Source organism: Antennarius striatus, chromosome 3 (genome assembly GCF_040054535.1).
Source record: "Antennarius striatus isolate MH-2024 chromosome 3, ASM4005453v1, whole genome shotgun sequence".
NCBI lineage: Eukaryota > Metazoa > Chordata > Actinopteri > Lophiiformes > Antennariidae > Antennarius > Antennarius striatus.
The window spans coordinates 27,945,676-28,192,342 of NC_090778.1; the positions used below are offsets into that span (position 1 = coordinate 27,945,676).

A 246,667-nucleotide genomic window follows, 5' to 3' on the forward strand; every position below is an offset into this window, starting at 1 on the left:
TGTGGATCCAAACGGCTAAGCTAACAGCTAGCGCCACTAGCTGGTGGCGGGTCAGTGTGGGGGCGGCGATGGACTGGAGATCTATGTGTCGTTGATGACATACCGCGTTCTGTTCTGACGGGGGTTCCTGTCCACCCCGGGGGCTTCTGGTTGCGGCTCCCCTGGGATCTGGGACCCGTTGTGCAATTTGTGCGTTCTTCTCTTTGTGTTTGTCTGCACAGCCATGTTTTATGCGCTCATGTCCAGAGGAGGTGGGGGCCTGCCACGCTAATTTACTGACTGCTGTATGCGCTAGCTGCACTCTTGGGTGCGAATTCCTTATGAATCAAAGGATTCAAAGGATTCAGTGGATTTTAAATCCTTTGATTCAAAGAAGCATATGTGAAAACAAACTACTACTACACACACACACACACACACACACACACACCCATGTCCAACTCCCTGTTGTGAGCTGGGTTTGACTGTCGGAGTCAATTAGCTACTACACTGTTCCATAGGGAGGGAACCGGTTACTAGACTGTTCTATTGTGATGGAACTGGCTACTGGATGGTACCACTGGGAGGGAACCAGCTACTAGACGGCACCATTAGTCTTTGACCTCCACGCCCGGGTTGGACCACCATGTGTCGGCTCCCATCAGTTTCCTCTGGCTTCACCCCGACCAGACTCACCGTCTTCATCAATAAACACCACTAGTGTCAAACAGTGACTAGCCGTCGTCACCCCGTTCACACGGTTCTCATTCAGGAACCCAACCTCACTGCTAGAACAAAGACAAACCAAACGCTCCACGAACACAGAGGCATGAACGAACCCTCCAATAGACACAACCTCATCAGAGAGACGCTGACACCATGGATCACCACAACCTGATCAACGACACCTGAGTCACACCTGAAGAATAAGCTCACTCACCGTCTGATCACAGATGGATGTTTGGACCGGAGGACAACAGAACAGGACGTTCATCCGACTGGACGTCCTGAGACTGAGGAGCCGGAGTGAAGCAGCTCCAGCCAGAGGTAAGGAGGAGGTGTGATTGGTGGCGTTCAGGTATGACACTAATGATACTGCTGTCAGGAGAACGTCTCAAATTACTACCTCCTCCAGAGAAGTCAGGTCACCTTGTTTCTTCGAAGAATTGCGCAAAAATGACAGAATTCAAGGAAGCAAGGCAAAAGCACGAGACCTGTCAGGAGGACATCTGCTGGGAGGTGGAGGGGGCGGAGCTTCAGGTTTGTTTGGCTCGTGAGGGGCGTGTCCTGGGGGCAAAATCAAATCACTGTCATCCTGATGTGGATCTATCCAGTGAGCAGAGCTGAAGAGTCACATCAGCTTGTTGGACTCTCTGCAGCCTTTTGTGAGTTTCTGTTTATCTGAAGTTTATCTGGAAACAACAACAAACTGATGCGTTTTGTGTCACCGACATAAAACGTGACCGACGTTGTTCGGCGTGATTCAACGTGTGAAAATCTTTCCTACACAAGATGATATGTTTCGCGTGACTCTTGGTGCAATCTTGTTCTCTACCCTCCACAACAGCAGGGGGCGCTATGAGCCCATGTCAGTTTGGAAACCTGTCAGTTTCATTCATCACTTCCATGTGGAAGTTGTAGAAGAAACGACAGAAAGGAACAGGAAGTAACAAAAAGAAACGACAGAACGGAACAGGAAGTAACAAAAAGAAACGACAGAACGGAACAGGAAGTAGCATAAAGAAACGACGGAACGGAACAGGAAGTACCACAAAAACGACTGAACGGAACAGGAAGTAGCACAAAGAAACGACAGAACGGAACAGGAAGCAGCACCAAGAAATGACAGAACAGGAAATAGTACAAAGAAAGGATGGTATGGAACAGGAAGTAACAAAAAGAAACAATGGAACAGAACAGGAAGTGGCACAAAGAAACGACAGAACGGAACAGGAAGTAGCATAAAAAAAGACATGATGACGTCTTAATGAGAAGAATGAAGAAGAAGACGTGTTATTGATATGATTTTAATCACGTTTCTGTGTTAAAGCTTCACAAAGCGGTACCGCCCACTGAGGGGCGGGGCTGAGCTCTTCTCATGGAACTATTTTTTGCAAATAATTAAAGAATCACCATCAAAAAAAAAAATTATTTCTGCCTCCAGCCCCCCCCCCCCACGGCCCCCCAGTGATGAAGGTGAGGGTTCGCCCCTGTGAGGAAGACAACAACAGGAGTCAGCAGATCACGTGACGACCGACTGAGGCGTTCAGGGGTCATCCGGTGTGAAGCTCCAGGCGGGGTCGGTGTGCATCCGGTGAACACGAGCCGAAACTTTTCCGTTATTTGGCGCATTGATACTGAACACCCACACTTAACCCCATCAGCACCACCGACCCCACCCACCCGCGAGAGGCGCGCATCGGCTGTGATTGGTCAGACGCTCCAGGATCCCCAAACAGCTCAGAGGTCGGAGCGGCAGCCGGTGCGTCCTCCTCCTCTTCATCATCACCACCACCATCATCATCATCATCACCGGACGCACGTAGAACAACAACAACAACCCGGTCGGAGCCGCGCGCGGCAGACAGGCACGTGATGAGAGCCGCCGCTGTGTGATTCCGCATCGACGGCGGCGCCGCGCGGCACGACACGACGCGACGCGACACGACGCGACGCGACGCGGCGGCGCGGAAGAGTCTGGGTCTGATGATGGGTTCGTGCTGCTGCTAACGCGGGTCGGACGAACCGGAACGCCGTCATGGGTTCGAGGCTCAGCCGACAGAGCAGCCTGGACAACGACAATTTCTCCAAGAAGCGACGCAGGCTGCTGGCTGGCGGCGGCGAGCGCGACCGGAGTGGCGGAGACTTTCTGTTCGCGCTGATGCTGAAATCGGACAAGCTGCCCGGGATGCTGCGCAGGACCAATCACAGCCCGTACACGCGGCGCGTGGCGTGGATCAAGGAGATCCAGAAGCTGCTCCGGGACCGCAGGATGGACCAGGCGACCGACGTGCTCAAACTACTGAGGAAGGTAAGCAGCTGCAGCCGCGGCCCGATGCAACAGATGAGGACGGGTCCGTGAACGCAACACGTCTGGTCAGCTTCTCCACATGACCTCAAGCCGCAGGTGCATTCAGGGACACGTCCTTCAGGGGGGATTTCAGTGTTTGTTGGGAGAATGTTGTTGTTCTGGTGGTGCGTTCAAGACAGTTGGAAATTATTGTTTTGTGTTGACACGTAAATGTAACGCAGTGACCTGAATAATAATATAATTGATAAATAACCTGGAGGAGGACGCGGGTGGAGGTTCTGCAAACAGCTGGAGGTGGAGGCCAGTGTGTTGTAGCGCCACCACAAAAGTTTTATATGTAAACACACGTTTCCATGGTGATGTGTGTGTGTAAACCAAGGTGAGAATGTATCGTTAACGGCCGAATCGAACACGAGTCCGTCAACACAACATCGCCGCGTTCACCTGTTTGTGGTTGATAGTCGACTCAACACCGCCCTCTGGTGGAAGCGTTGTGTAACAGGCAGAAACGTTCGCGCAATTCAAATTATTTTAGTTTTTAATTGACTGATTCAATAGTCATGTAGATCTTCACGTCTAAACTTTACATCGGTTCTGAACGCATCATGAATCTCTTCTCTGATTGGCCCAGACAGCTCCTGTTCCCGCCCCCGGCGTGGATGGGTTCACACCTCTACTGTTGTTGTCGTTCTGACAACGGGAAGTTGCGGGTTTTTTTTTTGCTTGGTTACAATTTTCATCGATTAAATTTGGCGCCATTTGCTTTCGTCCAATAGGAGCGGAGGTGGTGGTGATGTCACCCGCCCCTTGATATTCAGACCAATGACCAGGATGCAAAAGTGCAAACAAGTGTTTGCTGCTGTTAATTTGAACTCATTTGTCCATAGGGCAAATCTATCGTGGTTATGGAAACTAGGTCATTGCACCTGTGACACAGCGTTGTGGCGGCGGTGCCGTGACTCAGCGAGGCGTTCACGGCGGTCACAAACCGTGTCCATGCCTTAACCCTGATTCCATCTCCTTTGTCTTCCAAGAATTCTCTCCTCCTCCTCGTCTCCCGTCTCCAAACGTCTTCCTCTCCAGAGAGACGGTTTGATCCTCTCTGTCATGATTATTCCTGTTTCTGATTGGAGGATTTTTTTACCCTGGATAAAAATACACGAGGCGTTTTGTTGTTTCGTAGAGAAAAACCTGGAGATACGAGTTTAACCCTTCTGTTACTGAACTCGAGAGTCCAATGACATTTAACCGTTTAAAATCAATTTAATCTGTTCCAGCCTTCTAATAAAGCCCCAAACCCCCTAGATTATGGGGGAAAAGCATATTTTTATCAACCAATAGACATGCAGACTTTACCTGTGTATAATTAATTATATATAAGTTACATAAACAATGATAAAGAATGAAAAGAAATGCAAAAGTAAGGAGAACACACGAGCTACTTCTTTACTCCACCAACGAGAACGAGATCCGGTCTCACTGACGTCGTATCCATCCGCCAACATGTGGTAAAGAATGAGATCCGGTCTCACTGACGTTGAAGGGTTTCATTTTTCAGATCTTTTATTAAATCATTCGAAATCTAATTATCTAGGTCTCGTCTCACGATGACGAATGGATTCATTTATCTGAGCTCAGGAGGCCAAAAACACAACCAGAACAATAAACATCCCAACAGGCGACTTGCACCAAACGTACCTGCAGCGTGTCGGCGCCGCTGCCTCGCACCCTTCCTCCAACTGTTCCTCCAGCCGTCTGACATGGATCGGAAGTTTGATTCGGAAAAAAAGACTACATTCAGCATAAATCAACTCCATGGAGCTCATGGGAGGAACCGGCGTCCCACAAGTAAGAGGTACAGGTGAGAACCACAGGTGAGGCTTTCCAGAGCGCAGGTCCTCCTGGTTCCATTTCAGTTTTCCGGTTTGTCAAGTTAAAGTCTTTCATGCTTTACAAACTGAAAATGTGGTCAGACAAGAAAAAAAGAAAGAAAATAGGTTCCCGTTCCCGTTCCAGCGTTCCCGTTACCGTCACACCAGAGACGCTGGTGAGAGCCCCTGTCTGAGATCTGATCCACGTTTAGATCTGATCCGGATTCAGAGCTGGATCTAGTGGCAGGAATGCAGGAACGTCGTCGAGAAACTTTTGTTTTAATTTAAGAGTCGAATGTTTGACTCTCACTTTTTATTTCCTGCTAACATTTGTTTTCTGTGGACTGAATCACTAAAGAATTAGTCAATGTGGGATTCGAACCCTCAACCCTGTCCGCCTGCTCCCACTCAGAATGTTCTTTAATGGACCGTCTGAGCCTCGTGATGCGTTTACGGTCCCGTTAGACGACGTGTTTTTTTCACGAGTCATTGTCCTGTTTTGTTGTCATGGTGATTCCTCTGGCTCCTCCTTTAGGATCTGGGGCTGGAGGGAACCTCGCTCAACGACATCCTGTACAAAAACGCCGCCTTCCTCAACCTGGTGGACCCGATTTCCCACGAGCTGCTGCTCAGCCTCGCCCGAGAGATGCAGTGTCCCAAGAAGGTAAGCCCCGCCCACCCGTGGGCAGCGACACCCCCAACATAAACAAACAAACAAACAAACAAACAAACAGACTTACAAACAACTGAGCAGCCCCATAGATTCAGATTTCACATGTCATGTTAACATGACTCAGCAGATCTCAGACTGAGTGAAAGGGTCGTCCTCCTGTAGGAACTAAATGATGTAGGAACCAATGTTGTCCTGTAGGAACTAAATGATGTAGGAACCAATGTTGTCCTGTAGGAACTAAATGATGTAGGAACCAATGTTGTCCTGTAGGAACTAAATGATGTAGGAACCAATGTTGTCCTCCGGTAGGAACTAAATGATGTAGGAACCAATGTTGTCCTCCGGTAGGAACTAAATGATGTAGGAACCAATGTTGTCCTCCTGTAGGAACTAAATGATGTAGGAACCAATGTTGTCCTCCTGTAGGAACTAAATGATGTAGGAACCAATGTTTTGGGGTCAGGTTTCTGTCAGGAAGCATTAACTGACGCTAACGCTGAACTCTGAATGTTTACTAGTTGATGTTAACTATTGGTGGATTAACTGAGAAACTTCATGAAATCAAATAGAGTCATCAAACATAAAGGGGCGTGTCTGACTTGATGAACAGGAAGTGACATCAGAGATAGAAATGTTAAAGTTACATTACGGTACTACAGGATTTTATTTATTCTGTGTTGTTTTAATGTCCTGGAATTGTTTCTGTCAGTCTGAGGGAAAAGAACTTCAGTATTTAGAGTAGTAATGAGATTACTTTAGTATTTAGAGTAGTAATGAGATTACTTTAGTATTTAGAGTAGTAATGACATTACTTTAGTATTTGGAGTAGTAATGAGATTACTTTAGTATTTAGAGTAGTAATGAGATTACTTTAGTATTTAGAGTAGTAATGACATTACTTTAGTATTTGGAGTAGTAATGAGATTACTTTAGTATTTAGAGTAGTAATGAGATTACTTTAGTATTTAGAGCAGTAATGGGATTACTTTAGTATTTAGAGTAGTAATGAGATTACTTTAGTATTTGGAGTAGTAATGGGATTACTTTAGTATTTAAAGTAGTAATGACATTACTTTAGTATGTAGAGCAGTAATGACATTACTTTAGTATGTAGAGCAGTAATGAGATTACTTTAGTATTTAGAGTAGTAATGAGATTACTTTAGTATTTAGAGCAGTAATGACATTACTTTAGTATTTAGAGTAGTAATGACATTACTTTAGTATTTAGAGCAGTAATGACATTACTTTAGTATTTAGAGCAGTAATGACATTACTTTAGTATTTAAAGTAGTAATGACATTTAATTGACCACAGATTGAGTTTATAGATAGGAATTCAATAAATAACAATTTACAAACTACTCATCTTATGAACAATTCAATTCCGGTCGTGTTCGTATGTTGAGGACTACCTGTTCTAACTATTATTGGTTATTTGTGATAAACAGGAAGTGACCTCCAGTCACAAACACGGTTCACCAGTAGCTCCGCCCCCGTGCATGCAGCATGTATTTAAACTTTGCGTTTGGTTCGTCTGGAGGCGTCTCCAGTCGTGACACACTCTTTCTGTCCTGGGGAGGCGGTGAAGTAAAGCGGGGGTGTTTGTTCCCTCCGTTCTGTCTTGCAGGACGCCGACACCATCAAGTCGTCGGATAAGATCTGCCGACAGCTGATCTACCACCTGACCCCCCACTCCAAGTGGCTGCGGCAGAGCATGTCCCGGCAGAAATCCCAGGCCTGGTAAGCCCCGCCCCCCGCGTCCAAACCGCCGGTCTGACTAACGGGCGTCGACGTGCAGACGGGGGGGTCGTTAGGACGTGCGGCCGGGAAAGACGTAGGATGTAACCAACGCTGACGGCGTCTCTGGGAGCGCAAACATTTCTGCTTGGCTGGGGGGGGTTCTTTTTTTACCCTGTCATGTTGTCGGCTTGGAGCTCGACAGGCTGAGGCAGCAGCAGCAGCATGAATCATTAAAACCAGCCCCCCCAAACTGAACGCTAACACAGTCGACGGATTCCACGCCCGTCTGAGCAGCTAGCGGAGAGTTAGCATAGATTAGCATCCAGGAGCAGGGGATGATGAAAACAAACTCAACGTGTCTCATCCTGATCATCCAGCTGCTTCGTTTGGCTCCGCCCCCATCATGTCCTCATCACCTGCTCGCTTTGTGTGCAGAGGCTCCTTTTAGCCCCCGCCTCACCAGAGTCTCTGTTTCACGCTGTGCACCTGAACGCATCCTCAGCGGCCCGTCCGTCTTTCCTTCCAGCCTCCAGGACAGAAATCCGATCTGTGTGGGGGCCTTCTGCATGAGGCGCCGATTCTCTGATGCTCATTGGTTCTCGTCCCCATCAGGGACCCGACGCCCCACCCCCACCCCTCCTCCACCACCATCACCAAGGAGATAAACACCCTTAAAGAGCCAAGTCGGATCATCCACGGTCGTCTCCATGGAGACGCTTCAGGAATGAGATGGAAATCTATCGTAGGGGGGGGAGGGGGGAGCTTTAATCTATACATCATCTATGATGTCTGTACGGTCACATGACCCCGGTGAACTGACATCATTTGACGAATTATCAGCTGATCTTACCGAGGATCGATGGAACCGATCTAAAGATCTAATTACAGTAAAACCTGCAGATGCGAGTCGTTTGAGATACGAGTCGTCTGAGATACGAGTCGTCTGAGATACGAGTCGTCTGAGATACGAGTCGTCTGAGATACGAGTCGTCTGAGATACGAGTCGTCTGAGATACGAGTCGTCTGAGATACGAGTCGTCTGAGATACGAGTCGTCTGAGATACGAGTCGTCTGAGATACGAGTCGTCTGAGATACGAGTCGTCTGAGATACGAGTCGTCTGAGATACGAGTCGTCTGAGATACGAGTCGTCTGAGACACGAGTCGTCTGAGATACGAGTCGTCTGAGATACGAGTCGTCTGAGATATGAGTCGTCTGAGATACGAGTCTGAGATACGAGTCGTCTGAGATACGAGTCGTCTGCGATACGAGTCGCCGATCTGTACTTGTTTTTGTTCGTATATTTTTGTGTTTCTTTTCATTCTCTATCATTGTTTACGTAACTTATATAAAATTAATTACACACAGTAGAGCCTGCAGGTCTATTAGTTGATAAAAACATGTTTTTTTCATAATTTGGGGGCTTTTTTACAAGACTGTAACGGATTAAACTCGTATCCCGAGGTTCTACTTCATTTTCACTGAGTCATTGTTTTGCTTTTATCTCCATCGCAAACAGGAAGTGGTGCTTTTTATAGATTCCCGCCTCTTCCAGTTTGATTCAAACTGATGACTTGATTTCTAATCATGTCGAGGAGACGTTTGGGTTTTTCATCGCGTCCTTGAATTATTTCTCAATTATTTCTTTCCACCGGTTTTGTTCTCTCCGGTGGAGACGAAAAGACGTCGGCTGGAAGTTATCGGCTCATTTTCCGGTATCAGATTCATCCGGAGGTCGGATAATAGAAGCGTCTCCGACCTCATTTTTCATGCTTGAAAGGGAAGAAAGGCAGACAAAGCGACGCTTTCACACCTGCCAGACGGCCGCCGACGGGACTTTTGTGCATCTGGAAATGATATTTTTTTGCGTCGTACGAAAAGCTTCAGGGATGCGACGACAGACGGGGAGGAAGACGGATGAAGACTGCGGCCTTGATGGATGTCTTGATCCGATAGCAGCGGATTAAATTCTCGTCGTGGTGTTTCTGTGACCTCTCCGCTCGTCGGCGCGTCACCTAAAGCGTTAAGCGTCATTCGCGGTCGTTTCCACTACGAGCAGAAACGCTTAACAGCATCTGGACTGACAGCAGCTGAGAGGATGTCGCAGGAAGTCAACGGGCGCCGCAGGAAGCTGTAATTCACTCTGACACTTAACCAGCGTTGGAGGCTACCCCAGTTAGCGCTCGGGTTAAATACGCCTCATCTTCAGGAGGAAACGGGTCCGACCGCGAATAACAGGGCGGAAATAAGGAACTGGACGTTTATATCAATAACCAATCAGATCCTCTAAACCAGCGCTGCGGTTTAACGTTAGGTCGTGTTTTCACCGACCGGCCTTTTTAAGGTGTGACGATAAATATAGTAATCCTTTGCGCATTTGCGCATCAACACGCGCAGCTACACCACATCGCAGATTTTTAGTAGATAGTCACGTGATCCAGTACGTGATACTGTCACATGCACTGCGATCTGTGAGTCTCGGACTTCTGTGAGACACAATGGCGCTTTAAATGGTCTATCAGAGCGTGGGAAAAGGTAATACAGATACAGGCAAACCTTGATTTCCGATCACAATTTGTTCTTGAAGGCTGTTCCAATAGCGATTTGTTCGAATTCCAAATACGTTTTTCCCATTAGAAATAATGTAAATGGTCTAAATCCGTTCCAAGACGCTAGAAAACTAAACTACCTTTTTTCAAAATAATATGTTATTTTATAATGTTATTTATATATCAAATTGTATAGTAATGAAACATATCAAAGAAATGTAAAAGAAAGAAGCAAACATGAGAAAGAAAGAAAAAAAAACATCAACGTAATCAGGTTATTCTAAGGTACGAGTTACCGTCATCTTTTCAACAGAAGTTTACGGTACCGTAACTCGTACCAGAGGCAATGGAACGTAAGTTAAGTGAAAAATTATTGAATACAGTAAACTAAAATAAAAAGCACATTACCGTCGCGTTTTCTCTTGACTTTTCTCGCGCTTGGCGGCGAGAAAAGGCCATTTGTTTCGCGTTTGACTTCCAAATTTTGTTCGACTTCTAAGACAAAAGAATTCAGAATTCTGATTTGTTCAATGTCTAAAGCGTTCGAAAACCAAGGTTTGCTCGTAGAAGGTGTTCGTTTTTGCGGGTGGTTCCTGGAACGCATTAACCACGAGTAACGAGGGATTACTGTACATCAAAATGAAATGATTCGACCGTTAAAGCCAATAGAGTAGAGAGTAGAGTAGAACTTTATTGATCCTTAATGTAACTACAGCCAATAACGTAATAAATATGCCCTTCTTGTAATAATATGCTAATAACATAATCGTGTATCCATCCACCAACACGTGGTAAAGAACGAGATCCGAAAATAACTCGTATCTGGAGGTTCGACCGTATTTCTGTTATATAACGTATGAGTGATTTCCATTATCAAGGATCAGTCACATTCCATTTGCCATCACCTTGACTTGTGTCCATGTGATGGGAAGCACCAGAAGCGGTTGGCCAGAACCGGACCCGGGGGGGTGAACGGTTGTGGCTCCGCTGTAAGGAGCTCCTGCTCCGGTCGGAGCTTTAAGCTCCTGCTTCTGGCTCGTTCGGATGTTTTGGCTCCTCTGTTGACTCGAGTAAATCCCCACGCTGGAGTCTCTGTGTCAACCTTCCGCTCCGCGCCGGCCCTCCTTTCAACAACACAGGAAACACAACACCGAACCCGAGCCACGTCTGGGACTCATCCACCTCCAGCTAAAACCCGTTTCTCTCTGTCCCCCTCCCGCAGTTTCAAGACGACCCTCCAGAAGAAGCTGTCCAGCGACTCGGTCGACCTGTCCGGCATACCCCTGTCCTCCAGAGACGTCCGCCAGGTGGCCTTCTACCTCCAGAACAACCGCGACAGCGTCGTGGCCGTGGACGTCAGCTTCACCGAACTCCAGGACGACAACCTGAGGATCCTCCTCCCTCTCCTGGCGTCGCTGCCCAAACTCAGCACCCTGGCTCTGAACGGGAACCGGCTCACCCTGGCAATCCTCAAAGACCTCACCGAGATGCTCAAAGACCCCAAGATGTTCTCCAGCCTGGCCTGGATCGACCTGGGCAACAACGTGGATATCTTCACCATGCCTCAACCGCTGCTGGTCGCCTTACGCCGGCGCTGCAGCCTGAAGAGTAGCCTACCGACGATCTACGAGTACACGGAAGGTCAACCCTACTGCTACCACCTGGAGACGTCCATCGAGGAGCCCAGCCTCTACGAGGAGGAGGAAGAAGACGAGGACGACGAGGTCGACATGGAGCAGCTCTCCAAAGACTTCACCCTTCACTACTGCGAGAGGTGATGGGCGTTTGCTCCAACGGTGGCTCGAGTCGTCCTACACAACTCCTCCGTCCTCCTTTCGCCCTCACAGCCCCACACGAGGGAGCCCACGTTGTGACCCCCCATTCCTAACCATCATAGTCAACCCAAACACGAAGATGGCGAAGAGACTATGAAGAGACTAGGAAGACACTATGAAGAGACTAGGAAGAGGAGACTTTGAAGAGTCGGTGGACTTACTGTGTCGGTGGATGGTCCAATCAAGGTGCGGTTTCATTGGAGGGGGGCTGGAAGAGTTCACAAGGCGATTCTTTCTCTCTGTTTCTCCCCCTCTGTCTCTCGCTCTCAGCCAATCCCAAAGGAGATCAGTCGGTTGGATGGAGGAGCAGCATCCCGGCAGGTAGTCGGAGTGGTTTTGGGGGCAGATACTCCCTCCGGGGGACTCTGCCAGGACTCTCTGGCGGGCAGGGCTCAGCTCCACATTGTGTGTTCTCTGTTAATCTCTCAACAAAAGCTATGACACAAGTTCAACAGACTATAAAGCCGACGACCTGTCACGTGACGCTGGAAAAACTGCTAGGTCAAGACTTTCTGCCTCCACCCCCCACCCCCACTCCAACCCCCTTCTCCAAATGTCCACTTGTGAATGCCCACGCTGTGTAGATGTAAACCAGGACACAAAACACGGCTGTGTTGTGTTTCCACGAGCTATTTTTGTGTACAAAGCGATCTTAGAAGACAACAGGTAGGACGCCACAAAGGGTAAATGTTGGTTTGTAACTATCCATCCGTCGTCGTCGTCAGTGTTCCAGTGTATTTATGACACGATGGAGTCTGTGCAGCGTCCGAACTACATCCTGCGTCCGTTACGAGACCATGACTGTTATCTATTGGTTTCTATGGTAGCACACAACCACTGACCGAAACACTGCAGCACACTTTTAAGGGACTATTTTTGTCACGTCGTCCGTTTCTTCGTCGTTTTTTGCTCGGTGTAGATAAGTAGAGATGTTTCGTAGAACATGTGGAACATACGCCCTTTAAGGAACAGTAGACCCAAACATGAATCAAATGAAAGGCTGTTAGCAACAAGCAATTGAAAAGCCTTAAAAGCAACCTAGATGCTAAAATATCGTAAACAAAATAAAAGTGGTCTCACCTAATTAGAACATGTTTACAAGGAGATTTAGCCTCCGAAGAAGCTAACGGCTAGTCTTACAGAATGAATAAACCTGTTCATCTTGCAGGACTGGGCCTAAAACTTCACGATCTAACGAAAGATGTCATTTAAACTTTTATCAAACTAGCCTGTAAGCTAAAAGCGTTAGCAGGCGCCCTGCCTGAAGCAGCCGCACAGGCTTGAGGTGAAGTGTTGAGAAGATAACGTCCATGTTTGAGCGAACTGCTCCTTAAACGTAGCGCGAAGCGCAGAAGGCTCACGCCACGACATCCCAGCACCACCCGATGTACGATCAGTGTTCAGTGTTATGTGTTTGTACCGGTCCGATCGATGGAGTGACTATGTCCGTGTCCAAATCCGTCTTTGTAATAATGATTCCCACGATCGCAGTGACCTCCAAACAAAAAAACAAACAAAAAAAAACCACACATACGGAGTCGGCGGAGGGAAAAAAGTGTCTGAATTCCACGTTTTATGTCGGACTTTTATGTGGTTTTCGTTTGGTGTGTATTCTGTGTCTCACGTCAGAAATAAAAGAGTCAAACTGACACGTCTGGATTTGTGTCGCTCATTCAAGCTGCCGCCGTTTGCCTGGCTGGCATCACGGGTTACCCATGATCCTCTCCTGCTCCACACATGCTAATGTAGCCTTTTCCACAGGTGGTTCTGTAAGGTCAGAGCACAGCTTGACTCCCAACCCCCTCCAGGCCTGAAGAACCATGTGACGGCTCTCACCGTCCGACCTCTATTTCACCAAAGGAATATTCTTGAAACATTTTCCATTCCCGAAGACGATATTTATACCACCAGTTTGGGAGCAGGTGATTTATTTTATTTTATTTATTTATTTCTATCTATTATAGATAGATAATTGATACTTTATTAATTCCAAGGAAATTATGCAATTTGTGGGTCTTATTCTTTATTTTGGTGTTTAACTGTGACAAAAAAAATATCAAAGATATATCTTCATCGACAAAAGGAGATAAAATATCAACTTTTTTTGAAATAAAAATCCTAATTCACTGAAAATCAGATCAAACCTCATAACGTGAACAAATCAGAGCATAATGTGATTAAAGCAGGCTGTGTGTCTCCTGTATCACAGATATTTATAGAACGTCCGTTTGAAGGTTAACATTTAGAGCAGAGTGACAAACGTGAAGATCAGACGCCGCCACAGCTGTGAAGCCGTTTCCATGGCGTCTGCTCGTGTTCAAAGGTTATCTGGCGCCTCATTCCCTGATGTCCCAGCAGGACAATCCCCTTCTGTCGCCGCTTCCATGGCTGCAGGAAGTTCTCTGCCGCCCCCAGGCCATCCCGCCCGAATTAGTATCCGGCCGACTCGCCCCATTTCCTGGCGTCGGACACGGCGCAGATGCAGCCGCCCGACTTCTCCACGGCGTTGACCACGTTCCGGAAAATATGCACCTTTTTGTGTTTGTGTCCCCGAGCCTTGAGACCCCGGATGACTTCCTGGAACACAAAGAGGTCAGCTGAGACGGAGTCAACGGCGTGAGGGCGTGTCTGACCGCGTCGGGGGCGTCACCTCGTCAAAGTCGGGTTCGAACATCACCAGGTTCTGACCGTCGACGTAAACGACGGGAGCGGAGACGGCGTCCTTCAGGCTCCTCCCCAACCAGAGGTGGTTGATGATCGTCTGGAGGACGAAGGAGACAAACAATCTGCCTGATGGGAAAGAGACAACTGACACGGCAAACAAACTCACGGAGACGCCGCTCGCCATGACAACGGAGAGCGCCCGCAATTTTTCTTAATGGCACTTAGTGCGATTGCCATGGATACGTACTGATGCCACGGCGGTGGTGATCATCCCCGCACCAGACGCTCCAATCACCAGAGTCTTGGACTTTGACTTCATCACGGTGGGGACCATGGAGGAAGCAGGACGCTCGCCTGCAACCGTAACACGCGTGACATCATACATATGCGTCACGCAGATGTCGTGAACGTGCTGCTGATGTCATTACCAGTCGTGATGTCACCGTCCACCCAACAGAAGTCGCTCAGCTGATTGTTGAGGATGACTCCGGTTCTTGGGGAGAAAACCTTTGAGCCAAAACTGTGGGAAAAATCCATCAAAAAAGTCATTTACGCGTCACGCGTGTGGTTTCTACGTGTCGCTGGACCGATACTGACATGTGGTTGATGGAGCTGGTGACCGCCACGGCCGAGCCGTCCTCAGCCAGCACCGACATGTGGGTGGTTCCCACGCCGTCCATGAACGGCGTGACGTTGTAGTACTGAGGCTCGTGGGTCGTGTTCAGGATCAGGCTCCGGATGCGGTCGGCGAACTTTCCATCTGTCAGCTTCTTGATCGCCTGGGAGACGTTTGAAAAACACACCATTTCAATGCAAACGTGTTGCTACGGAGACTACTCACTGGGTCGACCTGAACCCCAGTCTTCTCGTTTGCGTGCGTCCTCGCGTCTTTGACGTACATTTTTTGACACACCAACAATTCAACAACAATATTGAAATTTTGAACCCGGAAATCTCCACTATGTTTTGATCTCGTGCGAGTTTCTCGACATTAGACTCACCTGCGGGATTCTGTCTTACTAAAATGGACCAAACGGCAACACGACGTCTGCGCGTTTGTGAAGTAATAACCGTATATTCTGTTATTACTTTTGGGATGCAACATTTCTTGAAGCGCATCCCAGGGATGCACGACTTTCTGGAGGTGAAATGAACTCTGGAACTCACTTCTTGCGGGTGGAAGTTTGGGTCACGGACGTGTGTCTTGAATGCGTTGGTGAATTTAAACGCTTCGACGTATCGGTGATACGTCTCCACCTTCTGCTCGTCTGTCAGCGCCGCGGAATTCAAACCGTAACCTGTGGAGAGATCCGTTCACAGCGTCAGTCTGAGACGAGACGCTGAGGTTCTGGGGCAGATCTGGGACGACCTTTCAGGACGTTCAGGGCGAAGGCCAGGAGGATGCCTCCTGCAGGCGGTGGGGCGAAGTACATCTGGTACTCCCCAAGAGGAACGGACCAGGCGTCCATCACTGAGGCGCGAGCGTCCGCCAGGTCCTCCATCGTGAGCGTTCCCCCTGAACAAGTCAAACGGTTCTGCTGAGCAAAGCGTCTCCACACAAAATAGGTGCAGGTCTGATGGGTCGCCTTGCAGCGCACAACACAGCTAGTCCTCAACATACGAACAAACGCGCTTCACCATACCGGACTATCATCCTGCAGTTCCCCTTTCTGCCACAACCCCTTTGGGGGCAGCACTGCTGCGTCCAACACCCCCCCCCCCGCTTTTTGTTGTTGTTGTTTGTTGTTGTCTCTGTTAGCATCTCAGAGCGTCAGGCTTCCTAACGTGGATAAACTAGATTTTTATTTTTAAACTGACGTCTAATCAGAACGACCGAACTCTAAACGACCTGAACCTGGATTTTATTTATTATGGGATGTTTTAATGTCCTGGAATTGTTTCTGGTCAGTCAGAGGGGATAGAACTTTAGTATTTACAGTAGTAATGACATTACTTTAGCATTTAGAGTAGTAATGAGATTACTGTAGTATTTACAGTAGTAATGAATTTAGATGGAGATTATAGATTGAAATTTAATAAATAACGATTTACGAGCATTTCAACTTACAAACCAGTTGTTTGTAGGTTGAGGACCACCTGTACTTGATCAGACCCTGGTTGGGGATTGGACCTGGTCTCTATACCTGCCTCCTGTACGTCCTGGATTAAATCCTCTGCTATTCTTCCACTGTAAAAAGCCTCCGGCCCTTCGTTGGCGATGATCTCCAAAGTGTCGGCCAGTTTCTCAAACTTCACGATGTCGCCGATCTTCAGTAAGTTCCCGTTGTCATCTGAGAAGAGCTTTCTACAAGAAGGAGACTGAGGTGAGGTGGGCTGCAGCTCGTGGTCTCGTTTCAGACGTACCGCTGGTGTCCGTACTTCAGAGGTTGGGTCTCGTTGGTATCCGTCTCCGGGATGTATCGGCCACAAATGTACGGGATGGGAATCCCGTCTCTGGCCAGTTTGATGGTCGGCTGGAAGAGGGTTGCCCACGGCAACTTCCCGTAGCGCCTGTGCGCCTCTTGGTAACCCCGGAGTTCACCAGGAACCCCGATCCACTCGCTTCCTGGATGCATGGAAACACAAACACATGTGTGAGAAACACATGACTTTTTAATTTGAACCTCATGTTTGTCTCATGAGCACTTCAGGGACTCAGGGATGTGTGTGACCCCCCCACCCTCACAATACCAGACTTGAGCCCCCCCCCTTCACCGGTACCTGACATCAGCTGGAAGGTCTTGGGACAGGTGTCCAGTAGGCCGGGCTTCACCCTCCTTGGTACCGTCTCTCTGGAGTTGATGACCTTCACCTGACCTTCAGGGAGAGAAGGGCAGCGATCAGCCGGGTGGGGGTGGGGGGGGCACCAGCAAGATAGATAGATAGATACTTTATTTATTTATTTAGGGTGGGGTTGTTGGTTCTACTGTGATCAGAGGTTCACCTGAACTGTCCATCACGGTGAAGATGGACCCGCCCCCGATGCCCATGCTCTGAGGGTTCAGGATGGAGGTGCAGAGCAGCGCAGCGATGGCGCCATCTACCGCCGACCCCCCCGCCTGCAGGATGTCCCTGAAGAGTTCCGGTCAGAACGCCACAAATAAATACAGTACATAACTATTACCTCTATTACGTCACGGGGGCAACACATGTGGTAAAAAGGATCGTGACAAAGACGTAGAAGATATAAAATGATGTTTTTCTGCCTTTTTTCTTATTTACTCTTAAACGTTTCTGATTTAAATTTATTATTTTATTTTTAATTTTTTTTACCATTTTGATGCTCTTTCGTGCTTTTTCTGTCAGATTCTGCGCCTCATTAGTTTCCCTCCGTCTTTAGTTTGTTAAAATTCCATTAACGGAATTATTAGAATAATCATTTTCATGTTAAAAGATGACGTCATGACGTTCCGCGTCAAAATTCGAAGTTGACAAAGAAGGAAAGTCTTTTCCCCCACGGCCACGCATGGGTTAAATCATAGTTTTAATATTTAAAATCATTTTAATGATGATTTAATTAAGAAAAAAATGTTTGTTTTTTAAAGTTTATTTTGCGCATAAATCGGTGCGTAAATCTCACCGTCCGATCCGCGAACACGTCCCGGCGTCTGCGGCCACCGCGGCTCTGCGGAACGCGCCCTCCGGACACCGCGTCAGCACCGCGACGCACGCCGTGATCGCGGCCACGCAGAGCAGCAGCACCGCGGCGCCACAGGCGCACACCCGCGGCTTCGGCAGCGCCATCCCCGGTCTGACGCACCGCGTCTCCAGGCGCTCCGGCTCCTCTGAAACCTGAGGATGATTCGCTGGGGGGGGGGGGGTTCCCCATTTGGTTCATCGTGTGCGGCACAGCCTGGCACACCCCTCCCTCCCCAAGAAGGGGTGGTTAACGTGAATCTGCCCCCTGCCCCTCTGTTTACCAGAGCTGACAGAAACGGGTTCTGGTTCCTGTTCGTGACGGAGGGGCCCCCCCAGGTCTGTGACTCTACCCCCCCCCCATATTATTGTTAACAGACGTTAAATCATTTTGCTGCGTAAATAAGGCTGCCTGTCCCCTCAACCCCCCCCCCCCCGGTTGAGGGGTCTGCAGTTAGACCTTTACGGGGAAAGCTATGAAACCTCTAATCTCTGAAGCCAGACGGACCGCAGTGCATCTTGGGACGTGTAGTCCTACCACTGTCTCCGATTGGCAAAACACACGGAAGAGGGCGGACCTCCGAGCTGCCAAGTTAGGGGGAGTTAACGTCGGGACCGGATGTGACGTAATCTGCCTTCGAAGTAAAAGCACGTGGAGTTCCGTGATGCGGAATAAAGGATTCGGATTAGATTAGATTAACGTTTGACCGAACGAGTCCTTTATTAATTTATTAACCCGTGTTCATCCGGAGCGGACAGAATCCACACGAACTGGATTTCCCTCCAAACGTTTTCCACGTGTGACGCGTCTCTGAGCGGCTGCTTTTATTCTGAAGGGTCTGACCGGAAGCCCCCGGCCCCCGGTGGCCCCTGTTTTCCGCGGGGCGTCCCTCCCCTCAGTATTTACAACACCGTCCGCCTCTCCGGCGCTGCGCTCCTGTCTGGCGGCCGTTTTATGACCGCTCCCCCCCCCCGCCGCCGCCGGGGGCTTCCAGTGCGCATTCCTTGGACGACGGGCTGTCATGGTGTCGATGCCCCCCGCCCGTCTCTGCAGTGGAGCCCGGAGGAACACCTGTGCGCCCCCGCGCCGTCATGAATGCTGAGTAGGTATGTGGTGGTGGTGGGGGGGGGGGGGACGCGCCGCCGTCTGCGCGTTAATGCGCGTCCGTGTTTTAGTTCCGCGGAGGAAGAAGAGCGCTTTGTGGATGATCAAAGCGGTGCGTGGGGGCGTGGGGGGGGGCAGTGGGGTGGAGGATTACCCGACCATTTTTGGTGGGGGGGGGGGGGGGGCTCCGTGGAGTTCGGTTGACGCATTGCACTCCTCCGGCTGCTGCTCCATTATCATTATATAATCACACTCATGACATTTATTTTTTGTCTCGCCCCCCCCCCCACCCCACCCCACACACACACACCCTCTTTCCCTCCCCCCCACACGAGGATCCATTCACGCACCTCCTGCTGCGCCACCCGTGGAAGGAAGTGTGGACATAATTCACGGTGGTGCGCAAAACACCAGGAGGAGAGTTGAAGGCAGCGTGACTCATGGGTTTATACCCAGGATGTAAAGTGTGTGTGTGGGTGTGTGTGTGTGTGTGTGTGTGTGTGTGTGTGTGTGTGTGTGTGTGTGTGTGTGTGTGTGTGTGTGTGTGTGGGGGAGTGGGGGGGGGGCAAACAGATTGCCCCTGTGTGGGTCCCCTCCTCATCCGTCCTCCTGTCTTGTTTTCCAGATCCTCCAAGAAACGCTGCACCGCCAGACGCCTTGAGGGGGGAAGACGCGCTGAAATGTTAGGCCTGAGGTGGGGGGGGCCACGTCTCTCGTCCAATCAGCACGCCGTTTAACTGCCCAGACCCGGCCCGCCTCGTCCAGATCCCCAGCGCTCCCACCGGCAGCGGATAGGGGCGGCGCCGAGCGGATGGAGTGGTCTCTGGAGGGGGTGAGGGAGCTGGTGGCGGGGGGCATGCAGTCGGTGCGCGAGTGCGAGGTGTGCGCCTTCGCCATCGCCGCCTGCGTGCTGCTGCTCTTCATGTGGTACTGCTACCGGGTGGGCCGCGAGCACGGCTCCAGCCCGCTGCGTGGGCGCTACCTGGCGGGGCCCGGGCGCATCGGAGGGGTGGTGGGGGGCTTCATGAGCTCCGACTGCCGCGGGCGAGCCAAAGGGAAGCACGGCGCGGCGCCGGAGGAGCAGAACGGCTTCGCCTTCTGCCAGTCGGCCGAGTGTTTCCGCTGCACCAGCGCCGGCGAGAGCCTCAACCAGAAGCTCTACCACAGCCTGCAGGACTACGCCAAGCGCTACACCTGGTCGGGGATGGGCAGGGTGCACAAGGGCGTCCGCGATCAGGGCCGCTACCTGAACAGCCGGCCCACCATCCAGCGCCCGGAGGTCTTCTTCCTGCCGGATTTGCCGTCGGCGCCGTTCTTCTCCAGGGAGGTGCAGAGGCACGACGTGGAGCTGCTGGAGCAGAGCTTCCCCGCCCTGCTGGCCGAATTCGAGAGCATCTACCACCAGCCCCCGGCCCGCGGAGGCTCCGCCCTGCCGCCGGGGTGGAAAGCCAACAGCACGCCGCGGGGGCAGTGGTGGACCTACTACCTGGTGAACCAGGGAACGCCGCTGGTGCTGAACGTGAGGCGGTGTCCGCGCGCCTGGAGGGTCCTGGGTCAGCTGCGCACCTTCATCGCCAACAACGTGTTTGGGAACGCCTGCTTCTCCGTGCTGACGCCCGGAGCGCTGATCACCGAGCATTATGGGCCGACCAACGTGAGGCTGCGCTGCCACCTGGGTGAGAACCGCACCGCCGGCGCCCGGGGTCTGGCGACGCTAACCCGCTAACGTAAGCTCGCAGCAAAACGCTCCTAGCCGGTTTTAAAATCTCCATCTTGTGGCGATGTGACATCACCAAAAGGCCACACCCCCTCCTGGCCCCGCCCCCCATCACTTGGCGGAGAGTATAGTAGTAGTAGGCGACACGTTTGCCTGCCCTAAATTAGTCTGCCTACAGAGACGACGTACAACAGCTGCTTCCTGCCCTTCATGCCCCGTCCCCTTGCCCCGCCCCCATCCGTCATACATCAGAGATCATGTGTTAACCCCGTGGTTTTCGTCCGACAGGTCTCCGAGTGCCCCCGTCCTGCGAGCTGGTGGTGGGGGGCGAGCCCCAGTGCTGGTCGGAGGGCAGCTGTCTGCTTTTCGACGACTCCTTCCTGCACCGGGCGTTCCACGAGGGTGAGACAGGGCAACCGGGGCAAACTGGCCCGACACGGTACGATCCGAACCCCCCCAACCCCCCGATGACCGGTGTGTTTTTTTATGTGCAGGCGGCGCAGAGGACGGACCCAGAGTGGTCTTCATGGTGGACCTCTGGCACCCCAACGTGGCCGCCGCCGAGAGGCAAGCGCTGGACTACATTTTTACCCCCGGCCGCCTGGAAGACAAGGAAGGGAAATAGGTTTGAGTGAGAAACCATGTCTGACCGAGGGGGGGGGCCGTGTCTGTAGGACGAAGGAGCGAAATCTGACCCCAGACCAGCTCTCACACTCACTGTGTACATAGTCTCATAGCGGACGACCGACCGTTGGGCCTCTAGTTATCAGCGTTTTACCACGTTTTACTTTTTCCTCGCGGTTATTGTGAATCGGAAATCACACGTTCGCGCCCAAACATCTTCCTCATTCTCACTTCCTCTGAAAAAACACGGAAATCATCACAGAAACTCACACCAGGTGGCGCTAAGCGTCACCGTCGCCAAACAGCGTCGAGGTTCTCCAGATGTGGGCGGGGCAAGAGCTCAAAGGCTCGCAGATGAAAACAGATTTGAGTTCTTTTTGTTGATTTTTACGAAGCTGAAGTCGTTTTTAAGAAAATAGATGCAGTACCAGTTGAAGCTGTAGGGGGCAGTGCAGCCAACAAACGGTTCCTCCCTGGTGAAGCTCTAGTCTAGGCAGTAATACTTTAATAATTCCATTTACTCCACAAGGGCTAAAAAAAATTCAATCGCTCTGTTTCTATTTCTTAATGCTTGATTTCCATCCGATCACCGCTAACATCTAGAACAGGATCTGAATCCCTGATCAATAAATACCAAAATCTAACAAACACGACTCCAGACGTCATCGTCTCGCTGGTAGTTGTGTGTTTTTAGCGAAATAAGTGGATTTTTTCATGTAATTCTGGTGAAGTAAAAAAAAAAAAAGCTAAAACGTTGAGAAGATTTAAACTAAACGGCTGACAAACCAAAAAAAAAGAAGATTTTTTTGTGGAGGTGTCGCCATAGCAACCCCTTAGCGCATCCTCTGATAACGGAGGTCCAATGTCGGTCCGGATACGAATGTTGGCGGGCGCCGGCGTCTGGTGGCGCCCCCTGCTGGGGTGGCGACCCGTCCTGCTGTCACCAGACGTGGTTAGAGGAGCACACTGGAGCCGCGACGCCGGACAGGAAGCGTTTTTGGTAACTTTACTAAAGTCTTGTGACTCGGCTGTCTTTGATATCAGGTTTGTATTTCTGTAAATAGGGTCGAGGTAGAAGCCGATCGGTCTGACGTGTTTTCCAATGATTGTCTTCGATGCCGTAACTTTGTCGTCTCGATTCCAGCGATGGTTTTCGCTCTCTAAAACGAATGAAGTCGTTTTGATAGATTTACATTTGTAGAATCCGTTAAAAAAAAAAAAAAAAAAATGTTGATGACGTGCTCTCTCTGTCGTTCCGTGATGGGTTTTCTTTTGTCATTTCGCAGCAACGTATGATTAAAGCCACAATCCTCAATTATCCCACAGCACCTCATTGATCTATGTGCACAATCAAAAAAAGGAGCCTTTAGCAGCTTTAAACGTCCAACGCAACTCCAGACGCCCGTCAGTCGACCCCGATGTTTACAACGTGTGATTATTTACAAGCTGTTTACACCGAGCTGCCCAGAGCCAGGGTTCTGTTAAAGGAAAGGTTCACCCGCAAATAAATCAGCTGGGCAGCGTTGGCGCTAGCGCCAGAGTGAGAACTAATGACGTCATAATAAAGAAAATATCTTTATGAATTAAGGGTAAAAATTTTCATTATAAGGAAACAAACGTAAAAATAAAAGTCCAGGTATCACAAGAAAAAGGTTACAGTTCGGAACAACTGGAATTAAATTGTAAATTTATGTCAAATTTAAAGAATCAAATCAGAATTTTACAAAAAAGTTCTAATTTAAAGATGAAATTTTCAATATTTAAATAAAGTCATGCAGATTTGTTCTATTAGAAGGGAATTCTCAGAAGTGTTGAAGCTTCCTGTCATTGGTTGAGCTAACGCTATCGCTAACGGCGCTCACGTTTTAGAAGAACGTTTCTTCCTGATTTTTCTGGAGCTTCGCGCTAAAACTCCCGATGAGGACAAAGACTGCGATTAGAAAACAGACATAAAGTGATTTCCTACAGATGGCGCGGTGAGCTAATGCTAAAACACCTTAGCCTCTAAGCTAAATGTGTTAGCGCGCTCCTCGCCTGGGAGAAGATGCTTCGAAAAGGTGCAAACTATTTAATTTTGCACAGAATAAATTTGACGCCTTGCAAGCTGCACATGCATTTTTCTTTTTTTTTTAGCATATTTATTGTTATTTACACCTTTTTTTTCCTCAACAACATGTTGAATATTTGCATACAACTAATATTTTCGCACTACCTTCTTCTTCGTCTTCATCGTCGTCGTTTTGCCGTGAAGCTCCAGGAGTGTTTGGACTCAGAAACATCACCCGGGTGGTGCTGAGGAGGTCACGAATGAAGCGCTCCTCTGTGAAAGTCATTCCTGGATTGTTAGCAGTAGGGGGCGGGGCAGTGTTCGCCGTAGGGGGCGGGGCAGCAGTTCTGTTTACATTGATTGAATAATTGTCCTTTAACATGCTCTTGTGTGGATTTTGAACAGTATTTCTGTACATTTAATAAATGGTGGACTCTCTTATTTTACAGCTGGTGTCACGCGTCTCTTTTGTTAAACTCAGCGGGAGAACCGCGGTTCTGTTCAGCAGCTGTAGGGTCCGGGTCCGGCCACCAGGGGGCGGAGGCCTGCAGACTCTTCTTCCTCTGGAGGCTCGAAACCAGCAGAGCTAAAATACTGGATAATGACGTCGTTAAAAACAGATTCACAGATCCTCACTGAGATCACGGTGAGTTAGACGTGTTGGTCAGTACCAGTAGGGGAGGTCCAAGTTCTAGAGGAGCATGAACCGACCAATCAGAACAGAGAAGAACAGAACAGCCGCGGTTTAATCAGCCAATCAACATCAGTTCTAGTCCAGAACCTGTTGGTGGTCCTGGTGGTCCAAAACCTGTAGGTGGTTCTGGTCCAGAACCTATGTCAGTTAGCTTTCAGACTAGCATCGCTAGCATCAACACAGATTTTGGTATGTTTTCATGTCAACATGATGAAAGAGGAGGAACAGCTGAGAGAGATGCTATTTTGGGTGTGACTTGTGTGTCTGAACTGAACTCGTTCCTGTTTTCACACCTTTCAGTCAACTCCATGGACGTAGAGTAAAGCCCGTTTCTTTGTCTTGTTGCTAGGATAGCAGTTAGTACCAAAATATCCTGCGTTTCATTCCACATAATAAAGTAGAACCAAGGCAGTCGGAGACTGCGAACATCCCTCAACTTACCCTGAAAGTAGAACCTGACTAGTGCGTAGTTTTGACCTTTCAGGGTAGGTCAAAGCTATCCACTAGGTTTGACCATGGATCAAAGCTAGTGCGTGGTAAATCAAATCAGTAGCGTTAATCTACCTATGCACTCTGACCTACTGTAATTGATCAAAGCACTAGCTTTGTTCTATGGTCTTACTCACACTGGCCTTCTCCCTCGTCTTTCTGTCTTATCCGGTTCCTGAGTGTACAAAAGTTGAAATTTGACCTTGACCTAGTTTTCTCAAGGTCATCATCTCATTTCTATCCCCTTTGCTGCCTGAGTCATGTGCTTTTTGTTCCATCTTTGTGGAGATATCTGGTGGACGAACGGACGGACGAACACTGACAGTTACAATACATCGCCGCTTTGAAGCGGGATGTAACAATGTTAATGCTTGATTTTAGTATCACTCAAACGAGAGTAGATCAAGCCTTTGATGTCTCCTGCTAGTTGATTGTAATATGTACATTATAAAAGAGAAATAATACGGGATTTGTCTTTTTGAAGTCCAGTCATGTCGTCTATATATTGCTGAGCATGACGACTCAGCAGATACTAACATGACCATTGGTGAGCCGGTTGTCGTTGAAGAAGCTCACGAGGAAACAAGCGTCCCACGACCCGACGAATCAGGTAACGACCTGGAATGGCGGTGCCACTGGATCGTGGCGGCCGCTGTCAGCCAGATTTTTCACGGGGAGGGCAGTTTAGTAGAGAACGTCATGAACATCATCGACTCGTTGACGTCGTTGCTCGTCACCAAATTCCAAGGGTCGGACATCACGCTGAAGCTAAACGGCCCCCGCGTGAGGAAGATCTCCAAGGCGGTCCACAAAGACCTGAGGCAACAGTTCGGAAACATAGGGATGGCGGCCATGAGCCTGACGTCAGAGAAGACGCTGACATACGAAAAGATCGTGGAGGCTTTAGCGAGACAGCTGGAGAAAAAGAAGCACTAGTCTGTCGGGTTCCTCGTGAGCCAATCAGAACCCTCGTTTGGGTCTCCTGGGGGGTGATCTGGATCATTCATTCATTTTCAATACCCACTTCTTCCGCTATCGCAGGGTTCCTAGAGCCGATCCCAGCGGACTGGGGGGTCAGGGTACACTCCGGGTGTGACGCCAGTGCACCAGAAGTTGGGCCCATGTCGTCCCCTTGGGTGGGTTGAGACCCGGCTACCAGGCGCTCGCATACGACCCCCAGCCCCGGGCCTGGCTCCAGGGTGGGGCCCATTGAGCATGCATGACGGAGGGTGGGCGGGGCACAACGTGCTTTCTTATTCCTGGGGGTGGGGCTTAACAGAAAACACCTGGTTAACAGGAAGTGCCCAAAGAGCTCAGCTGCAACTGATGAGGTCATTGGTTGAAAGTTCTGTTGCTCCTCCCTGGACAGGAAGTGTCCGTTTTGTTAGCTTCCAGGTTAGCATTGCTTATTAGCACAGATATGACTGTTTTCATGTCAACACGATGGAAGCGGAGGAAAAACTGAGTGACTTAGCTAAATTTAAAATGAAGAGGAGATTAATAAATAATTTCCCAGCTGCCCTCCACTCTGATGATGATGTCACCACTGATGATGATGACGTCATCCAGTAATACACACCCATGGTAACACTTGACACCAGACAGAACGACCATAAAAACCAAAACGTCCATCCATCCCAGTGAAACACGCTTTCATATTATGTCACGTGACAGCATTAAACATAAATAGAGCTGAATTGACCGGAAATGACCCACAGCCCCACCCAATAGATGTTGTCACGTGACTAGTTTTATGGGTTATTTTATTTATCGCGCTCCTGCGGAAAGGGCGGAAAAGTTGGTTTCATCTCACGACCCCCCCCCCCCCCCCCCCACACACACACACGTCACCCCCCCCCCCCCCCCGTGGCGGCTTTCTCATCAATGGGGCGGATGACGCGCTCTGCGGCGACGCGTTCCGCCGCGTGCGCGCTGCCGCACCGCGTTCAGGTGCGGAGATCCATCCTGGAACTAAAGGGGTTCGGCCATGGGGAGGGACATGTTCGAGATGTCGACGATCCAGCCGCCGAGACGATGAACCCCTCCTTCCCGAAGTCGGAATCCACGACCTCTTTACTGAAATCCTCCTCCGCGGCGCGCCCGGCGCGCCCCCACGACCGCGCGGCGGAGAGCCGCAGGAGTCACCCGCACCGCCCCCACCAGCACCACCACCGTCCCGCGGCCGAGGACTCCTCCTGGCCGGCGGAGGGGGACACCAGCGCCCGGAGACCCCTGTGCCGCCCGTCGCCCACCGACACCCAGGACGCGCGCGTCACGGGTAAACTCCACGCGCCTCACGCCAGCGACGCGCCGGAGACGAACGGGGAGGGGGGCCGGGGGGTGCGGGAGCGCTGCAGGGCGTCCAAACCCGCACACCGACACCACCACCGCAGGAAGCACCACCGGGACGACCGGCCGCCGCGACCCGACGAGCCGGAGCGGCGCTGCCACTCCCGCCCGGTCCCCAAGGTGCCCTCCCTGTCGGAGGACGACGGGGGGCCGGGAGGCGACCCGAAGGAGGGGGACGAGGTCAGCAGTCCGGCCCCGTCCTCCTGCCCGCTGGTCCCGCTGTCCAGCCGCTCCTCCCGCCGCTCCCGGAGGTCCAGCACCGCCTCCTCCGCGTCCGACGTCAATTTACGCACAATCCTGAGCTCTCTGTTCGGACAGGTGAGGACCAACGGGGGGGGGGGGGGGGCGCTGACGTCATCATTAAATTAGGATTTAAATGAATCCAGGAGTTCTTTTTGGGACGTCCAGGGGCGCTCAGAGAGCATTGGTGGCCCAGGAGGAACTGGGGGGGGGGGGTCACCCCTGAACCCCACTTTATGATCAGGCTGCAGCTTTAATCAGAGGAAACTGAAGAATCTGTTTGAAATTAATTAACGTCTAATTTCTGTCGTTATGAAGCCGTTTAAGGAGTTATGGATGGATTTATGGTGACATCATTTAAAACTGGTGCGTTTGAGACCCTCGTAAATCAAACGTCTCTCCAAACAGAAGAAACAATCAGGGACGGCAGGTCAGACAGGAAGCCAGCTTCTTTAGCTTGTTAGCAATACGCTAACACATGCTACTCTAAGTGGCTAACGTTGACATCTTTCAGGTTGACCTGATGAGAAACGATGCGTTCAGGGTCACGCTGCTGTTTCAACGATGCGTTCAATGCATGCTGGGATTTCATGCATTCAGAGATAGATTGATGATGACCTTTCATGACCTTTAGACGATGACATCACACCTGCAGTCTTGATGTAGCGTGACGGTGGCAGATCGGATGTTGGTCATGTGACCGCTGGAGGTCACGGTGACCTTGTGTTTGTCTGCATCGGGCGGGGGCGGATGTGCTGGGGGGTGGGTGTCAACAACAACAACAACAACAACAACAACAACGACATTTAATAATCAATGATCACATCTGATATCAATCTCTTTATTTAATAATTGATGAAAAATAAATAAACACACTCAAATTTCCACTACTCGTTGCGTTCCTGCCGTAACCATGGATACGCCTGACGTAGAAATAGTAAACAAGTAAATAACCTCAGCGACCAATCAGGGGCAGGGCTTTTTGTGCTGCGAAATGTGATGCTTATAATGATGTTAGCATGTTAGCAGGATGCAGAAACTGATGCATATAATGATGTTAGCAGGATGCTAAGACAACACAACAGGTTAGCATTCTGCTAGCATTGTCACAAAAATGACATCATCCCCAAATCGGACCAGTGGTCGGATTGATTTTCTATTAAATGCACATTTTAATTCTATAATTCAAATTCAAATATCTTATCGGGGGCCCTCTGGTGGGGCCCCGTCCCCTCTGACCCCCCCCCCCACCTTTCAGATTTGTTTACACAATATGTTCCTGCAGGCGGTTTGTTTACAGCCCTGTTTGGTTGACACGTCGGCTTCGCAGATGATTTCACAGTTTGCTCGGTGCGACCGTGGCGTGAAACGCGCTCCAGCCGGCGGTTCAGCCTCGTCTCCTTTAATAGGCATGAGTCTCCTTCGCCCCGCCGTTCACCTCCTCCTCCTCCTCCTCTTCCTCGGCCCTCGCTGCTCTCCCTTTGGCGCTCAGACTCTTGCAGCTGGAGCTCGGTGTCGTCATGGGTCTCGCTGAAACCAGAGTTTGCATCCCTCACAAAATCCGAGCTGCAGGTTTGGCGGAGCAGACGTCGTCCTGGTCGCTGCTGGTTCCTCTCTTCGGGATGGGGAGCTGCTTCGACTGGCCGGAGACGACGGTAGGAACCGGTTCCAGCGCCTCCTCTGCGCTCAGGAGAGATGTTGAGGGTTCTGGTGGTGATCCGGCTCGTGATCCGGGTGTCATTTGGGTGAAGACTTTATCCTTTAACTTCAACACGATGTGTGCAGTGATTGTAAATGGTGCTACGACATCATCCGATTCAGGACACATTCTGGATCTGATGAACAAACAAATAAAAACAGGGATCCAAACTGAACTCAGGTCAGATTGCAAATGTCAAAACCTAAAAACTTGATTTTGTCGGTACATTTCTGGTTATAATGACCCAGGTTAAATGGAGCAGTACCACCAGAAACCATTGGAGGGCAGTGTAGCAGGTTTACGGCGTTAATCCGTTCCAGGGGACTCAACTTTAGCTGAAAGAATTGTAGATAACCATTTCCAGTTCTGTACTGAACTTTATTAATGAATGTATTTGATTAATAATATTTGGTTAATATGAATCTTTTACGCTAACAATTAAATTTTATTTTTTTAATATAGAACAGAATAAATTTTGTCGTCTCATCTTTAGCTGTTTATTCCTCATTTTGGGTCACAGGGCTGATAATATACTATTTAATCTGATTAATTACAGTAACATATGTGCTTTTAACAGCTTACTAGTGATTTTACAATTCCGATATTTGTGGCAGAGAGATGTAAAGTTGCTTAAACTTTATTTTTATTTTTCCGACGTATGAGGTAGAAATTTAATGGCGTCGCCCTCAAGCAAAAGTCTTTGCCAATTTTTTTATTTACTCCCTCCGTCCTCAGCTGTTGGTCTTTGGGGAAACGTTTGACTCGTCGCTGCCCTCTAGTGGTCAGAGGATGCCGACAAAGGTGCAGAAGCTCGTTGGTTGCTGCTGTTAAACATATACGCACGTGATCGGGATCTACTTTATTTCCTGAATGTCCACAGACGGCCGCGTGACCCGGGTCGTGTTTACGCCCGGCGTGACGGCGTGAGAGTAAACTGTTATGACCGATGACTGGAAAGTTGTCAGCTGTTGGTTGATGCACGTTTGCCTGACTTGTACACAGAGAAGTGACTTGAACACATCTGTCTGGTCTTTATCTGCTGTTCCAGCATCTCTCCCCCCCCCTTCTCCTGAAAGGTGCTGTCCAATCAGGAGGAGGGACTGGGAATCCATTGTTTCCATGACGCCAACCTGCGTTCTGCTGGGCGTGGAAATGAAGGAATGAATACACACAGGCGTGTGTGTGTGTGTGTGCGGGAAGTCTGTCTGCTTCATTCCATCTGTTTATTAGCATTAAAGCTAACTTTCCTTTAGCCAGATGGAAAATAACATCCATCATCCACCAGGATCCGAACGCCAAACCGACTAAACGAGGTTTAAATCGGTCAGAGGATCGGTTCTGCTCTGGCTCCCATCTTTTCATTCTAAATATGATAATAAACACGAATCCAGTTTGTATCAACTTTATTAGCAGCGTCCTCGTGACGTCACACCAACGTTTGTTGGTTCTGCTAGCCTGGGAGTTTCAGTTTAGCGCTAATGTATTCTGTGTTAGCGGCCGGAGGGGCCCCTTTAAGAAGGTGGTCATGTGACCGAGGCAAGCATCTCCACAAGCGTCACCCTTTAATGTTTTGCTTCACTCAACGCGGCGTGCAGTAAACCCGTTGGACTGAACCGTCGGTTGCTTTACGTCATCGGTTCCGACGGCTCTTCAGACCCGACGTCAGAGCCCCAATTGTTTAGACTCCTGGCTGTTAACCCCTAAGGATTCTGGGATGTCTCCGTCCTTCCTTCTGCCCTTTAAAGGTTGCGTTCAGAGGAGGCGAGCCCTGAACAAACAGAAGGGTCGTCATTCTTGGGTGAACTGGTTCCCGGTCGTCCTCCGAGGGTTTGTGATGAAGAGTTTCCTGTCAGGAAATGAAATGCAGAACCGGGTCGGTTTGGGTTTGGCTCGTTTGAACGGTTGGTTTTGATCCGTGACGCCGTTTCCTCACGTTTCAGATCTGACCACTAATCAAATGTTGTTTCTTAACAGGACAGAGAGCTGCGGCCGGAGGAGATGGACGGTGGGTTTTTGTTCCATCAAAACGACTTATTTAAAACTAAAAGAGGAAGTTCTGCTCGTCTTTATGGCGGCAAAAATAATTCTCGTTTTGAATTATTTTCCCGTCAGAGTTGCGCGACGCTTTCAGAGAGTTCGATAAGGACAAGGACGGCTTCATCAGCTGTAAGGATCTGGGGAACTGCATGAGGACCATGGGGTTCATGCCCACCGAGATGGAGCTGATCGAGCTGAGTCAGCGCATCAACATGAACCGTACGCGCCCGACCAACATCCGTCCATCTTTCATCCATCCATCCATCCATCCATCCATCCATCCATCCATCGCACCTCATGTGCTCTTATTCTGAAATCTCTTCCTCTCCAGTGGGGGGTCACGTCGACTTTGAGGATTTTGTGGAGCTGATGGGCCCCAAGCTCCTCGCCGAAACCGCAGACATGATCGGAATCAAAGAGCTGAAGGACGCGTTTCGAGAGGTGAGAGAAGACGGTCGGGTTCCGACGCCCCGATCACACCCAGAGGTTCAATCACGCCCAGAGGTTTTGACTCCTAAATGTGGTTTCTCCCAGTTTGACACCAACGGGGACGGCGCCATTAGCACCTGTGAGCTAAGGGATGCTATGAGGAAGCTGCTGGGGCAACAGGTATGAGTTTGGATCTGATCCGTTCACACCTGGTGTTGGACGTCCGTCCTGGGCGGGCCGATCGAACTCCGAGCCCCACGGATCACACCTGGTGTCGTTGGGTTCTTTTGACCGCGATGCCTGCTCTGATTGGCTGAGTCTTATCGAACCAGCGAGCCGGGATTCTGACCCGTGAGGACGGTACGCTAACACCAGGTGTGAACCGGTTCTGAACCGGTCTGGTGTGATTGGACGGTGACCAGCGTTCTGTTCTCAGGTGGGTCTGAAGGAAGCCGAGGACATCCTGAGGGACGTCGACTTGAACGGCGACGGACTCGTTGACTTTGAGGGTACGTCTCAAACGTCTTATTCATAACTCGTTGTTTTTGTTTGTTTGTTTGCCTGTTTGTCAGCCTCCCGTTTCCTCTCTTTCTCCACAGAGTTCGTTCGAATGATGTCCCGCTAAGGCCGTGAGCCGACGCGTCCTGAATGTGAAGTCCTTCCGGGTTCCTCGGAGGACATCCTGGATCTCTGAGCCCCATCTGAACCACACTGGAACGGACGCCCCTGGGCGTCACAGAGTCGCCTCGCCTGTTCGATCAATAAGTGTTCGATCAATAAGTGTTCTTCCTGAAACGTCTCCAGTTCAACTGAGGCAGAATTTGCTGTAGCCTAGCTGACGATTGTCCAACTTTATGTGTTTTTGCACTTTAATTCCCTCTAAATGACGTCCTGTTGGGGTGAGAGTAACGCGTCAACGCATGTCCATTCGTCTCCACGCGTGTGTTCAATTAGACATAAATAGTGGAACGTCATCCGTGTGCCATCGTTGCTGCACACGGGAACCCGTGTGGCGATAGAACACCTGTGTGTCGTACCTGTGTGACCGTCTGTGATTGGATGAAAGCGCAAATCACATTCCTGGTTTTTCCACTGCAGTCCTCGATGGAAGGCATTCAGCTGTTAAAGGGTTAGTTCACCCAAAAAAATAAAATCCAGCGTTCTCCTAAACCGATGAAGATGAAGAGGACTAGTTTAAAAATACAAACGCCATTCATCTCGTGTGTCGTTTTGATTTTAAACATTATTTACGCCCCTTTTTTGACGTATAATCTTCTGTAGCTGCTAAGCTAAAAAGTGCATCAAGATTAAATTTGACTGTTTAGATAAATATGCACCTCCTCTTCTTTGGGTTTTTTTTAAATTTTATTTTGGGTGAACTGGTCCTTTAAACCCAGAGAGATAACTGGCGTTAGTGTGTTGTGCTTTGCAGACTCCTATGCAGCGTGTGTGTGTGTGTGTGTGGGCAGCAGCTTCACTGCTCACCAGTTTGAATTCGTAGCTCTGAGAACGTTTCCTGTCAGTTTGGAGGCCAGCCGGAGCGTCCCAGATGAACTGTCCAGCGGTTGTGATCACGTTATACCCGTAATGAATGTCGATGTCCACATGATTGTGATTCTGTTCCACACATTTGTGTTGTTGAAGCAATTTTTATGCATGCCAAAGAGAGAAATTAGTTAAATTCAATATGCAGATTTGCATTTTCCTCTTGCAAAGTAAACAATTCATTAAGTCAATGTAGACAAATAAAAGACATTTACATTTCAGCCTGTTTTTGTGTCGATGTTAAGAAAAAAATGCAAGATTTTTTTTTCTATCCTGTTGCATAATTAAAAAATTATTCATTCTTTTCTCTTTGAACTCTGCTATGCCAGAGGACTGCTGTTTGATAGTTGATTTTTAACATTTTTATTTCTCTCAATTTGGGGTAAAATACTAAAATTAAGCCATTTAAGTTTGGAGTTTGTCCGTCAAAAAAAAAAAAAAGTACAGCCAAGAAACCACGCATATACCCTTCAGAATTGTGTTACATTTATTTTATTTTTCAAGTTTTTGCATTTGCATGGCAACAATTTGGTGTCAGACTTGGCCCCATCTAGATGGTAACATACATTTCCAGAACACATTTTGTACACTTTAGTAGTTTTTACAGGTACATGACATAATTGTTAAACATATTTATGCAAATTGTAAACGTTGGTATGTTCAAATTGATTCATGCACCACAAACAAAGAAGCTGTGTGTTCGCTTCATTCCAGGATGAGGAGGGGTTCAAGGTGTGTAAGCCAGCGCTGCGTTCTCTAAAGAGCAGCCATAAAGCCGACGAAACACCTGTCGTCCGTATAGGTATTCCAGTTGCTATAGCAACTATCTCCATTCACTCCTTTCGGGCAACCTTGTACGCGCTGCGTTGGACTCTCCTGATTGGATAAAGCTCGGACTATACCATACCGGGAAAAGGGGGTGGTTATCGAGGTTTCTCCGCGGAAACATGTCGTTTATTTTTTTAATAACACATTTCAGCCAGTTGAATTAGATTTACATGGTTTTATATTTAAATTTATCTCACTTTTTCCTTTGATAAATCACTTTATAAGGACAAAGATGTGAAGCCACTGACACTCAAATGTCCTTCCTGGAACTTATTGGAGGTTGAAGGATCCGTGTTTTTTAATTCCCGATTTTTGTCTTGTAGGAAACCTTGCAGCTTCATTCCTTAAGAGTAAGGCTTTATTCCTTTATTCCTTAGATCATATGGTAGTTGTATTTCACCGAAATACAAAAAAAAATTAATTTGAATATTATCTTTATATATTTGGGTGAGTACAGATGTTCCTTCCAATGCCTGAGAGGTTAAACTCAGGAAAGGCTGGACGCTGCTTTCACCTGAGAAAAGCGGATCTTCCTGCCCGTCCGCCAGCGTTAAACCGCGTCTGAACGCTCGGCTCCGTTAGAACACGTAACCGTTCAACATCCGAACAAACTCTGACGTGTTTCTCCTCGCTTTTAAACCCGGTGGTTATTCAAAGCAGGGTGCGATTCGCCGCGGCACCTGTCACTCACTCGGTCCGGGGTCTGGTTCGGCAGCGCGGCCCCGCCTCCAGCTAGCTGCAGCCCTTTAAGCTAGCAGAGCCGCCTCGGATGCCCGCTTTGAATGAAGGCAGTGCGGGCGGCGGCGGCCACGAACACACGAACCCACCTCCAGCTTCACCTCCAGCCGGTGAAGTCTAGAGCCCCCTGCCGGGACGAGGCCCCCGCTGCCGGGGTGGAGAGATCCGGGGAAAGTCGGAGACATTTCCGTTGAGGACAGCCGGGCTCCCAGACCGGTTAGACAGGTAGGTGAGCTAGCATGCTAATGCTAACGTCTGCTTCTTTTAAGCGTTTTATTTTAACACACTTTTGGTTTTTGGGGATTTTTTGTTGTTGTTGATTCAAACACTTTTTGTTTTTGTTTTTTTTTAGTTCCTTTCATGTTTCGCGTTTGCTTTGATATAACTGCAGGATGCTAACGTTAGCATGCTGGCTAACTCATATCAGGTTGCATGTCATCAGGACTGGTTAGCTGCTGCTAGCTGACCTTATGTGGTTCGTGTGTGTGTGTGTGTGTGTGTGTGTGTGTGTGTGTGTCCGTGTGTGTGTGTGTGTGTGTGTGTGTGTGTGTGTGTCCGTGCAGGGCCGGGCTGTGTGGCGATGCAGCGGCTCACGGTGCAGCTCCTGCTCGGGCTGCTGGCGGCGGTGCTGGCGGGTCGGTGCCGGGCGGATGACGGCGGCCCCAGCCTCTCCGAGCGGGTGATCTGGGCTGTGAACGCCGGGGGGGACGCTCACACGGACGTGCACGGCATTCTCTTCAAAAAGGACCCCCTGGAAGGGAAGCTCGGCAAAGGTGAGTGGTGTTGTGTGACCCCGGCCTCTCCCGGCTTCACCTGCCCCGTGGAGGTGTGATCTGCGGCCCCCGGGAGTCCCGGCTGCCCGTGGGGAGGGGGCGTGGACTAATGAGGAGTCAGCATTCAGAGCCCAGCTCCTCCCCCTCCCCCTCCTCCTCCTCCCAGCATGCAGTGGAAGGAGGTGATGACGTCAGATTGACCAGAGAGTCCTTCTTGGGAGACGTGGGCCACGGTGACGTCACCGGGCTGAAGGGGATCCGTTTTTGATGTGAACGCGAATCGGATCGGGTTTAGAGTGTTCAGATCAAAGTGAGGAAACACTGGATCCTGGTTCTGACAGTGGCTCCGGCTCATCCAGAAACCCTTTACCCTGATCCAGATCCACATTCTGGTTCCTGATGAATCTAGTCCCCTTCCTCCACTTCTAGAATATTCCAGCTGCAGCCAATCAGATCCAGAGGTTTTCTAGATTCCAGTCAGACGACGGGCGCCTCAGGACGTCTTCTGGACGTCTTCTGGAACCAGGAAGTCTTCAATCAAGCGTCATCTTCTCCACAGATGGAGACGTTTTCTTCCAGGATTCTTGATCCTTGATGGAATCCATCGGACCCTCTCCGTATCGCTGAGGACCAGAAGGTCCAGTTTGGTTTCATGGCCTCACAGAAGAGCATCCAAACCCTCCGGGGTCTGATCTGGACGGTTCTGATCGGCCTCCTCAGGAATCCGGTGGCAGCCGTTGGAAATTCCTTCTTTTTGCCTCGCCCAGATTCCACCATCAACCGTCTCTTATTTGTGAGCGTCTTTGTCACATCTCTGCGGATCCGGTTCCTGGTAACGGTTCCTGGTTCTTCTCCACAGCTTCTGATTACGGGGTGCGTCTGCCGATCCTGCGCTCCAGCCCGGAGGACCAGATCCTGTACCAGACGGAGCGCTACAACGAGGACACGTTCGGATACGACATTCCCATCTGGGAGGAGGGCGACTATATCCTGGTCATGAAGTACGCTGAGGTTTACTTCGCACAGTCGCAGCAAAAGGTACGGATCAGAGAAGCCATCGCTCGGAATTTCATGTTTTGGACCGACTTCCTGTCTGTCGGCGTTGGGCGTCACGTTGACCGTTGCTGACCGGCGTGTTTTCTCTGCAGGTGTTTGACGTGCGTCTGAACGGACACGTGGTGGTGAAGGACCTGGACATCTTCGACCGGGTCGGCCACAGCACGGCTCACGACGAGATCGTCCCCTTCTCCATCCGGCGGGGCAAGCTGAGCGTCCAGGGGGAGGTGTCCACCTTCAACAGCAAACTGACGGTGGAGTTTGTCAAGGTGAGCGCTCCTCAACGCGTTTGTCGTAAATCGGCGCCAGCAGGAACGTGTCGGGAACGGTTTCCTTTTGTCGGGAGCTGAAGGTCAAACTGCTTCCGTTCCGCGGCCTCGTGCGTCACCGGGGTTTCTCCTAAACGACTTCCTGTCGACGCTCCAACGGCCTCGCCATCAAGGTTTCTAGAAAGAAAACAAAAGGCAGCTGAAGCTCTGATTGGTTCCCCACGGACTGAAAGAAGGCAGGAGAAGCAGGCCAGCGCCTCCAGGTGTTCACCGGTCCACCTGCACCAAACGTGGGTTTTTTTAATGTTGTGACAAATGTAGAATAAACACAGGAGGTATTTTTGTGTTCTGAGCTCCAGAGGCGTGAAACGCTTTTATCAATCGTGGAATGTGTTGCCATGGCGACACGAACGTTTCAGAGCATCAGGAACACGTTGAGGGGCGGGGCAAAGTGGGAGAAGTTGGGCGACGTGTCTCCAGGGGGAAATTCTTGTGAGGAAATTATAATTATGGGATTCTAATACGATGTGTTTGTCTTCTAGGGTTACTATGACAACCCCAAGGTCTGCGCTCTGTACGTGATGAAGGGAACCCTAGAAGGTGAGTCCCGACGCTTCCGACGCGTCTCCGTTCCGACGACGAACCGACCTCACGCTTCACGTCTCGCTCCACAGACGTCCCCAAACTTCAGCCGCACCCCGGCCTGGAGAAGCACGAGGAAGAGGAGGAGGAAGATGAGGAGAGCGAAGGAGGAGAGGAAGGGGGGAAGAAAAAGCTCCCGGCGGGTTCCAAGTACCGGGTCCAGTCAGGCCCGCGGACGCCGAACCCGTACGCCGCCGACAACAGCAGCCTGATGTTCCCCATCCTGGTGGCGTTCGGCGTCTTCATCCCCACGCTGTTCTGCCTCTGCCGGCTGTGAGGCGTCCGTCCGTCGGCCAGACGACGGATGTGAGACTATGACGGGAGGGGGGAGGGGAATGGAGGGGAGGGGGGGTGGTCGTCACGGTGACGGCAGCAGCACGGGTAGAGCGAAACGCCTGAGGACAAAACTGTTGGGACGAAGCTGCTGAGGACGCTCGCCTCTGCCGGCGGTCTGAACGGCCGTTTCCACGCGTCGGCAGGAAGAGGTCAGCGCCGCCTGTCGCCATAGCGACCTTCACCGTGGAACGAGACCAGAATTCATTCGAGAGGCTCCGGTTTCGCTCAGCTTTTTCCCGTCTTTCCTCTCAGATGTTGCGTGTTTGAGCTCGACCCGCCGGACGCCGGCGGCACTTCTTCCTCCTCGCAGGTAGGGGGCGACGGCATGAACTCGCGTACGCCTCAGAGGGAGAATCTGGAGCCTTCCAGGCCCCGTTCGGACCAAATCAGGGGCGGGACGACCCGTGAGACGGAACATCAAACCCACTGGTGCCCAGATTTAAGATGACCTTTGACCCCTGACCCTCAGTTCAGTAGATTTTAATCATGGATAAATTCTTTACAGCCACACAGAATTACTTCAGTCAATGAAGTCACATGACCAGGAAGTGACATCTCACCTGAGGAAGCACCTGGTTGTTAGATGAGTCCCATTTAGCATCTGAAGCTAACCTGATTAGCTTCAGCTGGAAGCAGATTTAACGTTGGCATGTCTGCAGAAGCTGTAGCTAAAGTTAGCATGCCTGTAGCAGCTCCACAGCTAGCATTAGCTCCTCTGCATATAGTGCTGTAGCTAACGCTAGCACGTCCGCGGCAGTGCTACGGCTAGCGTCGCTGCGGCGCCCCCTTTGGTCTGAACGCTGCCTGGATTCCGGATCTTTTTCGTCGCTGCTTTTTCTGCCTTTTCATTGGTTCATTCATGCCTTTTGGTTTCACCAAAGAATGTCTTCTTGCTTTTTTTAAATTTTTTTTTTTAATTGGAAACGGTTTGGAATGGAAGCGTTTGTGCACCGGTGAGGGGGGGCGTGGCTCCTTTTAATTTGTGCTTGATTGTGGGAGGAGCTACAGTGATGATGTAATAAATCGGACAAGAAACGGGAGAAAATCTAATGTTTACAAGACGTTTCTCACGTTCGTCTTTTCCAAACTGCTGTTTTGATCGGAGCGGTTCATCCGAACAGGAAGTCGCCTCGATCTGCAAGATGGCGCCCGAATTATGGGATGGACATTTACTTTGATGCTTGTTTTTTTTAAATTTCAGTTCTTCACCTTGAACTTTTTGTCCACGTTTGGCCGATGGCGTCGGCTGGTCTGGTTTCCCTCCATCGGATGTTTTTGTCGCTAACCTTTTCGCCATACACTCGACAAACGGTTATCAATGGACGTGCTTGCCTACCCCCTGACCCTTGACCCCTGACCCCGTTTATTTCTCCTCCCCTGTTGGAGAAGCGAGTGCCAGAAAACGTCTTTGGGTTCGGGAGCCTTTCAGCACCAAAGCGTCCGTCGGGTTCAGGTCTGCGTTTGTATATACGGTCCAGGACGACGCTTCTCATGCCGGGACAACGCATCTCACGTCTCCGCGTCGTCGCCAGGTGTTCGGGCTTTGGTGTTTTTATTTGATTTGGGTTTTTTTTTAACTTCCTCTTGGCCTTTCTTTCCGGGGAGGAACGTCGGAGAATCGAGAAACTTCACAGCAGCCAGACGAACTGTGTGAACGTCCAATAAATGAGGTGATGAGTGAAACGCGGGGTTTTTCCATTCTGTTGTAATTTAAACGCGGGGGCTGATCTGGAGATGATTTTTACGGCACTTTGATGTCTTTTTCTTTTTTTTTTTCCTCAGGTTTTGTTCTTTTCTTTTTGAAATGTTCTTGGTGTGACATTTTTGCACTGCCTCGTGTGTTTTTGTGTGGTTTTTTTTTGTTTTCTTTGTTGTCTTTGTTGCCTTGATTTGTTGAACACGTCGTGCTTCGCCGCCTCCTTCATCCGGCGCTCGGACCTCCTCCTCGTCATCGTCAGATGGGCGGGAGCGGGGATGAAGATCTGTTCCATTTCGCCTCAGAACCAAAGAATTGTCGTCATGCCATCCAAACTCTGATCATGTGACGCTGAAGGTTCTTGGTTTCACTCCCCTGCCCCCCACGCCCCCACCACCTCCTGTGATCCACGGCGATCCGGTTGGCGTGCTTGTTGCTACCTTTAGTTTTGGAGGCGGTTGAAACCCGTCAGGCGTTCAGGTGACGCTGGGGGGGCGGGGCTGTCTGATCTCTCAGATGTGGCAAATATCTGCAGAAATGCCAATAAATCTTTCTAATAAATGTCCTATTTTATCAGAACGTCTCCTGTTTGTCCTCTTCAGTTTCCCTTTATTTACAGAAATGCATCCTGTAAACAACTGTTTGTTTGTTGATACACCCACATGATGATGGGACACCAGCGTGCTTTCAAATCGGAGGTGAGTTGTTTACCGGGGGAGGCGGGGCCACAGTATTATAGTCTGTCGTGATTGGCTCGTGCAAGGTCGTAGAAATGAGTTTAACATTGGGGGGCAAAACATTGACTTTTTCTTGCGATGTTTCTTGAGAAAACTTTTGCAGACAGATATTTGAATAATGAATATTTTTATGTTTTTGATGGTAAGATGTGAGCAAACCATCAAGAAACATCTGGGTTTGAACCAGAAGTTCCTGAACCGGTTAATAACGTTCCCTTGTAAACACAAATATGTTGGTACCGTGTTTACGGCACCATAAGACTGAAACCAGACGGACAGCGACGGTGAAATTGCCAAAAATAAAAAAAAAATTAAAATGAAGATATAAAAACATACTGACATGAAAATAATGTCGGTGTATTTTTTAAATTTTAAATACGTACTACAACACAGTTCAACCACTGTCACCTTTTTGCTTCCGTTTGCACCGAACAATAAGGGGCGGTGTGTGTAAAAGTACAAAAATAAACTCCATAATTTAGACTGAGTGTCTTCATACAATGCACAAAATGCACAATGCACAAAATAAAACAATAAAACAAATGCACAAAATATCGTAACTTAAGGACTTTTAAAATGGCAGTTAAAGCAATTACTTTATATTCTATTATGGTGACAATGGAGTTCGTCTCCGAACCCAGACGAACAATCATCTACTTTACCTTTAGGAAACTCTAACGAGAAGGGAGAGGCAGGCTACTGGTAGTTAGTATTTGGAGAAGTTTTATGTTTAAATACATTTTAATATAATAAAAACTGTTAAATTAAAAACCTGATCAAATATTCATTTGGCTCTTGGTTGTTGGTACGTTTGCTTTCCTCCTGTGACCAAAGTGAGGAACTGCAAACGCTTCATTTTCATTTGATCGCAGATGTAACACGATACCAATGCGTCTGGATGAAATATTATAAATAAAACTTCAGAAAATCATTTTAATGTTACTCTACATATGAAGTGCATGGGACGCTTTTTGGTCGATGTAAATGGAGAATTATTTCAACGTGCAACATTATTGATTGTTGGATAAGTTAAACCAACAATTAAAGGATGTGACTCCTGCGGTGAACTCCAAAACCCAAAACAACACAAAAACACAAAGACAAAAAGACACAAAAAACTCCTAAAAGAAAGAAAATTCAAGCACAATAAGAAATGCATGCTGGATTCATATTGGAGCCCTGACCTCAGGTAAATGTACTCAAACCACTTCCTGCTCAGTAAATACATTTCCTACCCTCCTGTGGCCATACTGGGTAACTAAAACAGCACCAAAATATAAAGCTATAGGCTATAGTTGTGGCGCCCTCTTGTGGACACAGTGGGTCACTACAAATAATGGATAAAGTTAGACGATGTTAGATTGTCAACAGCTTCCGGTTGTGACCGCTGGTGTTTTCCACCACAAACACTACATTACCCACAATGCAACGGTAGCGGAAGTCATGCAGCGCAGCAAGAGGGCTTCGGTTTCATTGTTTACCACCAGTCAGACCGGAGGTTGGATTTAGTTACCCCCCCCTCCTCAAAACTGGCTAAAAGGAAGGTGGACGCTGAGAGCAGGGGGTTTCAAGCCAGGCGGGGGTCAGAGTTCATGTTCGGAGGGGTCAAAGGTAAACCTGCGTGTCTTCTGCTGAGTTTAACCGCCCCCCCCCCCCCCCCGACACAATGCCCCAGCCGGCAGCTGCTCGGACCTTCTCTGGATTCCGACAGGTGTGTTCCAACAGAAACTAACAACACATGTGTGTGTGATTGTTACAGGTTTCATGGGGGATGGGGGGGGTTCTGTTTGGTTCCTCCCCCCAACGCGTCACCACCTTCAGTCCTGGCTCCGCCCACTCCACCTGTTCCATCCCCGGCTCCAATCCCAGACCCTCAATCAGAGCGGGAGCCCTCAAATCGTCTTCAGCTGTTCAGACGGGGGGGGGGGGGGGTCGTCCTCACAGACAGTCTGCCTCGTTTCCTCCTGGAGGTGTTTGAACCAAATGTGTGACCACATTGTGGAGGAGTGGGCCGAGTGAGTCACCTGTCGACTGCAGGCAGGCGCTGGATTGTGTTAGCATTAGGAGTGGGGGGGGGCTGCTCACCACTTTTTTTGTACAACTGTAATCAGATTACTTTGTGGGTTTTGTTTTCATTTTACTTGTAATTTACAGACAAATCCAGCGGTCCTCTTGGGGTTCTGTTCCTCTGTTTGGGCAGCTTCCTTTGGCCCTTTTGTTCATTTTGAAAACCTTTACCTCGTCCAGGGATTAAATAATCTCTGGTTTATTAAAGTTCATGTCCGACAGGAAGTTCAAGAAGTTCTTCTCAAAAACTTAATCCTACAAACCTGACGACATCGGAACGTTCTTCGCCTGGCGGCAGCCTCCTCTTCCTTCCCCTTAAAAAACATTAATGTTCATGAAAGCAGTAAAAGGTCAGCCGTTTCTGGCTCAGGGCTCCATAACCCCCTCTTTCTATAGCTCCAGACCCGCGGAGGGGACACGGCCCCCCCCGGGCCTCGTTACTGCGAGACACAGTTTTGATCCAGAACCTGCAGCGCTGGGTTGGGACATGGATGTAGGACCGAGGGCTCATCGTTACGGGCTAACCCACCACGCTACCGATTCCTTCACGCTCACACCTTTTCTCCGGGCGTATTTGTCTTCGTCGTTCAGGAAACAGCCTAAAAAAATGTTGGGGGGGTGGGATTTGAACCTATAACATCTGCACACCTGCTCAGCACCTTAACAGGCTGAGCTACCTGACTCCACACACAGGAAGTGGTCGGATGTTGTATTTATTATTCACAACACTCTGGAGAAAATCTAAAGGCAGAAGCTGGGATTTGAACCCATAACCTCAGGTCTGAGTTCCTCCTCTCATCTCTCTGAGCTGAACCTTCAGCTGCTGGGGTTTGGGTTGGAACTTGTATTTATGGGGTTCACAGGTGGAGGAAACCCAACAAAAGACCCAGTTCTAAACCCAGTTTCTGTAACTGGGTTTAGAACCAGGTCCCCACTACAATGACCCCCCCTGGGTGTGTCCTCACACCCTCCTTCACACCTATGATCACTTTAACTCAGCTATGCGCATGTTTTTGGACCCACCAGACACGTGGAGAACATGCAAACTCCTCACAGAGAGGCCCTTGTGGGATTTGAACCCCAGACCTCCTGGCTGTGAGGCGACAGCGTTACCGCTGCGCCGCCGTGCTGCTCTGATGAGAGGACGAGGACGACTTGTTAACCTGTACTAACTATTTGAAAATGTTTGACCCTCCTTCTGGGTTCTGACCCACAGGTTTAACCCACGACTTTCCAGAAGACAAGAACGAGAAAATAAACTCCACCAATGTTTGACGTCCGGTCCGTCTCCAGGAACCAGTGCACAACAAATAAACAACACAAAGCTGACGGCGCATCAACATCCAGATTAAAAAAACATCCAGATTAACAAACAACCAGATTAACAAACATCCAGATTAACAAACACTCGGTCATTAAACCTGTCAGGTTCTTCTGCTGATATTTGAAAACATTTTTTTTTAAAAAGGTTTTTCTCGTCAAATTGAATCAAATCTACTTCCTGTTCGTTTGATGCTTTTATTTTGAAACAGTGACGTCATAAAATTAGAGAATATCCACTATTTACATAAATATCTACACAAAAAGAGCTTCTTTAAATTAATGTGACTTTGAAGTGCTTCAGTTCGTCAGGAGCCGCTGGACGACTCACTGGTAGTACAGAGCCATGAAGGGGGGGTGTGAGAGGCGGACCCCTCCCGTCCCACAGGGGACCCCCCATCCGGCCCGACTGCAGCCCAGGACCAGACCCAGCTCCAGGACGGGCCCCCAGGGGGCGCCATCAGGGTCCCTCGGGACGGAGGAGGGAAACACCTGTCGGGCGTCGGCCACGGATGGACCCCCCCCGGCCCCGGCCCCGCCCGCCGCCTCCTGCAGCCTCTGGAGGAGGAGCAGCAGATCCACCTGCAGCTCCACGGCGTCACCCCGCGACCCCCGGGTGTACCTGGAGGGGGAGGAGAGCGTCAGTCGGCTGTGGGAGGGGCCGCCCGGGCTGATGGGACGCACCTGAGTGCTTACCTGGTGGGGAGCCCCCGTTTGGACAGGGCGGAGAGCACCGGGTGGACGTCCAGGTGGTGGGGGTTGGACAGGTGGAGGTGGAGCTCGGCTCTGGTGACCCTCAGAGAGAACACCTCCCTGCTGAGGAGGAACTCCACGTCCGTCCCTGGGGGGGGAGAAGTTTGCTTTTAGTCCGTATAAAGCCCCCCACACACACACACACACCCTCACTGAATCAAAACCTGATTGATTCCCTCTATTGATGACACAACCTAAAAAGTTTGGATGAAATTCTGTTGATTGCCGATACCTGTCATTGAAGACTACATCTCCCATGATCCTTAGCGACAGACGCTACTCCCTGTGTGCTCAAAGTCACGTCCTCGCCTTTCAAACTGCTCCTCTTGTATTTATTACTGATTTTACTTCCGGTCGTGTTTAAACTCGTTGAAGAGTAGTGACGTCAGAGGAGGCGTTCCCCCCCGATAAACGTCATGTGTTCTGAATAGAATCACATGCTTGTAGTGACGTCATCGTTCTTCACTTAGAGACCTGCTTCTGGGTTTACAGCAGCTTTTATTCAATTAATAATTTGCTTTACGAGGTATAAAATAATGAATGATGATCAATCAATCAATTATCAGGATGTATTTATAAATAAACTTTCATTAAAGTTTGTCATTGTCTCACACAAAGGGGTGGAGCCTGTCCTCCAAATTTTTTTTTTTTTTAAACATTTTTAGGGAAAAGAACGCAGAAAGTCAGACGTGTTGAGGTGTGAGGATTTACATCCGGATGATCCGGTTCGTGGACCAGAAACCGAGTCAGTTCCCTAGAGGAGACTTGATCCAGGTGCTTTGAGCAACTTCCGGTGGCTTATCTTTATTTTAACAGCTGACATTATTTTGTTTTATTCTCACCACACAGACAATAAAGCACCAACCAGCTGAAGCGGTGACCGACCGACCCCGGCGCTCCGTTACCTCCTCTCAGGCGTCCCGGTATCCCCTTCACGCTCCTGCAGAGGGCCCCCTCCCGGCAGCAGCGGTAAACCCGCCGCACGAAGCTGAACAGAGTCTTTCCCGGGAACACCGGGTCCCGGGAGGCCCCGGTGTGAAACGGTCTGACCCGGAGCTCCAACAGGGTCGCGTTGTCCCGCGGTACCGGCAGTGCGTTCTCCTGCCAGGGAGCGGCGAGCTCCGCGCACCGCTCCCGGTGCGCCGCCGCGTCTGCGCGCCTCCAGCGCTTCAGCGCATCCGCGCGTAAAGTTAATCCTGACGCTTCATCCGCGGCTTGTGACGGAAATCCTGGTGTTTTCACCGCGCGTCCGGATACCCCACAGCCCCACGTCACCCCGGAGAGGAGAATCAGGACGATCCAGCCGCACCGCGCGGAGTCCATGTTGGCGTTCTGCCTCCAGCCCGACCACAACGCCTTATATCCCGCGGACAATGAGGCGCATCTCTCCGCTTGGAATTTAAATCCAGAGCCGCCCCTCGTTTTGTTACCCACCCGTTTACCCCCCGGGGCGTTCTTTAAATGCGCGTACATAATGAGGCCCCCCCGGCGCGCAGAGCCATCCATTGACATTCAGCTCCTCTAATGACTCTAATGACTCCAGACCGGGATCAGCAACAATCGGGTTCGAAACGAGATGATTTATTTAACGTTTGTCTTTAACTAACAGCCTCACGCTTGTTTGGACTGATCACGTGTTTGTGTGGCTCATGGGAAAAAAATCAAAGGTGGAGGAGAAAAATAAAAACAAATCACTGCTTTTTCCCACACAATTTCTTTATTAAAATATTGTTTTAGAAGTTTATGTAATAAACTAAATGGAAAAAAGTGTGAATCTGCATTAAATTCAGTAGCATAGAAATTTAAAGTTTTAATTTCCTGGATTTAAAACAGAGAGCCTCAACAGTCAGAACTTTCCAGAATACAAAAAGTCCAAGATAGTAATTAATTTTCAGTGTAACAGCAGAAAGAAATAAAATAAATAAAGCAGAACTGTGACCTGTCCTTTGGGGGGGACAAACAAAAATATCCTCAGTCATTCAAGCCAAAAAAATGACTGGATGTCATGGAAATGAAAAACAACAAACCTCTAAACTGTCACTGTCAATTTGAAAGAATAAGAATTTAACTTTAAGTAGTAAAATAAACCAAAGAGAAATAAATCGGTGAGATTCGTGTCACTGGTTGCGCCGACAGCCCTGCGAAAAACCACAAAAATTAGCTCTAGGCTAACCAGCCCTAACCTGCTACCGGCGGGCCTGATGCTTCAATGTGTTGTTTCCATGGCGACGCCCCAGCAGAATGGCGTCAGAGCAGGTTGACCCCGTGCTTCAGCAGCCGGTGCCGGGCCTTGCTGGGCAGAGAGAAGGCGGAGTCCTGGTGGTTGGGAACGCCGGAGTTCCTCAGGGAGCCGCCGTGCTGCTGGAAGAACGTCTCCTGGGCGACACTCCGGGTCCCGTACACGGCGGCGCCGGCGCTCCTGATGGCGGAGGGAGAACATGTCGGTGGGGTAAACCTAACGGACTGACGGACACGACTCCCACCCCCGCCTCACCAAACGAGAACCCCCCCCCATCACATCCCTGCCCTACTGACCTGATAATAGCCTCCTGCAGAGTCTCAGTGTTACAGAAATGCGAGTGGAGGAGAGAGGTGGCCTTCACAAAGGGCCGCTCTGGGCCCCCCCCCGGACGCCCAGACAGGTTGGCTGCAGGGACACACAATGAGGAGAGCCTCAGTACCCCCCCGACCTGAACTGCCCCCCAGGAAATCTGAGCACACTCCTGCCAGTTGGCCACAAGCTCGATAGAGCGACCAACCAATAGACCGACCGACCGACCTACGCTATGTCATTATGAGAGAGGCTACGTCATTATTAGACATGTTACGTCATTATGTAGAGATGCTACGTCAGTATTTAGAGATATGTCATTATTTATAGATGCTACGTCATTATTTAGATATGCTAAATCATTATTAGAGATGCTATGTCACTATTTAGAGATGTTAAGTCATTATTCAGAGATCCTACATCATTATTTAGAGATGGTATGTCATTATGAGAGGCTATGTCTTTATTAGAGATGTTACGTCATTATTTAGAAATGCTTCGTCATTGTTTAGAGATGCTACTTCAATATTTAGAGATGCTACATCATTATTTAGAGATGCTACATCATTATTTAGAGATGCAATGTCATTATGAGAGGCTATGTCATTATTAGAGATTTTATGCCATTATTTAGAGATGTTACGTCATTATGAGAGACTATGTCATTAGAGATGTTACGCCATTATTTAGAGATGTTAAGTCATTATTTAGATATGCTACGTTATTAATTAGAGATGCTACGACATTATTAGAGATGCTATGTCATTATATAGAGATGTTACATCATTATTTAGAGATCCTACATCCTTAATTAGAGATGCTATGTCATTATATAGAGATGTTACATCATTATTTAGAGATCCTACATCCTTAATTAGAGATGGTACTTCATTATTAGAGATGCAAAGTCATTATTAGAGATGCTATGTCATTATTTAGAGATGTTTCGTCATCACTTCCAAACAAAAACAGTGAGCCCTCAGTGGGCCCTCCCCCCATCATCAGTGAGCCCCCCACTCCGGGGGGGGCGGGGCGGGGGGGTGCTCACCTGTCATTGTGCTCTGAATGCAGTCAAAATGGGCAAAGAAGTAGGGGCCGGGGACACCAGGGGCCCCCGGGGGGACGGTCCTCAGATGGGCCTCCAGCCCATTCAGAGACGCCAGGCTGCAGTGATACTGAACACACACACACACACACACACACACACACACACACACACACACACACACACACACACACACACACACACACACACACACACACACACACACATTATAATCTTACTCCTAGATATCTGTTGGTTTATTTATGATTATTATTGATCATTAATTGGTGTTTCTCACCACGTCCTCCATGGAAGCCGCATCACTCATGAAGGGGGGGTCCACCAGGAGGGCCAGAACCAGCCCCCTCACCCGGTGCAGGTACAGGGTCATGGGAACCAGCGGACTCTGCTCGTCTTCCTCAGGCCCACCGCTGTGGGGCAGGCCGTTCCCGGGTCGTCTGAGGTCATACAACTTCCCAGAATCCACTTCTCCTGCACGTCCTTGGAGGACGCAGTTGTCTCTGAACGCCGAGGCCCCTCCTTTGGGCGGAGCCTGATTGTCTCTGCTTCCATCGCTGTGAAAGCTGTGGTAATACGACTCGTCCAGGACTTCCTCCTCAGCGCCATGGGACGGTTCTCCGTTCGATAACGGAGGTTCTAGCGACGGCGTCTGAGGGACGGGTGGAGCGGCGGCAGTCCGTGACGGAACCGGGCTGAACGCCGAGTCATCCAACAAGTCTGGAACCTTCTGCATACGACAATAGGAGAGGCGGAGTCAGAAGAGTTTGGGGCGTTTCTGGGGAAGCGATGCTTCGGAGACGTCCGACACCTTCTGAGGAGACTCTGAGGAACCCGGAACCGACGGCTCGGACTCGGTGGACGGCATGTCGGACAACGTCCTGGAGAGGCGGGTCTTGGTGGGGGGCGTGTCTTTGCGTGGCGTTGAGTGGGAACTGGAGGACAGGAAGTGTGAGATGCTCAGGATTCACAGCACGTTTGAAGGACTGTCAACGGTTTGACCTGAAGACGGTACCGGAAGTCCTTGTCCACGGGGGCCGCCTGCAGGAACCGGAGCTCAGCCGTGGTCAGGAACACGGTGGTGGAGCTGACCACGCTTCTAAAGGGAGCGGAGCCATTGTCAAAAGAGGCGGAGTCACTGTCAAACGAGGAGGAGCCACTGCTGGGCCTCTGGACACACATCGTGAACCTGGTTAGCCTATCCTAGCATAGAGCTGCAAGACATGCTAGCAGACAGGACGATCGGGACAGTTGTCACGGCAACAGGCGGTCCTACCTCGCTGTAGGTTTCACTCTCGTGGAACATCACCTTCATCGTGAGCTCTGGAACCATCTGTGTGCTCACGACTCTGTGAAGACAAGTAAGGGCTAGTTAGAGACTGACCAGAAGACTAGTTACTGACTGACAAGAAGACTAGTTACCGAGTGACTAGAGGACTAGTTACCAACTGACTAGAGGACTAGTTAAAGACTGACTAGAGGACTAGTTACCGACTGACTAGTGGACTAGTTACCGACTGACTCAAGGACTAGTTACCGACTGAATAGAGGACTACTTACCGACTGACTCAAGGACTAGTTACCGACTGACTAGAGGACTAGTTAAAGACTGACTCGAGGACTAGTTACCGACTGACTAGAGGACTAGTTACTGACTAGTTACTGACTCGAGGACGAGTTACCGACTGACTAGAGGACTAGTTACCGACTGACTCAAGGGCTAGTTACCAACTAGTTACTGACTCAAGGGCTAGTTACTGACTGACTCGAGGACGAGTCACCGACTGACTAGAGTAGTTGCCGACTGACTAGAGGACTAGTTAAAGACTGGCTCGAGGACTAGTTACTGACTGACAAGAAGACTAGTTACCGAGTGACTAGAGGACTAGTTACCAACTGACTAGAGGACTAGTTAAAGACTGACTAGAGGACTAGTTACCGACTGACTAGTGGACTAGTTACCGACTGACTCAAGGACTAGTTACCGACTGAATAGAGGACTACTTACCGACTGACTCAAGGACTAGTTACCGACTGACTAGAGGACTAGTTAAAGACTGACTCGAGGACTAGTTACCGACTGACTAGAGGACTAGTTACTGACTCGAGGACGAGTTACCGACTGACTAGAGGACTAGTTACTGACTGACTAGTGGACTAGTTACCGACTGACTCAAGGAGTAGTTACCGACTGACTAGAGGACTAGTTAAAGACTGACTCGAGGACTAGTTACCGACTGACTAGAGGACTAGTTACTGACTAGTTACTGACTCGAGGACGAGTTACCGACTGACTAGAGGACTAGTTACCGACTGACTCAAGGGCTAGTTACCAACTAGTTACTGACTCAAGGGCTAGTTACTGACTGACTTGAGGACGAGTCACCGACTGACTAGAGTAGTTGCCGACTGACTAGAGGACTAGTTAAAGACTGGCTCGAGGACTAGTTACCGACTGACTAGAGGACTAGTTACCAACTGACTAGAGGACTAGTTATTGACTAGGGGACTAGTTAATGACGAGAAAACTAGACAGTGACTAGAGGACTAGTTAGTGACTAGAGGACTAGTTAGTGACTAGAGGACTAGTTAGTGACTAGAGGGCTCACCTGCCCTTGAACAGGATGCAGCCTGCTAACACCAGGGGGCAGCGCTGACAGGCCTGCAGGATGAGAGCAGCTTTGAGCAGCAGCAGAGGATCCACCTGAAAACGAAGCGTTCGTCCGTTAGCGACTTGACGCTAGGCTAACGCTGAGTCAGCACGTTTGAGCATTCTGGGTGTTGGAGGACACTTCTTGTCTCTGTCAGCAGCCCTGACCCAACAGGAAGTGTCGCCACCCCTGCTTCCTGCGTGGCGACACCAACGGGACGTACGTTGGTGGAGTCGACGGTCTTCAGGCAGGTAAAGACCCGCTGGAGGTCCGACGCGCCCGACTGGAGGTGCGACAGGTATTTGGCCCATCGGGGAGCCAGGACCTGCCGGCCGTCCAGCTGGTAGCTGCGCCGGACGGGTCCGTGGTAGAAGCAGAACAGGTCGATCAGCTGATCCAGGAGCTCGCACATCCTGTGGGTGGGAACTTCAGCCGAGCAGCCCAGCGCCTGGGGGGACACACCAGAACACACACACTCACAATAACACACCTGGGACACACACAACCCCCACCACCGGGGGCGGGGCGCCGGACCCGTGACCCACTGACCCAGAAGAAGTCATCCTTCATCCGGACGGCGAAGCGGTGGCGGCACAGCTTCAGCGTCCTCACGGGGGAGAAGGACAGCTCGGAGACGCAGCGTCCGACGCCGGCGAGCTGCCCGCAGATCAGCTCCTGGCGGTCCAGAGGCGTCTGAGCGGAAACACAACGTCACCAACCGACAGCAACCGACGGCAAGCGACAGCAACCCACGACAACCCACCTCCTCGGGGTGGAAGTAGCAGATGCCCTCCCGCGTCAGGTCGCCCTCGTCTTTGACCTTGGAGGCGTCGTAGAGGAAGAAGTAGGAGCACCTGGTGAGGAAGATGATGATGAAGGTTGTTGACAACAAACAAAGATGGAGAACTCGTCCAAACAAACAACATCAGAACGAATCGGCTGATTGTTTCACAAAGAGGAAGTTTCGAGTCTGTATTTGAAGGTTTTCATATTTTAGGCAGCAGCTTCCGTACCTCCCCCCTCTGGACTCTGGAGGCATCTGGTCCGCCATCAGGGTTCCTGTCGCGGGTCCAACCAGCGGGACCAGATCCGCGAATATCCCGGCATTTACAGCCCCCTCCACGGCTACATCTCTGACCCGCGACCCCCGGTGGGTTCCGAGTCTCCGGTCCCGGACCGAGACTGACAGCTTCAGAGCCCCCGCAGGAATGTGGGTCAGTCACACGCAGTGGAAGTCATGTGAAAGTACGGCGAGCGCGCAGGGACAAAGGCGAACGTTAGTATCACCGTTTTAAATGTGGCGTTAAAACGTTGTGTGTGCGGCAAAGTTAAGATAGAAATGAGACGACAACAATTAAAGGTTATGGTTTGTGACGTTTATTGTTTGTGATAAATAAAGACATCATCACGTGACAGTCAACAGGTCCGGATTACATTCTGTGGGTCGAGGATAAATTTTCTAGAATATTTCGTTCTTTTTTTCCCACTATTTAATAGATTGTCATAAAAAAATAAATGCAATATTTTTGTTATTTTATGTTTATTTATTTTGTAAGTGTCACAAAAGTTTTTTTTTTCTTTACTAAAACATTTAGTTTATTTTTACAGCAACTGTTTCTGAAGGGAAAGCAACATTTGAAATATTCTGCTTCGTGAATTATTGGTTGATGTAAATAAATACTTTATTATGAGTACTGTATTTATTTAATAGACGGTTAAAACCAACATGGAGTAAAACCCGTCATATTTCAAACGGAACAGAATATCGTGTCTGAGCTACTTCCGTCGTTTCATGTCCGGTTAGTTCCACATGTGTTCATACCGAGCATAAACCACAAAATTATAATCCAGAGGATGAATGGAAATAATCTGAAGAGTGCAGATAGCAGATATGAATCCTGTTTTCGGTACTCGATTGCCGCTGTCTTCCGAAGCGAGCCGTGAGCGCGCAGGGGTCTGTTAACCAAAACCGGAATCAAACCGGATCCAACTAGATTTTATTTGCTTGTGACTGACGTCACGCAGGAATATGGGCTCGGTTATAAAGTCACGACGTCAAAATGTCTCCTGAAATGAGTCCCCGTCGTTGGAGGAAACATCTTTCCGTGTAAATCGCGAACGGATAATCCGCCATTTTGACTTTAAATGCGTGCGGGCTAATCCTAATATGATGAAGGTGTGACGCTTCGTTCTTGAGTGTGATTGGCTAATGGCTGTCCGTTACTTAGCTGATTTGTCACTTTAAATAAGGACAGCAAGCCGAGCCAATCAGACGTGGAAGGGGGCGGGTCTAGCGGGGTGGCTGGGCACGACGGAAGCCCACGGCGTCCAAGAAGCCAAAGAGCGGATAAACACTGGATTTATCCGTCTAATAAGCGTTTTCATTGAATTTAAATCAGTATAATTCAACAGAATAAACATAGAAAACATGTTTTATATTCAACTGCTCTACAGTTCACTGACGTTATGAATCTAAATCTATTCTGGAAAATCAATAAAATACAACCGTGAAAATAGTTTAAAAAAAACAAAATCATACATCTAATATGATTTGAAAACGCTTGAATGTAAAATGTATGTTATTCATCCTGCGACGATCAGACCACAAACGGATGGAACACATATTCCCTTTAAATCTTTCTGCACTTTGAAACAAGTGTTTTTAGAGCTCTTAAATAATACAGCTTGATGCCTGTAGAAGAAATCAGTTTTAACTTCAAACATCACAAATGTCAGAATGGATGTGGTCACTGCATGAGTCCGGTCTGGTCATCAGCCGTCGTCACCACAAGACACGAAATATATTAATGTTAAATCCAAACTATGAGAGCAACAGTTCCTGCATTATTCAACTGAGGTAATTCTAAAAAATTTTTAGAATTATTTGGTAGTGAATTAAAAGCTGCCAGAGTTGTATATGATAAATAAAATAAAATATAATAAAATTAAAATAAAATTAAAATAAACAACACATAACAAAGGAAATCATAAGGAACAAGACGACGATTCGATTCATCTCCCTGACGCTCCTCCTCTGAGAAGTTTCTCTCTCCAAGAAAGATAAATTAAAAGATGAGTCCAACGCTCCCATTCGACTGCAGTTAATCCCCTTAAACCTGTGTGAACTGGTCACATCAGCTGTTTGTCCAGCAGCAGGATTTCCTTCTCCAGTTTCTTCATCTTCAGAGCTCGCAGCGCCATCTGTTGGTCGCGGTTCTCCATCTCCTTCCTGAGGTAGCTGCAGTAGAGAGCTCGGACGTCTTCAGTCTGCTTCTGCAAAATCAAACGCAACATGTTCTCACACCGCTCAGGTGTTTAACCTGTGTGATGTCATCGCTTCACTGGGACACCAGCTACGACCGGTTTCCAGTCATCCGAAAAATCAGCTGGATGCAACAGAAAAGTTTCATCGCTGTCGATTCTGTCGACTCACTGATGTTTAATCTCATTCTGCTAAAAGCGAGGAATTAAATAAGCCTTTATCTTAGCTACCCGTTCACCTCTGCAGGTGTTTCACGTCTTGGTGACACGGATCAGTTACGGACGAGGTCAAATCGCCAGATGAAATTTCAGGAGCTGTGCCGATAAAAAAAAAAAACAAACGCTGGAAATTCTGACGTTTTGGTGAGAAATGGACCTGAAAATAGACAGAATCAAACTACATTTGATAAAACCGTTATTTGGAAATGAAATTTGATTAAAAATGCAAATTCACCCTCTGAGCGGCGAGCCTCACCTCTGAGGTCCGGCCGGCGGGCGTGGGACAGGCGGCGTCGACCCCCCCCTGTGGACTGGACACCTCCTGAAGGGAAACGTAAACAAAGTCAAACATTTAAAGACAACGGGTCAAACGAGTCGGGTTGAGAATCGCTCACCGTCTCCACGGGAGTGTCGCTGACGTCCGTCTCGTCACTGCTCAAGCTGTCCGGTTCGGTTTTGGTGACGGGCAGGAGGAGGACGGGGCCTGAGGTGGGCAGGTCGGGGCCCGACATGGGATTAGAGGTAATTCCCACTGGGGTCTGCCTCAGATTAAAGACACGTACCACTACCATAGGAGCTGTCAGGTGCGCTCAGACTCTCCATGCATGCTCCTCCCTGCAGGATCTCCAGCCTCAGCTTGTCTTTGTCCTGCAGGACGTCGTCCTCTGCTGATATCAGCGACATCGTGGCCAACCCGTCGTCGTTCCTCATCACCTCAGCTCTTCTCCTTTTTGCTGAATGAGGAAAAAACATGGTAAAAACACTCATCCAGATGTTGAGTCATCAAACGTTCGGTTACGTCTCCTTACCTGTCTGCACCATGTTTTTGTGTTTGACTTTCACTTGCTGCCACGTTCTTTTGTAGCCGCTATCCGAAGACCTGAGAGAAAGGAAATCAAAATTCTGACATCATAATGCGGTTCAATTCAGGTTGTATTGATTTAAATATGTTGTCTTACACATTTATTTTATCGGCAATCCTCTGCCAGGCCCCCTCCCTCAGTTTGGAGGCGCTGGTCGTGTTGGATTTGGCTGTCAGGATTTCTCTTTCCTCTTCATACAACCTTAACATGAGTTCCTGCTCTTTAGGGCTGAAAAAATGAGCCCTTTCATTTCTTCTCATCATGTGGAAATCTACCAGAATGACACAAAAACAACATAACTACACACACAAGCCTCAGAAATAAAACTAACATGAACTACATGAATGTTTTAACACAGTTTGGTTATTTTCCAACCCTACCTCTGTCGGGATTCATGACCTGATCGATGAATCGGAGTGCGATTGCTCTCCCCTTGCTGTCTCCACGGGTGCGCGCAGTTATTCGAGATGTTTCAATGCTAGATTTACTAATCAAAACGCCATCGTTTTGTCGCGAGACGGAGAACCGCCGAGCGTAATCGATGCGGCGATTCGTTACGTCACGGTTTAAATCGTCAAAACCCGCGCGCGCGCCGGAAATAAGGGGGAGAAGAGCCGTTTAAAGACGACGGATATCAGCAGCTTTGTTAACCCTGGATTTTCTAAGTCAGTTTAAAGCGCGCTCACGTGACAGAGGTGGAGCCTGTAGTAAGTAGTCACGTGGTTCAGTGCCGCTGCAAACGATCCTTAAAGAGTCCGAGAATAATTTGGTTTATGAATAAATAAAGGTCATGGTCACGTGTCACTTTTTATCAATAAACCTCAATGTGATTAAAAAAAAAGAACAAATCTGCACCCACTTTTAGATTAGTGACGTCACCAACATCTAAATATGAGTCCAACAATGGTTTTGATGGAGACATGGCACAGTCCCTGATTGGCTGAGCCTCATCATGTGACTCCTGGACCAGGACAACTTTGCCGAGCACCCATATTTCACTGGTTTCCTTCAGGATCCAGATCAGTAACTTTAAACCAGTTTCACTCCCGATTTAATCAGTTTCAGCTCCGATCTGATGTCAGGTCAGTCCGGATGTTCTAACTCATAACGTGGAATTTAATCCTGTAAATTATTATTAACAGATCCAGAATAGTTCTTGAATCCAGATCGAACTCACATTCATGATCCATAACATTAAAAAAGTCTGAAGTGGTTCACAGGACGTCTACATCAGGAAGAAGAAACCACAGACAGCTAAATGGAACTCAGTCCTCATATTTACTGTTGTCACATATTTATTTCATCAGAACAGAACAGGAAGCACCACGACACGCCCACTGAGGTAATAAGAGTTACTTTATTCATCAGTTTTAACGGACTGTTTGCGTTGTGGTTCGGGGAGAAGAGGTAAATGAGCAAACAGAACCAGGGTGGTAAACTGAACGAGGGTCCGGTGGTCCGGTAACAAACGCAGAGGGAGGACTGGTCCCTGGGCCCTTCAGAGGTCTGGAGGGGGGGTCTACTCTTAGTGACTCTCGTAGCCATCGGGCAGGGCGTTCACGTGCCCATTGTGGAAAAGGGTTTTGTTGCCTTCGCCCCAAGGAAAACGCTGCAAGAGTGAAAAGACAGGTCAGACAGAGGTCAGACGGAGGTCGGGTCAGACGCTCTGAGGGTCTGCAGACGGACCTTGCTGCGAATGCGGAGGTGGGAGTACGGTTGAAACTCCGGCTGCTCGTGGCTGTGGCTCTGCTCCTTCAGGTAACAGTTCAACATGCAGACGCCGACGGCGGGCAGCGCCACCAGGAAGCTGAGCAGCTTCCAGGTTCTGGCTGTGGAGAGAAAATCAAACATCAGTCGGACGAACCGGAGTGCAGTTCTTCAACGTATAACCATCAGATAAACACACAGGAAACACAGGAAATGGAAACACACTGATTACCGTTGTCTGTTTTCAGTCTTTTGGTACGCCATACCATAAATAGACAAAACTTTCATGGTGGTCAAACATGAGACAAATATTCCTGAAACGGATGTTAAATGATCTGAGAACACCGAGGAAGAAGAAAAATGGATTTTTTGGACTACAAGGCGCTACTTCTTTCACACAAGAGCGCGACAGATAGAAGAGATAAAGTGGCAAAGAAGACTGACTGTGTTTTGAACAGATATTTTGCGCAACATGTACACCCCCGATGATGGAAAACACGTGAAGAAAGTCACATGATGCAGCTTTTATGTTAAAGGCAATCAACCTTGATGTTGACATAGGAAACAGAGCAGCTGCGCGTTAGCATAGCATCAATGAATTGATATCGAGACGCAGGAGACGGCAGCGTTGTTTTACCTCCATGTTACACACACTGTTCGGAAAAAAGTTGAAATCTTTCTGTGTAAATATCTCATGCTACAACATCTGGACGTCTGCGGCTTATGGACAGGTACAATAAACAGTCTTGAAATTACAGTAATTTGATGTGAATGTTAATAAAACCTGCATCAACCTGGACTAGTGGACCTTTATAGATGATAACAGCTGGTGAGTGATGGCAGCCTGATCCATTTTGAGCCAGTACGGTGGCCCGGAGGTGACAAACACGAGTTGAGTCACGGTTTGATTGCATCTCCTCTCTTACCAGGTTTGAAGGGCAAACTTCCCGATAACAAAAGAGGATATTCAGCTCCAGATGGAACGTTTTGATTTATTAATTCTAACCCTGGTCCACCACTTCATTCTACTGTTTTAGCTGTTTTTTTTAGTGATGTTTGAGTCACCCTTTCACCTTCATCTCAGCAGAAACGAACAACCCCGTCTTCTCGGGTCGTGTTGGGGGCAGTTTTACAATATAAAACTTCGTGCTAAATTTTAGAATCTAGCACAAACATCTAAAATTCACTAAATTTGACTTTTTTTTCTTTTTTTTTTTACTAAACAGCTACAATTTAGCGGAAAAACATGGAAAACTTTGATTTTCTATAAACATGAAGGTGAGTCTATGACGTCTGTTTCAGACGTGGCAACGTGTTGTTGTTGTTGCTCTTAAACTGGTCACCGTCTTTACTAACACACACATAGACACACACTAACACACACACACACACCATCGGTGTTTAAATGAGGCTCCAGGTTTAAAGTTTTTAACGACCGTTTCTGACGCGTCTCCTCCGTCCCGTCCGCTCAGGGATGTTAAGCTAACCGCTAATGCTAACGCTAGCTGAACAAGGTCAGTGCAGAAATACACGTAATTTTTTTTAAAACATGAACGACAGCCGGCGGGTTTCGACCGGCCGTCCGCTCACCGGACTCTTCGCCGTGCGCTGAAGCCGCAGCGGAGAGCTGCCGCCGGTTCTGGGCCAAAGCCGACCGCAGCAAAACCCGAGAGAGCCTTCCGACAGCCGCCATTGTTATTTTTTTTCTACGAGCGTCACAGACCGGAAGAGGTTGATCAAGATGGGTCACGTGACTTCATAAACCCCGACGGCGACCCCAGGTGGTGAAATGGTAGAACTACACCAGACATGACATTATGGGGCAACCGGTTCCACAAGGTCTTTAGGAAGAAAATAGTTAAAGAAATCCCAGAAGCACACAAACTGCTGTCAGATAAAGTATTAAATTGATTATCTGTTGAGTTTCAGTGAATGAGAATACCATCAATGACACAGGAAAAAAAAGAAAAAAAAGAAGGCTACATAGAGAAAGAAAAAACAGTATAAGTCTGAACAAAAGGAGCTGGTTTGTTTAAAGTCGTTTATAATGGTAATGAAATTAGGCTTTGTGGGCTAGTGGTTAGCATTGCTCGCATAACTGGAGACGAGGGATCAAATCCAGAATTCAATGGGGCATTCAGGTCACATGACCTGCCCTTCCAACAAGTTTTAGGAAAGTCCATCAAGCATTTTCTGTCCTGCCAACAAAGTTTACAGCTTATTATCTTCAAAGCAAAACAAGATGTTATGAATACTGATCATAAATATATCATCAGTGATTTGATGAACAACCATAACTCTGATGAGGATTTATGATTTAGATTTAATTGTGTCTATACAAAAACCAACAGACAGATGAACTCAACGGCGATCAGCTGATCACATTAAAAACGTTTAGCAGATCGAAGTTCAGCAGCGTTTCTCTTTAAAGGGGAGGATTCTTCCATCTCATGGTCAGAGTCCAACCGGACAAAAATCACCAACAATGTTCTGATGGAGGTAAGAGAGAAACATTCACTTTGCTGTTCTTTAAAATGTCTTTGAAACCATTTCCAGCAGCGTAGAAATGTGTTTTAATCATCTGTTTTCCTGGACAAATGAGACTGAATTCTCACCAGCAGCGAAGACAAAGTTCAATATCGTTTAAATACAAGTTCGGAATTTAGTAGAATTCATTTACCTCTGTTTGGCTCGTGTAAATCTCTTTATTTATCGATTGAGCCATTAATAGTTAACAAATGGCTTGAAAACAAACAGGACAGATTTAACCAACACCTTCCTATTCAGTAAACGCGACAAAATTATCGACTTAAAGTTTTTGTCCTGACTTTTATGGAATGCATTAAAAAGACTAACAGGATGTGATTTCTTGAAGCAATGGAGCCTCAGTACCACCAGTTTGGGCCGTCCCCTGAAGGGCCCGAGAACAGAACAACTCTGCAAACAGGTAAATGTGATCACCCTGTCGTCGGCAGAATATCTCAAAAGTACACCAACAGATTTTGAGCAAATCGTGGGCTAAAGAAGAACTGATTGACTCTTGAGGTTGAACTGATTCTGGGTCACTTTATTTGGTACAAAATGGGAACTTTTCAATAATTTCCAATGTCCTGGAAGGAATACAAATAATAGAAATAATGAAAGGCCGAACAAAAATAGCCAACAACTCATGATGCACAACAGGATCCGTGGATAGCGCTTCGCTTTCTATCTCCAGACGTCGGTTTAAGGCGGTTGATGTCCACAGGTGTGAAGAGGATGCTGGTTTACATCCTCTACGGAGTCCTGGTGCTGCTGCTCTTAATCTTGCTGTTGGTCACCGGAGTCAAATGTAGGAAATGAACCCATTAATGCAGTTTTCATGTTTCTAAGTCACATTCTCTTCTAAGAACTCTTGTTACGTCACAGTCTCCCAGCTGAACACAGAGGTCAGGGACATCAAACTCCAGCTGAAGACCATCAGCGGTGGCGAACACGCCTCAGGTCAGGAAACGCTTCCAGGGTTTTGAGGATGATTGGCGACGCCGTGCAGTAAGACTTTTTATTTTGTCTGTCCAAACTAAAGCTGCAGCGCCGCACGTCCATGTGGACAAACTGGTCCCGCAGAGAGGTAAAACTGACCCCGTCCCATCAGAGATTGGCGTTAGTTGTCTTGGTTGACGTCTGTCTACCTTTACCGCTCCAGGATCGTGTCGGGAGGGATGGGTGACTTTCCAGAGGAGCTGCTACCTGGTGTCCATCGCCAGCATCACCTGGCATAACGCTGAGAAGCAGTGCCAAGCAAAGGGAGGACACCTGCTGGTTCTGAACAACATGGAGGAATTGGTGAGGTCACGCCGAGAACACACACACACACACACTGACACACACTCTTTAAATAACCTTCAGATGTTCTTCATTTCTAGGACTTCATTTCTAGAATAGTGGAAACCCAGTATGATTACTGGATCGGGCTTGTGGAGCGACAGCATGAGGGACACTGGAGCTGGGTGGACGGGACGGCGTTCAACTCTTCTGCCGCGTAAGAGGAAGCATGAGCTCAAAGAAATGGGACTACCCCCAATGTGGAGTCTCAGCACGGCCCAGTTCAAAAACGGTCAAATTTATTACATTATCGGCTTCTTCTGGGTTATCTGATTTCTGATTCGATCACATTCCTAATTTAAAAAATTAATGGAAAATTTGGGCTTTTTTCCCCAAGAATTGCTAAAATAGATTAGCTAGCATGCTAGTAAGCTAGCGAGTCAACATATGGATCTGTTGGAACATTTCTTCTGACGTATGTCTGGATCTCAATCAGCTGTTCCTGTGTTTGTGTTCAGCTACTGGGATGAAGGTCAACCTGATAACTGGGACTACCGGGAGAACGGCGAGGACTGTGGGCAGATCCACAGCTCCGTCCAACGCGTGCTCAAGAAGTGGAACGACGCCGACTGTCAGCTGTCCTACCGCTACATCTGTGAAGCCCGAGTCTGACCCAACCCAAACCCGAACCCAAACCCAAACCCGAACCCAAACCCAAACCCGAATCGAACCCAAACCCATACCTGAACTGAACCCAGACCCAAATCCAAACCTAAACCCAAACCCGAACCCAAACCCAAACCCGAACCCAAACCCAAACCCGAATCGAACCCAAACCCATACCTGAACTGAACCCAGACCCAAATCCAAACCTAAACCCAAACCCGAACCCGAACCGAGCCCAAACCCAAAACCATAAAAGTGGGAATAAAAGTGGCTCAAAGTTTATTTTGTGTGTGTGTGTGTGTGTGTGTGTCTGTACATCGACCTCTTGTGAACACACACACCTTGTGTGAACCGGGACAAGTGTGAAATGTTGACTCAGCTGTGTGTCGGACATTTTGTTGAATTCTACTTTTATTTAATGTGTGAAAATGTAAACCCACGTGAGCCCACAGAAAACATGAAGTCAAGGTTTTGAGGGCATTTAACCTTTAATATGTCTTCATTAATTATACGTAACATTAACATTAATCAGACAAACTACTGATTAAAACAGTCATCAGATGATGGTGATACGTCAAGCCATTCTGTGGCTAACAGTTAGCTTCATTAAACCCAGTTTATTCTAATCCAGACTTAAAGAAATGTCAAAATCATGTGTTGATATCATAGAATCGACACACATCTTGTGTTGCTAGCAGTCGTGTATATTAATGAAACTAAATGCGACAATTATTTACCAATTATTATTGTTGTTGAACAGGGACAAAGTCGGAGAATCGGTAAGGAGACCCGTGAAGATTCAAACCCGCAACCTTCGTGCTGAACACCGCGCCAAAGCGCTGCGTAGATCTGAAACCAACCAAGTTTAGACAGATTCCCTCCAGAACAAAACGCCGACTTGAGTCTGCCTGAGCCTGCTTTGAATTAAATTAACTTTATTTCTTTAATTAATGAGAAGAACAGCATTTTAAAATTCACAAAAAAAAAAAAATTACTATTAGCAAACATTAAAGTTAGCTGACATTACCCTCGGCTAACATTACCCTTAGCTACCACTTTTGTTCGGTGGTTGCCTTCTGGTGGATTTCTCCTGACATATCTTGAATATTAAACTAACGAGCACTGATCACGTGTTTGGCGTGCGGATTCTTTTGAATGTCCAATAGAAGCGTCCCGATGTCGTCGACGCCCTCTTCCCGCGTCCCCTCCCCGTCCCGTCTCCTCACCCGTCCACCGGTTCACAGGTTATTCTGGCTGTGAGCATGAAGGTGATAACAACTCTGCTCCTGCTTCTCGCCGGTAAAACAGCCGCTGATGCTTTTAATCTCCGCCTCAATTTTGCGTGAATTTTTTTCCCGTATTTCTTCATGTTTCACCTTTTTCCTCTCCAGCCGCCACCGCGGGCGCCGTCCTGCTGCCCAGGGCCTTGTGGCAGTTTGCAAACCTGATCAGGTGTCCTCAACCGGGCGTCAACCCCCTTAAGTACAACCAGTACGGCTGTTGGTGCGGCTTTGGCGGGACGGGGACACCTCTGGATGGAGTGGACACGTAGGGGGCGCTCCGTTCTCTCCGCCAGCCGCTTTAAATAGCAGAGAAAGTGTTTTCTCTAACGGACATTCTTTGTTCTCAGGTGCTGCGAGGCTCATGATAAATGTTACCGAGCAGCCAGAACCGCCCCCGGATGCACGGCCATCGCCGACCTCCCGTATGTTCTGGTTTATGATTACACCTGTTCCAACCAGCAGGTGACCTGCTCAGGTGAGACGTTTCTCCAAAACGTTTAATGTGTTGTTTCTTTCCTAGGTTTGACGGGAGAGCTGGGGTACTTTATGGGATATTAATGATTCTAGTAAAAACTGAATCTTTTATGGGGTTAAAAAAAGCTAAAATTAAATTGACCTAATATTCAAACTGAAATGGATTAATTTATTATTACTGTACTTATGTATCTTTCAATTTTCTTTCATGCAAGAACAAACAAAATAGAGTTAAAATAAGTTTACTGCCATTAGCTTAGCATGCTATCTGGATGAAGAAAACATCTCTAGATTTATGATGCATAAATGCAAAAATTTTACAGTGAAACATGGATTATCATAAAAAGTAATATTAGTATTTACAGTAAACACAATGTGAAAAGTCTGGATCCGTCCTGAATTTAACCTTAAATAAAAATAATAGTTTTCTTTTATGCAACCATGTGCAGAGGGATTATAATCCCTGTATCTGGTCACTGATTGGACGATTCCTCTGTCCCGCTCTCCCCTATCTGTTCTCCTGTGCAGGTTAAAAGTACAGCAGTCAGTGAGCTTTACTGTAAACAGCGATAAATGCGACATGACTGTGTGTATTTAAACAGCAGGAATTACACAATCTGAACGGATGACACGAAATCAAACGTGTCGGTGCGTGTCGTATGTGTTTTGTATGTGTAATGTTCGTTACATGTCGTTTCCTGACCCCCACAGCCACCAACAATAAATGCCAGGCCGCCGTGTGCGAGTGCGATCGGGTGGCGGCGCACTGCTTCGCTCGGGTCAGCTACAACCCCGAAAATAAGAACGTGGATCGGAAAGTCCACTGTGTCTCCTGAGTGATGCGACCGACGAAAACACACGACGGCACCTGGGATCGGTCACACAATCACTTTAATTTAGCTGGAAACGAATCTGAAAGAGGTTTGTAAAAAGGCATCATTGGAATAAAGTTTGTTATCATCTCATTTGGTCTCATTTCTGACAAAAACAGACATCAGAAGGTCAAAACAACTGGAAATAACGTGAAAAGGGAGCGATCAGCTCTCCAGGGAAGAAAAAAAGAAAGAAAGGAAGGAAGAAAAGAGGCTGCGTCTGAAATACAAATATACAAACATCATGCAGCAGCTGGTAGATTAGAAGCATTTCAAAATAAGAGTCTGGACCAGGCTCTGTGGATTATATTGGCTTGTAGAGAAGAGTTGTGACGTATTTCTTCTTATAGCGGTGGGTCGCGCTGAGGACCATCACCCCATCCTGAAAGAAGCCAGATGAACATTTCTTAATTTAAAACCAGGAGTCGTCTCGTTCAAACGTTACAGGAGCCTCGAGATGAAGGTCAGAAAAATAATCCAAGCCTTAACAGGAGAATTATTTTAAAATCCGAAAACTTTCTGGCGGGTAAACTTGTTTATTCCTGTCAAGGTGTTGTTGTAATACCACTCCTGTCCACTAGAGGCAAACGTGAGCAGCCCAATGGGTAATCTCTATATTCTCTCAAAGGTGAATTAAAATATGTAGAGACAACTTCCTGTTGATTTCACAATACGAGTCCAGGCTAGCAGAACCATCCAGAAATGGACGTAGGCGTGACGTCACGACGACGCTGCTAATAAAGTTGCTACACATTGAATTGAGGTTTATTAGCGGTTACCTTGATGGAGAGGGCGTACAGGTGATTGAGCATCACGTGGTTGGGCTCAGGAAGCAGCGTTGGGTCGCACTGATGGAGGTTCACACAGACAGGAAGACGGCGTGAGGATGAGCGGTGAGCGCGTGCGTTAGCCGCTAGCGTTTTCGCCATTCTTACCGAGATCCCCGTGTCCTTGTTGAGCAGCACCTGCAGCAGGTGAGGCGGCAGGAAGGGTGGCTGCTTCATCCTGTCGTCCGATCGGATGACGTACGGGTCCTGTTGGTAGGGGCCGGGGGGGGAGCTGGACAGGTCTGAAGAGGACGAACAAGTTAAACGTCATCATGCTAAAAGCATTAGCGTTCCTCCATTAGATTCGAGTCCACTGCTAACGCTAGCACACCTGCAGCAAGCATGGCAGCTAACTTTAGCATCCAACGTTGAACCCTGACATCATCATGACATCATCGTGACCTCATCTTGTAATGAATGACACGTTTTGGTTAGCGTTAGCGTTAGCGTGCCGGTACCTGACAGGTCGGCAGAATCCTGCGAGTCGATCCTGAGGGCGTCAAACACTTCGAAGTCGGTTCTGTTCACCTGGATGACGTTGTTGACGGCGCCGGTCTTCGCCGTCATCACCGCCTGACAAACACACACACAGCGACACGTGAGCGAGAGGCGGAGCCACCGGCGACCGCGGCAGGCGAGGACGGGCAAGACTCACCCCGGTGGGGTCCAGTGTCCACTGGCCGTCCACACAGAACTTGTACTGGTGCTCCCCCTCCGGCAGGTCCACGATGGCCACGAAGTTGTTCCGGCTGTGGAGAGACGAGCGTCAGTGACGTCATCTGGCGGTGGCGGCGGCCTGCACGCGTCACACCCTACCTCCTGTTGAGGGGGATCTTGGTGGTCCAGTTGTTGAAGGACCCGGACACGAACACCTCCTTGGCGGAGCCGGACCACCTGAAGACGGTGGGGCGGGCCAGGGGGGTCGGGCTCTTGTTGTCGCTGTCCAGGTCCTGCTGCCACGCCAAGAACTCCTGCAGGTCCTGAGGAGACTGGGGGACAGGGGGCGGGGTCAGGGGACTGGAACCGGACCCAGATCGGGTTCTGGGATAACATTCTGGACTGATCCAGGACCTGCCCCCACCTCAAATCCTCTTTTTGGGTCAATACCTAGTGGGTTATTTTTAAAGTCTCATAGCAGAATTATTTACAGACTATTGGACGAAACAAACTTGTTGTTCTTTCACCTAAACGTTTGTTTATGTTTTGTTTCCTGATAAATGACGTCCAGGTGCAGCTCCTTCTCAACAAAAGCATCAAAAAATTGAGTTTAGACGTGTAACCCTCCGTTTTTATAGCAAGGTGAGCGGACGATGAATGAATGAATGGCTGCACTTGACTCGCTGACTATAGCTTGTAGTTTTCCGTCACCAGCGCCCCCTACCGTTAGGCAGGAGAACTGCGTGCCTCATGTAATGCCCCCTTTTCCCCAGCCGTTCCAGGACCGCTCAACCCAAGGAAGACGTCGCACACATGCAGTTGTTAGCTAAAATTATCAAAATTTAGTTCGTAGAGCAAACGCGTTTGAACATTTTAATAGCGACATGTAGAGAGATAGCATTACGGTGTCATTGTAAAGCTACCAGCGCAGCTAGCCGAGTCACGCGTCTCTTTTCCGTATTTAAGCGGTGAATGTGAAAATGCGATTTTGGGTAAAAATAATGTAAGATTGGTGACGTTAAACAGAAAATAACTATAAAATACACATCGCTGGACAAATAGAACCATTTAATTCATTTCGTCCACATTTGATTCTTTTCTTTCGTGATGGCCTCACCGATACCCACCTAATCGATCAATCTCGCTCAACGTTCAACGCGATCACGTGACTCGGCTGTGACGTCATACCTTCGGGTCGTCTCTCTGGAACAGCTCCGCCTCCTCCGTGCTGTCCAGCAGGATGTTGGGTCGGGCGTCCTTCCCCCCCTGGGCTCCATCCCGGTAGGTCCGGTCCCCCTGGGCCCCCCCGGACCGGTCGCTGCTGCTGTTCCCCATGTCAGCGCTGGAAGACACGCAAAGTTGCGGGGGCCCCTAGGTCAGCTGACCCCACCCCGACAGAACGGAGGACTCACCGTCACGTCCCGGCTGCCGCTCGACGGTCTCCCCCCGGTCCGGTGTCGGCTCTGTTCCTGGTTTCCAGATGGATCCGGATCCGGTCCTCGGTCTGGATGGGGGGGGGACTACTTTTCCTTTCGGATTGGAACTCCGATCATGGCGGATCACCGATCAATAAAGTGTTTGGGTCTGAACTGCGCGTCTCACGGAGGGTTCACCGTGTCCGGGGAACTTCTTTGTGTGTGTGTGAGTGTGTGTGTGTGTGAGTGTGTGTGTGTGAGTGTGTGTGTGTGTGTGAGTGTGTGTGAGTGTGTGTGTGTGTGTGTGTGTGTGTGTGTGTGTGTGTGTGGGAGACGAAAACACACCTCTTCCGCCTCCTGCCCGCGAGCTCACAGTTAACATTTAACCCGCGTGTCGCCAAACCAGTCGGATGGAACTACTTTATTACGTCATAATAAAATGAGTGACATCAACAAAGCCTTAAAAGGAACTGGTCACGTGTTGAGCTCTTCTCATAAACAAAACAAAAAACAAAAAACAACAACTTCACCGGTTTAATTCCGTGAATTTTTTTCCTCCAAATTTCTAAAACACGTGAAAACATCGAACAACATTAAAGCAAAATAAATAAACAGGTTTCTTTATTTTTTATATTATTTTATTTTATTTTCAGCAGATCCACGCCGGGCCAGCAGGGGGCGCTGTGGTTTATTACACAACAACAGTCTGGCCCCAAAGAAGAAGAAGAAGAGTCAGGCCCCAAATCTTCAGGGTGTGCTCCACATGTCATCACCTTCATAAAATAATCACTTGTCATTTTAAATATATATATATTTTCAGGTAAAACAACAAAAACTGAACCATTTGTTGATGAATTAGAAAAAAAAACTTTTAAAAATGATTGGAAATTAAGAGGATGATGATATATTTTTATATTTTTGTCCTCACTCCATCGACCTGGCGCCATGGCGACCCTCCTGTGACAGACAGTAGCCCGTTTCCTGATTCGTGGTCCAGGACGTTTGGGGACAGATCCACAAAATCTAAGAAATCTGCACCGAACTAAAGGAATAAAAGTTTGTGGGTGAAGGGTTAGAACAGCGTTTCGTGTCCCACATAAATAACACCGTGTCGCCAGGAGGCCGCCATCAGCACCACCGTCACAGACTTCCCGCCTCAGCACCACGTTGTGCTGCGTCGGCCCCGTTTTCTCACAGGTATCCTGTTTCAGTCTGAGATGGAAAAGACAAAGTCGCTGACGTTCGCCAACAGCAGCTCCGATTTAAAATTGAGCAAAAATAAGTCCTGAAATGTTTTTATTGTGTTCTCTTTGTGAGGTTTGAGTTTGTTTGTGCAGTTTAGTTTAGCGTCAGCTGGAAACTCAAGAATCAAAGAACAAAAACTGGGAATTCTGCCATCAGGACAGAAGTGGAAAAAAATTAAAAAAAAAAAAAAAAATTCAAACAGGATACAAAACTGGAATGTTTTAAAATAATTTATTAGGATTTTTTTTTGTTCAAATGGATAAACAGGACAGGAAAGAGAAGATCAGAAACTCTTACAGTGTTGACCAGATCATTTTTCAGTGAAAGCGGCGCCGGAGGACGGACCGCCGCCGAGGAACCGCCCCGCGGGACGGGCCAGTGTCACGGACGTTTGGTCTACAATCACATCGTCTGGGAGCTCCAGTGGATACGCAGTCATGTCCAGGTAAACAGGTAAACAAGAGTTAATACGACCCCGCCCCCTCCCCTAAACCCCCACCCCCCACCACATTTTGACACAGATGTTAAGAACAGAAAATATTCACATTTACAGCCGAGGAGCCGCCGCCCCTAAACACACACCTGAAACCAGCGTGGGCCCCGCCCCCATGGAACCGCCCCCATGGTACCGCCCCCATGGTACCCAGCGATTCAGAACAGACTTAAAGGAACAGGTGACCCCGAAATAAACGTCAATCCATTATCTTCTCATCTCCACGCTAGAAAGAGGTTTGACTTAAAGTCTCTACGCTAACAGTGTTAGCATGTTGTTTTAGCCTCTACGCTAACAGTGTTAGCATGTCATGTTCTAGTTGCTACATCTATGAATGTCTAGTAAGAATCTGCAGGAATTAAGTGCAAAATTTACTCAAACATTTGGTTTAGAATTTGATGATTTTAAAACAAAATGTGCAGTCATTTGATAAAAGACGGGGAAAACTGAGGATAAATTTATAATAATTCAATCTCACTCCTCCATCGAGGCCGAACGATCGGATCCACCGGATCTGGATAGCAAACAGCATCGTCTGTGATTTTAACATCGTGATTTGTGTATTATTTCATAAGAAAACACACAAATGTTGAAAACATAGTTTCCTGCTGAGATAACGACAAACGCGACTTTCCTGTGTAATTAGAAAAAAATGCGGAATATTTTTTTTTCTAGAAAATCTCGATCTGGTTGCGTTGAAGCTGTTTGGTCGACATGCAGGTGAGAAGATAAAGAATCTTCATCAACTGTTCCTTTAATTTCCAGTCCTTCATTTTCCTTCACCTCATCTTCAAAATCACAGTTCAAACAACAACAAGTAAGAAAACAGCGTTGTTTTTTTTGTTTTTTTTACACGGACACATCGCAAATGTCTGGAGGTGGAACCCAGCAGGTCAAACGAAAAACGACCTCCATCATGCGTAACGGTCGCGCCTCCATACTCCAACATAAAGTCCCATCGTCACGCTTCAAAAGACAAAAATAACGGAGCCCGCCTCCAGAAATCAGTCGTATTTACAATATTTTACAAACTGGTACATTTGATGTAGGCCTATGATGCAACTGTGACTAACGACCATATTAGTATAACAAGCGTTTGTTAAAAACCTACCAAGATATACACTTTGTGACACGTTTCTTTTTAAAATTCAGTATGAACTAGTGACAAATATACAGTTTTCCAGTACCTTCAAACACCTGGAGATTTTTCTCTGCTCTTCTCACAGAGATCGGGTCAACAGATAAAGACAATAACAGAAAAAAACACTAAAAATACAGCGTCTGTTGCTATAACGTGTAGAGATGGACACTCCTGGCGTCAGGAGGAGCGTCGGTGGACAGAGACGAACCAGATCAGCCCCGAAGCAGCTTCACCTCCTTCCAGCTCTCCGTCTGCAGCACTGAACAAGCGTCGGACGCGTTAGTCGCACGTCAGTCGAACGCGGGTTCACGACAAGAGGAACAGACTTACTTCTCAGTGGTAGCCGTTGGTGAAGGCCGTGGCGATCAAAGGGCCCTGAGGGACAAAAAGAGAGACGGACGTTTAAAACAAGCAGCATTCACTGTGTGAACCTGGACTGTTTCACTGCGTGAACCTGGACTGTTTCACCGCGTGAACCTGGACTGTTTCACCGCGTGAACCTGGACTGTTTCACTGCGTGAACCTGGACTGTTTCACCACGTGAACCTGGACTGTTTCACCGCGTGAACCTGGACTGTTTCACCGCGTGAACCTGGACTGTTTCACCGCGTGAACCTGGACTGTTTCACCGCGTGAACCTGGACTGTTTCACCGTGTGAACCTGGACTGTTTCACCGCGTGAACCTGGACTGTTTCACCGTGTGAACCTGGACTGTTTCACTGCGTGAACCTGGACTGTTTCACTGCGTGAACCTGGACTGTTTCACCGCGTGAACCTGGACTGTTTCACCGTGTGAACCTGGACTGTTTCACTGCGTGAACCTGGACTGTTTCACCGCGTGAACCTGGACTCTTTCACTGCGTGAACCTGGACTGTTTCACCGCGTGAACCTGGACTGTTTCACCGCGTGAACCTGGACTGTTTCACCGTGTGAACCTGGACTCTTTCACTGTGTGAACCTGGACTGTTTCACCGCGTGAACCTGGACTCTTTCACTGTGTGAACCTGGACTGTTTCACCGCGTGAACCTGGACTGTTTCACCGCGTGAACCTGGACTGTTTCACCGTGTGAACCTGGACTGTTTCACCGCGTGAACCTGGACTGTTTCACCGCGTGAACCTGGACTCTTTCACCGCGTGAACCTGGACTGTTTCACCGCGTGAACCTGGACTGTTTCACCGCGTGAACCTGGACTGTTTCACCGCGTGAACCTGGACTGTTTCACTGCGTGAACCTGGACTGTTTCACTGCGTGAACCTGGACTCTTTAACTGTGTAAACCTGGACTGGCCTTAGCACAACAGAAGCTAACCCCTGCGCGAACACTTCCTGTGGGCGGAGACAACAACTCACTCCCAAACTGTGGCTGAATCCAGTACTGGGGGCGGGGCTTGCAGCGCTGAGGTAGCTGCTGACGGCCGACTCCTGGCTGGCCGTCCCGTACAGGTCGGCCATCGGCCCCGGGCTGCTCGTACCCAAGAACCCAGCTGTGCGGGAAGGGGTGGAGCCTAAAAGACAAACCAAAACAAAGACACTATGGCGTTGCTGCTTTTCTGTGGTTTTCACCACGTTGGTGCTTCCTTCACCGCTTTTGTTAAATTAACGACCATTAGCTAGACTGGTTAGCTTTTGCTCTTATTTTAAATATTACGATATAACACAGATAATTTATTTAAGACTCAGCATTTTAACAATCAGAAAGGAAGTTGGCACCTCTGACCACCGCCGCCGCCGCTGCCGCCATTGGTCCGTACGCTGTGAGAGGAATAGCTAAAGAGACAGAAGAGGAAGGTCCGGGTTACAATTTGCAGCAAATACATCGCAAGCAACGAAAAAAATGGAATTAAAGGAACAGTTCATCCAAAAATAAAGATTCAGTGACTGCAGGGAGACTCTCCTCAAAAACATGACGAAGCAACAAAAAGAAGAATTTCAGCGATCTGAGGAAAGATTTTAGTTCAAAGTTTAAATCTTCGCATAGATTCAAAGCTAAAAGGACGGCGAAGTTAGACGTGATTTTTAAAGAGATCTGAAATCTCTATCAGTTTAGCATAAAATGGAAAGTCAGAATTTAGAATTTTTAATGTGATAATAAAACGATCCTTTGAATGGGGGGGTGTTACCAGCGCTTTGCGCTCCACCTCCTGGTTAGCGTGGCGACATTTATGCACACATGCAGCCCAAAATTGGAAGTTAGGTGAGAATTAAGAGTAAATTGATAACAATCTATTTAGCAGAAAATCAAAATCAAAATTTAGTGTGCAGACATCAAAAAAATTACTAAAATGTGTATATGTGAGCTTTAATTTTGAATTTTTAAATTGATAAATTTTTGTTTAGAAAATTCTAAAAATTAAAGTTTAGTGAGTAGAGATTGATGATTATCGGAGATCCTGGTGACGTCAAGCTGTAAACGAAGACGCGGCAGTAATTTTAAGGATAATTTTTTTGAGTCTTTAAGCCTTTAAAGCCTGAACCATGAAATAATTGCCAGAAAAATCGAAGTTTTGAAAAATAAGGTCTTAATGGAACCTTCTGAGAAACTGTCAAAAAGAAAAAAAATTATATAAACTTTTATATATGACCTTAAGTTTTGAATAATTACTGTTAAATCCAGAATTTCTTCGCATGGAAAACGCTGATGCATGCGTCTGATTTTACACTTCAGGTTTTTCAGGGGAAAAGAAGTCAAATTTATGATGTAGAAGTCGATTTATGCGTTTTAAATTCATCCCAAACGCTGTCCTGTTTGTGTGAGAAGCTAAATTATAATTTTGGGGAGAACTGCTCCTTTAAACAGTCTGAATGCTGCTGCCGATTGGCCGCCACCTGTCAGCTGACCGTCAGCGGTCCCGCCTTCAGACAGATGGGAGGAGGACCGACAGAAACATGCAAACCAGAGACAGACATGATGTGTTGATGCCAGCAGGCTGACAGACGTCCGGAGGGGGGGCCGACTGACCTGTGAGCTCAGGGGGGTGGGGTGAAGTCAGAAGGGGAGTCCTCTCTAAGTGGAACTCTAAAACAGAAACAGAGTGCTGTTGAGACACAGAGACAGGCAGGGGGGCGCCTCAGGGGCGGGGCAGGGAGGGGGCGGAGTCAGCGTACACTGGGAGGCGGGGGCAGGATGGAGAGACGGTGGTGTTAAAATCGTTCGTCACACGGCCAATCACGTTCGGTTTGAGAGCTGCTTCATCGCAGAGATGAACAAACACCCGGATATTCACAAGCCGTCGCTGACTCACAGCGTCTCCATGGAAACGTGTTTGTTTGTGTGACGGCGTGAACACAATGACACCAAAATCAGCCCTTCACGTCTCCCTCACTGCATCATCCACCTGCTATTTGGTCTTACTCTGGTAGCTTCATCCTCATCACCCTGTCATCACCACTGTCTCTAATCCATCACCACTGTCTCTAATCCATCCATCATGTCTGTTTCTAATCCATCCATCACCTCTGTCTCTAATCCATCCATCACCACTGTCTCTAATCCATCCATCACCACTGTCTCTAATCCATCCATCATGTCTGTTTCTAATCCATCCATCACCTCTGTCTCTAATCCATCCATCACCACTGTCTCTAATCCATCCATCACCTCTGTCTCTAATCCATCCATCACCTCTGTCTCTAATCCATCCATCACCACTGTCTCTAATCCATCCATCACCACTGTCTCTAATCCATCCACCGCCTCTGTCTCTAATCCATCCATCACCACTGTCTCTAATCCATCCATCACCACTGTCTCTAATCCATCCACCGCCTCTGTCTCTAATCCATCCATCACCACTGTCTCTAATCCATCCATCACCACTGTCTTTAATCCATCCATCACCACTGTTTCTAATCCATCCATCACCACTGTCTTTAATCCATCCATCACCACTGTTTCTAATCCATCCATCACCACTGTCTCTAATCCATCCATCACCACTGTTTCTAATCCATCCATCACCACTGTCTCTAATCCATCCATCACCTGTCTCTAATCCATCCATCACCACTGTCTCTAATCCATCCATCACCTGTCTCTAATCCATCCATCACCACTGTCTCTAATCCATCCATCACCACTGTCTCTAATCCATCCATCACCACTGTCTCTAATCCATCCATCACCACTGTCTCTAATCTGTCCATCATGGCTGTCCTCACCACTGTCTCTAATCTGTCCATCATGGCTGTCCTCACCACTGTCTCTAATCTGTCCATCATGGCTGTATCACCTCTGTCTTCTTAACCCTGTCCTTCATTCTAGCAGAGACTCTTGTCCAATAATAAATCTTTTCAATTAGCAACTATCAGCTAAATATTAGCATGCAAACGGCTAAACTGTGATGTTTGCGACTAAACTAAAACATGTAATCATTTATCAACTCATGCTAACTCCTAGCTTAGCACGGATTGAACGTAACCCTTCAGTCAATCTAATTTGTTTATTCTCATCTGATTTTAACGTCAGCGCTAAACCGCCTGCAGCCTGAAGGTGGAGCTGTGTTCGGGGGTGAGGACGGGTGAGGACGGGTGAGGCGGTTACCAGGGAACTGGTAGGTGTATCCAGGGGTGATGCCAGCGTAGCTCCGGCTGGTGTAGGTGGCGGTCTGGAAACCAGGATAACCTGCAGAAACACACAGCGTTAACTCCACCCGCAGAGGACGCTGCCCCCTGTCTGTGACGCCTGGGACAGCCAGACAGGTGGGGGCACATTACTGTCGTCCGTCTTTGTCCTCTGGTCTTTGAATGCAACACTTTGAGGACCCCATTCAGACAGACTGAGATCGAATGCCCCGGGTCAGGATTTAAACCTCTATGGTTCACGCTGCTGCTCCAACGCTGACCACTAGGTGGCGGCAGCGTTCAGCTCCAAAGTCCAACCAATCTGGACAAGTCGGGTCAAAAAACATTAAAGTGTCGTTCCACCAGTTTCACATCTCAGCTTCATAGAAGGGAGGAAACACCCTGATGATGTAATAGTGATGTCATAGGTTTTAACCGCCACACGTCACATCCGTCCAGAACAAATCCAACTGGAGGAAGTCCCCTGTAGCAGCTGCAGCTCATGTTAGCATGTCTTTAGTTCTACTTTAGACGTCACCGGTGAAAGAAATCGATGAACATACATTTATTTTTAGGTAACATAAATCTGTATTAATTTCCACGAGAAACGCCTCTAACTACCGATTACACGTCTGACCTGTGGAAGGAAATTCCCCTGAACTGTGGGAACGATGGAGAGAAGCAGGTGGGAAACGAGCGAAAGCGTGTAATTAACATCGTCATGACGCGACGGCACAAACAAACAAACAAACGGCGAGTAAACAGAAGGATCAGATAATGATGGAGTTGTTTGCTGAAATTGTTTTTTAAAGATTAAACTGCCTTATTTTTAAAACCGTCTGGGGACGATTGGAAGAGGTCAAAGGTTAAATTTCAACAAAGATGGTGCATTAAAAAAAAAGAAAAATCTCACTTAAATTCCAGAACTTGGATCGAGGTTTGATGCTTTAAGAAATATTAATTAAAAACAGCTTTTTTTGCGGTTTTTTTTGTTGTTGATAAAACCACCTGAAATAACTCATCCACACGCTTGAAGGATGAATCCTCATGAGAGATTTAAAGAACTCATTCATTTATTCATCCATCTCATCGGCTTCTTCCACTTTCGTGGGTCATGGGGGTTGCTGGAGCGTATCCCAGCGGGCTTAGGGGCGGAAGCAGGGGGACACCAGAAATTTAATGCATTTAAAAGTTAATTTTCTTTTCACAAAATGCGCCGTGAACGTTGATATGACACTTTTGTTTGTAAAAACCTTTAAATAATTAAATTTAAGAGGAGATAATAACACACACACACACCCCTCCCCCCCCAGGAAACGTCAGGTGACCTTTCCCCACGCGTCGCTTCCTGTCCTGATCGATATCTCCTTACCCAGCATTCCGATGCCCAGCATGAAGGCGTCCATTCCGTAGGGCATCACCCGAGAGCGCCCCCTGGCGGAGCCGGTGGGGGACATCACCTCCTTGGGCTGAGCCTTCTTACACTCCACCTGTTCCCAGACGGGAAACGCGTCAGCGTCAGCCAGCGTGGCGTCGCGGTTTCCCGCGTCCCCCGAACGCAGCGCTCACCATCTTGTTGTTGATCTCGTGGAAGTGGATCTCGCACACCTTCTCCACCACGTCCTCGTTCTCGAACGTCACAAAGCCGAACCCTGGAAGGGGGCGACACCAGGCATCCCATAATGAGCCTCTGAACACATTTACCCCCCACCACCTCCCTCCTACCCCACACTCATCCTTTCTGCCCCCCCACCCCCCTTTCCTGAGCAGAAGGTCCGGGCAAAGCTGGAAGGCTGTCATAATCGATCAGTCCTGGGGAGGGAGGGGGTGGTGGGGGCGCTTAAGGAGGCTTTATGCTGATCCAGATTAACGGACTGGCTAATTAGCCTAGCCTCGTTTGCCTCCCCCCACAGGAATGGATGGGGGGGGGTAGATGGAAGGTAAAGACGAGTCGGGGTCAGTTTTCTCACCTCGGTGCCGGTTGGTGGTCTTGTCGAACATGAGCATGGCGTCGTCGACCTGTGGGGGGGTCGGGGGTGGGGGGGGGGCAGACAGACAACAGTTTTTTTAGGTGCGTCCCTCCATCTTGCCACGCGGCACATCGCCTGACCTCAGCCCTTCTCAAGTTCTGCAGGGGGGTGGGGTGGGGGGGAAGCAACAGATGGACCGAGAGGGGGGTGGGGGGTGGGGGTGGAGATGGGGATGGGGGGGGGGGCGAGGAGGAAACACTGTACAACAATCCACCCCGCTGCTGCTGTGCGCGAAAAAAGTTGCACCGGGTCGGTCACAATCCCGCCTCGCACTATAATCCTCTCTCTCCAACTTTGACGTCGCCATGGCAACGACACACACACACACACACACACACACACACACACACACACACACACACACACACACACACACACACACACACACACACACACAAGTCCCGACAATAAAAGAGCTGGAGTGACTTCAAATGGGAATAAAAAGACAAAGAGACAGGAAGGAAGGTGGGTCCTGTGGGCAGGTGGGGGGGCGATCGCAGCTGATTGGAGGAGCAGGTGGAGACAGGAGACGGTCGGATGGACGGTCGGACGAGGTGGGGTCAGAGTGGACGGGGTGGGGGGGACGAGAGCGAGACAAAAGGGGAACAAAGACGCCCGGAGGCTTTGTTTGTTGGCTGTAATTCTTCCTCCTCCTCCTCTTTGACCCCCCCCCCCCCCATTAGCGAGACACAGGTGTCCATCACCCGCTCCCCTTGCCCCGCCCCTCTGTTGACATGTTCACCCTCCGCTCGGCACCCCAATAAACATTTGGTAAACGAATCTGTGCTCTAAAATAAGTTTACTGGATCTGCTCCACTGGACAATCTGTCATAGTCACAGAAAGGGCAGCCCCCCCCCGACCCCCCCAGGACCCCCCTACACACCCCGAGGGCAGTTTGACTACAGAAAGGTCAGAGGTCAGCGAGGAGGGTCAGCGCTGAAGAGGACCGGAGGCGTCGTCACGGAGACTTTGGGCTCCGGATTCAGGATCGGATTCAGGCTGGATTTATTGTTACAGGAAGTGAAGAGTCGAACAACAACAACAACAACAACAACAACAACAACAACAACCTGTTGTTAGGTCCCTGACTCCTGTCAAACCGTCCCGTTAGTTTTGATCAGGATGATAAAACTGATTCCATCAGATGGATCTGATCCTGATCAGGAGGCGTCTGATGATGTCACTGCTCAAACAGCTTCTGATTGGACGATTTAATTCGGACATTAACCTGTAAGAAGCCAGCATTACTCCACTTCCTTCCGTCCTGCAACCTGTTCATCCCTTCACGTATTTATTTTAGCGCTTTAGCTTTAGCGACTCTTTTATCCACATAGAGCACATGTGTTAAACTCATGGCCCGGGGGCCAAATGTGGCCCCCCACATCATTTAATGTGGCCCCCGAGAGCCGCAGTGTCAAAAAATAAATACTGTAGGTCAAAAGTGTGCTTTGAGCAAAACTACATTTCCCACAATGCAGTAACTCAGCCCATTTGAACTCTGACTAAACGCTGTGAACAAAGTTAACGTCCTAACTCGTGTCTGATGTTATTTTTCTTTATTGATTGATAGTTTGATCCTTGATTGATGGAGTTCTGTGGGTTCAAAAAAATTAAACGGATTTGAAAATTAAAAGAATTTACGTTAGAACAGAGAAACAAACATTTTTTTTCCGTCCAACTGTAACGTTTGCAACTTGAACAAGTACTAAATCGAGTAGAAGAAGAAGCTTCTGTGGTTCCTGCTGGAGATCAAACCTGACCTCCAGGAGGACAAACACCAACACCTCAAACATCGTCCGCTTTAGCGGCGGCGCGTGGGACAATATTCCCCCTCATCCTTTCTTTCCCACCTCTCATCTTCCCCGTCGTCCGCCGCCCATCCCTCTCCCGGCTCCTTTGTCCTCAGCAGGACGCGACACAAAAGCTCCAGCGAGGCGCTCTAATCAGGAACGTCCATGGATGGCTGGAGCCACATTTCACCGTCCATCCCTCGATATCTCCGTCCGGAAAATTCATCTCCACCTTATGATTGAGGAGGGAATGCTGGGAAACTGGAGGCCGAAGCGGAGCGCGGAGGAAAACGTCACCGTCGACCTTGAGGAGGTTGAAGAACTAAACCGGATTCACTGAGAGAATCTTCTGAATTTGTTGTTTCTGGTTTTCCGGCAGAATTTTCCAGTAATTTGTGGAAAAACTGAAGTGTTTGTGCAGCTTTTGTTTCGGGGCAGAACGGTCCTTGAAACTCCCCCATTTTTGCCCCAGTTCCCTCTCAATCCACCCCCCCTCCCTCCCTCCCTCCCTCAGTGGCGGTTTTGTCCGCCTGTCATCTGCTCTCCACCTTCAAAACTTCAAAACTTTATTTATTACGAAACAAACACATTAAGAAAATGAAATTACGTTTGGGAGCTTTCAACTTATTGTTACCCCCCCCCCCCAACCCCACCCCTCCAGCACACATGCTAACATCCCTCCTCCTTCAGAACAACCCCCTCCTCACCCACAGAATTACTTGGGGACAATAGGCGAGCCGGGTCACCACGGTAACGGGCCAGGAGGGGGTTGTGGGTAGGAGCAGCTGTTACATCAGATTAATTCAGATTCTGATAATCCCCCCTCCTTCCTCCCCATCACCACACCAACTACAAAACTTTTCTCGCCCCCCTTCGACTCCCCCCCCCCAACTTCGCCTCTCAGCCTCGTTAGTTTCCCCCTCCTACCCTCTCCGAGTGTTTTCTGCCCCTCCTGGCAGTAACCCCTTCACGTCCAGCGCGCCGCTCACCTTCCCAAACTGGTCGAAGTACTGCTTCACGTCCTCGATGGTTGTGTTCACTGACAATCCGCCAACAAAGATCTTCTTGGTTCGAGTCACTAACTGTAAGACATTAAGAAAAAGTTTCAAACGTCCCACCGTGTCCTGAACGCACCGTCGCCAGAATGATGAGCGGAAAGTTAAAAAATAAAACACAGGAAGTTAAAAAAATTAAAAAACACTAAAAAAAAAGGTAACAATGGACAAAAAAAGCAGATGAGCATGAACGGACCAATCAGGACAGGGAAGGAAGGTGGTTGGAGGTTTGATCAGCCAATCAGCTTCAGTTATGTGTAAATATATGGGCCTGAAAACACTGACTCATTGAGAAGACCCTAAAGACCCTAAAGCAGCACCAGAACCAGACAGGTCCGGAACCTGTTGGTGGTCCTGGTGGTCCAGAACCTGTTGGTTGTCCTGGTGGTCCGGAACCTGTAGGTGGTTCCGGTCCAGAACCATCAGAATCCTCAGAAGCTGCTGATGGAGATCTAGAATCTGATTGGATGAAGTTAAAACAGAGCTGATTGGCTCGAGGTCCTGTTGCTCCTCCCTGAACAGGAAGTGTGCTTGTGTTAGCTTCCAGATTAGCATCGTTAGCACAGCTCAGATTTTACTGCGTTTTTCACGTCGACATGATGGAAGAGGAGGAAAAACTGAAGGAATTAAACAAAATTTGAAGAGGATTTTTGACCACTTAGCACATTCCCTCCACTCTAGTGATGATGTCATCACTCTAGTGATGATGTCATCATCATCATCCCTCTGTAACACACCCTTTATAAAATCTGAAACCATCAATTTACTACCCAGACCCTAAACTGGGATTCAGTCTAAATTTCAAAATGTTCATTAATTCCAGTAAAAGCAGTCATGTTGTTATATATTATTATTATTATATATTAATGTTACTATGTATTAACTTTATTATATATTAATATTATCATCAACGTGTTTTGGACGTTGTTCTTCTTGCTGATGGAGGACGACCTGAGATCTGGTCCGATTACTTTTGAAACACAACGCACAAGGCCGATTTAACGACAGTTAGCTGCTTTTGTTAGCGACTGATCATGTGACCTCTCAGCTGATCACATTACAAGGCGCCGGTCACAAACCCATGCTAACCTGTCGGAGACAATGGAGGACTCACCTTGGGCTGAGCTCTGCGAGGAAACGCGACCTTTGGGTCGATCTGGAGGAGAGAAGAAGACGGAGAGGTTAGCGAGGTGACATGGGCGTGTGTGTGTGTGTGTGTGTGTGTGTGTGTGTGTGTGTGCACGGCGCACGCCTGCTCAGGTGGAATTCCTGGGTATGTCCAGCGAACACTCTCTCGTCACCATCGTGTGACATGTGATCTCCTGGAATCTCACACAGCCGCTACATCAGAAACACACCTCAGCGCCGAGGCGAGGAGGACGAGCGAGGAAGAGGACGGGACGGGGAGAGGGAGCTGTCAATCAAACCACAGCAGATCCACCCACAGTCTTGTTTGTGTGTGTTTGTTTGTTTATTCCTTCATCGTCACGTCGAGGCGATCGTTTAACTCTCGCAACCAGATAAAAAACCATCAGGTGCGAATGTCTGGGTTAAGATTGGAGAGAGCCCCCACCATGCCATGAGGATGCATTCACAGACAGGCTGTAAAATTGGAATTTCAGACTTCTATATTAGTCTAAGCTGGTCTAATAGAGCTAGAGAACAACTAGACTACTCCACACTGTACAGATGATGAGACGGTACAGCGCTAGTTAGTCCATAACCACCAGAGGGCAGAGTTCACTACAGCAGAGCGCTAGCGCTAAACGTTTGTTGTTGATTCTACGATTTCAATAAACGCATCTTTGTTTGTTTCTTCTCTTTGTTTCTAGAGAGCAGAGTGAGAAGACTAAAGGCTAATGGCGTGTTCACACCCAACGCTAAACAAAAGTCCTACGCCGCGAGAAAACCACTAGCCGACGCTAATTCACGTGACGCCGTTTCGCGACAGCCAATCAGACTTCGAGATCCCTCTATCCGGACGCCAGGAGGAAGTCGATCCAGGAGTGGAAACGGATTCCGCTTCCACGCCGCTCTGCGTGGGAAAAGTATCGCGACGCGGTACGATAAACGTCGATGGCGACGCAAACGACGCGAGTCAGACCGAGATTTGCTCGGCGGTCGGTGTGAACACGCCATGCGGCTGGAGGATCAGATGCAGACTCTACTGTTTAGTTGCTATGGTGGCTAATCTACTCTGATAGTCACCTCTGCTCACCAACCCTCCTGACGGCCAACACTTCCTGTGCACATTCAAAAACACACACAAACAGACAGAATCAAACACATGGCAGCAAACACACAATGGGTATTGTCTTCAAGAGGAGCCACCGGGTTAGGAGCGGATCCGGATCGGAGGTCCCGGCTGTAGGTGTGGTGGAAGAATCCAGAAACAGGTGCTGCAGGTGAATAGGAATGTAGTTTTGGGGGAAGGAATGCTAAAGCTAAAGCTAAAGGTTTGTGGCCAGTGGAGTTTCTTTCCTTGTTAATTAGCTCATTACAGCTAGTCCTCAACATACGAACAAACGCTTCACCATATCCGACTATCATCCTGCAGTTCACCTTTCTGCCACAACCCCAGTGGGGGCAGCACCGCTGCGTTCACACAGCTCTAACATTCGTCTCCCCCTCTTGTTGTTGTTTGTTGTCTCTGTTAGCATCTCGGAGCGTCAGGCTTCCTACCTTGTATACTTTACTATTTATCTACGATGATAAAGCAAAGACTAGTAGATAGTGGTAGGGGTGACCATCTCTCTGACGACAACTCTGACTCTGACCCCTTCACTCCAAAGCTAAGCTACATGCTACATGCTACAGTAGCTGCAGTGGATCATCAACAGTGACTCTGACTGTTGTTGTTGATGATCTTAAAAACTGGTGGAGAGTTCCTTCAAGTGTTTTCTTCTTCTTCTCCTCAAGGATTATTATATTATAAGCGTCACTCGTGATTTACGATCACGTAAATCACGAGTGACGCTTAACGAGTAGATATTGGAACTATACGTACGTATGTTAATATATTACATGTTTTTATTCTGATTTACTGTACAGTAACATGATGTTTTGAGCTTTTAACGGTTTTCTAGTGATTTCTAGAGTCCAGTATTTGTGGTGGACAGATGTTAATCCAGAGAAACGACCTAAACTAGATTTTTATTTCGAAACTGACGTTTAATCAGAACGACTGAACTCTAAACAACCTGAACCTGGATTTTATTTATTATGGGATGTTTTAATGAAAAGAAAAAAAATAAAAGAACTTTAGTATTTAGAGTAGTAATGACATTACTTTAATATTTAGAGTAGTAATGACATTACTTTAGCATTTAGAGTAGTAATGACATTACTTTAGCATTTAGAGTAGTAATGACATTTAAATGACCTCATGTGGAGATTAGAGATTGAAATATAATCAATAACGACTTACAAACAACCTCTCTGAACCAGTTGTGTTCGTAGGTTGAGGACTACCTGTACTAACGTCCCTTCCCTCCACGACCCCACATCCATACCAGAGCTGCTCTGAGCTAACATGGGAGACGCTGAACCTAATTCCAGCAGAGCTTTCTGAAATCCCCTCTGACGATCCCAGGAACGGTCGACATCTCTGAGGAACGAGCTCGGTGACTCCAATCCTATTAGCCAGGAGAGCCACACAGCGCAGACACAGCTATCCCCGCCCCCCCCACCCGCCACCTCCCGCACATCCCGGCGTGGAAATGGTTAACAGAAGGTGCAAAATGGTGCAGTGTGACGATGTTGTGCAACTCTCCTGCAATTGAATGGAAACTTTGTCCCATAGAGGTGCAGTTTGCATCACTGACTTTCCAGATAGTGGGAAGCTAACAGAGCAGCTAGTTACATAAATCACAGTAAAACCTGCGCGGCAGACCCAGGATGCATCACTCCTTCAGCACAATAAGTACCAATAAATTCCACCCCGGCGCTGTATTTGCTCTTTAGCCTCTCGCTTGTGCAAAGCTGAGTTAATTCCAGCGCCGGAGCGGTTCAGTCGGTCACAGCATGGCACATTCTTTCGGTTGCCACTGGAGAACTTTTCTCTCCCCTCTCTAACAGGATAACCTGCGAGGGAGGAGGCAGGGGGAAGGGGGGGACGGGGACTAAAAGGCCTCCTCTACTCGCCATCCAAACCCGTGGGTGAGCGCTGAAGTCTCTCCAGGACGACGGCCGCCGTCACGACCGAATGTAAGGAGCTAAACTCGACTTCCTCCAAAACCTGGAGATTAAACACTTGTTGAGTTTATGACTGTTAAATAAGGTTTGGTAACAAACAGAACGTCTGACAACAAGTAAGTCCAACGAAGACAATGTTAAGAGTCAGGACGCAGGACGTCACCCTCCGCGTCAGCAGGTGGCGCTGTGTGTGACCTTAGAGTATCACAGTGGTGGTGGTGGTGGCGTGTGGTTCATCATTACGACTATCGGGAGGAGACATGGGGGAGCTGACCTTCAGAAACGTTGTGAAGAAGCCAATAACCCCAAAAACCGATAACACAATAAGAGTCGATGATGTAATAAATTCACCCATCTCTGAAATGTAATTGGTCAATAATGTAATAAAAGTCCTCAACTGATAACGTAATAATTGGCCAATAACGTAACAATTAAGGATTAGGGTTCGGGACTTTTGGCTAATAACGTTAATTAGGGGCTCTGGACTTTTGGCTAATGACGTAATAATTAGGGGTTCTGGACTTTTGGCTAATATAATAATTAGGGGCTCTGGACTTTTGGCTAATATAATAATTAGGGGTTCTGGACTTTTGGCTAATGACGTAATAATTAGGGGTTCTGGACTTTTGGCTAATAACATAATTAGGGGTTCGGGACTTTTGGCTAATAACGTAATAATTAGGGGCTCTGGACTTTTGGCTAATGACGTAATAATTAGGGGTTCTGGACTTTTGGCTAATAACATAATAATTAGGGGTTCGGGACTTTTGACTAATAACGTAATAATTAGGGGTTCGGGACTTTTGGCTAATAACGTAATAATTAGGGGTTCTGGACTTTTGGCTAATAACGTAATAATTACGGGTTCGGGACTTTTGGCTAATAACGTAATAATTAGGGGTTCGAGACTTTTGGCTAATAACTTAATAATTAGGGGTTCGGGACTTTTGGCTAATGACATAATAATTAGGGGTTTGGGACTTTTGATTAATAAAGTAATTTTTAGGGGTTAAGGACTTTTGGCTAATACAATAATTAGGCTTTGGGAATTTTAGTCAACAACGTAATAACTAGAGGGTTTGGGTTCTGACGTTTGACTAATAACGTAATAATTAGGGAGTGGGGACTTTTGGCTAATAGTGTAATAATTAGGGAGTGGGGACTTTTGGCTAATAACGTAATAATTAGGGAGTGGGGACTTTTGGTTGACGTAATAATTATTTTGGGTTCTGAATTTTGGCTAATAATGTACTAATTAGAGGGTTAGGGTTCGGGACTTTTGGGACTTTTTTTACGTTACGTTGGCCTATTTCATTTCAAAAATAGGTAAATTTATTACGCCATCAGCTGTTCTTACATGATTGGCTTAACCAGGGTGTCTGACTCCTCCCTATCCTACTCTACACATTAAGTCAGGTGACTAGCTCGACTCCTCCAGACTCTCGTTTTCTCGGATCCACATGGATCCCAGTCGGCCCTAAAGCCGTGGACCGGGACGATGGCCGCCAACACCAGTCCTGGCTTGGTGGGTGTGGTTTGAAAAATATCAGCCAATCAGAACACGTTCAATACACACGATCCAGACCACACACTTTCCTCAAAGCTGTTTTAAGCGGTTGATCGGATCAATCTGATCAGTGGATTTTATATGCTTAGTTTGTTCTGCTGATCGACTGAAGGAAAAATGGAAATGTCCCCTTTTTTATGAAAACCAGATGAAACACTGATAATGAAGCTAAATAAAGGGAACTACTTTTCGCTCCCGCCAGACGTTCTGTGGTCGATGTGAAGCCGGAGGGATTCGTTAGATGGCTTCATTAGTTTTGTGAACGCTGAAGTTTTGGCAGGACATTCGCTCCAGGCCACGACGCCGCGCCGACTTCACATCGCAAAAAATTAAAAATATCATTAATAATTTATCAGGAGCTCCTCTTTACGCTGTCCTGGTGTTCCTAGAAGTCACTGTAAGTGATGTCCATTGTTTTCTCCCCTTTTCTCTGCTGTGACAGAGTCATTCTTCAACTCCGGAGGAGGGGAGGGGGGTCACTATGGAAACAAACCCCATGGCGAGTAATCGGCGTCCAACCATGATGCCTGCAAGTGACACTCCAGCAGAGAACAGTTTGGTTTTTCCGTCAAATGATTTTTCCTTCTTCAAACTCTTTTGAGAAGGTGCTCCAAAAAGGAGCACAAAAGGGGGAGAAGAACTCCCCTCATTTCAATACAGTGACTAACCCGCGGCGGCCATCACCACTCCCACAGAGGAGGGAGGCGGGGGCAGCGGTCCCTATGGTGACCAACGGGCCACATTGTTCCCAGACCAGCCCACATTCATTTGTGACAAAGACACGCTCGCTGCCACACAGGCGATTAACCGAAATTCACACAGGTGAAAAAGAGCCCGTCACTTTATCACCAGTTTATTCTTGCGTTGCGTTCAGGGTCTCAGGTTCCTTTCAGTGCCAACTCAAGTGGAACCGCTCAGGAGGGGAGAAAAGTTCCCGTATCCTCATTTGGACGTGAAAATAAACTACCTCTCCTGGTGGATTATGGGAAAATCCACCCATCAAACAGGGAGCAAAGAGATTAGTTGGAAGTAAACACAGAGAACTCACTGTTTTGGAGTCCAACTCGTGTCTGGTTTGGGCCAAAACTTTATCCACACCAGCCTGATCGACAAAGGTGACGAATCCAAAGCCTCTGCGGACACAGGGGGGGAGAAGGCATTAGCGACGCAGGCAGTGATGCGGCGGCGGCGAGGAATCACGGCGCTCAGATAAACTTTCAGCTCCCTCACCTCGAGCGCTTAGTAACCGGATCTCGCATCACCATACACTCCTTCACCTCGCCGTACTTGCAGAAGTACTCCTTCAAACCCTCTGAGGCGAGAGAGGAGACACCCCAGGGATTCAGAATCTCACTTTACAACAACTTTAAATGCAACTTTTTCAATGGATCCATGTTTACAATGAAAACAAACAAGTAAACAAATTTGTTGGCAAACAGAAAATATGAAGAAATTTAATTTGAGATCTACAGGAAAGAGTTTTACCTTGTGTTGTTTGCCAGCTGAGTCCACCTATGAACATTTTACTGTGGAATAAAAAGAGGAAATAAATTTTAAAAATAAAAGTCAGGTTAGTAATAATAATAATAATAATCAAATAACCGCTTCAAGTTGTTGTGGACGTTCTAAACATGGGTCCTGTCACAGAACAGCACGTTTGCCTGTGTTTAAAAAACTTTGGGGTTACCAGGGGTCGTGGGGGGAGTCCACGGTGGACAGGCTGCTCTGGCTCCCTTCCGTCTCCATTCCGTGTCCTCGGTGAGAGCGTGAGTGTTGAGCCGAGCCGGAGAGCGGAGTGACGGAGAGAGAGAGGAGCTGGGCGGGTAGTTTGGCCCGGGGTGACACAGAGGGGAGCGGGCCAGATGCAGGCTGGGATGACTCCTCCTCCCATCCCACCGGACACCGGCGTTAAGCTCGCAGCCGTAAAATGCCTCGCTTCCGCCATCTGGGTTTTCAAAATAAAAGCAGAATGTTAAAGTAAAGGAAACCTAGTTTAGTTTTTATCATCCGGATCGCACCGGTCGCATTCTTAGTTTGATAAATTCATTCATTTTTTTCTGCTTTCGCGGGTCACGGGGGTTGCTGGAGCCAATCCCAGCAGATAGGAGATGCTCCAAACGTGTCGCCAGAGCTACTTTAATAATTATTACAGAAATATAAATGTCAAAAAAATGTTTTACTCATGTTTACTCACATTAATATAAATCATCGGGATCAACGGATCCAGAAGGTGTTTATATAAAATTACGAAATAGTTCAGAAATAGTTTGTGTGAAAAAAATATTAACATATGGGCGCAGTGGGTCGCGCTATCACCGTAAAGATGATTTTATGCGAATCATCTTTTATGAAAATTTATTTTTCCAAATTTAATTCTTTATCTTAGTTTTATTCTTCTTTTTCTCAGAAAACAAATGAATCCATGAATCAGTTGCTTCGAATAACGATAGTAAAAAAATAATTTACAAACTGCCAGAAAAAGACGAAAACTTTAATTTGAAGGTAAAATGTCATGACTTCCTGCCTGACTCTAGCTAACTTATTTTTATTTAATGTATTTCCACAGTGGTTCTAGAGAACAGGTTTAATTTATTATTACAAGAATTATTTTCCAATATTTTGAGATATTAAAGAAAGAAAACAACCCAAAGTTTGTCCAATTCTCAGAAAGTGATAATAAAAGAGGTAAAAGTCAGCTTTCAAATCAGTAAGATTGGACTTTTTAAACTAATCTAAACAAAAAATAATTAAGGGTTATCAGTGTAGACTTAAATCTAATCTGAGTTGAGCTCTCATAATATTTGACAAATATTTGTTTGTGTCTGAATTCAGTTGAATTAAATTTAGAACAACAAGAAGACCGTTTTAATTCTGATATGAACTTTAAGACCACCAGTCTCTGTTAACTGAATTTTTGTGAATTCCACTGATAACAAATATTTGTTAATAAATCAAAACATTTTCCTGTTTCGCCAAAAGACTTCAGTTCATTGACTAAACCTCCAGAAGCCCTAAATCTGCTGATTCATCAAAGTGAACGTGTGAAAAAAATAAAATGACTTCTGTGAGGATTCTGTTGCTGCAGCTGGGAACTAACAACGTTAGCGTTGGGCTAACTGGGAAGACTTTCCACCCGAAACAACCTGCATGGGGTTGTTTCCTGAGGGTTTGAACTAGTGTCCTTCTTCTTTGTGTGTTTCCAACCTCGTCCTCGTCTTCTTCAGGTGTTTAACAGAACGCTGCTTCACCCTGAAGCATCATGGGTTGGCGAGCCTTTAGTTCAACATGAAGCTGATGTTTCTCCTGCTTCTCCTTTAACAGAGTTTAATCTGTTGGTGCGTCTTAAGGCGGTGCAACAGGAGGTTGTGTGTTCTCATTCACTGCTGAGGGTTAAGTATTTAATTAGGACCAAAGCTCCGCTAATCTTCTCAACACTGACTCAACATGTGACCCGGTCTCCAACGCCGCGGCCCATCAATCACCGGTCTACAACGCAGAGGCCTATCAACGGTCTCCAACACTGAGTTCCATCGACAGTCTCCAACGCCAAGGTCCATCGACAGTCTTCAACGCCAAGGTCCATCGACAGTCTCCAACGCCAAGTTCCATCAATCACCGGTCTGCAATGCCGAGGCCTATCAACGGTCTCCAACGCCGAGTTCCATTGACAGTCTCAAACGCCAAGGTCCATCGACAAAACCAAATGCAGAGTTCCAACGATGGTCTCCAACGCTGAGACCCATCAATGGTCCCCAACGCATAGTTCCAATGATGGTCCCCAACGCCGAGGCCCATGGACGATGACTGAAAGACCACCACGGGTCTGATTTACGACGTCCATCTACCATCATGACAGATAGGTAGAACTCCTCTGGGTGACCAGCTCTGATTTTTTTACAGTAACGTCCTGCTGGTTGGCCTCCAGTGAATTTCCTTCCAGTGGGGTTTTGTTTTACAGTGCAGACCGGCGCTGCAGGAACAGATCCATTTGCGATCGTCCTCATTGGAAGTGAGAGAGCTGCTATTTGGACAGGAATTAAGGGCTGTGTTCAACTTCTGCATGCTTGATCAATGGGGCTGAATGGCAGGACGCAGCGGCCGGCCGGGACGGGGGGAAAGGGACCGAAATGGCTCGCTAATGAGAGATGGACACTGTGGGCTGTATCTCATTACCAATCAGCAGAGCTTTGAGTTCTCTGGAGAGGGAAAATACGAGCTGTGATGTGTGCTGCATGTGGTCCATTTTGATAAACCCAGCTTGTGTGGTGCAGCATTAGTCACGGCGGTATCCGAACACACACCGCCCTCTGTCCGTCCTGGGGAGGACTTTTCTCTCAGCGCTACAATGGACTTAATTACAGGTCAGTGGCATGTCTCAGGGAGATAGAGGCGGCTCTGTTACCCTTCCAAATACAGTATAATGCCATCTTCCCAAGGGTGGGGTGGGGTAACAGGAGCTAGAAACACAAAAGGTGCTGATAGGCTGAACCTGAGAAAGGTATAAGGTGATCCACGGAGAGAGAGTGAACGTTTAACACTGAAAGAGAGAGAAAAGATAAAGGACGGCATTGAGGCGAGTAGCTTTTCTCCCATTCTTTCTTTTCCAGACTTCTTCCAACTCCCAGACCAAAAGCAGGAGGGCGAGTCGAGATGAGAAAGTTAGACTTTTAAGACTTCCTTCCAGACACAAAGGAGGAAGTAGTGTCAACAGGTGAGCCGATTGGCTGAAAAAAAAGCAGAATGTTCTAAATATGAACCTATTTACAAAAAGTTGCGACAGGTTCATGTTGCATCACGGCTTCTTTTGTCAATCCTCGGGAAGCATTTGGGAACCAGAAGAACCAAAAATGGAATGTTTTTCCTTCCAGACACTTCTAGGATTTCATCTGTTCCAAACAGTCTTAATGGGTGATGAGTGTGGAAATATTCAAGTTATCTTCTAGAAATAAAACCTAAGAGAAATAATTTAATCTCGGACGTCATTCTAAGACGTCTGAAATGAGTGTAAAGGTGTTGAATAAATGATGTGAAATAAAAACATTTGACAATTTGGTTTCTTTTTGGCCAAAAAGTTGTAAAACTTTGCATGCAGAACCCCTGAAGTCCCAAATTTATTCAAAAAGACTTCAATTTCCAAATGTTTAAGATGAATTATTCACCCTAGCCAATAAGCTAGAAGCGTTAGCATGAACCCCATGTGATGTTCACACACTGCTTTAAGGTGGAGTCTGAATATTTGTTGATCTTTTTAACTCCACTGGCTTATTTTTTATAGTAGTGATTTTTTTTTTGTCATAAAATTTAACTGCTGTGAAACATTTGACGGTTTGAGCTTCAAAAATGTGATCGTTTCCTTGATTGAAATAAAATCAACATGTTTTTTGGGGCCTGAACATGTTTTTTGGGTTCACCTGTCAGCTGGAGCGAGCGCTAACGCTGTTAGCTTAGTGGCTAAAGAGATTTCACATTAAAAAACTTTTCAAACAAAATCGATGGACGGCATGAAGTTATTTTATTTGTTAGAACTAGTCCTCATTTTAAAAATACTGAGATGTTGTTTTAATGCAAATCTCCACAGATGTTTGATTATTAAAAAAAACTTAATTTGATTTTAAAACAATAGAAGGATCGGTAGATAATAATCCAACGCTAATTCTTTCAACTGTTGAGAACATTTTACTGATTAAACTGATATTTTTCATTTTAAAAAGGTTGTCATATAAACTGAACTCTCCTGTTCTTGAGTTCAGGACGAGTTGGGAGTTTAGATGTGGAGCGGTGGCGCCCCCTGGTGGCGGGCGGGCGCTATTAGGGCTGTTTCCACCACAGCTTTTACTTTGACACACGATTTTACGAGAACATCAAAATCCAGACACGTGAGAAAAATAATCACAGGTAGTAAAAAACTCCCGTGGAAAAACACACTAAATAAATACAGTTTCCTACTTCCTGTGTGCTGCTTGCAGCCCCGTGAACACTCGTGACATCCCATCACTTTTATTTATTGTTTTAAATGCACTTTGGTCCCTGTTGGGGACTGAGGGAGTGAGGACAAAGTTCACAGGGCGCATGTAAGGAGGAGGGGGTGACGAGGAGGAAGGCTAGAAAACAGAAAATTGACCTTTGAGAGCAAAACAGCAGGTGGAGAGCGAAAACCAGGCAGCTCGGGACGCATCGGGAGGACATTCAGCTCGGGGGCCGGTGAACGCCATCCCGCGCCGAAGACAAACACAATGCGTGTGAACTGAAGCGAGCGGGACGCGGTTAGTTCAGGAGAAGCAGCAATGGAGACCGAGGAGCTGGCGTCCAAGGCGAGGCCGAGGCGCCTCACCGCCCTGCAGGAGCAGCTCGTCTGGGCCCTGCTGGAGTCCGGCCTGTCCCGGGACGTCCTGGTCCAAGCCGTCGGCGAGCTGGAGCGGGACCGGGCGAGCGCCGGGGCGGAGAAGGGCGACAGGGGCGACGGAGAGAGCTCCGAGGAGGGGGAGATGGATTTCCCCCCTCCGATATACCGCGAGCTGGAGCAGCTGGCTCCAGAGGAGGCGTCCAAACTGAGGTCTGAAGTCGACCATCTCCTCCAGTAAGTATCCGTGGAAACGCCATGGTAACAGAGCGGTGTGTCCGCGTCGCCCGGCGGGACCCGGCCGGGGAGAAAACGCCTCAAAAATGACTTCCTGTCTTTTCCAACTCCTCGTCCTCCTGCGAGCGTCTGCCTCCCTCCGGCCTCTGGGGCCAATTTAAAGAGGGTTCCTCCTTTGCTGGTTACTAATTACCCACCCGTCGTTATTCTGCAGCCATTTCTTAATAAATAAGCTGCATCGGTGAAGATTAATGGAGCGGCTCTGGTCATGTGAGCTCCTGTTGACACAAGGCAGGAGTTGAACGCTTCAGACCAGCGACCTGGCGTCTGGATCGGACCCACAGTTTACTAGAGTTCTTTAAAGGAGGGGGTTTGAAGCGGATCTTTGTTTTATTTTACATTAAATGTGTGAAACGTTTGAGTCCAGACAGACGACGGTTTCCATCCCTCCGCTCAGAGACGTTAGTCCGGCGCCATGAAGGCGTTTTCACCGCCGCCGCCGCCGGCCTGTTGGAGCTGGACTTTGGCCTCGCGTGCTTTCCCTTATCACTATGTCAACAGGAGCGGAGTGCAGCTTCATGTCTGCTGGGGGGGGGGGGGGGGGCTGGGTGTGTGTGTGTGGGGGGGGGGGGTCACCTGTTTATGTTTTATTTGTCAGTCAAATAAGGAACATAAACAGACGACCAGAGGAGAACCCAGAAAATGAATCTTCTATCAAATAATGAATTACTATCACATTACATTGTCTGGAGAATTTGTTATTTCCACTATAATCAAAGTTCTATTAAATAAAGAGTGAAATAATTAAAACTTTTTAAGATTGAACTCAAATTTAAAAATTGTTTGTTTTTTCCTCAATATTTCCTGAATTTGGATTTTTTTCCTGACTTCTTGGTGGAGTTCTGGGGTTGTTTTTGGTTTAAAGGTGTAAATGTTGTTGCTCTGGTAGGGGGGACCCCTGGCACGTGGCGAAGATGGTGAAAAGCTACATGCAGCAGCACAACCTCCCCCAGAGGGAGGTGGTGGAGTCCACCGGGCTGAACCAGTCCCACCTGTCCCAGCACCTGAACAAAGGGACGCCCATGAAGAACCAGAAGCGAGCCGCTCTGTACACCTGGTACGTCAAGAAGCAGTGCGAGATCAGCCAGCGTGAGTGCACCGCAAACACACACACACACACACACACACACACACACACACACACACACACACCAAACCCCCCAGGAACTGGACGAAATAAATAAAAACAATCCCTGTAGAGTTCACCAACGCCAAACACGGCCTGCCGTCGGCGGAGGAGCAGGGGGAGGACACCAGGAAGGGGCGGAGGAACCGCTTCAAGTGGGGCCCGGCGTCCCTCCAGATCCTGTTCCACGCCTACGAGCGCCAGAAGAACCCCAGCAAAGAGGAGAGGGAGGGGCTGGTGGAGGACTGCAACAGGTGGCAGCAGACAAGCACTTCCTGTTTGTTTCACAATAAAAGTAGTTCTTTTTAAAAACATTTTTGTGATTAAAGAAGCTGCCCTGACCCCCCCCCCCCTTCCTCCAGGGCGGAGTGTCTCCAGAGGGGCGTGTCCCCCTCCCAGCTGGCCGGCCTGGGCTCCAACCTGGTGACGGAGGTCCGGGTCTACAACTGGTTCGCCAACCGCCGCAAAGAGGAGGCCTTCCGCCACAAACTGGCTCTGGACACGCCCTTTACCAGCCAGTCAGCCCCCCCGTCTCACCCCACCCTCCCGCCAAGTCCCGAGTCCGGTAATACCCCCCCCGCCGTGATCACCAACGTAACTGACCCTGCTGTGCCCCCCGTTAACCCTGTCGCTGCTTCCAGGTGTGAAGTTCAGCCAGCAGCTCCTGTGTGACCCGGGCAGAGGCGCCGGGGGGGACCGGGGGGGACGCCTGGCGGTGAGCCCCATCCAGCTGGAGCCCAGCCACACACTCCTCGACACGCAAACCCCCAAACAGGTGAGACGCCGTCTCGTCCCGCCGCCCAGTTCGTGTCCCGCTCCACCACAGCCCTCGTTACCCAGAGTTCTGTGGGGCTCCTAGGTGTCCAGCAGCGGCCCGCTGCCCCCGGTTAGCACCCTGACCTCCCTGCACAGCCTGTCTGCCTCCCCCGCCTCCTCGCAGAGCCTCATCATGGCCTCGCTGCCCAGCGTCATGAGCCTGGGGGAGTCGCCGCTTTTCATCGGTAATAAACCATTTATTACAGGTAGTCCTCAACATACGAACACAACCGGTTCAGAGAGGCTGAATTGTTTGTAAATTGTTTTTTAATAAATTCCAATCCATAATCTAGAATAGATTGGAATTTAATAAATAATCCCCATCTGAGGTCATTTAGATCTCATAACTACTGTTGTCCTGTTCGTATCTTGAGGACTTCCTGAACACAGATTATTCACAATAAACACACGACTTTACATGGTGTGTGTGTGTGTGTGTGTGTGTGTGTGTGTGTGTTCCACGCCTCACAGGTTTAGCCTCCACCCAGCCTCAGACGGTGCCGGTCATCAACAACGTGGGCGGCAGCTTCACGACTCTCCAGCCAATCTCCTTCCAGCAGCAGCTCCACGCCGCCCCCCAGCAGCCGATACCGCAGCACCTCCAGAACCACATGGGCTCCAGTCCCTTCATGACGACGCTGCCGTGTCACAGTAAGGCGCCGGCGCCGTCCCCATCCGTCCTGTCCGCCGCGTGGCGTCTCACCGTCTCTTCCTCTTCCAGTGTACAACAAATCGGACTCCCCCCAGTACCCGTCCTCCAGCCTGCTGTCCCAGGCCATGGTCATCGCCGACAGCAGCAGCCTGGGGGCGCTGACGAGCCTGGCCACCGTCAGACAGGTAAACGGGTCGACGGCGTCAGCGGGCCCAGAGGGACGTATCCGTCGGTAACAACTGTCCTCTGGTTTGGTTCAGATTCTAGCGACGGACCCGGAGGAACAGACGGACTCACCTTTACAGGACGACACTCTGCACCTGCAGCCGGACACACCTGTACCAGGTATGACCTTTGACCTCACTGCTAAGGTTTAGCTGCGTAGCCACGTTGACGATTAGTGCGATAAAGCTAAGGGGGCGGACAAACGGGTCCGGAGACGAAACGCCTTTAAAATGGTTAAAAGTAGTTTGAGACAGACTGAACTCGTCTCTCCAGGTTCGACTGAAGTTTGTTTCACCCTGAATCTTCCTCTATGTTTACGTTTGAGTTAAACGTTCTTCTGTCGACAGCTTCCTCTGAGAGCCTGGAACTCTATCCTGCTTCGACACAAAGCCACCAGTCGCACCTCCTCTCTCCTTCACCGACGGACATCGGCTCCTACATCCCCACACAGATGGTTTCTACGGCCCAGTGAACCCAGCTGGACGCCGTTCTGGACTGGAGGAAACAACCAGGAGAACCTGAGACAACTGATCGACGATGTTTCTGAAACTCCAGACGAACAAGAAACGACCAGAGTCGATTCACTTTTGATACGACGAACGCTTCAAATCATCACAAAACGCATTTTTATTAAAATGTAGATATTCACAGATTCTTCTTTACATTGAAACACGTAAACCGACACGTTTCCTGCTCCTTCATGCCCATAAAGGAACGGGAACGACAGCCATGATCGACCCATTCACGCCCAGAATCGAGTAAAGTTTTAATCCAGAAAACATTCCTGGAGATTAAAGCTAAAGCGCTACCAGTTAGCAGCAAAACTCGCAGAAAGAAAGAAAGAAAAATCAACCCAAAGTGTTTGTAACTCAAGGAGGCAGCGTGAGATTCAGACGCTCCTTACCCTCAGAGTAGAAGATGGTCCTCCACCGTTAGCGGGGAGGCTAAAGGACAGATGTCGCCGCTAGAACCTCACAAGACGCCCTCGACGCCGCGTTACACGTGAGGCCTCTTGCGCTCCTGTGACGCCGGCGTGAAACAAACATCCTTGTTTGTTCAGTGTAAATAAATAAAGATTCTCCATCTCTGTAAAATCGGTAACGACTGCGTTTCCATCCTTGGGTTTCTGAGCATCTGTTCAGGGAATAAAAAAAAAAATCCCATAATTCAGCCTGAAGTTTCCTCCTCTGTGTTTTGCTTCTTCTTCTTCTTGCGTTTAATTTTGACTTCCTGTTCCAGCCTCTCGTGGTCGCCGTTTGTCCGTGGAGGAGCGTCGCTCCCTTCTGGATTCTGCTTCCTCTTTTTTTTCTTCTTCTTCTTCACGTGGTCTTCCTCCTCCAGCGTTGTCTTTACCTTTCCAGAGGGGGGAGACTCCGCTGGTGGCGTCAGGGATGAAGCGGGTAACAGGTCCTGGATGGACACAGCTGCCTCCTTCAGCCTGGTTTCCATCTCACTGTCGCTGTCGCTGAGACCAACAGAAAAACGGAGAAAGTCAAACGGACGGAGAATATAGGATGAAGTGTAGGATAAAAACAAAATACGGAAGAAGAACCTGGAACTGGGAACAGGCCGGCGCTGCACAGGAGCTGGAGGATCGTCGTTCGTCTGTCCCGGGACCGACGTGGAAAACAGACGAAATCCTGCCAGAAAAAACAAACGTCAGATTTAAGGAGAGAATTTCAATAAAAACATCAACGGAGAGAGAAACTTCACCTTCATCTTCATCGCTTTCTCCTGCTTTCACACAGGATGAAGGGTCGGACTGCTGCTCTGTAATATAACTGACATGAGCAGACAGATCAGACGATGCTGCGTGGATTACGGAGCCGTCATACGAAACCGTCACAGACATCACATGACTCACCTGTCGAGGAACGCGCCCAACTTTTTGGCGACGTGTATCCTAAAGCCCTGGGTGACCTGGAGTTCGTTTCCATCGTGTTCATGTTGGGCGACGACAACACTGCAGCAAAGCCAGACAACATGTGAACACATCTGATAATCACCATTCATTATTGATTATGGATTAGATTTCTTTGCACGGATACACATCATAGATAGAATCATGCAGTCTATCAATGTGTGGAGATATGGAATCAATTTTCTGCACTCTCTTCCCAAAACTAACTTATGATGAGTTTCCCTTTATTTACACAAAGAAAAGGGAGAATTCAGTGCATTATTCACATTCAGACCAGGTTTCTGTCAAAAATGGGACATGGGATTATAATCTGTGAATCCTTTATTGTATCAGATAAAAGGAGATTTGACACTGCTTTAGAAGGAGACCTGGTCCAATAAAGTCATGATTTGAAAATGCAGCTCAATTTCTTGATTATGCATTTTTACTATATATATATATATTATGTAAATAAAATGTAGTAAAAATTTAAATGCAGTAAATTCACTCACCGTTTTGTGTGTTGCACGTCGCTGCCTCCATCTACAACACACGAACACAGCTAGCTTTAGCTAACGTTTATTAGCATCGCAGCTAAAGTTTCTCCCGGCGTTTCTTCGTCATTAAATTATTAAAAATCTTCCCCCGAACAGCATCGAACTGCTCACCCGTCTCGTTTCCTCTCCGCGCCTCCCACACCGCCTCCCGGCATCTCCTCAGCTCCTCATCGTCGCTGCTGCTGGAGTCACTGAGCTTCTTCCTACAGGAGGCCGCCATCATGAAGCACGCGCTGGTGGCGGTAGTCTGTTTTCAGCCGAGGCTTCTGGGTAATGAAGTCCGAGGAGCTCGGCCCAGGCGTTTATCGAGGAGGATAAACTCCAAAATAGCTGTAAACTGAGTGTTTCTGACTCTAGAAATGAAGATTGTTTTACTCATATCATTTAGGCCCTTATTCAAAAATATCAGGCATGATTAGATTATAATTCTACAAAAATTATACATCAACAATGTTTTTTTGCATGTTGCTAAAATTACCATTAAATTGTTAGAAAAAATAAAAACGGAATCTGGACCAATAAACAAAATTTAATGACACTGCCCCAGGTCCAACCTCCGCAGCAATTTGTGAAATTTGTTTTATATACTTTCTTGTAATCCTGCAGACAAAAAAAATTCTGACCCTCCATGGTAAACATATTTATTAATGAATCCAAAAATATTGATTCCCTTTTAGAACAAAACAACATAGAAGACACAGATTGACCTGACGTTTCACCCTCTGGAGGCAGGAAATTTTTCTCTTCATCCACACTTTGGGTTTCAATAATAAATACCCATCAGCAATGCAATCTATCCAGGCTATTTCAGTTTATATCAAAGGTTTTAATAACCCTGAACAGAACTGGTTTTTGAGCCAGATCTAATTTGGTGGGAAAGAGGCATCACTGTCCTGTGTGCTGTGGAGAAACTTAACGGAGCAGCGACTGTCCGGTTATCCTCAGGTCTTGAATCACAGTGATGTTGTGCTACACGAACTAGGAAGTCCTCAACAGGATTAAATAAGGTAGAACAAACAGATTTAGAGACCAACGGCGTACCAGAAAAGTCACATTCCACTGTTGTCTCTTCATTTATCCCAGAGCGTTGAGGTTCTAAGTTGATAGAACAGTCGACTTTGTCACAGAACTGTAACAAATATTAGCATATGACTTCATGAGAGCCCATACTGTCCTTGACTTAAATCTTCAAACATAACGTCAACATCAAGCTTAAATCTGACAGAAAGGAAGAATGAAACAAGTCTACGACTAACAATACTGTAAAACAACTAGTTAATGCTCGCTTTGAGGCAGAAGGTAGTTCAAGGACACATCAGCAGAAACAAAAGTCTAACAGGATTAACGCGGTCTATGGAGTCCCTTTCCAGCAGAGACGGCAAGAAACGTAAGGCAAAAGTGTTCAAGCGGTTTCACGCAATCCGTTGAGTCTCACGGATGTTTGTCCGCAAAGGAATAACTTCCATCCCCCCAAAAAGAAGATTTAGGAAGCCAATCCTCTGCACGCGTCCTTCCCTTCAGGTGTTACAGACCGCCGTTGTAAGCGTAGTCCGCCTTGTTGTGCATGATGAGTTTGTTGTCCACAAAGTAGAAGCTGTCTGATCGGGTCTCGTAAGGGTGCGCCACCATCTGACGAACTGGAGGAGGAAGGAGAGAAGAAGAAATGAAGGATGACGGGACAGAAAACCAAAGACGACATTTGCGTCGCGAGCCGTGGAACTCACTGAGGTCCTCTGGGAGCTGTGGAAACTCGTAGATGTGTTCGCACGTGTTGCGGCTGTTGGGGATGCAGAAACCAAAGTCGAAGTCAAAGTTCTTGAGCAGGCGTCCCTGGAAGTAATGTCTCTCGATCATACGGAAGCTGTTGATGGGCTGGTCCCCCACCGTGAACTCCACGCTGAGGACGGGAAAGACGGACTTTACAGATCAGCTGGAGCAGAGAGATTCATGGGAAACGGAGCGTAAAGCTCACGTCGGCGACTTACGTGGCTCCAACGGTGCACAGCTTCAGGAAAGCTGGTGTGAACTGATAGCGCACAAAGCGTCCCGCACTGGTGTCCACGTCACCGCCCTCGTCCTCACCGTCCACTGGACCCGCTGCGGGAAACAAGAATGTAGAGATGTTTCCACTTTAGATGTCCTGTATTCCACTAGGAGATTAAAATGGACACATTCTGATATATCTTTGAACACAGTAGAACCTCAACTCGTTGTACTTGTACTCTTAAACATGTCCTCTTCTTTGTCTAAATACTGCTGATATAGTATAAACCGCGTAGCTTTGACATCCTGCTGTTCATTGGTCCAGCCGCTTTAGGAACGCTGCTCCTGATGGAGCGACCGGCTCGACCGTCACTCACCGCTGTTGGGGGGTTTGGCGATCTCAAACAGCACCGTTCCTGTCTCCAAGTCTCTGATTTTGAAACGAGTGAAGTCAATGTTGTAGACGTTGTCCTCAGGTTTGCAGAGATAGTCTGGGGAGGGGGGGGGGATAATGGAGACAGTTAGCGTAACACAACACACGGTGATACAGTGCTGCCTAGAAACAACTGAGGGTTCAGTACTTTCTGCCTGATGAGTCATGCTGGAGCAGAGGGAAATCCACTGATGCTTTTGTTGTCTGGAACGGAAAAAGACTAAAAACAATCGGAGGCATTGAGCTGGAACTGTGTCGGATGAAGAGACTCTGAGGGTTCCCGTCTCCTCTTCCTTATCGTGACCCTCCTTACATCGCTGGACTCACACCTGCCTGAGAACAGAACCCAACACCCCCCTCTTCTGTCTCCTCGTGTGGACCGGTGCGAAGGAAAGTCCTGCCTAATATCACTATTAGCGCTCCAGGCTACCTCCGATTTTTCATTTTTGTTTTTATATATTTTTTATTTGACATGCTGATTTTAATCCCTGAAGGGACATTAGTGATTGATATAAACTTCAGTTATTACATCCCGCTTCACAGCGGCGATGTATTGTTATTGTCAGTGTCCGTGTGTCCGTGTGTTCGTCTGTTTGTCCACCAAATATCTTCACAACCGTTGCAGATAGAAAGATGAAACAAAAAGCACATTACTCGGGCAGCAAAGGGGACGAAAATGAGATGATGACCTTGAGAAACGTAGGTCAAGGTCAAATTTCAACTTTTGTACACTCGGGAACCGGATAAGATAGAAAGACGAGGGAGAAGGCCGGTGTGAAGTAGGTCAGACCACTAGCTTTGACCTTTGACCTAAGCAAATAGGTCAGGGTAAAATTTTAAATTCAGGGGTGTCGCAGGATGTTGTAGTCTGTGACTTCATTGGTTCTAGTTAGTTATTGAAATTGACTGAGTTATTAGCTATTGATATAAACTTCTACATGTTCCCATGACAACATTAACATTACTTTCTGAGCAGATCACGTAAAATCACGATTTTTCAGTTGTTGAAAATTCACGAACTTCGGTTCCAGCGTTAACCCTTGAATGACCGTGATGACGCGTTTCTGAGTCTTTGACCCCTGGACCCCCCGCTGCGCCCCTGGGACGCCTCCTTGCTGCTTACGCCACATCTTTATGACGTCAAAGTCAGAACAAGGGATGAACATGACCGTAAAGTTTAAGCCTTTGACCGAGTCAGCACTTTAAAGAAGTATTTTTATAACTAAAACCAACAGAGTTCGTAAAGTCGTCAGTTAGCCACAGTTAGCTCTGAGCCCCGGCTGCCGGCTGTGACTGCAGCCATGCTAATGACGTTAGCTTCCCGCAGCTCACCCTCCGTGACGGCCCGGAGGCCCAGGACGTGGTCGGGGGTGATCTCCGTCCCCAGAGCCCGGAGGTCCTTCTCCGTGACCACGGGCCACTTGTCCGTCTGACTGCGCCTCGACTTCAGCTTCTTCAGCATCCCTCCGCCGCTCTTCCGGTCCCTGTGGTTCGTCTCCGCACCGGCGTCCGGCTCCGGCTGCCCCTTACTGGCTGTCTTGTTCCGGGAACTGTTCATACCTGGACCTCCGGTGACCGTAAGGTTTATTGTGGGTTTTAGGGGAGAAACAGCGGGGGGAGCTTCAAGATGGCGTGATGCGCGTACAGGAGACGGGGAAGTCCGGCTGTGATTGGCTGAGCGCGATGGGGATTGTCATGGTTACCGATGGGGTGGGCGTGGATTCCGGCCCGGGGCGTCCCGTTTCGTCCCATCCTGTCAGCCAAAGTGTGAAATGACTTCAGCGTGTCCGATTCCAAAGCCTTCGTTAACACAGTTTGAGAAATTATATTAAGATTGGGTTTAAATTATCCAGTAGATTTTTTTAAAATGATCCCATCGATAACATTTTGTCCCTGCACCGGCATCCGGCAGGTGGCGCTGCGTCCCGGAAGTCACAGAGTTTGTTGACGGAAGTTGTCACGGAAGAAGAGACGAGCAGCGATGGTTCGCCTGAAGTCACGGTGAGATGTACTCCTAGTGTGTGTGTGTTTCTACCTGTGTGTGTGTGTGTGTGTGTGTGTGTTTCTACCTGTGTGTGTGTGTTTTACTGGTGTGTGTGTGTGTTTCTACCTGTGTGTGTGTTTTACTGGTGTGTGTGTTTCTACCTGTGTGTGTGTATTTCTACCTGTGTGTGTGTTTCTGATGTGCGTGTTTCTACCAGTGTATGTGTTTTACTGGTGTGTGTGTGTGTGTGTGTGTGTGTGTGTGTGTTTCTTGTGTATGTGTGTTTCTAAAGTGTGTGTTTCTAACGCGTGTGTGTGTGAGAGTTTCTAACGTGTGTGTGTTTGTAATGTGTGTGTGTGTGTGTGTGTGTGTGTGTGTGTGTGTGTGTGTGTGTGTGTGTGGTGTATTTCTAACGTGTGTGTGTGTTTCTTGTGTAGTTGTGTGTGTGTGAGTCTCTAACGTGTGTGTGTGTGTGTGTTTCTAACGTGTGTGTGTGTGTGTGTTTCTAACTTCTGTGTGTGTGCGTGCGTGTGTTTGTAACGAGTGTGTGTGTGTGTATTTCTAACTTGTGTGTGTGTGTGTGTGTGTGTGTGTGTGTGTTTCTAACGTGTGTGTGTTTCTAATGTGTCTGTGTGTGTTTCTAACGTGTGTGTGTGTGTATTTGTAACGTGTGTGTGTGTTTCTAACGTGTGTGTGTGTGTTTCTAAGGTGTGTGTGTGTGTGTGTGTTTTTAACGTGTGTGTGTGTGTGTTTCTAATGTGTGTGTGTGTGTGTTTCTAACGTGTGTGTGTGTGTGTGTGTGTGTGTGTTCCTAACGTGTGTGTCGTGTGACAGGTACCTCCTCTGTGAGGTGGTGGTCTCTGACCGGACCAGCCTGCTGCTGCTGGACGAACGCTCCATCGCTCTGACGGTGAGGGCGGCGGTGGGACGCGCCCACGGGGACTATGGGATGGCGATGTGCAGCCTGAGGTTCACCGGTGAGCAGCAGGAGGAGACGATCTGTGTCGGCCTTATTATCAGAATACACAATATATCAATACATCATCAAATAATTTAATAAATTAAATGTATAAAATGTAAAATCACAGGTGAGACTTGCTTGTGTGTAGAGGTGTAATTTATTCTCTCTCCACATGTCAGAGGTTTGATGTGTTGTCTTTGTAGAGAGTCTTGAGTCTGTAATAAATTTTTAAATGACGTTACCAGAGGACAACACGCACCGGGATGGTTTAGGTTCTAGTGAAGTCAAAATTACCCACAATGCTCCCTGTAAGAGTCAAGTTACTGTTCATTATTCCAGCTCACTGACTTCTCTGCTTTGCAGTGAAGTATCTGAACGCTCATACCGGGATAGTGTTCCTGCGTTTCCCCAAAAGGTTCTACAGACTCCTCTGGTCGGCTCTGCCCTTCATTACCAGTGTGGATACACGTGGGCAGACTGTCCCATGTTTCCTGAACTGTCTGCATGTGGGAGGTGAGCAAAACCATGATCACTTTTAAAAATCAAGTGGACACAATTCATTTTGTTTTTTTGTTGTTGTTTTTTATCAAGGAACAATCAGAACATGCCAGAAGTTTCTGATCCAGTACAACCAGAGGCAGCTCCATCGAATGTTTCTGAAATGTAAAAACCAAGGTGAGAGATTTAACCGCTTGTTGTCTATTGTTAATATTAATCCTTAATATATTACCATATTAATACATTAATAATAATATTAATCCAATCCTAACAGTTAATTTGATTTGTTTTAATTGCGCGAGTTCACTGGAGACTGAAAACCAATGCAAAATCTGATTTGATTGTTTGTTTTGCTCGTTTTCTCTTCACAGAAGAAGAAAAAGAAGTTCGCAAAGCCGTTCTCAGCTGTAACCTATTAGGGAGCACCATGGAGGAGACTAGGGAGGAAACAGACAGTGAGGAAGATGAAGATGGACTTTGCATGACAAAGTAAAAGGTGGAAGTGAGGTTATTTTCTTTAGATACATGTGTTCAAGTTGTTTTTTGAAGATTGAGAGAAAAGAAGAAAGTTTTTTTGCACATGCTTGGTGGATGGTCTACTACCGAAAAGTGATGCATAATGAATTTAAAGCATTTTTATATTTCAATAAATTTATTTTGGTATGTACCATTTGTTCACAAATAAAAGTTATAGTGTTTAAGGTTATGTGTTGGCTGTTGTTTAAGAATTAGAGGCGTGTGGTGAAGAAACACTCACTTCATACAATAAGATATGGCACAAACACTGCTTTTATCCTGGGCTTTGAACCAGAATTTTTTGCCAAGCCGTTCGTTCCGAACAGAAACAGTTTCTTAACGTTTCCGGGTTTATGTTCCACCCGTGAATTGGCGTTCCCGATCCGGTTAGAACAAAAAAAAAATACAATTCCCGATTCGGTTAATAACGTTTCTTGCAAATATAAATAAGGTAGCGGATTCTGTTCCAGAACATTTATAACAAATATAAAGTTTGGTTTCGTTCCTGACAAAATAACGTTTTCGTTCCTTCAACCGGTTCAGAGCATTGACAACATTTCCCATCATCCCTTGCGGGGCAGGTGTAATCAACTTATTTATATTCGCAGGCAGTATATGCAACATCCGGGTCTCTCAAGTTCTTGCTTGGCGACCCGTCGCCATTAGTGGTAGCTTGCTGGAACTGGAGTATTTTTTGGGCAAAAATCCTTGTTTTTTTCCTATTTTTCAGCTTTTGGGAAACACCCGAAGTCTCGTTGGAGGCAAATAGTTTTCCTTAACGAGCGAAGGCCGTGAATTCGGGGGTCTTGGCCCCGCGTGGCGAGCCTTCGTCCTCTCCTCCGACTGCCTGCATAACTTGAGACGCCGATATCGTGTCTCTTATTTTTTCTCGGGTTTGATTTGTTGTCAAGATGTCGCCGTAATGGGGTCCCCCCGTTTGACCGAAATGAATCAGGGCCTTCGTCGCCTGACCCGCACTCACCGCAGCCCGCTTTCCTCCTCCGTTTTTCTGTTTGATGCTAACGAGCTCGTCGGCTCTCTGCCCGGAGCTCGGCCCCCGCAACAGCACTCACTGTCCGGGTACAGACATGGAGAAAAACCCCAACAGCAGTACCAGCACCAAGGTTCCGCCCCGTTCCAGCTCTACAGGACCAGTACCGGGCGAAACTAAGACTAAAACAGGTGAACCTGCCGCGGCTGAAGCTAATGGCTGTGATGCTAGCAGCTAGCCGGGCCTGCTGAGGCCTAGTCGTTAGGCTTTCGTCGGTGACGTAGCTGTCAAAACATTTGACCCTCGGAGCCTCGATAAGCTCCTTAGAGTGGCGAGTCAAGGGGTCAAAGTTTGCGTTTATTAGGTGTTAATTGTTTACTTGACTTTCTTTCTTGTAATTAAAAAGTTGACGAATACAAAAGTACAACTTATATACACAACCCGTCAGCTGCAATAAAAAGTCATCCGATGTTTAATCATTCTATCAAATTTCAATGGAAGTCCACTGTAAAGGTGATGCGGTAATGTACAGAAAACTTTATTTTAATTGTTTTACTTTTAATAAAGTGTTAATATGCAGATGAACCATCACTGATCTGTAACAAATAATCAGTGATAGAGAAAATGACCATTTTTCATTTCACTAACTATGATGTTGTAACCATAACTTGGCAACTCTACAAGAACTATTCTTACAAATAAGGCTTCACAAATTAAGAATTACTGATTAATACCATTTAAAATAATAGATTTTTCTGTCTTTTGTTTCAGAAAACAAAAATAATGGCGGCTCAAAGCGCTACAGCCGCAAGCGCGAGCCCACTTTTCCTAAAACTGACCCTTTACCAGGCCCTCGCCGCACCAATTCACAGAAAAGCAAGAATTTTGACAAGAGACCCGCTCAGAGAGGCGGACGACAGTATGGTGCTGCAGGTGGAGGACGACGCGAGGAGGTTGGCATTGTGATCACCTCCACCAGTTCCTGAAGCCCTCGCTGAAACGGTTCTGAACACATTCCTCTCCGCCTCTGCAGGTAGCAGAGACACGCCGGGCAGAGTTTAGCTCCGCTCAGTTTGCTGGACCGAAGAAAATAAGCCTGAACCACCTGCTGAACTTCACCTTTGAACCCCGTGGAGGCAACAGTGGAATCGGAGATGTGGCCCACTCCTCCTGGGGTCGGAGAAACAAGTGGGGCCACAAGCACAAGCCCTTCAACAAGGAGCTTTTCCTGCAGGCCAAGTAAGCATCGCCTGCATGTTTAATCTGTCTGAGACGGAGTCCAAACGCGTGTCCTTTATCTTGGCGTGTTTCAGTTGCCAGTTCGTTGTGTCTGACGACCAGGACTACAAGGCTCACTTCACCGACCCAGACACTCTGGTCAACTGGGACTGTGTGCAGCAAGTGGTGAGTGTTTGTCTTCCACTCAAATCCACTCATGACATACTCAACTTTGTTGCATCGTAAGCTGTCACACATTCTCCGTTTTCCTCTGAATCACCATCCTCTGTTCCGTAAAATTTATTATCGAGCGGATGACGATCAGTTCTTATGATGCTATGATTGAAGGCCTGATTTTCACTGACGAGCTCCACCAATCTGTTCCCACCCCTCCCTTTAAAAAAACATAATAGATGTCGTTGGGAGCCAGTGAGTTAATCTGAACAGACTATTTTAGAGAAATGACCACAAAGCCTTCATCCAGAGAGTGCAACGGGATTTTTACGTTTGTCCAGCAGCAGCTTATAAACGGTAAAATGTCGTCTGCTCCTCCGTCCTCCAGTTGATTCAGAAACGAACAGCCAAGACAAACCATAATCTCCAGGGGTGCATTTGTTTTTAATCCAGTGAGTCTACATTGTGATGCATTCACTGACCATCAGTCTGTGTCCATATGCAGCGGATCTACAGCCACGAGGTCCCGTCGTGTCCGATCTGCCTTTACCCGACGGTGGCGGCCCGCATCACCCGCTGTGGACACATCTTCTGCTGGCCGTGCATGTTGCACTACCTGTCTCTGAGCGACAAGAGCTGGTCCAAGTGTCCCATCTGCTACGAGGCTGTCCACGCCGCCGACCTGAAGAGGTGGGAGACCAGGCCAGTGGGAGAGGAAAGGGCCTCCTTACGCAAGCTAAGTTCCTAACAGAAAGGTTTGTGTTGCAGTGTGGTCGCTATGGAGACCAGGCAGTATGTGGTTGGTGATGTCATCACCATGCGCCTGATGCGGCGGGAGAAGGGTGCTCTGGTGGCCATGCCCAGCTCTCAGTGGGTGAAGGTGGAGGAGCCGGTTCGCTTCGGAGGTGAGAGCGGTTTATTTCTCATTTGTAATCTACTAGTCATCAGAAGGTCTCTTCTCGAGCTGCGGTCCTGCGTTGTTCCGTAGATGCGGCTCTCAGCTCGTACTCCAAACTGCTGCTGGCCTCCCCGGCCCAGACGCTGAGCCTGGTGGGGGAGGACAAGGCCATCCTGGAGGCTCAGCTCAGCCAGGAGGAAGACGCCGGCGGCTGCTTCACCCAGAGCGCCCTCTGCCTCCTGCAGGTAAGGGAGCCCGAACTCTGAACCTCTGGCGCCGGTGCTTGTCTATTTTCTTGATGTGACGTCTCCGTGACGATGAACAGTGGCTGTTTTGTGTGTTTGCTGCAGGAGCAGGAGGAGGCGCTGCTGAAGCAGCAGAGGCTGAACGCGGGAGAAGGCTTCGACCTCTCCTCTCTGACTCTGGATGAACCTTCGTCTCCTGAGGAAGACGACGTGCCGACGAGCTTCAGCAGCACCAAGGTGGGTGTCGGGTCTCCTGATCTTACTGGTTCTGTTGTGGCTCCTATTTTGTGAGTACTTGGGGGTTCACTCTGGTCTCCGCGCCGGTCTCCACCCCACAGCCTGTGCTGCTCTACGCCTCCGCCTTCGACGACGAGGTGGCTGAGGTCCCGGAGGAGGACGCCGCCCCCGAGCAGCCGTGTTTTCCTGCAGGCGTTTTGGAGAGTGTGGTGGAAGAGCCTGCAGAGGCCCTGCCCGATGTGGAGGGCCCCGCCCAGCCGCCAGAATCAGGCCGGCCCTCAGCCAGCGTGGTGCACGGACCCTACTACTATTTCTACCAGGGTGGGTCAGGTTTTAGGTTTCTATAAAGACCCCAGCAGCATGAAAACCCTCTGAAAAGCTTTTTACGATCACACTGCTGGCTCTGACTCTCTCTGGCGTTCCTCCTCCCAGCCGACGACTGCCAGCAGATGTTCCTGCATCCTCTGAATGTACGCTGTCTGCTGCGGGAGTACGGCAGCCTGGAGGCCAGTCCGGACTCCATCACGGCCAGGGTGGTGGAGATCGTGGGCCAGACGGTCACTGAGGTCAGCAGCAGCGTGAACAGACAGCTGGTCGGTAACCGGTGGGCGCCGTCTCCGCCTAAATGTCTCTCCGGTGTTTCGCTGCAGGAAGTTCGCCGTCGACACCGATACCTGGCTCACCTGCCGCTCACCTGCGAGTTCAGCATCTGCGAGTTGGCCCTGCAGCCACCCGTCCTGTCCAAGGAGACTCTGGACACGTTCGCAGGTTGAGGCGCGTCTCCTCCAGGATGCAGGTGAACCGTCTGACGCTCGCTCTAACTCTCCTCCGACCCGCAGACGACTTCGAGAAGAGGAGGCGGCTGCGGCAGAAGAAGGCCAGGGACGAGAAGCGCCGAGAGAAGAGGATTGAAATGGAGGAGAACAAGAAGCAGGGAAAATGTAAGTAGAGCCGTCGCCACGGAAACGCACTGAGGAATTTGAGGAAGCAGATGACCGGTGAAACTCTCCCTCCAGATCCTGACGTGCACATCGGGTTGGAGAACCCCCAGCACTTCCCGGCGTTTGGGTCTCCGCCGCTCGGCAGCGGCCTCCACGTTCAGCCCGACTTCACGCTGGAGCCGCCGTCGCCGCCGGGCAGCAGCCCCTCCTCCGGTCAGACCGCCGTCTTCCTCCTCAGCTTCACTGAACTGAACGTTTCAGCTTCAGGCGTCTCAACGCCGTGACTTTGTTTCTCCAGATGCAACCAGGTTCCCGAGTCTGAGTGGTGGACCGGGGACGAGCCCGTCGCCCGTCGTGGGCAGCGTGGAGGACGACGCCCACTGCGTGTCCTTTGCACAGGTACGTGTGACGGGTGGAGAGGTGTGCTGGAGCGCTAACGCTAACGTGAGCCTTACTGTGTCCCGTACAGATGCTGAAAGACGGGAAGGCCAGAGTGGATGTGGGGCCCAGGGTGACTCCAAAGAAAGGTAGGAGTTTTCCATGGATATAGATGACTACCTGTGTGTGTGTGTGTGTGTGTGGTTGAAGTCACACACGCTGATGAATGTGTGTGAGATTTCCCGAACTTAACAGTGTGTTTCCTGTAAAACCCGTTTCCTCCTGATGACGTTTTTTCCTCTCCGTCCTCGTAGACCATCTGCTGGCCCCCCCGGTGGCGGACAGCGACGGGGAGAGCGACGGCTCCGACCGGATTCCGGTGCCCAGCTTCCAGAACTCCTTCAGCCAGGCCATCGAGAAGGCGCTGCTGCAGCTGGACAGCGGAGCGGCGACGCCCCCGCAGCCCGTCGTCGAGCCAGGTCAGCCGCGTAACCCCGTCGAGTCCAGCGCTGCTTCTGGAGTAGGTCCTCATTTATTTCCCTTTTTTTCAGATGAGAAAGGAGGAAAGAAGAAGAAGAAGAAGGTGAAGCTCCTCTTCAGCACCTCCATGGTTCACACCAAGTAGACGACACTGGCTGGGATTCGATCCGTTTGTCGGTGTTCTCGCCGCTTTCTTTACCTGCTTGAATTAGTAAACTTTGATTTTAGGTTCTGTTTGACTCACCATCCATTCAGGCTATGCAGTAACTTCCTGTCAAAGCATTATGGGTAACACTTGGCGCAGCTCTTAGGCAGATGTCTGGCTCGCGGGTGCTAGCGTTTAAGTGTTTGATCCGTTAGGGTCAGGAGTGACGGTCACGGATGATCCTGGGGTGCTGGGTGTTCCAGTCGCAGTCAGCCAGCTGTAGACGCTGCACCCTCAGATCATCCCACACTCACTCCACCTGTCACACGTTTGGTTTTCAGTGTTCATGTTTTCTAGCACGTCATCGACCTACATCAGGATAGATTTAAGGAGTGGGCCACAATATAGTATTTTGCAAAAATTCCCTGAAAATCAGTATTGAATTCAAGAGAAAATCTGTTGTTTTTACTCGTTTCATTGGCGCCTGCACTCACTCGGTTTCCCCTTCACCTTGAGTTGTTGACCTGCCTGTAGTCGTCCCCAGGTGGACATGTGGAGACTTGTAGGGAAAGACGGTCGGTTTTGTTGCAGCATTCTTTAATTCACGTTTCAGCAGGATTCTAGGCTGGTGGGCAGAAATAGTCTGTTGGAATGAATAAACAATTATGCACAACCAAATAATCTGAGTCTAATGTTTTTAACTGATACCGTGTTTAACTAGTCCTGCGCTGAGGACTGTTTGATGTAGTACCCACATCTGTCCGCATGGGGGCGGTTCTGTCTTTAGGCTGAAGGACTCGCAGGAGGCAGAAGGAAAGTTCTGTGGACTTTACTGCTATTACTATAATTCTCCTCTGAAACAAGTAAAATACAGTTCAAAGTTTTTCATAAAACATTCATGGAAAGCTGATGACAAAGAAAACTAGCAACACAAGATGAATAACATTCTGAAATGCAAAAGAGTTCCTAAATTTAGAACATTGTCTACATTATATCTAGACAGGCATCAGCCGTCAGCTTGAAATATCCTTGGTGTATAAACTATTATAGCTAATTTATGTCTGCGTTATAAAGATGTTTGGAGCCTTTTACTGTTTAAAAATGAAATTTATCAGATGGAAGCATTTCATCGATTTTTGTGTGCACTTCACAGTAGGTAAGAAGTGTTTGATTAAACAGTTTATGGATTATGGACAGGAAAAACACGTAATTTGAACAATAAAAAGTAAAGTTTTAATCCTGAGATACTAAACATGATGATAAACCCTCTCTATCATATGTACTATAAACTATGTTAGTTGTAATAGTAAATATCATTCCGACAGGAATTGGCCTTACTTCTTTTTTAACTGGAAGTCACCGTATTTTCACCTGAGATAATAGATGGGATGGGATAATCCCCTTTTTCAGTAAGAAAATACATTAAGATCATACCGGAAGTTAGTCTGATGTGCCTATATCAAAATAAGATGTGTATGACGCTGAATTTCATATATAATTATTCTATTGGATTGACATGAAGTCATACATGAATATAAGTATTTATTTTTGTACTGATTGCAATAAATTTTATTTAGAAGTGTTAGTTTGATGACAATATGAAGTCACATTACGTTAACGTATTTTATTTTGACGATCCCACCGCTGACTTCCGGGCTTGGTGTTAGCTAGCTTAACCCTGGCGCTGACGCTAACCAGTCAGACGGCTCGTCTGGTCGATCCTGTCAACAACACCGCAACCTGAGACGGGATAGCCGGTTAAGTCAACCAGCTAGGTGGGCTAGTCTGCTAGCGGACGTGTTAACTAACCCACGCCCCGAACCGGACCTGTTGACCCGGTTGGAGGAGTTGGAGTTGTTTCGACTGGTGAAGAGGAAGGTGGGGGGGGGACTTCGGTAAGTTGTCTCCGGTTCGGGTCGGGAACAACGACCCGCGAATGTTTCCGTCCCGCGGGTCGTGAGGCGTTAGCTAGCCGCTGCTAGCCACTCAGCAGCAGCCTGTTGATCCGTCTGCTCCTGTCGGGAGAGGAGAACCAGTCAGGCGGGTTGACGTTCACCTGAACGCACCACAGGTCTCCCGAACTCCTGTGCTGCGTTTGTGGCCTCGGAACGCCGCTCAGCTGGACTCGGTTCCGTCCGCGGTGGGGTGGGTTCGGGTGGGCAGGCAGGACGGGGGTGGAGGAAACACCTGGTGCCCGGAGGGGCCACAAAAAGTTCCATTTATTAACTTAACAAACAAAACAGACGCGTTGGTTCATCTAAAGTTGTTCATTTTAATCAGAATCTCATCAGAGCTGCGGTGTTAAAGTTGGTTATTATCAGATAAACAGCACAAGTAGATAAAGTCAATGTATTAGTCATACAGTGAGGGAAGTAAAGGTCAAGTCCTCAGGGTCACTGAGGGAATACAAGGTATTTGTGGAAGGCATGTCTGTGGAAATAAATATTATTTTTATTTATGCTCTGGGAACTGATCTGAGACAAATACCACTCTCACAATCAGCCTGAATGCAACTTGTTTCCATGGAAATGAAACAACTACAAACTCTAAAAGCTTTGAAATGACAAAAAGTGAAGCTTCAGCACTTTTATTACTGTGTGTAAAAAGTGTCACCAAACAAAAAAAAAAGAGAGAAGCATTCAAGAAAATCTTCAGCTGAAGAAAATCCTGAATTCAACTTGTCATCATGGAAATCCTGAACTAAATTCTGACGTTTTAGCGTCAGTCTTTCACATCAGTGTAGATAATAAACCTTCATCTCTGATGTGAACAGCAGACACACACATATCGATAGTTTACTCGTGAGTCATCCGCGTAACTAGAAAAATAATTATTTGTTTATTATTTGTTGTCATGACAGCAGAGACAAAAATCATCTGGTTATATTTCCATCATCTCAGCTGCTTGTTGTGTATTTCTAACCCCGTGTGTCTGTAAAAAGCATCTAAATAAATATTCAAGTCTTTTCCAGCAGATCTTGTTTTTTATCAACAAAAGTAAATATTATGAAATTATTTTTCAGAGAAATAATAAGTAAACATGCTGTCGACAAACAAACCGATGGATTCATGTAGGAAACAAAGTTTTTGTTCTTAATAAACGTCACATCGACACGTTTAAAGGCTCCAGCCTCTAAATGTTTTTATTTCTAACATCCTGTTGTTCTATTCAGAGGAGCCGCTCCCCTCCCCGAACCGAAACATCCGACATTAATCAGTGTGTTCTGACGAGTGTGAGGTTCGTCGGTAGATCAGGTGTGTGTGTGTGTGTGTGTGTGACATTTGCTCAGACGTGGCCGTATGGAAGCTGGTTTCTTCTTGTAACTGGCTGAACCAGATTGGTTTACCAGAGGAATCTTCTGTCTGTGCTTCCTGCTAGAGATCGATCCGACGCGCCTGAAGCTCGGATTCTTAAAGAGGTCAGTCGGATGATTTGACCCCTGGAAGTAGCAGGAGCGTCTCTGGGAAGCCGACGCTCTGCTAATCCCTGCAGGAATGTCCGGCGTTCCTTCACAACAAATGTGTTTCCTGTCGGCGTCCTCGGCTTTCAATCCCAAGAATCCACCTTTTCTTTCTGGCTTTTATTCAGTGAAATCATGATTTTTATTCAACTGTCTCATCATTATAGCTCACTCCAGTTGAGTCCTACTGGTCCTACTGGTTCCCATTAATCTGTTGACTTTATCAGGTTGTCTGTCCCGCAGGTCAAAGGTCATGAAAATGTGACCCTCATTCTAAGTCACCTGAATCTGGGTCAGTGTTTCCTTTAGTTTGAACGACTGTAGCGGTCACAGAGAAGGTCAAATCATTGATTTAATCTTAATAATTTAAACAAGTGTATTTTTTAATCATTGAAAACAACTCAAACATGCCCCTCCCCCCCAGCCCTGACTGGTGTAACTTGTAGTTCAAGCGTTTAGAGGCTGTAATCACCGATAGAATCGGTTGGTATGAGAAAGTGGCTGCCGGTAACGACTTCCTTGTGCGTTTTGTTGTTCCTTTTTGTCTGGACTGTTGCCACCTGGAACCCGTGGGTGTGACCGCGTTGACACCTTCCACTCTCACAATTCATCTCATCCTCTTGTTTTTTCTCGTTCTTGTACGGCGACAGGCGCGGAAGCGACAGCGTGAAGACACGTGTGGACGGACGGGCCGTGATTCTCCTTCGCCCCCCTCCCTCCTCCTGTGGTATGACATCACTGCTGGGTCACGACGGACGCCAGCGCCCCGAGGCGGACGGTTGACATCCACTCAGGTGAGATGAAGCCGGGATTGTCGACGGCGTTCTGGTCCGGCGTGACGTTTTTCTGCCAGTGTGAAATCTGGAAAGGAAGCGGCATGTAGGAAGGGAAGCGTGACCCCCCCACCTCGAGAGGAAGTCACACAGCAGGAACCTTCATGAGAATTATGATCACACAACCCGTCTTTGACAAACATGGAGGCTCATTACGGGCGGGACTGAACCTCTGATGTTTCCACTGACGGCTGAAGCCTGATCTGCCTGTGTGACAACATGAAATACAAAACAGTGACGGCGTGCAGCCGCCCCGCCCTTCCTCCACCCGGAACGCCGTGGCGTCGACTTGACATGTTTTTATGACAGATTAGACGTGAGAAAGGTGAACATTTTGATTGGAGCAGCCCAGATTCTAAATCAGAGTCTCCAGATTTTAACAATTCAGACAAACGTTAAAACAATCGAGACGACAGCTTTGGTCTCTGATGCTGCTAATGAAGTTAATAAAAACTGGATTCACGTTTATTATTAGATTTAGATATAAACAGTTATATTCTGGTTGTATCAGTGTTCAAAAAATAAAAAAACACCCTCAGATCCGACAGAGGAGCTTCCATAGAGAATTTTTTATGAAAACTGGGCTCTGCAGAGATCGTATAAATGTAATTTGATCACTTTTAATTTAACGTGTGCGTGGAAACGGTAGTGAAACTCTAACCCACGTCTAACAACCAGAAACACGCGTACCGGGTGAAGGAAGGAGCGTCGGCCGGGCGCACCACGCCATAGGACAACAGGGGTTGTCCACCTTTCTGCCGTCGCGTCTGCAGTGAAGATTTCGTCATACAAACTGGTGCGAATAAAGTTTTTCCAAATCGGGTCGGGATTTTCTGGAGAACGGAAATCCACCATGAATTTCTGGACTCTTTTTTTTTTGTTTTGTTTTCTTGTTCATTTCGTCCCAACGCGACTAAACCAGCTGGAGCCCAAACACAGCTATGAGTGGTTTTATTGTCTACGCCTGAGCCTGTCGATCGATTGATTGATTGATTGATTGATTGTAGCATCGTTTTTGCAGCTGTCTGCACCCGTGCTTTCCCCGAGTTGCGTGATTGATAATCTTGTGTAAATACCACTCAGGTGAGCGATTGCACTGCATTGTGGGACACTCCCCAGGCAAAGTCCAGCGGGTGTCCAGATAGTGGAGTCCGGTGGTGGAGCAGCGTGTTCAGTTTGCCTTTGGTTTCTGTCTCTAAAGCACCGTTGGACAGGATGGCTGCTGAGGTGGAGGTCCAGCCGGGGCAGGTGGGGGGACGGCTTCACCTCAATCCCCTGACTGACTCCAGTAACAACCTGATGGACGCAGCCCCCCCCATCATCACGCCGGAACCCGGCAAGCCCGTCCTGGGGCCCAAACCGCGGCTCACCCCCAAACCGTTCACCGTGGAGCGAAACGCCACCGTCAAGCCCATCGTCGCCCCGAAGCCTCCACCCAAGCCCCGACCTGAGCCCACCTGCCCCGCCGGGTACAAACCAGGACAGAGCCCCAAACCACACCAACCTGTGGCCCCTGGGAGACCCCGGCCGGTGTCAGCCAACTTCAACCGACCTGCTCCCACGTCCTTCAGAACCTCCAGCATGTCAGCCACCGGACAAACGACCAAACCGGTCGTCCAGCCGTTCAAAGCAGCCCCTCCCCTTGACCTCAGTGACCCCAGTCGACCCAGTGCTCCAGTTGCACCCGAGAGGCAGAAACCATCGAACCTGACCTACTCCAAGAGCCTCAAAAGTCGCCCAGCAGCCGAGTGGTCCGGAACCTCCGTCACGGACAAGCACCAGGAGATAGACGAGTCCGCCCCCAGCAGAGGGGGGGGCTCCATGACCAGAGCCAAGTCTTTGGGTTTCCTGGTTGAGGTGGGAAAGGAGGAAGACAAGCAAAACGCTGACTCAGAAGTTCCTCTGCGCCCCCGTCCCAGAGCCCCCAGGCCCAGACCCGTGTCGGCTATTTTCCTCGACGGTCCCACCAAGACGGAGACGCCGGCTCCCGCCCCCCGTTGGACCGCGAGACGCCCCCTTTCAGCTGATCTCACCGCCAAATTTGAGTCTATCGGTCTCTCCCTCCACCGGAGTCCCGTCAGGACCAACGCGAAAGACAGCAGCCAATCGGAGAAGAGCCCGTCGCACGAGAGGGAGGCGGAGAAAACACCGAAAAGCACCGACGGGGACCAAAACAACCCAAACGCAGAGGACGCGTCTGCGACAGAGAGCGACCACGACAAGCCTGCAGTTAGCATCAAGTCACGAATCAACCTCCTGCTGGACTCCTCTGCCTCCCCGGTCGCCGCGGCGACGGACCTCCCCTCTCCGGTCCAGCCAGCCTCCGAAACCGAACCGCCGGTGGGCGTGAAGCAGCTCATCAAGCAGCTGACAGTGGACACGACGCCGACGCAGAGTCCACCGGTGAAACCGGTGAAGCCCCGCCCCCTGCCCTCCGACCTGACCAAAATGTAAGAGCTGCTCGCAAAAAAAGAATGTTTCACCCGGAAACGAAGATCCATTGTCACGCATGGCTTCTGTCTCCTCTGATGTTTGTCCTCAGGTTCTCATCCGAGAGGTTGCCAGACCTCGGCGGCGTCTTCCTCGGTGACGAACGCCACGACGCCGTCAGCAGAGATCCTCAGACGGGGGTAAGACAGAAACTATTGGGTTCTGATGGGTTTTGGGGCTCGGTGGAGGTTAAACAAGCCAATGAGAAACTTCCATAGAACCCTCGACCCAACAGGGTCAATCGATGCCAAGTTTCAGTCCCGGACAGAACGTCTGGGAAGTTAGATTTTATACGTGTTGGTTAGCGGTGAAATATCACGATTAATCGTCCCTGTTTCTTGGTGGTTGATGGGATCAGAATTAGGAGCCGTCACGCTGATTTTCCTTTTCTTTACGTTAGCCGCTAACTCCTGTTAGCTGCTTGTTAAATCTCCAGGTGTGATTTGTATTAATAACCGGCTTCTGTGATACGATTAGCAGAGAGTCAGAAGAGGAACACACTCGTGATGTTCCTCAAAAACAGTCAGTTCAGTTCGGAAAGGCTGTTTAGGAGATGATTATTAGTTAACAGTAGTTAGTAAGTTGTACCCAACCCGACTAATAGTACAGGTGAAGTCCCAGAAATAGATTACGAACAAGGTATAAGCTGATTTTCTAGTTAAAAGTGGTAGCGAGCAGGTAAAGAAAGAACATGTTGCCTCTGGAAATGGGGCAGAAAGACTGCTGACGTAGAAACACAAAGCCTTGAAACCTAAAGCAGCACATTTGTCATCCCCAGCGGTTGGTGGTTATGAAACAGGCAGAGATCAGTGGGAAAAGGTCAACAGAGAGGCTTTGTCTCCACCACACCCATTGTTACCAGAGGGATACCGTTTCCACGCTGACTTCTGCTCGTTTCATCACTTCAGCTGCTTTGTGTGTCTGACTTGATCCTCTAATCGAGTCACATTTGATTTAAAAGTTTCAGGTTTGCTCTTATAACGTAACACTTCTCAGTGGATTTCTCCTCAGGTGGAAGAATCAGCTTTCGGCGACCAGAGGACGTGGCTGGATTCCCAGGAGAAGCCAAAAACACTCCCCCCCGCCGCGCCTGAAGCGCCCGAGGCGGGACGGACACACGGCGCCAGCGTGGACCAACACACCGTCAGAGCGTCCCTGTTCGAAAACGTGGTGGAGAGACGCAGTGTGCTGATGGTGGACGAGGGAAAGCCCACGACCAAGGGTTTGCTCAGCAGCCCGTCGTCCAAGAGTGAAACCTCCGAGGATGATGGGACTCTGGTGACGGCCATCTACAAAGAGCCGCCATCCCCGGCGAGTCCTCTGCGGGTGGTGCACGCCTTCGACACGGTGCCGGCGGTGGAGGAGAGCCGGGCGGTCAGCGAGAACGTCCCGTCGGCGCAGTGGGAGGATAAAGCCATGACGCTGCGCTCCAGGCGACCAGAGGGAACCAGACCCGGTTCCACTGCAATGCCGCAACAGCCGCCGCGGTATTTGAGAATCGGAGCGCTGCAGAAGTGGACGGACGCCGGTAACGAAGAAGAGAAAAGGACGGAACGCAGGGAGGAACAGGAAGAAGTGGCCGCATCCCCAAAACGTCTGAAAATGCTGCAGGCGGAGGAACAACTCAAACCCAAGGCGACGTACTTCGCCCTGACCGGACAGTTACAGGAACCATTTCCTCCTGCAGGTACAGGAGCAAGCTCAGCGGATGTTGGTGACTTTAAACCTGTGCTAGGTAGCTCTCAAGGGGGTGCCACACCTGGGAGAAGGAATCCATCCTCACAAGACCCAGCCGAGGTGACGAGGAGCCACAAATCTCACGGAGAGATCAGATCAGCGCCGGACAGAAGGACGACGGAGGAAGCGATGGACGTGGAGAAGAAACGGGAACTGAAGAAGGAGAAGGAACGACACAAGGCCAAAATGAAAGCGATGGAGAGGGAAAAGCAGCGACAGCTTGAGCTGGAGCGAGAGGCTCTGTTGGAGTTTGAACGAATGAAAGAGATGGAGAGGCAAAGAGAATTCGAACGGCAAAGACAGAAAGCCTTTGAGAAGGAGAAACGAGAGTTTGAGGAGAAGCAGCGCGCTCTAGAAAGGCAGAAGCAGGTGGAGCTCCAGAAACAGAAAGTGCTCGAGTTGGAGAGACTGGAAAAGGAACGGCAGCGACAGCAAAGGGAACTGGAGAAACAACGGAAGGCGGAAAGAGAGAAACTGGAAAGGGAGAGACAGCGAGAGCAGGAGAGGCAAAGACAAAGGGAAGAGGAGAGGCAGAGAGAGCTGGACAGGGAGAAACAGCTGCTGGAGATCCAGAAGGAGAAGCAGAAGATGGAGGAGCTGCAGAGGATCAAAGAGCTGGAGGCACAACAGCTGTTAGAGTTCCAGAAGCAGAAACAGAGAGAGAAAGAGAGGCAGCAGCTGATGGAGCTGGAAAAGCAGAGGCTTCAAGAGAAGAAGGAGAGGGAGGAAGCAGAGAAAGTCAAGCAGATGGCGTTGGAACAGGAAATGTTGAGACTCAGAGAGATCGACAAAGAAAGGGAGAGACAGAGGGAGATGGAGAGGGAGTGTCAGAAAGAGATGGAGAGGGAAAAGCAGAAAGAGCTTGAGAGACAGAGACAAAGAGAGCTGGATAGAGAGAGACAACGACAGCTAGAGCTGGAAAGACAGCGACAGTTAGATCTCGAGAGACAACGACAGTTAGATCTTGAGAGACAACGACAGTTAGATCTCGAGAGACAACGACAGCTAGACCTCGAGAGACAACGACAGTTAGATCTCGAGAGACAACGACAGTTAGATCTCGAGAGACAACGACAGCTAGATCTCGAGAGACAAGAGTTAGAAAACCAGAGACTGAGGCAACGAGAACAAGAGAAGGAACGGCAGAAGAAGGAGGAGCTGGAGAGAGTCAAAGAGACAGAGAGAAGGCAGCTCCTGGAGTTTGAGAAGCAGAAGCAGGCAGAGAGGGACCGTCTGAGGGAGAAGTTGGAGCGGGAGGAGGCCGATAAGATGAGGCAGGTCGCCAGGCAGCAGGAAGCTGAGCGGCAGCGACTAAAGGACAGGCAGAAGGAGGAAGAGGAACGGTCCAGGTTGGAGACGTCTCTTCTCCGGCCTCAAGTGGTGGACATAGACTCAGTGTTCCGTAACGACCAGCTTCCCAAGTCCTCGGCTCAGCGCAGCGATCCTGCGACGCGATGGAAGGAGCCGTCGGCGAGACCAGAAGAGTCTTACAGACCAGCCATCCTGGACATCGACTCTTTCACGGCTCAGGCTCAGCATTCGGTCGCTAGAGACTTGTTCCCTGTGTCCGGTATTCAGGGTGGAGACGCCGGTTTGGGAGCCCGATTACAGCCTGAAAGGGATATTAGCTGGAAGGTGCCACAGCAGACTTCTCTAGGTGCCTTGACTCCAGGATGGACCACATCCCCACAGGACCCTTGGGACCTGCTGTCGGCTCCAGTCCAACCTGCAGCTCCTCAACCCACCAAGCAAACCAACAAAGTCAGCCCAGAGCAGCTCCTCCTCCACTTCCCGGCCACTCAGAAGGTCCGGTCTTCTCCGCTGGATGACCCACTTCACTGGGATAGCAGTCCTGCTGGTGGAGCCTCCAGCGGCGCTGCTGCGGAGCAGAAGTGGTTCCCCAGAGAGCTTCTGGACAGTGGCGGAGGCGTCGTGAGCCGCCGGAGGTCGCAGGGATCTCAGGTGAGACGGAACTGGGCTCCAGATCTACCCGACTTCAGCTGAACTGGCCTGACTGGTGTTGATAGTGTTGAGCTGTTGTAGCAATGGCATTTAAATTACCTCAAATGGAGATGATAGATTGAAATTTAATCAAAAACAACTGACAAACTACAACCATTTTACCCTGATTTTACCCTGACCAACTTGTATAGGTCAACGATCAAATCTAGGTCATCATCTCTTTTTTCATCCCCTTTGCTGCCCGAGTAATGTGCTTTTTGTTTCATCTTTCTATCTGCAACGGTTGTGAAGATATTTGGTGGCATAACAGACGAACGAACACACGGAACACTGACAATAACAATACATCACCGCTTTGAAGCGGGATGTAATAATTCATCTTACAACCAGCTTCTAAGTACCAGTTGTGTTCGTATGTTGAGGACTTCCTGATGTCAGATAGAACACCAGGTTGTCGTTTCACTTCCTTTTGCTTACTTGATTATAATGTCCCCCTGACGACGCGTCTGGGACTGACTGTGGCCCCCGTTTTGTTCTCAGGACCTGAACAGGATGCGCTCTCGCAGCGTGTCGCGGCGATCCGCCCCCCCCAGCGGCGCCGTGGAGGCCGGCCTCTCCCGGCTGAGGAGTCGCAGCGCCCACAGAGAGCAGGACCGCCACGGCTCGGTGAGTCAAGCGTCATTGCGGAACGCGTCACACACCGGTGAGCGTCTTGTGTAACTTGGGCGGGGCATAGCGAGACGCGGAATGCAGTTCGTTGACTAAACGATTCTTGCCAGGTTGTGAAGAGTTGGTGACGAGTGACGGTGGCGTGACTCGCCTCCGCCCAACTGGTGTCGCGTCTTGACAAAGACGAGACGCGTAATTGAGAGTTTGATTATTCGTCAAATGATTGATGACACCCTGCTCTCTCTCTCTGAACGCCCGTCTGTCAGCGGCGCTCAGAGGAGCCGCGGAGCGAGACGATTCCTCTCGGGTGTTTTCACACGGGACCGACTGCGTCTCAGCGGGTCGGGTGTCCCAACAGGCGACGCGTCACACCGCAACGGTGGGGGCGCAGAGCTGAGGTTTAATGAGATCACTGTCGCCCTCTAGTGGTCGTCTGCGTGACCATCCGGTTTGAAAGCTGCTGGTGCTGAATGTTATTTCAGGAATCTAAAATCTGATTGGTCTCTACAATCAGCTTGTTTTCACTCTTCAACATACTGGGCAAAATCGCTTCCTGGTCGTAGCAGCCAAACACACACACACACACACACACGCACACACACACACACACACACACGCACACACACGCTAAATACATGTATAAAAATATGTCTGAGAGGAAATAATACCAGAATATAGCCGTGTTAGTTGGTAACAGTGGAACCTTGAGATAGGAGTTTAAGTGATGTCAGCTCACAGAGGTGAGGTCATAGTTGTGTGATGACATCACTGGCTGAAGGCGGAGCCTTTGAGGCTGCTGCTCCGCAGAGATGGGCACCAGACCGACAGCAATGTTGTTCGTGTGGTTGAGCTGCCTGAGTTCACACTGCTTCTGGGTAAGTGATGGCGTCCCCCTTGATTTACTGCTAATAATGTAGTGTAAATAAAGAAATATATAGTGTAAATAATAATGTAAATAATAATAATGTAGTATAAATAATAATAATTTAAATAATAATGTAGTGTAAATAATCATGTCAATAATAATAATGTATGAATAATAATAATGTAAATAATAATGTTGTGTGAATAATCATGTCAATAATAATAATGTATGAATAATAATAATGTAAATAATAATGTAGTATAATTAATAATAATAATGTAATTAATAATAATAATATATATTAATAATAATGTTTAGAAAACAGGAGACAATGAGCATCGATTCTGTTTTTAAGCTGCTGGTCGGTGATGACATCACTGTTGGAAGCGGTTATTTTAGCTCCACCCCCTGTATTCCTTTATGCTGACTTCATAAGAAGCGTTTTGTTGTGAAGTTTTACAGTTAAATCTCTTCTGCTCCTGGCGGCGTTTAATCCAGACTCCGTTCTGACCGCTGCCGCCGTTCTAGGAAGGATCCTCTTCTGATTGGCTCAGAGCTCCGGGCTTAACCGATGGTTTTTGTTACCTAGTGACATCATTTACTAACTTGTGATGATGTCACACGACGGTTCAAATCCCTGTGGATTTCGTGTGTGTGTGTGTGTGTGTGTGTGTGTGTGTGTGTGTGCGTGAGAGAGAGAGAGAGACTTGCATCAAAAGTGGAATACAGCTCCATCAAACACACATTTTTAGTCACATGATTTAGTTTTAAATAGTTAATGAGGGGTAAAAATTAATGGTTTCAGATGCCCCCCCCCCCCGTTCTGGCTTCTGGTTGGCCCCGCCCACAAACTGATGATGTCAGCAGATGAGGGGAAGTATTGATCAGACATGAGTCACTGCCAGGAGGAGGAATTAATATACTCCTGTGATTAAACACATTTCCTGTTAGTGACGTCAGTTTAGCGTCAGGTTTCAGGCTGGAACTAGTCATTCCTTGTTGTTGTTGTTGTTGTTTACTGGTTGTTTATTTTTATTTTTACGGGATCACTTCATTGATTGTTGTTTATCAAACTACTGGAACTTCAGCCATCTGATTCAGTGTTGAATTCCGTGCTTTCACAAAGTTTCTCCTGCCTTAAACATCTGCTGCTCACCTGAGCAGGTGTTATCTCGTCGTCGACGACAACGGACACAGACATTTGTTTATCTGTTTGTTTGTTTGTGTACCCACTGCTGACTCACCTGCAGCGCTGCAATGCAGTCAGATCACCTGCAGGGGGCGCGTGTGGACAGAGCTTCTCCTGTCTGAGGAGTCTTGATTCAGGCCACCAGCTCTCCACCAATCACAGACGTGTAGCGTGTAGCATGTTGAGAGCTCAGCCGGTGACTTGAGCTGCTGACAAACTTGTTGCTGAGCGTTCAGCCGTTCACCTCACCTGTCATTTAGATTCCTCTTCTTCATCATCATCATCATCATCGTCATCATCATCGCGGTGTGATGACATCATACTTCCTGTTCAGCCTCCTGGTTTGAATAGCCATGCCGTGCAAAGAGCTGCATTTACATGTGTTTGCACTGCGTCTCTCTACTGGTTGTGACACCTCTCGTCTGGAGCGCCGCAGAGCATATATCACCTCCCCCCCTCCCTCCCTGAAGCAGGGACCTCCCCCTCTCTCCCTCTCCCTCTCCCTCTCTCACCCTCTCTCTCTCCACCCAGTTTCTCCTTGACAGTCCTACAGCGAGCGCTGAGCTGCTCTGCTGACGCATTCTGTCCTACCTGCCCGTACCTGCAGGACGAGGCGAGGGGGGAAACATTCTTTCCTCCCCCCCACCCCCCCCACTGGATGCCACTTCTCCTTCAGTTGGATTACGACGCTTCCCCCTGATCTCCAGCGGTCGTCACTGCACCGTTTCTCCTTTCTCCCCCTCTGGAGGGTCTGGATTTAACTTTTAACCTCATTCCGGAGGAAACGCGTCAGCGACGACTCGGCTGCTGCTGAGTCCGGGATGAGATCCATCTCTTCTCCAGGCGCTCGTCAACGGGATAGTTTTGTGCTCGGATTCGGAGAAACCTGTTGTCCCGTAGAGTGGAGTCTTGGCTTTGCGTGACGTTGAAGACCATCATAGCTCGTGCATTAAAGTCGACGTTTGAAGGCTCGGCGTTGGCTTTAGGCTCCCGGCCTGCAGCCCAGAGGGATGAAGTGAAGCCGTGCTGGTGACTGCACCACCAAACATTCTCATGCTGGACTGACCGAGCTCCGCCGCAGTACAGAATCAGTGCAACCCTAGGACATCCGTCAAATCGCTGATGACCCCCCCGCCGCTGCTGGGGTAACAGGAGTCATCAGGTCACGGAGGCGGATTTTGATGGAGTATTTAGGGGACAAGCTGTCGGTGGCCCACTCCCAGATGTCGGGATGGGTGGGGAACGTGCGACGCTCCCTTCACGGCGCGTTCAACCTCCTGTCCACCTCGGTGGAGGGTGCCAGCAGGAGCGAGGAGGAGGCGGCGGGCTTCAAGAGAACCAACTCCCTGCGTTCCCTGGCCTCCCGCAGCAGGGAGTCCATCCGGAGGTTCTCCCTGCGCAGTCAGCAACGTCTGTCGCTGCGCAGACGCACCGCACCCAACACCCCCACCGCCGTAAGACCACACACACCTTCATGAAGCGCACTCAACCCCAAAGAGACCCACCTGACCGGTCCGTGTCCCCAACCCGCAGCGTCGCTTCATGTCTGTGAAAGTTAAATAAAGCAGAAGTGGAATCTGAGGCGTTTTCAGAAACGTCAGGCGTTCATCAACCGTGTCGAGGACTTTGCCTTCTGTTTTCGTTGCTCTTGACACAACTCTTTTGTCCGTCTGTCTTTGTCGAGCAAAGCTGCCGTTTTACTGGTTCTTCAGGTCGGACCCCGTTTCTGCCTCTGTGATGACGAAGTTTAGGTTTGACAGAAAGTGGGAAAAGCAGTTTAAGTGTGATTCGACTGGTCTCCCCCCTGATGACCCACCGGGACAGATTTAGACATCCATGTTTGGGATACGGACACTGCGGCGTTCCTATCTTTAGGAACGCCGCAGTTTGCCGTTGTGAAATCACCTCATGAGTCACAGCTGCTAAAGATAAGAGGTGTTTTCATGACGTCTGCGCTGCTGTGTATCGTGATGACAAGTCTGAGCTGGTCAGCGCTTCTCTGACAGCTTACATGACAGTTTAGTGTCACAGGTCTGCAGTCAAGTGTTCGAGCGTTTTAGGTAGACTAACCAATCAAAAACTGCCTACCGACTGGTCGGAACTTTTTCAGTGAGTGTTGAAACTTTACATCCTTGAAGAAACTTGGGCGTCATTGTCAGCGTCATGTACAGAATCCATGATGTCAGTAGGGGTACTGATGTAGTCTGGTCATTAATTTATTCTCGATCCTCAGGCAAATACCATCATTTTTGATGATGATCTTGTTTGTTAGTCCAAGTTTGGAGATTTTATTCTGATTGTAGTCAAAGAAAGCTGCCATAATGTTGCTTATAAATCCATCCTGCACTGCGTCTCCATTCAGGGGCCGCATCCTTCCAAGGATGTGGACTACGAAGTCGTGGCCACCGTTGGACCACTAAAGGCTCTTCAGTGAAATGGTTGGGGTTATGGAGAACTTCCTGTTTATGGCGTCGCTCACCTTCCTCACCCTCGCATCATCCTCACGCTGCGGCTGTTGCCTCGCAAAGCTGACTGCTCGAGTTGATTGGTTAATGAGGCACAAATAGTAGCAGAAGCTAATGCGTAGTAGTTATAAAATGACAGCCTACTCCTTTGTAGAGAAAGAACTCAAGTCCGCCGTTAGGCATTGACGTTGGTCCCTGGAAAAGAGTTGGATGAGTTGAAGGGATGGTCCGGTTAGTCCGTGATGCTCCCAAAACAGTCTGACCGGTTTGTACCTTCAGACCATCTAGGAACCCTGACCTTCACGCACATCTGTCAATCAGACATGTAGAAATAAAATACTGTCATGCCGTGCAGTCATCAAGACTGTACGAATCGCACAAACAACTTTAACGCCTTCAAGTTTAGCGGAAATAGTCTAGTAGTTTGTATGTAACGCTGCCAACTAACCAGCAACCAATGGAGGCAACAGTCTTGACCCAACCCAACTTGTTGATCAAACTAGAATTAGTCTCTCTAGGATTATCTCAGAAGTTTAAAAGTGAACATTTGCTGGTTCTAACTTTTTAAACGTAATCATTCGCTGCTTTAAGTCATACATGTTGATAAAGGAAGTCTGGTTCTTGGCTATTGGTTGGACGAACAGCAATGTTTGAATGTCACTTCTTTGACAGCTTACTTATCAATCACTAAAATAATTGTCTCAGCCAATGATAAACTGGAAGTAATCTTAAGTTTAGTCACAAATGACAAAGAAAATACCAAAACACAACTTAACCAGGCTAATCAGAACATTTGACTATTGCATAGGAACTAGCATGACCCGAAGACACCACAGAAACAAACAATATCAAATCTCAATGAGAGAGAAAGTGACTAGAACAACCTCACTTCTTAAGTCCAGTCATGTTTCTACATTCCTTCCTGTACTTTGTGGAGCTTTTGTGCGGCACTGATCCGAATGAACCACTTATATAACGAAAGAAAACCGTGGTGCTGGTGGGCCAGCCTCGCAGCCTTGGTCTTAGCGTAAGCCCTCTGACATGCGGCGAGAATGCACATTTGTTGACCTCAGATTACTGCTCTTGGGAGCAGTTGTGTTGAATGTCTGCAGGAGATTGGTATTGATTACTGCTTTGTACATGAGTGCATATTTTCCCACTCCGCCCCAGTCGGATTGACGGAGCAGATGAGTGGGGAATGGGGAGTGGTGGTCAAAGTATGAGTCGCCATTGAGTGGGTTTTATGGCCTCGCGGTATCTGCTGGGTGGGGCGACTGGGCTTTACCTGATATGACAGGAAACATGTAAGTGCTTCTGTAAAGACAAATGAAAAAGAGGAGACGGAAAACTGAGTTTTAGCTGATGGACAAGCAAGTTATTTGAGATACGAGTTGGCGTTCTGTCCATAGTTTTGTTTTAAATACGAGCAAAATCCAAGATACGAGTCGGGACACCACAGATAGTTGGAGGATGGATACAACATCAGTGAGACCGGATCTCGTTCTTTCTCACGTGTTGGCGGATGGATACAACATCAGTGAGACCGGATCTCGTTCTCGTTGGTGGAGTAAAGACGTAGCTTGTGTGTTTTCGTGCCCTTTGTGGTTCTTTTCATTCTTTATCATTGTTTATGTAACTTATATATAATTAATTATACACAGGTAAAGTCTGCATTTCTACTGGTTGATAGAAATATGTTGTTGTTAATAATTTAGGGGGTTTGGGGCTTTTTTACAAGGCTGGAACGGATTTAAATGATTTTAGTTAGTTTAATTGATTAAATGTTGTTTAACTTAGGAGCTCAGTCACTGAACAGATGAAACTTGTATCTCGAGGTTTTACTTTATATAAATCTGTGTTATAAAAACACTAACACATCCGACCCTCACCCCCTGTCTTACCTGAGGCCTGGCACCTGTTCTATGAGTCAGGTCTTATAAGATGAGATCAGTACTGAAGCTAGCGCCGATGATAACAAGCAGGTATTATATGTACAGTAGCTCCTCCCTCTTTGTTCTCCCCTGTAGTTTGACACCATCTGTTATTTCCTTCACCACCGAGTCCCTCCAGGGTGCAGGAGTCAAATCTTTTCTGCGAGGTCGGAGCAATCCACAGGCCGTCGTACAGCTGCGGCTCTCGGCTTAAGTTTCCCAAACCTCGTCCTCCCCAGATTGGGCTGAGGCCTGCGTGGCGATCAGCCCTTTCTCCCCTTCATCCTTCCATTCATCCGCTCTTTGTTATTGGTTTCCTTGGACACACCCTTCCTGTCTCGGGGAAGCTGACTGGTGCTAAAGTTGAGAAGGAAAGCTTTCCTTCTGACACATGTAGGTGCTGCTGGATCTGCTGGTTCAGTCTGCCTCCGTTCTTCATCCACCATATTCTCCACCTCTGAGGGTCCCTCAACAAGAACCGTTTACTGTTTGGACAGAAAACCTGTCCAACCGGACTCAAAGCCACAACCTGCCGGTGCGAGGTCGTGAATGAGCCTCAGAAAGGATGACATCACCTCGTCGACATGTTCCAGCAGAGGCTGCGTTCAGGCGCGGCGTGTTTTTGTTGAGTTACTCGAACACGGAGGAGGAATTTTTATCATCCGTCCTGGACTGCAGGGTGTCTCAACATTATCAACAACAACAGAACCGGCCCTGATGTCTGACCTCTGAAGCTGTCATAAAGACTCCGCTGAGGGTTCCACAAGCTGATAAATTTGACCTCTGACCTCTGACTGAAGTTAGGCTACCCTGTCCAGATGTTGTCAGGTGGTTTCCACATCTAGGCCCTCAAAAAATACCTTCTAAAACCATCCAACAGAATCCCCCCTTTGCAGCCAGGTGTACACAGGTGTACACTGGTGTATACAGGTGTAGACTGGCGTATACAGGTGTACACAGGAATACACTAGTGTACACAGGTGTACACAGATGTATACAGGTGTATACAGGTGAACACATGTGTGTACAGGTGAACACAGGTATATACAGGCATATACAGGTGTATACAGGTGTATATAGGTGAACACAGGTGTATATAGGTGAACACAGGTGTATACAGGTTTATATAGGTGAACACAGGTGTATACAGGTGTATATAGATGAACACAGGTGTATACAGGTGAAAACAGGTGTATACAGGTGTACACAGACGTACTGTATACAGGTGTACACAGGTGTATAAAGGTGTACATGTGTATACATCTGTTCACTGGTGTGTACAGGTGTGTACAGGTGTACACTGTCGTAGCCTCTTTATTGTAGTCTGATCTTCAGGGCTGTTTGGTCGTGTTTGGACATGATGTATGAACTCTCTCTCTCGCTCCATCTTGGATCTCATCCTTCAGTCTGTACTCTCATATATTTCTCCTCTCACACTCAACAAAACCAGAGTATCTTTCACGCTCTGGTCTGGCGTCGGGGGGCGTCCTCGTCGTTCAGGGACCGGGACGATGACAGAACCAGGTGTATCAGGTTCCTGCGTGGAACCCCGGGGCAGCATCTGAGGACAGAGCCGGGTCCTTTTGTTTCCTGTATGTAGGCCGGGGGTGTGAGTTCATGCGTAGCCGAGCCTCCACTGCTGAGACAGTGTGTCTTCTGTAGCGCCTCATTAAAAGAGCCACGGTTGGATGGACAGCAAACACTCCGCCGCCACCGGCCTCCATCTCCGGCCTCCAGTCACTCGGCCCTCCACCTCTCAGGCCTCCCCTCATATTGATTCACTAACGACTGGAGGTGATGCTCATCTCATGAATATTTAACGTGAGGAACGTTCATTCAATCAAACCTCAATCGTTTCGATTTATTAGTCACGATTGATCTCATGAATCTTTGATCACCATTTAACACGATTTGTCCAAAAACGATCAGTTTTAATCGCCGTTGGACTCGATCGATAGGTTTTGGAAATTTCACCCAGCATGCATCTCGTGTGCTAACGGTGTCCTGACGTCCTCCTCGTTGGTTGGTTCCAGGTGCAGCAGAAGCAAAGCAACGGCGTTGAAGAGGAGAGGAGGAGCGGCGGCGAGACGTCGCATCAGGAGACGGACAGTCAGTACGGGACCTGGGAGACGGGGCTGCGCACCGACGACAGGTCAGTGCATAAGACACGCCCACGGGGCGTGCAGGTGCACATGTGGCCGCCGGCGCTGCGATCATGCATCTCTTTGTTAGCATGTGAACACTTCTTGAACAGATTTAATTGTAAGCATAAACAAACGCTCTGATTGGTTGCGTTCCAGCCTCACCCCGGCCACGCCCAGTTCAGACAGCAATCTGAGTCCTTCACCACGGAAGCCCGCCTCCCCACAGACGCCAGGTGACCCCGCCTCGCCGTTAGACGGCGACACAGTGGACAGCGTCCCGCCGTCGGAACAGGAGAGTCACACGCCATCTTTCCCCGACGTAAGTCTGACGTGATGAAGTGAGACGTCTGCCGCTGCAGAAACGGACCAATCGTTGTTTGCGTCTGGTTTTTCCAGGCCCCCGTCGCTCTGCTGGACACCAGCGTCCTTCGCTCCAGAGCTCAACTGGCGAAGAAACGCGCCCCGCGGACCCGCCCCACCAGAGCCACCCGTCAGACCACCGCGGCGCCAGAGGGAGGAGCCACCAACGATTGGCTGTACCGAGATTCCACAGGTTAGCATTTGTTAGCATCGGCTAAGGCTACAACACGGGAGCTCCATGTGTAACCGCACAGAAGATCATCAACATGTTGGTGATCCTAAAAACTGGTGGAGAGTTCCTGGAAGTGTTTCTTCTTCTCCTCAAGGATTAAATGATCAGGATTAAAGTTTACATTAAACTAATCTGGATTAAAACTATCATGTGAATTACGAGTGACACTTAACGGTAGATATTGGAACTATACGTACGTATGTTAAAATGAAAACGTGTTTTTATCCTTATTGTACAGTAATAATATGTTACTGTACAATAAGCTTTCAACGGTAATGACATTTAGTATTCAGAGTAGTAATGAGATTACTTTAGTATTTAGAGTAGTAATGACATTACTTTAGTATTTAGAGTAGTAATGAGATTACTTTAGTATTTAGAGTAGTAATGACATTACTTTAGTATTTAGAGTAGTAATGACATTACTTTAGTATTTAGAGTAGTAATGAGATTACTTTAGTATTTAGAGTAGTAATGACATTACTTTAGTATTTAGAGTAGTAATATACATTACTTTGGTATTTAGAGTAGTAATGAGATTACTTTCGTATTTAGAGTAGTAATGACATTACTTTAGTATTTAGAGTAGTAATGACATTTAAATGACCTCAGATGGAGATCATTGATTAAAATTTAATACGTAATGATTTACAAACAATTCAACTAACAAACAACGTGTAGGAACCAGTTGTTTATGTTGAGGAGGAGCTGTTCTTCCTGTACTTCCTCATCCAAACAGTAGCTCCTCCTCCTCTCTCCTATTAAAGAATTGAGACATCCTGTTGGAGGCGGGGCTTCTGCCTCATTAACATTGAGATTACCTTATAACCTTCATCACACCGCTGTTCTCAGGGCTTCTTCTCCTGCTGCTGCAGGTTTGAGTCGTGTTTAAGGCGTCCTGCGGCGCCACCTGCTGGTGAAGTTGTTCGTTGATGGAAACTCTGTTGTTGTCGTGACAGAACCGAAGGCTGAGGGTAAAGACGAAGATGAGGAGGAGCCCAGAGGAGCTGAGAGCAGCTCCGCCGCCGCCCAGCCCCAGAGGGTCGCTCTTTTCCCTGGGATGGACCCGTCAGCGCTAAAGGTGAGGCTCCGCCCCCTCCCTCCTCCTTACCGAAGAAGACGAGTTTGAACTAATCAAACAAAATCAACATAAACTGTTTTGTCTCGTTTCCTGCCTGCCGTCAGGCGCAGCTGAAGAAGAGGGGCGAGTCTGACAATCAAACAGACGGCCCGGCCCCGCCCACATCGCAAGTCTCCCGCTCGCCAAAGTCCCCGTTTCTTCCTGGGGCGGCGCGGGTGCTGCCCCCTGCTGGTGGGAAAGAAACCAGGTGAGCAGAGCTGGAACCAGTGACCATCTACTGCTCTACCTGTCCGTCAGGTAACCTTCATCTCTGTCTGCAGTGAGGAAGACTCCCCCCAGTGGCTGAAGGAGCTGAAGTCAAAGAAACGCCTGAGTCAGTTTGAGATGGAAAGCTGAGAGGAGATGAGGTCAGTTGACAACCAGCTGCGACATTGGTTTTTATTCGACCTTTCTAGTCGCTGGTTCCTCCTCGTGGAGCCGTCTAGTCGCTGGTTCCTCCTCGTGGAGCCGTCTAGTCGCTGGTTCCTCCTCGTGGAGCCGTCTAGTCGCTGGTTCCTCCTCGTGGAGCCGTCTAGTCGCTGGTTCCTCCTCGTGGAGCCGTCTAGTCGCTGGTTCCTCCTCGTGGAGCCGTCTAGTCGCTGGTTCCTCCTCGTGGAGCCGTCTAGTCGCTGGTTCCTCCTCGTGGAGCCGTCTAGTCACTGAAACCATCTCAATATCCCCAGACTTGAAACCGATCAGAAGCCCGGGTCGCTGCCTTGTTGGGCGGGGTTTCTGAATAAATCAGCCAATCAGAGCATATTCGGTATCTTTCTGTCAAGCTGCTTCCGAACCTTCCAGGCAGTTTTGATCAGATATTGATCAGATCAATGGGATCAGAGTATTGTTTGTTTCCACCAGAGGAACTCATCTAAAGTAAAGCTTAACGCCCGTCCTCTTGTCTCTCCTCCAGGTTGCCTTAATAACAGAAGCCTTAACGTTGGAGCCGGGGAGGTGACCCTACAGCTGCTGATGAATCTTTTTGTTCTCGCCCCGTCGGGCGGTGAATGTGCATGGTGCCTTTTTATAACGGAGAGTCTCTAACTTACGGAAAAACAAGCATCGAGCTGCTTCATTCACGTCATGCGGAGCTGAGGAAGCTCCTCTGCTCCAGCAGAGGAACGTGGGACCGGGACACCAATCCCTGGGATGATCCTGCTTAGTTTCTTCACTCGACTAGTAATGTCTGTCGGCGCTGATGGGAGCATCGCCGTAGGATCACATTTCAGACACTAATCACCCTGAATGTAGAGAACAAATCAGACTAGATCGTCTCCAATCATGAGGAATCAGATGCTCGCGTTGGGATTGATTTTAATAAAGGAACAGTTCAGCCAAAAAAGGACAACTCAAAGTTAGCACGCTAACATTTAGCAGCTTTCTGCTGACGCTTTACTGATGGGTCGGATCGGCTTCTGGCGATGCCTTCAGGGTCGGGTAACAACCAGGAAATGTTCTCCTCTGGGTGGCTGAGTTGATATTTGGGTGAACTGTTCCTTTCAGGTTCCTCTCCTCTGGTACTCCACCGACACACACGACACGGATCTCTCCATCCCCAACCCTGAGCACAAACACTCCGCCTGAAGCCATACTCGCCTCACACACTCCTACATCTTGATTTTTTGTGTGCAATCCCACTCCGTCAACGATCCAATCCCAATCCCAATCTGGGCGTTCAGAGAATCCCACCTCCAGTGGACGGATGTTTTCCGTCTTCTTCCTCCTCACGCTGGCCTGAAGCACTTTGTCGTCTTCTCTCGTTTCCTGTGAATGTGTTGAGAGTCTCCGGACTGGTTTTGTTCTGTCATGAAATTTAAGGGTTTATTTTTATGTCCTCCTTGTCTTTTTTTTATTTGAACATAAAGATGTATATTGCACTGTGTTGTACTGGCCAGTGACCTACGTGAATACATTCTTAATAAAATTTACTACAGCCTCTGGTCTCGTCTTCACCTGGAATATTAACGACTGTCACTTCCTGTTCTCCAGTCGGTCACTTCCTGTCATCAGAGCCAACAAAAGTCCAATGTTCAAGAGATAAGATCTAAAAATTGTGAGTTTGATGGTAAAATCTATTGATCAGAGACAATCGGTAGAACACATGTCACTCTAACCCGATCCAGACAAAGGCCTCCAGCTCAAGGTTACACCTGCTGCAGGTCTGAGTCTGATCTGGATCCATCATGGCTGCCCTCACTAGCGTCCGTTTATCCACAAATCTTTCCAGAAAACGCCAAAGAGTAACGCCAGCTGAACTTAAAGACGGATAACCTGACGCAGCTCCTGGTGTGTGTGTGAGTGTGTGTTGGTGTGTGTGTGTGAGTGTGTGTTACTGCTGATCCGGCCTGTTTGTTCAATCCTCTTGGCTCGCTGTCCTCCTGCTTCCACACATCGCCGCTGGCAGGCCGGCGGGCGGCCAGGCCGGGCGGCGTGTGCCAACACAGCTGCCTATTGAGAGGCGGCGTTACGAACACAATGTGAGTGACAGACTTGCTGTATCAACAGCTCCCCCTTTTCTGCTGTTGTGGCCAGAAATAAACCATAAATACCCCCCCGTCCCGGCCCTCGAATGGCTCGACCCCACCAGACACCGGCGCAGGAGACCAGGGACGCTACATCTTCCTGGGAGGCAAACGCAGGTGAGACCGGATCGTGGACCGAGTTGAGGATGTTCAGGTGTGTGTTTATGAGGCTGGTATTCCCTTCATGTGTGTGTGTGTGTGTGTGTGTGTGTGTGTCCTGAAGTGGAGGATCAGGATCAGGATCATGTCGGAGCAGCAGAGCACCCCGGAGCAGCAGGCTGCCGGGAAGAGCCAGGGAGGAGCTGGAGCCACGTATAAGGTACCGGACCCAACCCGAACCCGGAACGCCGGCTCGCTGTGAGTGTGTTCACACTGAGGTGCAGCTGACCCCGCCCCCTCTGTGCGGTCCAGGTGCTGCTGTTTGAGTTTGAGAACTTCCAGGGACGCAAGGCGGAGTTTTCAACCGAGTGTAAGGATGTGACGGCGAAGGGTCCGGAGAAGGTCGGGTCGGTCATCGTGGAGTCCGGACCGTGAGTAACGAGTCTCGGAGTCCCAACCCCACCCTAAATAAAAACAAGCACCAGTGCACGGAGGGTTAATTAAACGACTATAAACCATTTTTATTTTCATTGGTTAGAATCACCTAAACTGTAGAGAATTTTTTTTTAAAACCCTATAAACTATTTTATTTCCTGCGTAACCTCGTTTCCTCCTCAGACGTTCCGTTCTGGGGGTACGTAGCATGTCGCTAGCTAATGCTACCACTCAGTCTGGCCATATCATTAAATTTAAAGTATTATATTCAATCATTTATAGCAGGAATAGATTAATTGATCTGTTGACATTTGATTTACTACATGATAGATAAACTATTAGCAGCCTCAAGCTGTTAGCATGTGAGCAGTGAGTTATTTTTGACCATAACTCAAAAACTGTTTCAGATTTTCTCATCAAACTTTCTGCACGCAGCAGTCGGGTACTGAATGGCCTCCTGAGGCTATTTCAGAACTTTAATCATTAAACTGATGAAATTATCACCATCAAATCATCTAAAATGTAAAGATGTGGAGAGATATCAGCGATAGCTACGTGCTACGTAACTACCAGGCTGCTGTATTTTCCTCCACGAGGAGGAACAAAAGAATTTTTAATTAAACGTCAGATTATTTTCAGAATAATGTGAACATATATAAGATAAAATATTTTCAAACCTTAAATTCAAATCAGAATCATTTGTCTCAATCCGGGTTAAATGTCTGCCCCGTTTGCCCCCAGCTGGGTGGGTTACGACCGGCACGGGTTCAGCGGGGAGCAGTTCATCCTGGAGAAGGGCGAGTACCCGCGCTGGGACACCTGGACCAACAGCCAGAGCAGCTACTCCCTGTTCTCGCTCAGACCCCTCAAAGTGGTGGGTGACCCGACCCCCCCGAGCCAGGAACAGTTTCAGGCATGGCTTCAGACATCTGAGGGAGTGTTTGTCCTCCACAGGACGGTGCCGACCATAAGCTGCACCTGTACGAGAACCCGGGGTTCACCGGCAGGAAGATGGAGATCGTGGACGACGACGTTCCCAGTTTGTGGGGCCACGGTTTTCAGGATCGGGTAGCGAGCGTCAAGGCTCTTAACGGAACGTAAGGTTCCACCCTGAGGTCGTCCGGTCTTACCCCCGTCCTCTGAAGCCGTGAGTCTCACCATCTGTCTTCCTCCCTCCCCCCCAGGTGGGTCGGGTACATGTACCCCGGGTACCGAGGGCGCCAGTTCGTCTTTGAGCAAGGAGACTTCAAGCACTGGAACGACTGGGACGCCCCGGCGCCTCAGATCCAGTCTGTCCGACGGGTGCGAGACATGCAGTGGCACAAGAGGGGCTGCTTCATTGTCCCCGACCCGGCTCCAGAACCCGAGCCCGCCCCGGCACCAGCACCTCCTGCCCCACCGGCCACCGCTGGAGCCACCTAAGCAGCTGCTGGTGCCCAGCGAGGAGTGAAATGTATGTTTCAGAGGCTAATAAAGGTTGTTTGACGTGGATTCGGCTCTGTTTCTTATTGGACGGGTTTGACCCGTTAGGGTTTGGGGACTAGAATGTGGGGTCCAGACCACCACCAGATCTGGACCACCACCAAAACCATCATCTGAGCTTTAAACCGAAAGCAGGGGACTCAAACATCTCAGATGCTAGTTGTGTTAGCAGCTAAATAAAGATCCACTCCTACAAATACAAAAAATTCTCTTATAATCATTTTATTAAAATCATGAATATATTTGATCAATAATTTTGGGATGTTTTCTGAGAAATTAAAATATCTTTTGAAATCCAGTTAATGCATCTCAATCCAGATCCACACCAGAACGTACAAGACCTGCTTCCATCAAGATTTGAGGAAATGGAGTCGGGGTTTTTTTATTTTATTTTATTTTTATAACTTATGTTTTTGATAATTACGTCATTAACAGAAATAAAACCAAATGAATAAAATTGGAAATTTATATGTGTCAAAAATACATATAAAAAAAGAGTGGAAAAATTCATTGATTCTGTTCTTCTTCAAAACAAACTTTTCTGGATCCTGGTCCAAATGATAATTTAAGGATTTGTTTCTGGTCTCCATTAAGTTTATATATTAACAGAATTATAGAAACGTTATTGAGGAACCTTCCTGACAAATCAAATGAAACCGTCTCCATGGAGACGATCCCGCCTTCATAATATGCTTCACAGTCGTGATGGTGATGATAATGATGATTATGATGATGATGATGATGATGATGATGATGATGATGATGATGGAACCATCTGCAGACATTAAAGCGCCTCAGACAATTTTTATTGTTATTTATTTATTTCATTATTTATTATTCTCTCATTATTCTATTTTACCTTTTCAAAGAACAATCTGAGTGTGTGATGAGATTACGATCAACAGCAGATTATGACATCATAAGATTTAATGTAATCTATGACAGAACACATTTGGACAGATTAATATGAGTGTAGTTGTTTCCTGAACCTGAACCTCCATCCAGCAGGAGAATCAGACAGGATGTCAATAAATTATAGAGAAGAAGTAGAAAGATCCTGAAGCAGAACCAGAACCAGAACCAGAACCAGACAGCCTGATCCAGAACCAGTATGTGGTTCCTGGTTCAGAGCCTGTTGGTGGTCCTGGTCCAGAACCTGTTGGTGGTTCCTGATCCAGAACCTTCAGCATCCTCAGAAGCTGCTGATGGAGATCTAGAATCTGATTGGATGAAGTTAAACATGTGACCATTACTGCTGCTCTCTTCTTTCCCCCCATCAGCTCCATCAGAGTTCAAATGGAGCTGATTGGCTGGAGTTTCTGTTGCTCCTCCCTGAACAGGAAGTGTACATCTGTTAGGTTCCAGATTAGCATCGTTAGCACAGCTCAGATTTTACCATGTTTTCATGTCAACATGAAAGAAAAACTGAAGGAATGAGAGAAACTTCGAGTCCAAAGAGGCTGTGATGCTTGAGGGGCGGGGCTAATCTCTGTTTACAACTATTTACTATTTATTCTTCTTGCATTTTTTTATGCAGCTGCCGTGAAAACAGTCGATGAATAACTCACTAACACTGATTTAATCGATAGTTTTCAATCTCACAAACCTTTACATATTAATATCATACTCTGTCATAAGCAGTTCTTTTCAAAGGTTTTTGTTCTACATTCTCATCACACGATTTGCTCATTTTAATTGATAAAATAAAACTTTTGTCTTTGCTTGAATGAATAAACCAACTCGTTCATAATCACAAGATATCTGTCTCTTTCTGTAACGTTTAACTAATTCTGCTGACAAACCAACCAAATGAGCCAAAAAGATGAACAAACTGGACAGATTTCTGCTGTTCTGGAATACTTTTGGGCCCCTTGACATGAGAGGTTGTAAACATTTATAAAACATTTAAATAATAATAGAAGTCAACAAGAAAAACATTTGCCATTTCTTGTACTATTTTGACTAAAATCCAACCATTAGTGACAAAATGAGTCAAAGCCTTGAAATAAAATATCGAATTATCTTCGACTCGTTGAAGCTCTGATCCGGATTTGGACTCCAGCTCGGTCTAACGTTTCGTTTCTCTCTCTCCCTCTCTTTGTAGGTGTTGGACTCTTGGCACTGTCGGTGCTGAATCATGAGGATATTGAACAATGACTGGCCGGACAAAACTGACAACTAATGAAATAACTTTGTGGGAGTTTGGCAAAGCGAAGTGGGGGGGAGGCTGCACGGTGAACCCTCATTTCAGGCTGCTGGGCCTATGGCAGGCCGACCTGCAGGCCTGCCGGGACCCTGTGGGCACTGTTGGCAGAGTTTCCCCCCCTGCGCCACGTATATATTGAGCCCTTCGTGCCACCACCAACACACTGGCACAGACAGGTACTGGTAAGAGGCTCACGTTGCTGCACCGTATTCAAAGTTTATTACCTTATTTTTCTGTTTTTATGACCTCCTTTTTCTGTGTTTGAACTCTTGTTCATAAGTCTTTCTTTTAAAATCAGAACCATTTCAGTTGTTTTTATTTTTTTCCGTTTCTTTCCAGTTTCTTCCTCACTAACCCGTTCGCTATGGCCACAGACCACCAGAGCCCTGCCTCCAAGCAGCAGCAGCCAGGCACCAGCGCATTCAAGGTGGGACGAAACACGTGCAGAAATTCTGATCACGATTACGATGCACGACTTCACCAAACATCCGGTTTGCGCTCTCTTTCCTGTTCTCCTGCCCCTCAGCTGGTTATCTACGAGCAGGAAAACTTCCAGGGTTCCTGCCATGAGCTGACTGGTCCCTGCAACAACCTCCAGGAAGCAGGCGTGGAGAAAGTGGGCTCCATACTGGTGCTTTGTGGACCGTGAGTGGTGAACAGAGACTACAGAGGCGAACTACGGCCCGTGGGCCGTGTATGGCTCATTGGGCTCTGTGATCCGGCCCGCCAAACTAGTTTAAATTATAAAATTACTGTTATGAAATGAATGCATTTGTACAATAACTTTTACAATAATCCCTGTATATGTATGCTTTGCTACTTGTTAAATGTCAAAAACTTTAATACCAAATTTTAGAGCCCTGTTTGGCCCACCAGTCAAATGGTTTGCCCACCCCTGGACCAGAGAGTGATCCCAACCCAGACAGACAGGGACTTTAGCTGAAAACAAATGGAGGTATGCTGAACTGGTCAGTCACAAGCATCCGTCTCTCCCCCTCAGATGGGTGGGGTACGAACAACCCGGGTGCAAGGGGGAGCAGTATGTGTTCGAGAAGGGGGAGTATCCTCGCTGGGACTCCTGGACCAACAGCCGGCGGAGTGACACCATTATTGCCTTCAGGCCCATTAAAGTGGTAAGACAGGACACGTCAGGTATCCCATCGGGAAGTTAACACCCGTGGTTAAAACCCGACTCATCTCTCAGGACAGCCAAGAGCACAAGATAGTCCTGTTCGAAAACCCCAGCTTCGCGGGGAAGAAGATTGAGATCGTAGACGACGACGTTCCCAGCTTCCACGCACACGGCTACCAGGAGAAAGTCTCCTCTGTCCGGGTTCAGAGCGGCACGTGAGTCCCTGCAGATGATGTGTGACGCTGTGACTCGTGTATTTGTCTCTAACTGGACTCTCTCTCCTGTCTCTGCTCCTGATGGCCAGTTGGGTCGGCTATCAGTACCCAGGCTACAGAGGCTACCAGTACCTGTTTGAAAAGGGGGAGTATAAGGAATGCGCTGAGTTCGGGGCCCAGGTTCCTCAGATCCAGTCGGTTCGGCGCATCAGAGACATGCAGTGGCACCACAGAGGTGCTTTTCACCCCGTCAGCTAAGACTGCCCCTCTTTCCGGTCAGGAACATGGCAGCCTCGCCCCCCTCCAGCAGAAACCTCTTCAATCTGCATTCACACCAGTTTGATGTCTGTTGCAGCTGCAGTGGTGACATTCTTTGAAGCAAACTAATAAATTTTTATTGCTCAGATTGTTGTGTGATCCTGAAGGCGTCCTTTCACCAACATCATAATTATAAATCACACAGGGAGCGTGAATCTCCACTGGTATCACTGTTAATAAGACCAGAACAATCAGAATGTAGTTTCCTGACAAAGTCAGAACAAGTTTTTGACAGTTGTTTGTCTATCGGCCACAGAAAAAGACAAAATGCACACAGTGCAGGTTTTCATTTTTGTTGTATCAGTCTAGGAAATGATATGATGATGATATGAAATCTGACTTGTTCCATCACCGGATTTCTTCTCCGGATTTCGCCTCCTAGGTCTATAATCATTTCTTTATCAGCAATAACTTGAGTTATCAACAAAATATAATTTTCTATGATAAAGGATTCAGATTTATTTTTGGTCTAGGTATAACTTTACCTTTCACAAATACATACATTAATTGAATAACTCTGAATATACTAGAAGAAGAAGAAGAAGAAGAACTTGACTACCTATGGTTTCAAGTGTTTACCCTTCAGTTATCCAACTGTGGTCCAATTCAAACTGACCTCCTCTTCAAAGATTTAATCTAACAGATCTGGTTCATGATCTGAATGATTCGACACACTTTGGCTTAGTAGTTTTCCACATATGGATACTTTTATTTTGATAATAGTGCCAGAAAGTATTTTTAAGGAGCCCAAATCAATTTGTTATAAAAGACATCTCAAATCAGATTTGGAATCCAGATCCAGCTCAGAACTGGATCGACACATCCCCGGCCAAAGATATTCCTTAAAATCTTCACTTAAATATGAAATACAGAAACCCATACCTCAGAGATCACACGGGTTTGTTGGTAGGGATGAAAATAATGGTTTGTTATGTCAATTGAATGATAACTAACAAATCCTGATTTTTAATCAATATCTAAATGATCTATTAATTAAGGCACTTTTGGGATCGTCAGTGCCTTTTTATGTGCACTGACCAGCTCGAACCACTGGGTGGTGCTGTGGGTGTTTATAGCTGACGTAACTTCCTGAACTTCCGGTTTAGATACACGGTTGAACGACATGCTAGCTGCTGTAATATAGTGTAACACTTATGTTAAAGTAACGACAGTTACATTTTAAAGTGGTTTTCAGGGATAAACCCTTATTTTCTTCTCACGTCCGTTTCCGGTTCATCTGAAACTTTGGTAGGAAAATGTTTTAATGTTAAAAGTGACGGATTTACGTCGATGTTTTCTCCTGGAAGCTAAGCTAACTCCCTGCTGTGTTGCTAACGCCAAACACTTCTTACCGGTTTTATGACAAATGTTTTAGTCTGAATCACTGAATCTTAATAAATATGTGTTTACCTTTCAGGAGAAGTCATGTTTGGTTTAGTTAACGTCGGAAAATGAGCTTCTGCGTCTTGGTTTAATGTATTTATAGCTAGCTAACTACTACTAGCAACAGAAACTAGCCAAAATGCTCATGTCTGAATCCATTGGGAATGTTTTTGTCCTTTAAACTGACGTGAATGATCATTTCTCTTGTGATAATGCCAATTGTGTGAATCTAAACAATATTCTGCATTATTATTATATATATAATTATGAGGTCTAACATCTTTCCATTTAAAATGCTGGACATTTGTTTGAAATTGGACACAGAATAAGCGATTGTAAACCGGATTTTGGTTTTCCAGACATGCCTGTCCTGTGCAGCAGCTGTGTGGACAAGCGGGCGGTGCTGAAACGTCCAAAAACTGGCCACTCTCTGTGTAAGGAGTGTTTCTTCTGGGCCTTTGAGGAGGAGGTGCATCAGACGATCCTGATGGCGAAGCTCTTCAAACACGGCGAGACGGTGGGGATCGCCGCCTCGGGTGGAAAGGACTCCACGGTGCTCGCTCACGTGATGAAGCTCCTGAACGAACGGTACGACTACGGCCTTCAGCTAATGCTGCTTTCAGTGGACGAGGGGATCACTGGTTACCGTGACGACTCCTTGGAAACGGTGAAGAGGAATCAGCAGCAGTATGAGCTACCGCTAAAGATTGTGTCGTACGAGGAGCTGTACGGCTGGACTATGGACGCCATTGTGAAACAGGTGGGACTGAAAAACAACTGCACCTTCTGCGGCGTGTTCAGAAGGCAGGCGTTGGACAGAGGAGCCATCATGCTGAATGTGGACAAAATATGTACAGGTAAGAGGAATGTCGAGCTAAAAATGTGAACTGCTCTTCGTCAAAGATGAAGCTGTTGTTGATGTGTTGTCTTCTTGGATTGTTTTTTTTGGGACAGGTCATAACGCTGATGACATAGCAGAGACTGTTTTGATGAACGTCTTACGAGGGGACATCGCTCGACTGCGCCGCTGCACCGCCATCTCCACAGCCAGCGAGGGTGACGGCGTTGTGCCGCGTTGCAAGCCCCTCAAATACGCGTATGAGAAAGAGATCGTTCTGTACGCCTACTTTAAGAAGCTGGACTACTTTTCCACTGAGTGCATCTACTCGCCCAACGCTTACCGAGGCCACGCCAGGACGTTTTTAAAAGACCTGGAGAGCGTGAGGCCGAGCTCCATCATAGACGTCATCCACTCAGGGGAGAACCTCTCTGTGCGGGAGGGGGTGAAGATGCCTGTGCAGGGGACCTGTAGCCGCTGTGGCTACATCTCCAGCCAGGCTCTCTGTAAGGCGTGTGTGCTGCTGGAGGGGCTGAACCGAGGTCTGCCGAGGCTGGGCATCGGCAAACATCACCGGCTGCACGACAAAATTATCTCCCAGCAGCCCCTGACAGAGAAGGAGGAGAGGAAGCTGAAGCCAGTAGATTTTTGATGATTATTTTTGAAAAAATAATAAGGAAAAAATATATAATAGAGTATATATAATCATGTTTTAAATGAAATGCGTTATTTTAAGTCTAATGAAGGTTAATTATCTTAATATTTTTTTCATTTACAATAAAAGGATATTTCAAGATGGATGTTGTAATTTTTGCTTTCCCATGTTAGTATGTTGTAAATAGTTATTGGTTGAATTCTAAAGGCATTCACAATCCAAGTTCTACAATCTATTGATTCAGTGTCTTAAAGTTTTAGCATGTATTCAAGCTGATTTTGCCTCCATCCACCAAAGGTTACCCTCAACTACTACTATTATTTCCTTCTACTGAAGCCTAAATGAATTATAGTGTACTATTCATTCTACTAAGATTACAAACACAATTTTTTTAGACTTAGGTTACAAAAGTTATTCGGTTTAGTATACGATGTATCACGAGTGCATCATTTAAAAAATCTGTCAATTTCCATCCGATCATCAATGATCATCATCATCACCATCATCATCGTCATCATTATCACCGTCTTCCTCAGGAATTGTGGAGTCACAGAACTGTCTGGTACAGCTGAAGCCCTCTGTATGACTACTCTGGTTTTATTCCGTGATTCTGTGCATGATTGTATTGCCAATTTATATTGCGCATATTATTGTATATATATAGGACATGAAGGTAGTTGGTGAGAGGAGGACGAAGGAGACAGGGTTAGGTGAAGGCAATTGATTCGCTGTGGCGACCCCTGTAGGGAAAAGAAGATATTAATGTATTATATGTATAATCAAGGTTTTATTTAAGGTAATATTGCATAAAAATAAAATAAAAATATTTCTTTTTCAGTATTAAAATGATTCATATCCATTTAAACACATTTTAGTTTTCCCTTCAAACATGTAGTTCCAGTTAGTGGCCGCTAGATGTCAGTCGTGATCTCCGTTCTCCAGTGAGAGCGCGCGCTCTCCAGTGAAACCGCGCGTGCACCCGTCGCGCGCGCTCACGCGAGCTCTCCGGACCCTCTGGAGCGCGAGCGGCGGCGAAGTTCGGGGAGGAGAACTTGTAGAAGTACCGAGAAGCAGCTCGAAGCGACGCGGAGCGGAACCGGACCGGACCATGGACGACCTGGGTGAGTCCCGACCCGGGCTCTGGGTGCTTCTGACGGCCGTCCGCGAGCAGCGGGCCGCGGGGTGGAGGTGACGAGATTTAACGCAGAACCGCTGTTGTGTTTACTGTGGGAGAAAAATGGCTGAAGTGTCACAATCAGGAGGAGTCCGCTGATTGGAGCGGCTCCGTCGGGGCTCCAGGGGACCGCGGGGGCCCCCGCCGGGCCGGACCCGCGTCCCAGCGGATAGTTCCCGTGGGGTTTTTTAACGGTTTCTGGAGGGTTTGTGACGTGTTGACACCGAGTTCTAACGGAGCCTCCTGACTGAGTGTCTCCCCCCCCCGGGGCTGTTCATTCCATCTTTGAAGTGTGTGTGTGTGTGTGTGTGTGTGTGTGTGTGTGTGTGTGTGTGTGTGTGTGTGTGTGTGTGTGTGTGTGTGTGGCTGGAGCCGCCATACATCTGGTTCTGGTCCACTTTAATCGCGGCCCGTCCTTCGCGGGAGATGTCTCACTTCCTGTTGGTGTTGGGACATGTGGCGGCCATGGGGGCGCTGACAGGGTTTCTGTCTGTTCCAGGCAGCTTTACTGGTCGGTCTACTGGTTGTACTGGTGGGGGACGTGTCTCCACGTGTCCCACGTCACTACACCTGGTCCTCCTCAGAAATAACACCATAACATGTTTGGATTTGATTCTAAACCCTTTATCTGAATGATTTGTTACCATAGCGATGTACTGGTCTGTATCCAGACCCAACTGGTTTGGATTATAATCTGGATCTTTAATAGTCACAATATAAAAATGTGATTTGGCGAAACACAACTTTAAATCTGATTGATCCAGATGGGAACAACAAACAGCCTCCTTAGAGGTTTGAGCTCAACTGAACGCGTTTATAATTTTAACATTTAATTTAATATAATTTAATATAATTTAATTTAATTTAATCTGTTCACCTGAGGAACGTTTTTTTTTAAATAGTGAAAAAAACTGGTGTCAAATCCAATTTTTGATCATTTTAACACGACTCTAAGCGTTTCCTCTGCTCTGTATTAAACCAGCTCCGACACATTACTTGCATACTGACTGAATATTCCCCTCCTTGGCCCTTGACCTTTGACCCTGAACCTCTGAACTTCTAATTTTGTTGCTATAGCTTTCAGCAGCTGCTTGGCTTTCTATATTTATCTTGCTAATTCAGAATAATCCCGTTTGATGCCTCTGTCTGTTGGGCTCGTGTCAGCTGGGGGGGGGTCGTAATCTGGACCGGAGGCTTGTTTAAGTGGAGGGACGCAGCGCTGCATTATGGGTGCGCCGTGTGAATGCCCCCGGGGCACATGGGATGCTGGAGCTGCCTCTGAAAGGGGCCGTTTGTGGGACGGGATCGGGGAGGGGCTGCTTAGGAATGTCAAACATCGTCGGGGTCCAAGGCCAGAAGCGCCGGGGGGTCACGACTTGCCTCAGCCACGCCGCCGCCGGAGGGAGGGGTCGGGTTCAGCCCGTTTTCACGGGCCGTCCTTTAAGGCGTGGCAGATAAATACACACTGAGGACCGTGTGTGTGTGTGTGTGTGAATGCAGTAGGTGTAGGTGTCTATGGGGGGGGGGGGGCATTGACATTGGGTGAGGGGCGGGGTCGGCCCTGGCGTTGACCTGCTAAACATGCCTTTTGTAAACACACAGCATTCCTGTTAGCCGTGCTGTCATGCTAAGAGCTGATCACCTTGCAGAGGAGCCCCCCACCCCCCCACTCCAGTTTGTGTTACCACCCCACGGGCGCTGCAGGGTTCAGGCCCCCCAGCCCGACCTGGCGGGCCGAAGCTCCTGCCTGTAAATCAGACCCACACCCATCCTGTTCTGGCTCTGAGGAAGCTGTGTGCTGACCTCATCGCTTAGGCAACAGACCCCCCCACATCCTGAGGAAACAGAGGAGAAAAACAATGAGAGACGTCAGTACTGTGGGGGGGGGGGGGATTTAAATGGCTTCCCGCCCTCCCTCTCGGCTCAGGAAAACTTTCTTCACACATCTGGGAATCTGAGCGTCGCTGGATTCTTTGAACATTACTCACCTGAGAGCGCGTTCAGGGGGCGGGGGGCGGGGGGGTCACGTCTGCTAGCAGGGTGGGGGGGGCTCCTGTTTCTGTTTTCTAACACAAACCTCCTGTTTATTGCCGTATTTCGGATCTGGACCCGTTTGTGTTCAGACTGTCGCTCCCCATCGTTCTGTATTAAAGGGATGAAGGTGTGATGAGGCGTAACCATGACAACATTCACGTGTGCATTAAAAAATGCAGCTAGCAGTTAGCGGCTAACTCAGGGGTGAAGTAAATCTCTCCGCGGCGAGGCGGCACCGGGATCAGGGGCCGAGCTGGAGGGGCGTCAGCGACCGCATGGAGGGTGTTGTTGTTGTTGTTGTTGTTGTTGTGGTGTTAGTTCATTGATCACTACTGCTGGAGGCGTTGTTGTTGTTGTTGTGGTGTTAGTTCATTGATCACTACTGCTGGAGGCGTTGTTGTTGTTGTTGTGGTGTTAGTTCATTGATCACTACTGCTGGAGGCGTTGTTGTTGTTGTTGTTGTTGTGGTGTTAGTTCATTGATCACTACTGCTGGAGGCGTTGTTGTTGTTGTTGTTGTTGTTGTGGTGTTAGTTCATTGATCACTACTGCTGGAGGCGTTGTTGTTGTTGTTGTTGTTGTGGTGTTAGTTCATTGATCACTACTGCTGGAGGCGTTGTTGTTGTTGTTGTTGTTGTTGTGGTGTTAGTTCATTGATCACTACTGCTGGAGGCGTTGTTGTTGTTGTTGTTGTTGTTGTGGTGTTAGTTCATTGATCACTACTGCTGGAGGCGTTGTTGGCGCCTCGACTGAAGTTTGCATTGAGAGTCAAACCCATGAACAAGATGCAGACCTGCTAAAGTTGGGGTCTCCTCCTCCAGTCAGACCCTGTTGGCGCCCCCCCCACCCCCACCCCACCCCAGTGGGACCCTGCCCCCCCCCCCTGGCGTCCTGCCACCCCGTCCCTGAACGTGTCCTCGCTGACCGGCTGCTGCCTCAGACTTTCTCCTGCGAGCTGATTTACGGCTCTGCGGGGAGGTGCTTTTATTTTGGCGATCTCTCGGGGGTCGTGTCGTCTTTCGGATGCGGGGGCTGCCGTTGTGGGTATTTTTAGGCGTGTTTATTTTGAAGCGGTTGCCCTGAGATGCCCGTGTCTTCCTGGTGGTGTGTTACTGACCACCTCGTCTCTTCCTGCAGACGCACACACTCGTTTATTCTATTCTTTTATTCTTTCTGTTCTCCTGGGTTCTCCCCGCCCCCCCCCTGTCAGCCTGACATACTGGTATCTCACCCCTAACCCCCCCCTCTCAGGCCTGTGCCTGCCTTGTTTGATATAAATACCGTAGGGCTGGTCTGATGGGGGTAGGGTTTCATCCAGTTCTGCTCCGGCTATAAACAGGTGAGCCGCCACCCGTTAACGTCCAGCTAATCAGAACAGATTAGACGCCGCTGTTTCCTTCCTGCTATGAAAACACTGACGTCTCTCTCATCCCACAATCCAAAGCGTTCCGTCATCGCCAGCGCCTCATTACATCCCGCCTCACATTGTATTAGTCAGTGTTCGTCCGTCCGTCCGTTCGTCCACCAAACATCTCCACAACCGTTGCAGATAGAAAGATGAGACAAAAAGCACATGACTCGGGCGGCAAAGGGGATGAAGATGAGATGATGACCTTGACCTTGAGAAAACTAGGTCAAGGTCAAATTTCAACTTTTGTAAACTCAGGAACCGGATAAGATGGAAAGACGAGGGAGAAGGCCGGTGTGAGTAAGACCATAGATCGTCTTTTGATCGATGACAGTAAGTCAGAGCACTAGCTTTGATCTTTGACCTATGCATGTAGGTCAGGGTAAAATTTTTAATTCAGGGGTGTCGGATAAAAGTTCCTCTAAATCTCCTGAAGCACCAGCTTTGGTGTTGAGCGACGTTCCGCTGCGTCGGAGCGACACCCGTTCCCCACAGGAGGAATGTGTGGAATTCCCCACGCACCTTTGCTCCAATCTGATAAACAGTGCAGGACTGTACACGCACCCACCGACACAGGAATGCGAGTGTAGGTCGGTGACCCCCCACCACCGGGTTCTGTAGAGGCTCATCGGAATAGCCGGATCATCCCGACGCGGTCGTCACGTTTGTTGAGCGCTTTATTCCTCCCGTTCTGAAACAATGGACCATTGAGTCGGGATGCCGCCGGAGCAGAATCGGACTTTGTCCCTTGCGCCCCCCCCCAACCCCCACCCCCACACCCCCCCCCCCCGGTCTGGAATGGAAAAGATTAGCGTGTTACATGACTTACAGTGCATGTTTGCATTCTTGACGCTTTGGCCCAAACTTGCGAGACTGAAGGCTCGTTGTCGTCCTCACCCTCGACTCACCGCTGCCCCCCGCAGGGAGGGAAGGGGAGCGCCGTTATCCTTTAATGACCTGCAGTAAATCAGATTTTTATGCCCCCACCAAAGGTAGCAGAAGTGTCCCCCCCCCCCCCCCCTGTCCAACTATAACGTCCATGTGGAACCGTGGGACGTGATTGAATCCGAGTCGTTTTCTTCAAATTTATTGGTTTATTTACTGATTTTATTAGAATGACAATATTTTGTTGTTTTTATTTAGCTTCTTGATAATAATCCACACCTTATGGAGCTAAGTGTGTATTTTTACGCTGCAGCTGGAAACGCGCGTCGACCAGCTGAGATCTCGGCTTCAGAATCTTCCCCTGCAGACTCAGAATAAATCCACATGATTCATTTCACGCCGTTTGGTGGGGCTCCAGATCGGGTGGGCGCTGCCTGGTCGGAGGAATGCTTCCACGCCACGCCTGTCGGATGTTCCACCCAACCGTCGGTCATACGACAACGCTGCATTCTGGGAAAAACAAACATTAAATGTAAGAATTCTGCAGCTGCGAGTTGGCAGGTTTGATTCCGGGTTGAAGGCGTGTAAATTTTCCCCCGATGGCGGTCTCACAGGTGGTGTGTGAGGGCGCGGCGTGTTGGCTCAGCTCGATTCTTTCTAGGAATATGTTCCCAGCTCGTTTCTGATTGGCTCCCAGAGAAACTCCAGATCCCACATTGTGTTGTTTTTTTCTACCGGCTCGCCAGCTGTGGTATTTTCCTCTTTGTTTTACGAGCGTCTTCAGTCAGGCCTTGTTTAGCGCGTCAGCACCAGGTGCAGATTATTTTGAGCTGCTCGTGATATTTCAGCACATTTGCACACACACACACACACACACACACACACACACACACACACACACACACACACACACACACACGGGCGACTCTCCGAGGCGGAGGCTTTAAATAGGCTGCAGCTCCCATGTGGTTTACGTCAAACTTCATGACTTCAACTTTTAGCTTCTGGGGAGGATGTGTGATGAGGAGACGTGGCAGGCTGACGTGTGAGGCGCCGCTCCAGCGTCCTTTTCTTGTAAGATAATCCTGCTTCATGTTTGTTTGTCGTGTCAAACGCTATTTAAAGGCCGGAGGCGGAGGTTTATAGCACAAATTATATATTCAGCAGCGTATCGGAGCGTTTAGGAGAGACATTTGTGAGGCGAGAGGGGGGCAGAGTTTTTGAAAATTTGCTAATAAGTGGAGGAATCTGAGGGAGATAGCCAACAGAGACTCCTCGTGTTTCCTGATCACCTGCAGGGGGATCGCCCAGAACGCCCAGGAGCTCTGTGATTGGCTTATAGGAGGATGAGTGATTAACCTGCTCAAACTGGGACCAATCAGACGAGCGGGACTCTGTGACGTCACTTCTGGCCGGGGTCGTGACCTCAACCTGGTTTCGTTCCAGACCGACTGATCCGTCGGTCTCAGATTTCCAGTTCAAATCAAACACAGATTCATTAAAACCACTGAATAAAGACGTGACTGACGGGACTCAAACCCTACAGTTAACCCTTTGGTTCCAGCCCTGCTGGGCTCATTGGATTCATTTTAAATTAAGGTTCGCTGTGAAGACGCCGTCATCCGGTTTTGACCACTCCTCCCTCGGGCCGCTGGCGGCTCACACTATCTTTGTCCCGCCGTCCGCCTCACACACATCGTCCCGTCTGCGGTTATCAGCCGCTGGAATAACGTGAGTACCAACCTCGGCCTTCAGACCGTTTGCAGACGTCTGTTTTCCCGGGATGTGACATTAACTTCGCTGACGGATCACGTAAGGATTCCTGAAGTACCGTTTGAATGAGTTCCAGACGCGTTAATTCTAATCTCTTATTTCCAGCTGATCTTTTGAGACGTGTGGATTTATATTTGAGCTTCTGATTACTTTTTGAGTCTTCGGATGTCGGGTTAAAGTGGAACCGGCCCATCCCGCTGTAGTGTAACTGTATGCAGCCGCTGATGGCGGTCTATTCTGGACGGGCTGAGGATGGATGGATGGCGTGATGTCAGATTCTATTTTGTTCCTGCGTTCCTTCCGAATCCTAACCCCCTCGACTCCTGGGGACACCGCGTTTGCTTCCATCAATTCTTTCTTCAACAACGACCAATCGATGTCATTGATGATTCAGACAGTCAGATGTGACAGGTTGAACCGCGATTGTCACCAGGTTTGTATTTATAGTCGGCACCGATGGGAAGGCACGCCGTAGGTATGAAGCGACGCGTGCTGACGCTGACAGGCTGGGTTTAGAGGCCCACTTGCCGCCATGTTGTGTTCACATCCGGGCTGGTCGTCACCTCACAGCACTCCACGAAGCCCGTAAAGAATCCGGCGCGCCCTGATGCCCGACCGCGTTGGCCGACACGCTCCAGGAATTAGTCTGTAACGCTTTAACGGTCACATGTTGCAGACGCGCTGCTGGCTGACCTGGAATCCACCACGTCCCACATCTCCAAGCGACCCGTGTTCCTATCTGACGAGACCCCCTACTCCATCCCCACTGGAGGACACGCCTACCAGGATGCTCCGCCTCCGGTCCCGCCTCCGCCCTCAGCCGAGGCTCTGAACGGATCCCTGGTCGATCAGACCGACTCCCACCACTCCTCCCAGCAGGTACGTCTCACCGTGGACAAACATGGACATCCCAACTTTCTCCACACGAGTTTGCGATGATTTAGATGATTGATCGTCATGACAACCACCTGTCTGTTAGCGCGGCACAGGTAAAACCGTTTGTCCGGTGTTCTGACGCTGCTGAATCCTGTGCAGTCTTTAGGTTCGGCCCAGAAGAGCTCGTGGTCCAGGGACAGCAGCAGCTCCCCCCTGTCTCACGTCGAGGAAGACCACGTCTACAGGTACCCCCATGCCCCCCAGGGACGGGCTCACCAGAGTCTGATGGAATATCTGAAGGGGCTTCTAAGTGGGATGACAGACGAGCTCTGGTTGGTTGATCACCAGGAGCCTCAGCTCCGACTCGTCTTTGTGTTTCTGTCTTTATTTAGAAGAGGCTTCTACTGTTTCTAAGGGGGGTGGGGGGTGTTACTGACCCCCGGTGGAAACAAACTGAACGTTTTTACAATCTGATCAGTAAGACCAGTAAGACGGAGTACATGTGTGTGAATGAGAGGGACCCAAGTGGAAGAGTGAGGTTAGAGGGAGAAGAGATCAAGAAGGGGGAGGATTTGAAGTACTGAGGGTCAACAGTCCAGAGCAATGGAGAGTGTGGAAAAGAGGTGAAGAAGCGTGTCCAGGCAGGATGGAACGGGTGGAGGAAAGTGTCAGGTGTGATGTGTGATAGAAGAGTTTCAGCTAAAATGAAAGGAAAGGTGTACAAAACTGTGGTGAGACCAGCGATGTTGTTTGGTCTAGAGACAGTGTCACTGAAGAAAAGACAGGAGACAGAGCTGGAGGTAGCAGAGATGAAGATGCTGAGGTTCTCTCTGGGAGTGACCAGGATGGATAGGATCAGGAATGAGTCCATCAGAGGGACAGCACATGTTAGAGGTTCTGGAGATAAAGTCAGAGAGGCCAGACTGAGATGGTTTGGACATGTCCAGAGGAGAGATAGTGAATATATTGGTAGAAGGATGCTGAGTTCTGAACTGCCAGGCAGGAGGCCTAGAGGAAGACCAAAGAGGAGGTTTATGGATGTAGTGAAAGAGGACATGAAGGTAGTTGGTGTGAGAGAAGAGGATGAGAAGACAGGGTTAGATGGAGGACACTGATTGGCTGTGGAGACCCCTGAAGGGAGAAGCCCAAAGGAGAAGAAGAAGAAGATCAGGAACAGACACAAACACACCCAGTGAAGGGAAACGTGAGCTCGGGTTGGAACAACCTGCAGCACAGACGTGTTGTCGTCGGTTCTTCTAGCGAACAGCGTCTCTTTCTGTCTTCAGCTTCCCAAACAAACAGAAGTCTTCAGACTCGTCCTCAGCAGCCATGACCTCCGCCCTGGGCAGTAACCTATCAGAGCTGGACAGACTCCTGCTGGAGCTCAACGCCGTGCAGCAGAGCTCGCCGTCATTCCCCACCACAGGTAGTCACCAGACCTCCACGTCCGTCACGCGTGTCTGGGGTCACGAGTTTTAACCGGTGTGTGTGTGTGGGGTGTGTCCACAGAGGAGACGGCCCCGCCCCTACCATCCTGCAGCATCACCCACTACGAGAACGGCAGCTGCCCAGACATCATGGTTAGCCCGCCCCCCCAGGACAAGCCCAAAAGGAACGGCGTGAGGCCGGAAGACGTCCGGCCCACCGTGGAGAGTCTTCTGGACGAGCTGGAGGGCTCGGTGCCGTCACCGAGGTAGAGAACACGTTTGTACGGCGGGTACCTGAAGGCAACACCGGAGGCAACTCCCTGAAGCCGAAGGATGTCTGAGATCCTGTTGGTTTTGATTGCAAGCAGTTTCGTCAGCTGACTGACCAATCAGAAGTGTCGACAGAACGCCCGTCACATGACATCAATGTTCGCGTGTTCGTCCGTTCGTCCACCAAACACCTTCACAGATAAAAAAGATGAAACAAACGGCACATTACTCGGGCAACAAAGAGAATCAAAATGAGATGATGACCTTGACCTTGACAAAACTAGGTCAAGGTCAAATTTTCAACTTTTTAACATTGTTTTGCACATGTCTCAGGAACCGGAGAAGATAGAAAGACGAAACAAAAGGATTTATATTCAGGGAGGCAAGGGGACCAAGATTAGATCACAACCTTGACCTTGAAAAACTAGGTCAAGGTCAAGTTTTCACTTTTATACCTGAAACCTGATGAGATATAATCACAGAAGAACATTTTCAGGAAGCCAGAGGCACAAATTCGTGAGGGTGTCTCGGGACGTTTCAGTGTCTGACCGCCTTGTTTTCTTTGCGTCTCACTCGCAGCCCTCCGGCTCGCCACAGCGACGTGGACACGCCCTCCCAGCAGCAGGCCCGGATGTCGGCGTCCTGCGCCACCAGGGAGCTGGACGAGCTGATGGCGTCTCTGTCCGACTTCAAGGTAGCGGTGCGGCAGGAGGGAGACGCGGTCGAACGCGAGCGTCTCCTGTCACGTCCTCACCATGTCTGTCCTCTCCTTTCTGTTCTGTCCCCCCAGCCCAGCTCTCTGGGCTCTCTGCTGGACCCGGCGGGAGTCTCCTCCTCTCCTCGTCCCCCTTTGGTCTCTTCCTCCGTCACCCCGGCGGCTTCTCCTTCCCTCCGTCTGTCCCACCCGTCTTCCTGCGCCTCTCCTGTCTTTCCTCTTCCTGCCGGTTTAGAGCTTCACATAGACGAGGACGGGGGGGACGGGGGCGTGTCCGCACCCCACCCCAACCACCTCCCCCCCCACAGCCCCGTCTCCTCCCTGTCTGCCACCAGCGACCCCGACCTGGCCGCCGTCGTGGACGTCTCCGCCGAACCCAAGACCCTGTTAGTCGTGTCCCAGTCGGCTTCTTCTAACTCCAGCCTGATGAGGGGCAGCCCCAGCCCCTCCCACGCCACGACCACGCCCTCCCTGTCCTCCGTCAACACCGTCCTGGACCACAAGTCCTCCAAGCCCCCCAGTCCATCCGTAGAACCCCCAAACGCCACAACCCAACCCTCTTCTTCTCTTCACGACCTGAATTTGACGTTCTGTCCCCGTCCCTCTAAGATCCAAACGCCTCCGTCGCCCCTCCCTGTCCGTCTGTCTGGATCTCCTCCGTACGTCTCCTCAAAGACATCCTCCCCGTCTCCAGTGACGGCCCCCGCTGCCCGGGGCGCCAGCCCGCCCCCCACGGCGGAGCCCTCCCTGGACGAAGCTCTGGACAACCTGCTAGCGATGAGTTTCCCTCAGACTGAGGCGGCGCCGCCAGCGGGGGAGCCCCCGCTGACGATGGAGGTGCAGGAGGAGCTGCTCCTCCCCGTGGACAGAAGCGGCGTGCAGCCAGACGTGTTCGCCAGCGGCGCCAACACCGTCACCGACGAGTCGGTGGACGGGAACGGGGAGCTGGACTGGGGCGACGAGGAGCTGTCCGTGTCGTTCCACGACGGGCTGGACGGCAGCGTGACCCCCTACACCGAGAGGCCGTACACGGACGGCAGCGTGACCCCCCACACCGAGAGGCCGTACACGGACGGCAGCGTGACGCCGCTGACCGAGGCCAGCTGGATGGACGAGTCCATGACCCCCAGCTCCTGCCCCGGGACCCCCGACACCGCCCTGGACCTGCCGCTGCTGCAGACGACCCCCAACGTTGACCGGGTGTCGGCGTCGGGACACGTACGCACCCCCCCCCCCCCCGCCGCCGGACGGCCGGGTTGTGCTCGCGCTCTGTTGCTCTTGTTGTTCTTTAACGATGACGCCGAGGCGAGAAGCCCCGCCCCCGAGGGTTCCTCCCCGCGTCCTGAAGCGTTTGACACTAACGTCAGCGTGACCCCTCCATCAGTGGTCCCCAACCTTCAGTTCTCCCCCGTTTAACGTCAGACGTTAAGGTGCGGCGGATAAATCCAACTAGATAAAACGATAGGAGCAGCAGAAAACCGGTTTTTATCTAAACGTAATAAACGAATCTGGATTCTTTCTGTGGGGACCGATACCGACTGACCCACGGACCGGTACCGGTCCACGACCCGGGGGTTGGGCACCACTGATCTCCAAAAGAGAGGTGTGACACCTAACAGATTCACACCAGACGGAAAGAAAAAGTCTGACTTTTGTTTGATGTTTTCAACGAATCAGACGGAAGCTCCTTCTAATCCAGGCTTCTGATTGGCTGCACTCAGCATCGTTTGTGTGTGACGGACTGTGAGCATGCCCGTGTGTGTGTTTGTCCACCGCATCCCGGCCTGGCGGCGGTTTAATCCTGCCTGCGTGACTCGCCCTGCCCCCCCACTTCAGATCAAGTCAGTGATCAGACGCACTAAGGAGACCCCCAACGTTCACCCCATGTACCGCGACGGCCACCCGCCGCGCCGGAAGATGGGCCCCGTGATCGTGAACAAGAACAGCTCCCAGGACCGGCTGATCGAGGAGCTGCAGGGGAAGTTCGGCATCGGGCGCTCGGAGCGCCGCCGCAAGCAGAGCGACGACTGGCTGACGGAGGGCGTCATCATCACCTCCAGACCGCAGCGTCTGCGTCACGAGGGCGGGGCCGCTGACGTCGACAAGGTGGGCGTGGCTCTGCGCTGGCCGGTTTCCCCCACCCGTTGTCTCCATGTCCCCCCCACCCCCCCTCCCACCCGTCTCTGTTTGTCTCCTCCTTAGATCATAATCGCTCCAGACTCCCCCGTCCCCGTAAGGAAGGTTCTCCCGCCTCTCTCCCCCCCCGCCCCTCGGCGCCCCCCCGTGGTAGAAGAGCCAAAGCGACCGCTCCCGGTGCAGCTGCCCCCCATCCCCATTCCGCCGCCGCTGCCTCCCCCGCCTCCCTCCACCGCTCAACACCCCCTTCACTTCAGGGAAGCGGCTTCCGCCGCACCTCGGCACATCTTTAAACCCTCACCCCCGCCTGCCCCCAAACCGGACGCCCCTCCTCCCGTCCTTAAAGCTCCTTACCGGCCCCCACCAGTGGAGCGGTTCCCACCAGCCGCCCCTAAAGTCCTGGTGTCGGTAGGCTGCCAGACGGAGTACGACCCCGTCTTCCCTCCAGTGCAGGCAGGAACTCCTCCTCTCTTCTGCTTCCACACCTTAAAGTCTCTCTGGCCACACCCCCGTCAGGCGGACACGCCCTCAGCAGGTGTTTGTCTTTCAGATCATGGCCCAGGGGAAAGCCGGTGGTCCCGGGGGGCCTCCGACGCAGGTCAACAAGCTGGACAACATGCTGGGGAGTCTCCAGTCCGACCTCAACAAACTGGGGGTGCAGACGGTCGCTAAAGGGGTTTGTGGCGCCTGCTGTAAGCCCATCGTGGGACAGGTGAGACGACCAGCCGGAGATTAGGTCAACGTGTTGATGGATTAAATACAGCTAGTCCTTAACTTATGAACAAACGCGCTTCACCGTATCTGAATATCATCCTGCAGTCTTGCAATCCAGAGAAACGACCTAAACTAGATTTTTATTTTTAAAATGACGTATAATCAAAATGACTGAACTCTAAACAACCTGAACCTGGATTTTATTTATGATGGGATGTTTTAATGTCCTGTAATTGTTTCTGGTCAGTCTGAGGGAATAGAACTTTAGTTTTTACAGTAGTAATGACATTACAGTTGTGTTTGTATGTTGAGGACCACCTGTATCATTATTTGGGGTTGTTTCCCGGCCCATATGGGACCCTCCCACAGGTGTTGTGTTGTGTTGCGTTGTGTAGGTGGTGACGGCTATGGGTCGCACGTGGCACCCCGAACACTTCGTGTGCACACACTGCCAGGAGGAGATCGGCTCCAGGAACTTCTTCGAGCGTGAAGGCCAGCCGTACTGCGAGAAGGATTACCACAACCTGTTCTCCCCGCGCTGCTACTACTGCAACGGACCCATACTGGACGTGAGTCCCCGCCTTGTGATTCCCCCACCCCCAGTCTGCTGTACTCAGCAGTCAACCAATCATGAATGTCGTCGTGTGTGCAGAAAGTGGTGACGGCGCTGGACCGGACCTGGCATCCTGAACACTTCTTCTGTGCTCAGTGCGGATCGTTCTTTGGCCCAGAAGGTACCGACGGATCCCTGTTAGCTTTAGCTCGACGTTCACGGCTGTTCCTGTTAACCCCCTCCTTCCTGTCCCTCCCGTCAAGGTTTCCACGAAAAGGATGGAAAAGCGTACTGCAGGAAGGACTACTTCGACATGTTCGCACCGAAGTGTGGCGGCTGCGCCCGGGCCATCCTGGAGAACTACATCTCAGCGCTGAGCAGCCTGTGGCATCCGGAGTGTTTCGTCTGCAGGGTCGGTACCGCGCTACAAGCTAGCACTCCACAAACCAGTGCGGTGGTGGTCGACTAACCACCAATTATTGTTCGATTAGTCGATTAATTGGATCAGATTGAATGTCAAACATCTGCCGTACGTCACCGGCAGGAAGCTGCTCTCATGTAACTATCATTAGCTTTCAGCTTGACAGGAAATATTATAATTATTATTAACGTTAGAGAAAACACATGAAATATTTGTGCTAAGAGCGGCTAATCGCTAATGTTAACGTGTACAGCTATAGGTGTAAGCAGTAAGTTCTGTGTTTACACTAATATTAACAGCTAACTAGCCAGTTAGCGTACGAGACGACGGTCCCTCTATCGTTGATAGAACCCGTCTGATAGAACTTCGGGTGACGTCACGGTCGACCTTGAATACCAAGATTTTATAAAAACGACGTGTCGACTTAAATTAGGTATCAACGATTTTAATAGTCAACATAATCGTGTTTAGTCGACTGTTCTTGACAGTCCTTGTTATAATGAGTGGAGTGTCTATTTATGTCATGTTATGCTAACATCGCTAACGCTGCAGCGCCGCTCTTTTTGCGTTCCAGGAGTGCTTCACCCCGTTTGTCAACGGTAGCTTCTTCGAGCACGACGGCCAGCCCTACTGCGAAGTCCACTACCACGAGCGGCGCGGCTCGCTCTGCTCCGGCTGTCAGAAGCCCATCACGGGCCGCTGCATCACCGCCATGGCCAAGAAGTTCCACCCGGAGCACTTCGTCTGCGCCTTCTGCCTGAAGCAGCTGAACAAAGGAACCTTCAAAGAACAGAACGACAAACCGTACTGCCACGGCTGCTTCGTTAAGCTGTTCAGTTAGACGGCGCCGCTCACGGGTCAGCGTCTGTAGCGCGGGCAGGGCGGGGCGGGGCAGAGGGGGGGTGCGTTTGCATTCTGACGATGACCTCTGAAGTGTGTGTGCGTTAGGTGTGTGCGTGTGGCTGAAGCAGCGTAGACGAAAGCGACTTCCTGTTCAGGCGATAAAATATCAGAACATCAGATTCTGCAAATCGACACTGACACGCAAAGTTTCCTTTGATCCTGAAATGTGTAATCCTCGTAGAATTCAAATCTCCGTTTAATCTCCGTTCACGGTGGTGAAACGTTAGCGAACACTGTAGAAACACGTGAATCACTCGTGCACGTCGTCGCTCACTGGTTGAGCGCGTTCTCCTTTGAAAGCACACAAATCAGAAACGGCAGCGGGGAGCCGGTGACCGCTGGGTTTCGTTGTTTTGTTTTTTAACACGACTGTTTTTACAACACGGTTTACGGCGGAAGCGAAGCGCTGACATGTTCAGGATGCTAATAACCACTCACGGAAAGGGGGCGGGGCTAATGAAAGTTCACGTATGGCGGGAAAACACGACAGTAGATTTGCTGTGATGTTGGGATAACTATGCAAACTGACTTTTCATCAGCGGCGCAACTCGTATCACAGCAGACAGGTGTTACCGCAGCAACAGACAGGCGTTGCCACAGCAACGGTCTGTTAGGATGGTGGTGGAACATGTGACGTACTGTAGAAGCAGCGGGTTTATGTGGCAGAGAGACGTGGGGCCTTTTGTTCAGGGAATCTAGAGCCTTAAATCTGTTCTGACTCTTTATCGATGGAATCAACGTGCTATTATTATAGTTATTTAACCAAAGCCACACCTCTTCGTTTGACTCTTGTTTTCTTTTCATTTTAACTGACAATATTGTTCTGAATAGTGAGAGTCCTCCAATCGAGTCCAGTTACGCAAATAAACTCTGTTTTGGTATCAAACTGTTAGCCGAGGGCTTCATTTGTGACTCCAGCTGAAGACCTGCTCCATCCTCCGCTGCCTGATGAAGAGTTTAATATAAGATCATCATCATCATTGTTGTTCCCCCAGAACACATTTATAAAAATTTGTGTCTGTTCAAACAAAAACATCCACGTATCCGTCATAAAATGAAATCATCTTTTGCACTTGTGAGAGTTCTAATATGAATATATTAATAGAAGTGTAAAAAATTTTTTTTTAAATTTTTAAATTGTTGTATAACTTATGTCAACTATCAGTTATTAAAGCCATAAAAATGAATTTTCATTAAAATAAATTTAAATCGATATTCATCCTAATGAAAACCGTCTCTGAATACCACCGAAGAAGAAGACGCTTCCCTCCTGTAATTGGACAGAAGGTCACGTGGTCGTGTCGTCATACCCGGAAGAGTGACTAGTTGGTTGTCGCTGACATTTCAGGTAGGAAAAGAGTTTTTCTTCAGCTCCAACCAGAACCAGAATCAGTTTATTCTGGATAAATGTTCACGTTTGATTAATCTGTTGATTTCTATCCTTAAATGAAGTGTTTGTGAGAGAAACGCGGTGCTTTTAGTGTGTTTAGAGTTTCATGAACGCAGTAACGAGTGAAGTCGAATCGGGGAGTGAAACGGTTCTGTGAGCCGGACCCGGTCCCACCGAGCCCGGCAGGACCCGGTCGGTCTGTCAGCTCCGGTAGAACTCTTTGAGCTGTGTGTTTGTGGGGACGTTTGGTGACAGGAAGTGGGTTTTTAGCTGGATGTAATCAATAATCAAATATCGACGGGCTTCATCATCACTGTTTCTGCTCAGTTGTGCCAACATATAAAGAATTAGTTTGAGTGTTTGACCTACACCTCAGCTAGTTGCTGGTTGACGTCTGGTGGAGCAGGAAGAATCTTTTTAAACCGGCCGTTTGTGGACTTTTATGTGTGATTCCTCCTCATGTTTGGTGTGTTCATGTCACAAGGACCCAGATGTTGGCCGGAGCAAAATGGCTTCGTACTTCGACGAGCACGACTGCGAGCCCACCAACCCTGAGGAGCAGTACCGGCAGAACGCCTACCTGGAGCTGGCCAGGTGGACGCGGGTGGACACGTCGAGGTGGAGCCACAGACGGAGTGTGTAGGAGTCTGACTGAATGTGTGTGTCTGGCTGTGTGTGTGTGTTCAGGTCTTTAATGCAGGGGTTGGACCTCGTGGACTCGGGGGCCTTCGACTCGTCCGACTGGGACCAGCGTCTTCCTCCTCCCGCTGCCAAAACCGCCGTTCAGACCCTCTTGGTGGTCATCATCTCTCCAGAGCAAGCAGGTGAAGTTTTCCCGTTGGAAGTGAACGTTTGTTAAATATTCCAGCGTTCCCTGGAGGGAGTAACTCTGGTTTGTCCAGCAGACAAAGGCCTCAAGTGTCCCGTTTGTTTGCTGGAGTTTGAGGAACGAGAGTCGGTTCGAGAAATGCCTTGTAAACACCTTTTCCACTCAGGATGCATCCTGCCCTGGTTGGGGAAGGTCGAGCTCAGATTTCTCAATCAGAATTTAATTTTCAATCAAACGTTTTGATGGAAAAGTTTTGACTTTTTCTTTTGTCGATCGCAGACTAACTCCTGTCCGCTCTGCCGACTAGAATTACCAACTGACAATCCGGAGTACGAAGAGTTCAAGAAGGACAAGGTGAGTTTGTGGGTGTGGGTGTGACGGTGGGATCGGTCTCCTCTCCTCTTTGACGGGGGTTTTCTGCCCTGCAGGAGCGGCGGCGGCAGAGGGAGCACCGGCTGGAGGACCTCCATGGAGCCATGTACACCTGACAGGACGGAGCCTCAGGACAAGCCTTCACCGCTTCAGATGGAACCTAATCCACGTTTACTGTCAGATATTGTACAGAAATCTGCAGAAAATGAAGCCCGACATTAATATAAGCTCAGGTAGGATTATTATTTATACGACCTGGTTTGACTTGACGTGGTCTGAACGCAGCGGAAGCAGGAGGCTCACGAAAAAGATTAGAGACGAAACATTTCAACCTCTTCGTTCCTGACTTGTAAACGTTTTGAGCTTTTAATGCACAAAAACATTGAAGATGTATTCATCTTGGAGTCATTTCTATTACCTTCACAAAACCTCGCAAAAATCCTTCTGCACTCCATCGTCGGACTAAAGGCGACTTTGCTTCTGTGCTTTCAGATGTTTCTCCAGAGGGAGAGTCAGTTTATTTTTGGGTGAATTGTTTTGTCTACAGACGTTCTGTAACATCCCTTTTAAACTTTTCCCATCCTGTGGTTTGATCTATTCTCCTCGGTTTTGATCTAGTCTCTTGGCTGGATTTGAAGTTCATTTTTATGACGACTCAAACATCCAGACGTCTATTTGGTCCTGTTGTTTCACTAAATACATTTTCTGCCTGTAAAGAACAACTCAAACGTGATAATTTATCGTTTTTATTTAATATTTGAATATAAATCTCTGTCAAATCAAAATACCCAAATGATAAACAAATCATACATATTTACAGAATTTATAAAAGCAAATAAAATCATCTGTTTTGGTGGGATTTCTCCTCCTCACATGCTTCAAATCCAGGAAATCACACTTGGCGGTTTGTTTCTCACCAGAGTTCAAGACATGAACAGAGAAAAGACAAAATGATCCACCTTTTTTAAAATCTCGGCCTGTGGAAGATTTTGTATCGCGTGAGAGCTGCCGTTTGGTTCCGGTCTGGTGGGAGAGGCCACAGCCCAGATTAAAACACCGCGTCAGAACAAGGCTAACGCTAACGCACCGACCAGAACGACCAAAACCTCCAGTGGAACCCAGGCGGGTGGTTTTTTTTTTTTTGGCAAGATAAGGATTGCTGCAGGTCACATGATCACATCTCATTCAGTACATCCTCCATCCTGGAGTCCCTGAGAGGCAAACTGGACCCCCCCCAACACCCCCCACCAGGTGATCCGTTCAGGTTCAGATCGGTTCTAAAGACACGTAGGAATAAACAAACCTAGAGGTAGCTACTTGCTTAGCATGGCTGCTTTCCTCTTGCTAGCTAAGTGGGCTTAGTTGCTTTAACATTACCTCATGCTAATTGTACAGAAGGTTCCACTTAGCACATGCCAACACTGAATTTGGATCTTGCTTTTCAACTTCACTTAAATTAATAAGGAATTTAAAAACATTTCACTTTAAATTAGAGTTTCCGGATCACCAGAATCTTATTTTCTCCTGGTTTGCCTCTCGGGGCTTCGGTAGAGGATCACAGAGACGACACATGTTGGAACCTCTGCATCAATCCCACTACAGGTACGAGGTAGGTGACCGGGTCACAGGGTTCTGCTGGTTCCGGGGGGTCAGTGATCAAACACTCGGGGCAGAATACTGTTGGGAAAAACAGGTGGAGCACTTTGTGGCAGCGGTTGAGCAAATAAAACATTAAAAACCTGCAGACGACACTCGGGTCTAAGGAAGCCCACTGCTGCCTGTTTGGATCGGTCCGTCTGAACGACGACGCTAATGGTTTTGATGGTGCGATCTTTTTTTTGGCACATCGGCAGGAAGAGGCTTACGAACCCAGGAGGTCTTGAGGTTTATGGCACAAAGCATCAGAACCCAAATTTAAGAAAAAAGGCCCCTGGGGGCCCTGCCTGGATATCAGCGTTTAAAATAGTGGGGTCAAATGTTAGCATGGAGGTCAGCTTGGATCTCTTGGTGTCACTTTAGCAATAATTACAGCTCCGTGTTCGACTGTAAAAGGCATTTCTCTCTAGCGGGCGATCACATGACCGATGGCGATTATTACATTGGACGTGAGAATCAACAGCAAAAACTAGGGCTACAACGTCGCCAACGTCTACAACCGATGAAGACGATCCCTTCACGCTGCCGTCGTTCGGATCGTAACGGTTCAAGCTACAGATTTTGTTGAACCGTTTAGTAAAATATCTGAATTTTGTGGTAAATTTGTTTTGTGCAGTCGGACGAGAGCGGACAGAACTACCGACGCATTCAGCGTTTCTACTCTACGTGAACGTTAAATCGTTTCTCATTCAAAGTGTGTCGTGCAGAAACACGCAAACACAACCGGGCCGAAGCCTCGACGCGTTGGAGGGAAAACTCAACCAGTGATGCACAATTATAGAAAACCAACAAACAAATAAAAAGCTCTGGTTCAGGAAACAAACCCAGATCACATTCCTGTTCCACACATTCACCCGCCCACAGGAGATTTTTGACCAGCCAGAAAACGATTGGATAGTCGAGTGTTGGAGGCGGGACAACCTGGGGTTGGTGGGCGGGGCGGCTACAACATGGCCGTGCTCTCCGGGGTGCAGTTGAGATGCGTGGACGTGCTGCTCCCCCCCGGTGACTTGAGACCCTTGGTGGCGCCGCTCAGCGTGGAGCCCCGAGCTCGGGTTCCCATCATCACCCCCGAGCCGTGGTGCAGGCTCTGCTGGAGCCCCGCCATCATGGTCTCGCTGGTCACGGTGCCAAACTCGTAGGTGAAGGTCCCGTAGAAGACCAGGATGTCCACGGTGAACACCCACTCGCAGATGGCGGCGGCGTGCTGCAGGACGAAGCTTTCGTGGATGAAGAAGATGCCACCTGGGGGGGGGAAGGTTCAGGAAAACAGAAACCAACCAGTTCCTACTGGTGCCCCCCCAGGAGGCCGACCGTAGGCCCAGACCTACATGAAGGATACTGAGGACCAGGGACACCATGGCCCCCAGCGCCAGAGCCACTCTGAAATGGGCCATCCAGTAGTCGAGGGCCGTCACGGCCACCCGGTAGGTGAGCACACACTGTAGGCACACGAACAGCAGCCCGGCCGGGAACGCCACGCCCGCCCCCACGTAGTGGAGGGATTTGGCATGATCCACCTGCAGAAAAGTGGAACAGCTCGGTTAGAACCCGGATCACGCCTCCGGTCCCAAACGGCACAACGCGGCGGCGCCGGCTCACCTGGAAGTTCCCCACCATGACCAGCCCCACGGCGTTGGTGCAGCCGGACACCAGGGCGCTGGTGTTCACCCAGCACCGCTGGCTGTGCTCGATCACCTGGGCGTAGCGCAGAAGGCACACCATCACCACTGCAGAGGGGGGGGGCAGCGTGACGCGGCGCAGAAACACAAACACAAACCTGATGTCAAGAACCAGGATGTAGTTCATCAGAGAAAACGTTCAGTTTGTTTGTTTGTTTGTTTGTTTATGAGGGTCACGTGACTGAACTCATTCTGATGATCTGTTTTTCCTCAAGAGGATGTTGTTTGTCGATATCCCTGGTTGTAAAAGGGGGGGGGTGTTCCTTTCCTTAACAGTAGGACATGAGTCAGTAACAATTGGAATGCAACGAGGTCAAAGGTCAGAAGTGAAGCCGATGAAGCGGGGGGGGGGGGCGATAGAAATAAAGCATGAAGACAGTTTAAAAAAAAAAATCACAAGACAAAATCTGGGACAGAGGAGGAGGAGGAGGAGGAGGAGGAGGAAGGCCATGAGGGTCTGCAGGCAGGGTGGGGGTGGAAGGAAACCTGCATTCATTATTGATCAGAGAACCTCGGCTATTTCCAGCCTCTTAGATCTGTGTGTATGTGTGTGTGTGTGTGTGGGGGGGGGGGGGCGTTCATAATGTCACGGCTTCAACACAACAACACGGATGAAGTTTAAGTCTGAATGAGTTCTGGAGAAATGTCGTCCTAAACGTGTGTGTGTGTGTGTGTGTGTGTGTGTGTGTGTGTGTGTGTGTGTGTGTGTGTGTGTGTCCTACCCATGAAGGCTCCGACGTTTCCGATCAGGCTGAAAAGGCAGCTTTCAGGCGGGTAGGAGCCACATTTACTGCAGCGAGGAGACAAAAGCACCTTTAGACTAACCTACTGACCGTAACACCTAACATCTACAGACGGCTCAGGCCCCACCTGATGAGGGGGATGTCCTGGGGGGTGCAGCAGGTCTTGGGGGTTCCGGGGCGGGGCAGCTCCTCCATGCAGCTCACGTTGTATGTCCTGCGACACAACAACAGGGGGGGGTCAGCCCCCGCCGGCGGCGCTACAGCCAGAGTTCCGTCTGTCGACGGGGGCGACAGGGACTCACCAGTTCTCCACGGGACAGACGTGGTGGTTCATCACGGCCATGGCGTACCTGCGGGGAAACGGAGGCGTGGCGTTACAGACGGGGGTCAAAGCGGCGCCGGCGCCACAGACGGGGGTCAGAGCGGCGCCACAGACGGGGGTCAGAGCGGCGCTGGGACTCACACGATCCATATCCCTGTGATGGAGAAGGCGGAGAGGCTGACAGGCAGGACGATCCAGGCAGTCATTGGTCACGAGCAGCGACACGACGGGGGGGGGGGGGGATCAGGTGGGGGGGACGGAGAGGGGGGTCGGGGTGGAGGGGGGGTCGCTAACACACAGGGGAAGACATGAGAGGAAAAGAGGGGGAATGGCACAGATCCTCTGCTCCACAGGGTCCTGCAGCCGGCATCAACCTGGGGGGGGGGGGAGAAGAAACACGAGATGACATCATCGCTTCACCGGTGGGCGGGGTCACTGAAATGTTGATGAGGGAGTCAGGAGGCGACAGCAGGACGATTCCCCTCTCCATTTGTTCCACCCACATCTGCCCCCACCTGACCGATGTGTGGGCGGGGCTTGGCAGGTCGTCCTGAACCAGACACCCCCAGAGCGTCTCGTTTGATGTCCGTCTTTAGAGTTTAAAGACAAACAGAAAACAAAAACGCTCACGGCCGCCGTTTGTCCATAAATACGATCCTGGAGTTTAATGACTGACACGGATTACATAAGAACCACAGGCAGACAGGTGTGACCCCCCCCTCAAGGTCAGCGGCCTGGGGGGAGGGGGGCCCCGGAGCGCCGGCCGGATCGTGTTACACAGCTTACGTCCACAACGGAGTCACCGAGAACCAAAGAGATCTCAAAGGTCAACCCGCAGGTCACCAGAGGGCAACGCCCATCGGAGCGCCGCCTGGTTTGGTCACATGACGCACAAGGTAGGACTGTCAAAGTAAAATAACTCCTACTGTAGAACTGTCAAAATAAAAGTACTGCAGGATGTCAAAATAAAATAACTCCTACTGTAGGACTGTCAAAATAAAACAACTACTGTAGGACTGTCAAAATAAAATAACTCCTACTGTAGGACTGTCAAAATAAAACAACTACTGTAGGACTGTCAAAATAAAATAACTCCTACTGTAGGACTGCCAAAATAAAATAACTCCTACTGTAGGACTGTCAAAGTAAATTAACTCCTACTGTAGAACAGTCAAAATAAAAGTACTGCAGGATGTCAAAATAAAATAACTCCTACTGTAGGACTGCCAAAATAAAATAACTCCTACTGTAGGACTGCCAAAATAAAATAACTCCTACTGTAGGACTGCCAAAGTAAAATAACTCCTACTGTAGGACTGTCAAAGTAAAATAACTCCTACTGTAGGACTGTCACAATAAAACTAAAGACTGTCAAAATAAAATAACTCGTACAATAAAGTCCTTAGAATAACCTTAGAATAAAGTTATTGATTCTCCCTATAAATTATCACAATCAAACCCCCTCCAACCCCGCTCTGACGTCACATCTCATCTGAGTGGACATCTCAATGTGTGTGTGTGTGTGTGTGGGGGGGGGGGGCTGACCCCCTCCCCCCGCTGCAGCGACTGAGCGGAAATACTCGCCTCTGTTCTTATAAGACGACACAACAATTAAAATAAACACCGAACGGCATCGACCCCCTGACCCGCGGTGGACGAAGCCACGGGGCACCCCCGCGACATCACGGCGTCCGGAAGCCGCTCTGCTGGACCCGGTACCGTTAGCCGCTATTAGCCGCTAGCTGCGCCTAGCTTTAGCTCCCACTCAGCGGTCCGGACATCTCCGTTTCCTGGCGGACAGGAACAAAAATGTCCCCCAACGGGAGACGTTTAGGGGACAAAAATGGAGGGGGGGGGGCGGAACACGGAGTCCACACCTACCTTCGACCCGCGAACCCCTCCACGCACCGCAGCAACCTTGGTTTCCCTTTAAAAACAGCGTTTTTATACCAGGTGACGCCAGCTGCGTCAACAACATCCGGTCGAGCTTTTCACAATAAGATGCCTCGCTATGCAGCCAGCCGCGACAGTAGCATCCGGTTTAGATTTCAGAATAAAATAACACGCACGGATTGAATTTTCGTTCACAAACAAATATACTGTATATTTTATGATTTGTTCACATACGGGAGTGATTTAAAATATACAAAAGACATCTAATCACAAAATAAAACATTAAAAATTTGTCCATCTCATCATAAGTGATAGAAGAAATATACTTTTATTATTCCTGTATGGGGAAATTGAAAAAACAAAACATTACAGAAGTCGTCTTTTAATTGCATATCTGAGAAAAACATTAGCGATAAAAATGTATCTGTTTAAAGCAAGATGGAAACAATATGACACGTTTAAATGTACATTACTGACCATATATAGAAAAATAGTATGTCTCTGTGAACTGCGATGACTGAAGGTAAACAAGCATTATTTTTAATGAAAGCTGCACAAAATTGAAATCCGTTCCAACTCTCCAGTCAATGAAAGTCTTTATTTTTGGTCATGATCAGCTGGAATGGTGTAAGACTCCACTGGTGGAGAAAACACCTTGTGAATGAGCTAACAACAAGACCAAAGGTCAAAGATGAATAAAGGTACATAGGTGTAAAGAATGTGTGTGACAGGGGGCTTTAAAAACCTACATGAGGGATTATAACCCAGATTGTTGTTCACTAAGCAGCTTTGAAAGGACTGACTTTGATCCGTAAATCTTGTGGAAAATAGTGACTGACAGGTCATGACGACAGCCGATATTAATCCCAGTAAGATACCAGTATAAAGATTTCTATTCAGGCTTTGTCTCACCATCCTTCTCCCTGGAATATTCCTGGATGAAAACTGGAACTAATGTTAAAGCGAAACTGTTGAGTAGTATCATAAAATGAAGAACATCTGACACTCAAAGGATTCTCAGCAGAGTAAAAGTCTCCTTCATGGCCCGACAGTCACCTTTAATAAAACTCTAAATCAAACAAAAAATCAAAACAGCTTCTCATCTGTAGAGAACTGAAGGAACGCCATGGATCCACCTGCTCATCTGGATCTACAACGGGTTCTTCTGTGGCACACGGAGGACTCTTCCACCGGTCTTCAGAGTAACCATCACTAGGTTTTTATTCAAACCTGTGAAAGAACAAAAAACTAAACTTCAGTCTCTGATTCCAAACCTCTGCTGCACCAGATCACTTTTCATGAGATCATTGTGGTTTCTTCTTGTCTGATCACTGTCCCAACTGTCTGGATCCAGATGCTGATCCGGATCAACACCAGAGTCCCTGACCAACCCGACCAACAGCAGCAGAAACGTGACCTCATGGTGGGGGGAGACAGTTTGGGGGATCACTCGTCTATCGGTCGCCTGTTGGGTTGGTCACCGCCCTGTTACCCAGCAGTGTGATCCGATATCCCATTGGTTCCTTTAAGACCACTGCTTTGTTAAGATGATGTCACGATATATCAATAAGAAGTAAAAGATTATTTCAGAGTCTGAAGATTCCTGCACCCCCTCCCAATCAGGAAGTAGGCTAATGCTTAAAGCCTTTATCCTCTTTTATGCATCCTCTGTCCTTCCTTTGTTCCCCTGCAGTTTAATCTGAACGCATAAAAAGTCCAATAAATACCAAACTACTTGTTCTTTTAAGTTTTAAAATTATAGAAAAGAACATCAGGAACCTCCTCATCCTCTTTCTTTAAGTTGGTGAGAAATCTGATGTGGTGAAACATTTCAAAACTTATAGAGGGGTGGGTTGTTGGTGCCACGCCGTCGGCGTCATGTCAGCCGGGCAGCTCAGGGGGGATAATAGTATTTAGATGTTCTGTAAGCAGACGGATCCTCTCAGTCAGCAACATTAATGGGGCCAGGAGGCATCCTGCTCGCGTCCTCCTGAGGTGAACGGGGTATTAGACCGCGAGGATGCCGGCTGGTCTGGACGCTCCGTCTGCTGTGTAGTCCAGGGTGGGTGGGGGTTGGGGGGGTTCGCCATGGGGAGCACCAGGAAGGTGGTCAACTTCTGGAACCGGAGACAGAGTCTCTTCCCCAACTACAAAGTCACCGATTCGGACGCGAATCGAAGGCCGTCGGAGATCGCCTACCCTCTGGCCAAGGAGAGCTGCGTGAAGACATGGAACTCCATGCAGGAGCTGAGCAAAGACATCTACGACATCTACGCCCAGTACGAGGACGACGAGGACGACGGCGCCCCGCACAGGACCGTTTTACCCTCCAAGAACTACATGATCAACATCAACGTGGGTGGGAAGCCCTACCAGATCGCCTACAAGACGGCAGCCAAGTATCCCAAGACCAGGATCGGTCGCCTGGCGACGTACACGGACCACAACATGAAGCTGGACCTGTGCGACGACTACACCGTCACCAACAACGAGTACTTCTTCGACCGGGACCCGGACGTCTTCCACAGCATCTTCAACTTCTACCGGACGGGCGTCCTGTGGATCAAGGACGAGACTTGTCCCCGCAACTTCCTGGAGGAGATCAACTACTGGGGGGTGAGGATCAAGAACACCCACCGCTGCTGCCGCATCTCCTTCGAGGAGCGTCAGGACGAGCTGAACGAGCAGCTGAAGATCCAGAGGGAGCTGGAGGCCGAGGTGGAGATCGAGGAGAACGAGGAGCTCTTCCACGACATGTTCATGGGCCAGCGGCGGCGGGCCATCTGGAACCTGATGGAGAAGCCCTTCTCCTCCGTCAAAGCCAAGCTGATGGCGGTGGCCTCCAGCTTGTTCGTCCTGATCTCCCTGGTTGCCATGACGCTCAACACGGTGGAGGAGATGCAGTACAGGACGCCGACGGGGCAGCTCAGCGGCAAGACCTACTGGGAGTACGTGGAGTCCACCTGCATCGCCTTCTTCGCCATGGAGTACCTGCTGCGCCTGGTGTCCACGCCCGACCTCAAGTCCTTCAGCCGGAGCGTCCTCAACACGGTGGACCTGATCGCCATCCTGCCCCAGTTCCTCCAGGCCATCCTGGAGATCTTCGACAGCGAGGAGAACTACATGAAGCACGAGGCCGACATCCAGGCGGTGGGGCAGGTGGGGAAGCTGGGCCAGGTGCTCCGCATCATGAGGCTCATGCGGATCTTTCGGATCCTGAAGCTGGCGCGACACTCCACCGGTCTGCGGGCGTTCGGCTTCACGCTGCGTCAGTGCTACCAGCAGGTGGGCTGCCTCTTCCTCTTCATCGCCATGGGGATCTTCAGCTTCTCCGCCATGGTTTACACCGTGGAGCACGACATGCCGCAAACAAACTTCACCAGCATTCCTCACGCGTGGTGGTGGGCCGCGGTGAGTACGCACGAGGAAATAGATCCACACGGGTGGAAACAGGAGGAAACGTAGACGAAAAGATTCACCATTTAAAATGTTATTTAAAAAAAAAAATCTGTGGTGGAAGCAGCGAAACTAAACCTTCTTCCCAGATCCACCCCCACATGACAAACAAACACACCAACAAACAAACAAACAAACAAACAAACATGGGTGATCAGGTGACTTCCATAAACAAGACAGACTTCTTACCTGAGTCAGCGCTCCTGGCGTCTTCATGGAGGTAAAGTAAAGCGCTGTGTCACCAAACGGCTTTAAAGCTGACATGGCGGTTTGTAATGTAATCAGATTACTCTCCTTCACTACTGACCTCTCAGCTAATTCTTTAGCATAATGCTAACAGCAGGAGCTACGGATTGATTTATATCACCTGATCACTTTAATGTTCTTTACATGTTTCAACAGTCAGTGAGACCCCCCCCCTGCAGAGACCCCTCCCGGAGGCCCCACCTCTCTGCAAAGACCCCCCCCTTGCAGCGACTCCCCCTCTCTGTTAATCCAGACAAGGAAATGATAATCCTCATCATCACGGTCACAGTGACGGAAACTGTTACTGAACAGATGTGTGTGTGTGTGTGTGTGTGTGTGTGTGTGTGTGTGTGTGTGTGTGTGTGTGTGTGTGTGTGTGTGTGTGTGTGTGTCCATTGTTGTTATTTCATTCATTTTCTTAACCACCACTTTGGAAACACGCGGCTTATTTATTCATTCATTCGTTTATGTTATTTATTTATTTATTCATTCATTCATTTATTTTATTTATTTGTTTATCTATCTATCTATCTATCTATTTATATATGTATTTATTCATTCATTCCTTTATTTCTATACATGCAGACATCATTCGTTTATTTATTTATGTATTTATTTATTTACTTAGTTACTGATGTGTGACGTCTACAGAACCTCCGTCTTTGGTTTGTGTTTAAAACCTTCTCATTGAAATCCACTCGTACACTTTCCTCCATCACCATGACGACTGTCCTCCCCCCTCCCCGGCAGGTCAGCATCTCCACGGTGGGCTACGGTGACGTGTACCCGGAGACCATCCTGGGCCGGGTGTTCGCCTTCGTGTGCATCGCCTTCGGCATCATCCTGAACGGGCTGCCCATCTCCATCCTGTTCAACAAGTTCTCCGACTACTACTCCAAGCTCAAGTCCAACCAGTACACGGCGGCGCTCAAGCAGCGGGGGAAGGTGCGCTTCGGCCGGAGGACGCTCCAGCGGCTGGGCCAGTGCTGCGGGGGCCAGGCGAGCAAATAAACAAACAAAAACAAACAAACAAACAAACAAACAAGACGCGTCTGAACCACATGAAAGACACAGGAAGTAAATGTAAAAAAATGTTTTATTACAAAATAATCATAAATCCAAACACCTTAAAAAAAATTTTTTTTAAAAAAGCTCTCTGTAACACACACATATATATATATATATATATATATATATATATATATATATATATATATATATATATATATATATATATATATACACATATATAATATCAATATGTTGTTGTTTACAACAGTGATGAAAAAGAAAGGTTGCTTTCATGTAATTATTGTAATATTTAAATTCGGTTAAAATAATAATTTCGTCTGGAAATAATCTCCACTGATCATCTGAAGTTTGAAAACAGGAATTGTTCATCCGCGGTGAGACAAAACCTTCAGTTTCAGCTTTCAGGATAGTTGCTTCAGGTAGTTTCAGATCCAGATTCTGTCCACGGAGACTGTTTTTATTTTATTTGTGATTCATCTGAATCCTGAACGTCCTCCAGCTGACTGTAGACGCTTCGACCTTCTGTTATTCAGGTTGGACTTTGTTTTAAACTCAGTTTTAGGGCTTTTAAAGTGCACTTTTCAAACGATGCAGCATGAATTACTGCTAACGCATGTAAACCAGACACGATCCAGCCTGATTTCAATAAACGCTGATTAAACTGCTGTCCTCGTTGTTTTAATGCGCCAGAAAAGACTCACATAAAACATTTTCTCGTATTTTTTTATTTCTTTTAATTAATGCCGCTTTTTCATTTCATTGTCCAAGTTGTTGTGAAATGTATGCAATTGTTGAATTGTTGGAAATGCTAACCAGCACTTACCCCCCCCCCCCCTTCTCGTTAGAATTTTCTAAAGGTAAAGCAGATGATTTTTTTGTCCGGGTTCAGACTGAATGATGCTGTAATACAGCCACTGACCACAAGAGGGCAGTGTGGGCGCAACGATTAAACGTAATCACCGATATACAGTAATTTCCGGTAATCTCTCAAAATAAAAGCATCAAAATAACCAAGTACATTTTTTCAATGTAATGTAAGATTTTTTTAATCTAATAAGAAAAATACGAAAAAAATCGAGTGACGTGTTCTTAATCTTTCTACATCGTTTTTGAACGAATGCCACGAATTAACATATAGACGATTTTTCCACGTAGGGGTCAGCCGGTAGCAAATTTTGGTAGCGCTAAAGCTAATGCTAACTCTGTCGGGGACATCAGTGCAGTCTGTCCTACAAACCACGAAGTTAGAGTAGCTATAGTAACGCAAACAACTGAATTAGAAGTTTGCATTAATTACAAAATTTTAAGTGCTTTTCGCGGGCGTGGGGGGTGAGGGAAAACGCGCAATGTTCGGTCGATTAAAATTATTTTGACAGTCAAATCCGGAAGCTGTTGACAATCTAACAACGTCTAACTTTGTCCCAATGTTTTTGTAGTTACCCACTATGTCCACAGGAGGGCACCACGATAACAGATCTTTCAAGAACGTAGAATAACATTATTGACACGTCTTCCGAAATAACTTTTTTGTGTAGTTTTCCACGGAATAGTTTAACAGATATAAACATAGAAATTTTCACGTTACTATTATGTTTTTTCTTAAGCCTTTTGGTGATGTTGCACTTAAAGCATGTCAATACTTGTTTTAATTCAATTACGTAAAGGTATGTATCATTGATGTTATAATTACCCAGTTTGGCCACAGGAGGGTAGGAAATGTATTTCCTAAGCAGGAAGTGGTGTGAATACAGACTCGAACATGAATTCAGCATGCATGTGGTCTTTTGTCTGTATTTTCTTTTTTAGGTTTTTGTGGTAATTTGTGTCCTTGTCCTTTTTTTTGTGTGTTCTTTTTTGTTTTTGAGTTCACCTCAGGAGTCACATACTTTATTTGTTGGTTTAACCCGGGTGTCTCCAAACTTTTTCCCGCAAGGGCCACATGACTTTTCCTTTCTCCAATGGGGGGTCGGGGTCAGTTTGGAACAGAAATCGCAGGGGTACCTCAATGTAAACATTTACTGTCTTCTAGAAAGTCGTGGGTTAAACCTGTGGGTCAGAACCCAGAAAAAGGTTCAAACATTTTCAAATAAAGCAGAAGTTAGTCCAGGTTAACAAGTCGTCCTCGTCCTCACCAGAGCAGCACGGTGGCGCAGCGGTAACGCTGTCGCCTCACAGCCAGGAGGTCTGGGATTCAAATCCCACAAGGGCCTCTCTGTGAGGAGTTTGCATGTTCTCCACGTGTCTGGTGGTTCCAAAAACATGCGCATAGCTGAGTTAAAGTGATCATAGGTGTGAAGGAGGGTGTGAGGACACACCCAGGGGGGGTCATTGTAGTGGGGACCTGGTTCTAAACCCGGTTACAGAAACCAGGTTTAGAACTGGGTCTTTTGTTGTTTCCTCCACCTGTGAACCCCATAAATACAAGTTCCAACCCAAACCCCAGCAGCTGAAGGTTCAGCTCAGAGAGATGAGAGGAGGAACTCAGACCTGAGGTTATGGGTTCAAATCCCAGCTTCTCCCTTTAGATTTTCTCCAGAGTGTTGTGAATAATAAATACAACATCCGACCACTTCCTGTGTATGGAGTCAGGTAGCTCAGCCTGTTAAGGTGCTGAGCAGGTGTGCAGACATTATAGGTTCAAATCCCACCCCCCCATCATTTTTCCTGGCTGTTTCCTGAACGACGAAGACAAATACGCCCGGAGAAAAGGTGTGAGCGTGAAGGAATCGGTAGCGTGGTGGGTTAGCCCGTAACGATGAGCCCTCGGTCCTACATCCATGTCCCAACCCAGCGCTGCAGGTTCTGGATCAAAACTGTGTCTCGCAGTAACGAGGCCCGGGGGGGGCCGTGTCCCCTCCGCGGGTCTGGAGCTATAGAAAGAGGGGGTTATGGAGCCCTGAGCCAGAAACGGCTGACCTTTTACTGCTTTCATGAACATCAATGTTTTTGTAAAGGGGAAGACTGAACAGGCTGCCGCCAGGCGAAGAACGTTCCGATGTCGTCAGGTTTGTAGGTAATGACAGCAAAAAAAGGCAAGATCACGTTTTTGAGAAGAACCACCTGTAATGTGATCAGAAGCTGCTGATATTTTACTATCGTGAAGTAACGTCTACTAGTAGACTGAATGAACAGGATTCAGACACTATTAATGAAATAGATAAGAACCTCTCTGGCATCTTCACAGAGAAAAAGGCCTTGGACATGAACTTCCTGTTGGACATGAACTTCCTGTTGGACATGAACTTCCTGTTGGACATGAACTTCCTGTTGGACATGAACTTCCTGTTGGACATGAACTTCCTGTTGGACATGAACTTCCTGTTGGACATGAACTTCCTGTTGGACATGAACTTCCTGTTGGACTGACCGACCCTTCTGTCGGGTCCAGGAGGCTCGTAGACTGTCTGCAGCTCTCTCATCAACTTCCCTGAAAACCACAAAGCAAACAAGTTAAGAAATCCAACGAAGTGATACAGTGGGGGGGCTTTTTCTGGTTCTGTTCAGGGGGCCGCACCAAATGTGGAGGAGGGGCCGCATCCGGCCAACGGGCCTGGGTTTGACCACTGCTCTACATGATCCACCAGTTCCAGGATGGATCTCTGTTACGACCCAGATTGTTAAAAAGAGTTGTAACAAGAAGAAACCGATGTAAAGGGTTAACGTAAAAATATTCAATCAACCAGAGATTATTTAATCCCTGGACGAGGTAAAGGTTTTCCAAATGAACAAAAGGGCCAAAGGAAGCTGCTCAAACAGAGGAACAGAACCCCAAGAGGACCGCTGGATTTGTCTGTAAATTACAAGTAAAATGAAAACAAAACCCACAAAGTAATCTGATTACAGTTGTACAAAAGAAGTGTTGAGCAGCCCCCCCCCCACTCCTAATGCTAACACAATCCAGCGCCTGCCTGCAGTCGACAGGTGACTAACTCGGCCCACTCCTCCACAATGTGGTCACACATTTGGTTCAAACACCTCCAGGAGGAAACGAGGCAGACTGTCTGTGAGGACAGCCCCCCCCCGTCTGAACAGCTGAAGACGATTTGAGGGCTCCCGCTCTGATTGAGGGTCTGGGATTGGAGCGCTCCGAGGAGGACATGCTGCACCAATCAGGAGCCGGGGATGGAACAGGTGGAGTGGGCGGAGCCAGGACTGAAGGTGGTGACGCGTTGGGGGGCGGAGGAACCAAACAGAACCCCCCCCCCCTGAAAACCTGTAACAATCACACACACACACGTGTTGTTAGTTTCTGTTGGAACACACCTGTCTGAATCCAGAGCGGTGCACGTTCTCTCAGGAACAGTCCTGTTAATGATGGGGGGTGCTCCAGACAGACCCCCCCTCCAGGTCCATCAGTGTAACACAAAACACCCCCAAACCGTCACAACGCTCGTCACGAGGGAACCAACCCCCCCCCACACACATTTAAATGACCCTAAGGCGGGGGGGTCAAAGTCAAATACACTGAGGGCCAAAAAAACAAATGTGCTTCAAGCCGAGGGCCGGACTGGTTCAGTGTTTATTAAACACAGTGACATGAACACAGCCTTTTAAACAGTTATTACTTCATGATTAAATGAATAAAGAAATACTTTATTATGGCTGTCAGTAACTTCAGGGGAAACATTAACATCAAGATAAACACATACATGAAGTCGCATGAGGTTCAAACTGAAAACGCGTTATTCTGCTGCTCGATGATCCGACCAATCACTGCCTTCAAAGAGTAAAATAAAAAAACAGAAGACACGCAGGTTTACCTTTGACCTCTCCGAACATGAACTCTGACCCCCACCTGGCTTGAAACCCCCCGCTCTCAGCGTCCACCTTTCTTTTAGCCAGTTTTGAGGAGGGGGGGGGTAACTAAATCCAACCTCCGGTCTGCCTGCTGGTAAACAATGAAACCAAAGCCCTCTTGCTGCGGTGCATGACTTCCGCTACCGTTGCATTGTGGGTAATGTAGTGTTTGTGGTGGAAAACACCGGCGTGCTGATGCGGCTTGAGGGCCGGTTCTAATAGTTAAAAATCATCCCGCGGGCCATAAATAATTCATCACGGGCCAGATCTGTCCCGCGGGCCTTGACTTTGACACATGTGGTCTGATGTCATCAGAGAACTATTCATTCCTCTCTGAAATTTATCACTAGAAACATACAGACAAAAAAAGCAAAGCAGGTAACTGCAAATAAAACAATTTACTCGTGTTAGAAATTATCTTGACTTAACTTCTTAGAGCTTCATATCTGTTAAATGTTCCGTGGAAAACTACACAAACAAAATTATTTCGGAAGACGAGTCAATAATGTTTTTCTACGTTCTTGAAGGATCTGTAATCGCGGTGAAGGTTAGTAGCGCTAAAACTACTTTTGCTAACTGTCGGGGACATCGCTGCAGTCTTTACTGCTTTACTGCTACTGTTTAACTTAGAGGAGCTAAAGTCATGTAATTTACTCACTTATTAGTTTGCATTGTTTACAAAATTTTAATCGCTTTTAAGGGGGGCAAAAACACGCTTTTTTAGTTCCGTCGATTAAAATTATTTTGATAGTCACAACCGGAAGCTGTTGACAATCTAACATCGTCTAACTTTATCAATATTTTTGTAGTTACCCACTCTGTCCACAAGAGGGCGCCACAACTACAGATCCTTCAAGAACGTAGAATAACATTATTAACGCGGCTTCCGAAATAAGTTTGTTGTGTAGTTTTCCACGGAATAGTTTAACAGATATGAAGCTAAGAAATTCAACGTTTCTCTTGTGTTTGTCTTAATGTTTTTGGTGAAGTTGTACTTCAAGCATCAGTCTCCTTCTTTTCCTTTCGGCTTTTCCCTTCAGGGGTCAACACAGCGAATCAATTGGCCCCATCTAACCCTGTCTTCTGCATCCTCCTCTCTCTTGCGTTTATTTAATTACCTATAGCTATATATTTTGGTGCTGTTTTAGTTACTCAGTATGGCCACAGGAGGGTAGGAAATGTATTTACTGAGCAGGAAGTGGTTTGAGTACATTTACCTGAGGTCAGGGCTCCAATATGAATCCAGCATGCATTTCTTATTGTGCTTGAATTTTCTTTCTTTTAGAAGTTTTTTTGTCTTTTTGTCTTTGTGTTTTTGTGTTGTTTTGGGTTTTGGAGTTCACCGCAGGAGTCACATCCTTTAATTGTTGGTTTAACTTATCCAACAATCAATAATGTTGCACGATGAAGTAATTCTCCATTTACATCGATCAAAAAGCGTCCCATGCATGTCAACTTGAAAGAAAATGTTTAGTTTAGTTGATCTTAACAAAAACTTGCCTTCTATCAAGTAAAAAACAACAACATAGTATTTGATTTATTAGGATATGTAGAGTAACATTAAAATGATTTTCTGAAGTTTTATTTATAATATTTCATCCAGACGCATTGGTATCGTGTTACATCTGCGACCAAATGAAAATGAAGCGTTTGCAGGTCCTCACTTTGGTCACAGGAGGAAAACAAATGTACCAACAACCAAGAGCCAAATGAATATTTCAGTGGTTCTTTACCTTATTGGAGGTACCGAACCCTGCCGGTTTCATATGCTCACTCACCGAACCCTTCTTTAGTTTAAAAAAATTTTTTTTCTCAAATTTAAGACATAGGTATATGTTTTACTAGTGTATTTAATGAATTGTACATTAATGTCACCTTTTTCAAAGAACAAAACCGTTGTTCAGGATACCCCTGACTTTGGACATGGTCCTGCTCTCCAGAAGCCTCTCCACAGAGTCCAGGATCAGCCCAATCACTGAGCCCGCTCTGTGGATGAGTCTGTTCAGACATAAGACATGGGTATTCAATTACAAGTCACAGAGGTCCAGTTATTAAAATTTCCTCTCAGTATTAGGTCCGAACCCAAGTCCAGTTTGTGTCTGATAGATAGATAGATAGATAGATAGATAGATAGATAGATAGATAGATAGATAGATAGATAGATAGATAGATAGATAGATAGATAGAAGAAGAAGAAGAAGATACACTTTATTGATCCCCTAGGGGAAATTACATTTGTAAGATAGATAGATAGATAGATAGATAGATACTTTATTAATCCCGGAGGAAATTGTTTATATAAGTTTGTTTCAGGTTATTAAAACGCCGTCATGTCGCCCTGTGAGTGCAGATTTACCGCATGGTCGCTGCCTCCATCTAGCGGCCATTGTTGAGATTGCACATGTGAGAAAAGTAGCCCAGAGCACACGGATGACTGCGCTATGAAAAAGTTAGTTCTGCTTCTTTTCTGGAAAAGTTCTTCCTTAGTCACTTAACAGCATCTTTATTGAGTTAAAATATGAACAAGCTGCTCTTTAAGTAAATAACAAAGCCTGAAATCAGGTGGTTAAAGGCTTTGGTGAGATACAGGTAGCATATCAATCCGCTCGGTGATGAGGCCCATCACTAGTTCACCGTAGTGTGGGGACTCAGTCAGAAGCACCTGCGGACAGACGTCGTTTGAAGTAATCCCTCAGAGTTAGCCAGACATGCTACCGTTATAAAGTAATGATTTTAATTATCGCGTTCAGTTTAAAGAATATCTAAAAGTATCTTAATTTACATTAATTCTGTCACGTTATTTTATTGTAACGTATACATATTGAATTTACTGATGCTAATACTGGCTAATTAGCTAACATCGGAGCAGCACAGCCGCCAGCTTGTTTAGAATAATTAAACCAGAGTAAACGGTAATTCCATTTGGATTTTATTTACGCTACTTTATTTACTAGAGGTTTAGGGGAGGTGTAGTTTTCCTGGTCACTTATTTACCTTGTTTGTTCGTAATATTTCAAAAATCGTGAAATGTTTTTTGAACAGACCAACTTTATCCGTCTGATCGTAGAAAAAAGACGGGTCGGCACGAGCCACACAAGAGGCCGGGCTCGCGGTCAAGAGATGATGCCGCCGGGGTCGGTAAGGACTTCCGGTTACTGAGAGCTGTGTTTTAACTTCCGGTTTAACGTTTTAACTCCGCTCTTCGTAGAGCGCGAACCAACAGGAAACAGCGTCCAGGCTGTGTCAAAATAAAATCCTACATCAAGAGCTTATTGTCACCAAATAATACGTAATTACTAACTAAAATTAACCATGTAATTAAACAGATTTATTCATATTTAATAATCAGTAATTAGAACTATTACTTCAGATATTTAATTTCCCACAGTGCAGTAATTCAGCCCATAGACAAAAACGTTTTGAACAAAGTTAATGTCCCAACTTGTATTTGATGTTATTTTTCTTTATTCTCTTGGATAGTTCGATCCTTGAGTGATGGAGTTCAGTGGGTTTAATAACCCGACAAATTAAAAGGATTTAGGTTATAACAGAGAAACAACCATATTTTTTCTGCGCAACGGTAATGTTTGTAACTTGAATAAGTAATAAATGCAGTTACTTTACATTAAAGAGTAGTTACGTTTACTTCACATTGAGTTAAATTTAGTTACATTTCTGAGTTACATCCGGCCCTTTGAGGACAGACATTATGCTGATTTGGCCCTCGGAGAACATGAGTGTGACACCCCTGATCTACAGACACATGATCATAAATTAATTACCGTATATAACATGAAAAATACTTGAACAATGCAGTAGTCAGATAGGTATTCATTGAAATCACATGTGTGGGAGGGGCCTCTCAGATGACCAATCAGCTGTGTGTGTTTGCTCCAGGCGTGCTGGAGGCCTACCTGAGGTACAACAGGTGTCTGCCGAAGCGCATCATCAGGTCCGTGGGGCAGGACTGTTTTTGACTGTGGTTTCCATGGTGACGATTTAACGGGGACTTTTTAGCTTGATGCTCACTCACCTGACTCGTCGTCTTTGCAGCCCCCAGCTGAGCATGGTGGTGGTGATGAAGGACATCAACAGCAGATTCTTCGAACTTTCTTTTGGGAACATGAACCTGCCCCCTGCTGCTGGCGGCGGCTAACCGCTCTGTCCTGGTTTACAGGTGTTACATCGTCAGCCAGGTGGTCCGCATGGGGAGCGTGTCCCCGACACACCACACCGTGGTTCACGACTCCAGCGACATGAACGCCGACTACGTGCAGCACCTGACCTACAAGCTGTGTGACCTGAACTACAACTGACAGGTGGAGGCTAACGCACGCTAAGCTAACAAGTCTCTATTGGTTGGAAAGTTCTAAACTGACTGATCACATGACCAAAACAAACCTTGGTCCTGACCTGACCCCGCAGCAGAGGTCTGGGGTTCTGACCTGGTGCTTTAAGGGGTCATCCGGGTCCCAGCTCCCTGCCAGTACGCCCACAAGCTGGCCGTCCTGGTGGGCCAGAGCCTCCACCAGGTGCCCGACAGCAGGCTGGACGACCCGACGCAGCTCATTGGCTGGCTGTCCCTGTTGTACAGTTCATTCAAAATAAAGTTCATTGAATTTTCATGAAACGTATTTATGAAATTAATTCAAACAAAATCGGTCACCTGATTTTAAAGGTTCTAAGTCCCTCAAGTGTTTGTGTGTTTCCTGAACGGGAATAAAAAAACGTCACGCACCTGTTAGAAAATATCAAATTTATTTAGATATTTTAGAAAAGATTGCACATGCACACCCACACGAGAACGAACCGTCAGCAGGCCGAGAACTCGTCAGAAAGCTAGCACACGATGTGGGGGAAGCTCGCACTGTCGGTTATAAAGTCAAACGTACAAAAAAGGCAGTTTGAAAATCAAGTATAAACATTTAAAAACAATTTTTACAAATGGACGAAGTACAAAAAGAGCCAACAGTCACTGGAAACGAACAGAAGCGATGGGGAGGCGTTCTGTGGGAACGGAGAACGTTAGCATACATTCTGTTTGGCAGTTTCAGTTCAGTGTCGATGGACGAGATGAAGAACAGGAAGGTGTGACGAAGACGAGGGGACCGCTTCACACACTCTGGCGTTCAGTGGGCGGTACATTCACTACCCCTCATGAAGGTGGACACGTTTACATTACTGTACTTGTTTACCAGCCCAACTCGGGACGCTGAGTCAGCGATGACGGATTGGCTGGAATGAACGTCAGGTGGGCGGAGGGGCGGGACAGAGGTAGCTTTGTGTGTCACTGGTCACTACTGGGGGAAGAGGTTCTGACCCAGAGAAGCTCATATCTGGTCAGAGGGTCAGCTGGTACCGGTCAGAGGGTCAGAGGCTCCGATCTGTTTACGTTTTAGTCTGAAGCCCAGAAAGCGTGGAGCCTTCATGGTTCTCAGGTGGAACCTGTGTCCGGACCGGAGTCGTTTTTTACTCGCCGTCTGTCTGCAGAACTTTCTGGATCGTCACAGCGAGCAGGACTTTCACCTCAACAACTGCAGATGAAGACCAGAAAAAACGACTCGAAATACGAGGCGGTCTCACCAGACGAGAGAAATTGTCATTTTACACACAATTGTTGTTTTTTTTGTGCATCTCCATGGTGACAGTTTGCTGCTGGGCGTGGCCTCTAAAAGGTTTGTTTTTGTTCACTTTAATTTTTCATGAATCAGGGGGGCGGAGCCTCCATCTACAGGTGAGTCCTGCAACGCTGTGAGGCTCCAGAACCTCCTTTGGACTGAAACGGTCACTGGTGCACAGCTGGACCGATGGAAGCCACGCCCCTCAGGGCGGGGTTAACGTCATGAAGCGGAGCATGGAAGTGCCCCCTCTACTGACTTGTGCGATTGTAAGGCAAATACATGGAGGTGGGGCGAGGAGGCGTGTCCATTCAGTCTGTGGTTCCTGGAGGCGGGGCAGCGTGTGCTTGTGGGGCGGGGCTTGGCTCGATCACAGTCATTAAACAGGGAGGAGTTAATGCTGATGATTCGTCACAGTCATGTCGGCCACGCCCGACTACTGCATGATCCAGGTGCACACGGAGCCCATGACATCACATGCAGTCTGGGGGAGGGGCAAGGGGCGGGGCAAGAGGGAATGTGCTGAAGTGAGAACATGCAAACCTCCAGCAGCGAGTCAGGACCCGGAACCTGGAGGTCAGAGGCTTGACGCCAAACTCAAACCACGAGGCGTCAGGACGTGATGTGAAACGCGTCTAACAAAATAATTATTATACAGCAGATGTACAAGATGAAGCTCCGCCTCCCCAAGGTTCTACTCAGAGTGGGCGGCGCCCTCCTATTTCACAGCGCCGAGTCTTTGTAATATTGTCTTCCCTTTGGAGAGCAGTCCCTTTTTCTTTTTGGAGGAGTATCTGTCCGGTGGGGCCCCGATGGGGCTGCTGGGCCCCACGGAGGAGCCGAGCACATGTGGAAGTGCTGTGGGAGGGGCCGCTCTTCTGGGCGGAACCGAGTTTTCCAGCAGAACCTAATGGGAGACCCGTAAGGGACAGTTGAGGATGGTTAAAAATCCAGGTCCACCACAGCTGACGACTCCCTCCCTGGATGCTGTCCCGTCACTCAGGTGGACCCCCCCAACCCCCCCCAACACATTTAAAGCGGGACTAACTTCCACATGGATGTAAGGGTTCCAACAATATCAAGAACATGAACAGGAACAGTTGCATCTTGGGACACGGGTCACATTCACCCTCCCTGTACTACATACATGTACTGATACACCCGGGTTACAGACTAGCAGTCAGGTTCTGTAATCATGAGCTAAAAGGCGGCCGCCAACAAGCCCCGCCCTCACAAGGCTGACTCCATTCACTCGGGGGGGGGCGCGCCTCTCGTCTGCTGCCACGGCAACCAGACCCCAGATAACTGGTGGGGTAAAATGTGTCACCTGAGACGTTTATGAAGGTAAATTGTTTTGGAGCTCATTAAATTAAGATCACATGACACAAATACTGAAGGGAACGACTCAGCGGCGCGTCTTTAAACCCCTGAGTGAAATATTTACCCCAGGATTCTATTCAGGGGGCTTTAAAATGAGACCATGCTGCTGAAGCTGTCTTGGCTAATCCAAAAGGTCATTATGGCTAATGCTAGCAAACAGTTGTTTATTTATTATATTTTGTTACTAGTACAATAACATAACAGTTAGCCGAGTGCTAAAACTTAGTGTAGCTAGCTTAACATTAAGTTCTAATTACCCCAGCTACAGAGGTTAGCGCCCATTTCTAACTGTTAGCAGGATTAGCCAAAAACAACTGGATGGCTTTCCTCCAAACCTGGAGAGAGGACGGGTCACGGGTCCAGAGAGAACCGGGACTAGAACCTTTTTCTTGATTACATAGAAACTCTTTACGTGTGGAACATTTTAACCTTAGCTTTAGCTTCGATAGCGGAAAAAAAAAAAAAAAGTTGCACAGTCTCACTTTAAATGAGTGAAAATTCAGTCAGCAGTTGCATCTTTGATCCCAATCGGTGCAAAATAAATAGCCAATAAAGTTTTCTTTGACTTGCGGGTGGGCGTGGCCTTTTAGCTTCCCATGAGTTACAGCAGGAGAATTATTGCAGGAGACGGACATGGTCATGAACAACACTCAGAGAAACAACTGAAGATACCATACTTCTTGTCTAATGCATTGGCTAGGGTTGCTATCCCATAATAGACACTACTGATTGGTTCCTATGGCAACCTGGAGGCGGAGCAGCACTACATGAACAGAACCAGAACCAGGGGTCCCCCCCGTCCGCTGCATTAGACGAGGGCAGCGTAGCGGCGGTATCGTCAGTTGCTCACTTACGTGACGTAACAGAGCCTCTAAGGGGTGAAATGAACACTCTTCTTCTGTTTGCCAAGCAGGTGAGGAAAGAAATAAAAAAAATATGGTGACGGCGTTTCAGTAGTTTGCACCATGACAACGGTCAAATCAGAAGAAACAAACATCTGATGACACCTATTCACATTTTCAACAGTTGCATTATTTGTCAAACACAAAAATAGCATCACATATTTACATTTGGTAAATCACGATTCCTCCGCGTGCGACTTTACAAGAAAGTAAATTTACAAAACCAGCAGATACAAAAGGCTCCAGTTCATCTGGAGAGGAAACGTTGACTTCATGCATCTGGGACGAGAACATGCGACAGACTACAGAGTTCATCCTTCAGCACAACAGACTATGGACTCTATTAGAAACTAATCACACACAGAATATACCCATCAGCCATCTGCTGGGGCGCCAGCTATGTGCAAATGGTTTGAACCGCTGTTCTACACCTGACAGTCACAGGAGCCCCCCCCCCACTCTCTTTTTATGGTATCCAGGTATTTTACAGCCTCCCCCCCACACACACAGGAGTAGACATGAAAAATAAAAGTACCTCTGATTTGTTTGTCATTGATCTGATGCGTCTATCGGTTTATTTACAGGTCGTTGTGACGCACACAGACGAGACGACGGGAGATAGAGGGAACTGAAACAGGAAATGGATGACAGAGGGCTAGTACTGCGGAGGAGCATGTACCCTTTTGGTCTTGATCCGTGCTGGAGCGTCCTGGGCGTAGCGAGATGGCGAGTCGGTGAGGAAGACCTCCACGTCGTCAGGCACTTCTTCTAGAAAGTTGGAGGGAACGAGTCCCTTGTGTCCGTTGAGCTCGCCCTGCGGGAACAATATGAGAGCGGATGTTGGCTTAACGCTCAGCTAACGCCTCCCCCAGGAGAGCTGAGAAAACCCACAGCATGCTAGCTTGTAGCGGTTAGCTGCTAACTCAAACAAGTCGTTGGGTACTCACGTAGTAAAAGCCGTCTTCGTCTATTTCGCCAAAAACCGTGATGACATCACCGGCGCAGAAAGTCAGTTCGGCCTATCGGAGGAGAGAGAGCCGTGAGACACGCCCCCCCACAGCCATCCACTTCCTGGACAGAGAATCTACGCAGTTTAAACGCGTCCTTCTCCAAATCACAGCGATGCATCTGAAACGCCGGGGGTCTCTGCAGATGCATCAGACGTTGGCTTGAACACACACCTCCTACGGGTCTGAACACACAACCAAACACGTACAGGAGACACGTCGACACCAGAGACCAAACTGAGGAGGGGAGATGCTGGCTGAAGGGAGGGGCCAAAAGGTCAGAAGCCCGCCTCCTCGTTTGCACGGCAACAAATAGGGGAGGAAGCACACACGAAAAAGACAGCAGCGTACCCTCGTCACCCTCACTCACCTCCTCGTTCGGTCTGGGGCCGTCGTACTGAGTCGGAGGCGGGGCCAATAGAAAGGTGGGAGTAAGTCAACGGGGGGTGGGCAAAAAAAAACAGCACGGGAAAATAATTCAATGGTTTCAAGTTCGAAGTTTGACCCTTAGCAGTTCAACTGAAGCCCCATCAACACGAAACTGCAGCGAGGAGACTGTTAGCTTGAGCCTGGTAGCAGCAGGCTAAAGGTTAGCATCTACTAGAACGCCAGCGAACCTGAAGGTTTAGTTTAGCTTCCAGACTAATGGCTAGTTCCCTGTATTCCCCAACCTGGTGTTCATTTACTTCCTGTCCTGCAGGAGACTCAAGGTGCGCATCAACACCCGTGACTCCACCTCATCGCGGATTTTAAGTAGGCAGTCATGTGATACCGTACGCACATTCTATTGGCTGATGGTATCCGGAAGTGCACTACGTTCTGTGATTCTCGGCCTTTCGTGAGACACAAAAGTGCTTTAAACAGTCAATCAGAGTGTTTTAAAGGTAATACAGATATAAGGTGGTTTAATATCAGTAAAAGTACCGTAAATAATAAGATATTTTGTCACTATATCGCGAAATTCGTTAATTGCGTGTGGTTCCTGAAATGCATTAACCGCGAGGAACGAGGGTGCATCATCGGTTCTGTAGTTTTTGGGTTTCGTTTGTTAAAGCTGGTTAAGGAAGGAGTGTGTATCTGGTGGTTACTTTAATAAATGCTTTTCCCTCTTCCGTCGTGCTCACCAGCCTTTTCGAAATCTGTGTCCTGACGGAGGACGATGGGAACGCTTTGGAACGGCGAGCACCTCATGATGTCATCAAGTGCTTCTAGTCTGTGCTAAGCTAACCTAACAGTCCCCTAACTCCAAGATTCTCATTTAAATCAGAGAATGTCAAACTATCCCTTTAAGTTCTGACCAGACTGAACCCAAACACATCGTCTTCATCTCACAGTATGTTGAAGGTGATGAAGGTCAGAAGGGCGGCGACCGCAGGAGGACAGTACCTCTACGTCAACGTTAGGGGAGCTCTCTCGGGGGTCGTAGTCGTACAGCGCCACCATCCGTCGGGTGGACATAGGATGCTGGCGCCCGCTCCGCCGGTTCCTCTCTGTGGACGTCAGAAAAGACCGATCAAGCGGCGTGACAACTGAAGGTCGTGACGATGAGGATGTTAGCTTAGCGTCAGCTTAATGATGACGCTAACGATGTGGAAATGACAGATGAAGTGAGACAGGAGAGACACACCTCGCTTTGACTTCCTGGACCTGCGATTTATTGAGCGTCCGTCTTTGAAACGATCGCAGTTCACTTTACAGGAAAGATGGAAAACAGAGTGAAGCGTGGAGAGAAGAGAGGCGGGGCTAAGAGGCAGTCATAGACAGCTGATTGTGACGGTGCGTTCAAGGGTTCCAGGATAATCCAGGTCAGAAAAGCACTGAGATTTAATTTCAGATTAAATCATATTTCTAAACATTTCCCTGCATCTATAACGTCACAGAACGGTGCATCTTCGTTTCTTATGACTTTCTGGACGCCACCTGAACGCACCGCCAGCCAGCCAGACGGCAGAAGCGTAATGCCGCCAAGCGACGCCTCACCCAGCTTCTCCACCGGGGTGTTGAGCGGCAGAAAGCCCTGCTTGAGGAGCTGCTCCATCATGTCGTCGTCCTCCGTTTGGATCTCGGAGACCATGTTACACGGGATCAGACCCAGTCGGTCCCGGATCTCCGCCCTGTAGAAGCCGTCCGTGTCTTTATTCCCAAACACCTAGAACGAAGAACACGTCAGGAGACGTTCTGCAGACAGACGGACGCCAGGATCTGCAACGACGACAAGGAGGCCCCGCCCACAACCCACCTTGATGATCTGGCCCTCCTTGAACGGCAGCTCCTCGTCGGCGGCGTCAGGGTTGGGCGACATGGACATCGGGTCGTAGTCGAATAACGCCACAAACACGCGGGTCAGCTCCTCCAGCTCGGACTCGTCGTAGAAGTCCAGGGATCGGCGGCCCCGCCCGCGTCTGCGCCCGCCATAGCCGTCTGAAACAGAGAGGAGGCCTCTGCTGCTACTACCAGCCTTAGACAGCCACGATGGCTGCAGAGGCAACGAGAGCAGAAGACGTCTGTTTGTTAGCGCTGACGGGGAGAGGGCGATGAAGCATGTGTGAAAGAAGAGCTGCCCGGAAAGCTCCAGGCGCTTCTCTGAAGGGAGAGTTCACTCATGTTCCCTCTGAAGGAAACGAGGCCAATTAAAAAACCTGCAGGTTGAATATTAACCACAACCAGGAAGTGCTAACGTCCACGGTGGGTTAGCAGCGGGCTAACAAACCCAGCTAACGTTATTTAGAGAAAACTTCTTAGCAATTAGTAAAAACATCTGTACCACAATTTATCTAACATGCTTTTTCATTTATTTATCGATTTATTCTCCATTCCTGTTTAGTTGTTTTCGTCTTTGATTGTAAAGTAGTACCTCGAGATACGAGTTAAATCTGATCCATGACTGAACTAGTAATCCATTCCAACCTTGTAAAAAGCCCCAAATTCTCTAAATTATTAAAAAAATACATTTTTATCAACCAAGAGACATAAATAATTAATTATACGAAGGTAAAATCAACATAAGTTACGTAAAAAATTATAAAGAATGAAGAACGAGATCCGGTCTCATTGATACTGTATCCATCCGCCAACACGTGGTAAAGAACGAGATCCGGTCTCACTGATGTTGTATCCATCCGCCATCTAGTGCTGGTGTCCTGAAGTCGTATCTCAACTCGCATCTCGAGGTTCGACTGTAATTACTTTCTTTTTCTGCAGCCCCTGGCTAAAGGCGCTGCACAAATAAAAGCACATCATCATCATCACCATAAAGCAGGAAAACGTCAGGCCAGGTCTTCGTTCACACATCTCTGCTGGCTGGCGTGACACGGTCAACACAACACAGACAGGAAACACAGACAGGCAAAGGAAGGAAGAAGCTAACGCTGCGCTCCAGTTCATCACTGTTTCACTGCCTTCCCTCAGAGGCTAGTCTGCATGCAGCGCTCTGATGCTAGCATGAAGGCAGCGCTCTGATGTTAGCATGAAGGCAGCGCTCTGATGTTAGCATGAAGGCAGCGCTCTGATGTTAGCATGAAGGCAGCGCTCTGATGTTAGCATGCTGTTAGCCAGAAACAAAGTGCAGCCAAAACAGACAACGGAGGATAAAACATCAAACGTCCCAGCAGGTCCTGGAATTGCTGATATCAGGGACGGGGTGGGGGGGCTGGTGGTGGTGTGTGTGTGTATGGGGGTGGGGGTGTGTGTGACCTGATATCAGCTCCTCATGCGTCTCATGGATCAGATGTTGGGATGGCGGTCTGAGGAATGGCGCCGGAGATGCTGCGAACCAATGCGAACGAGGCAACTGAAACGCTGGAGGGTGTGAAATGTTTTCCGGCGGCGTCGGACGTGTTGATGAACGTGTGACGGAGCGAAACCAACAATTCGCTGAGTCATCCTTCTCACTGTGGCGTCATGCAAAAATAAAGGAACCCGGGTACTGGATCATGAGGGGTGGCAGGAGGGCAAGGGAGAGATCCGGGGGAGAACAGGGTGGAGTGGGAGGGCGGCCTGGATATGGAGGGTGGAGAGTGGGTGAGTCGGGGTGGGGGTGGGGGGGTTGTTACATACAGGGAAGGGGTTTTCATTCTCCAGCAACGGGAACAGTGGCCAGTGTCTTCCCCCGTCAGCTTTACTCGGCTATGCTAAGCTAGGCTATGCTACGCCTCTATGACATCATGAGTTCAAGAGCCATTCTTGACCTTCTGACCTTGTCAGGGTGACCTGGGAGAGAAGCTGCACCACATACCCGATTGATCCTCTGAGGACATGGATGGCCATATCCTGCGCCGAGCTACACTGCCATAGTAAACATCGTCCTTGACGGGGGAGAGGTTCCCCTCACTCCCCTCACTGTTACTGTCCACGGTGATCTCTACAGAAGACACAGCGTTACGGTCAGACAGCCCCCCCCCCCCCGCACACACACTCCGCCCTCCCCCATGGCCCATTCACTCATGCTGAGGATGATGAGGAAGAAGGGGGGGGGGGGGGAGGCACAAGGTTTCACTCTGGAGCCGGTGGGTGTAAAAACAGCGATGCTCGCTTTGTGGCGGGAGGGGCGGGGCGAGGGGAAGAGGGTGGGGCTCAGATTGGATGGAAACATTTCAACCCACAGTGACGCTCATGAGGTTGGACCTCCCCCCCACCCCACCCCCCGGAAGGCCTACGTGGTTTAGATGCACACACAACACATGGTAGGAATAGCACAAACATCAGTGGCCCTGCAGGATGGAAGGGGCGTGTCCTCGTGTGGCGACCTCACTAACCAATGGACGGGATTGGCCGTTGCTGAGGGGGGGTGCCGATGCGGACCAGCCTCCTCCCTGAGTGGTCCAGGTGATCGGCGGCGCCGTGCGACGACGGGTTCCCGATGATCTTTGGGAGGGGAGAAAACAACAGGTGATTGGTCAGAGCGGCGACGTCGTTTAAAAAACAATCCCACAATCCTGTTCAAACGAAAGACAAAACAAATACAGAACGTAAGAGCAAATGAAGGCTCCGTTTGTCCTCAAGGAGACAAAACAAACGTAAGAAACAAACAAGAAACGCAGCAAAAACCATCAAAACAACTCAAATCAACCCCAACAGGACAACATGACCAGGGGGTGGGGGGGGGGGCACATGGTTAGCTAAAGACCATTTGTTTTGTTCTGTGCATGTCAGCGGCTGAAGATGAAGAGCGTTTGATTGGGGGGGGGGGGGGGCGCAGATCCCAAAGGAGGGGGCAGGGTCGTTGGACGAGGGTTGATGTCATTAAAATCATGATGTCAGTGATGAAATGAGACGAGCTTGAAAACAACCGTTACAGAAAAAATGTCTCCGTCTCGTCTGGAGCAGCTTCTTCCTCATCGTGGGTCACAGGGGTTGCTACGGGGTTAATAATATATGTTTTATTCTGTTTTATTATACAATAATATAATATGAATGGTTTTTAATGGTTTAATAGTGATTTTATGATATCAACTTCATTTTTATTTATCGGTGTATTTTTTTTTAAAATCGAGAACGACGTCTCAAACCACGTCTACTTGTAATCTAAGACGCCTCACTGGACAGAAGAAGTGATGTCACAGTCACATGACCTGGAGATTCAGTTTACGACTCCCCTCCAGGGACCCCCCCCCCCCAGTGGGGTGGGTCTGCGCCCTCATAAATGAAAAGATGAGTGGGAGGAAACAGATGGATGAAGACGAGCAAAGCCATCATCGCACCAGCCTGGAGCTTTTCTACCGCGACCATCCAACATGAATGAGAGCTGATGATGACGGTGATGATGATGACGATGATGATGATGGTGATGGTGATGCTGATGATGATGGTGATGGTGATGATGGTGATGAGTGAATGACAGAATTTCCTGCTGAAGCAAACAGAAGAGAAAAGCGAGAGGTGGAGTCTCTGGTGTTGGATGAGAAGGAGATGCTGAAATGTAGACGTGGAGGGGAAACGGATGAGAGAGGACGGGGGCGGGGGGGTGGCGACCCCCCCCCCCAAAAAAAAGCACTGGGACGTCCCTTCAAATGAAAAACCTTCTCCTCTCCAAGACATGAGAAGTCAAAACGTGGTTAAATGGCCTTTAGGTAAAGTGAAAGCGTTTGTTCCAAAATCCACCCGACATTCTGAGCAGTTCACTCAAAATAAAACAGACCGACCATGAACGAGGGGGGGGGGGTCACAAACGGAACTGGGGGAAACAGAAGAGGGTGGGGTAGGGGGTGGGGGGTAAAAACAAACAGACAACAGTAATGGCGGCAGCTGGCGGATGAAAGTACAGCAGAAAGTGGGAGTCACACACCAGCGGCTGGTCCCGGGTCAGTCTGGACAGAGACTGCGCCCGAGCCTCCCTGTGGGGGGTGTAACAGACCCGGTCCAGCTCGTTCAGCCGGCCCTCGCTCAGGGCCCCGTCCCTGGAGAAGGTCCGCGGCCCAAAGTGGTCCCTGTTCCTAAAGTCGCCCGTGTGGACCAGCTTGGCGGTGGTCGCCGGGGCGTCGGAGAACTCCTCCTCCACGCTGCACTGCCGGGTCAGCGTCCGTTTGCGGCCCATCGCCAGCGCCCGCCGCTCCACGGGGCCTTCGCAGTGGATGATGTGCACGGGCCCCCGCGCCGGGCCCCCGTGAGCGTAGTACGCCCGATGGCCCCGCCCTAGAGAGCCCTCCTCCTCGCTGCCACAGTCCAACCCGCTGTCGGGACTCTTGGTGTTCTGGCGGTTGGGGCGCCCCGAGACGCGCTCGTCCGGGTAGTAGCAGTAACGGCTGTCGCTGAAGCGGGGGGAGGAGCGCTGGCGCTGGAGGTGGCGGGGGTTCTTGCTGGGGGGCGCGTCCTGAGGGAACATCCTTCGCTGGGTGTGCGGCGTTCCCGGCCGCTGGGCCACGCCGTCCACGCCGTCGGGGTCGTCCTCGGACACCTCGGGGATGCTGTGGAGACGTTTGCTGCGCAGCGACTTGGGCTTCACCACCTCCCGCTGGAGGTCCCAGCAGTCCCTGTCCTCTGCTAAGTCCTGACGCTTGTAATACGCCTTCATCGCGAAAAGGGGGGGGGGGTCCCGTAAGGTCGTTCGATTTGAAAAGTTTCGATTTTTTTGCGAGGAGGGGAGGAGGGGGGAGGTTGAAAAGTTTTTCGGAGGTTTTTGAACAGGCAGGAAACAACACGGCGTGTGAATAGAACAAATGGGGAGGGAAGACAAAATAAAGACAGAATTAGTTATTTATGCAATGTCTTAAAACATGCAGTCTCATTCGGTGAGAAGAGAAAATGGCATGCACTGACAGGAATCTGTGGAGGGGGGGGGGGGGACGGGACGGAGCGCAGGTTAGACGATGCCAACAGAAAACAGAGACGGATGAAAGAAAACGTGAAGGAGAATGAAAGAAGAAGAAGAATCGTCTCCAAACACATTCCAACACAACGATCCAGGATTCACCCGACGGGACACGACCGTCTGAAAGCTCACAGAAACACAAACTCGTTCAAAGTGTGAACCTACTCTTGCACAATCGAGATTCTTACACCTAATCTGCATAATCCAGACCGCCCACAACGCCGAGATCCCAGATTTAGTTTGTTTTTGTGGGACTGACTGGAGGTGAGGGTTCTTGTTGATGTCCCAGATCAGGAACCCCAGGGACCCGGTCAGTGCAGAGACGCCGGCCCTGACGCTACGAGATGCTGTGGTGTTGCCGGGCAACTGTAAATAGCTTCAATTTGAATCCTGATTGGGACGGGCCCTTTGGACGATGCCACCCCTGAATTAAGGGACAGCTGCTAACGCTGCTCCACACGGGCTGTTAGCTGCTAATGCTGCTAGCTTCAGAGGCTTCAGCCGTAAATCTTTTCTTTAATCTGTTTTCAGGCGTCTCCTTTGGTGATTCAGCAGCGGTCTGCAACCCTTCTGCTCCACAGAAACGGTTTAATGTCAGGTAATATTCCCACTGACTGTCCTCTAAGGTGTGTTAAAATAAAACAAAATAAAACAAAGAGACCAGCAGTAAAACGGTTTTATTCTCAATATAATTATAAAGGTGAATCCAGTTTGTATCAACTTTATTAGCAGCTTCCTCGTAACGTCACACCAACGTTTGTTTCTTGTTGGTTCTGCTAGCTTGAGAGTTTCAGTTTAGCACTAATGTATTCTGTGTTAGCGGCTGGAGCGGCTCCTTTAAGAAAGTGGTCATGTGACCGAGGCAAGCATCTCCACAAGCGTCAAAGAAAACCCCCCAGAAATATCGGAAGTTGTGGATTCTTTCTGTGTGACCCGGTACCAACTGACCCATGGACCGGCACCGGTCCACGAGGCGGGGGCTGGGGTTGAGTCGATGATGATGTTCAGATCTACTTTAATCTAAAATGGGGGGAATGGCGATGAAGAAAAGGAGAGACACATGGATGGACCCCCCCCCCCCCCAGACTGGACAGAAAACGGGGAAGCCCTGATCTGTCATCGATCCACCAAAAGCGTCACATGACCTGAGGCGGATTCCCATCCTCACACAGGATCGCTACGACAACGCCCAGAAATCAAACACCGGGACATGACAGACGTAAAGAAAAGTGAATATTTCCATTTAAGTACTCACTTAAATGAGATTCCCATTCGCCACGACCCTCTGATAGGGCCACAGGTACATTCTAACAGTGGCCACGCCCCTCGGGGCGGAGCTAAGAGCGTCTAAATGCAAAGCAACACATTAGGAAACGCTGGCTGGAGCCGCGGTCCTCAATGTCATGCTGTGTAGCGATGGGTGAAGCAGCGCTTGGGGGGGCGGGGGGAGGGGGAGGCGGTTCAGCTCAGCCAGGTAAAGCCACGACGGGCCTGGGGGTGGAGCCTGTGAAGGGAACCCCCCCCCCCCCTTGAACCCGTGTTCCTCTCCCAGGCGTCGCGACGGGCCGCTGCAACGTACCTTGAGGGTGTTGTGGGAGTTGATGCTGCGCCGGCGGCCTTCCTCCAGCTGCATCTCCGAGTACAGCTCCTCCTCATCCTCCTCCATGATGTCGGACAGGTCCGACCCCCGGCTGCTCTCCGTGTAGTACTCCTCACTGTGGCTGTAGTGATGATGGTGGTGCTGACGGGGCACAGAGGAGCGAGCATCAGCTAGCATGTAGCTTTACCTATGTGTGTGTGTGTGTGTGTGTGTCACCTGTCTGCCCAGCTCTGAGCCTCTGAGGAATTCATCCACTGACGCTCCTCTCCTCCTGGCGTGGGGGGAGTCGTATCCGTCCTCCTCCTCATCAGAGAGGGGATGGAGGGAGTTTCCTCGCTCGCTGAAGACGTTCCGTTTCTCCAGCTGATCAGAAAACAGGTTCAAAAGGAAGACGGATTATTGATTATTCTGTTCCTGATCACGACTACCTTCTACGTTTGGCCCCCTGTGTGACCAGGAACACTCACCCGGTTGCCCTCGGCGAACACCCTCTGCGCCGCCTCGCGGGCCATGGCCTTGGCGATGGTGTTGGGGATGGGGACTCCCTGAGGCTGGGGGAGGATCCTCTGAGGGGACGGCGATCGCCGCTGCTGGAAGGGCGGCGGCTCTAGGTTGGCCCCGCGCATTGGCGGCAACGGCGAGGGGGACCTCTCCCAGGGCGGGGCCGACCGCAGGCCCGCCTCGTGCTCTTTGGTTTCCGGCTCTCTGGCACTTACTGACGGATTGGGTTTGGGGAGGGGGTGGCGCTGGAAGTGAGGCTGGGGCGTCGGATGGGGAGGGGCATGGTGGGCGGGCTGGGCGTGGGGCAGCGTGTGGGGCTGGACTCGAGGGAGGGGCTGCACTTGAGGCTGGGGGTGATTCGGGGGGTACGTCGACGGGTAAGGAGGATGGGTTTGCGGATGGGGGTGCGGGGGCACGGTGGATCGGCGGGAGAGGTGCGGCGAGCCCAGGAGATTGTGCGGGATGACGGCGACGGGCGAGTCCTGGGACTCCCCCTGTGTGGATAACGTCCTGACAATCACCTCCCTGGCCTCCAGACACTGGATCCGGTTCAGCTCCACCGTCACGTAGTCGGCTGTCGGGTACAAGACCTCCGCTATCTGTACCAGAGGGACCAGAAGAACACCTTCAACCACCAGCACCCCCCCCGATCAATACATGATCAAAGGACGAGGAGGGAAACCGATAATCACCATCAGACTAGTTTACGGTAAACTTTAATCTTGATCATTTAATCCTTGAGAAGAAAACACTTCAAGGAACGCTCCACCAGTTTTTTAAATGGTGACAACAGATTAAAATGGAATAAATAACGATGTATGACCACCATGTGACCACCCAGGAGAAGCAGGTCTGTTGCTGGTTCCAGCTGCCTTCTGCGTTTTGTCCAGCAGATGGCAGCAGAGCTCAACCACAGAAGCCCCCCAGTGGAGGTTCAATCAGCTGTTTTCAGGACTCCTTCCAGACCTGGACTCAGTACCTTCTGTCCCTTCGTGCAAACGGCGTAGCCGATCACGCTGGCCCCGTTGGAGGTTCCTGACGATGTGAGGGGCGGCGGCTTCCATCTGACCTGCAGGACCCCGGGCGTCTGACTGCACTGGACCTGCACCTCCTGGGGAGGAAGAGGAGGTCCTGGGGAGGACAACACAGACATCAGATGAGGAGGAGATGAGAGACAAACCCGCTGACCTCAGCAGCCTCTTACGTTCAGAATGAGATTAGGGTATTCGGATTAGGTGTCACATCTGAAGGGCTGCACACACCCTAACGTTGTGGGTTTGTCAGGACGGTGTGGACCGACATTTAACAATCAGATACATCAAAAGACGTCGTTTGCTATTTCCATATTCTGCAAATGTCGCCTGCATACTAACCAGCAACCCATCTGTGCCGCGCCGCTGAGAGCGAGCGAACAGACGCAGTCAGCAATGTCCGAGAGTCGACATTAACACAATCTTAATCACATTTCTACACCGGCTGTCAGCAGACAGACACACACACACGCACACACACACACACACACACACACACACACACACACACACACACACACACACACACACACACACAGTGCAGTGACTGTTTCCTCCGGTTGTTTTTAACCTGCATCCGTCACAAACAAGCTCCTCAGGGAGAATTCAAATTAATATATGTGTGGAGACGCGTTCATCTGTCAGGAATCCAAGAAGGGATTAGATCTACAAACACACAGCAAAACCTCAGATCTAAGGTGAAGAATCTCGAATGGAGGCCAGAGGAAATTACCAGTATTTTCATGCACTTGTTTCCAGCTATTTTTCCCTGAATAAGCTGCAGTTATTAACGTGCTCTTCATCCTGGTTCTGAGTAACCTGATGCCTGAAATTAGATTCGACAGAAAGAGCTAGTCTGTTGTCTCGTATTTATAATTTATAACCTCAATACTCTGGTTTATGATAGCGTTTAATTTCTAACACTTATCATTAAAATAATAAACCAATCAAAATAAAAATGCACAATCAAAATGTTCCACCTCAGTGAATTTTTGGATCCAGATCCACATCATGATCCAGATCAGTTTGTACTGTCAGGGAGAGGTTGAGACGCAGCGCCGCCCCCTACAGGTAGCAGGGATAACGCAGATTCAGAGTCACTGGTTTAATGTCTGACGATTATTTTCACAGATCATCCGTTAACAAAATAAAACGATATGACCAATGGTAAACACTTTTTATTCTAAATATAAAAATAAAGGTGAATCCAGTTTGTATCAACTTTATTAGCAGCGTCCTCGTGACGTCACACCAACGTTTGTTTTTCTCGTTGGTTCTGCTAGCATGGGAGTTTCAGTTTAGCGGTAATGTACTCCGTGTTAGGGGCCGGTGCGGCCCCTTTAAGAAGATAGTCATGTGACCGAGGCAAGCATCTCCACAAACGTCAAGAGTGACTCATAAACAGATGTGGAGGAGAGAATCCACCCATTTAAAACTAAACATCATTTAGAACTAGATCAGAAGGAAAAGTTTTGGATACTTTCTGTGTGACCCGGTACCACCTGACCCACAGACCGGTACCGGTCCACGACCCGGGGCTTGGGATCAACCGGAAGCCAACTTCTGCCGTCACACAGGGGTAGGTATAAAAAATGTGTGTGTAGGAACTGTTAAAGTGGTGTGCTTATGGAAGCTGCCTCTAGAGGGCGTCTCTTTACTGATGACACTCCTCCACACAGACGGAGCGATTCATCGTTTAATGAACTGTCAGCAGGTCAGCTGCCCGTCCAGTTCTGGTTTCCTTCTCACGTTGAATAAAGATGAAACAATCCCTCGTCTCCACAGTGTGAGCGGCGGTGGACAAGTTCACTCTGATTAGCGAGACAGAGCCGAGTTAGCGCCACCGGCATCAGAAGGCCTCTTGGGAAAAAAGTCCTGGAGATCTCTGCTCACCGTTTCCACCAACGTGGCTTCAGGAGACGGTTGTTTCCAGCGTTTCACGGCGCAAACACAAACGTTTCCTTCCTCGCTGTGTGTTTCCTCCACCGTGACGGCGTCTTATCACAGCGGTGCAAACACGAGGAGTGATCTGACAGCGGCGGGGGGAAATGAAAATACCAGAGATGTTTGTCAGACCGGGGTAAAATGAAGGGCTCCGAGCGCCCAGCAGCACAGGAAACGACCGCTAAGCTATCGGGAGGGTTCACTGTGAAATATCAGACGGCTTTGATGTCGAGAAGAATGTTAGAGCACAAGATCAGAGAGGGGAGCGAGACCCCCCCATCCCCCCATCCATCCATCCATACATCCATCCATCCACCCACCCACCCAACCATCTTTAGATTGACTAAAATCCAAAACCTCTCATTGGTGTGTAAAACAGAAAGCTTCCTGGGGGGGTGTGGGGGTGTCTTCTGACCCCCTTTCCTTGCACGGTGGTGGGGTAGGTTAACGACACCAACGACCCACAACTGGGCCAGGGGTGTCAGTGGCACCCAGGTGGCCTCAGGGGCTCCCGAGGAGCTCACAGTCAAACACCAGCAACTCTTCATCAGTTTCATCTAATGAAGCATCTTGGATGAGATGTGAAACGTTGCTTTTATACTTAAAACCTACAAGGGCTAGAAAAGGTAAAAGACACTCCATCAGATCAATGCTTATGAACTAACTAGGTTTTCTTGAACTAACAAGGTTTTAAACTAACTAGTTTTTGAACTAACAAGACGCCCTAACTAACTCATCAGGTTTTGAAAAAAAATAGGTTCAAAACTAAGTTTTGAACTATGTTTTAAACCAACTATTTTTTGAACTAGGTTTTTAAACTAAGTAGGTTTTGAGAAATATTTGACTAACTAACCCATTAGATTTTGAACTAACTAGGTATTGAATTATTATTGAACATAGACATTGTATTTATATTTATATTATTATTTATTTTTAATGTTTTTGTTTACACTGTTTACATTTACCCTGTATGTTTTACACCTATCCTGCTTTATGTGCTTTCAATTACCCCTTGGGGACTAAAAGTTTTTTGAATTTGACTTTGAATGCTAACTGCTAATGTTGCTCTACTGGGTCTCAATCACATTGCATTAAGCCAAAAGTTAACAGAATGACACCTTAAACATTATGAGGACAATATGACTCATAAATAAATTTATTAACCAACAATAAACTTAACTAACTGCTAACTCAGCGATCACCACCAAACAAGTATCAAGGTTGCTAATGTGTACATCTGACTGGCTAAATGGTGTGAATGGAGACCCCAGGGTTCCATGTGATTGGTCTGCTCTGGAAGCGGTGCTAGCATTCTGTGGCTAACGTTGGAGGCTGACCTGCCGGCTGGGTGCAGAACTCTACGGAGATCTCCCTCTTCTCCCGCTGGTCCATCTGAAGCTGCCAAGGCACCTGATGCGGCTGCGCCACCACCTTCACCTTGTAGACCGTCATGGGCTTCAGGTTGAAGAACTTGTACTTGTAGCCGCCCGCCTTCACCATGTCGTACTCAGCGCCGTTGAGGAAGATGGTGTGGCTGTAGTTGCTATTGCTGGCCATCCATGAGAGCTCGGCGGACACCTGCGTGATGTTGTCCACCCGCAGGTAGTACGGTGCCACCACCACGTCCTTCCCCACCAGGATGGTGCAGCGGAGCTCGTCCGACGGGCCGCGGTCGGTGATGCTCTGCACCGAGATGCGGTAGGTGTTGGTGGTCAGGTTGAGCTTTTCGATCAGCGTCTTCGTCCTGCCCCCGTAGGGGACGCTCATGCGTAACTCCTTATCCACCAAGACGTGATAGCCACTGATGGAACCCCAGCCCGGCGGCACCACGGGGGGGTCCCAGCCAATAATCACGCTCTTGGCAAGTTGCTTAATCAGGTTGATGCGGCGGGGATAAGGCACGATGTCTTCACCGACTTCGTCAATGTTGACGTCCAAGGTTCCCGTCCCGTTGCTGGAGGAGCCCAGGAGGTCCATCCCTAAGCTGCTGGTGCTCAGACAGTCCAGTTTGCTGTCAGACAACAGGCTGCTGATGCCCGTCCCCGTGCCGGCCCCCGGTCTCTGGGGCCCCAGGCTGCTGTGGTTGAGGTAGCTAGGTTCTTTAGCTACTGTGTCCCTGTGCTGGACAGACGATGGCTCCTCATCCTGGATGAAATCCACAAAGTTGGACGGGACGAGTCCCCGCTGTCCGTCCAGCAGCTCTCCTGGAAACACAAAGGAGAAGGGATTTATGATGACGACCAAAGATCTCTGCCATAATTCTGCTGAATGTTGAAGCATCTGATAAAATCCTTTTATAGAAATGACTTTACTTGTTAAATTACAGTAAAACATGGAATACTTGAACCAACTTGTTTTCTCGAAATAATAAGTTGTTCGGTAATCAATTGGGAAAAATGTTTTTTAAAAAAATCTTCTCATGCTAATAAATAAATAAAAATCTTGATCCACAACTAAGTTTTCTGAGAATCATCCGGTCGTTTTTGAATCATCCTGCTAACAAACAAACACAGAATCTCAAACACAGGAACACGTCAGACCTTCGTAGAAGCCGTCCTCATCCATTGTACCGTAAACGTAGAGGTACTTCCCCGCCACCAGGGGGAGCTCCGCCTCAGGATGCTCATTCGGCCCGTCGTAAGGATTGTAACTGGAGTGAAAAACACAAGTTAATATATTCAGATGATTTTATTTTTACATTTACTTCCCGTCAAGGCAGCACGGTTTGTGTTCTGACAGAAGTGCTTTTATTTTTTCCTTCTCTTAACCGAGGGGAGTGTCGGCTGGAGGCGCCACTGCTCTCCACATACTGGCACTCCGAGGATTCCAATTATTTTTTGTGCTGACAGGTAATTTTCTTTAGAGGTAGAAACACTGAATCATCTTTCGGGCCACAGCCTAAAGCTCCGTGAGAGAAAGCAAATAATCTCAGCTCAACATTTGTCCATGACTTGTCTTCGCTGAGCTCCTGTGAAGAGGTGTGGAAAGGATTTCAGGCCACCTCTCTTCATAATCGCTCCAAGGCCGTTCACCTCTTTGGGTTAAGTGTTTCTTTATTGTGGGCACAAAATGTACTGAAACCAATACAAATACCTCCACAGTCAAACCTCTAGAACAAGAATATCAATGGTGTCATTATTTGTTCGTGTGTTGGTTCTAATTAATCTCGTTTTTTGTGGACGTACCTGTAGCGAGCGACACACAGACGAACCTTCCCTGTAAACCTCAGTTTAGACCTGGTAGTTGAGCTCAGGTCTTTGTCCATCTGGAAGAAGACAAGATCACAGTTTAGATTTCCACCTTTAATGCTCAGAAAGGGAAGAAATTAACTAATGTGCAAGTTTAATGGAAACGTGAAAGAGTAAAAGCAAAAATACTTTCAATCAGGTGCCTGCACTGCAAAAATACTTCTTCCTTTACTTATGCTAACTGATAGCATTTTTTAAAGTACATAGAATGTCATGTTCAAAATTTCGGGAGCAAAACTATTTCAATATGGTGTCTGTAAAGTAAAAACTTTATCTCATTAGATTAACATTAAGCTGCATTTCCTCCAAAACTGACAGGAAGTGCAAACAAACATTTGAGAGATGTTACAACAGCTGAAACGATATAAATATTGTTGCTTCATATTCTTACTGTGACAAACATGTAAATGCTGAATTGTTTTTTTCCGGTTGGTGCAGCCAACATCTTGTTTTTGCGATAATCTCGGTTTAAATACTTTATTCGCATGTTTTTGTTGGATCTGCAGGCATTACTGCAGAGATGGCTTCCAAATTCAACGTCCAACAGAATTTATTTAACTGGCCGTGTTGTCTAGTTTGTAGCTGCAAGAGAAATAAGTTGCTAACAACACGTCGCTGACTCTCTGTTCTCTCTTTCTGTTTTTTTCTGGAGCTCGATGTGATGAAGTTGGCTGTGAGAGACTCAGCATGGGTCTGTGCTTAAAACACAAACAACAGATTGAAGCCGGAAAGTAACAGTTGTGCCTGATTCATCGAACAAGACAAGGACGGGAGAGCCAAAGAAAACAACTGCTGCAATGGAGTTTCTACATTTCTACATTTTGTTGTCAAGTCAGTCTTTTTTATTTTGTTTGCTTGTTGTGTGGCTGATATTTGTTCAGATTATCACACAACAGCAATGGCGTTTAAAAATTAGGCTGCAGATGGACCCTGAACTGGTGATGACCCAGACGTAGTTGAAACGTGGTGACAAACTGCACAAATGTAAGTCAGAATAGCAACAAAAAGTAGAACCTTGAGATACGAGTTTGCTCCATTCAAACAATATTTAACTATTTAAAATAACTAAAATCAGTTTAATCCGTTCCTGCCTTGTAAAAAAGGCCCAAATCCCCAAAATTATGGAAAAAAACAACCTATGTGTATAAATAATTATATATAGGTTACGTAAACAATGATAAAGAATGAAAAGAAGCACAAAGGTCATGAAAACACATGAGCTACAGTACGTCTTTACTCCATCAATGAGAACGAGATCCGGTCTCACTGATGTCGTATCCATCCGCCAGCTAGTGGTGGTTTCCTGAAGCAGAACTCATACCTCGGATTTTTGCTCGAAGGTTGAACAAAAATATGGAAAGAGCGACAGTTTGTATCTCACATGAATCGTATGTGGAGATTCTACTGCACGTGGAAACATTTATCATTTACGCAACAACTGGCTTTCATTTGCAAAAACAAGGACTGATCCTCAGGACCGCAGGCCCGTCGTCTCTCCAGACCTGCTCGGCGTGAGCCTCGTTGGGTTCAGGCTGTTTGACAGACGTCTCGGGCAGCAGAGGACAGACTGATCAGATACCTCCGACAGGAACGCTCGGGCTGGGCTTCGGGCTCGACTGCGAGTGAGGAACGTCGGCTTGACGGAGAGGAGCTCCGGCTTGTCTCCGCTGATCTGGAGCGGTCGGATGAACTCGGATATCAACGATCTGCTCGTCGGCGCCTCATCGCCTGGTGAAGAAACCATGTTCATCAACTCACCAGAGCTTCAGCCGCAGTAAAAATACTTTGATGCCCATGAGACGTCAATGATGGGACGGGAACATGGTCCTACCTTTTCCTATGGGGGCAGCCAGTCCATTCAGGAGCTGCGACAGGGATTTGTTGGGCGACCCCGGCGACTCGCATAGAGTTATGGGTTCAGTGCTGAGGATGTCAAACTTCCCGGCCTGGAGCCGGAACTTCTCCAGCTCTTTGGACAGGAGGTTGAACTGCTCACTCTGAGACCGACATTTCTCCTCCAGCTCACGAACTTTGGCCTGATGATGGTGAGGAAGGAGAGTCGTCAAGAGACAGATGGACAGAAGGGGAGGGAAATGATGGGAAACAAAGGAAAACAGGAAAATGAGGACACCGGAGGATGTAGGACAAAGAGAGTACACGGACTCCATGTCAAATGATTCAGCTTCTACACACAGAGAAGACGTGGACCATGATTAACTGGAGACGTGTGGATTAGTCCCTACAGTTGTTTTTGACAACGACATCCAGGGAAGACCATAAATCATACGCAACACTGTCACTTTAAGCTAGTTAGCGTCCTCAATCTGCTCCGTGTCGTAAAGGATGAGCCTCACGGTTTCATACTTTTCATGGGAATAACACAAATATAAGAATAACAGTCCTAAAGAGTGAGGGGCTGCTGCGGGCTGCAGAACGGGACAATTTGATATGTTGCTAAATTTAGCTGTATGCTAGCTCTAAGCGCTTGATCTATAATAAAGGAGGAAGAATGGACAACATGGATTTGGAAAACAGAAGTTAAATCACAGGATATTCTGTCAAACTAGATGATTAGTGTCTGGCTAATGAGCTAATCCCAGGCTAACAGCTGAATTTTGAACTACCTTTGCAAGTCAGGCGCTAACAATAAATATGGTACAATTATTTGAGATAATAGGTTTAGCCCAGAGGTGAATTACACGGGGTTTTTTTCAATTAGAAGGTCTTCATTTATGAAAATCGCTCAAATACATGAAATGGACATTTAACCCCGCCCCAATTTGAAGGTTAAACCAATGAATTCTCGATGAGTGAGATTCAAAGAGATTTAACCCACAGCAGGTGGGATTAAATGTTTCAATTAGAAATCTCGCGTTCTGCAGGCTGCAGCCAGGCTAACTTGTTGAGATCAAACAAGCTAACAACAAGTTGTTGGGCAGGTGTGTGTGGGTGTGTGTGTGTGTGTGTGTGCGTGCGTGCGTGTGTGTGTGATGAGATTCATCTGTAGTTTAGTGAAAGGAAACACAACTTTATTAGCACTGCCCAACAAACAGTGCCACCGCCGCTACAGCTTACACTCTTCCACTTCATGCAAACAGGCTGCATGCTGTTAGCATGCTGTTAGCATGCTGTTAGCATGCAAACGGCAAAAGAAGTCTTGCGTTAGTGAAACAGAAGTAAATTAAGATGCAATTGTTCTAAAAGCAGCACACAGCTGTCAGCTGCACGGAGAAGTTAAAACATGCTGGTTAAGATTCATGCAGCTGCAACAAGAAAGGATCACATCCCATCGAGGCAATGAGATGCTCTGACGACACGAAGCAACAACTTCCATAAACAAATCTAAAATCTATTTGACTGATTAGACAGATTTCTGTCATATCAGTTCACATCTGAACACTTTGGTCCCTCATTATTTGAATTGTGGATCGGTGAGGCCTCCGGCGTTGATTCCAAGCCGATCCATGTTTGAAAGCTGACTTCACCGATGGAATCGTTTCATCAATTGTTAAGCGGGTGCAGCTGAATATTTCTTTATGATCAAGTCAGAAAATGCTTCAGCTGTCCGTCATGTTCAGACTTTAGAAAAGCTTTGACAGGGAAATGAAACAGAATTCAGGCTGAATATTTAAGAAGCAGACGTGACACATCTGAGCAGCGTCTACCTTCAACCCTCTGAGGATCAAACGCATGTGAAACCAATGCATAACCTATCCACTGTGCTGGGAAAGTCGTAAAGAAATTCTGAAATACCTGCATGCTGTCCAAGTGGTTCTGTATAAGCATAAAGACACACCCATTCAGTACAAAGAGATGTAGAAAGAAATAAAGCACAATTACTCATGGGATCAATCGTGCACATCTGGAAATCTGCTTTTGATTTATTCTCCAACTCTGTTCACATGTGGACTTAAAATGTCTCTTTATAAACATTCTAATAGTGTAAACCCAGGATTTCAGTTGTGAAACATGAAGCTGAGAAAGAGAAGACGAGCAGACGCTCACCTCTAACAGATGGACGGCACCTTCATGCTCCTTTTTAGCCTCAACCTGAGCCTGGGACACACAGGGCGAAGCGTTTCAGTTCACGTTCATTTAATTCCAGCTTTAAAATATCAGTGAAGCCTTCATTCATTGTTCCTCCAGCTGAAGGACGAAACTTACCAGCAGCTTCTTTTCTCTTCCAGGCAGGGATCTATTTGTTTTAGTCAATAACAGACTCCAGACTAGAAATAAAGCAGCGGTCCTTTCAGAGCCAAAGCTGATTATTACTAACGAAAAAGAACAACAACTAATACAGGAAGTCCTCAACCTACAAACATAACTGGTTCTGAGAGGTTGTTTGTAAGATCAATAGTTTGTAAGTCCTTATTTATTAAATTTCAATCTCTAATCTCCATCTGAGGTCATTTAAATGTCATTACTACTGTAAATATTAAAGTAATGTCATTACTACTCTAAATACTAAAGTAATGTCATTACTGCTCTAAATACTAAAGTAATGTCATTACTGCTCTAAATACTAAAGTAAGGTTATTACTGCTGTAAATGCTAAAGTAATGTCATTACTACTGTAAATACTAAAGTAATCTCATTACTACTCTAAATACTAAAGTAATGTCATTACTGCTGTAAATACTAAAGTAATGTCATTACTACTCTAAATACTAAAGTAAGGTCATTACTACTCTAAATACTAAAGTCATGTCATTACTGCTCTAAATACTAAAGTAATGTCATTACTGCTCTAAATACTAAAGTAATCTCATTACTACTCTAAATACTAAAGTAATGTCATTACCACTCTAAATACTAAAGTTCTTTTCCCTCAGACTGACCAGAAACAATTACAGGACATTAAAATAACACAGAATAAATAAAATCCAGGTTCAGGTCGTTTAGAGTTCAGTTTTTCTGATCATACGTCAGTTTAAAAAAATAAAAGTCAAGTTTAGGTCCTTTCTCTGGAGGCCTGACGCTCTGACAGGCTGACAGCCTCAACAAACAACAAGAGGGGGAGACGAGTGTCTACAGCGATGCTGCCTCCACGGGGGTTGTGCTAGAAAAGGGAAGCGTGTTTGTTCATAAGTTGAGGACTACCAGTAATTCTTAGCGATATGTTTGCAGCACAAACTTTAACGTTTAATTTGCAAAGTTTAATTTCAAGTTTGCAGCAACTTCCACTCTGTACATAGTTTAATTGACATTACATTATAATGTCTTAGAATCCTGTCCAAAGTCTAAATTAAAGGATCAACAGTGATGGAAACCTTCAGACGCTACAAGATCTGAAAACCACATGCTAGAGGAGATCATTCAGATCAACTCCAGCTTATCACGCCAAACACGGGCCGTCGAGCTAAAGTTCTGCTAGCTCCCCCCGCCTCAAGCTGGCAAACGGGGGCTAAACTAGTTTAAGACACCAGAGAAGAAGAATGTGCAAAGCTGCAGGCTGCTGCATTAGACCGGGTCTGGCTGCCGTACAAACGGAACGCGAGACATTCCTCTTATGGGAACTAAAAACATCTGTTGAGAAAAACAAACGTTCCGGATGAATCCATGGACTTTCATAAACCGATTTTTGTGGGCAATTAATTTGGGAGAATGCAGCGAGCCGCCAGCGTTTGAAGATAAGCAGTAATGAGCTTCTGCAAATGACCGACGAACGTCTGCCTGCAGGACGACTGAAGTGGGAGAGGCGACACTTTCTGTCACGCCATCAGAGATCCTAGCAGGAGCTGGGCTCGCGCTCCAGTTCACAGCGGAGGACCAGCCAGCGTCAGGGACGACACCGTGTGACCTCTGCTCAGACCAGGAGTGGGCCGGGTCTGGGTGCTTCATTGGAACTTCATGTATCACAACAAAAGCTGTTTGACCTTTGACCCAAGCAGGTCAGGTCTTGTTCCTTACCTTCTGAAGGAGGTCGATCTCCTGCTGCTTTGCATTGAGTACAGCCAAGGCCTGCTCATGCTCCAACTCTAGCTGCTGCCTCCGCTCCGCAGCCTCGCGCATATGCTGGCAGAGGGGGAGGGGGGGGGCACAGAGAGAGCTGCTGTTAGTGACGCCATCCGCAGGCCTCTGTTCCACTCAGGTGTTCACAAACAGAGGATGGGTAGCAAATAAGTGACCTTAAACCCCCCAGAACCACAGACATGAACTACGACACAGCAAACGTCACGAGGACGGCAAGACTGATCAGGTTTTACACAAAGGTGCTCAAAGGTGAGGATTTACTGTGAGAGGGAATCCTCGTCCCAGCCTCGCCCCTCAGCCCCACCCCTCAGCCCCACCCCTCAGCCACACTTCTCCATATAGGGCGGTGTCCCGTTTCTTTAGTGGATGGAGGGGTAGTGGATGAGTGAATAAAAGAGTGGATTCTCTCCTCCACGTCTGTATGAGTCACTCTTGACGCTTGTGGAGATGCTTGCCTCGGTCACATGACCACCTTCTTAAAGGGGCCGCTCCGGCCGCTAACACAGAATACATTAGCGCTAAACTGAAAGTCCCAAACTAGCAGAACCAACAAGAAAGAAACGATGTGACGTTACGAGGACGCTGCTAATAAAGTTGATACGAACTGGATTCACCTTTATTATTAGATTTAGAATAAAAACAGTGTAATGTTAAAGGGGTGAGCAAACGCATCGCGCTCGTTTGTCTGCGGCAAAGAAGAAGCCAACTGAACGCCATCCTCTTAATCGATCAGGGCTTCAGTGTGATGCATTCACGTCGCTGCTCTCCTCATTCACACCTGCTCTGATGGTTCGATCTGCATCTGGACGCCTTATCAGCGGAAGAAATGAGCCCATCTCGCCTCTGAGCTCACACCTCATCTGTTATCCTCATTAAGATGGAATCTCTTCCTCCTAAGCTGAACTGGAGTAATTCAGCCACGTTAAAAAGATCACGTGTTGAGAGGAGTTTAATGGATTGTCAGGGGCAATCTTTTCAATGCAGTCTGAATGTAAACATGAGGCGTTTTATTTTGAAGGACAGCGTCGCTCCCCTTTTCTTTCAATTTTCACGCAGCTCTGATGAAAAAAAAAAAGTTTTCTTGCTTTCATGGCACAGAACAGACGTTTAATCAGTAGATGTGTTTATTTTTATCGCTCTCCCTACACTCTATTGAACACATACATGATGTTATCTGCAGACGCGCTGCGTGGGGACGTGGTGTCCACCTACCAGCCAGATGAACCTACCGATGTGGTCAGAACACTGCATCAACAAGCAGAGCTGGTGACGCAAATATGAAGAATCAGCGTCATCTGCTCTGATTAAGGAGATAATTTCTGGAGCTGCACAGTTTAACATTTACCAGACAGACGGAGAGGCATAAAAACAACCCAAACTCAAGTGTTAGTCACCCCCAAACAGCTGAGACGGTTTAGAAACGTCCAGAGGCCTCAAATCCTGAAGAGACGTGAACAAATCCACCCATTTAAACAAAACAGCTCATTAATTATTGTTACAAAATACCTGCAAAACAACTCATTCATTCATTCATTCATTTTCCAACCCGCTTAATCCGCTAACGCAGGTCGCGGGGTAGCCAGTGCCTATCCTGGCAGTCTCAGGGCGTGAGGCGGGGGACACTCCGGGCACGACGCCAGTGTACCGCGGAGCCACATACAAACAAACATACATTCACACACACACTCACTCCTATGGTCAATTTGGGACCGGCCAATTAACCTGAAGCGCATGCTTTTGGAGGTGGGAGGAAGCCGGAGAACCCGGAGAGAACCCACGCAGACACGGGGAGAGCATGCGAACTCTGCACAGAGCAGGACTCGAACCCGGGTCCGCCGTGTTGTGAGGCAGCAGCGCTAACCACTGCGCCACCGTGCCGCCCTCTGCAAAACAACTGACCCTGAAAACCAATCAGAGACAACCCCCCCCCCTCATTGTGAAACCAAACTGTTGGCCCCGCTTCATGCACACACTCATTCCACAGTGACGTGGTGACGCATCCAGGTGAACATTCAGGTGATGTCTACTCTAGAGGGCAGGTGAACAGGGAGCTTTACTGTCTCACAGATCCTGGTCAGGCCTCCAACACGACGCTGGAAGGCAACACACGTCAGGACATTAGAAGAACAGCTGGACCCCAGCAGGAAGGAGGACCGTGGGGGGGGGGCGGGGGTTTGGGCCCCTGGGAAACACTTAAATACGGGTCCCAGGATGGACCAGGCGACGGCGTCCTCACCTTGAGCACCTGCTCTAGGTTCTCCAGTTTGTCTTGGAGCTGGTTCCTCTCCCACAGGGCTAAATCTCTCTCCTGCGTCACAGCACCAAGCGTCTCTTTGAGCCGGGCATACTCCGACTTCACCTGAGCAGAACAAGAACCAGAAGCAGAGACGCAGTCAGACGGAGAGAGGGCCACATCATCAGCACGAGGGCTGTCCTCAAAGGGCCACATGTAACTTATATATGGAACTAAATGGAACTCAATGTATTGTGAAATAAAGATAACTACTCCTTAATGTTAAATCACTGAATTTGTTACTTATTCAAGTTACAAACATTACAGTTGCAAAGAAAAAATTTACACTTGTCAGGTTATTAAACCCACAGAACTCCATCAATCATGGATCAAACTATCCAAGAGAATAAAGCAAAATAACATCAGACACAAGTAAAGACATTAAATTTGATCAAAAAGTTTTTGTCAGAGTCAAAATGGGCTGAATTATTGCATTGTGGGAAATGTAGTTTTGGTCAAAGCACACTTTTGACCTATTTTCTTTTAGACACTGACTTTTTATGATGCGGCAGGCCACATAAAATGATCTGGCGGGCCATATTTGGCCCCCGGGCCTTGAGTTTGACACATGTGGCCCAAACGGTCACATTTACAGACGGTGATGACAAGGAAGACGCAGAAAATGGATGGATTTTGAGTAAATTGAATTTACTTTGCTCAGATGCAAAGTCCCAACCTGATTTTTGTTGGACAGACGAGGTGAAAGGTAACCGTGTAGCTACCTTGTGAATAAACAACGCTCAGTTTACAGACGTCTCATCACAAACACACTGTGAGGCTTTTGTTTACTCAATAAACAAAGTCAACGCCATCATCTGCAGGTCGGCGGTGGGTTTAGGCGTCGGTGCAGCCAGAAAAGATGCATCTGCAGTCGCTCAAAACCGAGCACCAGCCAGACATGACAACAGATAACTGCATCATTGATCCAGCCGCTCACAACAGGAGGAGATGATCTGCAAACTGGATGCATTCCAGTTCTTATGGACCAACCGTACTGACTGTACGTGTAGAGTAGAACCTCGAGATACCAGCTGCTCCTCATGAGATACGAGTCGTCGATCTGTCCATGTTTTTGTTTGACATAAGAGTGAAATCCAAGATGGAGCCGTGCTTCAGGACTCTACGGTTAGTTTGAGTATTAATACAACATCAGTGAGACCGGATCTCGTTCTTTACCACGTGTTGGCGGATGGATACGACATCAGTGAGACCGGATCTCGTTCTTGTTGGTGGAGTAAAGACGTAGCTCTTCTGTTCTCGTGACTTTTGCTTTTCTTTTCATTCTTTATCATTGTTTGTCTAACTCAACTGGTATCTCCAGCTTCTACTGCATTATAATCTGAGGGACTACTTCACATGCTTTTCCGCATCAGCATCGCTTCATCCCGTGGCTCACCCCCACAACGAGGTCCATAATGCATCTGTCTGGATGTCGACCTGTCAGCAGATCCAGCCGTGATGAATCAGGACCTGCATTATGCGACAGCGTCTATTCCCACAGACACGCTGCTCCGTTACGTAACAGCCAGTGTTTTCCAATCAGCTTCTTTAAAGGCCCGTAATGGCCAGTGAAACGGGGGCTCCTGCAGCTGTAATTTGGTGAAGCCCCCCTCCTCCGAGCAGCCATGAATGACTAACGACTCCTGGAGGAGGGAGGTTCCACCAGCATCAGCAAAGCAAAACGCAAACAGAAGTGGGGAAGCCGCCTCTGGAGGAGGAACCACGAACGCCGTCGCCGGTCCGTTCGATCGTTCAGGTTTGTTCATATCAGCGAGGGCTCATATCCGTCCTGCCCCGGGGAGCGTGGGCTCATATCCGTTGGCGTGATAACGCTGGGGGGTAGCTGCTCCAGGAGACACCCCACTCCTGATAAGACATCAATAACCAGCATCCCACTCATGCCCACCCGACAGCGGCTACCTGCCAATCAGGATATTGCCTTCGCAGCACGTAGACGCGCCTGGTGCTCTTTGTTAGCTCATCTGCTTTGACTTTGCATTATTAGCTCTGAAAGCCTACAAGGTCTTAGTGCTCAAAAGAAGGTGAGGGTGTTTTAATGGAATTGGAGGCTCATTGCCTTCTGTTATACGCTGGAAAATAAGAGAAACAGCTTCATCTCTCCTGCATCCCAGGGCAGTTTAAGCTGCTTGTTTATAGCGTGACCCAGAAAGCCTTCAGACTGATGGATGTGGAGCCTGCGAAGGAGCAGGACTCCTCGTTAGCAGCTCCAGGGCTGCTTTCTGGAAGCTGCTACTGGAAGTGTGCTAACACGCTTACAGCGGCTGCACAGCCAAAAATAAAAATTCATTAATTCCTCATTTTGATACCAGCGAAACATTTCTGGAGCTTCACATTACACTAGGATTGCAGCATCTTCCTTTATATGCCTGAAGAAGATGAGTTCTGAGATCCTGCACAGATTTAAAATATGATATTTACTTTCGTGTTGCCTTTAGGCATCTGTGCACACGCTTGTGTTTACCTGCTATCAAGTAGTGAGAGAAGAGGGGGGCAAAGAAGAGCCTTTGTTAGCTTTAATGTCAGATTTCCAGCTATCTAATCGACGGTTCTCTTCTAACGCCACCTTCCTCAGACGGGTGGTGCTGAGACTCTACAGGAAAGATTTCAGCTGAGAAAGAAAAAACATCTTTATACGTCTTGGAATGTGTTTGATTTCTGCTGTTTTTCACTTCTAAAACTTGTCTTCAGGCGTTCAGGAGAACACATGCTTAGCATGCATACCTGTTTTAGCAGGTAGGCATGCTAACACTTGAGGCTGATGCTAGTCTTGCAATGATCTACATATGCAGTAAATTCCTGACATTATGTTTAAATCCACTCCAGACCCTTGATCCTCTTTGAACAGGCTGTGACGGTTCATCCTGGTGAGACGTTACGTCTGCCATCATAAATAAACCGAAGGTTCCAGGTGTGAACGGAGCAGCAGACACGTGAACAGATCTCTTACCTTCTCATACTCGGACGCCTTGTGGCTGTTGTTGAACAAGTGGAGGTTCAAGTGCTTGTTCTCCTGGAGGAAATCTTGAAGCTCATTCTCCTGGACAGAAAGAAACCAGTCGTTAGCATGAGGTTAGCTGAGCGCTACTAGCAGCAGTCCATGCATTATTCAGCTGAGGTGCAGAGGAGGTCTTCTAGTAGCTTCTGCTATTTTAACCACGGCAGTAGAATAATAAAGCTCTGCTAAACGGATCTAAAAACAAACCACAGATATTGTGTTGAGCTGAGAGTAGAAACAAACCTTCAACAGTCACGAGACGCAGTCTACAGAGCCGCATGTGGAGCTGTCAGATGTGCTGTTGATGTGTTAGCGTGTTGGGAGCTGACAATCCTACCGGCTCATGTATGATGCATTTACAGTAAATAGGGTGTTTGTCGTTGGGTGGAGACGGCGCTCCTGCCTCTGATGCCTCATGATTCAGTCATGAGGGATGTTTCCAACGCAGACATGAGCAAACATGAAGAACTGAAACGACTGAGTGTTTTTCAGGGATTCGACGATACAAACGCTGATTTTCCGGTTGTGAGCGGGGTTTGGTTGTTATTTAAATACGCAGGAGACGACTTGTAAACAAAAACATGGAACGCGTCTGATGCACGACGGGATGCCGCTTATGCGTTCATTTCTGTTGGGTCCATAAAGGAACTGACGTCCGACCTGTATAAATTCTGTCCAGTCGGTTTGGGATGCTTCCTGCGCAGCTCAAGATTGCGTCAGCATTACGATTCATGATCATCGATCCTCGGGTTCCCAGCCAATCCGATCCGGCTGAGCCTCCAGGTGTTTGTTCAGAAGGACGAACGCTTAGAAAAGAACAATGGACTTGAATTTAAGCCAGTTGTTGAGGGAAGCGTTTCCTCTTTCTGCAATGTGTGTGTGTGTGTGTGTGTGTGTGTGTGTGTGTGTGTTGCAAACCAAACTGTCTTGAACACAATCAGCTGTGCCTTTGTCGAAGCGTTTACGCTTTAACCAGATCAGCTGACGTCATAATCTCTCGGCAAAACAGGTTTCTGTGGCGACAGCAGGGATGGGGAGGATTCCACGGCCCACAGGAGTTGCTTCAGCTGAGGGGGGTGAAGTCAGGCTCTCCTGCCCCACAGGGGGGGGGTTACAGAAAGAAAGGATCAAAATTTTGATTGGCTGTTTCTGGCTGATCCATCTCCCAGGTGATCCTGAGTCTATTAGATCTCAACTGGATGCAGAGAAGATCCACATCCTCAGCGATGGAAACACCTCTAGCATCTCGCTTTTGACTAGCGTTGTTAGCTGTTAGCGTGGGCGGAGCCTCCAAATCAATCGGGCCGTGATGGATGCTGAGCTGACCTCGCCGCCGCCGCCGCCTCGGACTTGTTGCTCCATCCTGACACGAATTCGGGGTGAGGCTGGCACGGCAGCGGATGCAATCATCGCCATGGTAACAGGCTTTAAGTGCTAGCGGAGGAACAGTCTTGTGACGGGCTGTAAGGAAAGCGCAGGTGACAGATGGCTGCGCTAGTGTTTGCTGTCATTCACACACCGAGTGTTTGCACACACACACGACAAGCTGCCCTCTGAGGAGGCATCTCTAGCAGACCTGCTGAGACCGACCCGACTGCGTTCCCAAATATTCTCTCGTTCAGACGAGAAGCTGTAAGCGCTGCAAGCAGGAGGTGGGAAGCAGAGGTCAGCCGCCAAAGCCGGAGCCACATCACTGTCGGTGCTCCACCCCCTCTCCGTGTCGGCGTCGCTCTGCATGCCATGTCTGCACGGCGTTCGGGGACGCTGTGTCCTCTGGGTAGCTCCAACAGGCCGACAATAGACGGGGAGGGAAGTGTTGCTGTGGGCGGCGAGGAAGAGGAAGGCAGCAGAGGAAGCAGGGCTAATGGAGCGATTATTTGGGGCAGGGAGCAACACACAAAGACGGCTCATCTAAAGAAGGGGGCCCCCGGGCACGAGGGGCAGAATTCAAGCAGCAGTGGTATTTAAATTACCGCTGAATCTCTCCGGCTCATGCGTTTGACAAGGAACATATTCCTCCAGGCCTTCAGGATGACTCCCATCCACAGGTTAGTATCATCTATCATTTATTTAGGACCAAACTCAATGCAGCAGCTTTTATACGGTTATATAAAACCTCGAACCGCAGACCGGGGGCCTACGAGCGTCAACACCCACATGTCAAAAGTACAGCTCCACAGACGTCTCTCTGAGACCACCTGAGGTGTCCTCCTCCAGTTTAACACAGCGTGACGTGATTGGTCGACATGGGATTGTAACGGAAAAGGAACACTACAGCATGTTTGTATGATAAAAAAGGTCCTTTGGAGTGACGTCGTTCTCGATTGGTTGGTTTTCAAGGAAATACACGGAAAAAGAAAAATCAGGTTTACGTCATTTTACTCCACAAATACTGGAATCAACTAGTAAACCGTTAAAAGCACATAATATCATGTTACTGTAAAATAAATCAAAATAAAACTTATATTATCATATTAATAGCCCGCAGCAACCCCCCATGACCCACAAGGAGGAAGAAGCAGCTGAAGATGAGACGAAGATATTTTTTATGTGCTATATTAAATAATTATTTATTTATTTGTCAGCTTATAATAGATTCATACTAACTAAATATTACTAAAATATATTTATTAATAAACTTCGTTACAGAGCGTCTCCTGGAACCGATTACCGACGTAAGCCCAGGTTTACTGGTATTGGTTTACACCACCTTACGTTCTATCCCTTTATCAGAATCCACAGGGTTGGGATCCCATCCCGCCTCCAGGACCAGCGTGGGATTAATTCACAGCTTTAGTTGTGTTTATCCGTCTCAGCAAGTTTCCTTCCCGTCCTTTTGTTCATTTTCTTGGATTTCCTCCATAGCGGAGAGACATTTCTGGGGCGCGGTGAGGAAACGTCCTTCAAACGGCAGCAGAGAACAAACAAAATCCCAACTTGTGATGAAAGTTCTGACCTTTAACCCCGGTAACGACTCCCAACACGCGACCGTGGTATGATTTCTGCCATAAATCTCTCATTTCAAAATTTATTGGTGACGCCAAACGAAACCCGCAGATTCCACGAGTTGACGAGTTAAAGTTAACGGCTCCCAGTTTTCATTCTCAGCCACCAACGGCAGCGAAGAGAGCGATCATCACAGCCGACCGACACCCGTTCTCTCAGGGGACGTTTGTGTGTGATGGTAGCAGACGAGGCTCTCAGGTACAAATCAATTCCAGCCTCCGTCCTCTCGCTCGGAGGCCAGGTTGTATTTTCGGAGCACTTACCAAAGTCTGACATGTTTGATTCTTCTTCTTCACCTCTGCCTCGAGTGCTTCACACTCCTTCCTCCTGGTGCTGATCTCCGTCTCCTGGGGAGAGAGGGAGGAGAGGAATGCTGCTTCAGTTTGTCAGGAGGACAGGCTTCCTCCCTGAAATTACGCCGGGAGAGAGGGGGCGTCATTATTCAGCAGTTTTTAGAGGAGTTTGTCTCCTTCTTGAAAACAGACAGAAGGTTGAAATGTTGGAGCTGCAGAAATACGATGAAACGGATCGAATGACAACCTGTTAGAAACACATTCGGCAACTATACTTGGAACTTACTGAGGCTAAAAGCCTGCAGCTGAGTTGAACTATTTGTTATAGGTGCAATGAATGTGGAGATTGTTTTAGAAATCCGTTTTTTATTTATTTTTATTCAAGATAAAATATAATTTGATAAAAATCTTTTGGTGTGAAACTAACCGGGACAAATGAGCTACGTCTTTACTCCACCGAAGAAGGTGATCCGGTCTCAATGATGTCGTATCCATCCACCAACACGTGGTAAAGAACAAGATCTGGTCTCACTGAGGTTGTATCCATCCTGGTGTCCTGAAACACACTACGGTATTTAATCCTGTCTTCAGGACGTTTCCCACGTTGTCTAGTTCTGGGACGGATACACATGCTAACATGCTAACATCCGCTCAGTGAAACAGGATCACTGGTGGTCCAGCTCTGACAGATGAGGGGTCAAAGATTTAATCAGCTTCTTGCCTGGGGTGAGAGAACTGGAATGGGTCACAGCTTGTTCTTCTTCTCCCCCTTCGTCCTCCTCTCTGACCTCACTGCTCACTGGCTTACTAAATATCCCCGACGCTGGCGGGTCAAGAGGGGAGCCATCTGATGCAGCGAAGAGGAAATGTCTTCCATTTGAAGGGGTTTGGTGTTTCTGCGATGAAGAGCACATTCATGCATTCCCTCGTGGAGCGTGTTACGTGTAGCGTGTGCCGTGGGCTTCTGGTTGCTCCGCTGGTGCTTATTTTAGTCTTGCTCAGGGACAGTGATGCCATGCTACCAGAGAGTGTGTGTGTGTGTGTGTGTGTGTGTGTGTGTGTTTGCATCAGTAATACAAACTGACACAGAAAAACCGGTTTAATTCTATATGCTAATCCAGCTTCACTTCACTCCCATCCCCAGCGGAGATGCTCCTCCTGCACTGACAGCAGTGAGATGGTATGGTTAGTGCTAGCAGGTTAATAAAAAAGCACTAATTACCTTTGCACTAAATTATTCTCGCTTTGTACAGAAGTACCTTGAGATACAAGTTATTTTAGATATGAGTCACTCTGCCCTTATTTCTGGTCGACATACGAGTGAAAATCGGAGGTAAGAGTTGTACTTCAGGAAACTACAGCGTGTTGGCGGATGGATACGACATCAGTGAGACCGGATCTCGTTCTTTACCACGTGTTGGCGGATGGATACAACATCAGTGAGACCGGATCTCGTTCTTTACCACGTGTTGGCGGATGGATACAACATCAGTGAGACCGGATCTCGTTCTTTACCACGTGTTGGCGGACGGATACGACATCAGTGAGACCGGATCTCGTTCTCGTTGGTGGAGTACGGACGTAGCTCGTGTGTTCTCATGTTTTTGTGTTTCTTTTCATTCTTTTTCATTGTTTACGTAGCTTATATATAATTAATTAAACACAGATAAAGTTTGCATGTCTATGGTTGATAAAAATATGTTTTTTTAAAATAATTTTGGGGGTTTGGGGCTTTTTAATAACGCTGGAACGGATTAAAATGGTTTACTTATTTTAATGGAGAAGTGTTAACGTTAAACAGAACAGATTCAACTCGTACCTTGACGTTTTTTCTGGATCCTTCTGAATACTTTCTGGGATAAATCTGAATAAAAAGCAAACCTGAAAAGATCAAGTTTTGTTTATATAGCACTTAATTGTGGCAACAGACATTTCACAGCGCACCTCAATTTGCCTACATGTGCACGAAATGATGAAATGTATTCCTCCGCAGACAGCCTACAATGGCATCCCATGTGGGCTGGTGTCTAATGTGTGCACCGTCAGAACCAGACGGCTGCAACACACACACCATACACACACACACACACACACACACGCGGCTCTCAGGATTCCTGAGGCCCATTTGTGTGGAGCGTGTTCACCGGTGTTCAATTAAAACCCCTGTGATAACAGATTCCGTGGCTGCGGTGTGAGTAACGATCTCCTGTATAAGTGAAGAGGCGTTTACCGCGCTGCTGATGAAGACGGATGAGGAAGAGCGTCGCCTCCGGCTGGAGTTAGCATTCCCGCCTCAGTGGCTCTAATGTAAATGCATCCGGTGCGACCTACACGTCTGTTCCACGCAGCAGGAACGTTGCGTGTTTTAAGCATTCGAGCTCAAATAGACGCTTTATCTTATCTGGAAACACGGAAATGGAGTTTCATCAATGATCTGATTGACAGGAATCTAAAACCCAAATCCGAGGGGGCGTCGGCCTGCTGGAGAGCCCTGGACCAATCCCAATCCCAGGTCTTAACTCCACCCCTCCTCGTCCCCGTTAGGTTTATTGAGGGGGAACACAACGATACAGGGGGGCAGAAAAACCTGCCACCTTCCTGGATCTACCTGAGGATGTTCCACCAACCTCCGTCACACCAGATTTTATTCTGCGATGACCAACAATGACGGAAAACATACACCATACGTTTCCATGGAAACCAGGATAATAAAATCAGCAGAAAGTGAAGCATATGTGTAATTACAGCGCTTTCAAACCAAAGAAAACAAGAAAAGCAGTCCATGAGAGACGCGACCCCCCCTCTCCCCGCAGGGAAGGGGGTTCAGTTCCATCCCAGTTCACAAGCACCGGGGGAGAACGCCCACGTCTGCCAGGCTGAAAGAGCCCCCCCCCACCCAACACACACCAGCCACCCTGGAGAAAGTCCTGCAAATACAAATGTCCTCCTCCTCAACCTCCACCTCCTCTTTCTCTTCCTCCTCCTCTTTCCCCTCCACCTCCTTCACTTCCTCTTCCTCCTCCTCCTCACACAGACTGAACTACATCCTCTGATATCGGGGTACGAGCAGTGGAAACTAGAAAAACGAACGAAACTACTCTGTCGACAGTCGGAGCTTCGGCTCCGGCCACATCTACAAACGTAAACGGACCTTAAATCCTGGCGTTCCCACTGATCCCAGTCTGCTCTACTGGTTCTAACCCTGACAGAACTCCATCAGGCAGAACTCTGTGGGCGTCTTGTGAGCAGGGAGCCTCAGCTGGGAGCCGTGAACGTTGTTCAGCACCATGGAGAGCTCTCTGGGGACAGCGGCGGCGTCATGTGATCCAGGTTGGCTCCAGCTATTTCTGTTGCTGCCGACTCTCCGCTGCGAGTTCAGCAGCGTCCGGATGAAACGAGGCTCACGTCCTCCACAGCTTCCTCTGCAGCGACTGGTGAACACGAGGCTTCCCCATCCTGTCGCCAGCAACGGCTCTTCTGATCTTCAGTCGCTGTAGGAAGCCCTTTATTCCACACCTCACTTCATATCTTTCATCCCTGCTTATGTTGAATATTCATGAGGTGTAATGATGAGTAATAATCCCACCAATGGGTTTGCAGAAAAAGGGTTTTCCGTCAGGAAGCAATTCTGTGAAATTCCACAGTGTTAAAATGGGGACTTGTTTTAAAATGTAAGAGTATATAAAATGATTCCACACATCTCAGCAGGTGTGATCCCATTCTGAAGAAGCCACAGTGATTTTAGATTTAGATTTAAGCTTCAAAAAGGATGTGCTTCAAGTCTTTATGAATCAATCTGTACGGACTTATTTTATTTCTTCTTCGTTCACTTAGCAAAACGCTGCTAATGTTCACCTCCAGATTTAGAAAAGCGTCGCTGCTGTTCGCTGCAGAAATCAAAGCATAAATGTGTTGGAACGAGGGAGACACACGAGGTCTGGAGGTTTCTGACACGCCGAGGAATCGTTTACTAATATGTTTTTGCGAAGTAAATTTATTCCTTAGGAATTGCCGGATTTAAAGCGTTACATATTGCGGTGCTTCTGTGCAATCCCTTTGAAAGAGTAGCAAATTTGCGCGAGCTGCTCCTTTAAGGCGTCTGGAGGAATGCCTGTACACACTCGAAGAGAGAATTCCTCCTCTGTTGATAAAGAAGCGGCTCCGTTTAGCACCAGACACCGATATTTATTCCAGCGCAGCGTCTGAGTTCAAATCATTTGAAATGGCAGAGTAAGTTACATAACTCCTGCAGCTTAGGTCTGTGCACACAGCCTCAGATGCTTGCATTCCACTAATACTGTACTCCTCTGCTGCCCGCATGCATGCACAGCAACACGCATGCTGATTGCTGAATCACAGATTTACAGAAAAAAAAAAACAACAACACGTGCAACTCCCCGAGGTCAACACGTACCTTCATCCTCACACACAGAGCAGAATGCATGATGGAGATCAAACGCAGGACTGAGGTGAGATGAGAAAACGGTGAGATCGTGACGGATAGCGAGGCTAGAGATGAATGCAAATGAAAAAGAAGGAAGGAGAATGACATGAGAAACGGGATGGCGGCGGGATTTACCGTCTAAGCTCCTCGGTGCTGCAGCATTCCGTCCTGTGTATCGGCGAGGCTTCCTGTTTCAGGCATATTAAACATCACGCAGCACCGCAAAGAGCAGTCGTCTGGATTCCACTTTTTCTCCTGATTATTCCTCCTCGTCATGAGCAGCGGCACGCGGCTCAATCAGAAACGAATCGGCCACGATCGGTGGGTCTGACCGGCTTCAACGCACTACTACTGACCAGCACAGAGGAGAGGATGAATGAATGAAGCAAAAGGAAGTCATCACAGAGGAATGGGAAGAGGATTCTGCTGCCATCGCACGCCTCTGTGATGAAAGGAGAGATAAAAGAGGAGTGGAAGGAAAAGGAAGCTCCAGAAAAACTGTTTTTGTGCTGCAATTTGAAAGAGGCGGCTCGGCGAGTAACGAGACGATGTCAGACGAGACTTTTAACTTAATGTGAATAAACAGTGACTCACGGAGTCACATCAGGCTCCGACAGATTAAGGGAGCTGTGCAGCGTTCTCAAATCTCTCCGTTGTGATGCTGCGTGAGAATAAACGGGTCTGATTTTCACGTTTTGGCAGCTGAAACCATTGCGCTGACAAAAGGTCCGTCGAGAACATCTGATGATTACTGCTGCAACCAAGCAAACGCTGGCAGCCCACCGCCGCCGCTGCCCACTCATGCCGAGGCTTACTCATCTCCAGCTGCACCCACAAACATAATTACAGGCCCAACTCTGAATCCAACTGCTTTAATTACATGCAAAACTTCTATATCATGTGCTTCCATCCGTTCAATGTAAAGGTCACGTTCAGTGTTTCTGCCATGTGGACTTGATGTAAACGAATTAAGTGAAATAAATTTAAATTAAACTATTTGCAGACGGAAATGCATACATGGATAAACCCATTGATAAATCTGTCTGGGCTTGCACTAGGAGGTAGTATGACTAAGCCACGGTGGCTCAGTGTAAAAGAATCGAGCAAGCCACAAAAAGCCACACTCTGTGTCCAATACAGACATTTTTAGAAAATGGGGTTGTTTTCCTGCATTCTGGTGCATTCTGAGGGCAAAATCTTCTTTTCAGTTTACCTACAAAAATACACTAAAGTCAACAGTTCAAGCTGAACTATTTTTATTTCTGTCCTACTTTATGCAGGTATGAACGTGAGATTCAACAATTGAAAACTTGCATTCACTATGTGAAGATACAGTCATACAAAATATTACTCAATGTTTACTAGTAAATTTTACTGGTTATTCCTGCCGGTCATAGGGATCAAAAGTCTAAGACAAGTATTGATAATATCTTTCATTGACCTTCTGATCGGTCTGTCACCACTCCTCCCCCCTCTCAGCATTCACCATTTGTTCATTAATGAGGATTTTAACACATACTCAACTATTAAACACTGGATTATTTTGATCGATCGTCCTCGCCTTGTCTTACACCAATTCGCGGGTTCAGCTTGTAAAAAAACAATATTTTTGTTTTTCATTGGACGAGAGGAGGTCATGACCCGAGTGCATATTAAATGATCGGGAGCGTTCAGGTCACTTCGGCTATTTCCGTCGGCTGCGGAAATAGCGCCGCTCGCTAGCGGAAATAGTGAGTGCCACTAGCGAAAAAGTTGTAAGTTTTAGCCTTTTTTCCGTAAAAATAAGAACACCACTGTGGCTACACAGTCTAAAAACCTTGTAGCCAATCTGGAATTTACTTCGCCTATGGCGGAGTGGCAAATGGCTAGCGCAAGCCCAGTCTGTTATTACATATAGATCTGTAACCTTTTAGACCAATCTGTTGTTACACATTTAGATCTGTAACCTTATAGATTAATCTGTTTTTACACATTTAGATCTGTAACCTTATAGATTAATCTGTTATTACACATTTAGATCTGTAACCTTATAGATTAATCTGTTATTACACATTTAGATCTGTAACCTTATAGATTAATCTGTTTTTACACATTTAGATCTGTAACCTTATAGATTAATCTGTTATTACACATTTAGCTCTGTAATAATATAGATTGATCAGTTAATACACATGTAGATCTATAATCCTATAGATTAATCTTTTATTACATATAAAGATCTGTAGTCTTATAGCTCTATTATTACATACATAGATCTATAACCTCATAGATAAATCTGTTATTACATATACAAATCTATAACCTTATAGATACCTGTTAATATGCATATAGATTTGTAATCATTTAAATTGATCTGTTATTACACATAGATAACAGAATAAAAGCACTTTGTTCCCAGGGTTCGTCGTACAGACGAGTCATGGGTTTTTGACACAGACAGGAAACTGATGCCGGCGGCTGTTTTACCACCTCGGGTCTGCTAAAGCGTGGTGAAGCACTGATGTGAAGGAGCTGAAGTACCCAGACGGCCGCTGTGAACACACCACGCCGTCTCAGGCTCGGTCTAATTAGAGCGGCCGTGCAGGTAGATGATGGACGGCTCCCTGAGGGGCGTGGACAGAGCTCGACACTCAGGAGGGGGTGTCAGCATTAGAACCCGAGCAGACAGGAACAAATGAACCCTGAATCAAGAGCCGCTGAAACCACACGCAGGACGTCAAGGTGCTCGTGGGCGGCGGCAAAGACATGAACAACAGCGGAGGCCTCCGGTTGGTCTGTTACAGATACAGGTGAACCTCGGCTAACACTGTTAACTGGTTCCAGGAGAAGCGACCTTGGTCGAATGAACTCCAGACTAAACTGTAGGTAACCACTCAGTTCTGCACTGAACTTTATTAATGAATGCATTTTAATAATATTTGGTTAATACGACTCTATTTTAAGCTGACAATTACATTTTTATATTTTTAGATTGTACAAAAAGCGACTGTCGTCTTCAGCTGCTTCTTCCTCATTGTGGGTAACGGGGATTGGTATGGGCTAATAATACAATATTATATGTTTTTTTTTCTGATTTATTTTACAATAACATGATATTATGTGCTTTTAACGGTTTACTGGTGATTTTATGGCTCCAGTACTTGTGGCAGACAGACGTAAAGGGGAGGAAAATGACGTCAACTTGATTTTTATTTTCCCATGTGTAATTGAGAACGATGTAACTCCAACCGACGTAATCAGAGGTCCTGCCCGGGGTTTCTTCCTCAATGAGGTAGCTTTTCCCCGCTGCTGTCGCTTATGCTTACTGTAAATACATTTATTTTTACTCTGTTCACTTTTAGTTAGTCTTGAGCCCTCTTGAACCCTTCACATTGATGTCAATGATACATCATGTTTTCCAGCGTACACAGTTCTACGTCAGAGGGTGTTCGGTCTGTAGTAGACTCATATTCAGCTAAGAAGTCATTAGAATAAACCCTCGCTCTCTCCGCCTACAGCCCACACGTCTGAGCCCCTCCCTCCCTCGGGCGCCAACGGGGACCAGAATCTCAGAAACCCGCCGCGATCAAATTAATTCACATCCAACAAGGCTGCATGTTTGTCTGCACACTTTGGCCCCGGCCAGATAAGCTGATTATGACACAAAATATTACATGCTGTCCTATTTGTTCTGATCCAGTGTTATCCCCGCATCCCTGGTGATGCAAAATCAGCCACCTATGAAATGTCAAGGTATACTAACACAGATAATTATGAGGTAAAACCAAATGGTGTAGCCTCTCGACACACAGGACTGTTTAGCGTTAGCCGTGAGGACCGCGTCCCATTAGTTTACACACCTGTAATTTCTAGAGTGATTGAGAGACGTGGGAGCTCGGAGACTCTCTCCACCCACCGGATGACCAGCTGTGCTCTCTGGTGTCAGACAGCCATTACAGCTCGGCGTCAACGCCGCCGTGATTCATAGCAGCGACTCTGGAAGAGTGAAGGCGCTCAGATTGGGCTGATGGATGTGAAGCATCAATCGCAGGGACTCCCACCGTCCTGATGTTTGCCACGTAGCGTTGTGGGCGCGGCGGCGGCGACGGCGAGCTAATGAACATTCTCCCAACTGGCTTCTACGGCGACAGCCTCCCTGATACGGTCGAGACAGAACATAGAGAACATCCTGACTCTGGGAGTCCGTCGTCCATCACCTGCCAGGCGGGTCCTGATGCCCCCCCCCCCCACTCCAGCTGAAAGGAATGAACTCTCAGGCTACTCTTCGCCGCTGGCTGCTAATTCAAGCATCTTCCTGTCAAACGCAGCGAACAGCCCGGGCCGTTATGGGGCGAAGCAGCTGTCACTGGCTGAGGTGGCTCGTCTCCCACTTTGATCCCGAGCCAGAGCCACGACACGCTGCTCCATCCTGCAGGGTGGAGCTGTACCGGATGCGGGGAACATCGCCGCTCCACTCATTAGGCACATTTCAACAGCTGCTCACCAATTAGTTCCCCCAGAGTATAAAACCTATCATGAGTACACCTCACGTCCTTACAAAGATGAAGCGCCTTAATGCTAGTGAAGACGGATTGGTGAAAGAGTGATGAGGATGGAGCTACCAGGACAGAGAGAAGGAAGAAGACCACACAAAAGGTGGATGGATGTAGTGATGAAGACATGAGGACAGCTGGTGTTAAGAGAGGAGGATGGAGATGAAGGTGGTTTGTGTCTCAGTGTGGGGGGGTCGTCTGCTTGAAAGTCGGCGGGTGAGTGTTTGTGGATTAACGATCAGACGGTGTCAGACTCGGCCAAACCAGACAGACTCTGATGTGAGGAGCTTCCATCTCACGGCGTGGGTGTAGAGACGCTGCGTCCAGTAATGGGGGACAGCTGGGACCCAGGAGGGGATAAAGAGCGACGCTCTGCCCCCACAGGAGGCTGGAGCCTTCACAGCACAGACCAAGGCCCGTCCCTCCCATCTGGGGGACGCCGGCTCACCCTCATTGCTTTAAATGAGTGGATTCTCTCCTCCACATCTGTCTATGAGTCACTCCTGACGCTTGCGGAGATGCTTGCCTCGGTCACATGACTAACATCTTAAAGTGGCCGCTCCGGCCGCTAACTCAGAATACATTAGCGCTAAACTGAAACTCCCAAGCTAGCAGAACCCACAAACAAACGTTGGTGTGACGTGACGAGAACGCTGCTAATAAAGTTAATACAAACTGGATTCACCTTTATTATTATATATATAGAATAAAACAGTTTTATGCTGGTCAGATTGTTTTATTTTGTTTTGTATTTTGTTTTGTATTTTGTATTGTTTTATTTATTTATTTAGTTAGTTGGATTTATCCGCCACACCTTAAAAGACCGTCCTGAGAATATATCTGACGTTAAACCGGTTTGTAGAGAAAAAAATTCAAAGCCTCTCGTTTTTACAGCACAGAGCTTTTCATAACTTCAGCATCATGAAAGAGTACGACCAATCTGAAGCTAATCTTGTTGTGGGCCTGCAGCTCTGCAGAAGTACATCAACAGACCTTTTGGGGGAAACGGTGATCTGGAGCTCACAGAAACTCGAGATCATCACAGGTGACATTTTTGTCAAACTAAATAGAAGTCAAGATGAATATGACGCCAGTCCTGTGAGGCCAACAGCGTGACGGTAAGTGAGTCAGTGCGGGTGTGAGTCCCATATTAGCATATAAACAACAGCCTAGTGAAGACGGATGCTGCTGCACGATGCTGAATTTGTCAATATGTTCGCTGATCCTCATCGAGGAATCAGAGTCGGGCTGTCAGGACTGATTCCTGCAGACAGCGGAGAGGATAAACAGCAGAGAAACAGAACGCCGGCCTGTCAGTCAACGCTCTGCCCCAGCTGGAGCATCCACCACAAACAAGAACACCGGGGTATTACCTGAGGTATACAGTACACCCTCGTTCCTCGCAGTCAATGCGTTCCTGGAACCACATGCAAATAACGAATTCCGCGATAGAGCGACAATTTATCTTATTATTTACGGTAATTTAAACGTTTATGACCCTTCCCATATTGACATTAAACCCCCTTCTAGCTGTATTACCTTTTTCCACACTCTTCATCGACTGTTTAAAGCACTTTTGTGTCTCACAGAAGTCTGAGACTGACAGAACGCAGCATACTTCCGGATGCCGTCAGCCAATAGGCTGCTTGCGATGTGACAAAGTTTGCGTATGTCAAAGACTTCAAAGCATCTTGTGATCAAGAACAGACAAAAAAATGGCAGGGAATGAGTTAACAAGCCCCCCCCACATCCTATTTTCACCCCAGTCGCCTCAGCGTCTAGTACACACGAGCACATTGATGCTGACATGATGAACTGTGCAGTGTATTCGACGGGTCCGGGGTGGGACGAGACACAGACAGGTCGGTTATGGTGATGCATGGCCACAATAATTCCATTTCCTGCCACCAAAGGTGAGGACATCACCTGAGGCTACCTGAGGGAGGACCAGTGCGACCCGTCCTCCATGATGGACCAATAAGTCTCTTCAAGGCAGGACAGTCACATCTAAACTGCTCCTCGCTGAATTGGGACCTGGTCAAGAGTACAGCTTCTAAAAAACTAACGTGGAACTCAACCAAATGGATTCTGGTGTTGACTTCCTGTGTTTGGATGGTTTGATGATACAGAACCAGGTGCTTCAGAACTGAAGAGGGGAATAAAAAAACGTGTGAGTGAAGCTGTCAATTTAACTCCTCGTTTAATTAAAACTCTTACTGACTCCACATGTCTGAGGCTCATCTACCTCCTCACAGGAGTCTCATCTTAATGGGGAGGTGCAGCTAGCGCCAGACGACAAAGCCGACACCCTGAATGGAACACAATGTGCTTTTAATTTGAGGAACATCATTCGCCTGTAATTTCTTTCCTCGTGTTCCCAGGTTATAATGTCTTTTATGCAGACGATGATTTAGTTTGTGTTTACCACGACTCCAAGGGATCATTTTACATGTTTTTTGAAGTAAGCTTATTCCTTATCTTGTGAGAATGTAAAACTACATGGCGCATTACCGACAGCTAAAGCCAGAGTAGCATGACGGCTAGCTTCAAGAAGCAGCTAACGCTCCAGCTGTTTGATTCCGTGTGATTCTGACCACGAATTAAAAAGCAACTTAAATGTTTCTTTACCATCTCATGACATCATAAATGTTTCTTGTTATTAACAATGCAGAATACGGTCCTATGTGGTGCTACAACCAGCAGTCTATCAGCTTTAGCATAAAGACACAGGGAGAGAATTAGCCTGGATCTGCAAACAAACACTATTAATGTGTCAGATGCTGGTAGAGCAGGAGAGTCTTTGTGCTTAGCTAAGATCAGCTTTTTTGATCTTGTGGATTCACGTGTTGTGGCATCTTCTGACTGGAAAACACTTCCTCCAAGATTAGAAAGTGTGCAAAGACAATGGGTAGGTCCCACGTCCGGTGGCGTATCGATACTCCGTCAAACCTCCCTGGACCTCTGTGACACCATATCAATGGATGGTTCACACTTCAGACAGTTCAAGGTCCAGTTGTTCTGAAAACACAACCCTGGACTTATTAGGATGAGGAGGAGCACACAGGAAGCCTGCTGACAACAGAAAATCATCATGTCTTCTTCAGCTGGCCCCCACTGACCCGCCTTCACACTCCAGTACACCAACAAAACGGCGCTGCAGGCAGCGGTCCACGCCGTCCACGCCGCCACCTTAAGTGGAGACGGCAGGACTTTGGAGCGCAAGAGAATCTTTGGGTTTACTTTCTCTTTTTTAAAGTTAGTCCTCATCATTTTTAGCGTATTTAGTCACATTATCCTGTTTTAAGTCTGGTGTCAGTCAACTTTGTGTCTGGACGGGCTGGTCTGATTTTATTTTTAACGTCGTTCGACGTCATGTTATTATTGTTTCAGTCGATCAGTGGATTCCGATTCTGATCAGCTGGATCTGATATAACCCAGACTCTGAGGACAGCGACCCTGAGGAACCTTCAGAGGAACCGGCTACTAGATGGTTCTGTCCAGCCATTTTGGACTACCGGGGCCACCTGATTTTCCTGACTCCACCCAGCCAGGACATAGCTGTCCATCCTACTACACCCACACATGCTCCGCCTCTATATCGTATATATATTCTTCACCAATATTACACGCTAAGAGGGGCCGGGACCAAACGGAGACAGAGATGAAGTGATTTGGTGCTGGATGCCATTCTTGCCCGGTGGCCCTACGGCGGATACACAGCATTGCGTAATGGGTCTGCATGCAGTGTGAAGCACATGCATCTGAAGAGACCACTCAAGCCTCGTGGGGAAGGGGAATTGTTCCAGCAGCATATACACACACAGGATGAGACAGCCATGTTTTGACACGGTGCTAAAAATAGCACATTCTTAGCAGCAAAAAGCAGCGTGCCAGTCAAATCCGGAGTGGCGCGAGGAAGGAGAGACTTAACGTTTCCTCCAAAGAACCGCCCTGATAACTGAGCTGGGGGGTAAATAAGAGGAGAGCAACCTGTTGCGGGCCGATCCATCTGAAACAGCTGACCCGACACGTGTCACCACGCAGCCGCGATCACGTACGACGGACGAATTAACGCAATTAAGAATCGGCCTGAGCAGCTTCGCAGCTCAGTTACGTAATTCCCAGCCTGCAGGCCGTGTGTTGAGAGACGGCCGCAGACAGGCCTGTTGTGTTTTCGGCTGCGCGTATACATGACCATTAATCATGCTCGGACTCTTTGCTCTTTTCCTATTTCCAGGGAAGCGGTGCCTGGGGGGCGGCGGGCCGACGGTGCTGCAGCACGTGCAGGATGGACTTCAGCATCGCTGCAAATGTCAGCCAATGAGCTAACATTTGTAAGCATGCAATGAATTTAGACACAGAGGTTAAGAGAATGTTGCCCGAATTAATGCATAATGCACGGCTGCGTTTCCTCCTCCAGGGCACCATGGGTAATACTGATGGACGCAGGTATTTCTGCAAACAGAGCAGGTAGATCAGGACAGGTATTTGTGTGTTAGAAGCACGTAAAAGAACACAACTCTCCCTCCTCTTCCTCTCTCTCGGGTGCACAAGGAGTTTTCTGCAGGGCGTGTTGGAGTGTGAGTCATCGTCGGCGCAGAGAGAGGAAGAGGGGAGAGGCGTTCTTTAAGTCCCAGCAAGCAATGCAGCAAGGAAACACCAAACATCCTAAAACCCACCAGCAGCTGAACGCCTCCCCGCTGGTGGACGTGTGTTCTGTCCCGGTGTTACATAACGACGATCAGACGCTTCACACAATGAGCGACTTTCCATCCCGGTCATGTTACTGAAATGAAGACAACGCCGCATGTGTTTCACTGAAAATCCTCCTGACCAGTCGAGCAAGTTAAGATTAGAGCTCTAATTATTATTTTTGAGTCAAGAACTGCGTTTGCCATCATCGAATCAATGACTGTTGCTTTTATCTGTTTTTATATTATGCTTTAAAATCTATGGAAGTCCTTTATGACAGGAGGATTTCCAGAATGGTTCCTCAGGGATGACGACTGGCATTTAGTTGATACCATCCTGGATAACGTCGGTTATGATTGGAAAAAAATGACCCGATGACCTCACCATCAGAGTCTGATCTGGATACCAGATCCTAGATCTGGTGATCCAGATTAAACTCCCTGCTATGAGGCAACAAATGATAATAATCTGACTGGATATGATCTGAGGTCAGATCTCAGCCAAGTTGATCTCCTCAAGTTCCTGATGTTTTTGTAGAATATCTACCAGACTAATAATAAAACCGATGAGATCCGGCTTCGAGAGTGAAACCCTTCACAAGCTGCATGCAGCAGCACATTTATCATCAATCATCAGAGCCAGCAAAGTGGCAAAATCGACTAGAACACCCGAGCTCGGCCTCACCTTCTCCCACACAGAGATGCTGCAAGCCTTGAAGACCAGTTCCCTCATGTCCAGACAGTCGGTGTGTCCAGGCGTGCGTCCGGACTGTGGTGCAGGTGGCAAGCCGCGCGGAGACACGGACAAACCACAGCAACCTGATCCTCAAGTCCAGCTCCAGAACGCACTGCTATCCTAGCCTAGCGATTACATTACCACTGCTGCGCCGGCTCCAGCCGGCCGGTAGCGTCGTCACCGGCTGGACTGATAAACACTGTGTTTGACAGAGTAAATGAATATGAACTCCAGGACCGCTTAGCAGCTGTCTGTGGGATAAAAAAGGCTTCCTTTGGCAATGCAAACGGGTATTTCTTTACCCTTTACTCTGTCAAGGAGCCGGTTTAGACATGGCTCAGCGCCATATTTTAGACGACGCTTTAAGTCTGCATTCGCATGCAGCTCTGAGTGGGAGGACGGCTCTTTGCGAACTCTGCTGGATACTGATAAAGTTCACAAAATACAAAGTGGTTGTACATTCACTCTGATATCTGTCTGAAAGCGTAGAGGAGTCACACAGACACTGAAGCCTACACCACGCTGTGGGCGAGGGGGTCGTCACCTGGGCTTCCACTCAAAATGCTGCTTTCATACCCCGTGGTTTCGTCCAAAAACACGAGAACGATTCAGCCGGGGTTCAGTGTGGGAGCCGAAAATACGAGCCGAGGTCACCGAAGTCAAATATTGTTCAGCGCTTAACCACATGGCTGGATAGAAGGAGGGAAATGCTTGCTCATGTTTCAGCATCGAGATAAAAAATGACTGTTTGCCTCACCGAAGGAAACTTTAGACTCTCGTGCAAGAAAGGCGACTTCTGGATGTGGTGGATCTTCTTCAGGCCGGAGTCAGAGAGAACTAGAACCGAGGCAGTCACAGACTGCAACACACTGAATTCAAAATTTTACCCTGATCTACTTGAATAGGTCAAAGATTAAAGCTAGTGCTTTGACCTACTTTCACAGATCAAAACACTACCTTTGGTCTATGGTCTTACTCACTCTGGCCTTCTCCCTCGTCTTTCTATCTAATCCAGTTCCTGAGTGTACAAAAGTTTACATTTGACCTTGACCTAGTTTTCTCAAGGTCATCATCTCATTTTCATCCCCTTTGCTGCCTGAGTAATGTGCTTTTTGTTTCATCTTTCCATCTGCAACGGTTGTGAAGATATTTGGTGGACGAACGGACGGACGGACGAACAAACAAACACTGACAATTAAAATACATCCCCGCTTTGAAGCGGGATGTAATAAACATCTGATAAAAATGTTCCTGTTGTCACGAAACAGGAAGTAGCGTCACCAGATCTTAATCTGACAGGCACACCAACGCAACACTCTCTCTCTTCAGTACCAGCATGATTTTTGTGTAATTGCTGCACAGCAAGCTTTAAAAAAAGAAAACTTTAGCTTATTAATGGGATCATTAAGATGGAAAAACTAAATATTAAGCATTAAACTACACAGGGAATGTTTAATGCTGATATCCAGGCTTCTTTACAGCGTTAGCTAAGGTTGAAGTTGACAGAGGTAGAAAGAGAACAAAAACCCAAAAAAGATGAAGTACGATGCAGCCTAAGCAAAAAAAAAAAGAAACTTTCTTCAGAACTCATTGGAAAAGCAGTCGTGTCAGCAGCGTGAGTCATCCGGAGTCGGTCTGTCAGGACCACTTCCCCCTCACGCTACTCCCAAGGTATCTACTAAGAACAAACCTCAGAGGACGGCATCACAAACGCAGCAAGAGGCGAGCGTCTGGGCGCCGCGGCCAACAACGAACTCCAGGAAAAGAAAAGGAGAAAAAAAAAGCCTCGCCGCTGAAGGCGACGCTCCGATGAACAAGCGTTCCCGAATGAGACAAAAGAGCAATTGGAGGAAGCCGGAGTGGGTTATAGCAGGACGAGATAACAACACCGCAGACGCGCCTCATCTCAACTCCTCTGACACTGCGAGTGGTGGGATTATCAGTCAGATCCTCAAACTGGAGGAGAAACGCCAGCAGCCATCGTCGGTCTGCAACTCCGCTGAGACAGAACTTAATGAAGGAGCGCGGGGCCACCTCCTGTTGATTTAATAAAGCAGAGATAATAACACACACGCCGCTGAGCTTCAATCTGCATCTCCATCTCTGGTGTGACACCAACAAAGTGGAGGATGGGCGACGGCAGCACAGGCCAAACGACAGCAGCGTGACGACCTGATTCTGGCTACAGAAGCAACTCATCTGTTTTCATTATCGATTCATCTAATGGTTATTTTCCAAAAAACAGCATCTCAATCATAAAATAATCTTTTTGATATCACAAATGTCAGATCGGCTGATCGATCTGCTAATCGATCTAACACAGGTATAAAGCGGCTCATGTCGTTTGGAGTTACATCGTCCTCGATTATATGTCGGGTTTTTGAAATACACGGAAAAGTACAAATCAAGTTGACCTCATTTTCCTCCACTTTTTGTCTGTCTGCCACAAATACTGGAATCATTAAATCACTAATAAAATGTTAAAAACACATAATATCATATTACTGTATAATAAATCAGAATAAAGACATATAATATCATATTATTAGCCCGTAGCAACCTCCGTGACCCACAATGAGGAAGAAGCAGCTGAAAACGAGACAGACGTTTTTAATGTACTATATTAAAGAATAAAATTTAATTGTTCAGCTTCAAATAGATTCATATTGACCAAATATTACTAAAAAACATTCATGAATAAAGTTCAGTACAGAAGTAATGTTGGTGCATCTCGCTGTAATTACCCCCCCTCCCATCATTGGAACGACCTTTTCCAGCTGCTGCTGGGTCTCCACTAGATCTAGGTTACTACCATCATCTGGCATCATCTTTTCATTTCCAGGAGTGTGCAAACACGCAGACACGCAGCCAGGTCTTTCTTTAGGGGAGCGACTATCAATATTTATGCACTGAGCGAGTCCATAAATACCAGTGGCCAGAGCAGAAATCAATGCAGGCCGGCTGCATGCTTTAATCTCCCTATGAAGGTCACATTACTGCAACAGCGCCTGAGAGGCCAGAGCACGCTTTTACATTTGTGCCACCCTAACCCGGCTCGCCTCCCGCCGCCGAGCCGCAGACAGCACAAACGGAGCGGGCTGGTGGATTATAACCGCCGTCACGTGGCCGATGCTTGTCTCACAGGGCCGCGTTTTTAGCCCTGTGTAGCTCCTGTACATTATAGATGAGGCACAGGAGAAGGGGAGTGTTCAGCAGAGCGCTATCAGTTACCAGAAGGCCATTTTAACCCCCCCCCCACATTGTGACTCGCAACGCCGCGATGGTGCTACGGCAGTGGGCTCGGCCTCCGTGGAGATGCCGCCAAAGCTGCCGCATGAATTTGTCACTTTGCTAACAGGGCTTCTGAAAGTTCTACGAACGTTTTACGATCTTGTTAAAACGGGTTCCATTATTAAAAGGCCGCACTTCCCCCTGCGAGGCGAGAAAGGGAGCCTGTAGCAGATTGAAATTTTAATAAGCTCAATGCGGCGGCTGGAGATTGAGACACTTGGCAGAGATTTAGCTTTGGAAATCCTGAACGTGGGCATGAGATGATTTAACCTCATTATATCATGTATGCACTCATGCGAGTCAAAAGACAGGGGATTCTGCAGACCTGTGATAAACCCATTAACCAGCTTAACTTCAGGCTGCGTTTTAATCTGTGATATGAAGCTACAGCTGATATTTCTGATGTTCTGCCTTTTATTTCTGCATAATGAGATACTATCAGGCTGCAAACGCACTGTGTTGTTATCTCAAATTTGCAGCAACGTGATTTCTTTTTGTGCGCGACGGACAGCGGCGTGACGCTGACACCCGTCATGAGCGGCCAGCCTGGAAGAAGATGTGTGTAGAAACATCTGACCCTGGAGAAAACTGGAAAGGACTCGCTGTGATGAACGACATGCTGGCTGTTATCTGATGAGCTAAAGGCCCAGCTATAGACTAAATACAACGCTGCGTGTGTGTGTGTGTGTGTGTGTGTGTGTGTGTGTGTGTGTGTGTGTGTGTGTGTGTGTGTGTGTGTGTGTGTGTGTGTGTGTGTGTGTGTGTGTGTGTGTGTGTGTGTGTGTGTGTGTGTGTGTGTTCAGATGCATTAGTAACTGGCTCCTCCGAGGGAGGCGACGAAGTCTTTATATTCAAGTCGGTCTATAGATTTAAAAAGAGCACACGGGGCCGACACCAACAGCTGGACATCAGTGGGTGTTTCAGCGTTTTGCTGTTACTCACAGTATTTTCTTTGTCTGTCAGCAGGTTGTTATGGTAACCAGAGGGCGGACTCCCCTAAACCTCCAACAAAGAACAGAAATCTCTACATTACAATGTGGATCAACAAACAGCAACAGATCCAGGATTTCCAGAGGTGAAGGAGCATCTCCAACATGCGGGAAAGAACGAGATCTGGTCTCACTGATGTTGTATCCATCCGCCAACATGTGGTAAAGAACGAGATCCGGTCTCACTGATGTGGTATCCATCCGCCAACATGTGGTAAAGAACGAGATCCGGTCTCACTGATGTTGTATCCATCCATCTAAAGGTTTTAAGAAAACATGTCAGCATTGTTGTGCATTTCCTTTCACATGCATGTAAAACAGAAGAGCAAACATGCTACAGTGTTGTAGCACATCTTCATACATGCTTCAGGCGTGTAAACTGTCCCCCCTGAACTGGATGTGTAGACGAACGCGGGACGAGCCGTCAGTCGGCGACTGATAACTTATCAGTCCACTGGACGAGCAGACAGCGCTGCAGACTGAATGGTGTTTAGCTAATGCTGTGTGCGGCGCGGGTCAGCCAGCAGCATCTGAGCGTTAATAAGGGGGGTAATTGAATTAGAGGATCAGTGGAGGCCCACAGTGTGGGTGCCATGCGGCTCTAATGTCATTATAAGAGATGTAAACACGTGGTGGGCCCTCAGCGCGGGGGCCTCCTCCATCAATATCTGCATGAACTCGCCCACAAACGCAACCCTTGACAACAAATCACAAAGCCATAAACACACTTGTTTAACTTGGACAACATCGCATCCCAGCATGCACCTGGGGTTCCATTACGGGTCAGAGGAAAGAATTCTTCAAGACAAAATACACAAACGTGACATCTAACACAGAAACAGATAAGACAATCTTTTATTATATTATTATTATTATTATCATTATTTATTAAATAACTGCGTTTCTATTGGTTGATAAAAATGTTTTTTCATAATTTAGGTTTAGGTTTGGGACTTTTTTACTAGGTTGGAATGGATTAAACTCGTTTCTTGAGGTTATACTTTACTACAAAGTGTGAGTTTTCTCATCTGCGTCAGGCATCTCTACGGTCAGTCCTCTGCCTGATGCTCCATCCGACCGGGTGTAGCTTCCAGAGGACCGTCGGCCCCCTCCCGTCATGTTTAGTAACAAGAGCGGGAGTCAACCAAGGACAAACTGCTCTGATAAGTCCAACCACCTCGGCTGCACAGTGAGACAGATGGGCGGCCGGTCACATCCTCAGCTTCTCAACATGCAGGTTGGCCAATCAGAGCAGAGGAAGGAGGAGATTGATTCGGAGACAGAAACAGACAGTTATATTGTGTAACTGCTGCACATCTGTTCACGCAGGCTCAAACCCGGCTTCGGACGCTCTTTGACATGTTCTATTTTTTTGACGTCCTCCCAGGTTTGGCCCCCGCAGCAGAGCAGGAGGACGACACGGGTGAACGCAGACGCACCCGCCAGAGAAACAATCATGTTCCACGGCCATTTGAAAGGACAAACAAACGCGTTGACGAACCACAAAGCTTAACAGGAAAACTATGTAAAAGTCAACGTTTGCGGAAACAACGACGGTGAACCTGAAGATTCCTACGCAGCAAAATTCTGCTCACCTAAAAGCAGAAAAACAGCAAAAATCAAAGTGAGAAGATGTCACAGGAAAACGCACACGCTGCTCAACATGGAGACGTAACGGCTGCAGACGGGAGGAAGACGAGGTTTGTTGGTCTGCGGTTTGTTAGATGCATCTCCGCTGTGAAACAATGGGATGAAGCTCTGCTGCTGCAGCGCCTCACGCCTGCTCAAATATCTCCTAACACTCAGTATTGGTAATTACTGATCTTCCAGGATCCATAATCAGCTGTTTTTCCACTTGATGGAGCTAACCTCCTCCATCCCCCCTCCAACATTTCCCTGTTAACCAAATGAAAAAGCAGCAAAATAGGATGCGAGTTGACTTCAAAACCACTCGTCTCCTGGCAACCACAACAGGTATGAAGGGAGATCTTCTGTGTCACCAAAGATGGATAAAGTAAGACTAGATGAAGGCTACAAATCTCTGCCATAAAGTCCCAACTTCACTTTCTGGGTCAAAGTGCACAAATTAGCATCCGCAACATGGTAAAGAAGCAAAAATGTTCAAATTCACATTTGGTTGGTTTCAAAAAAGGCCTTTGCACATGAATGAAACGGCAAATGACGCTTTGAAAAGCTAATTATCAAGTAGCCGTGTCACCAGCAGGTGGAGAGTTTAAAATAAAGTTCACACCACCCTCATTATACCAACAATCCCCTGTCGGTGACGCAAACCTCGCACCCTTTAAGACTACAGCTGGCGGACTTTAACGGCAGTAGGCCACGCTGTGTGTGTGTGTGTGTGTATGTCTGAGAAAGAGACAAGAAAGCATGAAAATCATTTAAATATCAAGTTTTCTGCAAGTGTGGAAAAGAGAACCATCCATCAATAACGTGCCGGAGCGAGCAGACAGCAGGAAATAACCACATGAACAAAAGATGACCAGAACGTGGCTTTGTGTGAAAACACAAAAGTGTTGAGGAGACCCCTACACACACACACACACACACACACACACACACACACAAACACACACACGCACACACGCACAACTCATCCCCTTTGCTCAAGCACCACACTGAGGTCTAATCGATGCAGCTCATTCATATTGAACTACAGACGTCAGGGGAAGCCGGGGGGAATCACAAACAGCCTCCGCTGTGAGCTTCACAGCCTGGAGGAAGCCTGAGGAATACAAACGCAGCTCCGTTGGAGGATCTGCTGTTTACTGTCCACAGCAGGCGCAACAACACGCTAGCAGGGAGGTTTCAGGGGATGTTTACTGGAAACTTCATCACGAGAACCCACAGCTGCTCCATCGTCGCGCCGCTATGTGCTTAGAAGCATCTGATCGGCATCTGATCGCTGATATCGGTAAAATATCTAAAGTCAGAGGAGCCCCAGCACCAAAACACGATATTTTTTTACAGCCGCAGTAGTTTACGTGACTGTTTGTATGTAAATAGGGTTTTTTTTTATATCTTAGCACACTCCACTACCAATATTCTGATTATTGATTAGTTTGATTACAGTACTGGTGGTACAACTCACCAGTAACTTCTGCTTCAGCCTGTGGTGAGTCAGAGTCTCCTGGCTGAGTCTCAGAGCTTGGCTGTTGTCCTCTACAAGAAGATAGTTGTCCAATCGCTGCACACCTGGACGCTGGAGGGGTGGAGCCTCATATCTCAGCTGAAAGAAGACAAAAACGTTCAGGCTCATCAACAAGAGCCGTCCAGTGAGGAATTATCTGTCATTTTGTCGCAGGCTACAGAAGCAGTTTAACCATTCCAGTAAAAGAAGTGGATGTTATAAATCTTCACTAATAACCACCGAGTAATATTAAAATGTCACAGTAATATCTGATGCAGATGAAAATGAATTTTGTGAGTGGATCATTGTAATACAAATGATTCTCATGCAGTTGGTGTATTTTCTCTTCTTCTATTGTTCTATCCTGTGAATGAGATCAGAGTTATCATTAGTTAACAATAACTAATCAATAACTAGCTGATAACAGCAGAGGCTACAGGTTTGGATAGAACTAGTAAACTTCAATGGGTTAAACAAACCAGGGATCTGAGCCGATTCCCAGGAGGAAAGAAGTCTGTGAGAGAGAGACAAGATGTTGAGACAACTATCAGAGCTAGAACCACCAATCACGAGACGAGAGACAAGAAGAATTTAATACAACATCAGTGAGACCGGATCTTGTTCTTTACTGCGTGTTGGTGGATGGATACAACATCAGTGAGACCGGAGCTCGTTCTTTACCGCGTGTTGGTGGATGGATACAACATCAGTGAGACCGGATCTTGTTCTTTACTGCGTGTTGGTGGATGGATACAACATCAGTGAGACCGGAGCTCGTTCTTTACCCCGTGTTGGTGGATGGATACAACATCAGTGAGACCGGAGCTCGTTCTTTACCGCGTGTTGGTGGATGGACACAACATCAGTGAGACCGGATCTTGTTCTCGTTGGTGGAGTAAAGACGTAGCTCGTGTGTTCTCCTGATTATTGTATTTCTTTTCATTCTTTATCATAGTTTACATAACTTATACCTGTATATAATTAACTATACACAGGTAAAGTCTGCGTTTCTATTGGTTGATTAAAAGTTTTGTTTTTTAATAATTTAGGGGGTTTGGTTCTTTTTTTACAAGTCTGGAACGCATTAAAACAATTTTAGCTATTTTAAATGTTGTCTGACTCAGTCAAAGGGATTAAACTCAGATCTTGAGCATCTATTGTAGTTTGATTACGTAGAAATTCATAAAGAAACTGATAAAGACACAAGGAAACCTCTATTAATGCCATTGTCACAAAAATCAGCAACATATAGATCCCTTTTGAATGTTTATTTTAATCCTCAGGAAGCCACAAGCCGAATTCTATTTACCCACAGAAACTACTTCCCCAACTTGTCGACCCACCGCCTCCATGAAAACTAACCCTCCAGCACTCGTCCAACCAGATTGTCTCAAACCCACACAGGTATGAGACGCCACAGAGGTAAAACAACATCCTCTCTCCGTGTTCCACCACTTAGCCGGCAGCGCTGATAGCACCCCCTAAACGGCTTGTTACTGCCGAGCTAGTGGAGCTGGCTGGAAATAATAATGCCCCCCATTCCATTATTCATGGCTCCGGTCAGGTGGAACCAGAAGCTGCTTTTGTGTCGCGGCGGGGGGGGCAGTAACTCGACTCGAGCGTGGGAGGCCACCGCTGCACGGAGATGCGATGCGAACCAGAAGCAGGACGTCACCACGCCCTCAGCTGTTCCCATGTGACTCGTCCCCGTGGAGGTCGGAGGTCCAGGATTGGGCAGATTGTTGCCCCCCCCCTGACATTCTGACCATGGCTAGATGATGACCTTTGTTGTGCCCGCATGCTATAGAGCTGAATGCTAATGCTAAAGTGGTGTGTGCGCCCTCCCCCCCTCATGGGAACACAGTATTTTTAGCCCCCTGTCCCCAGCTGCACATCATCAACCCACGGCCAGTGGGCAATTAGCGTTAGCTTCTGAAGGCGGGGGGGCGCTGCCACAACATCCCTGAGACAACGAGCATGCCTCCATCCCACCCCCCCATCCCAGCACATCTCCCACAGCAACATAGTCCCTCAATTCACCTTCACCTGGAGGGGCTGAAGAGCTCCTCCCCCCAAAACCAAACTCAACCCAACTTCCCCCAAGCACAAGCCCCTTCCCCCCAACACTAGGGTTTCTTTGGTATAATACTCATTGAGTAAAGTCCAGTGGGCGGGGCCATCCTCATCGCCTAAAGAGAGTGGGGGGGGGCGAATCAGAGAAAATGTTTTCACACCCACATTTCCACATGAACAGGTGTGAATTTAGTCGAACACACACACACACACACACACACACACACACACACACACCAGGTGATAAGTGATGACACTTAACAGGATTCTAATTCTAACCCGGTGGTTTCAGTAGTTTTTGTGTGATTAAGTAAAAAGATAAAATGCTCAATAAAATGTGATTTATGTAATGATGCTCATTTGGTTTTGTTTTTTTACCCTTATTTTACCCACAAACGTATTCTTTTATACATGTGGTTTATTTCTATGTAACGGACAGTTTAACTCTTCGTCAGTCGTCTTCAAACGTGTCATTGCTGTCAGGAAGTGACATCACGCTGAACGACAGCTCGTTATTTCACATGAAATTCACTTTTATGTCCTTTTTGATTCCCATCAGGAACAAACGCTGCAGAATGACTCACTAAGCAGAACGCGGCCGTTCGCGCAAACAAACCCCCCCGTACTGTCAGCGTCTCTGATGATCTGTATTATGATATATTTGGCTGAGCGGGTATAATGAGTCACTTTAGGAGTCGGTATGTCATGATGGCCTCTTTAATTCGTTTTAGTCTGGGCAAAGCTAATTCAATCCACCTTATTATAGCTTCTTCATGCAATTAGCCTCCGCCCCCCTTCATCGATGGAGGCTCGGACGGCAGGCAGGGCGACCCCAGAGACCTGTGACGTAGAAGAACGTCGTCTTTCTGCAGAAGAATCTCTGCAGAAAAACATCAAAACACCCCCAGATTCTGTAGTCAACCCCCACCCCCACCGCCCAGTAATCTGCTGCCAGATTTCACTTGATTGGCACATTATTATCAATTACATTCCCATGTAAACACAAAGCGTCTTCGTATTCCATTAAAGATTGTCAGCATATAAAGTGCTGCAGAAACAGCAGGCGTTCCTTCGCCGCTGCGTGTCAATAATACGACATCAAAGCGAGAGCAATTAACTTCCAACATGGAGGACGGCGTGCCGTCCAGCACGTTAGCATCCAGGACGTGAGCGTGGTTACGGTGTCGGAGGATCACACTCTTCTCTGCTGTTAGCTGAGTAAATCCAATCAACCAGAGTTCGCTTTACTCTACATCACGTCTCAAACTCAAGGCCTGGGGGCCAGATGTGGCCCGCCACATCATTTTATGTGGCCGTCAAGAGCCTTAAAGGTCAGAGTGTCTAAAAACACATAGGTCAAAAGTGTGCTCTGACCAAAAACTACATTTCCCACAATGCAGTAATTAAGCTAATTTTAATTTTGACAAAAACATTTAAAGTTGTGAACAAAGTTAATGTCTTAACTTGTGTCTGATGTTATTTTTCTTTATTCATTGATAGTTTGATCCTTGATTGATGGAGTTCTGTGGGTCTAATGACCTGACAAATTTAAAGGATTTGTCAGGTTATGAAATTAATTTGACCCCCCTGATCTACATCATTTTTTTGGTGAAGCACGAAGCAGCAGGTTGTTGTTTTCATTCAGTTTGGCTTTTTAACAGTGGTGGGTGGTCAGGGCCAGCAAGGCCTTCTCTGAGGGCCTAACATAACCAGAAATCATGATAATAATTATGGTAAAAGTACATATTTTAATGCATTTTCTGTAAATAAATATATTTAAATATACTGTATGCATAAATATTTATATACATTAGGATATCATATGACACAGCCCAACATTGGGTCAGTGTTCTATTTTGAGATTAGGGAGTTTTTATCCAATCAGAATTCAGCTAGCTTGTGTTGCCAGGTTGAATGGAATCTGCTCAGGCCCTTCAGAATCTAGAATGCAGGTCTCCCTGCAGTGTGAGTGAACGGGAACAAATAGTTAATAGACAGACGCAATAGCCAATCAGCTAATTAGTTTCTGGATTTGTTGCTAGAATTAAAACACACTGATAAACTGTACAACCAAGTCATCGAAGTGTTCTTGATGAAAGAAAGGAGAATGGATTTTGTGTTTAAACAAGCTGTTTGAACAGCTGCTTTGGTGAGTACAAGCATTTTGTTTAATCTTTCATATTTAAAAGAGACTCATTTCATTATAATGCCGTGACTGCTGGAAAATAGCCTGTTTTATACATGATAGAGGTAATCCAACATCTAGTAGTGTGTTAGTTTATTTCTGTATTTCGTTTCTCTAGCTGTGGTGTCACAAATGATGGTCATTTCAGTGTGTTTTGTTGTGACGTAGTTGTGTGACGTCTATAAAGGTGTGGTCGCGGGTTCTTCTGTGTGAGTGACAATAACAGTAGTGGGGCTGACGCCTCTGCAGAAGTGATGGTTTTTGTCCTATTTGAGAGACGTTATAAACGCCTCAGTCCTGAACGCCACATTGGTGGCAGGGGTGCGAGCCACTTACAGTATTATGGGATGTATTTATGCAAGTTTGACTAAGTAGGACATCACTGAAGGCCTAGGTGTGAAATGCACGGCCCGCCACTGCTTTTTAAAGACGAGTTGCTGCAGCAGACAGAGAAATGCTGAACCTGCGGAGAGAACCTACTTCAGTACAAAGCAAATCCTCATCCCGAGCCCTCAACCTGACGGAGCCAGAACATCTATGGCTACATCTAAAAAAAAAATTAAAAAAAGACGACGTAAAGCAATGTTGAAAAAAGAGGGAAAGGAATCAGTCCCATCTGCAACTGCAATCGTAGCATGACGCTAACATGCAACCATAGCAGGCACACGCCAGGAACTAGCATCACGCTGTTTACAGCTGATCAGTGTTTTCCATCTGATCAGCTCCAGGAAGAATCAATAATGAATGCGTTCTGATCCCTGAGGTCGTCAGCAGCGACTCTCTTCTGACCTCCAGCCTGAATTCAACAGTCAGTCAAACGGCTGACATGGAGGCAGACGGCGCGATGCTCACGTTACGTTTGAGCTGCAGGAGCTCAACATGTGCTGGATGTAAACACGCACATGCAATCATCACACCGCTAAACGCAGCACACACACACTGCAGATCTCCCCAGAGGCTTATCCATGTAAATCTGCCCTCATATGAAAACAGAGAAGAGGTGGCGGCGTCCTGCGCGGGCCGGAGCGACGCACCGCCGATGGTGATGCTGCACTTTCGCTGTGTCTCCCAGTGAAGAAGGGGTTACGTAACAGCGGCAGTGGACCCTGCTGTTCATATCGCTAATGCCTCACACTGAGGTGGAGGGGGTGGGGGTGTCACGTGCAATATCCAGGCAGTGTCCAGGCGCTAGCAGCCGTACAGCTGTTACTAAGGCCCAGCGCTGAGCTGCACTCCTCTCGCACGGCTTCATCCTCTGAGGAGCCGCGTCCAGCTTCGCTCTGACGCCGGAGAGGAAGAGGAGTCATCCTCTCAGGTGGTGAAGAAGTTCATCACAGTCAAAATTTAATAACTGTGGTCCCCAAACCCCAGGTCCTGAACCGGTACCGGTCTGTAGGTCAGACAGTACCGGGTCACATAGAAAGAATCCAGAACTTCCATTATTTCTTTTTTCTTTCTGATTTGATTCTGATGTTTTGTTTTAAGTGAGTGGATTCTCTCCTCCACATCTGTCTATGAGTCACTCTTGACACTTGAGGAGATGCTTGCCTCGGTCACATGATCGTTTTGTTGGATTTATCCTCCACACCTTAGAGGATGGTCTGTGAGAATATATCTTACTTTAAATTGGACCGCTGGTTTACAGGAAACGTTAAAAACATGTTTTTTTCTATTATTATTCACTGATTTTTCTTATATTATTCATACATCCGTATTTCCTTTTTTTGGTTCTATTGAACGAAGCATCCTTTGGTGCTTTCAAAGCACAGAAAAGACTTCTAATCATAAATTAGGATAATTGGGGGGCTCTTTCACACTTCACTTTTGTAGCCACATTTTCAAATGGGAACAAAATCTGTATTTTATAATACAAAACAAATATTTGTATTAATTTAATCAGGTGGGCGTCACAATGGCGCAGTGGGTCACACTGTCGCCTCACAGCAACAAGGTGATGAATGAATTCCATGAAGACTGTTTAAATATCTGTGAGATCCAAACACAACACGAGCCAGATGGCCCGTAGAAGGCACATGGATGCCTTTAACACGCGTGTCAATCAGGTGTAATGCCAGTACATTTTCACCAGGCTGTGGGTTCATGTCTGCAGTTCAATCAAAAGGAGGCAGGCCTTCCAGGAGGAAACAATTAGACCACATGTGTCAAATTCAAGGCCCGGGGGCCAAATGTAGCCCTCCACATCATTTTATGTGGCCGGTGAGAGCATAAAAGGTCAGAGTGTCTCAAAGTAAATAGGTCAAATGTTCTTTGGCCAAAAACTACATTTCCCACAATGCAGTAATTCAGCCCTTTTTAACTTTGACAGAAATGTTGTGAACAAAGTTAATGTTCTAACTTGTGTCTGATGTTATTTTTCTATTCATTGATAGTTTGATCCTTGATTGATGGAGTTCTGTGGGTTTAATAACCTGACAAATTAAAAGGATTTATGTTAGAACAGAGAAACAAAACAAACATGTTTTTTCTGTCTAACTGTAATGTTTGGAACTTGAATAAGTCATAAATTTAGAGTTATTTAACATTAAGTAGTTCCATTTATTATTTTTAGCTACATGTATTAGTTACATCTGGCCCTTTGATTACAGCCGTTATGCTGATGTGGCCCTCGGTGAAAATGGGTTTGACACCCCTGGATTAGACCACTAGACAGGTTCTCATCAGAGCTAATGCAAAGAGCTAACTGCTAAGTCTTCAGACTCCAATCAGATTGTAAGTGGGGTTCGACTAATTGATCACGTGGCTCGACGTGTGGCGGGTACGTAAATAAGACAATGTTAGCTAGCAAGCTCACGCTACTTTCACACCATGATTAGCTAAACACATCGAATTAAACATGCTTCATCACGGTATGAAATGTTCATTCCGTGCTGGATGAAGTCTCCCTGGGAATGAAGGGATTTACTGCCAGCGCTCTCTGACCTGAGGCTGATTCCTCTCCTGCAGCCACAAACATGTTCCGGGTTGGAAACGTTAAACTCGTCTCCTGAGCGCGATGAAGAGAAAAGTGAGTCGCTGGCAGCTCAGGGATGAGCGGCGAAATGATGAATGGCCGTGACGGCTTGTCAAGGTGGGCATGAATGGGAGCTCGCCGCTGGTGTCGAAGAGGGGGGGGCCCTGATCAGGAATGCTCTCACACTCTGCCTCCAAACAGTGACCTTGGGAGGAAACATTCACACCTGGACGCACAGACAACACATTTCCATCCCAGTTTAGCCATGGGGTTGGTGGGCATTTATTCCCCCTGCCACCCCTCTGCCCCTCATGACTGCCACCTATAGGATCCTCACAAGCTGAGCGCTCTACGCCCATCAACGCCCTTTACACTCATGAACTTCTGATGCACACACACTCAAGGGCATCAGTTTGCCACAGATTCAGCTGTTGTTTACAATCCCCACTCCGATGGGTAATCTGCACCGACGCACCATAAAATCCACGCACGCAATGTCCATCGATTAGCACTGACGTCTACGATTCATTAATAAAACTTCATTTACTACCACCACCTATCTCGGCTCATCTCTGCAGAAAGCTGCAACTGACGTGTGTAGAACTGATGTCAACCCCAAAAAAACGCCTGAAATCAGCCGGAGACGACACGCCGCTCCTGCCATTTTAGAAACGATGCTTCCAGTCGGGATGACAAACTCCAACCCAACGATCCCGACTGCGTGCAAACGTGCAACGTCCTCTAGCTCGCCTAACCTGGATGTTCTTCAGTCCCAAACAGGACAGCTAGAAACAGGCTGAGGCGGTGAGGTGAGTCCCACCGGCAGCAGCAGCAGCACACGGACCCTGCAGCAGAGGCAGCACAACAATTCCCAGAAAAACACAGCGGGATTGTCAGCAGACGGAGGACGGTACGGTACCTCGGGAGTGGTGGTGGTTAAAGGACCGATGCGGTGGCAGGTGTTTCCTCCTGTGATGGAAAGGTGGCGACGGGATGGGGACAACGGCTGCGGCGGCTCTGTAGCATAAAATGGTTCATCAGCGCTCGGCGGAAAGAGGAACAGCCAGGCAGCGCGGGGGGAGAGAGAGCATCAGTCAGCTCACGCTACTGTGGCTGTGCAGCAGAGCACACACATCAACACGCCCCCTTCCTCTCTCTCTCGCTCGCTCGCTCTTTCACTTTCTCACACACACACACACACTCACACACATACACACACACACACACACAGCAGTGCAGTGTGCAGGACGTCTCTCCTGAATCCCAGACGCTCCTTCTCTCTTATTCTCTGCAGATGCATGCCATCCCGACTAAAACGCCCCCCAGCTGTCCACGTGCTTCGCCCCGTTGCCTGATGAGCAGCCATGATGGAGGCCGGCAAGGTCATGTGAGGATCCCGGTACTCTCTCCTGCCCCCCACCTCGGCCTCTGTTACCCCCCCCTGTTCGTTTTGGTTCTGTTTGGTGGTGCTTCTCAGCTCTGTCCCACCTCTCCTAGTTACAGGTCATTATCTCACAGAAGCCCCCCCCGAGGCACCGCCTGTCGGTGATTGATGGGCCAGTCGCACGCAGCACCATTACTGTCCAATCACAGATCAGGAAATCAAGCGCAGAGGGGTATTAAAGGGGATTATTTGGGCCGTCCGGGGTTTTTCTCACTGCGGGGGGAACCCAAGCATGTGGCGTTGCTGCCCCCTGTGGCTGACAGCAACATTACACTATGCTGTGTGTGGGGGGGGGGGGGCAGCGCCAAAAACAGATTTGCTTTCCTCAGCCAGGGCGCCTAGCAACCGAAGCAGCTCTTACCTCTATGGAGCCGGCCCTCCCCCCTCCGCCGGGACCCTCCCTGCAATCCCAGATGACAGTTCATATTGCTCAGTGGCTGTTTGGAACTAATGTCACACACGGATGATGTCACATGGCCCCGCCCCTGACCTCCACCTGGTGTGTAAACACATGAAGGGGGAGGAGCTAAGCCCTCAAAACGCATCATGACACCAGGTGTGAACGGCAGGGATTCACGCTGACAACCTGTGACTGGATTCCTGTGGATGCTGATCCCAGGTCTCTGAGTGGCTTCTATTTTCCATCATAATCACATGTCAAAAAAATTATATTTACAGCTGATGTAAATTTGTTTAGAGTTACATCGTTCTGGATTCTACACCGGTTGTCAAAAACAAAAAAAAACACAGAAAAATAAAAATCAGTCATATTCCTCCACTTTACGTCTGTCGGCCACAAATACTGGAATCATTACATCACTAGAAAACTGTTAAAAGCACATAATATGTTACTGCAAATAAATTAGAATAAACATATAATATCATATTATTAGCCTGCAGCAACCCCCGTGATCCACAATGAGGAAGAAGCAGCTGAAGACGAGACGGAGACGTTTTTTCTGTACTATATTAAAATACGAAATTTAATTGTTTGGAAGCTTAAAATAGATTCATATTAACAAATATTGAAATGCATTCATACATAAAGTTAATTTGATGTTGTTTTTCTCGACGTACCCCTGAGGTTCACCTGTATTCAGTGTGGAGGACACAGATAAATAAGGTGTGTGAACACAGGGATGCAGCTGCTGGGCTACTTGGCTTTATTCTCTCCAGTAATGATTCACAGGACGCCTGCATGCCTCCCAACGTGAGAAAGGAGCCAAACCTGTTCAGACAGCTGTCAGAGGACGTCAGGAGGCAGACCGGGAGCTCCAGGAGCTCCAGGAGCTCCAGGCCTGCCTCTACGCAGCTCGCCAACACACATTTAGGGGTGTTAACAACTGTTTTGACATTCCCTTTTGTGAAAGGTTTTGTAAATTTAAAAAAAAAAGTGAGAGGTGCAACAACAACGTGGGGAATGACGGCAAGTAAATATAAAGAAAGCAAGATCTTTTGCATTGAAATATTGATCCAGCCAGACAAGATTAGCATAAAATAACTAAAGAAACGAAGGCAGTGAATCATGAGAACAAATATCAGATATTATCTAGTTAATAATCAATCAGATCCTGTCTCTCCTGCTGTTCCTATGCAATCCATGGAGCGCCATGTGGTTGGCATCTCCACTGCCAACCACATCCAAAGATTCCATTTAAATCAAACACAAGACGCTCATCAAGGAATATTTTACATTCCTCCTCCTAAGTTTCCCTAATGACACCGATCTGTTCCCTCCATCCAAACGTGTTTCTCCCTCTGGCTCACAGTTGTTGGTGACGACTGGAAAACCTTCCACTACTTTTGATTAATGTCTCTGTGACGGATTTATGTCTGGCCATTAAAGCCAGCAATCATTATTATAATCATTCTAGAAGCTTCATAATCCAGCATGGAAACAGGAAATAATGTCGATGAACGTGTGATTTGTGTGCCGGTTCATTGTTTACAGTAACACAAAAAGATCAAATTTAGAAATTATTTACATTCTCAGCTTTGAGTTTCTTGTCTATCATTATGTTTTGTTCTATTTTGGATTCTGCA

At 48.1% G+C, this 246,667-nt stretch overlaps 28 protein-coding genes and 1 long non-coding RNA gene across 50 annotated transcripts in view; 16 read left to right on the forward strand and 13 right to left on the reverse strand.

The window, feature by feature from the left end:
• The window catches only part of ggt1a (gamma-glutamyltransferase 1a), an 18,595-nt gene extending 5,282 nt beyond the window's left edge, over positions 1-13,313 (reverse strand). The window contains exon 1 of one of the 2 annotated variants that reach the window (XM_068311370.1): positions 11,841-13,313. Coding sequence is in view for 1 of the 2 variants with exons in the window: in XM_068311369.1 (XP_068167470.1) it covers positions 4,709-4,836 (128 nt within the window). In the remaining variant the exon portion in view is untranslated. Of the gene's footprint in view, positions 1-4,708; positions 5,493-11,840 lie in introns of those variants that run through there. The other variant, XM_068311369.1, reaches the window with a different exon arrangement.
• lrrc75ba (leucine rich repeat containing 75Ba) lies at positions 2,273-11,845 on the forward strand. The gene is made up of 4 exons (XM_068311371.1): positions 2,273-3,010; positions 5,417-5,545; positions 7,183-7,295; positions 11,067-11,845. Exons 1-4 carry the CDS (start codon positions 2,738-2,740, stop codon positions 11,620-11,622), a joined length of 1,071 nt encoding a protein of 356 aa, XP_068167472.1. The 5' UTR covers positions 2,273-2,737; the 3' UTR covers positions 11,623-11,845.
• Positions 13,314-13,693: 380 nt separating the features above from the next.
• Positions 13,694-18,219, reverse strand: ggt5a (gamma-glutamyltransferase 5a). Of its 2 annotated transcripts, none has more exons than XM_068310969.1 (12): positions 17,924-18,215; positions 17,288-17,415; positions 17,065-17,160; positions 16,723-16,909; positions 16,488-16,648; positions 15,713-15,859; positions 15,511-15,641; positions 14,941-15,122; positions 14,772-14,863; positions 14,591-14,697; positions 14,330-14,440; positions 13,694-14,256 (listed from the first exon to the last, which is right to left on the reverse strand). In XM_068310969.1, the coding sequence occupies exons 1-12, from the start codon at positions 18,085-18,087 to the stop codon at positions 14,110-14,112; spliced, it is 1,653 nt and encodes a 550-aa protein (XP_068167070.1). In that variant the 5' UTR covers positions 18,088-18,215; the 3' UTR covers positions 13,694-14,109. The 2 variants fall into 2 exon arrangements, 1 of the variants encoding a protein (XP_068167070.1); XR_011035036.1 differs by having other exon boundaries at positions 14,118-14,256; positions 14,330-14,469; positions 17,924-18,219.
• Positions 18,220-18,894: 675 nt separating this feature from the next.
• On the forward strand, positions 18,895-22,743 carry asphd2 (aspartate beta-hydroxylase domain containing 2). Of its 4 annotated transcripts, none has more exons than XM_068310296.1 (4): positions 18,895-19,086; positions 19,710-20,760; positions 21,090-21,203; positions 21,296-22,743. In XM_068310296.1, the coding sequence occupies exons 2-4, from the start codon at positions 19,896-19,898 to the stop codon at positions 21,424-21,426; spliced, it is 1,110 nt and encodes a 369-aa protein (XP_068166397.1). In that variant the 5' UTR covers positions 18,895-19,086; positions 19,710-19,895; the 3' UTR covers positions 21,427-22,743. The 4 variants fall into 4 exon arrangements, with proteins under 4 accessions (XP_068166397.1, XP_068166398.1, XP_068166400.1 ...); XM_068310297.1 differs by having other exon boundaries at positions 18,895-19,082; XM_068310298.1 differs by lacking the exon at positions 18,895-19,086 and adding an exon at positions 19,393-19,482.
• Positions 22,744-24,049: 1,306 nt separating this feature from the next.
• cabp1a (calcium binding protein 1a) lies at positions 24,050-33,155 on the forward strand. 4 transcript variants are annotated; one of them, XM_068310784.1, is made up of 7 exons: positions 24,050-24,118; positions 30,918-30,948; positions 31,056-31,199; positions 31,312-31,421; positions 31,515-31,589; positions 31,846-31,918; positions 32,009-33,155. In XM_068310784.1, exons 1-7 carry the CDS (start codon positions 24,074-24,076, stop codon positions 32,032-32,034), a joined length of 504 nt encoding a protein of 167 aa, XP_068166885.1. In that variant the 5' UTR covers positions 24,050-24,073; the 3' UTR covers positions 32,035-33,155. The 4 variants fall into 4 exon arrangements, with proteins under 4 accessions (XP_068166885.1, XP_068166882.1, XP_068166883.1 ...); XM_068310781.1 differs by lacking the exon at positions 24,050-24,118 and adding an exon at positions 26,690-27,322; XM_068310782.1 differs by lacking the exon at positions 24,050-24,118 and adding an exon at positions 28,648-28,989.
• Positions 33,156-33,493: 338 nt separating this feature from the next.
• On the forward strand, positions 33,494-37,576 carry mlec (malectin). Its single transcript, XM_068311239.1, has 6 exons — positions 33,494-34,745; positions 35,084-35,293; positions 36,153-36,331; positions 36,442-36,618; positions 37,161-37,218; positions 37,293-37,576. The coding sequence occupies exons 2-6, from the start codon at positions 35,101-35,103 to the stop codon at positions 37,535-37,537; spliced, it is 852 nt and encodes a 283-aa protein (XP_068167340.1). The 5' UTR covers positions 33,494-34,745; positions 35,084-35,100; the 3' UTR covers positions 37,538-37,576.
• Positions 37,577-42,980: 5,404 nt separating this feature from the next.
• Positions 42,981-45,721, reverse strand: si:ch211-170d8.2 (uncharacterized protein LOC571755 homolog). Its single transcript, XM_068310997.1, has 3 exons — positions 45,075-45,721; positions 44,113-44,257; positions 42,981-44,038 (listed from the first exon to the last, which is right to left on the reverse strand). Exons 1-3 carry the CDS (start codon positions 45,679-45,681, stop codon positions 43,744-43,746), a joined length of 1,047 nt encoding a protein of 348 aa, XP_068167098.1. The 5' UTR covers positions 45,682-45,721; the 3' UTR covers positions 42,981-43,743.
• A 221-nt stretch (positions 45,722-45,942) lies between these two features.
• hps4 (HPS4 biogenesis of lysosomal organelles complex 3 subunit 2) lies at positions 45,943-51,676 on the reverse strand. The gene is made up of 12 exons (XM_068310996.1): positions 51,448-51,676; positions 51,198-51,288; positions 50,984-51,127; positions 50,658-50,882; positions 50,393-50,487; positions 49,060-49,132; positions 48,799-48,953; positions 48,595-48,718; positions 48,064-48,513; positions 47,769-47,895; positions 46,705-46,816; positions 45,943-46,588 (listed from the first exon to the last, which is right to left on the reverse strand). Exons 1-12 carry the CDS (start codon positions 51,483-51,485, stop codon positions 46,417-46,419), a joined length of 1,806 nt encoding a protein of 601 aa, XP_068167097.1. The 5' UTR covers positions 51,486-51,676; the 3' UTR covers positions 45,943-46,416.
• Positions 51,677-52,868: 1,192 nt separating this feature from the next.
• Positions 52,869-55,453, reverse strand: si:ch211-107p11.3 (GT1 domain-containing protein). 3 transcript variants are annotated; one of them, XM_068310999.1, is made up of 7 exons: positions 55,158-55,453; positions 54,874-55,048; positions 54,724-54,794; positions 54,478-54,648; positions 54,310-54,398; positions 54,171-54,236; positions 52,869-53,707 (listed from the first exon to the last, which is right to left on the reverse strand). In XM_068310999.1, the coding sequence occupies exons 1-7, from the start codon at positions 55,171-55,173 to the stop codon at positions 53,564-53,566; spliced, it is 732 nt and encodes a 243-aa protein (XP_068167100.1). In that variant the 5' UTR covers positions 55,174-55,453; the 3' UTR covers positions 52,869-53,563. The 3 variants fall into 3 exon arrangements, with proteins under 3 accessions (XP_068167100.1, XP_068167099.1, XP_068167101.1); XM_068310998.1 differs by having other exon boundaries at positions 52,870-53,707; positions 54,150-54,236; XM_068311000.1 differs by lacking the exon at positions 52,869-53,707 and adding an exon at positions 53,725-54,071.
• Positions 55,454-56,036: 583 nt separating this feature from the next.
• On the reverse strand, positions 56,037-58,199 carry cox6a1 (cytochrome c oxidase subunit 6A1). The gene is made up of 3 exons (XM_068311028.1): positions 58,075-58,199; positions 56,464-56,606; positions 56,037-56,386 (listed from the first exon to the last, which is right to left on the reverse strand). The coding sequence occupies exons 1-3, from the start codon at positions 58,175-58,177 to the stop codon at positions 56,303-56,305; spliced, it is 330 nt and encodes a 109-aa protein (XP_068167129.1). The 5' UTR covers positions 58,178-58,199; the 3' UTR covers positions 56,037-56,302.
• A 692-nt stretch (positions 58,200-58,891) lies between these two features.
• On the forward strand, positions 58,892-61,236 carry asgrl1 (asialoglycoprotein receptor-like 1). Of its 2 annotated transcripts, none has more exons than XM_068311299.1 (8): positions 58,892-58,983; positions 59,360-59,431; positions 59,702-59,815; positions 59,893-59,967; positions 60,050-60,094; positions 60,170-60,309; positions 60,390-60,505; positions 60,807-61,236. In XM_068311299.1, exons 1-8 carry the CDS (start codon positions 58,935-58,937, stop codon positions 60,958-60,960), a joined length of 765 nt encoding a protein of 254 aa, XP_068167400.1. In that variant the 5' UTR covers positions 58,892-58,934; the 3' UTR covers positions 60,961-61,236. The 2 variants fall into 2 exon arrangements, with proteins under 2 accessions (XP_068167400.1, XP_068167401.1); XM_068311300.1 differs by having other exon boundaries at positions 59,732-59,815.
• A 116-nt stretch (positions 61,237-61,352) lies between these two features.
• Positions 61,353-63,559, forward strand: pla2g1b (phospholipase A2, group IB (pancreas)). The gene is made up of 4 exons (XM_068311302.1): positions 61,353-62,253; positions 62,346-62,502; positions 62,585-62,712; positions 63,423-63,559. Exons 1-4 carry the CDS (start codon positions 62,217-62,219, stop codon positions 63,545-63,547), a joined length of 447 nt encoding a protein of 148 aa, XP_068167403.1. The 5' UTR covers positions 61,353-62,216; the 3' UTR covers positions 63,548-63,559.
• Positions 63,560-63,827: 268 nt separating this feature from the next.
• On the reverse strand, positions 63,828-66,794 carry prkab1b (protein kinase, AMP-activated, beta 1 non-catalytic subunit, b). The gene is made up of 8 exons (XM_068311298.1): positions 66,480-66,794; positions 66,256-66,409; positions 65,227-65,399; positions 65,066-65,159; positions 64,869-64,983; positions 64,519-64,652; positions 64,363-64,431; positions 63,828-63,965 (listed from the first exon to the last, which is right to left on the reverse strand). Exons 2-8 carry the CDS (start codon positions 66,400-66,402, stop codon positions 63,888-63,890), a joined length of 810 nt encoding a protein of 269 aa, XP_068167399.1. The 5' UTR covers positions 66,403-66,409; positions 66,480-66,794; the 3' UTR covers positions 63,828-63,887.
• Positions 66,795-69,483: 2,689 nt separating this feature from the next.
• On the reverse strand, positions 69,484-90,774 carry msi1b (musashi RNA binding protein 1b). The gene is given in 17 exon segments (XM_068310033.1): positions 69,484-69,620; positions 69,692-69,736; positions 70,716-70,870; positions 71,076-71,132; positions 72,325-72,381; positions 73,906-73,986; positions 75,298-75,415; positions 75,495-75,577; positions 75,896-75,944; positions 78,736-78,828; positions 79,916-79,957; positions 85,611-85,695; positions 85,793-85,874; positions 86,048-86,088; positions 86,250-86,328; positions 86,331-86,507; positions 90,684-90,774. Coding segments are annotated over 16 exon segments (1,332 nt in total). The 3' UTR covers positions 69,484-69,620; positions 69,692-69,694.
• A 72-nt stretch (positions 90,775-90,846) lies between these two features.
• On the forward strand, positions 90,847-94,668 carry hnf1a (HNF1 homeobox a). The gene is made up of 10 exons (XM_068310032.1): positions 90,847-91,139; positions 92,089-92,288; positions 92,399-92,579; positions 92,688-92,890; positions 92,967-93,100; positions 93,185-93,326; positions 93,613-93,792; positions 93,863-93,978; positions 94,054-94,138; positions 94,366-94,668. The coding sequence occupies exons 1-10, from the start codon at positions 90,847-90,849 to the stop codon at positions 94,488-94,490; spliced, it is 1,659 nt and encodes a 552-aa protein (XP_068166133.1). The 3' UTR covers positions 94,491-94,668.
• A 137-nt stretch (positions 94,669-94,805) lies between these two features.
• Positions 94,806-96,713, reverse strand: c3h12orf43 (chromosome 3 C12orf43 homolog). 2 transcript variants are annotated; one of them, XM_068310035.1, is made up of 6 exons: positions 96,587-96,713; positions 96,431-96,461; positions 95,883-95,981; positions 95,732-95,799; positions 95,571-95,658; positions 94,806-95,483 (listed from the first exon to the last, which is right to left on the reverse strand). In XM_068310035.1, exons 1-6 carry the CDS (start codon positions 96,696-96,698, stop codon positions 95,186-95,188), a joined length of 696 nt encoding a protein of 231 aa, XP_068166136.1. In that variant the 5' UTR covers positions 96,699-96,713; the 3' UTR covers positions 94,806-95,185. The 2 variants fall into 2 exon arrangements, with proteins under 2 accessions (XP_068166136.1, XP_068166135.1); XM_068310034.1 differs by having other exon boundaries at positions 94,806-95,658.
• A 395-nt stretch (positions 96,714-97,108) lies between these two features.
• unc119b (unc-119 lipid binding chaperone B) lies at positions 97,109-100,560 on the reverse strand. The gene is made up of 5 exons (XM_068310461.1): positions 100,224-100,560; positions 98,836-98,949; positions 98,461-98,572; positions 98,200-98,372; positions 97,109-98,112 (listed from the first exon to the last, which is right to left on the reverse strand). The coding sequence occupies exons 1-5, from the start codon at positions 100,447-100,449 to the stop codon at positions 98,000-98,002; spliced, it is 738 nt and encodes a 245-aa protein (XP_068166562.1). The 5' UTR covers positions 100,450-100,560; the 3' UTR covers positions 97,109-97,999.
• Positions 100,561-100,757: 197 nt separating this feature from the next.
• pop5 (POP5 homolog, ribonuclease P/MRP subunit) lies at positions 100,758-103,033 on the forward strand. Of its 2 annotated transcripts, XM_068310463.1 has the most exons (6): positions 100,758-100,892; positions 101,710-101,852; positions 102,200-102,349; positions 102,428-102,511; positions 102,706-102,873; positions 102,907-103,033. In XM_068310463.1, exons 1-5 carry the CDS (start codon positions 100,873-100,875, stop codon positions 102,825-102,827), a joined length of 519 nt encoding a protein of 172 aa, XP_068166564.1. In that variant the 5' UTR covers positions 100,758-100,872; the 3' UTR covers positions 102,828-102,873; positions 102,907-103,033. The 2 variants fall into 2 exon arrangements, with proteins under 2 accessions (XP_068166564.1, XP_068166563.1); XM_068310462.1 differs by having other exon boundaries at positions 102,706-103,031.
• A 448-nt stretch (positions 103,034-103,481) lies between these two features.
• rnf10 (ring finger protein 10) lies at positions 103,482-109,590 on the forward strand. The gene is made up of 17 exons (XM_068311718.1): positions 103,482-104,032; positions 104,613-104,794; positions 104,875-105,080; positions 105,155-105,245; positions 105,739-105,923; positions 106,002-106,138; positions 106,222-106,376; positions 106,482-106,613; positions 106,715-106,934; positions 107,046-107,179; positions 107,264-107,381; positions 107,453-107,554; positions 107,630-107,767; positions 107,853-107,953; positions 108,024-108,081; positions 108,247-108,411; positions 108,484-109,590. Exons 1-17 carry the CDS (start codon positions 103,867-103,869, stop codon positions 108,555-108,557), a joined length of 2,364 nt encoding a protein of 787 aa, XP_068167819.1. The 5' UTR covers positions 103,482-103,866; the 3' UTR covers positions 108,558-109,590.
• Positions 109,591-110,198: 608 nt separating this feature from the next.
• On the forward strand, positions 110,199-131,949 carry si:ch73-138n13.1 (titin homolog). 2 transcript variants are annotated; one of them, XM_068311716.1, is made up of 13 exons: positions 110,199-110,452; positions 112,668-112,811; positions 114,052-115,300; positions 115,393-115,480; positions 116,337-119,039; positions 119,580-119,705; positions 128,192-128,310; positions 128,459-128,621; positions 128,699-128,855; positions 129,854-129,975; positions 130,080-130,222; positions 130,296-130,382; positions 130,925-131,949. In XM_068311716.1, the coding sequence occupies exons 3-12, from the start codon at positions 114,066-114,068 to the stop codon at positions 130,369-130,371; spliced, it is 4,932 nt and encodes a 1,643-aa protein (XP_068167817.1). In that variant the 5' UTR covers positions 110,199-110,452; positions 112,668-112,811; positions 114,052-114,065; the 3' UTR covers positions 130,372-130,382; positions 130,925-131,949. The 2 variants fall into 2 exon arrangements, with proteins under 2 accessions (XP_068167817.1, XP_068167818.1); XM_068311717.1 differs by having other exon boundaries at positions 110,200-110,452; positions 116,352-119,039.
• Positions 131,950-132,499: 550 nt separating this feature from the next.
• Positions 132,500-134,558, forward strand: crybb3 (crystallin, beta B3). The gene is made up of 6 exons (XM_068310315.1): positions 132,500-132,650; positions 132,757-132,852; positions 132,945-133,063; positions 133,809-133,941; positions 134,022-134,164; positions 134,252-134,558. Exons 2-6 carry the CDS (start codon positions 132,778-132,780, stop codon positions 134,487-134,489), a joined length of 708 nt encoding a protein of 235 aa, XP_068166416.1. The 5' UTR covers positions 132,500-132,650; positions 132,757-132,777; the 3' UTR covers positions 134,490-134,558.
• A 2,216-nt stretch (positions 134,559-136,774) lies between these two features.
• On the forward strand, positions 136,775-138,506 carry crybb2 (crystallin, beta B2). 2 transcript variants are annotated; one of them, XM_068310312.1, is made up of 6 exons: positions 136,775-136,937; positions 137,095-137,182; positions 137,282-137,400; positions 137,756-137,888; positions 137,960-138,102; positions 138,192-138,506. In XM_068310312.1, the coding sequence occupies exons 1-6, from the start codon at positions 136,813-136,815 to the stop codon at positions 138,358-138,360; spliced, it is 777 nt and encodes a 258-aa protein (XP_068166413.1). In that variant the 5' UTR covers positions 136,775-136,812; the 3' UTR covers positions 138,361-138,506. The 2 variants fall into 2 exon arrangements, with proteins under 2 accessions (XP_068166413.1, XP_068166414.1); XM_068310313.1 differs by having other exon boundaries at positions 136,775-136,931.
• Positions 138,507-139,535: 1,029 nt separating this feature from the next.
• ctu1 (cytosolic thiouridylase subunit 1 homolog (S. pombe)) lies at positions 139,536-141,393 on the forward strand. The gene is made up of 3 exons (XM_068311472.1): positions 139,536-139,668; positions 140,163-140,660; positions 140,758-141,393. Exons 2-3 carry the CDS (start codon positions 140,165-140,167, stop codon positions 141,291-141,293), a joined length of 1,032 nt encoding a protein of 343 aa, XP_068167573.1. The 5' UTR covers positions 139,536-139,668; positions 140,163-140,164; the 3' UTR covers positions 141,294-141,393.
• An 864-nt stretch (positions 141,394-142,257) lies between these two features.
• LOC137592269 (paxillin-like) lies at positions 142,258-157,470 on the forward strand. Of its 4 annotated transcripts, XM_068310306.1 has the most exons (14): positions 142,258-142,417; positions 149,246-149,448; positions 149,605-149,690; positions 150,732-150,871; positions 150,955-151,138; positions 151,722-151,836; positions 151,933-153,075; positions 153,694-153,963; positions 154,060-154,446; positions 154,544-154,705; positions 155,103-155,276; positions 155,360-155,441; positions 155,524-155,672; positions 156,256-157,470. In XM_068310306.1, the coding sequence occupies exons 1-14, from the start codon at positions 142,405-142,407 to the stop codon at positions 156,520-156,522; spliced, it is 3,375 nt and encodes a 1,124-aa protein (XP_068166407.1). In that variant the 5' UTR covers positions 142,258-142,404; the 3' UTR covers positions 156,523-157,470. The 4 variants fall into 4 exon arrangements, with proteins under 4 accessions (XP_068166407.1, XP_068166411.1, XP_068166410.1 ...); XM_068310310.1 differs by lacking the exons at positions 151,933-153,075; positions 153,694-153,963; positions 154,060-154,446; XM_068310309.1 differs by lacking the exons at positions 155,360-155,441; positions 155,524-155,672; positions 156,256-157,470 and having other exon boundaries at positions 155,077-155,229.
• Positions 157,471-157,785: 315 nt separating this feature from the next.
• rnf181 (ring finger protein 181) lies at positions 157,786-159,761 on the forward strand. The gene is made up of 6 exons (XM_068310314.1): positions 157,786-157,932; positions 158,459-158,568; positions 158,662-158,798; positions 158,880-158,995; positions 159,083-159,157; positions 159,232-159,761. Exons 2-6 carry the CDS (start codon positions 158,483-158,485, stop codon positions 159,289-159,291), a joined length of 474 nt encoding a protein of 157 aa, XP_068166415.1. The 5' UTR covers positions 157,786-157,932; positions 158,459-158,482; the 3' UTR covers positions 159,292-159,761.
• A 144-nt stretch (positions 159,762-159,905) lies between these two features.
• Positions 159,906-163,818, reverse strand: tmem150aa (transmembrane protein 150Aa). Its single transcript, XM_068310311.1, has 7 exons — positions 163,720-163,818; positions 163,559-163,606; positions 163,384-163,470; positions 163,236-163,303; positions 162,434-162,561; positions 162,174-162,351; positions 159,906-162,076 (listed from the first exon to the last, which is right to left on the reverse strand). The coding sequence occupies exons 1-7, from the start codon at positions 163,782-163,784 to the stop codon at positions 161,775-161,777; spliced, it is 876 nt and encodes a 291-aa protein (XP_068166412.1). The 5' UTR covers positions 163,785-163,818; the 3' UTR covers positions 159,906-161,774.
• Positions 163,819-167,501: 3,683 nt separating this feature from the next.
• On the forward strand, positions 167,502-170,356 carry LOC137592274 (potassium voltage-gated channel subfamily V member 2-like). Its single transcript, XM_068310316.1, has 2 exons — positions 167,502-168,882; positions 169,924-170,356. The coding sequence occupies exons 1-2, from the start codon at positions 167,560-167,562 to the stop codon at positions 170,182-170,184; spliced, it is 1,584 nt and encodes a 527-aa protein (XP_068166417.1). The 5' UTR covers positions 167,502-167,559; the 3' UTR covers positions 170,185-170,356.
• A 63-nt stretch (positions 170,357-170,419) lies between these two features.
• On the reverse strand, positions 170,420-175,127 carry LOC137592597 (uncharacterized). The gene is made up of 3 exons (XR_011035031.1): positions 174,966-175,127; positions 173,720-174,418; positions 170,420-173,632 (listed from the first exon to the last, which is right to left on the reverse strand). It is a non-coding gene; the product is annotated as an uncharacterized lncRNA (long non-coding RNA).
• A 4,622-nt stretch (positions 175,128-179,749) lies between these two features.
• Positions 179,750-244,245, reverse strand: rimbp2b (RIMS binding protein 2b). Of its 4 annotated transcripts, XM_068310254.1 has the most exons (28): positions 228,473-228,600; positions 218,535-218,629; positions 214,091-214,174; positions 210,774-210,863; positions 207,749-207,871; positions 205,450-205,554; positions 203,545-203,595; positions 203,293-203,313; positions 201,371-201,575; positions 201,119-201,267; positions 199,477-199,556; positions 198,832-198,941; positions 197,629-198,495; positions 194,296-194,447; positions 193,283-193,915; positions 193,032-193,178; positions 192,795-192,956; positions 190,193-190,912; positions 188,664-188,772; positions 188,144-188,269; positions 186,149-186,330; positions 185,890-186,058; positions 185,537-185,599; positions 185,296-185,399; positions 184,280-184,306; positions 183,850-183,921; positions 183,582-183,716; positions 179,750-181,527 (listed from the first exon to the last, which is right to left on the reverse strand). In XM_068310254.1, the coding sequence occupies exons 2-28, from the start codon at positions 218,562-218,564 to the stop codon at positions 181,339-181,341; spliced, it is 4,905 nt and encodes a 1,634-aa protein (XP_068166355.1). In that variant the 5' UTR covers positions 218,565-218,629; positions 228,473-228,600; the 3' UTR covers positions 179,750-181,338. The 4 variants fall into 4 exon arrangements, with proteins under 4 accessions (XP_068166355.1, XP_068166353.1, XP_068166352.1 ...); XM_068310252.1 differs by lacking the exons at positions 190,193-190,912; positions 218,535-218,629; positions 228,473-228,600 and adding exons at positions 235,913-236,050; positions 244,100-244,245; XM_068310251.1 differs by lacking the exons at positions 184,280-184,306; positions 185,537-185,599; positions 188,144-188,269; positions 190,193-190,912 and having other exon boundaries at positions 228,473-228,598.
• Positions 244,246-246,667: the final 2,422 nt, after the last annotated feature.

Bases quoted from the DNA above. Each gene is read 5' to 3' on its own strand.
- LOC137592269 (XM_068310306.1), top strand. The intron at 149,691-150,731 runs GTACCCCCATGC...TTCTGTCTTCAG, and splicing joins GAGGAAGACCACGTCTACAG to CTTCCCAAACAAACAGAAGT. The intron at 155,442-155,523 runs GTACCGACGGAT...CCTCCCGTCAAG, and splicing joins ATCGTTCTTTGGCCCAGAAG to GTTTCCACGAAAAGGATGGA.
- ctu1 (XM_068311472.1), top strand. From the start codon at position 140,165: ATGCCTGTCCTGTGCAGCAGCTGTGTGGACAAGCGGGCGGTGCTGAAA. The intron at 140,661-140,757 runs GTAAGAGGAATG...TTTTTGGGACAG, and splicing joins TGTGGACAAAATATGTACAG to GTCATAACGCTGATGACATA.
- si:ch211-170d8.2 (XM_068310997.1), bottom strand. From the start codon at position 45,681: ATGTCAATGGATGGCTCTGCGCGCCGGGGGGGCCTCATTATGTACGCG. The intron at 44,258-45,074 runs GTAACGGAGCGC...CTCCCCCCCCAG, and splicing joins ACCGGGACGCCTGAGAGGAG to GGACGGACGTGGAGTTCCTC. The intron at 44,039-44,112 runs GTAAGCACTCAG...CTCCCCCTCCAG, and splicing joins AAACGGGGGCTCCCCACCAG to GTACACCCGGGGGTCGCGGG.
- hps4 (XM_068310996.1), bottom strand. From the start codon at position 51,485: ATGGCGGACCAGATGCCTCCAGAGTCCAGAGGGGGGAG. The intron at 48,514-48,594 runs GTGTCGGACGTC...TGTCGTATGCAG, and splicing joins CCTCAGAGTCTCCTCAGAAG to AAGGTTCCAGACTTGTTGGA. The intron at 46,817-47,768 runs GTGAGCACCCCC...GTGTCCCTGCAG, and splicing joins CATTCAGAGCACAATGACAG to CCAACCTGTCTGGGCGTCCG.
- crybb2 (XM_068310312.1), top strand. From the start codon at position 136,813: ATGGCAGGCCGACCTGCAGGCCTGCCGGGACCCTGTGGGCACTGTTGG. The intron at 137,183-137,281 runs GTGGGACGAAAC...CCTGCCCCTCAG, and splicing joins CAGGCACCAGCGCATTCAAG to CTGGTTATCTACGAGCAGGA. The intron at 137,889-137,959 runs GTAAGACAGGAC...CTCATCTCTCAG, and splicing joins CCTTCAGGCCCATTAAAGTG to GACAGCCAAGAGCACAAGAT.
- asgrl1 (XM_068311299.1), top strand. From the start codon at position 58,935: ATGGTCAGAGTCCAACCGGACAAAAATCACCAACAATGTTCTGATGGA. The intron at 59,432-59,701 runs GTAAATGTGATC...TTCTATCTCCAG, and splicing joins CAGAACAACTCTGCAAACAG to ACGTCGGTTTAAGGCGGTTG. The intron at 60,095-60,169 runs GTAAAACTGACC...TTACCGCTCCAG, and splicing joins CAAACTGGTCCCGCAGAGAG to GATCGTGTCGGGAGGGATGG.
- cox6a1 (XM_068311028.1), bottom strand. From the start codon at position 58,177: ATGGCGGCTGTCGGAAGGCTCTCTCGGGTTTTGCTGCGGTCGGCTTTG. The intron at 56,607-58,074 runs GTGAGCGGACGG...TTCTCTCCACAG, and splicing joins AGCGCACGGCGAAGAGTCCG to CCAGAACCTGGAAGCTGCTC. The intron at 56,387-56,463 runs GTCCGTCTGCAG...TCACTCTTGCAG, and splicing joins ACCTCCGCATTCGCAGCAAG to CGTTTTCCTTGGGGCGAAGG.
- c3h12orf43 (XM_068310034.1), bottom strand. From the start codon at position 96,698: ATGATGGCGGCCTCCTGTAGGAAGAAGCTCAGTGACTCCAGCAGCAGC. The intron at 96,462-96,586 runs GTGAGCAGTTCG...CGTGTGTTGTAG, and splicing joins GCGGAGAGGAAACGAGACGG to ATGGAGGCAGCGACGTGCAA. The intron at 95,800-95,882 runs GTGAGTCATGTG...TGCTCATGTCAG, and splicing joins TTGGGCGCGTTCCTCGACAG to TTATATTACAGAGCAGCAGT.
- ggt5a (XM_068310969.1), bottom strand. From the start codon at position 18,087: ATGGCGCTGCCGAAGCCGCGGGTGTGCGCCTGTGGCGCCGCGGTGCTG. The intron at 17,416-17,923 runs GTGAGATTTACG...GGAACTCTTCAG, and splicing joins ACGTGTTCGCGGATCGGACG to GGACATCCTGCAGGCGGGGG. The intron at 14,257-14,329 runs GTGACGCCCCCG...TTTGTGTTCCAG, and splicing joins TCGAACCCGACTTTGACGAG to GAAGTCATCCGGGGTCTCAA.
- crybb3 (XM_068310315.1), top strand. From the start codon at position 132,778: ATGTCGGAGCAGCAGAGCACCCCGGAGCAGCAGGCTGCCGGGAAGAGC. The intron at 132,853-132,944 runs GTACCGGACCCA...TGTGCGGTCCAG, and splicing joins GAGCTGGAGCCACGTATAAG to GTGCTGCTGTTTGAGTTTGA. The intron at 133,064-133,808 runs GTGAGTAACGAG...GTTTGCCCCCAG, and splicing joins GTCATCGTGGAGTCCGGACC to CTGGGTGGGTTACGACCGGC.
- tmem150aa (XM_068310311.1), bottom strand. From the start codon at position 163,784: ATGACTGCCTGGATCGTCCTGCCTGTCAGCCTCTCCGCCTTCTCCATC. The intron at 162,562-163,235 runs GTAGGACACACA...CCCCCTCTGCAG, and splicing joins AAACGTCGGAGCCTTCATGG to TGGTGATGGTGTGCCTTCTG. The intron at 162,352-162,433 runs GTGAGCCGGCGC...ACTTTTCTGCAG, and splicing joins TCATGGTGGGGAACTTCCAG to GTGGATCATGCCAAATCCCT.
- lrrc75ba (XM_068311371.1), top strand. From the start codon at position 2,738: ATGGGTTCGAGGCTCAGCCGACAGAGCAGCCTGGACAACGACAATTTC. The intron at 3,011-5,416 runs GTAAGCAGCTGC...CTCCTCCTTTAG, and splicing joins TGCTCAAACTACTGAGGAAG to GATCTGGGGCTGGAGGGAAC. The intron at 5,546-7,182 runs GTAAGCCCCGCC...TCTGTCTTGCAG, and splicing joins AGATGCAGTGTCCCAAGAAG to GACGCCGACACCATCAAGTC.
- unc119b (XM_068310461.1), bottom strand. From the start codon at position 100,449: ATGAACAGTTCCCGGAACAAGACAGCCAGTAAGGGGCAGCCGGAGCCG. The intron at 98,373-98,460 runs GTAAGTCGCCGA...TCCCGTCCTCAG, and splicing joins CTGTGCACCGTTGGAGCCAC to CGTGGAGTTCACGGTGGGGG. The intron at 98,113-98,199 runs GTGAGTTCCACG...TTCCTCCTCCAG, and splicing joins ACAGCTCCCAGAGGACCTCA to TTCGTCAGATGGTGGCGCAC.
- pop5 (XM_068310463.1), top strand. From the start codon at position 100,873: ATGGTTCGCCTGAAGTCACG. The intron at 100,893-101,709 runs GTGAGATGTACT...GTCGTGTGACAG, and splicing joins ATGGTTCGCCTGAAGTCACG to GTACCTCCTCTGTGAGGTGG. The intron at 102,512-102,705 runs GTGAGAGATTTA...TTCTCTTCACAG, and splicing joins TCTGAAATGTAAAAACCAAG to AAGAAGAAAAAGAAGTTCGC.
- rimbp2b (XM_068310254.1), bottom strand. From the start codon at position 218,564: ATGCATTCTGCTCTGTGTGTGAGGATGAAG. The intron at 194,448-197,628 runs GTCAGCCTCCAA...TGTCCTCCCCAG, and splicing joins GTTCTGCACCCAGCCGGCAG to GACCTCCTCTTCCTCCCCAG. The intron at 188,773-190,192 runs GTGTGTGACTCC...CCCCTCCCAAAG, and splicing joins TGACCCGGGACCAGCCGCTG to ATCATCGGGAACCCGTCGTC.
- si:ch211-107p11.3 (XM_068310998.1), bottom strand. The intron at 54,649-54,723 runs GTAAGGAGACGT...TTCCTCATTCAG, and splicing joins CAAAAACATGGTGCAGACAG to CAAAAAGGAGAAGAGCTGAG. The intron at 54,237-54,309 runs GTGAGCGATTCT...GTTTCCCTTCAG, and splicing joins GCGACACTCCCGTGGAGACG to GAGGTGTCCAGTCCACAGGG.
- asphd2 (XM_068310296.1), top strand. From the start codon at position 19,896: ATGGAGTGGTCTCTGGAGGGGGTGAGGGAGCTGGTGGCGGGGGGCATG. The intron at 20,761-21,089 runs GTGAGAACCGCA...TTCGTCCGACAG, and splicing joins GAGGCTGCGCTGCCACCTGG to GTCTCCGAGTGCCCCCGTCC. The intron at 21,204-21,295 runs GTGAGACAGGGC...TTTTATGTGCAG, and splicing joins GCACCGGGCGTTCCACGAGG to GCGGCGCAGAGGACGGACCC.
- LOC137592274 (XM_068310316.1), top strand. From the start codon at position 167,560: ATGGGGAGCACCAGGAAGGTGGTCAACTTCTGGAACCGGAGACAGAGT. The intron at 168,883-169,923 runs GTGAGTACGCAC...CCTCCCCGGCAG, and splicing joins ACGCGTGGTGGTGGGCCGCG to GTCAGCATCTCCACGGTGGG.
- mlec (XM_068311239.1), top strand. From the start codon at position 35,101: ATGCAGCGGCTCACGGTGCAGCTCCTGCTCGGGCTGCTGGCGGCGGTG. The intron at 36,332-36,441 runs GTACGGATCAGA...TTTTCTCTGCAG, and splicing joins TCGCACAGTCGCAGCAAAAG to GTGTTTGACGTGCGTCTGAA. The intron at 37,219-37,292 runs GTGAGTCCCGAC...CTCGCTCCACAG, and splicing joins GATGAAGGGAACCCTAGAAG to ACGTCCCCAAACTTCAGCCG.
- hnf1a (XM_068310032.1), top strand. From the start codon at position 90,847: ATGGAGACCGAGGAGCTGGCGTCCAAGGCGAGGCCGAGGCGCCTCACC. The intron at 92,289-92,398 runs GTGAGTGCACCG...CAATCCCTGTAG, and splicing joins GCAGTGCGAGATCAGCCAGC to AGTTCACCAACGCCAAACAC. The intron at 93,327-93,612 runs GTAATAAACCAT...CACGCCTCACAG, and splicing joins GGAGTCGCCGCTTTTCATCG to GTTTAGCCTCCACCCAGCCT.
- prkab1b (XM_068311298.1), bottom strand. From the start codon at position 66,402: ATGGGGAACAGCAGCAGCGACCGGTCCGGGGGGGCCCAGGGGGACCGG. The intron at 64,653-64,868 runs GTACCGGCACGC...CGTCCTCTTCAG, and splicing joins GGATTCTGCCGACCTGTCAG to ACCTGTCCAGCTCCCCCCCC. The intron at 64,432-64,518 runs GTAAGAATGGCG...AACCTCCATCAG, and splicing joins ACAAGGACACGGGGATCTCG to TGCGACCCAACGCTGCTTCC.
- rnf181 (XM_068310314.1), top strand. From the start codon at position 158,483: ATGGCTTCGTACTTCGACGAGCACGACTGCGAGCCCACCAACCCTGAG. The intron at 158,569-158,661 runs GTGGACGCGGGT...GTGTGTGTTCAG, and splicing joins GCCTACCTGGAGCTGGCCAG to GTCTTTAATGCAGGGGTTGG. The intron at 158,996-159,082 runs GTCGAGCTCAGA...TGTCGATCGCAG, and splicing joins TCCTGCCCTGGTTGGGGAAG to ACTAACTCCTGTCCGCTCTG.
- rnf10 (XM_068311718.1), top strand. From the start codon at position 103,867: ATGCTAACGAGCTCGTCGGCTCTCTGCCCGGAGCTCGGCCCCCGCAAC. The intron at 106,935-107,045 runs GTGGGTCAGGTT...TCCTCCTCCCAG, and splicing joins CTACTACTATTTCTACCAGG to CCGACGACTGCCAGCAGATG. The intron at 107,768-107,852 runs GTCAGACCGCCG...TTGTTTCTCCAG, and splicing joins GGGCAGCAGCCCCTCCTCCG to ATGCAACCAGGTTCCCGAGT.
- si:ch73-138n13.1 (XM_068311716.1), top strand. From the start codon at position 114,066: ATGGCTGCTGAGGTGGAGGTCCAGCCGGGGCAGGTGGGGGGACGGCTT. The intron at 128,622-128,698 runs GTAAGTCTGACG...TGGTTTTTCCAG, and splicing joins ACACGCCATCTTTCCCCGAC to GCCCCCGTCGCTCTGCTGGA. The intron at 129,976-130,079 runs GTGAGGCTCCGC...GCCTGCCGTCAG, and splicing joins TGGACCCGTCAGCGCTAAAG to GCGCAGCTGAAGAAGAGGGG.
- pla2g1b (XM_068311302.1), top strand. From the start codon at position 62,217: ATGAAGGTGATAACAACTCTGCTCCTGCTTCTCGCCG. The intron at 62,503-62,584 runs GTAGGGGGCGCT...CTTTGTTCTCAG, and splicing joins CCTCTGGATGGAGTGGACAC to GTGCTGCGAGGCTCATGATA. The intron at 62,713-63,422 runs GTGAGACGTTTC...TGACCCCCACAG, and splicing joins CCAGCAGGTGACCTGCTCAG to CCACCAACAATAAATGCCAG.
- cabp1a (XM_068310781.1), top strand. From the start codon at position 26,690: ATGAACCCCTCCTTCCCGAAGTCGGAATCCACGACCTCTTTACTGAAA. The intron at 30,949-31,055 runs GTGGGTTTTTGT...TTTTCCCGTCAG, and splicing joins GCGGCCGGAGGAGATGGACG to AGTTGCGCGACGCTTTCAGA. The intron at 31,422-31,514 runs GTGAGAGAAGAC...GGTTTCTCCCAG, and splicing joins TGAAGGACGCGTTTCGAGAG to TTTGACACCAACGGGGACGG.